The 288,358-nt window shown below is 35.0% G+C and overlaps 5 protein-coding genes and 6 pseudogenes across 6 annotated transcripts; 1 reads left to right on the forward strand and 10 right to left on the reverse strand.

The window, feature by feature from the left end:
- Nucleotides 1–28,057: 28,057 nt before the first annotated feature.
- Nucleotides 28,058–29,519, forward strand: LOC149570194 (glucan endo-1,3-beta-glucosidase-like). Its single transcript, XM_089822838.1, has 2 exons — nucleotides 28,058–28,180; nucleotides 28,345–29,519. The coding sequence occupies exons 1-2, from the start codon at nucleotides 28,102–28,104 to the stop codon at nucleotides 29,289–29,291; spliced, it is 1,026 nt and encodes a 341-aa protein (XP_089678964.1). The 5' UTR covers nucleotides 28,058–28,101; the 3' UTR covers nucleotides 29,292–29,519.
- An 8,288-nt stretch (nucleotides 29,520–37,807) lies between these two features.
- Nucleotides 37,808–40,369, reverse strand: LOC149570195 (glucan endo-1,3-beta-glucosidase-like). The gene is made up of 2 exons (XM_089822839.1): nucleotides 40,246–40,369; nucleotides 37,808–38,929 (listed from the first exon to the last, which is right to left on the reverse strand). The coding sequence occupies exons 1-2, from the start codon at nucleotides 40,322–40,324 to the stop codon at nucleotides 37,980–37,982; spliced, it is 1,029 nt and encodes a 342-aa protein (XP_089678965.1). The 5' UTR covers nucleotides 40,325–40,369; the 3' UTR covers nucleotides 37,808–37,979.
- A 45,677-nt stretch (nucleotides 40,370–86,046) lies between these two features.
- LOC149570196 (glucan endo-1,3-beta-glucosidase-like) lies at nucleotides 86,047–87,248 on the reverse strand (annotated as a pseudogene).
- Nucleotides 87,249–87,331: 83 nt separating this feature from the next.
- Nucleotides 87,332–179,215, reverse strand: LOC149570197 (glucan endo-1,3-beta-glucosidase-like; annotated as a pseudogene).
- Nucleotides 179,216–181,628: 2,413 nt separating this feature from the next.
- On the reverse strand, nucleotides 181,629–184,062 carry LOC149570198 (glucan endo-1,3-beta-glucosidase-like; annotated as a pseudogene). The gene is made up of 2 exons (XR_016362893.1): nucleotides 183,948–184,062; nucleotides 181,629–182,642 (listed from the first exon to the last, which is right to left on the reverse strand). The product of XR_016362893.1 is annotated as a glucan endo-1,3-beta-glucosidase-like (transcript).
- Nucleotides 184,063–191,662: 7,600 nt separating this feature from the next.
- On the reverse strand, nucleotides 191,663–193,123 carry LOC149570199 (glucan endo-1,3-beta-glucosidase-like). The gene is made up of 2 exons (XM_089822840.1): nucleotides 192,968–193,123; nucleotides 191,663–192,840 (listed from the first exon to the last, which is right to left on the reverse strand). Exons 1-2 carry the CDS (start codon nucleotides 193,044–193,046, stop codon nucleotides 191,849–191,851), a joined length of 1,071 nt encoding a protein of 356 aa, XP_089678966.1. The 5' UTR covers nucleotides 193,047–193,123; the 3' UTR covers nucleotides 191,663–191,848.
- Nucleotides 193,124–199,789: 6,666 nt separating this feature from the next.
- Nucleotides 199,790–210,128, reverse strand: LOC149570200 (glucan endo-1,3-beta-glucosidase-like; annotated as a pseudogene).
- Nucleotides 210,129–214,322: 4,194 nt separating this feature from the next.
- LOC149570201 (putative inactive G-type lectin S-receptor-like serine/threonine-protein kinase SRK) lies at nucleotides 214,323–214,901 on the reverse strand. The gene has a single exon (XM_089817114.1). It carries the CDS (start codon nucleotides 214,899–214,901, stop codon nucleotides 214,323–214,325), a length of 579 nt encoding a protein of 192 aa, XP_089673240.1.
- A 27,001-nt stretch (nucleotides 214,902–241,902) lies between these two features.
- Nucleotides 241,903–242,944, reverse strand: LOC149570202 (glucan endo-1,3-beta-glucosidase pseudogene; annotated as a pseudogene).
- A 4,452-nt stretch (nucleotides 242,945–247,396) lies between these two features.
- LOC149570203 (glucan endo-1,3-beta-glucosidase-like) lies at nucleotides 247,397–248,868 on the reverse strand. Its single transcript, XM_089822841.1, has 2 exons — nucleotides 248,713–248,868; nucleotides 247,397–248,585 (listed from the first exon to the last, which is right to left on the reverse strand). Exons 1-2 carry the CDS (start codon nucleotides 248,789–248,791, stop codon nucleotides 247,594–247,596), a joined length of 1,071 nt encoding a protein of 356 aa, XP_089678967.1. The 5' UTR covers nucleotides 248,792–248,868; the 3' UTR covers nucleotides 247,397–247,593.
- Nucleotides 248,869–255,514: 6,646 nt separating this feature from the next.
- On the reverse strand, nucleotides 255,515–264,289 carry LOC149570204 (glucan endo-1,3-beta-glucosidase pseudogene; annotated as a pseudogene).
- Between the last annotated feature and the right edge of the window lie 24,069 nt (nucleotides 264,290–288,358).

Consider the following 288,358-nt stretch of genomic DNA (forward strand, 5'->3'; position numbering starts at 1 on the left):
AAACTATTTATACATATTGTAATATAATTGTTAATATATTTATTTATTGAAAATCATTTTATTAAATAAAATTATATATTTAACGTGTCATAATAAAAGTATACAATATTAACAATTACTATATACATACATACATACATATCAAAATTTAGCCAAACAAAATACAATATGGAGGAGCTTCAAAACATTTTGAGCTAATTCTATCTAAGATAAATAAATTGTATAATATAAAAAATTAATAAACAAGAATAAAATTTACAAATATTGAACTTATGAAAAAAAAAAAAGCTACTCTTGATTAGTGCAAAATAGTATAATTATTGTACTCATTTTGGAGAATTGATACATACATACATACATACTACACACATGCATATTATCCAAAATTTAGTGGATCAAAATAGAATATGGAGAAGACTCGAAACAAATTGAGCTAATCCTATCCAAGATAAATAAATTGTATCATATAAAAATTAATAAATAAAATTAAAACCATACAAATATTGAATTTATGAAAAACAAGTTACTGTTGATTGGTGCAAAATTGTATAAATATTGTTCCCATCATGGAGAAATGAATGCAATACAACAAATACAAAAAGTCACAACTTGGTTATGAGTTTTAAAAAATGAAAATAGGTGGTTCTAAAGATTAAAAGGTGATTGCAGGCAATAATAGTTCCTAGAAAAAAAAAGATTGGTGGTAAGTATTGAAAAGAGAAATAAATGCAAAGATGGATTGTCAAGCAAGTAAAACATGCATTGTGAAATCTAAAATCACAACTCCTAACTAGGTTGTGAGTTCTTAAATTCAAATGCATAATAAATGTAGTTATATAACTACTTAAGAAAGCTTTGAGATTTGAAAAAGAAATTTTAAAATTTATTCCCTCCTTTTTAGCTTTCATTTTCTCAAGCTTTGTGATTAATTAGACAATTCATTAAAAAAAATTATCAACGAGAGAGTTATGATTACAAGGTAGCTACAAGATGGATCTATTTAGAAGATCTGAAAACATATTTAAGAAAATATCAATCAATAGGCTTAAAAAGAGATCCCTAAGTTTTGTTAGCACCTGTTGTCTATACAAAGGAAAGAGGTTTTTCGCTATGCATTTTAAGAAAAAAAAGTAGAGTTGAATACGATAGATCAATTTTACTAAATGTTCTTGTTACAACCAAACTTCATAAATGGGCATCTAAAATCAGGAGCGAAGGGAATATCCCACAAACTATTTGTTAGGATGCCTTGGAGAAACGGTGTATTATTGAATTGGATAATTCGTGGTTGCAATCCATAAATTATTTTAGTTTAAAAGGTATCACAAATTCCAGGCACACATAATCAAATCAATAGAAACTTGCATGCAAAAGTGGAAATAGTTGCATGCCACAATGAATACCAAAAATGCTCCACCACCCTTGATACCCTACTACAATTGGGAGCTTGGATTGGAGACATGTGAAGTTAAATTCTTGTATGTAGTGGTGACAAGCAATGTATTTTACAACAAAAAAAAGAATAAAAATTATTTGATGAATGAATAATAGAAATATTGTCTCATGAGGTGCATGCATGCATATACATGTGGAATTCAGCCAACACTCTCCCTACTATGAAGAAAATCATTTTCTTCTAAAATATGCTCAATAGGTTGAGCATGTGGAGCTTGAATTCCATAAAGAACTATCACCATGAAGAAATGCATGCATAATTTGGAATCATAGGCAATGTCGCTGAGCTTTTTGATGGATTCCTAGACCAAGGTGAAGAAAATAAAGATATGTTCCATAAAGGGAAAGATTGTTAGTGTAGTTTTTTATTTCCTAGTGGGTTATTTATTTTTCCCTATGTTGCTAGTCTTTTCCTACACTTTTAATAATCTTGCTTAAGTTAATAAAGCATGTCTTATTTAGAAAGTGGTTGCAAGGTATCACCTTTTTACATGTGAGCGTCCATTAGATATCTTAGAAAGATACTTTGCTATCTTTAGTCTGATAGATGGTTGCTCCTCATTGGTCAGTGTTGCCACCTCCTCCCTCTTCCTAGTCTATATAAGCATGCTACCTAGCTTGTATTTGTGATCAATTTCTTTTGCATCCTCTTAATGCTATTTTTCTTCCAGCATTTGCATTACTCTGTTGGAGACTAACTCTATGTTGCTATTTTGATTTAATGTCATTTCATTCATAGTTTAGATATCTATTCTTTGCACTAGTCTTGTGGGCTATCAATCTTTTTAGATTCTAACATGGTATCAGAGCTTTTCTAAGTGCAAGAGTAGATTTTAGTTTCCTTATTTAAAAGATTCGAGGGGGGCTAATAAATCTCATTGTAGTTTTAAAAAAAATGAAGTATGCTCTTCTCTTGCATCTCTGGATGATCTTGAGAATCAGAAAAGTTTTGACAAAAATATTTTTAATCTTTGGGGTTTCAATCTCAAATCTGACAATGAACATGCATATTTGAATTTTTCAATCAATATTGCAGGTTCTAGCATGCCATTGATGGACTTAGGAAGCTGATTCAACATTTTCATGTCATCTTTTGGTTGCTAGGGTCATTTCTTGGTTTTTGGAGCTACATCTTCTGTACATCAGCAAGAAAAACACTTTCTGGGTTTTGTTCATAGTACTGAAAAACTATCTAGGTATCTTTTAGTTTTTGCATGCAAGCTGAATATTTTGCATAATCAAGCACAAAAAGCTACAACCATACCCCTCTCTATTGGCAGTCGCAGATTTGAATGCAGTATTCAAATGCCTCATTCTTGCTCATACAGACTCCAATTTTGATGATTTGTGTTATGACCTTGGCTATTTTTTTGTGCTCTATCCACTAGTGGAGTTGTTTCTTGATTTTTATGCATAAATATTTTAGAAATTGTAGATTCTCAGCCATGACTTTGCACAGTTCTCATTTTGGAAACATCGGGGGGTCATAACTTTCTCATATGACCTCATATTAGGCGATTCTTTTTTTCAAAGTGCATGATTTTTTAACTAGATTGTAGTGGTGCTATTTTTTTTGTTGATTATTGTGCCCAAGTTTCACTCTGAGCATATGCTCTTCATGAGGGTTTGTAATGGATTGAAATCAAGACCACTAAGTATTTCTTTGTAGTGGTAGTTGTAAATGCACTAAAATAAAGTGCCAAATCATATTTCTTTAGGGGGGGTTCTTTGATTGAGTAAAAAAGGGGGTGGAGGGGGAGGGGTGGAGGGGGAAGGGGGTGGGGTGGGGGGGCATTGTCATGGCTAGGTTATCTTCTTTTTAGCATTTCTTCTCTATATTTGTTCGTCATGGATCAAACAAACATGCCCATCCTAACTCCATACAATTACTTTGAGTGGAAAACACACATGAAAATTCACTTAAGGAAAGCTGGATTAAATAGGATAACTATGGGACTTGAAATTGAACCTAATAAAGATAAAGATAAGCCTAAGTGGTTTAACAAATGTGATGAGGCATATGGAACATTATTTTTTTCGATTTCTCCTGATTTGCTATTTCACATTAAATCTTTGGATACACCAAATGAAATATGGTTAAGCTAGAAACACTATTTGGCTCACAAGATTCAATAAGAGGTCATATGTTGGAAAATGAACTAATTAGTTTAAGTCTAGGCAATTTCAATACAATCTAGGATTTCTTCACTAAATTGAAGTCATTAAGGCTACAGTTAAAACAATGTGGAATTGAAAAGAAAGATGAACAACTGATTCTTAGTATTATCTCCAAGGTAAGTTTAGAATACTCTATGTTTGTCTCTACCTTCTATGCTATAAAGGCTGCACTTGGTACTCAATTCACCATGCCATCTTTAGATGATTTTGCTGTCAATCTCACTCAAGAATAGGACAAGCTAATCCAAGTGGACACTCTTAATTCCTCTAGGTCACATTTCTTGGCTACCAACCAAGGCACAAAAGAACAAAAAAGGACAAAGTAGTAACAACAATAGTAAGGATGAGAAACAAAATAATAGTGAGGAAAAGAAGGATCAGACGCTAGTTGCTTCAAAAGAAACTATTAATACCCCATCTTCCAAGGGTGATAACCCTAAGAAAGAAAAGGTCAAATGTACCTATTGTAAAAGACTTGGTCATGATGAACATAAATGTTTGAAGAAACAAATTGATCACTTAACATACATTCTTGAGAAGAATAATATCAGTGTTCTTGAGTCTATCAAAAAAATTTCTAATGAAGGGGCTAACAAGGAAAAAGGAAATAACAAGGGGAAAGGAAAGGGCAAGGTCCTTGTTGCAGTTGCTTCCTCCCCATCCACTTGAATTCTTGATTCGGGTGCTTCACACTGCATGGCTTCATTTAAGGAAGAGCTTACATCCTTGGAGCCATGTACTATGCCTTCTATTTTGATGGGTGATGAAACTCCTATTAAGGTGTGTGGGAGAGAGTCTGTTGATGTGGGGGATGGCACATTCCATGATGTTCTTTATGTAACCTCATTATCAACTAATCTCCTATCGGTATACCAAATCACTCACACGATTTCAAGAAAGCGGGTTGAGTTCACTCCTGATTCAATGGAGATACATGAGTTGCATAATGATTCTATAGTTGTAGTTGGGAGAGAAAATTATTAGTCATGACCCTATCTATTCTCACTTTGTTCCTAATCCTCCTTTGACTATTTTACTCACTTACTCTAATGATGTGAGTAAATTATGGCATGACCAGTTTGGCCATCTTAACTTCTGCTATTTGCATCAAGTCAACCAAGAGAGCATGGTCATAGGGTTTCCTTCTACTTTGAGGTTGGAATCACTTGGAATACATGACAACTCTTTTGATGAGTCAAATTCACTTGAGCAGTCTTCTACCTCCACTTTTGATGCAGAGAGTGATGTAGAGGACTCACCTCCTTCCTCTCCTAGTCATCATTTATAGGTTGATGATTCTCCTCCAAATTCTCCAACTTCTGGTCCACTTTGTGCTAGATAGACCTTGTAGTCTACAATTGATTGGGTTGGGGATCTATCAAACACCAAGGAGACTCATTCACAATTCTAGGATGCTCCACATGTCTTCATTGCTACTACCTCATATCCATAGGCCTTTCATGAGGCTTCTAGTACTCCTGAATGGGATAGAACTATGCAGGAAGAGTATAGTTCCTTGATGAGGAACCACGCTTCGGATCTTGTCCCTCTTCCTAAGGGAAGAAAACATGTTCGATGTAAGTAGATCTATCGGACAAAATTTACAAGCTTTGATGGGGGTGTACGATGCTTCATCTTTTAGGGGTGCCTCTTCCTCTCACTTGTAGTACTAATTTTTTTTGGGGACTCTCTTTTATCTCTCTTTTTTGGGGGACTTTTATGTACATGGGTATCTCATCAGGCTTGACTTGCTGGGACCCATTTCTACATCCACCTAAGTTTCACTTATGGGGGGTGTTAGTGTAGTTTTTTATTTCCTAGTGGGTTATTTATTTTTCCCTATATTGCTATTTTTTTCTACACTTTTAATAATCTTACTTAGGTTAATAAAGTATGTCTTATTTAGAAAGTGGTTGCAAAGTGTCACCTTCCTACATGTGAGTATCCATTAGCTATCTTAGGAAGATACTTTGCTATCTTTAGTCCGATAGATGGTTTCTCCCCATTGGTCAATGTTGTTACCTCCTCCCTCTTCCTAGTCTATATAAGCATGCTACCTAGCTCGTATTTGTGATCGATTTATGTTGCATTCTCTTAATGCTATTTTACTCTCATCATTTATATTACTCTCTTGGATACTAACTCTATGTTTCTATTTTGATTTAGTATCATTTGCATACATAGTTTAGATATCTATTCTTTGCACTAATTTTCTGGGTTATCAATCTTTTCAGATTCTAAAAAAGATAATGGAAACTATTATTTTTTTTGTCCACAATTAAAGGACTATAAAATAGGTGAGAAATATTTCCTAATAATGTCATTGGGAATTTCCCACACAAAAAATTTATTCAAAACATAGAGTTGGAGGAATGAACTCTACTTGACATGATTCTTGAAAGAAAAACAATAAGAATTGACTAAGAAAGAGCTTGCTAGCTGTTTAAGGAAATTCATTTCCATCATTTTCTAGAGAATAAAATGTGCCAAATGTTTTGACATAATACCCAATCCATAAATGTCATGCATTCTAATAATATACAAAAAAAAAAAATTATGAGCAAGATTTTGAGACCTTTATTTGAATGCAACTAATGGGTGTAAAGACAAGTGTGACGACCTTTGTCATCTTCCTTACTACCTAAGATAGTATGGAAGCTTTAGAATAGTTTATGTGATCCAAAGAATAATATGAAATTTTTCTTGATGTCATGTTTGCAAGTTCTCTATTGGACTTGTGTACAAAACATAGAAATGTAGAGGCTATCGTCCACTTGTTCAATAAAATGTCTAGAAAAGTATTATCTAAGAAGATGAGATAAAATAATGAATGAACATGCACTAAATAGTATATACCATTGAAGTAATTTTCATGAGAAGCTAGAGCCAAATTTTTCATCTAATGTGTATGACATAATTCCTCATTTTGGTACTGCAGTAATTTGAAATACATTCAACAATTCCTACTAATGTTTCCTAATTAAAATTTACTTATGGAGAAAAAAAGAATGATACTCAAAGGTACTTGAATAAAAAAAGGGTAGATATTTACTATTTTCACCAAGTCCACATCTATGTTTTGGTCATTAAAAATCAAGAATTTCAAGAAGTTCTAAGTATCATAGAAAAATACTTTCAGTCAAATTTACTAAGGTCCAAATTGTGCAATATCAAAAGCATCTCCTGATAGTTTTTGGTCAACATGAGGTACCAACATCAAGGATTCAAATTTATATTAGTTCCTAAAATTACTCTTCCTCAAATACAAGACATTATATTAGGGAAGATAGGACATTGAAGTCTAAGAATCTTTCAAGATAACATGGGGGAAGCAAAAAGATTTTCCCTATTAGACAAGATTCTAGAGAGTGGTTTAGCTCATGTTGGAGGATTTCCCATATTATTGCATTGTGCTAAATTTCTCATGCAATGCATAAATGCTACCACTTATAGACTTGGGAAGTAAGAACTATTGATGAAAAGTTGATTGCCAAGCTCGATGGCATCTCCTCTAGCATCATTTTTAGATTACTAATAAATGAAAAGGTGGTACAAATAAGGAGAGAAGATGTAGAAGAAAATTTCCTTGAAAATCATGACACATTTCTAAATACCATTGCATGATATTGGCTACAAAATCCAAAGAAGGGAAAATCCCAATTACAATTTTTTTTTTCATAGAATCCTCTTTGTAGAAGAAATATCAAACATAGTTATACTACTACAGGGGGTAATGGGAAGTAATGAATAAAGTTCATTTGATGCATGTATGTACTTGTATATATCTATCATATGTAAAGGGATATAATTCATTGATTAGGGGAGCATAATCACTGACAACATTCATAATCAAATTGTGGGATTTGAGAAAAGTATATATTTTTACATGACTTCCTTCCTAATGTATGCTATTTCTACTATGAGATCACAACCTAGATTAATAATGAAGGTAATTATACTTATACTACTCCAATATACAACTTATAGATCTTTAGTTTCAGTTAAAATTGAACTACAAACATTTCCTGAGAGTAAATGTTGCATTTACTATGTTTTACTAAAAGAGAACTCTAGGGGAACATTGGAATTAGAATTCCATTTGAGGAAGCTACCTTAATTAAAATATTTGGAGGCAATTTTATTCAATTCTAAAGGTTCACATATTTATGGGAAGGGATAACTTTAAGAAAGCCCCTCCCCCAAAAATATATAAATTTGTAGTAATCCAACATTAGTTTCAAGGAAAGGAAAAACTATTAGTGGTGTGTTTTTCAATGTCGAAGAAAGTTTAATTTTAGATGCGATTTTTCTATGAGCATAGTAAAATTTCACAAAATCAAGGCAATTTTTCCATTGTGATAGAAAAATTATATAATTTAAGAGGCGATGTTTTCCATTGTGATAGAAAAATTATATATTGTAGTAGACAATTTTTTTCATTTATTAGAATAAATATATGTTGGATCAAGTCATTTTTCCTAATGAAAAGAATAAAAAAATTGGATTGGATTATTTTTCTCATTTGATGAAAAAAATATATAATACATTAAAGAATGTACTAGAAAATGACATGATTACTGAATGAATCAAGGACTAGAAATTAATTGTAAGTTTATTAAAGCAATTGTCATATTATCTATAGATTATGATCAGTATTAAATCAAAGAGCAATAAGAAGTGAGGTCTCTAAAAGGATGACATATATGTGGAATGTTGTAGTGCATTTATGACAAAATGAAATTTGGTTAGAAAAAAATTCTTTAAATTAAACACATCATGGTCAGTATTTTCCATTATAAGAAATGTAGTTAATTGCCAAAATGGGATTGCCTATGGAAGAGGGATCATTGAATTAAAATCCAACCCCAGTTTTCAATCCAAATTTGACTCTAGAGGAGGATGGGGAGCATGTTCATTGTAATACTAGGCTTATTGCATCTTTGTAGGTTCTCTCTGTTAATCCTAGGGATGTCATCAATGATCTGGAAAAGGAGCATGAAAAGACAGACCTCTGAGCAATGCTCATTGAAATGGGTCTTGACCCTACTAATTTTGAAGACCAAATTACAAATATGATTGAACAACAAAACTGGAACTTCAACATTTTTGGAATGTTTTGAAAGTTACCAGAAGTGTTATGTGAAGAATCATTAGTTTAGTTAGGATTTATTTTGTAAAACATATTATCAAAAAGTTTATGAAATGTAATAGTTAGAAGCTCGTTGCTTCCCTTTTTGAGGGAAACCACAACTATTTTTGGTATAGTGAAGATGAAATGTAAAGTAGATATATAGAATATAATGCAAAGTAAACTCCTTTTTGTTGGTATTTGGTATTTTTGATATTTAAGTGGAATGGTGTTTTCTTTTCATCTCTAGTTATTTTATAGTAATCAAATGATATATTTAATTATTATGTATTTTCAAACTTGTGTGAATCATAAATTAATTTTTGAGTAAGTATTTACTATTTAGTACATAGTACACATGTGAGCTTTAATTGATTTATGAAGTGATGGATTTTTGGGAAATGTTTAAAATAACATGCCATATCTTTAGTTAACATGCACATAACATCTATTTAAAGACCACCATCTGATGATTATACATCAATGGTTGAAGGTTCATTTCTGACCAAATGTATCACACAAAACCTTGACATTATTTAAGTCTCCAGAATGTTAACATGTCTCCTTCCACCCTATACCACTTATAGTGGACATTAAATAGATTTCTTGTTAGTTTCAATGATATTCCCTCTTCCATTGGCTCTACACACATTGCAATTTTTTTGGCACAAACTTGCATTTATGTTGAAGATTTGGAAAGATTTAATCATGTAAACTAATTGAACTAAAGCTAGAAGGATAAATGTTTAGGGACCGGGCTTAAGATTTAAGAAACTTCTAGCCACACAACTTATTTATGAACTTCTTCTTTCACCATTTCTCATCTCATTTTTGGTAGTCACTGGTTTGGTAGTTGTAATGCTTATTAAATTTTGGTCTAGTTTACTTTGTAAGTGTGGTAGACTACTAGTCATTTCTATGTATCTTATAGCCATTCTTCTATTGTTAATTATTTCATAAATTTTGAATCAAGATGGACAATCTAATTTTCTTGACATGCAAATTGGAAGTGGACCAGACAACCTTTTTAGGCGACTTCCCTGATGAGAACCTCCTGTCAATTTGTAATGAGGTTGTATCCACTATGGATTTCATTACTCATGGTGTGAAAATGGTTTTGTGGTGCAATTTTTGTGAGAATGAAAATATGTACCATGTCAACATAGACATTACATCTCATTTTCTAGCCTCTCTACTCAACCTCAGAGAAGAAACTATTGACATTTTGCTGCTCTAAAGGAAGAATTTTAAAGAAAAATACTTGGACAGTGACACTAAAATTGTTTCTCATGTAGAATCAAGAGTGGAGATCCCTTGGATAGGTGAAATCCAAAAGCTTCTAGAACTTAACTAGAATGTGGCCCTACAACCATTTTTGTGTGGCCTGATTGTTGGGCAATTGAAGTGCCATAAGAAATGGGCACAAACTGGCATGGATTTTCTTTGACAATTGTATAATCTAGATGAAGTGGTAGAGGAAAGTGAGTGGTTTTTAGTTGGGTCTCATGTTTTCTACATAGACTAGTACAACAGTACTAGGGTTTTTACCCTATTAATGTTTATGTCTAGTTTCTACCTTGTTTTATCAAATTACAAGTATTGTACATGTGTCTCCATGTAGATTGTAATTTTCAAAGAATATTAATAAAAAAAATTGAGTTCCATATAAAATTGTGTTTTAATGTTATGCTTACTTCTGCCATGTTTTGGCATATTTGAATGTTTCCATTATATTGTTAAGAAATAAAATGCAACATTTAACATATTGAGTTTTAATAGTTAGCAATTGATTTAATTAATAAACTAGTAACTTTAGTGTTCACTAATGCAGAATATGTGGAACATAAATGATATTCACTTTTACAGTTAAATTTATTTCTCCATTAGATGAGTTTATTTTACAATCAAATTTAAAACATCATTGAAAAACTATTTTATTTTAAAAATTAGAAATATTTTAATATATTTTAGAACTATAATATTAATATTATAAACTAGATGGCATAATTACTATTGGATGAACAAAGATCAATAGCTGCAGATGTATTTTGGGTTGAATTTTTTAATTGTTGACTAGTTTTTCCAAATACCCCTGGAAAGGAGATACGTGGTAAACACATATATAAAGTGTGAAATCACTATGCTCATAGTAGCACCATTTTATCAACTTAGATCAATGACACAAGATGATTTTTAGACAAAATATGGGAAATTCTCAACCACTTTTATAAATGTTTGTTGGTGTAAATACGTATTTACTATTTACAGTTACTTAAGTTTACTTAGGTTAGTGGATTATTTTATTATTTTATTTTGTAAGAAACTTAGGAGTTTGTGTACCTTTTTGAGTTGTCATGTTGACAACATAGAAGTATACAACTCTATTTTAACACATGGTGTCTACAACGCTAGAGTTTGCATCATTCACTAAGTTTTCATGTGGACAACATAGTTATTTGCACTCCCTTTTTAGCACATGTTGTCTAAAACACTGATTTGCATGTTACACCCTTATAGGTTTATCATCTCATCATTGCACTTACTTCAGTGCTTAATGGAGGATAACCCATATCTACTGGACATTTTCCTGGTTGTATGACTTATCATGTAGCTAATTCTGAGGCATTCTAGATGCATCTCAGAGGCCTTTATATAAAGGCACTCCTAGTGTACTCTTAAGCACATATTGAATTGAATACATTGTTATTCTAATCATACTCCTTTCTGATCTATACTTGTGCTTGTGTTTGAGTTCTTTGTTTTTGGGTGAATTTTTTTGTAAGCCAAATTCTTATATGGTATCAAAGTTTGGAGATTTTATCTTCACATAGGCATTCAAGACCATTGTTGCTTCATCACCTCAGCCCAAATTTGGAGTACTATAGAAATTGGGAGTGTCTAGAGCTAGATTTGACCTTGCCATTGCATTCAGAATGTTGATTTAGTGCAAATTGATTATAAATTTGGCTACTACTAATTTTTTCTCGATTTGCACTAATTTCTTGGTAAGGCTTGGTAGATACTTTTCTTACTTGACCTTCTTCGAGTCTTAACTTGAGTAATCTTTCATTTCAAACTTTAAGTAGATAAAAAAATACACTATAGTATCAATTTCTTACTTGGTCTTAGTGATCCTTTTATATACCAAATAACTCAACCTTTCTCTCGGTGTTCTTGTTATCTCCTCTTTTCAAATCCTCTTCATCAATCAACCACATGATAGCATTCAAACCAAAAAAGAAATTGTCTCATCAGCAAATAGTAGGTTTGACATAATTGACAAAATAATGATTGTTCCATTATAGGTTCTTCAGTTCAAAACAATCTCTTTTCAACAAGTTGTTTCATACATCCCTCAAGAAAATTAGATAGTGGAAAGACTCAATAAGATTATACTTGATAAAGGTTGGTGTAATATTTCAAATGTAGGTTTGGAAAAGAGTTTGGGGCTGAACCTTGTAATACAATTGTGTATCAAATTAACTAAAGTCCTTCATCACATTTGAACTTCAAAATTTTGGAAGAAGATTGGTAGGGATGAAGATTTTCTTATTCACATCTTTGGGTCTTTGGTTTCTAGGCTTTTGTACATGTTCCTAAGAATCTAAGAGAAGCAAGTTGGATCCTAAATCTTAGCCTTGCATATTTCTTGGTTATTGAGAAGAATAGTTTGGCTTCAGATTGTGTAGTTTAATAAATAAGAAGGTTATTCGAAGTAGGGATATTATTTTTAATGAGAAAAAATTTCCATCTTGACAAACAAAAGAAATATTAGAACAAGAATATGTGCCCATCTCTGCACAAAAGAATATTGGATTAAATCCATGAAAAGTTCCTAACACTATTTCATATAGTCCCACCTCTATCTTAGTTCCTTTTGTCTCCTTATCACAATCAGTTGAATCAAGAAATGTTGACAGTGAAAGTGATGCAAATCATTCATACAAGTCATCAAACTTCCTCTCATAATAAGGATTTTCCACAACATAGTCATTCATATGATTGTCGCAATACATTGTTGATAGGGTATATACATACCACATCTATGGGCTATGATGTTTCAATGCAAGGTTGTCATCTCTTGGATGACTATGATATCACATTTCCACACAGGTCTAAAGAAATGTGTGGGCCTCCAAACAACACCTTGTCTCTAGGTAGTCAAAGCCTTCATGATGACATGGAAAATAAGTGCCAACATTATAGTAAGTAGGGAAATCATCATTTCATAGAGTTTACACCCATAAATAGTATTTTTCAGAACACTACTTCTCCTATTCATGTGAATCTATATGCCACCACTCCAAACTCAGAAGAATTGATAAGGGAATGATTTGATACTTCAACTACTCACACAAAAGACATGAAATCACAAGGAGGGAAAAAGAACAATCATTGTTTAACCATACCAAACTACATAATTGCAACCTTGGAGAAACTATCTTCTAGCCATGGATCATTGATGGACTAAACAATAACACACTCCTTGAACAACAAGGGATTCCTAAAGACATGATGAGTCTTTGAACTAGCAGATACCCTTAATCCCTATGAAATCAAATACAAATATATCTAGCCCCAGGATATTGCCAACGTGAGATTTTCCTTGATAGATTATCTTCCATCCATGCATGGTGAACACAATTAACATCATGATCAACAACAAGGCCACACCATTAGGAAGGTAGGAGATTTTACCTTTGATCAATGACAATACACATCAAAACATGACTTGGATGTCGACACTCTTGGGAAGTGGTCTACAACAAACATAGACCTCTCTACTTGGTCAAATAACAAGCAATGTCCACATACAATTGACACCATAAATAATTTGGGCAAAACATTTCCAAATCAAGGATGTATTGAAATAGAGAAACAGGGATCTCTGTCATTTCAAACTAATGATAAAGGGATAAATACAAGAATTAAATTTGTCGCTTCCTCATTTGAAGAAATTTATTCCTTTAATGATTATGAGAAATCAACATCTTAATTAAGAAAATCTACTAGAGAAAGGAAAATACCAACTAGATACTCTGATTATGAGTTATTTTTCATTAAGAGGCAAAGCCATCAATTCTAATTTTAGAATTTTTAGAACCAACAGCTTTAATGCTGCTCTCAAGGATTCAAATAGAGATAAATGACTAGCTACAATGCATGAGGAATTGGATTCATTAATCAAGAATCGAACTTGGAATTTGGTTACTCTTCCACCAAATTGAAGGTCACTCAAGAACTAGCAGGTATACTAGCTAAAAGAAGAAGAGGGAGGCAAAAAATGCTTCAAGGCCATATTAGTGGTTAAGGGGTTTGATGAAGGAAAGGGGATAGAATTTAATGAGATCTTCTAACAAGTTGTTAAAATGGCAACCATCCGAACAATTTTTGGATTAGCAGCAGGATGGGATCTTCAATTAGAGAAGCTTGATGTCAAGACTACATTCCTACATGGTAATGTAGAAGAGGAATTGTATATGGATCAGCCTAAAGGATTTGTCAAGAAGGGACAAGAGAATCTTTATTGCAACTTAAATCAGAGCTTGTATGGCCTCAAACAAGCCTCAAGACAATGGTACTTGAAATCCGGTCACTTTGTGGCTAAACAAAAGTTCATAAGATGTGAGTCAGATCCATGTGTCTACTTCAAGAAACTTATTAATGACGAGTTCATCATTCTCCTTCTTTATGTTGATGACATGTTAGATGTCGACATAAGTAAGAAAATAGTTCATTAATTAAAAGAGAAATTGGCAAGAAAGTTTTCCATGAAAGATTTAGGGGCATCCAAGAAGATTATTTTTGGGTTGACTAGTGTTGACCAATCCTAGGTTGTTACCAGAGGCTCGGGGGTTATGAGATGTGTTGGCATCTTGATCTTATTTGGTCTCGATCTTTATAAGCCCAACCATGGTTATGTGATCGTATGCTCTAGAAATGTTTGTATTTATTCATCAGTCTTCATGTGTGAAGCTGAGATGTATGTGTATGAGATACCTGAGCTAATCATTTTTGAGTCATCGATCAGTTATCCTTGGATTGTTTTCTAGTCGCCATGATGGGACTATGATGTGGATTTATTTCTTGATGATGTCATGTTGTGACATGTTTGACTCAACCATTTTGGAGTCTTCGATCAGTATGATTTTGAGATATTCTTGGTTTCTTGTTGAGAACCAATGGATGTGATGATTTATTTTGGTTATTGAGAACCAATGGATACTTATGATTATCAGTGATGCCTTCAATTGCCAATAGAGAACTGTTGTGGTCATGATTTTCTATGGATATTGCTCATGGAGATTTGATGCTTTTATGCATATTTGATGATTTTATCATAGAGATTTTGATGATTCTTATCTTGGTGATTTGATGATTCTTATTATGGATATTTGATGCTTTTATCATGGATATTTGATGATTCTTTTTATGGATTTTCTTTACAGTCGCTTGTACAGGACTGTGGTGATTTATGATTCCATGAGCATTAGGGTAGGTAATCTACTTGTAGTGTCGGGAAGTGGCTTGCAATGGGGGTCGGGGCCCTAAGTGGCTGCCAGGATAACTCATTGTAAGTTTGGTTAATAAGTGATAACATTTACACACTAAATGGGGATTAAATGAACCTAAAAAGATAATCGATGTAGTGCCTACCCCTAGTTCGCATTTTTGCTAACATTGCTGAACTCTTTTGGAGCTAGTTTCATGTTGATGATTAGCAGCATTGTTATGAGATTAACTGATATTGTGCTATGGATTCAGTTTATTATGTGATGAGATTACTTAGACTCTACATTTCATGTATGTATGATGATTATTTTTAGTATTCACAATTATTGATGATGATCATTACATTGCTTTCAGTTATTAATGATGATTAGTAAGATGATTTATTATCATATGTGTTTTTATTATGGATACTTACCCCATACTTGCATGTGTATGGTGTGCGTGTTTGCTTTGCGTGTTTGCTTTTGTATGGCGTGTCTGATGTGGTTAAGGAAGGGAGTCGTAGTCACCTGCTTAGTCAAGATCTACACAATGCACCACTTCCTGCCATTGCTTGTTTAGTTTAGTATATATTGTGCTTGTACATGCGTAGTTTTTATGCAAGTTGCAGGTACCGGGTATCGACTTCCCTGAATTGCCAGGATGAGCGTACCCTATCACACTATCTCAATGATAAGAGAGGGGAGATAAATTCTCAAGTCCAAATCCCAACCCTTTTAAGCCATTTGTTCTAATTGAAAAATTAGGACAAGTATCCGAGTTGAGTACCCTCCAAATATGTCGGATGACATAATTCGTGATATAAACCCTTGGTTTGATTTTGTATGTATTTTGGCTATGATGGGTTTTCATATTTTTACCTTGAGAGTCTTTGATGTATTTTCTATTAATTAAGCCTAATTAAAAGATTTAATTAATGGTTTAATTTAATGAAAAATTAATATGGTATTTTAATATTTATTTTATTTAATTAATTGGAAAATTAATTAAATAAAATAATTAAATTGGAAGATAAAAGTTAAAAGTTTAAATTTGGAATGTGACAACATTTATTTTAATAATAATATATTTGGAGCTCATTTTTAAATAAATGTCTAAATAATATTATTATTAAAGCTAATAAATATTTTAGCAATTAAGTTTTGGAAATAAAATTTAAAAGTGGAAAATATATTTAAAATTAATAAAAGATTCCAAATCTCATGTGATTAAAATATAAATATATTAAGATTGAAAAGTGGAATCATTAAAGTTTGTGCATGAGATTTAATTAAATAAATAAATAAAATTAAAAAGAGTAAATTAAATATTATATTAATTAATGTGCATTATTTTATTATTTGCTCTCATAGGAGTTGGCAAATTCTCGAGAGTTGTCATGTAGACAACACTAGAGTTTGCACTCTAAGTTTGCACAAGTTGTCTACACTTAGAAGTTAGCATTTTATTTGAGCACATGGTGTCTACAACCTTAAGACTTATTTAGAAGGTTGGAGAAGGCTCATGCTTGGTTGTCATGCTTATCTTCTAGCTGTTTCTAGAGACACTCTAGATGCATCTTAGAGGCCTTTAAATTGAGGCTCTCCTAGTGTGTTTGTACAAGCGGAAGTAGAAGCTTAATAGAAGCTACAAGCTACAAGCTCATATTCTTCTTCATAATCATATATTTTCTATATGCTTATATGCTTCTTCTAGCTCTTCTAATCACTTGGAGGATTCGATTAGCTTGAATCTTGGAGGAATCGCGGATGAGGGAGAAGGAAGGGATTTTCTATGGACTTCTGAGGCATGGCAAAATTAGCATCAGTGTCTAGGTGCACTCGTGATAGTCGCATATTCTCTTTGCACTATTTCTCTTCCCGTCTTCATCATGTCTATTTTATGTGTCTGAATACTCTTTGGGATTGAATCTACAATTAAATTGGAGTCTAGATATTTTATTTGGTTGAGAAGAAAACATTAACCCTAGATCCAATTCAGGAAAGAAATTAGATTTAAACAGGTTTGGGTTCGAATTAGAATCAAATTGAGAAAAGATGATTTCAAATTTATAGTCAAATCTATCAGAAGGATTATGGAATAAAATCTAGAGAACAATTATTTTAGAAAGAGAAATTCTTGATTTAAAGAATTAGAAAACCCTCCTTGTTTAAAAGTTGTATGTTCTCTTTTTAATATGTAAAATACACACACACACATATATATATACATATATATGTGTGTGTGTGTGTGTGTGTGTGTGTGTGTTTATTTAAAAAATTGCAAAATATTTGATAGTGAACTGCATGTATATATATACATATATATACATATATATATCTATATACATATATACATATGTGTACATATTTATTTAAAATCACAATGAAAAAATAATTATCAAATCTGATTCTGAATCGCATGAAAACGTTATCACTTTTGAGAAGCGTTCAGTAAAAAAAAAAACCGTTATAAAAATTTGCATTGTATAAAATATGGGAGGGCGGAGGGTTTTACCCCACCCCACCCCGCATTAACTGACACCGTCCCTGCTGTCATCCGCAGCAGACACTGCTGCTACGGCAGCAGGTACTGCTACTGATGTGACAGTACTCTGATGTTGCGGCAGCAGTGCTGCCGCGATACCGCGTAAGCGGACAGGCCGACGGGCCTTTATAAACGCTTTTATAAGCATTTGGTATTATTTATAAAATTGTTTTATTAAATTTTTTTGTGATATATATATATAATATAGAAAATTCAATTTTAGGTATGATGAAATTATTAAATATTTATATATTATATATATATGTATATATATAAATATGTGTATATATATATATATATATATATTAATGAAATTTATAATATTATATTAAAGTAATTTCAATGTTCAGGTTAATTAACTATATTGTTTGATATTCAGATTTGACAAATTTATGTAATTGGAATAAGTTCAAATAAAGATTATTTGAATTGTTGTTGAGTTTTTGAAATTGAAAATGATCCTATTGGAAAATTTGTTAATAGAGGTTATCAAGTTATAATTAAATCATTAATTCAAATGAATTGGAATATAGTGATTTAATGAAGTTGACATTAAATTAAGAGACGTTAATTTAGGCTCAATAATAGATGAAGATTAAGGGTTGATGTATCAAATTATTTAATGTAATAATTTTAATTGGATCAATCAACCTTGGATATTAGATAATAATTTTGAGTGAACATTTGGATTAATAATACCTCATAAAGAGTGTTCTCGCTTGAAATAACTCATTTAGCTAATGATATAGTTGACTCTTAATATCCAATTTAGAAACGGTGATTTATACTATGAGACTTTAATGAAAGTGGATAGCATCGTTATAATTTGAGTTATTAAACAGGTTATTGATACACCTTAATGGTGTTAAGAGTTAGTTAGATAGTAACTAACGAAGTTTATGTAAAGATTCTCTAACTTGATTAATAGTAGTTTTGATAAGTTATTATTTATTAATGTTTGTTGGGTCTAACAAACTATTAATAAATAATAGTATAAATGGTTAATCCGATAGAGTTAACCTAAAAGAGGTTATTTAAAGATTAAAGTTTTGCAAAAGATATTAATTCTTGGATTTGGGTTATAATTGATTTTTAATCAATTAATGTTCATTGAGTTGTCAATATAATTATACGCGATAGAGTTTTAACTTGAAATAATTATCAAGATTAATGTAGTTATTTTGGATAAGATTTCCAAAATAATTTGTATTTGTGTATTGGATTGAAGTTGACTTTGACGTACAAACTATTGTTAGTCAACTAATACTCATTGGGTTGATGGTTTGATTGTGAAATTATTAATTAAATCAATTAACTAAAGCTAATTGGATTTAATTGATAATTATGTAATAGGGATTTAATTGATATAATTCTTTTAATGAGATTGTAGAAATATTGATATCAAGATTGATAAGTTTTATGACTTGAATTGTGACTTTAGATATTATATGGTTGTCAACGATGATAACGATTAAATTAAAAGACTCAAACTTTAGTAACACTTAATTAAGTTTCTAATTGAAGACTATTAGAATGATAATAGGACATGGATTGTGTACCTATGTTAATTGATTGATTTAATTGATCTTTTTAATAAAGTCATAATCTTCTTATTCAAAGACTAGTAATTGACTTTCTTACATTTTGATGAATAATGATCCTTTGATTTATGTTGGAAGTTTAAGTAACCTTAAAAGAAGAGTTAATCAATTAGAATATGGATCAAGGTTAAATATAGAGAACAATTTAAATAAGGTCAATGATGATCAGTTTAGCGAATATTTATCCTTAAGTTATTTTTAGAATTTAATTCTTAATAATGGAAGGATAATGCTATCGAGGAACAATTGGGTTGACTTGTAGGTCAAACTATGAAACTTAGACATTTGAAGTATACTTGAAAATGGAAACCCCTACAATTGAAAATGGAAAAAGACACTCTACACATTATTCAACTATGAGATTATAGCAAAACCAAAACATGTGTTTGCATCGTGTATTCTATATGCTTCTTGTTTTGGGTTTTGGGTTGACTAGTGTTGACTAGTCCTAGGTTGTTACCAGAGGCTCAGGGGTTATGAGATGTGATGGCATGTTGATCTTTTTGTTCTCAATCTTTATAAGCCCAAATATGGTTATGTGATCGTATGCTCTATGAAATGTTTGTTATTGTTCATCAGTCTTCATGTGTGAAGCTGAGATGTATGTGTATGAGATACCTGAGCTAATCATTTTTGAGTCATTGATCAGTTATCCTTGGTTTGTTTTCTAGTCGCCATGATGGGACTATGATGTGGATTTATTTCTTGATAATGTCATGTTGTGACATGTTTGACTCAACCATTTTGGAGTCTTCGATCAGTATGATTTTGAGATAACTTTTGTAAACATTAAGTTTTAAAAGGACAACAAGAATTATCTTATTGGTGAATAATAATTTGATTAAAGATAAATTATATGTACATAAAAACTTTTCCTAAAATACATCTTTTGTTTAATGGGAATTTGAAAATTTCTTAGAAAAAACTTGATTATTAATAACAAGGCCACACGAAGCACTAAATCAAATCAAGAATATATTCCTTTTTTCTATAAATAAAAATTTTAATTTAGAGTAATATGTATATAGTAAAAAATGCTCATTTCAAGGTTCAATGTTATTTATTTATGTGAACTAGTAAGATAACTGAACTAAGAATACATAATTAATTTGTAAGCATATGCTGAGTGCTATATAAAGATTATCTATGAAAGAATCATATAAAAAAATCTTACAAATATCTGATGATAATGCAATAAATGTATTGTTCATTTAAGAGTACTAAATTCCAAATAAAAGAGTCATGGCTTAATCTTATTGAAAACAAATTCAAACATCTAATAATATTGTAAGGCATGTAATGTTCCTTATAAGAAATTGTAATAGAAATAGTTGTAAATATTTAGTTATTATTTTTTGATGAAATGTCACAATTTTATTCGATAAATATATGTCCTATATATTATTCTTTTATTTCATTTTAATTTTTGGTTAATATTATGCAACTAAATTGTGTTCTCTCATGTAAAATTCTTTGTAAGTTATGTGATTAGAAATGAGCATATAAAGAGCCATGTTTATTTCATTTGCATGAACATATAAACTTTACATTACCAAAGCTATTGTTTACAAATGTTGATTTCAAATTACTAAAAGAAATAATTAATATTCATAAAGTTAATCAAATTATAATATCTCATGGTTTTTAGAATCAATTAGCTTCCAATTTTTTGAAGCACTGATAAAATGTAAAGTGCAAAAAATCTAATATGAAGTAGATTTTAAAGTGATTCAAATGTGAGGCATTACAACTATGATATTTTGACACTATTAGTTAGGATAGGTTAGACAAGTGTTCATCTATATCCATGATTAGATAATAATTATTTCATTTTTGGGAATGGGGACTATTATTCTTAATTAAATAACTTTTATAAACAACAACAAAATAATTGGTTAGAGTTTTCAAGTTGTTATTTATCTCATCAATTGATTGAGAATAAATCTTGACTATTAGTTTTTCAATGAGAGTAGTATAGAAGTGGTCTATGTACATTTGGAGAACACAAGTTTGAGAATCATTTTCAGTGATAGAAAATGTGTTTGTAGTGTTAGAAAGGGTGTAATAATAGCTATGGGCATAACAGTATTGGAAAGTCAATAGGAGAAATCAGGAGATTGTTGAAGCTCTGATGATAAGATGCAAGTAGTTTATGTATCTCTTAATTTTATAAACTTTAATATAATTCCTCATATGTAGTATTCATTTTCCCTTCAAGGTTTTTGCAAGAAATTTTGACAAAAAATATAGTATTCCTTGGGTTGCACAATTATGTTATTATTCAATATTTTATTTTGACAACCAAATAGTCTATATCAGATAAGAGATTAATAATTAATAACTACAATATAATTTTCTAATGGTTTTAGAGCTAAGTTGAGGGAAGAAAATATTTAGCATAGCAAAAGGAAATAAGATCAAGAATTTACAAAACCTAGGTTGATCTCTTTAACATTTTTATTTCTTTGTCAAATTGGATTGAGCTTCTGCTTTTTGTGTCTGGAAAGCTAAAGTTTCTTTATCATTAGAGGAGAATGGTATCAAATTATATGTGACTTGTGTTATACATGTACCTATAGATCCAACATAGCTTGCATCATATTATAAGGATGATGCTAAGGTGAGGAGGCTAATCCTTCATGTTATGAAGGACCATATAGTTCCACATATATCTATGTTAGATATAATGAAGAAGATGCATGACACTATTTTGAGTCTTTACCAGAATTCTATCATTCAATTAAAGCCCTCAATGAAGCATGGATTACCCTACCATCTTGATAATGTAAAAATTTTCCTTAGGGAAAAATCCACCCAAGACTAAGAAGCACAATAACTAGTACAAAATATACCAACAAAGTATGATCAAAGTAACAATATGATGTTCAATTCATTGTATAGTACACTAGAGGTGCCTGTATATAAAGACCTTTATGACACATTTAGAATGTCTAGAAGTTAGCAATATCATAAGCTCCCCAACAAAGAAAATGTCCACCGGGAATGGGTTATCCACCATTAAGAATAGGAGTTAGTGCGATGATGAGAGGATAAGCCTACAAAGGTGCGCCACATAAATTTATGTTGTAAACACCATGTGCTAAGTTGAGAGTGTGAACAACTATGTTGTCTACATGACAACTAAGTTGATTATGAAAACTCTAGTGTTGTAGACACCATGTGCTAAATTAGAGTTGCTTACTCCTATTTTGTCAACAAGACAACTCATATGAATATGCAAACTCCTAGGTGTCTAACCTAATAAATAATAAAATAATGAATTTATCCTAAGTAAACTTAAGCAAAGTGTAAATAATAATTATTTACTCTAACACCCCTCCTTAAGTGCAACTTAGGGGAATGCACTTAATCTTACAAAAGCTATGATGAAATGCATAATGGGTCCCAACTACTAGTCCATGTTAGGTACCCAAGTACAATGCAATACTAAAATACAATAAAATCTCTTTGCAAATGGAGAAAGAGGGAAAACCTCATGGGAAAAACCCTCCCCCAAAAAGAGAGATATGTACAATATAGAAGAGAAGGATCATGTGACCACCTCTAGTGAAATATCCCTCACCCCTAAGAGATCTAGCAAATGAATATACTTGACCTCTGTGAAGGGCTTGGTAAAGATTTTGGCTACTTGCTGCTTAGTAGGACAATACTACAATGCGATGATCTAATTATGAATAAGCTCTTTGATGTAGTGCATATGAACCTCAATATGTTTGGTGCACTGATGTTGCATTGGATGTTTTGAGATTTCAATAGCACTTTGATTATCACAATGGATGACTGTGGGTCTGGGTAAATCAAAACCAAACTCTTTTAGAATCTGCTATAGCCAAATAGCCTCTATTCTTTCATTCACAACTCCGTGATTCTCAACCTTATTCAATGAAATAGAAAAGTTGTCTTTCTTTTTACTCTAGCAACAAATGGAGTGGAACCAAGATGATACATATATTCTAAAGTAGACTTGTGAGAATCAAGGTCCCCTGCATAGTCAGAGTCTATATATCCCACTAAGTGAAGTCCTATACTAGCTGCATAATGTATCCCATGTGTATGTGTACCTTGGATGTAATATAGGATGTGTTTGGTTGCCTTCCAATGAAGTTCATGTGGCTCTTGCATGAAGTGAGAAACCATTCCAACTACAAATGATATGTCAGGGCATGTATGTGTCAAGTAGATAAGGCTTCCAACCAACTATCTATACAAAGTCGCATCAACAAGTGAAGTGGAACACTTTGTTTCTAACTTAACACTTGAAAGGAATGGGGTAGCTGTAGCCTTTTAGTCACTCATGTGAAACTAAGCAAGAAGATCACGAGCATACTTGGGTTGTGATAGTGTTATCCCTAACGAGGACCTATGTATCTTGATACCAAGGAAATAGTGTAGTAGACCCATGTATGTCATCAAAAACCTATCTTGCAAAGTAGCATTTACATTGTTGATGATGGATGCAGTACTTCCTCTAATGATCAGTATGATTTTGAGATATTCTTGGTTGCTTGTTGAAGAACCAATGGATATGGTGATTATTTTGAGATATATTTTGGTTATTGAGAACCAATGGATACTTATGATTATCAGTGATGCCTTCAGTTGCCAATAGAGAACTGATGTGGTCATGATTTTCTATGGATGTTGCTCATGGAGATTTGATGCTTTTATGCATATTTGATGATTTTATCATGAAGATTTTGATGATTCTTATCTTGAAGATTTGATGATTCTTATTGTGGATATTTGATGCTTATATTGTGGATATTTGATGATTCTTTTTATGGATTTTCTTTACAGTCGCTTGTACAGGACTGTGGTGATTTATGATTCCATGAGCATTAGGGTAGGTAATCTACTTGTAGTGTCGGGAAGTGGCTTGCAATGGGGGCCGAGGCCCTAAGTGGCTGCCAGGATAACTCATTGTAAGTTTGGTTAATAAGTGATAACATTTACACACTAAATGGGGATTAAATGAACCTAAAAAGATAATTGTTTTGGTTCTCGCCTATGCCTTGAGCACTTGTACAGGCTAGGATGGGAGTAGTGAGACGCATGGTTGCGACCTTGCATTCCATAGTATGCCTCGTCAGTATGAGAGGATAATAGTGGCCGCATGAGATCTGTATGGACCCGTGGAGTTTAGCTAACTGCCAGGGTAACTTGTACGAGATAAATGTGATGAAATTTTCTCGCTTGCAGAGTAGGTTTCCTACATGTCATTGTTGTGCCTCTGGGAATTAGATGTCAATTTTGTGTGTGTTGGAACCTTTGAGTTAGTATACTTCTAGAATTCTTGGACTTAAAGAGATTTATGCTTTGTGGTTTTGATATCCTATTTGGGACTTGAGATTATCTCCTTAGTACGGTGGGAGTGGACCACTTAGGTTCCACGTGGTCGGGTGGTAGTGTTTTATCACTCTTATCATTTGAGATTCGTCTAAGACACCGTGGCTAGAGTATTCTTGGTTGGTATTTATCTTCATTCTATTCTTGGAGCATTATACCTTATGATGGATGTATTTATTGGTAGGTTTCTTATATTAATGGTTTGCGCATGTTAGATGATGTTATCTTATGCTTTACTTTGCATGTTAGTAGGATGTTTTAGGAGTGGCATTCCTACTATGTTTATAGCCGATGATCTCTTTGGTGCTTTGGAATGTTACGCACGGAGGGATGGCTAGGATCCACGATGGTCTAATGATGCTATTAACGGTTGGGAGGAACCGTGCACTTATTTATGTTTATGATGTATGGTTATCTTACATGATGGATGTTTATATCTTTTGTGATGTTGTATCATGTATAAAATGTGGTTTCATTTATGTTATTGCATCATGAAATAATATTGGATGATGATGTACTTTATTTACATGGATGTTATTCTTTTAAGCTTTTCATACCTTGTAACATGTATGGTGGATGATTGAGCAATCTAAAATGTACACTTGTATATTGTTTAAGTACATTGGATGCATCATTGTTATTTCATTGTTAAGGATGTGATGTTAGATGAATAAGTTATGATTAGAAGTAATTCAATGTTAAGGGATCTTTAAAGAATGTAATCTATTATGTTATGTTATTTTCAGTTGGATGTTACTATTGCTTCCGCAAGTGTTGTGTATGGTTTTACTTTCATGTTTTTAAAAAAAAAAAAATTTCTGGCAAACTTAGTGAAATTCTTTGGATCCCTTGGCAGGGCATTACAAAGAAACTTATTAATGATGAGTTCATCATTCTCCTTCTTTATGTTAATGACATGTTAGATGTCGACATAAGTAAGAAAATAGTTCATTAATTAAAAGAGAAATTGGCAAGAAAGTTTGCCATGAAAGATTTAGGGGCATCCAAGAAGATTATTGGCATGACGATCACAAGGGATAGGAAAAATAGGAAAATCATTTTTTCAGAAAAAAAATATTGGCAAAGTTCTTGAGAGGTTTGGCATAGTTGATGCAAAAGTTACTCCTATTCCACTTGCTAGTCATTTCTATTTAAGTTTTGAATTGTGTCCAAAATTAGAAGAAGAAAAGGAATTAATAGAGAAAAATTCTTATAAATCTGGTGTTGGTAGCATTATGCATGCCACTCACCTTGACATTGCTCATGCGGTGGGAGTTGTGAGAAAGTATGTGAGCGATCCCAAAAAATCTAATTAGGAAGCTATCAAATGGATACTAAGATATCTAAAGGGAACTTCAGATTATGTGTTATGTTTTGGAGGAAATAAAGTTCAACTGCAAGGTTTCACTGATTTAGAACTTGTTGGAGACTTAAATGATGGTCTACCACTAGTTATACCTTCTTGTTTGTTGGAGTTTCTATTAGTTGGGCTTCAAGGTTGCAACATTGCTTTGTTCTTTCTTCAATTGAGGCCAGGTATTTGGCTCTTTCTAAAGGTGCAAGGGAAATGATTTGGCTTCAGCCATTGCTTGGTGACTTGAAAGTTCAGCAAAGATTTTTTTTTTTTTTTTTTTTTTTGTGATAGCCACACTGCTATCTTCATGTCTCACAATCATTCATCATAATTTCACTCAAAGCACATTGACGCACATGCTCTTTTTGTTCGTTAGATAGTTGAAGAAGGCAAGCTGAAAGTTGTGAAGATTGACACTAAGATCAATCCAGTAGATATATTCACAAAGATTGTCAACAAAGAGAAGTTTGAATGTGCACGGACTTCTCTTGGGCTTGTGAAGAAAAGGTAAAGTCGCGATTAAGCAAGGTATTGGTGATCAGTTGCCACATTGGTTGTTCTTCAGGTGGGAGTTTGTTAAGTATATGAAGGCCAACAAACATAATAAAGTCTTTCCCTCCAATTGTAACTTTAATTTGAAGATTCTTCATTTGTAATGTAATTGGAGTATTTTTATATGTTGCTCCTACATCATTTGTAATGTGAACTTTTACACATTAATACAATACTCTGCTCAATTTGGATGTAGCGAAAATTGTGGTGAAGCAGGATAAATTTGGTGTTATTTTTCTCTCTCTTGTTTAATTAGTTTATTGATCTGTTGTTTTTCTTTTTCATCATCAATCCTTTCATGAATATGTATGCTGAAATGGGCATAGATCATTTGCACTTTCCCTCAAGTTTCAATTTCTTCAAATGAGCTATCTGAAATATGTATACAATTTTACTCATAATTTTTATTCATTGATTCTATATTTTGCTCTTCTGTTTACTTAAGGCTGCATTTATCACTGTATAGTGAAGAGGTTTAAAGTATTTTTAACTTGGTTAGGGAAAGAACCGAGAGTGGCGTCTCTAGGAACAATAAAAGTGAGTTGATGAATTTTCTTTGATTCTTTTATGTATAATTGTATTTAAATCCTAAGCTGAAAATAATGGGAATGTAAAGCCTGCTCACCTTGTTTTTATATACAGATTTTGTCGCAACGAAAGACACTTGCAGCAGAATGCCCCTTGCACCAAAAAAGACAAATAACATACAATACTTTTATAAATACATCGTACATTACCATCTATGTTTCCAACAATGCCAGCTAAGAAACAACAGGGACATTTTCACGGCCAAATAAAATTACAAATGACTATCATTTTTACTTTGTAAAACACTTGTACACTTCAGCGTACCCATTGCACCCACCCAAAGGTGCGATCGCTGGTTTCAATTTACCTTTAATGAATTCAGTATTTGACAATTGATTATTCAATAAATTAAATAAACTGACAGGCCAATAAAAATGAAATCGGAGTCTACAACACGAGGAGGATACGCATGAAAGCAAGGATAAGGTCGTCCAGGTTTCGAAGACTAGAGGTGAGATATTATTGACATGTGGACAAGGAGGAACGAGGTGAGGTCATCTTGATGATGAGCGGCGCCCCAGTCGTCCAATCTTTGCTGACCTTGTTTGCGTATTATAGAATTCTGAATCCACGCGTTTAACATGACTATAGTTTTGCCCATTTTGAAATTTGATAAAAGAATTCGTCAATCCTTTCGACTAGTCAATGCTTACCATAATTTCACACAATTGGCGGTCATCTCACCGCGAAGACTATTGACTTGAAAGACTCTCTCCGCGAAGGCTATTGACTTCACATATTGGGTGGAAATTAAATTTTGCTCTCTATAAATCCAGATCGTCGTCTATAAACATTACATATAACAGAGCGTGGAGAATTCGCAAGTATTGCAAATAAGAATGACATCCCTCCGAGGGAATAGCAAGTGCTATGCTTTGGCTCTTTTATTTATCATTTCATTTAGCATTACCCACGCAGGTCAGAATCTTTTAATTGCCATTTTACTTTTCAGATGATCTTATAATATCCTGCAAAACTATTTTTATGTACTGGAGACGATTGGATTCACCTTATATTTCTTCTCTATAACTAAAAAATATTCCTACTTGTACTAAATCCTTTCCTTTTTTTGTACTGAGCAGATGGCGAGAAGATAGGAGTGTGCTACGGAATGCGGTCAAACAGTCTGCCTTCGAAAAGCGACACGGTGAATCTGGTGAAGGCGAACAACATAGGAAAGGTGAGAATATACGAAGCGAATCGGGATGCATTGCAGGCACTGAAAGGTTCGGGACTGGAAGTGATTGTGGGTGTTGGCAACGACGAGCTTCAGAAGATTGCAGGCGATCAGGCTGCAGCAAACGGATGGATCAACGACAACATTCGCCCATTTTATCCTTCCGTCAACATCAAATACATTGCCGTCGGAAACGAGGTCTACGCAAATTCGAACCTTGTACAATATCTCCTACCCGCGATGAACAACATCCAGACCGCAGTGCGTAGTGCTAATCTGCAGAACAACATCAAGGTCTCCACACCACACGCAATGGGCGTTATTGCTGACTCATCTCCTCCCTCTAAGGCAAGATTTATTCCCGATATGAGCGGGATACTGAAGTTTCTGTCAGATAACGGCTCCCCTTTCATGGCGCAAGTGTATCCATACATCAGCTACAGAGACAACAGACCATCGATTTCTGCAGACTTCGCGTTGTTCAGGTCGACAACCACTGTGGTGCCTGACGGCAATCTAATGTACAACAACCTCTTCGACGCTATGGTGGACTCTTTCATAGCTGCCATGGAAAAGGTGGGGCACTCAGATATTCCAATTGTGATAACTGAAAGCGGGTGGGCTTCTGCAGGAAGTGATGTGGCTATTGTGGACAATGCGCGGACGTACAACAACAATCTGATAAAGCATGTTTTGTCCACTGCTGGAACGCCAAAGAGGCCTGGGAGGACTATTGAGACATATGTTTTTGCACTCTTCAATGAAAATCTGAAGGGGTCTGATGAGGAGAACCATTATGGTTTGTTTGAAACCAATAGAACTCCTGTATACCAGGTGAACTTCTCACCTTGATGAGGAGTCTTCATATCTTTAAGGTATATAACTAATTGGCTAACAATAAAGCGATAGGCCTAAGACCAGCAAAGAGGTTGTCTTTGCATGAGTTCTATTCGGTCTCGTATGTGAGCGACTCTAGATTCCTAGAATAGGAATTGCACTGTCAGCACTCCTCATGATCCCCTACCGAGTTCTCTATGTTTATGCATAAAATAAAATGCTGCATTGTTAGCAGATTCCATATTTGTTAGAACTAAACGCACAATCATTTCTCAGTTAAATCAAATTAAATCTTAATGAATATTCAACAACAAATCAATTACTTTCTAATTAAATAATTAAATAATCAAAACATAGAAATCAGTAGCAATCAGGATAAAATGATTCTACATCTAGTTAATATAGAGGAGAAAAGATATTCATGTTGTTGTTTCGATATGATATTTTAAGACTTAACTAATGTGTTGTACTTGTTGTAGACTAATGTTTTTCATGTTTGGTAATCTTGACACAAAATGTATTAAACACAAAAAAAGTCAATTTTTTTTTTTTTTCAGATTTGTGAAAATATAGTGAATTTTTTTCATTTTTTTTGTCTTTGATCACAAAATATGCAGTTCATGAAGATCAAGTGCTGAAAATTTCGAAAACAATCATTGTGTTTTCAATTTTTTGGAATTTGGCCAACTGTGCATTTTGTTGGGAGAATAGCCACACCCAATTTTTTTGTCTAAAATTAAAGAGATTATTTGTGATTATAGTAGAAAAAATTGTAATAATACTTTTTATAGGCACAATTTTCTTAAGCTTTTTATTTGATTGGATATGATTGCATTATTTTACCATTATCATATCCTTTGTTTTGATTAAAATATCAAAATCTTTCTAAAATTTACTATTTATCTAAATATACAATGTATTGTTGAAGAAAATAATTTATAATTAATGACAAAAAAAAATGGATTCAATGATGAGTAGATAATTAAATAATAGAAAATGATAGTTTCCAAAAGTTGCTAAAAGTTTCTAGTAAGGTAGTTATGATCAAGTTGATTGTAGTAAGAATTATTTCTATTGTTCTCTCCCTTAGTGACTAGCAATAATGATGACTAATAAGTCACATAACTTATTCAAAATTTCTTTTCATATTACTTTTATAGAAATATCTACATGATAATTGTTAGTTTTACAAAACTACTCTTCAATCTGTCTATTTGATACAAAGCTTTCCAATCAAATGGTGTCTAATAATATATATCAACGTAGTTCAATTATTTAAAAAATGCATTATTTGTTATAACAATAGTGGAATAATTATTACTATTTATAAAAATGGGTTTATTTATTCTTGCCTAAAATATGTGAGTATTATCCTCAACCAAAGTTGTTAAAATGTTTATGATGTTTCTACAAAGTATGCAGCCTCTATTGAAGATGCTCATACTATTGATCTTTTATTTAATAAATAAGAAATTTTGGTTGATCCAAACTGAATACATATCTTAACATCATAGTTTCGTGCACTTTATTTTCATGTTTTGCAACTCCTCATGTGCTAGTAAGCATACTTCATTGTCATGAAATTAGCTAAGTAAAAGTTGTGGATGAAGCATCCTTAAGTCATAATAGACCATACACACTTTGCACTATTATGTTACAATCTCAATAGATTACTAAGGGCAGTAACATTTAAACATATTTCATGGTTAGTAATTGAAATATCAATAGGACTTAATCAAAAATCATGTGCCCTTATTCATTAATGGCTACTTAAGAATTATTAAATTGAAAATAAAAAAATCAATTGTTACCCTCTGCCTTTTCTTTCAAGAATAAATATTAATACTTAACTCTCATTGCTTGTTATTTTTAGTTGATAATTGAACACATGTGGCTATTCTCATCATTCAACATGGAAGTATTAATATGAATTCAAGATCATTTATGATAGTGGAGTTTATATTTTTGTTCAAACTTTAAAAAAAATCTTTCTTGGGGTAATTAGTTGAATGGTCATTATGATAGCATCAAACTTAGAATGATCAATTCTCAATTGATATATTAAGTAATTATATTTATTAAGGGTTAAAATATTTCAAAATTGGTATATCTCACATAATAACATAAACAAAAATAAAGTAACAAACATTTTCTTGTTATGTTAATCTAAATTTTAGTGGATACAATTATTGGTGCCTAACAATAAGTTGAAAGGTTGGTTGACATTGACTATAAGACAAGAATGGAAATAATCAAAGGTATGTAGAAAAAAATATTCAAGGTATGGAGATTTGATATTCTAAAGATTAAATGGAACTTTTAAAAACATCATATTATTCTCTTTTCATGGAGGATTAAAATTGGGAAAAGTATGTAGGTGAGCGATTGGATAATCTAGGAGGACAAGGGGATCAACAAAACTACTATCACCACAATTCATGAGCATTGAGTACTACAATTTTTGATCAAACATTTGTGGGATTACAATTTTCCCATCTAAGTCTAAAGTGGTGGGTCATAGAAGTTGATTGTCACGATTGTATATTAAATATTTTTGACTCATATGTTACTTTTAGAGACATTCTTTAGTGATGATTATAAATTTTCAAAATCATAATACAAATACTTAGGGTTAGGGAGCATTCTTGAACATGTTTAGTGTGAAGGAAACATACTTGTTTGGGTGGGGGTCTTAGCTGGTTGTTTTGGAGAAGATGAGAGGGGTTGATGAAGTATGGTTACAATTAATTTTATTTCTTATGGGAATCAAAGTTTGATAAGTAAGATCTTTATTTCATTTTACTTCCCCATAAAATTTTATATCAGTATGGAGTTTTTGTTTGCTAAGATTTTGATCTTTTATCGAGTCTTACTTTTTCTTGGTATTGTGTCTAAGGTGTATGTGTGAGTGTACCATTGGTAGAATATAGATATTAAGTTGGGTTATTCTTCTTTCAAAAGGTGTAATCATGGTGAACTATAAGATAGCTAAGGATATGTGTATGTACAAGGGATGGTAAACCTATCATGATTGTCTAGTAATCCTCTTGGTCTTAGATGTTTTCTAGGATACTAAATGATCTCATGTTTCCATGTGGTAGGATAGTGGTCACATCTCTCACCATTGGCCTTCTATATTAGCTGCAAGTACAATAAAAAATTGCAATGTGCATTTTTAAATAAAAAAGTTACTAGTGGAGGTGGGAAAGTACCTAAAGATTTTTACGAGTGAAGTGGAATATGCATACTAAGGAATTACTAGTTTTTCCCTCTAAATAGAAGTTGTGTATTATTGAAATTATATGTAAATATGGTAGAGACCCTTTCTTAGAAATTTTGATGAGACCTACTATATTTTATATAAATGTATTCATTTAAATTTCAGTGATGTTTTTTATATGAAAAAGAAACAAAAAAAGGGGCTAACTCAAAGAAACAAAATAATGTAAAACAACTAAAAGTTAGAAATAGAACATTCATAACCTACCCCATTCTTAATATAAAAAAACCCCAAACTGGAGTGTCTCATTGACTATGCCTAATACTAATAGTAATCATGATAATACACATGTAGAGTACTAGTACAGATGAAAGATCCAAATAAGCACCATAAATGTGCATAAGCTAAAATTATATAAACTAAAACTTAAAAATAGAGAGCTAGCTCTCTTTCTCCTTCCCCTTCTCCTCCAATTTGTCTATCAACATCTAGAGCTAGTCATCCACTAGAAATATATGTACACTGAGATAGTAGTATCTACCCCTACCATAGCAGTAAGTCCATCCTCCTTTGCGTGAACTAGGTGCAGGGCCAAAGAAGACGAGTGCATAAATTTAACTGCAAATAAAAACCTCATTAAACCTTTGATCTATAATATCCTACCTCTCCTAAATTATTTTGATACTCTTCTCTAGGGAAGAAAAATCCTCCTTTTGGCTCTAAGCAGTACCACTAGGGGCCAAGTGGGGTCAATACCTATCTTCTAACTACCCTTATCATTTTGGTGGAAAGGGATGGTGATAACACCCTTTTCCTCCTCAACATTAGTCTTCGTAGGGGCATCAAGCTCATTCTTGAGGGTATCTGAGATATGGGATGACATAGGGCTTAATTGAATTTCCATAGGGCTCTCCCCATCTTCTGTTATTCCTCATTGATCATGTCCTCCTCCTCATATTCTACATTTTTTTACTTTCATCCTTCATTTTATGTCTTTTCTAGGGAGCCTTAGTCTTGTCACTACTAGATGAACCCAAGCTTGTAGGGTGGTCTTGTTTAGCCTTGGAATTTTTGTGTGGAATATTCTTCTTAGTTCTAAGAGACTTCCTTCCAACCTCTATTTCAACATATGAGTCCACAGTCTGGATATCCTTATCCATTTTCATTTGCTTGATTAAGTGAGATGTGATAGACGTAGGGCATTTAGTTTCAGTAGTGGAGGTAATCTCGGTAGAAAATTAGAGAGTCAAAGTGAAAGTAATAGGATTAGGCAAAATGACCTAGACATTAATAGACTTAGGTGGGAAAAGGGATTTATGGAAATTATATAGTCTAAACATGAAATCCTTATAGAGACTGGTATAGGACTTTCCTTCCTTCATCTTTTTCCTAACTTTGAGGATATTGTCTTCCATGGAGTACAAAATAAGGTAAGGAAATGAAATGAAATGAGATCCTAGCTTTTGAAATTTTTTAAAATAGGGTAGTAGTAGTAGTATTAGTAGTAGTAGAAAATATGAAATCTACCTTCTAGATTGATATAGCACATTATGACATAACATACCTCTTTCCAAGGATCCGACAAGGTCATTCTTGCAAAACCTCCATGATCACAGCTCAAATTTTTGTTCGCATGAAAGAACTAGATAATATTGGCTTCCTCAAAAACTCTTGTCTTCTTAATCCACTTTTTGTCATGCAAGGAGAGTTTGCCAGCTTTAGCAATGACCTCTTCATTGATCTTGAAAGAGATCCCATTGAAAACCATATTTTTATTGTTTATGGAATTCATGAACTACATGGATAAAAACTCATCACATCCTTCCATACACTGGATATAGGAAACTAGGCTACCCTCTCTTATATAAACCCAAGATGCTTCATTAGAATCTTTAATTTTATCCAGCTCAATATGGATAAGATTACCACCCATATTTTCATTCTCACCTAAATCAATGCTCAACCCTTTGGTTGAATCTAATATAACCCCACCTTTACCAGCAATAGGATTAAAAATGTTTATAGAAGGCTAATTTTTTGGTGTTGAAGTAGTTTAAACAACCAAAAATATCATGATTAATGCCCAGATTATCTACTCTTATTACACAAGCCAAAGACATACTCCACAGAGTATAATAAATATCACATCCACCCCAATTTGAATGCTAGTTGTAAGACCTACTGTCACCTAGACAAGTACCATCATTATTTACAATTCCAATCCTTTCAACATAATCTCTCCATAAGTTAGCATAAATGTCATCCCAACATTTAGAATTTGAAAATAGGTGGCAGTTTTGAAGCCTGATCGTGGTAACTTCACCCTTTCCCAAAGTATTTAAAATACAATACCCACCCACCCAAAAGGTGGTCATGATAATAATGACCTAGAAGGGTCCCATTTATAACACTGATACAATGACATCATTAGATGATAAATAAATATTTTTCCATGAGGGATTATGTATGAGTTGATAGCCTATCAACATTAAACTAGTGCCACAAACCAACCATCTCTAGCCCTAAAGAAGAAACACCATCCTCCACTTGGTTACCTCAATGATAGATGTGTTGAATGGTCACTTCTCAAACTCTAGAAACAAGAACTTGGTTATCACTGATAATCAGAGTGACTTTCCAATTTATTTTGCTATGCATTTTAACCACCTCAATGATGAGTTGTGACTAGTCCTTAACTATCAAATGGGGAATCCTCATTAAGTTGTAAGCGTTAACTCCCCATAATAACCCCATGGACTTTGTAACATTTCTCATATTTTTTCCATAATTGCAAGCATAAGCCACTCCAAGTCTACCATTGTTGTCTTGAATTATACCTCTAGTAGGAGCAGAGCCTCTACTTGCCAAATAGTAAAAAATGAGTTTAAGCTAGGAGGTTGGGGGATTATTCCATTTGACCTTCATTCTAGCAATAATTTTAGAATTATTTTATTTAGAAATCAAGTCAAGAAGGCCCCATTTTCAAGCTAGAATTCAATCACTATGGGAAGAGGCATAGGTGTGGTTCTCCATCTCTAGATAGGAACACATTCCTTGAGGATTTTTTTCATGATTTAAAAAGTGATCCTTAGGTTGTGTGGGGTGGGGGGGATTTGGTCTCTAAAGATACAATTTTTTTGCTCCTTCCATAAATGCAAAAAAACATATGAGGCAATAACCTTGCATAAAATCTTAATGAGGAGGTGAGCAGACAGAGTCTCCAAATTGAAAATAAATTATTAAAGGTCACCATTGAAGACCCATCAAAGCCCAAACCTATTAAAAATTCTTGTCCATGCCATATTTGCATAGGGTTAGTGTATTAGGAGGTGGGGAATAGATTCCTCCTTATTATTTCACAAATTACATCAGTTCATAAATTGGAATCCCCTTTTCTTTAGATTATCAATGGTGAGAATGGTCCCATGTAGAATAGCTAGCTAGAAGAAATTAATCTTGGGAAGGATACCAAGGTTCCACACATTTTTCTATCATTTTGCATTATCCTCATGGCTAATAATGGTCTTATACGCCGACTTGACACTAAATAGCCTGAAGAATTTAAATCCCAAACTACAACATCTTTAGCCAAAAAAGAAGGAATTTGAATAGTTTCCATAATTCCTTGTAGCCTTGTAGTTTCCATAATTCCTTGAACTGTCTTCTCTCAGAAATGCTTGACTTCTATATCACTTACCTTATATGATGTCTTGTCGTTTAGATGTCTTGGCAACAACTAACTACTTGACGAATGTGTTGAAAATAGGAAATACTAAGAGGGGGGCTAAATCAATAATCTACAAACTTTATTAATTACCTTATAACTTGCACAAAATTGGATATTATTAATTCCCTTATAACTTTCATATGAAAGTAAACTAATCATACTAAACAATAAACATAACCATGCAATAACAAAACTCATAACACCATATTTTGTTAACTAGGAAAACCTTGGCCAAGGGAAAACCTTGGTGGGGATGGTACCCGCAAAATGATCCACTAATCAAGAGTATCTTATTAATTTATATTGAACATGTTAGGAGTTTATTACATCCTTATAGTGTCTCAATCCTTGTTAGATGACTTCAGCCTTGTTAGAAGCCTCAACCTTGTTATGAGTTGTCCTATACAAATACAAAATGTATGCAAGAAGAGCCCATTGCCTAAACATGCAATATACAATGTAGTTTCTTAATGCAATATAGAAGGGTTCTGGTTTAATGACATGGAGTTCAATGAAGAAAAATATGCTTCCCCTCTCTTGTACATAAGGACAATATGTTGTACTCACTTCAACAAGCACACAAACTTTATGGCTCAGAAAGCTTCTTGAAGAAATTGGAGAGATACAAGTTTAGCCTACTTTGATTTTTTGTGACAATATTAGTGTCATAAAATTGACCAAAAATCTAGTACATTACAATAAGACCAAAAACTTTGATTTGAAGCAACGTTTAATTAGACTTTTGGTACACATCAAAGCAATTGAATTGATGTATATCAATACAAAAGAGAAAATAGTGAATATCTTCATGAAAGTAGTTGCAAAGGATCAATTTTTAGCACTCAGAGATCAAATTATTAGCCCTCTCAACATCAAAGGGATTGTCAAGTTTGATGTTGGTGTTATGTGCTATCAGTCAGATTTCTAAGTTAATTTAGAATCAATAAATTGCATAATCCATGCAATAGTTAATTGAATTAATAAATTGCATAACCGTAGCTTCTCCTCAATCTAATCAGCAGTGCCAAACTACTGAGTCATGCTATTATGAGTGATCGTCTAGTTATAAATAGTTTTTCCTTAGTTCATTCCTTTAGTTACGTAGTTTTTACTTTAGTTCACCACATTGGAGTGCATGCTTTGTAGTTCTCAACAATGGAAGTTTTTAGTTGTGTTTTTTCTTATATTTCGTGCTTCTATCTGTTAGGTTCAAAAATTTGATATAATGAAAATAATCAAAACATAATCAAAACTTTACTGTATCTATTCATCAAGATTCATTACATAAATAAGGTAGTCATCTACCAGTTTAATAACTGCTATAAAATGACTACTACAACTAAAATATTTAAAAGTTACTATGCCATTTTTTTTAAGGATGTAATAAGAAGTTCAGAAACAATCAAATATACTGGGATAAAAGGATATAAGATTTCATTTCTTTAAAACAGAGCTTCCCTTCGTTTCATTTTTCTATTTTATTCGTATGGTTTGTTCCTAATTAAAATTCTTCTGTGAATGCTATTGATTAGTTCCTACAAACTAGTCCAAAAGCAAATCTTGCCATGAAACATGCCACCTCAATAAAACAAAAAATTCAGTATTCATATAGCATTTATTGAAAGATTTACTTGCCATCAGTGATGAGATGGTAACAGGGAAATCCCATTTTATTGGAGCTCATACGCTATGGCGTGGAATGTAATTACCACTTTATTTATGGCCTATACTCCCTTAAAGATATACTGGTCTCCCATCATGGAGAGAAATTCACAGGGTATACTGGACTTTTGTTGGTTTCAAACAGACCAAAATGGCGCTCCTCCTCAGCCCCACCCTTTTGATTCTCATTAAACAGTGCAAAAATATATGTCTCTTTTGTATTTCCAGGCCTCTTTGGTGTTCCCTCAGTTGACAAAACATGTTTGATGAGATTGTTGTTGTATGTGCGCGCATTGTCCACGGTAGCTGCACTAGTGCCCGCTGAAGGCCACCCACTTTCTGTTACCACAATTGGAATATTTGGGTATCCCTGCCTTGCCATGGCAGCAACAAAAGAGTCAAATATGGCGTCGAACAAGTTCTTATACTGCAGACTCCCATCAGTTACCACTGTAGTTGCCGATGTGAATAGTGCATACTCTGGAGAAATTGCGCCTCCGGCATCTTTGAAGCTGAAGTATGGGTATACGTGGGCCATGAAAGGGGAGCCGTTATCTGATAGAAACTTGAGTATGCCACTCAAATCCGAGCCAAAAGTTCCGTCAGAGGGAGGAGATGATTTTGATAGCACCGACGCTGCATGTGGTGTGGAGACTTTGATCTTGCTCTGCAGATTGGCGTTATTCACTGCCGTCTGAATGTTGTTCATTGCAGGGAGGAGATATGTAAGGTATTGCTGATTATTTACGTATACCTCATTTCCTACCGCAATGTATTTGATGTTGACAGAAGAGAATGGAACGATGTTGTCAGTAACCCATCCGGTTGCTGCCGCCTGATCGCCTGCAATCTTCTCAAGTTCTGTGTTGGCCACTCCCACTATCACTTCGATTCCTGAGTTCTGCAGCGCCTGTAGGGCGTCCCGATTCGCTTCGTATAATCGCACCTTTCCTATGTTGTTTGATTTTATCAGACTCACCACATCGGCCTGAGAAGGCAAACTGTCTGAGAGCATTCCGTAGCATACTCCTATTGTCTCTGCAGCTGCAGAGCATCAAGAGGAAAGGATTTAGTGCAATGTGAATATATATTATAGTCTGATAGATAAAATATATTATCAACATTAGGTCTATCCACTAGTCGTTTATTGCACAGTAAAACTACCCACATTAATATTACCGTCTTCGAAAGCAAAAGGAAGAAGATTATATCTAAAAGTGAATTATGTAAGGTGGGAAATAAAGAGATATTATCAGTAGCAAGTCAATCCAGCTATCTACTGCAGAATCAACACGCCCCCGGCTTAATATCATCGCCTTAATCCAGTTACATTTTTTAATATGGTATACCATGACAATTGCCTTTCCTTTTTAAATATTTTTCATCTAATTAAAAGCAACAAATTCTGAAAGACATCAAGAGAGAATTATTCAACTCCACTTTTTTAAATAGTTAATATATCAATATTTTCCATGCAAATAACCTAATTTTAATATGAAAAGAACTTTAAGTCTGACAGTCGCTTTTACTAAATCTAAATTTTAATCTTATGTTTAAGATTAAATTGTAAAACTAATATAAGTATAACTAAAATTTATCTCTTAATAAAATTATAGTTAAATTGAGACAATCTTAGTTATACATTAATTCTAAAGTTTTTAGAATTTTAAATATAATAGATAAATATTTATCTATTTATTTTCATCATAATCAGGATAAGTCACAAGTCACTAATTAAAAGTGTAAAATTAAGATAAGTTTCAAAATATAAAACAACATTAATATATCAATCCTATTATAAAAATTAGAAGTAATGCCCTGTTCTATAAGCAAATATTTATAATATAATCACATATTATTTGCACATTAATTTACACAATATTTTAAAATAAAAATAACAAACCTATATGATAACTTTCCTTTATTATTAATATTTATGCTCAATAATAGAAACTTTATATTTATTAAAGCTTAAATTAAGCTTAAAACAATACATTAACATTTTATTGTAACAATAAAATATAGTTAATTATTCCACCTAATTCAATGTCAACCACAACAATTTCCTTCCCAAAAAGAACTGAGCTGAAATTAACATGGCCTAGGAAATATACACATTTATCACTCTAACTAAAACACAATACCCATGCTTTCACTTAATATTCATTTTATTTATAGTACACCTGCATTGACATAAATCCATATCCAAACCATCGATTTATGATATGTCCTGAAAAACGCGCCCAATTTTGTATACTTTTAATTTGGAATTTGAAAAAACAATCTCGAGAAATAATTTCCTAAAACAGACCATAATAATATTCAGCGTTCTGCAGTAGAGATTATAAAATGATACTTACATGAGAGGCTAATGCAGAATGCAGCGAAAATTGAAAGAGCCAATGCATAGCATTTGATATTTCCTTGTGGGAATGCCATTCTTACTCGCAATACTTTGCCAATTCCAAACTTTCTACGATATGTAATGTTTACAAACGAGCATCTCTATTTATACAAGGCAAAAATTAATGGCGAAGGCTGTGAAGTCACAGTCTTCGCCGTGGGAAAACCGTAACTGAGCGAAATCACGGGAAGCGTTGAAAATTGGCCAGAACAGACAAATTCATTTTTATCAGTTTTCTATACAAACAAAACTATAGTCATATTTCTGCTAAGACTTGACTAGATATGCATACAGAATCCTTCAAGCGAAAAAAATGTCATCGAAGACGTATTCAATTGTAATTGGGAAGCCGCCTTAGATGTGACTCGACCTTTTTGTTGTAATGAAGATGAGTATTGACGCTGTCAAATACCGCGTCCCTCCTAATTGTCCTCGTGTTGTGATATCTCTGTTTTGGTCTTCAAATTGTACAAGACTCCGATTTCATTTTGCATAGTGAATGAAAACAATTCATAAATAAATCTCATCTATTGCGCCCCGTGGTGACTAAACATATGGATTGTAGCGTTCACCCGTTCTATCACGGCAGTGTCCATACGTTTCCTAAAATAAATCAAACAGCCAAATTCATTGTGGGAAAACACCACCATTTGTGGATTAGATATGTATGTGAATTTAATTAGCTTGTTCATCAAGTCTCATGCTGTTTGGGTCCACAAGTTCCCTTACCGTTAATCTTTTAATTGATTTTCTTGACTTCAAGAATCGATTGTTATTACTTTGGAGCATATTTGTAGGGAGAGGCTTCACCCGGTTCTCTCTGTCGGCACATTTGACTTCGCCATCTATATTGTTGACTTGACTTGCTCACATTCATTTTTAAACTTTGATAGCCAACGGGCCATTCCCACATTGATTGTTCGGTTTAGTGATGGTATTTAATGGCATTAATTCATTCATTTGAAGATCATAGAAGTATGTTAGTACGTTCTTAGTGCAAAGTAATAGTCTTTTTAAATTTCAAATATTTAAATTAGAAAAAATTATAACTCTAGTTTCATATTTTTGAATCATAGATGTAAACTTGGTCTATTAGTTAAATCATTCCTCATTTTCTTATTTAAAACATTTTAAAATTATGCATTCATACAAATAATATTAATTGAACTAATTCGAAAGGATATATGTTTTCTTTTCCCTAGTTTACAATTGAAACAATGCAAAGTTGTAGAGTTCAAAACCTTCATCTCAATTAACATAAAATTTCTAAAAGATTGGTGGATAATTATCTAGCCCATGTCATAATAGTTCTCCATGAGTATATTCAAGCTTACTACTGCATTAAATTTATTTGATTTTGACATTTAGTTTTTGCAATATCAATTATTTATCCTTTTAATATATCTATTAATAGTTGCATTGAATCAAATCATTAACTATTTGCCTATACATTTATTGCTGAAATGCTTTTTCATTTATATAGAAGGTCAAAGTGAGGGAGTGATTGCCTAAGATAATGTGATATCTAGAGACTCAACTATTAAAAAAGTATTACGATCTCACACTAAATTGACATCTTATAGGATATTTAAAAAAAAAAAAATCCTAAGTGAAATAAGTACAAAAGGTCGTAAAGTAAAAACTTAAATAAATCCAAAAACAAGAGGAATCATTGCATATAAAAGAGAAATGCAAAATGGAACACAAACTTACTCATCTAGAAGCTAAGTGCCCTCTTTGTTCTTTTCTCGTAGATCTATTTTGGACGCCTATGTCAAAGATTATCTCCATCAAGACCCCCCATCTCCTAAGTACATTTTGATTACTTAGCTCTTAAAATCACATCTTGTATACCCACTAACAAATTTTAGTTTTATATGTTCAAATTTTAAATTCTAATTTCACCCATCAAGATCGCCAAATAAAATATCCACTTCTAATCTAGATATCCAAAAACTCATGACAATGTGAACCAATGATAATATGTAAATGAAATTCTCTAATATTGTTTATAGCTCGCCATTTCATTCATGACCTTACAACAATCTATTAACTATTTTACATACATAAAGTATCCCACCTCATGTAACCATAGGTTTGCATAACATTCTTCCACTGACCATCTATTTACAATATTTTACTTTGACAAAATTTACCATATTCAATGTGTTAAAATATGATTTTGTTCAAGAAGGAATTCTATCTATGTAAATGACTAATTGATTCCTTCTTATTTGACAATACTTGGAGAGTAAAAGTGGGGTTAGATTAGTGTAACACACTCTTAATTTTAATTTGTTTAGTTCGAAACATGTGACTTTAATCAATAATAATAAAACATAAAACACTCAAGACTAGTACACAATATATCACCAAACTTACATGGATATCAAACAAGTAAAATACCACATGAACACACTCAAAATATAAGAAAAGTATTAGAGAATACTTGGTTTTATGCTTACTACCAAGTCACACTATCCTAGGAAAAGATATACATGTTCCAAATAGTAGAATCAATCTCTTTACATAGGATACATGAAATAAACTAGGCCTCTAGAAACTTGCTTCCAACACTATGTTTGACTAATTGACAAAGTCTCCCATCATGTTTTGTGACATGGTTCAACAACCTCAAGTGTTTTCTATAGGTATAGTGGTTGTATCAAGGATTAACAAGTTGATATAAATAAATATTTATTTTATGATTTAATTTTTTCTTTTTTTATAAAATAAATTTTAATAGAAAAGAGTGTTACCTATTATAAAATATGGTCCACCAATATAACTGGGGGGGGAGTGGTGGGGGGGTGGGGAGGGTCAATCAGTTATATAACTAATATCATAATTATCAACATTATTAGACTTTAACCATATGAGAAATATAATCAGAAACCACAACAAGATACTCATGCACAATAACACTAGATATGTTAAGTAGGAAAACCCTGGTGGGGATGGTACCCACAAGATGATGTACTAATATAAATATTCCTTATTAGAGGATGAACCCTATTAGGAGTCGATAACAACATTTAGTACATATTAGTCCTTGTTAGGAGACTTTGAATCCCTACTAGGTGATTCCTGTTACGAGTTGTGCCAACCCTATTAAGAGTTCTGCAAGACAGTTGAACCCACTACCCAAAAAAATTCAATGGCAAGATCAACAAACCCACTGTCCAAATGATCTCCATATTATTCCTTGCAAAATAATAGAAATGAATTGCACTTCCTTCCTCTATCTTGTCAATCAAACTTTTGCTCCTTGAGATCTTGTAACTAGATCACAAAAATCACATCCAATAATCCTTTGTTCGCTTGCTTATATTCACTAAACACTCTTCTCCTTTTTGCACTTTGCACTCAATACAATACTTAATACCCTGTACAAACAAGGAAAGCATCTTTCCTTCATAGGTTATATCTTCAAAACAATTCCTTGAGTTAGCCTTGAGACTTTACTAATTAATTATAATAGGATAACTAATTAATTGTAATTATTGTTAGTGAATAGTTTTTCCCTCCTAGTTATTTCAGTTTATATTAACAAAGAAAACAACTTTCACGACAAATGAGTCTTGAAAACTTGGAAAGACTTTCTATGTTTTAAAGGCACAGCTCCCTTCTACAATGATTTATCAATACAACTCTTATTGTGAATGAACGATGGCATTCATTCTTTTAACCTGAAAGAACTTAATGAAAGCAAAAACATCCTCTCATAAACACAAAAAATTACTGCAAATTTAGCAATTAACATTTAATATGTGCCATATGGAACATAATTTAAAGATTCTAGATCAATTATTAGGCTCATCAAACTAAAATAAAGGAAAGTATAACTTTAGTATAGTCAATGAAACATCATCTATGCATAAATGAATTTCATACATATCTACCATCAACCAAGATAACCATAGGATTATATAATCAATTCTATTATCATTAACTTTACCATCCATTCAACAAAAAGTAAAAAAATACTAAACTAATCAAAAAAATAAAGATTCTTGTTGGTGTAAATAAGTATTTGTTTATTACACTTTACTTAAGTTTACTTAAGTTAATGCATTATTTTATTATTATGCATTATTTTATTATTTCTTAGGTGAGACACTTAGGAGTTTTTGTACTCTTATGAGTTGTCATGTTGACAACACTAGAGTAAGAAACTTTAATTCAACACATGGTGTCTACAACATTGGAGTTTGCATAATTAACTAAGTTGTCATGTAGACACCACAGCCATTTGCACTCCTAATTTAGCACATGGTGTCTACAATATTATTTTGCGTGCTACACCTTTGTAGGCTTATCCTCTCATCATTGCACTTACTTCTGTCCTTAATGGAGGATAACCCATATTTGGTGGACATGTGTCTGGTTGTATGGCTTATCATGTTGTTGATTCCTATGCATTATAGAAGCATTCTAGAGGCCTTTATATATAGGCACTCCTATTGTACTTACATATTGAATGAATATCATATCATCATTTTGATCATACTCTTTTTGGTCTACTGTTGTGCTTGTGCTTGAGTTACTTGGTCTTGGCTAAATTTTTCGCTAAGGAAAATTCTTACATGGTATCAGAGCTCGGGGAGATTATTTTCACATAGTCATTCAAGACTATTCTTGCTTCAACACCTCAAACTAGATCTAGAGAATCTGTAGAAATTGGTAGCATCTAGAGCCAAAATGGACCTTGCCATTGCATTTGAAATGTCAATTCAGTGAAAATCAACTATAAATTTGCCTATGCTACGTCAAAGTCAATTTTGAGGAAAATTATTTTTGCAAACCAGCAGTTGAAGGCCCAATTTGCAAACTGGGTATGGTGATTTATTTGATCTGGGAATTTTATTTTCAAATAAAAATGTTAATTGTCTCTATAATTATTTTTAGAATTTTATATTTTTTTCAAAAAGAAATCGGGTAGTTGGCCTTGCAGAGAATTTTTTTTTGTAAAGGCATTGGGTAGTGACGCCCCGACCTTGGAAGAAATATTCATTTTATTTTAGCAGTATATTCCATTTTAATTTCGATCAAGCAATCATCAGAATTTAGTGACAAAATCACCATATTCTATAGTCAAACTGATGGCCAAACTAGCGATCACACTGGATGATAACAGTCACCATAACTCTACTAGCCAAATTTTAATCTCACAATGGGCTTGACTTTATTATTTTCCAACCGCGGGCTTTGTCTTAAAAACACATTACAGTTTGTGTTTCCCACCAATGTCAGACTAAACCCAAAAATTTTGACCACCCCCTTTCTATCTCCAGTGCCGCAGACTGATCCTAGCCTTGCAAAAGAAGATTTATCGACCTCCAGCCTGATGTACTATATCATTTTCCCAACAGCCATAAAGTTGAATTCTTAGCACGAGTACGTTAGAGAAAATAGTTGTGTTTACCACATTGACTATGCACGCCACCCTTCATGTGACATGTGGACCGCTTTAGAAACATCACCAAACCCTAACACATAGGCAAATAGTAAAATCCAGTGAGAAAACCTAAAACAAGGCCAAGATAGCTAATCCACCATGCAACCTTGTCATATGCCGAATCATCATACACGTGGATCCCAGTCACCTGCATAGTCAACATGAAACATCAATTTTTCTATATAATCTATACAAGGTGATGTCATCATCCATACAGTACACATCATCACTGACATCATCCAGGGGTCTGAGTATGCTGATATCGACATTCTACTACATTAAATTTGACAATCACATGACCATCATCAAGAGGCAAAATATAACTATTGTGATGGTTATTTAACTGTCAAATTTAACCCTGTCTTTTTCTGATTCAACCCCTCTCCAAATTCATTTTTGATTTGATAGTCTGACTTTGGGAGGCCATATCTCAGTCATATGGACTCCAAATTAGGTGCAATTTTTTTTTGTTTTGGCTATAATTTCCTAAAAAAATTAGTGATGTAGTTTTTTTGGTTTTGGTCCATGAATTTGTCAAAAATAACGTCTTTTGACAACTGTACCTATGTATTCCTACATTTTGCAACTTTAAATACTTCGTATAGGCTCATTTGGATTGGTAAATAGGTTTTATTTTTTTTTGGAAGTGTGTTATTTTTCATCTACTTTCTAGATCTTCAATCATATTATAACATTGTGTGGACAAATGTATCACTTTCAAAATTAGGTCCTTTGTTGCATTGTAATGCTTTGATGTATCTTCCGAATTGTTGTATATCTGAGATAAATTGTAATGTTCTAGTTTTGAACTCCATAAACAGGTTGTAAACAACAAAATTAGAAGTCCATTGAGGCCAAAATTGGCAAGTGGCTATTGTAAATGAACTACATATAAAGTGCCAAAAGCATCTTTTTTGGGGGGTTTCTTGATTGATTGAAAAGGGGGGGTGTTTCTTGGTCTTGTGTTCCTCTTTTCCTATTTTTTTTTTCATTGCTTGCATCATGGGAAATTTTAAGTCTCCAAAATTAACACCACATAACTATGCTACATGGTCAATTAAAATGTGGTGTCACTTAATGCATAATGGAGTTTCTCAATATGTAGATCGTACCCTTCCTAAACCAATCAGTGATCAAATATCTACAAGTGAAATCATTGCTTGGGAAATAGCCGATAGGAAAGCCCTAGGTAATATTTGTTTGGGGGTTGAAGACAAGATCATATATCATTTCCAGAAGTCTCATACATCCAAGGAAGCTTGGGATGCCCTCCAAAACCTATATGGTAAAGTGTTTGAGGAGGATGTTTAAAAAATTCAAGATGAACTTGTCTCCTTAGATCCAAAGACATCTGACTCTATACAAGACTTTATGGTAAAGGTGAATGAATTAAGAACGAAGCTTGATGATTGTGGGAGCCCTATTAAAGATTATAGATTAATCTATCTCATTCATAATAAGCTACCCTTTGAGTACTCCACATTTGTTTCTTCTTATTACACATCAAAGACTACATTAGGGTCAACCTATCAGAAAGTCTCTTTTGATCACTATGCTATATACTATTGGATGAAGAAGAGAGGAAGTTGCGATCAATGAGGATTCTCAAGTCATCCAAGTCAAAAGCATTGATGGCGAATAATGAGGGTTCTCAAACTTCAAACACAGGAAAGGGCAAGAAGAAGTGGAAAAATAACTCACAAGAGGATTTAGAAAAGATAACACCACAATCAAATCAACAAGGAAAGTCTTCCTCAAATTCAAACAAGAAGGGGGACACTAATAAGGAGAAGAAAAGTGTGCTTATTGCAAGAAGTTGGGTCATGATGAACATGAGTGTTATCAAAAGAAGATTTATGAGTTAATGAAAATCATAAAGAAACATAATGTTCCATTGCCTAATTCTTATAAGGAGAAATGATCGTCACCTTCAGATTAAAAGGGCAAGGGGCAAGCACTTATGGAAAACTCAAGTTCTTCAGTGGAATGGATTCTTGACTCAGGTGCTTCATATCATATGGGTTCCTCAAAAGGAAAATTTTCTTCATTGAAGTAGTCCAAGGTACTGCACATCATTGTGGGAGATAATACAAAAATGGAAGTTGAAGGGAAAGGACAAGTGGAGATGGAAAATGGGGAATCCAAAGACATTTTCTATGTTCCTAACCTAAGCTCTAATCTCCTCTCAATTTACCAAATCACTCACCTCGGAGATTGAAATAAAGTTGACTTCCTTCTAGATTTAGTAATGGTGTGCACTCTAAAAGATGATTCATTGGTTGTGGTGGGGAAAGTTAATCATGACTGTCTAATCAATATAACACCTTTTTAGTTACAGGATTGGTCATCCCTTACTACCAAAGTACTATGCTGATTTTCATTAAATGTCAATCTAGGAGCGTGAACTTGAGATGATGTCTGCAAAGTATATGCTCTAGTTTTAACTAAAAATCATTACTACATTGAATGCAATAACCATTAAGGAAATCTAGTTTACCCAAAGGAAAGACAACTATCAAATACTTCGAAGGAAATTTTAATTATTTAGCCATACATCTATGCACCTACTACTGCAGGAACAGTGACTGGTTCTATTTCCAGTGGTTGTAGGAACAACAGTTCTATTTTAACTTACAAAATTGAGTCTAACTCCTAATTACTAAAGTAAACTCCACCTTTCGCATGGGACCCCATGGAAGAATGAAGGAAAGATAAGCTCAGATAAAAGTGTAGAAACTCAGTGCAGGCATGTATTCATCAAATATGTAGTATTACAATAACTTAGGAAAAACAGTAAGATGTCTATCAACTCTGTCTATCTATTTCACTACTTAACCTCCTAGATACAGACGAGGTCTTATTTAAAAGGAAGGAAGAACAAAAAACTGCTAAAACTACAACTTTCTCATGAAGGAAAGTCAATTACAACTTTAAGACTACAAACATGCAATTGGAAAGACATTAATTCTCCCTTAAATTCCTCACAAATATAGAGATCATAGAAAATGCTAGATCTGCTCGTTTATCTAGTTTCAAATAGCTTCTAGGAATCTAGGTATCATGCGTTGCATGTTTAACTGATTGCTTTGATGCTTACTCCATGGCTCGGCAACTTTATCAGGTCTCACTTTATTTTTCATTAAGATAGGTCCCTTCTGACTTTGCCACCAAGTCTTCTAGCTGCAAGGGTGTCATAATGCTCTCTTTAATAGCATCAATACCTTAGCGTTATTCCTTCGTAGTTTGTTTAACTCCTGCTTATCTTGTATCCTTGCGATCAATGTTTAACACACACAAGACTTCCCACAAACATTTATTTTCATTTATTAGTTTATAAAGAAAAGGCATTTAATTATTCAACTAATAGTTTTTGCAATCTCTTTTTCTGTAGGAAGATCTACCCATACCAAACATTCATGAAGAAATTTTTTTACCACAAAATGATCCCTTTTTAGATATATTTCTGATTGTCATTTTTATGCCCTATGTCCATAGTTTATACATCAAAAGTTCGAAAACATTTATACTAAAAGATGATAAAGTTTAGTATGTTATAGACAAATATTCACAAAAAAGGCTAATAAGACTTCTATTTCTTCATGTCATCATTTTTTCCCCCAACCATCTTGAGGCTGGTCCCTTCAGCCTCTATAGGTTTCTGATCCTCATCCACAGCCTGAGATCATTGGTGATTTTCTCCCCTGATTCATGAGCTCTGTAATTAAAATATCCATGATTTTGTTTCAACCTTTCCCATTTCTGTTCTTCGACAATCATGTTATATTTAGCAAATGAATCATACTTTCCAAGCATAGGATGTAAGAGTATGGGCGGTTAGAAATGAAGAGGTACCCAATAAATTTTTTGACTTCTCCCTAACATCATATACCTGGGCATCCTGCTGATGGCCAACTCCAAATTTTGGTGAGAGTGTAACTCCCTTTTTTTAAGATCTTCTGGCAATCGGATCTATCTCTGAAGAGAGGCTTGTATAGCATCAGGGGCATTTGCAGAGCAATGTTGTTCCCAATTGAGAAACGCTTGTTCATGGATAGGGTGAATTTTGGCAGCAGCACTATGATTATTGTTAATGGAAATCAAATCAAAGAATACTCTGTAAGTGTTTTGTACCTCTGGCCGAATGTACAATGGTTCAAACATTTCCTTTTCCCTGTAAGGAGCAACCTAGTTCTCTCAACTAATCTCATTCTGCATCCATGACATAATGGCCCTAAACTATACATCGCCTACATATAACAATGAATTCCAATCTTTTTCATCTAGAACAGCAAGCTTATGAACATATAATTCACAGAGAAGATTCTACAGAGTCATCAAAAGTAAATTGAATGTTGCATAAAATTCTTGGGGAGTGTGTAAGGAAGGATTCAATCCTCGAGTAATTCGAGAAAACTAAAAATTAATCATTTTCTCCCTTAGGAATAGTGTGTAAATTGGAGATGGGGACCTGTAATTTACAAGCTCTAGAATGAGCTCTGTAATCTTCGTGACTTGTTGTTGTAGGACCATAATTTCACTATCCTTCTCTTCAATTTTGTGTGCTTGTTCTCTGATAGTTCTAAGCAATTGCTTCCTTTCTAAATCCCAATTTTTTTCCCCATTGAAACTATTGGTACAAACTAAAACTGGCTGTTAATGGTGTAGAAATGTCTGGTGGCGTATGACGATGGACAACAGGTCTATAATCTTCAAGATGGTGCTTGGGATGATGGTGGTCATCAGTGTTGTCATCTTGAGAATGTTTTCATTCAACAAAGTTGTTATGTTGACAAGCAATAGTGTTATCAACTTTTTTTGAAGGGGCAATGGCTGCAGGATAGGATGCAATAGTCATTTTAACTTGAAATGTTTCAACAATTTCCTGAACCATTTCTTGTGCAATAGATGGATATTCCTCTGGTGGTAGATTATTAGTTTCCTCTGCTGGCTATCCAATCTTGGACACTATTTCCTCTAAGGACTCCGTGTCACTATCAACATTAATAGGGCTATTTGGTTTTCTAAGAATTTCCTCAAGATCATTTTCATGTTCAAGAGTAGGTGATGTGTGCTCTGGTGACCATGCAGGTGTAGGTACTAGAGTTTCAACATCAATAGGTGGTATAGGAGGCTCAGTAGGTGGTGCAGGAAGTTCAGTTCTCAAATTTACCCCAGACATTCTGGTGACTCATCATGGAGTAGAAATTGGTTTCTTGCCCTTATCGACAAATTTGCCCTTATTTGGATTAAGTGTAGGTTCTTTTGATACTGGAGATACTTCTTCTGAACCTTCCTCTATGGCACTTGTGCGTGATTTTCACTTCATAGAAGTTGAGGCTTCTACAGTCAGAATTTTCCTTTTACAATTTTAGGTACAAAAGCAGAAGTTGAAGCTTCTTGAGCCATTCTATATACTACTTTCCTAACTCCTCCAACAGTTTTCTCTCTTGTCCCTACTCCTTGCCCTTTAGGTCCACCCCTTTTAGGTCCCTCAGTCCTTAGTTTTACAAAATCCTTCCATGTTTCCAAGTGTTACCTAGTCAATTCCTTTTCAATTATAGCCCTAATCAAGTAATGGTGGGTTATTGATTGGGTTTTTCCTTGCTGTATATAGCTAGCTTGCCTTTTGATAATATTATAAAGGAGACTCAAAAGATTTACAAGACAATCCCCATGCCGCAAACCACTCAAAATTTTGAAATGAACAACATGCAAATAGGAATACCTTCCTTCACAGGTAAAATATCTTATGATAAATTCAACAGGGTGGATGAATTGCAGAGGGAGAGATAATCATAATATACCTTACTTTTTGTTTTTCTCTAGCCGAGGATCTCCAAGTTCTGAGAATTGCTCTTTTGCTTGTCATGCATCCATGTCCTCTGTCCAACGTTCTCCATTTGTGGGAAAACCAGAAACTTTTGCCACCACATCTTTGGTGAATTCTATCCAAATGCCCTTAATAGCTGCATATCCATCCCTCAATGTATTATGAAATTGGAGCACAATTTCCTAATCAAACTTCTTCAAACTGAGAGAATAAGCCAACCAAACTTGTTGTTGAAACAAACTACATGTTGCTGGGTCTACCAGTAACACTCTGTGGTCTACTGGTTCATGCCATTGAGGTTCTCCACCCATGTTTTTGAAAAAAAATGCTAGTACAGGCAATTTTACTACAAGTGATTATGAAAGTATGGGCAGTGATAGCTACAAGGGTTTTAACAAAGGGAAATGGAAAGTATTCAATGCTTTTCCAAACATCACATCCTTCAGTACTTCATGATGACATTTTAATCACTAGACCATAATGAGGATAAAGATCGTGTTCAAAAACATATGCCATATTAATGAGGGGTTATGCGAAATCATGATTTAATAGTTAGCCTTCTTTACATTATTTTACACATTTTGGAAGTACAAAGGGGTGCCAGCTCACTATTGAAATGACCCTTCCCCACACATCCTACATGCCAACTTAAGATTTCCTTGATTTTGCATTCATGATTTCAATTTTTTCTCCCCCCAACCTAGCAGAGACTGGGTCCCACCTGTCCGTAAAGATTGCAAATTCTAAAATTGAAATAAAATGATTTTCTAAATAAACAATAAATTAAATAAATGCAAAGGGGTTAAATGTGACTAACCTCAGGTGCGATAAGAAGGATGGTCTAAATATTGTCGTACGAGAGAAAGTGAGATGGCATGATGATGGAAAGACAAGAAGATGGGATGGACTGAGGTGGAAAAGGAATGAACTTTTATTATGAGGCCTTGAAAATAAATTCAAGGGGCTACAAACGTCTGAGTGGGAGACTTAGATGAAGTGGCTATAGGAAGAGATGTTTTTGTTGTGGTGAACTATTGAAGAAATTATTCCCTGGTTGTTGGTTTATGATATAACTTCAGGTGATGCCCATTAACCAGAAGTTTGAATTTGATTGGATCAATTATTGATAGTTGAACTGCTCCATTATGAAAAATTGTAATGATTTCATAAGGACCAAGCCATCGAGTCTAAAATTTTCCTTGGTGATGCTGATATCGTGAATCATACAGGAGCGCCCAATCACCAATTTTTTTTTTTTTGTCTTTAATGAATTTTTCATGCCATTGCTTTCTTTGACTTTGAATTAATTATGTGTTATGAAGAGCTGATTTTTTCCATTCATCCAGCTTATTGAGATGTAAAATGTGATCCTGTTGTGCTACAGGAAGGGTGATATCAAGTTCCAAAGCTGTCCGTAGAGTTTTATGTTCAAATTCAATGGGCATAACAACCGTCTTCCCATATAAGAGTTGAAAAGGCGTAAACCCAGTAGTGGATTTCCATGTTGTTCTCTACGCCCATAAGGCTTCAAGAAGTCTAGGTGCCCAATCTTTCTAATGCAAAGACACTATTTTAGTGAGAATATGTTCAAGCTCTCTATTTGTCACTTCTACCTGTCCATTGGCTTGTGGATGATATGGACATGATTTGCCATGCCGAATTTTATACTCCTCCATGAGTGTTGCTATGAGATTAGATGTGAACTGAGGCCCTTGATCTGATTGTAATTCTCTTGGAACACCAAATCTGGTAAAGATACATTCATACAGAAACATGGCAACATTATTGTCATGAGGATGCTTCATGAGTTTTTCTTCAGCCCACTTAGTAACATAATCAGTGCAAACCAATATGTAACTTTTCCCTTCTAATGGTGGTTCAATAGGGTCAAAAAAATCAATCCCACATTTATCAAATGGTTCTACCACTATCTGTGGCTGTAGGGGCATTTCACCTATTTTTGTCAGTTGACCCATTCTTTAACATTTACCACATTTTTTTGTATACTGAGCCACATCTTTGTGAAGTGTAAGCCAATAATAACCTATATTCAAAATCTTTAATGCAGTTCATTTGTTAGCAAAGTGACCACCACAAGGCTCGTCATGACAAGCACAAAGAACATCATATGTTTCATCCTCTCTAAGACATCTTCATGTTACCTGGTCTGGTCCAATATAAAACATGAATCTTGATATTCATGAGAAATTAAAACTCTATTCTGCTAGAAACCATTTTTATTTTGCAGAAAAATGTGGAGGAGTTTTGCCAGTAGTTAGATAGTTGGCAATATCAGCATACTAAGGATTTTGTGTTGACAAAAGGAAGAGATGTTCATCAGGTGTTTGGAGTTGAGACAAGAAATCAGATACAACATTTTCTTTTCGTGGCTTGTCAATAATGGTGATGTCAAATTCTTGCATTAGTAACAAGCATTGAGCCAATCATCTAGAGATTGCTGGCTTGTTCATTAGATATTTGATATTAGAGTGGTCTATATGTACAAATATTTGGTAGCCTATAATTTAATGTCTGAATTTATTCAGAGCATAAATGACAGCAAGCAGTTCTTTCTCTATTATAGTATAGTTATACTCGGCTCCTTGAAGATTTTTGCTGATATAGTAAATTGCATGTTCTACTGAATCTGTCTTTTGGCCAAGTACCACTCCAATGGCATGATCTGAAGCATCTGTGTGTATGTGAAAAGGTAACTCTCAATTTGGTCCTCAGAGCACTGGTGCTATTGAGAGGGCTTCCTTAAGCTGTATGAAAACTTTTGTACACTCTAAATCCCATACAAATTCTGCATCTTTTTGGAGCAATTTATATAAAGGTGTTGCAATTTGATTGAAATCTTTGATAAAAGGCTGATAATATCTTGCATGTCCTAAAAAGTTCCCGACTTCTTTCAATTTAGCTGGTATAGCCAATGTATGTATGACTTCTATTTTTGCTGGGTCTACTTCAATTCCTTTAGGGGAAATAAAGTGTCCCAACACCACCCCTTCTTGCATCATCATAAAGCACTTTTCACTATTTAAAGAAAAATTGTAGTCTTTGCATCTTTGTAAAACTTTGTCTAAGTTTTCCTTGGCTTCTTCAAATGTTTGTCCATATGTGGTGAACTCATCCATATATACTTCCAAACAATCTGTAGATATGTCAGAAAAAATGCTAATGACAGCTCTTTGGAAAGTTGCAAGTGCATTGCACAAACCAAATGGTAGGATAGCATAAGAAAATGTTCCCCATGGACACGTGAATGTGGTCTTGTCTTGATCCTCTGGTGCTATTTGGATTTGATTTTAGCCACTGAATCCATCCAAGAATGAAAAATATTTTTTTCTTGCAAGATTGTTAAGAACTTGATCGACAAAAGGCAATAGAAAATGATCCTTTTTGGTAGTAGAGTTAAGTTCTCTGTAATCTATGCAAACTCACCATTTCCCCCCCCATTTTTGGGAACAATAACCAATGGTGACACCCATTGGCTATTTGAAATAGGATATATGAAGCCAGCATTGAGTAGCTTTTGCAATTCATTTTTGACAATATCCCTTAATGTTGGGTTTATCCTACGTTGAGGTTGTCTCACATGTTTATAATCTAAACTGATATAAATTTTATGGTACAGAGTGTAGGATCCAAACCTTTCATATCTGTATACTCCCAAGCAAAAGCATCCTCGTGCTTTTGTAACAGTTGCAGGGTATCATGATATTGTGCCTGAGATAAGGACTTGCTTATATTTAATTGTCTTCCTGGAACAATTGCTATTTTGACTAATTTTTCCACCATTGAAATTTGCACAATTGGTTGTGAATCTATCTCATGTGGTAGGAGTGAATGCATAGGCAGTGCAGACTCAGAATAATGCAGTTTAGCAGATAAAGGCAAAATACTTTCTAAAACACACTTGTGCTTATAAGATGTTTCAGGTTGTGTTCCATACTCATTCAATATGATAGAAGAAATGACATCATCTTCTTCTTTAATTTTTACAAATGAGTCCTGTGAGATCATCATCAATTGTTGAATTGAATCTATGTCCATATCAGAGTCATCCATATTTGGCCAGACAACTTGATCATTCTGCAACAAAGGCTGAGCGGGCGAATACAAGGTTAAATTTTTAATGTTCGTTCCATTTGAAATAGTCATTTTCCCTAATCAACATGCAATATAAGCATCTTTTGTGGCTAACCATGGTCGTCCTAAAATGATAGGATATCCCCTAGTACTGGTTTTTGGAGAGAGTACAACAAAATCAACTGGGTACTCCCATGAATGTAATGTGATAGTGACATCTTCTAGCATACCATCAGGAATGATGGTAGAACTATCTGCTAGTTGCAAGATTGTTGGTGTTTTCTTGAGACCAATGATGCTTAATTTGGACACTACTTCCTTGGTCATTACATTGATGGATGCTCCTAGGTCCGTTAAGACATTCTGCACTTGCACTCCTTGAATGGTGACGGTCACTACTGGGCTTCCAGGGTCTGCATACTTAGGCATTTTGCAGTTATCAAGCATAAGATCAGAAAGCTATCCAAGGACATGGATATTCTTTGGGTCTTTCTTTTTCCTTCCTGGCTTTTTAACATAGGCTTCTCTGATAGCTTTTGAATATATAGGTACTTCCTGTATTGCATCAAGCAAGGGAATTTTTACCATCATTTGCTTGAGTTTCTCTAGTAGGTCTAGTGCAGCTTGATTTTTGCCCTGCAGGGTTTGCTTTGTTAATGGTGTCTTGGTTGTAGGAGAAATAGTGGTGGTAGGTTCTTGAACTGACTCAGCATGTGTATCATCTATTTCTGTTATAATGGGTTGCTGATGTGAGGTAAGCATTGTTCTAGATCTTAGATGGATATCATTCAAGGTAATGGAATAACTTTGTTGCTAGGCTAAAGGTTTTTCACTATTAGGATTAGGTGTAGGTTGTGCAAGTAACTATGGTTGTTTTAGAGGGGTTGTATTGGCTACAGGAGGCATTAAGGATTGATGTTGAGGAGGTTGAGTCAAAGCTAGCTGCTGCCAATTCTGAGGTTGTTGCCAACCCTGCTGAGGTTGGTGCCCACCTTGGTTAGGCTGCTGCCATCCTTGGTTATTCTGTGGCCAACCTTGGTTAGGCTACTACCAACCTTGGTAAGGTTGTTGCCAATGATTATAATTACCATGCTATTGTTGCCATTGACTATTACCACCGTAATTATGGAGCGGGTCTTGAGGAATACCTGATCTTGGAGCTCACGACCTTCATTGAGCAACATAGAGGACTTCCCCATCTTCATCAATTGCCTTGAACTCAGTAGGCACATGCTATGATAGGCTTACATCAACAGTTGCATTTATTTTCTCTGCAATGGGGAAAATATTCTGCAAACATACTATCAACATCTTCTTTTTTCCTTCGTGCTTGAATGGTATCCAATTGTGTAGCAACATTATTAATGATGTCTTGCTTGAAATTCAACAAGAAGTTTGACAGCTCTGTCTTATATACTCCTGCCCCAGGAGTGTTTTTGGGTAAGTCCCTCAAACCTCGTCCTTTTTTTGTTGTTGCTTTGGAATAGTTCAAACAAATATTCCTGATTTCAGCCCATGTCTTCTATGTAATATCACATCTAGCCATTAAGTCTAAAGCTTCCATACTCCTATCATGTACTCCTTTCAGAAAGAGATGCTTTTGAGACTCCTCATTCAACTAATGTTGTGTGTTGCGTTGTAGGTTAAACATGAACCGGGCAACATAGTCCTTCAAAGTCTCATACTCCTTTTGTGACATTTTAAAAATGTCATCTCCATTCAAATCATGGCCTCTGCAATATTCTTTATATATATTAAGGAACATGTTACTCATAGTTGGCCAATCTCTCACAGCATTGGCACCTAGACTCATGAACCATTGCAAAGAGGCTTCTTTGAGGGTTGATGGAAATAATTTCAGCTTATGGGCATCAGTTGTGTAGTCATAACTTCGACAAAGGATGTCAAAGTCAAAGAAAAACATTTTTGGATCTTCAGTAATAAGGCCATAGAATTTAGGCAAGGCAACTGAGGGTATATTTTTTAGATTTTGATTACCCTACTGAGGAGGAATTGGAAAGGGAAAGGTAGGCTGAGCTTCTTCCATTTGTAGATGTCCTAGTGGTGGCTGAAAATAAATGTTTGTGGGAAGTCTTGTGTGTGTTAAACATTGATCATAGGGATACAAGCTAAGTGGGAGTTTAAAAAACTGCGAAGGAATAACTCTAAGGCATTGATGCTATTAAAGAGAGCATTATGACACTGTTGCAGCTGGAAGACTTGGCAGCAAAGTCAAAAGGGACCTGTCTTAATGAAAAATAAAGCGGGACCTAATAAAGCAGTGGAGCAAGGAAGTAAGCATCAAAGCAATTAATTAAACATGCAACGCACAATACTTGGATTTCGAGAAGCTAATTGAAATCAGATAAACGAGCAGATCTAGCATTTGCTACGATCTTTATATTTATGAGGAATTTAAGGGAGAATTAATGTATTTCCAATTGCATGTTTGTAGTCTTAAAGTTGTAACTGACTTTCCTTCATGAGAAAGTCATAGTTTTAGGAGTTTTTTGTTCTTCCTCCCTTTTAAATAAGACCTCGTCTATATCTATGAGGTTAAGTAGTGAAATAGACAGACATAGTTGATAGACATCTTACTGTTTTTCCTATGTTATTGTAATACTACATATTTGATGAATACATGCCTGCACTGAGTTTCTACACTTTTATCTGAGCTTATATTTCCTTCATTCTTCCATGGAGGCCCACACATAAGGTGGAGTTTACTTTAGTAAGTAGGAGTTAGACTCAGTTTTCTAAGTTAAAATAGAACTGTTGTTCCTGCAGCCACTAGAAATAGAACTAGTCACTATCCTACAGCAGTACGTGCATAGATGTATGGCTAAATAATTATAATTTCCTTCCAAGTATTTGATAGTTGTCTTTCCTTTGGATAAACTAGATTTCCTTAATGGTTATTGCATTCAAGGTAGGAATGGTTTTTAGTGAAAACTAGAGCATATACTTTGCAGACATCATCTCAAGTTCATGCTGGCCAAAAATATGTCTAATCAATATAACACCTTTTTAGTTACAGGATTGGTCATCCCTTACTACCAAAGTACTATGCTGATTTTCATTAAATGTCAATCTAGGAGCATGAACTTGAGATGATGTCTGCAAAGTATATGCTCTAGTTTTCACTAAAAATCATTACTACCTTAAATGCAATAACCATTAAGGAAGACAACTATAAAATACTTGGAAGGAAATTCTAATTATTTAGCCATACATCTATGCACCTACTGCTGTAGGAACAATGACTGGTTTTGTTTCTAGTGCCTACAAAAACAACAGTTCTATTTTAACTTAGAAAACTGAGTCTAACTCCTACTTACTAAAGTAAATTCCACCTTCTGTGTAGGCCCCCACGAAAGAATGAAGGAAAGATAAGCTCAGATAAAAGTGTAGAAACTCAGTGCAGGCATGTATTCATCAAATATGCAGTATTACAATAACTTAGGAAAAATAGTTAGATGTCTATCAACTCTATCTGTTTATTTCACTACTTAACCTCATAGATATAGATGAGGTCTTATTTAAAAGGAAGGAAGAACAACAAACTCCTAAAACTACGAATTTCTTGTGAAGGAAAGTCAGTTACAACTTTAAGACTTCAAACATGCAATTGGAAAGACATTAATTCTCCCTTAAATTCCCCACAAATATAGAGATGATAGAAAATTCTAGATCTACTCATTTATTTGATTTCAAACAGCTTCCAAGAATTCAGGTATCGTGCATTGCATGTTTAACTAATTGCATAGATGCTTACTTCCTTGCTCCACCGCTTTATTAGGTCCCGCTTTATTTTTCATTAAGATAGGTCCCTTCTAACTTTACCGCCAAGTCTTCTAGCTACAAAAATGTCATAACGCTCTCTTTACTAGCATCAATACCTTAGTGTTATTCCTTTGCAGTTTGTTTAACTCCTTAGCTTGTATCCTTGTGATCAATGTTTAACACACACAAGACTTTCCACAAACATTTATTTTCATTTATTAGTTTATAAAAAAAAGGCATTTAATTACTCAACTAACAGTTTTTGCAATCTCTTCTACTGTAGGAAGTCTACCCATAGCAAACATTCATGAAGAAAGATTTTTACCACAAAATGATCCTTTTTTAGATATAATTTTGATTGTCATTTTTATGCCCTATGTCCATACTTTATACATCAAAAGTTCAAAAACATTTATACTAAAAGATGATAAAGTTTAGTATGTTATAGACAAATGTTCACAAAAAGGGCTAATAAGACTTTTATTTCTTCATTTCATCAATGACACAAGGTTGTATTCTTTCTCCCACTTTGTGCCTAAGTCTCCTTCTCATGCCTTGTTGACCCAATCCAATCCACAAATCAAATTATGGCATGAGCGCTATGGCCATTTAGCCTTCTACTATCTTTAGCAACTTTGCTCAAACAATATGGTGAAAGGTGTACCTATAATCAACTTTTCTAAGGGTGAATGTTCAACATGTTCAGTGGATATCCATCTAGAGGAGAAGTTTGATAAAGTAAAGTCTTCAAGAGAATTAGTTGTTCTTTAGTTGATTCACATGGTACTAGCAGGTCCTTTTGTAGTGACATCAGTCAGCTAGGGTTGCTACATTCTCACTTTCATTGATGACTTCTCATGCTACACATGGATCTACTTTTTTTATCACAAGAATGAAGTGTTGGACAAGTTTCTATCCTTCAAGAGTCATGTTGAACAACAATCAAGGAAATCCATCAAAGTTCTAAGTATGGACAATGAGAGTAGATATGTGAATAGAAGACTTAAAGACTTTTGCAAACTTGAGGGTATTGAACTTTAAAATCCACCAACATTCAGTCCTTACAAGATAGGTGTTGTAGCATTGAGGTTACAAACTCTTAATTCTATGGCAAGTTTCATGATGCAAGTCAAGTCTCTAGATCTTACACTTCAACTCAAAGCCATAAGTAGTGCAAATCACATACTAAATAGGTCTCCTCATGATGCCTTAGATGGAAAGACTCATTTTGAGGCATGGTGTGGCAGAAAACTAGTTTTGAAACACTTAAAGAGTTTTTGGTTGTCTTTCATGGGAAAACATATCTTCTAGGGGATGCAAGGTACCACCACTAAGGCCTTGTACTTTGATAGGATATGAAGATGATGTTAAGGCATATATACTTCTGGATCCTAAGACACATGAGATTTTCATAGAGAGGAATGTGTTGGTCTCAGATTGGTTTTGACAAATCAGTGTCAACACACTTAACCCAATTCTTAGTTGATGCCATGTATAATATAGATTTTGAGCTACAGTGAGTGTTAAGCCAAAGATTCAATAGGTACCGACTGAACTTCAAGTGCTGAGCAAAGTTCAAAATCCAAGTGATAACTGATGCCAAGTCACTAAGGTGCCGAGAAAAGTCTAAGATGCCAAGTGAAATAGAATTGCTATAGGAGCCAAGTGAGATATAATTCCTATATGTGTCGAGCATCAACAACTAGTAAGTGTCGAGTAACATATAATCAACATATAAGTTTGTATCTTCTCAAACTCAGATGTAAACCATTTTTGGAGCCAACATAGGAGGAATCTCGAAGGATCTTGAAGATAAGATCAAAACTTTTGCATTACCTATGTAATCAGCATGTAGCCAATAAGAAAAATGGAAAAGGCATGCAACCAATAGGAAAAGTGCAAGAATTGAGTGGAAAATGAAGAATGAATATTGATCATATTTTCATACCTAACTCTAAGTCTTCAAAGCCTTTAAAAGAAGGATGAAACCCCATTATGTGAGTGAATGTGAGAAGTGTATGGCTGAACTATAGTGAAGTTTAGAGGGGTGTTTAAAGACTTAGAAAGAGTAGAACAACATTACAGAATTTAGTTGATCAAGAAAAGAGCAATCAGAGTTTCAAGAAGAGACATTAGATCCAGGAAGGATCAGAGCAGATAGAGTAGAATGAGGATTTGGAATTAGCAATTGAAGGTTGCAAGTCATCAAGTCAAGACATTCTACTATACTTGCTAAACATTGTATTGTGAGAATGAAAATCCTATGTTGATAGGTTGGCTTAGTAGCTATGTTGGTTTAGCAACCACATTGTAGATCCTTAACAGGATTGTAAATCCTTTAACAGGGTAACATTCCAAGTGAGTGTTTTGCAAATTCTTTGACTAGGTCACTTTTAATAGGGTGCAAAGTCTTTAACAAGACATGCCTTGTACAGGGCAGATCATTGGAAGTGGTCAAACTTTGTAACCTTAAATAGTAACATATTGTTGCACTGATACTTTGTGGGTGTCATCCCCACCCCAATTTTACCTTCTCATTTTGGAGGGTTTCTAGGTTACCAAGCTCTTGTGTTATATGTTTTCATGCATGTCTTTACTTTCATGTTTATTAGATGAATTAGATGCATGTGAATGCTTATAGCCAAAAGTTTTAGAGGTTAAATTTAGATACTTCTGATTTAGCCGCACACCCCCCCCCCCTCAGAAGTGTATCTTCCCACTTGTAAACTCCAACAATTGGTATCAGAGCCAAGTTCTCAGAAGAAGGAGCCTTACAAATTGGAGAAAAGATCTGGAAATGGAAGTCTACAAGTTTGGAAAGATCATAGAGAATCAAGCAATTGGTATACAACTTGCTCTACACACTTTTGAAGAAGCTAGGGAAGAACTAAGAAAATCTTTAAAGAGAAGAAGAGACATTGTCATAGCTAAGAATGATACACAATACAAGGAGATTGACACCTCAAAATTGTTTGTAAATGGAGATTCTAAAGAGTTTGATGCAACAATAATAGACCTAATGGAAAAGAATAGAGCCTAGCAGAAGAAATCAAAACACTCAAGATTGAACAAGAGTCACAAGCCATGATGCTTTGTGAGGTGACTAAACAAAAGAAAAGAGCCATTGAAGATAAGGCTATGCTAGAAGAAGACAAGAGAAACATTGCCAATAGACTAGAAGAAAAATCAATTGTGCTTGCAAGAATATCAAACATGTAGCTAGACACTATAAGCTAGATGATAAATGCACATCATGAACTGAATGTTAAAGATATTGAGATCACTACACTAAAGACGCAAAATGAAAAACTACAAAATGACCAGAAAAGAGAGAAGTAAATTGTAGAGAGCTTCAACAAACTCAATGAGGCCATCAAGTACTTTGAGTAGCTACTGAAATCACCAAGGGCTAGTAATGACACTTCAAGACTAGGATACACTAGCACTGAACAAGGAGAGTCATCCAAGACTACAAATGAAAGGAGTAACAAAGGTAAGAACACTAAACCTACTTATCATTTTTTTGGTAAAAAGGGACATACCTCTAATGTATGTAGTAGTAAGAATGCCCATCAGCATGAAAAACCTAAGAATTTGGGTTAGTATCATGAGTGCAAAAAGTAAGGACATCAAGCACATAAATATAGGATTAAGACTATCAGAACACCAAGATTTGAAGGTCACTACTACAATTGCAAGAAGTATGGACATAGAGCTTTTGAGTGCAGATCAAAGCCTATGTGGACACCTAATCAGCCAACAAGGAGAAATAACCATAGACATCATTACAATTGGGATTATAACACCAGCTATAGTTGTCATTACTATTAGGAATATGGAAACATTCCCGAAAATTACATAAGAGCACATTTCAAGGGAAGCTACACAAGATGTTTGAGTCAAACCACATGTTTCATTTGCTTGAAGACTAGTCATATTAGCAGGAATTATCCAACAAGGTCAAAGGCACCCAAGTCAAAGAACAACAAAGGAAAAGAGAAGGTGGATGTTGAACACATCAAAGGAGAAATGAATAAGACATGGAAGAAGAAAGATGGAAGTAGGACATCAAATGAAGGGATTACTTCACCTAAAAGTTCAAGTGGTCACACCTCATCCAACTAAGCAAAGAGAAGGCATAAGGGACTGATAAATAAAGCTTTATCATACATTAGTCACTAAACAAGCAAGTACTAAGAAGACGAGATCAACATGAATAAAAATACAAAATTTCATCAGTGTTGTCGAGCTGCCCTTAGATGCCAAGTAAAATCTCAATACATGTTGAGTTGATTGCCAAAGATAGTGGAAGCCAAATGACTAGATGGAGCCAAGTTGGTAGTGAAATCCGAGTAAAGAGAAAATTTAGTTGAAGTCGAGTAAGTGATAATCTTGTGGATGCCAAGTAATGCAAAAATCCTTAAGAAGCCAAGTGGATAGCTGAAAATGCACAATGCATTAAATGTTATGAAAATAGGGTATATTATTGCATTTTCAATCATTTTTTTTCATCAGGATCAAAGAGAAAAGACAAAAAAGAGTGAAGAATGACTACAAAGTAGAGAAACTAGTATTTAATCAGATTTCAACAACAATTCAGCATGATTTCATCAAATTTGAGGTATTTACATTTTTTTTGAGTTACACAGTTTCACATTTTCTTTGCATTCAAACCCTAGATCACACAAATGGCTTCTAGCTCTAGGAAAATACAAGGGAAAGAACTGTTTGAATTTTAGCTAGTGTCAAATGAAGTAAAGCAACCTAATTTCTAGTCAATCCCTAAAGTTTCATATTGGAGTTCTATTTGTCATATCCCCTAAGGTAGTTATGGTTTAGAATGTTAGATGATGTTACAATTGTAAAATCAGAGCCATAGGTGACATGGAAATGAGGAAAGCCTATGAGAAGTTGTGTAAAAATGGAGTGTTGAAAGAAAAGTATCAAATTATTGAAAAGAAGGGTTTGACACCTGCCCTAGAATTATCCACAATTTTCAAAACTGAATGGATCAGGCTAGTGCTTAGTAGAATACATGATGGAAGCTTATGGTTGGAGGATGGTCCAATGAAAATTACAAAAAGGGTTGTACATAGAGTGACAGGGTATCCAAACCTAGATCGGCCAAAGACCCTTAGGAGTGATGCCAAGGAAGTAATTGAGAAGAACACTAGTGCCAAATGGAACAAGAGAGGAATGAAATTTGATACCATTGAAGACCCTCTTATGGACTTTGTTGTTAGAGTCATTGCACATAAGTTCTACCAATCCATACGACTTAGCAGTGTACCTTGCATTGTAGTGGATGTCAATTAAAAATTAGTGAAAAAGGATCATACTTATGATCTTGCAAAATTATAACTACAACAAATTAATGAAAATTTAGCAGCTATAAGGAGAACCAAGGGAGCTTAATGCAAGTTTAGAGCTATTTTGATTTGCATATTTTTTATGTATAGAATGAGTTTCCTTCTTTTTGAAAAGTTGAATAGAAAACAAATAGGTCTATCATAGCTCAAGTTAATGAATACATTGAACAAATGGGAGCTAATTGTGAGACCTTAATGACTAGCTATTTTGAAGACTTCAAGAAGACCATGAAGTAGAGGCTAAGAATACTAGTTTCATTGGTAGAAAAGCATGTAAATGATGTTTTCTTTCTTGTAGATATTGACTACACCTACATACAAGCTACCATACCAAGAGTTATATGGTTAAGATGTCTTAGATATGAAATAAATATAGATGAGGCATTAGTAGCTATAACTATAGTACTAGCTGAGGAAGTGGACAAAAGTGCACCATATTTTGGAACTTATGATGTGGTCAGGTCAAAGGTGGATATGGAGTTGAAGATTGCCTCCACACTAAAGAAGAAAGACAAACTTGTGAAGAAACTTAAGGCCAAATTTGGTGAGGGCATTGTAGAAGGAGAAGAAGGAGATGAAGAAGCAAAAGATGATGAAGAAGAACAAGGATATGAAACACTTGCTTTGACCCAAGGAATGGGGGAGGATGTAAAAGAAGAGGAAGGTTCCAAGAAAGAAGCACCAAAGCCAGTGCCAAAGAAGAGAAAAGCACAAAAATAGCTAGTTGCATAGCCTAAGGGGAAGAAGAAAGCAACAAAGCCAAGCTTAGCCAAGCCAACTACAAGGGCAGATACCAAGGAAACAACTCAAGTGGCAAAGGAATAGGAGAAGAAAAAAGCCACAAAGAAAGGAGGTCCAACAGAACAAAAGAAAAGAAGAAAAAATGTTGCACCCCCAGAGTTAAATGAAGAAAAGATAGAGTCTGATGATGATCAATACAGATTGGTAAGACACTCTACCAAGTCTAAATTGGAAAATATTTGCAATAACATTAGAGATAATCTAGATCTAACTGGTTTGAAGACCATTTATTTTAATAAATTTTCAAGAGAAGAAAAAAACATAGTGGAAGAGTTCATCTACACTATGATGGCTAAGTTCAAGACTACCCCACTTGAACTAGACAATTCAATGCCTAAGGAGCTAAGCTCCATTGTAGAAAATAAATAGCATTATTGCCTTAAAATGGAGAAGGAAATAAGGGAGTCAACATTGGCTCATGTAATGCATGACCTAACTAGAGGTCAAATAAGCAAGGCTAACAAGAAACATGGGAGCAAATTTGCACCCAAATATAGAGCCTTCAAAATTTTACAAAATTAAATTAAAGATGTGCAAAAGTCCACACAAATGTGGAAGTTAATTTATGGATTAACTACTATTAAGGAAGGGTAGGAAGATACCTTTGAGGGGATAAATGATGAAGAAGAAGAGGAAAATGAAAAAGAAGAGGAAGGAGAGAAAGAGAAAGAAGAGGAAGTAGTGGAGAAGACACAGAAAGGTGAAGAGGCAACAACTGAAGAGCAGCAAGAAGAACAGAGTGTCCCAGACACCCAATTACCACCACCAAGTCCTCCACATACAAAACTCATAGAAACTGTCATTATCAAGGATGTTCCTAACACCTTAGGTTAGAACATCAATCCACTAACTATAGAGGGTCTCAAAAAGATCCTTCACCAAACCATGTTGCAAACACAACTGTGCACAAATCCTATTTTGGTGAGTGTGGAAGAGTTGCAAAAGGCTATAGTAGAGATCACTAGGTAGAAGGTGAATGCACAAGCACCACCTTCACAACCTCCAATAGTTATAGTAGATCAACCAAAAGAGCAAGAAGCACAGAATACAACTACTAAGGTTGACCATACAGTCATAGCAACAACAACTATTAAGGAACCAACAAAGGAACAAATAGGACAAGATGTTCCTATAGCACAAAACTAAGGTGCACTACCTCAAATCATTATCATTGATCAAGGAAGTATATAAGAAGAGAAGGAAGAGGAGAAAACCCCCAAAGAAAAAGAGCAAGAGGCAATACAAACACTAGTAAACTTGCCTACTATGGGGACTCCTACTAAGCAACCAAGCACTAATGTAGTACCACTATAGATTTTAGCACCAGGCTCAAACTCCACCAAGGTAGCAAGTGTACTTCACTATGGAGACCCTACACTTGATGAGGAAATAGTCATACCAAGTTTTGACTCCAAGACAATGAACCTAGCATAGATAAATGAAGTGTAAGAGGCACTGGAGAGAAGGAAGAAGTAGGATATACTCAAAAATGAGTATAAACAAAAGAAAGCTTTAATAGAAATCAAAGATATATTTATTGATGCATTTAGCTTTCCAATACCTGATGAAACAAAGCCCATCATGAAGCAACTATCCAACATAGTGGACCAGGTGCAAAACTAAGACATTGATACAAATGTTAAGTTATTAGAGTAGTCTAAAAAGAAATTTCAAATGAAAGTTAATAAGAAGATATCTAGTGAGATAACACTTTCACAAGTAGAATTGGCTAATAAAATTGAAAAAGTGAAAATAGTACTTGAGAGCATATTCTCATTGTACTCCAAACTGTGTGATTCATCATATTCACACAAGAAGCTAGCCAAAGAATATTGAGCTTGGAACAAAATCTTATAATATCTAACACACAGCTACATAAAGATCCAGCTCAAAGTGAGAAGCATTTTGCAAAAACACTTCACACCTAGAAGGAGTTAGTTGTACTAACATCAGAAGAGGCCAATATTAAGGCCAAATTAATACAAATTAAATCTTCTAGTACTCCACATCTAGAAGTCCTACATAAGGAATAGGCCTATGCAGAAAATGTTATGAAGAAAGACCCAAATATTTCTACTTTAGAAGGTCTAGTACATCTTGCACTAGAGATAGCCATCCATCTCAGATCACTACAAATACTATTAGACAACTAGGATTCTTCTCTAAAGATGATCTTGGAGGTAAATAAAACATTTTTGTCTAAATATTCCATTCATTCTTAGAACCCTTTGACATAAGTGTCAAAAAGGGGGAGATATAATATTTTGGGAGAGATATTAGGAGATAATAAGAATGGGGGAGTAATACATTATGTAAATATGGAGGAGGTATGCCCATAGAGGGAGATATACAATTTTGAATTTTTGAGGAGAAACAAGGTGATACACCCAAAAGGATAAACTATAAGAAGATGTATGTTAAGGGGAGTAGATATAGAGTACAAAAAAAGTAGAAATAGGGTACACAGAAATAGAGGCAAATGAATGAGAAGGAAAAGAGTATTAGACACATCAGCATGAGACAAATTCAACACAAGAGTCTTTGGTTGCAGGAATGGAACTTTGGTTACAAAATTGGCACATCAACTTAGGGGGAGCTACAAATTTTTGAGGTATACAAAATTTGGAACAAGTTTTTGAAGATTTGTACGTATGCAAAAAATAATGTGTATTATACTCATAGAGATAAGATTCATAATGTTTAGTTAAGTGTTTTTGCCACTCATGTCAAAGGGGGAGATTGTTGGTCTCAGATTGTTTTTGAAAAATGAGTGTTAACACAATTAACTGAATTCTTAGTTGATGTCGAGTATAATATAGATGCCAAGCTATAGTAAGTGTCGAGCCAAAGATTCAATAGGTGCCGAGTGAACTTCAAATGTTGAGCAAAGTTCAAGTGCCAAGTGATAAGTGATGTTGAGTCACTATAGGTGCTGAGAAAAGTATAAGATGCCAAGTGAAATAGAATTTCTATAGGAGTTGAGTGAGACAAAATTCCTATATGTGTTGAGCATCAGCAACTAGTAAGTTTCAAGTAACACACAATCAACATATGAGTTTGTATCTTCTCAAACCCAGATGTAAACTAGTTTTGGAGCCGACATAGTATGAATCTCGAAGGATCTTGAAGATAAGAGAAAATCTTTTGCATTACCTATGTAATCAGCATGCAACCAATAAGAAAAATGGAAAAGGCATGCAACCAATTGGAAAAGTGAAAGATTTGAGTAGGAAATGAAGAATAAATATTGATTGTAGATTCATAACTAACCCTAAGTCTTTGAAGCCTTTAAAAGAAGGACAAAACCCCATTATGTGAATGCATGTGAGAAGTGTATGGGTAAAATATAGAAAAGTTTAGAGGGGTGTTTAAAGATTTAGAAAGAGTAGAACAACATTGTAGAAGTCAATTGATCAGAACAGAGCAATTAGAGTTTTGAGAAGAGACATCAGATCAAGGAAGGATTAGAGCAGACCGAGTAGAATGAGGATTTGGAATTAGCAATTGAAGATTGCAAGTCATCAGGTCAAAACATTCTACTATACTTTCTAACCATTGTATTGTGAGAATGAAAATCCTATGTTGATAGGTTGGCTTAGAAGCTATGTTGGTTTAGCTACCATATTTTAGATCCTTAATAAGGTAAAATTCCAAGTGAGTGTTTTGTAAATCCTTTAACCATGTCACTTTTAACAATATGTAAAGTCTTTAACAGGACAGGCCTTTCATAGGGAAAACCATTGGAAGTGGTCAAACTTGGCAACCTTAAACAATTACATATTACTACAATGATACTTTGTGGGTGTCATCCCCACCCCAGTTTTACCTTCTCATTTTGGAGGGTTTCTAGGTTACCAAATTCTTGTGTTATCTATTTTCATGCATGTCTTTACTTTCATGTTTATTAAATGAATTAGATGCATATAAATGTTTTTAGCCAAAAGTTTTAGAAGTTAAACTTAGATACTTCTGATTCACCCCCGCCTTTAGAAGTGTATCTTCCAACTTGTAAATTCAAACATAATGTACACTTTGAGGATTTAAGTTTGCCTAGCTTATCCTCTCATCCTCTCACACTTCATACATTATGGAAACTGATAGTGACACCAACAATAGTGGTTCAACAGATTGATATATGTGGGATCCTATTGACAAATACAGGGAGAGATCACATCATTAGTACATTTCACATGCATATATTTCCACTATGATAGGTCTAGCATAATAGGGTACACCTAGTCTTCTAGCTCCAACATCAAAGGATGACTACATAACAGATATTTCAGGTTTGTTTGTGGAGTCATACATAGAAGATTTGGGGGACATCATTGATGATATACATCTTCTCTTTGATGGAAAAGATACTTCTTCAGTTGTTGTGAGGGCTCACTCTGACCCTCATGTCCATTCTCTACATGATCGATCTTCACAGGTTGATATGATTGTGGATCCTTATAAGTACAACAATTGTAAGAGGTCTCTTTATCAATTGAGGAGACAATAGATTCTTTGGGATAGGTTCTACATACATCCTTTCTAGATTTGACATTGTTCTTTTCAGAAGCATTTGAAGGGGTGACAGTTAGTATCGACAAAGGGATAGTTGAGCAAGTTTCAGAGGCATCATTGATTATAGGGATTCTTTCTACACATAGGGGATGCATCTCTTATGTACCTATGATATTATTTCTTCCAATGGGGAGGAACATTATTCAGCATTCTTGGATCAGCTTCTACATCGAAGAAACTATCACTAATTGGCACACTACATTTGGAGGGGGGGGACTACCTTGTCTCTCTTCTTCTTCTCTCTTGTGGGGAGGACCTTTTCCTCTTTTGGGATTGTGTTCTTCTCATATTTCTCTATTGTATATACTTGATGTATGTCATAATGTGATGGGGTCTTGATTACTCCATCCATCCATGCATCTTGTTTTTTCATCTCTCTTTTTGGGGGAGAGTTTTTCCCATGAGGTTTTCCCTCTTTCTTTGCTTTATGAGAGATTGCATTGCATTATGTACATGGGTACCTAACATGGCCTAGTAGCTAGGACTGATCATGCATTTCATCCTATGTTTCGTAAGCTTAAGTGCATTCCCCTAAGCTGCACTTAAGGGGGTGTTGGTGTAAATAAGTATTTACTTATTACACTTTACTTAAGTTTCCTTAGGTTAATGCATTATTTTATTATTTCTTAGGTGAGACACTTAGGAGTTTGTGTACTATAATGAGTTGTCATGTTGACAACATTGGAGTAAGCAACTCTAATTTAGCAAATGGTGTCTACAACACTAGAGTTTGCATAATTCACTAAATTGTCATGTAGACAACATAGTCATTCACACTCCTCATTTAGTACATAGTGTATACAACATTATTTTGCATGCTACACCTTTATAGTCTTATCCTCTTATCATCGCACTTACTCCTATGCTTAATGGAGGATAACCCACATTTGGTAGACATGTGCCTAGTTGTATGACTTATCATGTTGTTGATTCCTATGCATTCTAGAAGCATTCTAGAGGCCTTTATATATAGAAACTCTTAGTGTACTTACATATTGAATGAATATCATATTGTCATTCTGATCATACTCTTTTTGGTCTACTATTGTGCTTGTGCTTGAGTCCCTTGGTCTTGGGTGAATTTTTCCCTAAGGAAAATTCTTACAATTCTATATCCAAAGAGCTGACCCTTCAGGTCAATCAAAAAATAATAAATATAGCCACGTAGGGCTAACCAAATTAGTTCTAAAAACAAAGTCCTTAAGGGGTTTCCAACTATTTAAATGTAAAGAGTTGTAAAGAAAAGCTAACTAAAAATAGGAAAACATGACAAGTAGCCTCTTGATCATTTCCTAAGCTCCAGCTATATTGGCATCATTGGCATGAGGGTCTTGGGAGTTAGAAAAAAAGCCACTACTTTCCTTCCAAGCCTTGTGCCTTTTGAGAAACCAATCAATTATTCTTGTTGCAAGATGCCAAGCTACTCCAGGTGAAGCTTCCACATTTTCATAATCCTACAAATACAATCAATCTTTTTATCCTATACATCCAAATGATCAGTGGAAATGATCATCGCAGAATCTTCTCTAGCGACAATGCTTAAGTCCTTGACTGGGACTTCACTTGTTTTCTTCAATAGCTTGACCTTGGAGAAAAAGGCTTGGGAAATGGAATGATCCCTTGACCACTTACCATAGGCTTGGGAAATGGAATGATCCCTTTTGACCTATTCAATAAAAATCTTATTTAGTGGAGATTCAATAGCAATGACAAAAATGGTAGTAGGCAGAGCTTCTGTATTTGGATTTTGGATTTCATGAATATATTTAGCCATTTTTATCTACAACTGCTTTAGCTCTTGTTTACCCCTTTGATCCTTCCATATGCGATGGGAAATCTTGGAGTTCCTTGTAGTCCATATCTTCATTTATGCCTCCCTAGAAGAAGGCCCAAGGATATTTTTCTCAACTGTATAACCTTGGGGAAGTATTTCATCTATGCCCTTATCAACCATTGGTTTCATCACTTCGGATGCCCACAACGTTTTATTCTCATCAATACTCAATATAGTCTCAATTTTTGCCATTTTTTCTTTAGGATTATTCCCAAGACATTTTCTTACCATATCGCCCACTAAGAGAGTTGTTGGCACTATGCTCCTTTTCTTACTCACAGAAAACTTGAACCAATTAGGAGTAGAAGGATTCTCTTTAGGAGGAAGGGTTTCTAGCATGGGTGATGAACTAAGCACCATTCAAGTTAAAGTGTTAGCTCCCTCTATTACTTGTTGATCCCCTTGTTCCATCTCATGAATTGGAGCCCCAATATAGGTTTATTCTCTTAAGTCAAGACTAATTGTTATTGACTTATCACAAGTCTCCTTCAAGCTACTCATATATTCTTGTTTCTTTCTACTACAAGGGAAAGTCCACTTGATAGAAGGGTGAAGATGAACTGAACCTTGAAAAGAGAGTTCAACTTCAACTCTTGAATTTAGTTTTCATATAGTGGGAGAAGGAACAACTTCATTTGTACCAAAAACAACTATGGGTAAATAGAGCAAGCATGAAACTTTTGAACACTACAAGCCACTAATTTTGACTATCTCTTGCCTATGAGCTATTGTTCTATTCTAGTTAGGACAAGAAAAGTTCTTCTACATAGGTCATCCTCCTTTGATATTATCAAGTCAATTTTCAAAAATAGGTAAGCTTCCAATTGCTCAATGTAACTTGGGTCAACAATTTTCTCATTTTCTCCTTCAATTACTCCAGAGGTATTTAGCAAGAGATAAAAATCCTTGATCTATGTTAGTGACAAGCTAGACCTTAACCTCTTCCTAACCTCAAAATAATCTTGAAAATTAGCCCATAAATCTTCTAAATGAGGAACATGGAGAGTAGAACAACCTAACTGGGAGTACCTTAGGGAAAATTCTTGACTACTAAAGTTAATCCTAGAAGAATAGGTTAACAGGTTCATGGATTTATTTTTAGTTCTAAGATTAAGGTCATCTTGGATTGTCTTTCATTTGTAATGCCTAAGTATATTAGGGAAGGTGTGGCCAAAGCCTTTCCAAGCTTTACAATTCTTTTCAACCTCTACCGATTATCTACATATTTTGATCAACACAAAATGATCGAGGTAGTTTAGAGGTAATCTCAGAGGCTTTCCTTCATATCCTTCGACCATGAGGTAGGTGAACTTTGTAAATTGGATAAAGAAACTAATGTAGCTATTGATCAATTGAGTAGCTTTCTCTATTATCCTTGATTTTATTACCTTTTGTAATTCAAACACTAATTTAGTTAGAAAAGCATCTTGAACTACTTTGAAACCTTTTGGGTTTTTACTCTTCTGCAAGAGAGGATAGTACTCATAAGTTGACATGCTTTGATTCTAGTCTAAGTGTGGTAAACTGATGCAGGAGCATCCAGAGGTATAAGGGCAATCCTGTGTCACCCAAAAAAAATGTACTTAGACTTAGTTTCTATTTTATGTCTTTGCATTTTTGGATACCCATTTGGCTCAAATAAAGGTTCCAACTCTCATAGTTCAACTATCAGTGCATTTAAAAATCCCGAAAAAATAGGAGCATGCAATTTGACCATCATTTTGGTGACCTAGAAGGTGTGACTTGGCCAGATGAATGTAATCGAGATTTAGAGCATTCCAGAAAAAGAATCAGGTCAAAAGGCCACACGGTTTGAAAGTTATTGCAATTTTTCGCTTTTTGGAGACCCCCTAAGAATGCTTCAGAGTCAGATTTGGGGCATTAAATGACCTCGAAAAGGGTCAAAAAAATGGGGGACGAGCAAAGCTTGTCCATAGGGCTATAGAGCGCTTTGAGAGCTTTTCGAAAATGTAAACGGTTCGTCAATCGGAGTTACGGTTCAAAAGTTATGCCTCCCGGAAGTTCGGCTACCGTTTCTGGACTCTTCTAGAATTGCACCGACTTCTAACGCAGCTTCCGGAACCTTCTATTTTGTTGGTGGATGCCTACTAGCACTTTCTAGAATGTACTCCTAGTCCTTAACCCTCCGGGGTCTATTTAAGGAGATTTCTGGCATTGTAAAAGGCAGTTGGGATTGGAGCTTGAGAGGAGGTGCTAAAAGGAGAAATATTCTCCAGATTTATGCTATTGTAAGCCCGCAGGGCATGTTTTGAGTTTATTTTCTCTGCACTGTTTGTACCAGCTTATTTTGTCAGATAATATAATTTCCCCTTTCTATTGTGTCTATTCTGGTTGTTGGGTTGTGTCTCCATCATAAACCCTTCCATTATTTTATACAACCCAAGATATAAAACAAATATGAAGACATAAAAATAGGAAATTCCAAAAACTTGAGAAAGTTTGTCTTGCAGCCTAGTAGCTATGATATCTACCTAGTCAATAAATATATCGTCTCCTAAGATTTTTTATATAAAGAAGTACATCCAATTCTCCCAATGAAAGGCACGTGGATTCCATTTCACTCTATTCAGTAGTGTAATGACATCTTTAATCTCAGGGATCATATGATCTCTAGGTAGTGGATGTAGAAGGCTAGAACCCCCTCTTTTGGATTCAAAATGCCAGCTTTTTGCAATGGTATTATTACATTCAAAGACACCCATAGAGAATTGAGTGTAGGAAGAGCTAATAGTCTAGTCCTCATAGATTTCATGTGGAGGAATCCTTAGTGCACCCATTACAATAACTCAACTAACATACTCCAAAACTTCACCATTAAAAGCACAAATATACTTTTTAGCTACATCATACCTATCTCTACATGCTAGAACCAATTCAGGATAGAAGAAGGCTTCAGGAAAAGTAGATTCTTGCAACAACCCATTATGTAAAGCCTTTTGGGATATAGACATGGGTTTTGGGTTTGCAAATCTAGCTAATAATTTACCCATGTCTTCTTTCACAAGGAATGTGTCTTCAATATTAGATAGGACACAAGTTATAATAGACTCCTTAAATTTATTTGGTAACTTAGGGTGAAATATGATAGGCATGGTAAGGATGTTAACAAGAATAGAATAGAACAAAAAGAATTGAAAACCCTTAAGATATTACAAGAAAAGAAATATAACTAATAATAAAGGGAAAGATACTCATCATGTCAGATGCATGCAAACTTTTCTAAAAGGAAATTCTTAAGCTACCTTTGCATATCTCTAGACAAGGCTAAAAAAGTCTTTTACTAAAAACAAAAATTGTAAAAAAGAATGGAAATGTGGTAGCTTCTTTTAAAACATAAAAGTTAGATTTAAAACATGCAAATGGATGACAAAACCAATGATAGGACAAGTAATTTCTATCATTAAAATCTCCTTTGGGCTCTGCATGTACCATGACATGTCTTGCCATAATTACTATTAACTTCTAATTAATACATATCTTTCCATAGATCTCAGTAAAAAGTTACACTTTCGTTGAGCTTCCTGCCTAGACACATGGTACCGATGGTATCAACCTTTCTGACCAAGAAAACATGAACCATTAAACTACAAAATGGTTCAATATTCAAGTTTAGAAGTCCAAATATATTGGAAAGTATGCTCTTTGACAACAAGGACTAGACATGAAGGTGGACTTATAAAATTTCAACCTTGAACAAAGTGTTCAATGTTCATGTTCAACTTCAATGATGAGAAAAAGCATAGTTTGGGACAAATAACTTTTCTAGCTTTGAACTATCTCGACCAAGAGAAACTTATGAACTTATGAACCTTGAAATTTGAATAAAATGTTCAATGTTCAAGTTTAGAGATTTGTTTGACCAAAACATTGAAGAAAAATAATGTTAAACTAGTCAATATTCACACTGGGGACATAGATACGAGACCTTCTCTTTATAGCAACTTCAAAATGTCATGATGACATAAAAATAAATGTAGACCATTCATGGGTAACAATTACAATAACAAAACTAGCTCATAGTATATACAAGACTTCACACATGCAACTTTAGGACCTATGTACTTGCTGACATCACCATCAAACTGTCCTCTATTACTGGTTGATGAAACATCATTAGATTATTCACTATCAAAGGATATAATACAAACATCATAAATGGATTCTCATGTACATTATCTCTATAATGCTCTCTATAAATCATGTACAACTTTTGTACATATTCGACTTACAAGCTACGTATTGAACCTTGCCATTAGGATACTATATTGAACATGTCCATGAACACACATCACTGGACACTCAAAACCTTGTTTGTACAACTAAGATCTTGGTTTGGTACTCTGCTAGTCTTCATAAACTTAATGCTATGTTGACATCAATGACAAACATAGTCATGGATGCAACATGTAGATACTATCCAATGGTTAGGATACTCCTCCAATGTAGTATTGTCAACATTCATGCTAACATTAGCATGAATGTTGATGGTATTCCCTTAGAGGAGTATCTTAAGAAATGCTATCATTCATGTCAACAAAGTGTCTTCTACTCTAAACAATCTTCTTAACTAGCTAGACCACTCTCATTCTTATCAATAAACTCCAACTTCAATAGCATACAAACTTCTTCTCTTTATCTTCAACTAATTTAGATAAATCAACATCCACCCAAGAAAACAACTCATTTATCTTCTTCTCTACTACATCACATAGATCTACAATTATCCTAGGGTCCAATCTTCTCGGAGACATCTTCCAACATTTTTGTAAACTATTTGCAGCTAATCTCTAACCAGATCCAACCTTTTATCTTAGCAGCCATCTCTTCATATTAAGATCCAGTTTCAAGTCCTCTATAATTGTAAGTTAGAACCATGATCTACCACCTCACAACCAAGATATATAGGACTCTAGAAAGAGAAATCCACCCCAAGATTGAACTTTATCCAAGCTTCTTTTAATAACTAGATCAACAACTTGCTCTAATAATATCCAACCCAATCAAATCTTGGTTCTGATACCACTTGATGTAGTGCAAGGCAATACAATCCCTAAAGGAAATGTCATAACCACCAACAAATAAGCACAAAATCTAATATAAACAATACAAATTCTTATAATAGAATCATAATATTTACATGTAACTTGCCTAATTGTAAGGCCTTTTGGGTTATGGTGGAAGACATCTCAACACCAATAGTTCTACAAGACATTACAAGATCCAACCACTAGCTTGCCTAGACTAACAACCTGGTAGAAACTTCAAGAAGAATCTAAACTTATGCTTGCAAGACACTAAGAATCCTTCTTGTTTCCAAGCCCACACTTAGCTACTAGCTCTACTAAACTTGGCTCCTCTTAGGTACTCCATGTTGAACTAAATAATCATTGATGTCTCAAGGAAAGGCCCCCTACTTATACTAATCCAAGACACAAGTTATCCTATCATAATAGACATTAAATTAGCACTCACATTAAGTACACCCTCAAGCCATAAGTTGGCTTGCAAGAGACATTAGATAGACAAAATAATTAAATACTTAAGACAAGCCCCAAGTTTACAATGCATAACTAATTGATATGAAAACATAAGAGTATGTACCCTTAGGCATAGGTCTAAGTGTCATCCAACATTCCAAATCAAAGAGTGCACATACCACCTCCCTTAGATCAAAGATCCTAGAAATACTTTTTGAACTCTAGCAATAAATCAAGAATACGAGACCACCATCTCTAAGTTGTCTCTAACTTAAAGATAATTACTCCAATCATCATGTGCACTTAGGATAAGGTTCCCTATTATGTCTCAAACATATTCCCATTCACACAAACTATAGGTCCATCAAATTCAAGCTTGATGATCCTGCATCAAAAGCTCAATAGCCATATCTACTAATTACCATAGCAAGCATCAACGCAAGAAATGATATTAACCAAATCATTTGAATTGCTCATTGTGCTTTAAAAAATAGAGAGAAAAAGAAAAATAGGAAGATGAACCTTCTATACTCTACATGACAACTGATTAAGGCATATAACTTTGAGATATTTTATAGAATTAGAACATGGAAGAATTCAAATATTTCTTCCTGTTCTATTATATCTCATCGAGAAATAAACTTTTTCAATGTTGTGGTTATGAATGAAAAGGGGATCTAAGGCAAAGAAGTTTCATGGCTTTCATTCTATTCTATATAGGCAGAGTTGGGCACTCTGAACCAAAGTAATAAAGATGGCCTATAAAACTATAATAATACATTAATAGTAATTATTAATATCTTTTTTCATTTGGATGCTTGCAAGATATGTGTCAAAAATTTAAAGCACAAATAGGGCACATGTATGTTATAGCAAAATACCTCAAAGATAGCGCACAAAGACATTCTATTTCCCAATTTGACTCTCTAAATTTGAGTTGGGATTGGAAACAGATCTCCATTTTTAGAAGATAACCCAAAATCTTCAACTTTCTAATTATCTCAACTTTTATCTTCATTTTCCCCAATTGTTCTCCATCATCCATTCAAACTTTAATTATCCTTATAAAACCTCTTTAAACCCATATGAAAAAATCCAAAATCCTATTTACTTCTCATTTATGCAAGTTTTTTATTCAAGCAATCACTATCCTTTAAGTTATTTGTCAAATTTCTAAGTCCAAGTGTCAAATCCAACATGGAGTGCCACTTCATCAAAGTGTAAAGAGTTGATAGAGGAGTAATTTATAAGGGGTGTTTGAATTTAGATTAATATATTTATGCTTAGTAATTTTTTCTATTTGCAAGGCTTTCATGCTTAGTAGTGTGGTGTTTTTAAATAATTTCTTACGTACTAACTTTTATATTTCTCCTATGAATTTTTGGCGAACCTAACATGGACCTATAACTTGAGAAGTGCTTGAAGAAAACTTAAAAATCCATTTCAATTTCAATCATATGGTCGATATTTTATTTTATTTTTCATATCTACAAATATTTTGCAAGTAATAAAACTTCACCCCCTTATTCTTATTCTATTGCAACTAACTCTTCAGCTTTCCACATCTAACAACATTTTTCTACATGTGCTCCTTCAACTAGTTGCATATGCATTAATCTTTGTGCAGTTGATACTACATATTGGCACGATTAATAGTTTATAGTGCTTTAATCAAGAATGCATTATGTTGTGAAAATTGACATTCTACCACAATTGCCTGTTAATTTTTTAAATTTTTTTCTAGCCTAGAATTGACATGGAGGTACTTTTTAGGTATTTTTGTTTGTTGTTTCAATGCGGGAAAGAGATCCAATGTCAAATGGAAAGAAAATTCTTTATACATACATCAGAATTTAGATTGAGGAAACAATTTGCTGTAGGAGCAAGTGCTGGGCATAGGAATTTTTGGTTCGCAATTGTGATGGTATTAAAATATTTTTTGTTATTATTAAATTTTAGGGTTTGCATTGCATTTGGGGTGGTATTTAATTTTAGGGCTTAATTTAATATTTTTTTATAACTTTAGTAAAGGTTTAAACAAAACCTTTACAGGTCTGGTGGTTGCCAAAACTATTTCTTAACTATTTGGCTTTGTTTATAAATTCTCTCTAAAATCTTTTGGGAGAGTATGATTTGAGATTTTCTTTTCTCTGTGAAGAAGGACTGATATGTCGAGAAGATTATTATCTGGCCTGAATAGATGAAATAAATAATATTTGTAGTGCTTTATCGCTACTTGGTTTTGGTTTTATTTTATTCACTACGTAAATTGGTTAGGGATGCATATCATATCTATTGGTTTCTGAATAAAGTAGAAGTAGCATTTTTTTTTGGTTTAAAAGTTGTTGTTGTAGGAAGCTAGACTCACACAAGAACCTCTGGAAGTTTATTTCAGAAAAAATGCCTCTTGCTCATATAATCACCATGTGAAGTGGCCTGAGTGTGGTGGAGAGTGGGTAGGAGGAATGTATATTACTCTCTTCATGGCCATTTGCAAGAATGGGCTACAGTTTGAAGAAACATGTGTTTGGTAAGGCATCATCCCTATGTGCTTTCCATGAATGAACACATGTAACTTGTAAGGTGTTGTTCATATATGGTATTTTCCTTGTAGTTCTTTTAAGTTTCTTCTTCCCATCCAATATTGAGCCTATTATAGGCTTTTTCTTTGTTATCTCCTCATCATATTGGTATCAGAGCAAGACAAGCTCTTGCTAGGAAGTGTATGTCTGCAGAAGAATCACAGATTGAAGCTAAGGCTCACACCATGCCTTCAAAAAGTATGACTCCGGATGCCATCAAAAAGATGATGGAGGAACTTCTGGAAGAGAACTTGAAGGAGTCCAGTAACAAGGATAAGTAGAATGAGGTGGAAGAAGGTACCAGTGGAGATGAAGAAGGAGAACAACACCAAGATCTACCAAAGGAATTGCCTATAGATCAAAAGGCATTTGTTGATGCTTTAAAGTCAATAAGAGGAGATATTGCTGACAAGCTACCTACATATGGAGGTAGTCTCAATAATGAGGAAGTGATTGAATGGATTGAAGAAATCACCAATCACTTTGAGTTGAATGAAGTTCCAAAGATTGATAGAGTAAGGATTGCAAAAGGAAAACTGAGAGGATCTGCTTTGTCATGGTGGAATTATATTCAAGGAGAAAGGATACAAAATAATAAAAGTATGATTTCTTCATGGGAAGTAATGAAGGCAATTTTTGCCTGTAGATCATGAAGTGCAGTTGTTCAAAAAGCTACAAAGCATGAGGCAGTGAAAGATGGACATGAATACGTATACAAAAGAGTTCCATAGGTTAACTCTTAGGGCAAACAAACAAGAGGAGGAACCAGAAAGAGTGGCCACCTATTTAAATGATCTGAGAATGAACATACAAGAGGAGATCAGCCTCTTGGCCCCAGATATATTGGGGAAGTGTTTTCAACATTCTCTTAAGGTTGAAGAGAAGTTGAAGAGGAAGAGTGATCAACAACAAGGAGGGAGAAGTGGAAGGAATGGCCGAGGCAGAGGAAACTTCAACAATAGATGACAAGGCCAGAGGTCCCAAGGTGAGTCTAACCCTAAGGAGCAAGCAGGTGACTCAAGTAGCAGAGGAGGCTACGGTGGAAGGGGATCTAATGGAGGAAGGTCAGATGGATCAGGTAGAGGATCCAGTTTGTCAGGAATGAAGTGCTATAGTTGTGGTCAGATAGGGCACCCAAAATATAAGTGTCCACAAAGGGCATCTACTTCTCAAAATGGTGAAAGGAGAGTCACTTATGTTGAGAAAGATAATATGAGTATGAACTCACCAAAAGTTCAGTTGATGATAGAGGCTCAGGGAGAAAGTCTCATGTTAAGGAGGACACTTCTTAAGGAACTGCTAAAAAAGGATACTACTCAAAGGAGGGCTCTTTTTCGAGTTCAATGCAAGGTGAAAGGTAAGTTGTGAAAAGTAATAATTGATTCAGGTTCCATAGATAACATCATCTCACTTGAAGCTATAAACAAATTGAAGTTAGAGAGACTTCCACATTCTTTTCCATACAAGGTTAGTTGGTTGAACAAAGGGCAACAGGAAGTTGTGAATGCGTAAGCTTGGGTAGAGTTCAGAATAGGGGAATATAAAGATAAAATATTGTGTGATGTCTCACCCATAGATGCTTGCCACCTCTTGCTGGGAAGACTTTGGCAATTTGACAGGAATGCACTTCATGATGGTGAGAAGAATTCTTATAGCTTCCAAAAGGATGGAGTAACATACAGATTGAATTCTGAAGGAGAAGAGAAAGGGGTTGGTCAAGTTGGACCAAGTGTGTTGATGGTTTGTGAGAAAGAGTTCATTAATACTCTTGAAGAAGATGGAATAGGCTTTGCATTGGTGCTGAAGCCTAAGGAAGACAGGAAGAAGGAGTGTAGGACAACAGGCCCGAAAGAAGTTGAAGAGTTGTTGAACCAGTACAAAGAAATCATTGCTGAGGTAATGCCTGAGTCTCTGCCACCAATAAGAGACATAAGTCACCAGATTGATCTTATTCTTGGAGTAGTGCTACCCAACAAGGCAGCATATAAGATGACACCAGAACAAAATGAAGAGATTGTCAAGCAAGTACAGGAGTTGATTGACAAGGGGCTAATAAGGAAAAGTCTTAGCCCATGTGCTGTACCCTTAGTACTTGCTCCAAAGAAGGATGGTAAATGGTGGTTGTGTATTGATTCTAGGGCTATTAATAGGATAATTATAAGATATAGATTTCCTATTCCCAGAATAGAATATTTGTTGGATTGTTTGGGGGGAGCTTCATATTTTTCTAAAATAGATCTCAAAAGTGGGTATCATCAAATAAGGATATGAGAAGGGGACGAATGGAAGACAACCTTTAAAACTAATGAAGAGTTGTATGAATGGCTGGTTATGCTATTTGGTTTATCTAATGCTCCTAGTACATTTATGCGACCAATGAATGAAGTTTTGCACGACTTCATTGGGAAGTTTATTTTTGTCTACCTTGATGACATTTTGGTGTATAGCAGGAATAAGGAAGGGCATTTGCTGCATTTGAAGATGGTTTTTCAAAGGCTACAGGAGAAAAAGCTGAAGATAAACTTGGAGAAGTGTGACTTTTTGAAACAAGAGTTGGTGTATATTGGATTTGTGATATCCAAGGGAGAATTGAAAATAGATCTATCTAAAGTGGAGGCCATCATTAATTGGCCAACAACAAGGGCTATTGGAGAGGTTTGAAGTTTTCATGGTTTGGCCACATTCTACAAAAAGTTCATAAGGAAATTTAGCAACATTTGTGCACCAATTTTAGACACCATCAAAGGAGGAGGTAACACAAAATTTGAATGGAATAATGCAGAAAATAAGAGTTTTTAGGAACTCAAACAAAAGGTAGCCAAATATTTTTTTATTGTTTTACCAGATTTTAATAAAGTTTTTACAGTAGAATGTGATGCTAGTGGCTTTGCAATAGGGGCTATTCTTAGTCAAGAAGGTGGACCTTTTGCATTTTTCAGTGAGAAGCTAAATGAGGCAAATAAGAAATATTCTTCTTAGGATTTGGAATTGTATGCCATGGTCTAGGCATTGAAAACATGGAGGCACTATTTGCTGCCTAAAGATTTTATTGTGTATACTGACAACCATGCTCTTAGTTTCTTGAATGGGCAGGAAAAACTCAACCATAGGCACATGAAATGGGTTGAGAGTTTGCAGGCTTATACTTTCACAATCAAACATAAGAAAGGACAAGCCAATAAGGTGGCTGATGCACTTAGTAGAAGAATGTTAATAGTGCAGGAAGTACAAATCCAAAGCATGGGTGTAGATGCATTGAAGGGAATGTATGCAAAAGATAGATATTTCAGCGAAGCATATGAGGTTTGCACTGAATTGGAAGACAATTTTCATTCTATTTTTTTTGAATTTATTGTGCAAGATGGACTGCTGTTTAAGGGCAGTCAACTATGTATTCCCAAATGCTCTATGCGGGAAAATTTTATTAAAGAAAAACATTATGGAGGTCTTAGTGGTCATTTTGGACTCAACAAGACATTAGAATTGGTACAAAGATTTTATTATTGGCCTAAGATGCAAACAGACATTAGGAAGTTTGTGGAAGGTTGTCTAGTATGTTAAAGGGCAAACAGAGTATCAACAAATGCTATATTTTATCAGCCTTTACCCATACCGAATAGACCTTGGGAGTGTTTGAGTATGGATTTTGTAATGGGATTACCAAGGACAAAGACAGGTTATAACAACATATTTTTGGTTGTTGATAGATTCAGTAAAATGGCTCACTTTATTCCATGTAGAACCACTAATGATGCTAGTTATATTGCAGGACTATTCTTTAAGGAAATAGTTTGTATTCATGGTTTGCCATTGAGCATTGTATCTGACAAGGATATCAAGTTTGTGGGTCACTTTTGGAGAACCCTATGGAAGAAGTTGGGCACAAATTTATCTTTTAGTTCAGCCTATCATCCTCAAATGGATGGAAAAACTGAGGTGGTTAATAGATCCTTGGGAAACCTTTTGAGGTTCTTGACACGAGAACATGGACATAGTTGGGATGCTATCATACCTCAAGCAGAGTTTGCATATATTGACTAGTGAATCGTAGCATAAGCATGAGTCCTTTTGAAATTGTTTATGGGAGACATCCAAGCAGAGTTTTGGAACTCAAAAATATGAATGGTTTCGAGAAAAGGATTGGACATGTAGAAGACTTTGCTGAACCAATGGTGGAAGTACATGAGCACGTGAGGAAAAATCTACAACAGAATAACCTAAAGGTGAAGGCTAAAGCAGATTTGAAAAGAAGAAATGTATAGTTCCAAGTTGGAAACATGGTTATGGTTCACTTGAACAAAGATCAGTTACCTCAGGGTAGCCATACAAAGTTGATGATGAAAAAGATTGGACCGTGTGAAATTTTAGAAAAGTATGGAGAAAATGCTTACAAAATGGCATTGCCTCTAGATGTAGCTATTTGACCTATATTTAACGTCTTGAATCTCACATTGTATAAAGGTTTAAACAAAGAAGTTGGTACAGAAGCAATAGCACATGAATCAAATGACTGGATTCAAGAATTGCCTTCTAAAGAGACACCCCAGATGGAAAGTATAATCAACAGCAGGGAAGCAATGAGGATAAGACACAAAGTACACATGGAGTATTTGGTTAAGTGGAAGGGCCTTCCAGATTTTGAAGCCACTTGGTTGCCGGAAATAGAAATTTTAAGGCAAGGTGGGGATATACAACAGTTGGTCTCCAACAAGACTTGAGACAAAATTCACCCTTGGGAGTATGCTGCAGGAGCAAGTGCTGGGCATAGGAATGTTTGGTTTGCAATTGTGATGGTAAATAAATATTTTTTGTTATTATTAAATTTTAGGGTTTGCATTGCATTTGGGGTGGTGTTCAATTTTAGGGCTTAATTTAATATTTTGTTATAACTTTAGTAAAGATTTAAACAAAACCTTTACGGGCCTGGTGGTTGCCAAAACTAGTTCTTAACTGTTTGGCTTTGTTTATAAATTCTCTCTGAAATCTTTTGGGAGAGTATGATTTGAGATTTTCTTTTCTATGTGAAGAAGGACCTCAAATGTTGAGAAGATTATTATCCAACCTGAACAGATGAAATAAATAATATTTGTAGTGCTTCCTTGCTACTTGGTTTTGGTTTTATTTTGTTCACTCTGCAAATTGATTAGGGATGCATATCATATCTATTGGTTTCTGAATAAAGTAGAAGTAGCATTGTTTTTTAAGTTTAAAAGTTATTGCTGTAGGAAGCCAGACTCACACAAGAACCTCTGAAAGTTTATTTGGGCAAAATGCCTCTTGCTCACATAATCACCATGTGAAGTGGCCTGAGTGTGGTGGAGAGTGGGTAGGAGGAATGTACATTACTCTCTTCATGGCCATTTGCAAGAATGGGCTACAGTTTGAAGAAACATGTGTTTGGTAAGGCAACATCCCTATGTGCTTGCCATGAATGAACACATGTAACTTGTAAGGTGCTGTTCATATTTGGTATTTTCCTTGTAGTTTTTTTCAGTTTCTTCTTTCCATCCAATATTGAGCCTATTATAAGCTTTGTCCTTGTTATGTCGTCATCACAATTGAAGAAAATTTAGAGGCAAAACAATGTTGTTGTAAGTTGTTTTTCTGTTTATCAGTATTTATAAAGAAAATTAGTCATTAAATCTAGATCTCTCAGTTCTGGTATTGCTTCAACCATTACTGATATTAATATTGTTTTTCATCATAATTTTTTATTATAGCAGATATTATATTAGGCGAACTGCTATTGTAAACAAATTTTGCTTCAAAGTCTTTTTTGCTTCTACTTAACACTTCACACTTCGTTACATATAAACAACGTTTTCTTTCCACATACCACAAAATTACAACTACCCAACAACTATGACATACTACCTCTCTTATTGTAATCGAAAACTCTTGTTTCAATATTGTGGCGACAACACTAATAGACGCACAGGGACTAATTAAGGGAGAACTTCACAGGGTAGACGGGCTTCTCATCAGTGTAAAAAAGCCCAAAATGTTTCTCCGTCTCTTCAGGATTTTCCTTTTCTTAGTCTCCCTTCTTGTTCTCATTGAAAAGAGCGAAGATATAAGTGTCGATGCTGCTCCCAGGTCTCTTTGGAGTCCCTCGTTGGACAATACATGCTGAATGAGATTATTGATGTAAGTCTGCGCATTCTCAATAGTTGCCGCATCACTCCCTGCAGAAGGCCACCCGCTTTCAGTTATCACAATTGGCAGATCTGGATGTCACAGGGAGGCCATTGCAGAGACAAGAGTATCGAACATGGCGTCAAAAAGGTTGGTGTAGGACAAATCTCCATCTGCAACAGGATTCGTGGGGTTGAAGAACGAGTAATCTAAACCGATGGATTTATTGCCGACGTAGGAGAAATAGGGGTAGACGTCCACCATGAAAGGAGAGCCATGGTCTTGCAGGAACTGGAGAATGGAAGTCATGCTGTCTTTCACCGAGTCAACGAACGTCCCCTCTGACGGATGGTTGTATGAGCCGGTGTGAGTGACGATCATGGAGTGGGTTGTGGAGACCTTTATGTTATTCTGCAGATTGGCATTCTCAATGGCCTTTTGAATGTTTTGAATTGCAGGATCAAGATATGCGACGTACTCAGCATTGTTTACCATTGCCAAAACCTCGTTTCCTAAAGCAATGTATTTGATAATTTGGAAGGGTAGAAAGCTTTGATGTTGTCATTCACCCACCCGTTTGCAGCATCTTGACTGGAAGCAACGGCTTGCAATCCAGGGTTGTCCACTCCTACAATTACGTCGATTCCAGAGCCTGCAAGGAACCGCAGTACATCTGCGTTTGGTCCGTAAATTCTCATTTTCCCGATGCCGTTGTTCTTCAGCAAAGAGACAACGTCGCTTGGGCTTGGTAGATAGTCTGCATCCATTCCATAGTTGACGCCTATCCGCTCACAATCTATAATATTAATATAAACCACACATCGTTACAAGTATACAATAAAAAATTAAACAGTCGCTAATTCCCTACTTAGTTGTTTAGATATAGACTTGTAAATTGTTATTGCTCAATGATCTGATCTTTAATTTACCTCCATGCATCGAGCTTAGCAGAATGGTGGTGCAAGAAATGAGAAGAAAAATAAACTTCGGGTGTTTGAGATACTCCATGATGATTGATAAAATGCTTTGAAGATAGCGGTCCGCGCCGTGCTAATTTATAAGCGGCTGTGTTGCGATATAGAGTTGACTGATTAAAAGCAATGAAATTTTTGCCGTGTAAACTCTGCTGAATGTGGCTGTGTAACGACATCCATTAAAGTCGTGCCGTTTGCCAATTGGAGTTTTGATTGACTGTTACTGCCCTGCATATTGTCCACACAACAATCTAGATACACATTTGGCCGAATTGTGTATATCTTGAATTTCAAGAAATTAATGAGATCGTTGCCGGGATTTTCGGGAGCTTTGACAGTAGCGGAGTGGCTACAGAAGCATGCAAAATTAAGGAAGATCATAACAACTCTGGAAACTCAACCGTCAAAGCTACACAAATACATAGTCGAATTGTTTGAATGTTATTTCATTATTTTATTTTTCTACTAAAATATGGGTCATTGGTATATCACTTCTAATAAGCGGTAAAGCTATAAGCGGGAGGAGTTAATTTCAGACTTCAAAATGCTATTTTGAGAATGTTAAATTATTTCTAAATAAGTATTTTATTTGGAAACAAAATTTCATGTCTATATTTATAAATATGATGGCACATTAACATGTTTTTTGTTAAAGTGACAAAAATGATCCCCAAAAGAGTAAACCCATAGATATGCACAAAATCATGTTTAATGGTGCATTGGTGTAGTACCACATAAGTGGTTGTTTTCTTTTAAAAAAAGTCTCACTTTTTGGGAATGTGCATTGATGAGACATTTTTAGTGCACCACTAAGGTCTATTTGTTCATATACTAGCCTAAAGTGTTTGCCTAACATAGCACCTTTTGGACACATTCACCTATTTGCTCTTCTCCACTACATTGTACCTCAAATACATGCCATGACACGGAGAAATAAATAAACACTAAGCTAATACAGAGAAAATTCTTAAAAATGTTTTAAAGAAAAATCAACATTTACTTATTATTTAATTATTAAGTTGAAATGAATATATATATATATATATATATATATATATGTATGTATATATATATATATATATATATATATATATGTATATATGTATGTATATATATATATATATATATGTATATATATATATATATATGTATGTATATATATATATATATATATATACATATATATATATATATATATATATATACATACATATATACATATATATATATATATATATATATATATATATATGTATATACATATATATATATATATATATACATACATATATATACATATATATATATATATATACATATATATATATGTATATATGTATGTATATATATATATATATATATATATATATATATATATATATATATATATATATATGTTAAATAAAATGATGGACTCTACTTTCATACATTTAATTGTAATTAATATTTTGTAAACTTTATTTGAGGTTATCCATAGTCATTATGTTTCAAAATGTAATTTACTATTTAAATCCCGCTTTCACTTTAGTCAATGTATTGCAGTATTTGAAGGTGGTTGGTATTAATAAAAGACTTATGAAATACACAATCTTTCATGTATACTAATTAGTTACATATAGGTGATCCAAAATATGTGTCACAATCCTTTAAAATGAGCCTAAGTTTTAGAAAATGTTACAATACTCAAAGTTAATAAAAGCAATCAAATTAACAATAAGCCATGTAGTCCATTAAGGACTAGCTACAAAGTGTTCAACTCTTTTGCACTTAAGTTTGAATAGGGAAACAAGAATGTCATATAGGTCAATAGTGATGCGATTAAAAAGAAATGAGATGATTATAGGAACTTCACCTAAACTACACCTTTTGTTGAATGCCACCTTGAGGATTTCTTGCAGTAATCTTCATTATTAATAATAGGAACAAAGAAATTTAGATAGTATATCAAGAGTATAATTTTTTTTCTCCTTTAAACTAATATTTTCATTTAGAATTATATTTGTATAGATGTTCAATATAAAGTAAACAATAGGCATAATTACATGCAATAACTTGTAGTAAATCATAATATTTTTTATTTTTTATTGCAAAATATAAAGTCAGAAAAATTAAAGTAGCATACAAATAAATTATTTATGCACATATATTTTATGCTATACAAAGATTTCCTATAAAATAATGGACCACACCTTGATCTTTTGAGAAATAGATTCAAACAACTAAAATGTTTAAAATATATAAAGTTCCTCCTAGGGTAATAGAGTTGTGTGATAATTTTACTATAATAGAACATTAAAAGTAGGTATCTTGTATATTACTTTATTACTTTGTTTAACTTTTAGTAACAAAGCTGCGTTACAATTTTTAATTCACTTATATTTTTTCTTATACAACACTATGTAGGTTGTGTAAAGGAATTGGCATATAAAGAGGTAAGTGGAGAAATTTTTATTTCATTTCAAAGCATAGATAACTTTCCACATCCTAAGCTAATGTTTACAAATGGAGATGTAAACTTGTTGACAATAAACTAATAATGTTGAAGTCACTCAGCACCTAATCTTTCATGGTTGAAGAAATTGTTTCTCTTCCAATTAGTTGAAGCACCCATCAAATGTAAATCTAAAAACCTCTATTTCAAATAAGATTTAAGTGCAATTTGAACATGAGAAAATATTGTTGTGATTTTTTGGTGTACCAATACATAGTTATATTTTTTGTTGATTAGATATGGATTTGAGCATTCATGATTATAGATACAACATCCATGCTTCTCCCTATTGTATAATATTTATCTTTCAGTGTCCGATAGCTGTAATGACTAGAAATCTCATATTTATTCTACTATATCTCAAAAGTAGTCGATAAAATGATTTGACAATAGTAGTTTTTTTGTATTGCTTGGAAAATAAATAGCAATCCAAAGAATCACTTGAAAAAAGATTAAGATTAAAATGTCTTTAAATGTAGGTTGAGCTTTGAATTCAGAATATAAACCATGTAATTGTATTATCTCACATAGAAATACAAATGGAAGACATTTTCCACATAATGTATAGACAAGTAACAATAATTATGAAAGAAACATTTAAAGGAATATATAGAAAGTGAGTAATATAAAAGGTTCTCTTGAACTCTCATCAACCATAAAAATTAAGGAACTTGTGCATTTGGCTGGTACAATTTATCTCACCTCCTTAGAGATGCAAATGTAGACATTTGATTCTTTCCAACTTTTTGCTATAATTGTTGCCATTTCTTCGACCAAATTTCAGTTGCATACACTAGAAAATGCATTGGAACATGATTTTGAAGTAACATATTAAAATATCTAAATTGTGATGTAAAATATGATTAGAAAATATTTATTGACATTTAATTTTCCATATGTATAGAGAAAGCAACAATCTCATATGTAATATATTGGCACATTCTTACAAAAACTAGAACCAAAGATAGCTTCCTTCAATCTCAAAGTATGACAAGACACATATAGGAAATGATTAAAAATTAATTTTTTTTCTTATGAAAAATAGATTCAAATAAATAAAATATTTAAAATATATAAAGTTCCTCCTAGGGTAATAGATTTGTATGAAAATATTACTTTAATCAAACATTAAAAATAGGTCTCCTATATATTACTTTGTTACTCTATTTTACTTTCTATAACTAAGTTGTGTTACAATTTTTAATATTTGACTTATATTTTTCTTATAAAACACTATGTAAGTTGTAGAAAGGAATCAACATATAAATAGGTAACTAGAGAAATTTTTATTTCATTTCAAAGAATAGATAACTTTCCACATTCTAAGCTAATGTTTACAAATGGATATGTAAACTTGTTGACAATAAACTAATAATCATGATGTTACTCAACTCCTGATATTTTATGTTTGAAGAAATAATTTTTCTTCCAATTAGTTGAAGCATCCATAAAGTGTAAATCTAAAAATATCTATTTCAAATAAGATTTAAGTGCAATTTGAACATGAGACATTATTGTTGTGATTTTTTGGTGCACTAATTCATAGTTATAATTTTTGTTGATTAGATATGGATTTGATCATTCATGATTATAGATAGAACATCCATGCTTCTCCCTATGTTATGATATATATCTTCCAGTGTTCAATAGCTATAATGACTAGAAAACTCATAATTATTCCTCTATATCTCAAAAGTAGTGTATAAAATGATGTGACAATAGTAGCTTTTTGTATTACTTGAAAAATAAATAGCAATCTAAAGAATAACTTGACAAAATATTAAGACTAAAGTGTCTTTAAAGGTAGATTGAGCTTTGAATTTAGAATATAAACAATGCAATTGTATTATCTCACATAGAAATACAAATGGAAGACATTTTCCACATCATGTATAGACATGTAACAATAATTATAAAAGAAACATTTAAAGGAGTATATAGAAAGGAAGTGATATAAAAGGTTCTCTTGAACTCCCATCAAAAATAAAAATTAAGGAACTTATGCATTTGGTATATATAAGAAGATAAGTTGGAACATGATTTCCAGGTAACATTTTAAAGTATCTAAAACATGATGTAAAATATGATAAGAAAATATTTCTTGACATCTACTTTTCCATATGTATAGAGAAAGGAACTAGCTCATACAATATGTTGGCACATTCTTAGAAAACTTAGCACCAAAGATAGCTTCCTTCCATCTCAAAGTATGACAAGAAAAAGATAGGAAATGATTAAAAATTAATTAATTTTCTTCTACACTATAAAGAAACCCCAAAAAGTATGTTTTATATGTTCACTTTGTTAACCAACAGGAATTTTAGTTGAGAGCATTCTCAAATACCTAAATTTATTATGTATATGAAGTTTGTGGTGTAAAATTTTCCATGATAGAACTTGAGCATTTTCCTCAGTCTTCATTTACAAAATTTGAACACTCAAACTCATCCATTTCTTTTGTCCATATTTACAAAATTTTCAAGTAAATATTTTTTAATAGAAACTATGAAAAATTAAAAAAAATTAGCCATACCTAGTCCTTGAAAGCTTTACATTATAGATGTGTACATAGTTTTGTAAGCATCTCCATAGGAACTAAATACAAGTCAAATAGTTAAAAGTACAAAGTTACGTCACCTTTCAGGCAGACTTATTAGAATGAATGAATTTGAGTATTTCTATCTAAAAATCAATTTTTAAAAAACATATGTTGTAGTTAAATTTATTCTAGCTAAGTTATATATGATCTCACACTTTTCCAATTATTAAAGAAATAAAATTATTTTAGAAAAGTGACATTTAAATAACTCTTACTATTTTTTATGATTTTTTTAATATCATATAAACACCACTTTATAGAACTTAGATTCAAGAATATTCTCATATAGAGTTTATAGTTTTTTAATTAGATATAGTACATTGTAACTAAAAAATTTTACAAGGACATATTTTAACACTTGAAAAGATGTCAATTTTGAGGAAGAAAAAATATTAAATCACATCAAAATAATCTAAAAAGTATATGATTTTCTAGAGGAGAGAGTCCTCTTCTAGAATGTATATTTTTTCTCTTGTTTAGAATAGATTTGTTTTGAAAAATGTGCCGGGAGATGAAAACTATCGATTTCAAGTGAGTTGACATTTGAATAATTATAAAAGAGAAAATATAGGTCTAAAGCTTATTTTTATTTTTTATTGTTCTAGCTATATATGTTATCTATAACATAGTCTGAGATCAAAAGGAAATAAATTTATTTCCCTATAGTTTTGTGGTGGGAACTAGACCCCCAATTTTCAGCATTTTTCAACAACTAAAAAATTGTCTTAAAAATTAGGAAAATATATCAATTCTTATTCCAAATAATTATTAAAAATTATAATCCTAAACTTAATCCATTTCTACACATCTCATTAGTTTGCTTCATTTTCAATTTTAAAATAATAATAACAATTTAATGTCATTGAATGTGAAGAGTTATACTTTTTTTAGCCTTTTCCTTTATAAAATGGTGAAACATGTTTGTGCTTCCACCCAAATATTATAAAACCCTTAGATATTTGATTTAGATTGAAAAATCTTTGAGAGATTGTAAGTTAATTTGGTCAAGTGTTCAAGTTAATCTTTAAGCAAAGCAAAAACCATCATGTAAAAAATGTTTTCTCTAGTTCAAATAGTTAGAAAAAAAACTCTAAGCCTTCTAAATGAATTGTAATGGAGTTGGAGCTTTAATACAAAAAAAAAAATTGAGGATTTAAAATATTATCTAGGAAATCCACTATTTTCCTTTTGTTAATCATATAGGAGAGAGCTATATACTATATCACCCCCAAATTTTTCATTTTCCCTAATCTTAAACAAGTCTTGTTATCCACTTAGAAAGAAAACACATTCCTTGTAAATCCAAAAGGAGGCTCTAGCCTAGATTTCCATCTCAATTTTCTATAAAAGCTATAATTGTTTTTGTTGTGGTCTTTATAAATACTTTTGTCAAGCATATAATAAGAAAATTAATAAACATTGGATGCCAAAAGATAAAATTTGTAACCTAAAATTTTCAAACTACTAAGAATTGTACATTTCCATTGCTATTTTATTGTGGATTGGGAGCCCACTTGAGTCCGTACAAGGCTTTTTTCAATATGCACATGTGAGTTTCTTTGTTGTGTGCTATAAAGCCTTCTAGTTTTTCAATGTATACCTCCTCCTTTAGTCCACCATTAAAGGAATGTTGTCTTGACATCCATTTGATGGATTTCTCATTCCATCTATGCTACAAATGAGATCATAGCTTGTATAGAAGTATAGCTAGCCACTGGAGCAAATATCTCCTCATAGTATATTCCCTTCTTCTGAGAGAATCCATTTTCCACACACCTTGCCTTATATTTCTTGATTCTACCATCTGCACTATGCTTTATCTTATAGATCCAAAATGATCCAACTACTTCTATATTTTTTGGTCTAGTCACTACCTCCCAAACATCATTTTTCATTATTAAGGAATATCTTCATCATTTGGTACTCTTCCTAGGAGCTGCGACAAACTCAAGTATCTCTTTGTGACTCTTGAACCTCACAATTCCTACTGCCAATTGTAGAGAATGAAATATCAACATCTATATCTTCTCAATACATTTCCTATTGCACCATCTAGTCCACATTTTGTGAATCTTTGCTACCTGAGCCTATTCTTGTACTAGAAACTATAAGGAAACTCAGGTGCAAAAAAAAATTCCTACACTAATCTCTTAATAGAAGTATGGTGCAAATCCTATTAAAATCTTTTACACTTACAAATTTGATATCATATAAAGAATAATATTGTAGCCAACCATGCATATAGAAAATAGATAGAGAAAGAAACACATAACACAAAGATTTTTTGGTGGAGAAAAACCTTTCGGTAAAACAACCCCACCCCTTCAAAACCTGCACAATGTATTATCTTCAACACACGATTACAATACACTTGCAATGCAAGTTTAACAGCAACAATAGAAGACTCCAACAACACCTTAGTACCTACACACTCTCCTCTTCCTCTCTCTTGCATTTACAACATGCAATACTACTTTTATGAACATCTTAAGACCCAACAAAATGCCCACAACATATGTCAGCGTAATTATGAGGATGTGCCGACACATTTACATATTATTTGCAAAAAATACATTTTACAAAACAAATAATAAGAATAGGAATTACCCAAGGTTGAGACACCTTATTCCTAACAGAAACTATACTTGAGATTTATTACCATTGACTTGGCCTTGGAGCTTATATTGGTTTCTCAAAATTGATCATCTATTAGTAAATATTTGGACCTTCTAAATGCCATGTCCTTTGTGAAGTTAATTTCACATCTTGTATTAAAAATCCTTTATGCCTTTGAGGTTTTACTATACCCAAAAAAGTACCCCTTGTAGTCTCATCTAACATGGTATGTGTATCAGCTAGAATATGACAATATGCAAAACTCCCAAATATTTTGAAGTGACCAACATCTAGCTTCTTTCCTCTGAAAGCTTCCTATGGTTTCATCTTCCATAGTACCTTGTGTATAATCATGTTCTATATGTATACTATTGTACTACATGCCTCTACCCATAAGTAGTAGTGCATGTCTTGTTTATGTAGATAGTCCTTACTGCCTTAGATATAGAATGGTTCTTTCTCTCAAAAACTCCATTTTGCTATAGATTATAAGGAATGATCCACTCTCTCTTAATTCTTTCTCTGGTAAGAACTCTTGGAAGTCATTTCCTTTGTACTCGCCTCTATTGTTTTACTAAAGAACCTTTATCTTCTTTCTTGTCAAGTTCTCCACAAGATTCTTGAACTCTTGGAACTAACTGAAAAAATCATTGTTGGTCTTCAAGAAGCATATCTAGGGCATCCCAAAGAAATCATCAATAAAATTAATATAGTACTCATATCCTCTAAGATACTTCATCGATATTAGTCCACACATTTGAATGTAATAAACCACGAACACCTTCAAATCTAGTGTCGCACATTGGGAAAAATGTTTTTACAAACTTCCCTAATACACATCCCTTACATACTTCATCATGTCCTATGATCACCTTTGGAATACATGTCACTTTCTCATGAAGCAATTTAAGTTCTTCATGATGAATATGGTCTATCCTCCTATGCCATATCTCTCAAAGATCTCTACAATCACTTCTACTCATGTGTGCCTTAGGTGTATCAAATTGTAACCTATAAAGGCAACCACTTCTAACTCTAATAGTTATGGGTGATTTCTAATTATTATTCTTGATAAAGGCATATACCCCTATAAAGAGTACATTATACTCCTTATCCCAAAGGATAGATATAGAAATCAAATTAATGCCTAATCCTAGAACATGCAATACATCATGAACTGAAATTATCTTTCCATTCTTCCTCTGAAATAAAACAGACCCTTGCCCAACTAAGTTGAGTTTGGATAAGTTTCCCATATATATATATGGATTTTTTTTTCTCCTTATAACTAGATAAGTACTCTGTAACTCCTATCATATAAAATGATATCCCACTATTTGTATACCAGAAACACTATGAGGTTGAATGTACCAAAAAAGATATTAGTGCAAAATCATCTTCTATTCTACTAGATAGCTCTTATGCACTTGCTTCTTTCCCTTCTTCCTTTGTAGGAAATCACTAACATAGTGGTCATACTCCTAACAACCAAAGAACTTAATCTTAGCTAGGTCTTTCTTCTTGTTACTCTGTCAATTTTCTCCTTGCTACACCCCTTCTTTTCTTTCCCTTTTCCTGCTAGGGATATGTTTTTCTATTCTACCTCACTTTTTAAACTCTTGTTATTCCCATTGACATGACTTAGTCTAAACTCCTCTTGAGTAAAATTGCTCCAAAGTCAATCCCAACTTGGTAAGGTGTCCCTTCCACTAAAAAATTGAATAAAGATATCCCACTACTTAGAAAACCCATTTAGGGCTATTTGTACTAGCTCGTGATCATTGGGGCTATCTCCAACAATTTCCAACTCATCCTTGATGAGTGTGAACTTTTGAGGTAACTTGTGATGTATTTTCCTTAGTTCATTCAGGCATTCTTCAACTATTCTATGAGAATAATCTTCCTATTGGTGATAACATCCTGGTACAAATTCATAATGGCATCCAACATTTTCTTTATTATATTTAACTCCAAGATTTGTGGAACAATATGATCCTTCACACCATCAAGGATTATCCTCCTCACCTATGCATCATTCTTCTTGTATGTTACAAGTTGTGTTGCATCTATAGGTACACCTATGATAGTAGTAACATAATCCTTAGTACCATTCTCTTCCAACAATAAGAAAAGTCAGGCCTTCTAGACACCAAAATTCAAGGCACCATCAAATCTATCTCAATCTCTCAAACTAGCTAAAGCCATCTCAAAGGATTAAAGAAATAATAAATCTAAAGAGATCAATCTAGGTTATAAACCTTCAATTTATTTCTTAGGAAAAAAATGTTTTCTACCCTCAACGCTCCCCTGATATTATGTGAAAATTACTATTCAAATCACTGATTATTAATCTCCTATTGTTAAAAGATTTCTTCATTTCCAAAACTTAATTCATAGCTAATATTGAAAAATAACATAATTGGAACTTCACCAATGAAAAAGAAATATGGAAAGAAATATGAAACACAATGAGCACAATATTTTTGGACAAACTGTCCCTGGAAACAACCCTAAGTGAAAACCAGTTCTACTGATGGAAAATATGCTAACTTTAACAAATCAAGAGATACATAAACTACTTGCCTATTACTGGAAGAGCTCCAAAAATCTCTCAATTTCCCTCGCTAATATTCCTCTACTGCTATCCCCAATGCTATCACTACACCCTTGCTCGCAATGCAAGATTATTTTCTATCACTGCAGATACTTCTCAAATTTATTTTTCTCGAAATGCCCCTTGCCCCCCTTTTATACTACTCCTTGTGGGAAACCAATAGTCTAGATTGATTCTCAATCAATGGTTGAGATTAAAAACAACCTCATAATTTAGTTATTTCTAGAGGGAGTTAAGCATTCAAACATTCATTTTATTTCTTTACCTTTTTTCTGATCTTTCCCATTGAAATAAATAAATTTCATACACAAAAAGATTACTCGACTAGTAGGCGCTCTTCTCAGATTACATGAAAAAGATCTAAATTAATTGGTATTAATGTTCAATCTTTGAAAAATAAAAGATACTAATCTTCAATCTTCCTATTTTCCAATGCTACCCATGTTCTTCTGAAATTTTTTTTAAATCAAAAGTTTGTCTTTTCATCCTTTGATCTTCTTCAAACAAATTAGCCAAAAAAATAACACAAAAATTCTTTACAAAAATTGTGAAAGTTTATCTTTATTGTATCTCTTAACAAAATAATTACAAATAGCTTAATTTAAAGAAATAAAAACCTCTAAAAAATAAGGAAGAAAACTAGATACACATTAATGTAAATATGTTTTATTAGCTAATGAATAAAGCTAAAATAAAATTACAGAAATCCTAAATATATGTACATATTTCAGCACACTATCTATTTGCATAAAAAAGAAAAGTTGACTAAAATCATTTTTATTTTTCACCAATTTATATTCATTTTTTTATGATGAGGGTATGTGCAAGATCATGGTCAACTAAACTATGCTTTTAAATGGCAACAAAACATCATCGAATTAGGGTTATATCAACTTGACGTGCAATTTTTTACTTGCTACAAAATTTATTAAAAAAAAAAAATTAGAGACAAGAATCTCTATGAAATTAAATTTAGTTTCTAAACTACTAGACCTTATTCGAATTTTTTTTTAAAAAATTGATTGGGAAAATATTTGAATTTTAATGCAATAGTACAAAAATTTTAGGACAAAAATAAGAAGTACACGTATGTCTAACCACCTTAATCAAAATCAAATGATAATATTTTTAATAATATTCTAAATAGAAGAAGTAGACTCATGACTTGATGTGACACATATTTTTGGGTGTTTTTATTTTAAATAAATAAATAATTATTAATTTTCTACTTTAGTATTTTTTGAAAAAACTAACAACCTTAAATAATTCAAAACTCTACAAAAAAATTTTTTTTAAAAAATTTCCCCCTTATAATAGAAGAAGCATAGAATGTGATGCATCTTTTGGATTTCAAAAATGTTGTACCATTTGAAAGTTATAGTTATTTTTCAAGCAGTGTGTCAATCAACACTTTATATATAACTCTATTAGAAACTAAGTAATAATTAATTATTGAACTCATAATTTGACAAACCTTACATTTATCAAAAGCTAAGAACATTCTTAAGAAACCCTTTTCATTTCATTAAATTTTGGTCAAATAAAATTTGTTAGCAACATGTTTGAAATGAAAAATACACAATAATAGGCCAAAAACACATTTTTGGGATGTTTTTGAAGTTGACCATATAGGGTTGGTATCAAAAGATATAGTAGGCCTTATAAAGGTATTAAATGTTTTAATTTAGTATCTAGATGGGTGGGAAAAAAGTTGGAATAGATTTTGAAATGCTTTGAGGCATTTCAGAACTACATATTTTTCAGATCGCCACTTTTTGGCACACCATGATCCTGCACATGCCCATGAGTTATTTTGAAGTTGATTATGAAAATAGGAAAATGCAAGAAAGATCATAGTAGATATCTCCCATGTGAACAATATACTTAATTTTTTGAGTGTAATTTCATTATTTTATTTGTTTATTAATATTTGTACCATTGGTATATTGGTTTCTTTTATTATAGATGATTATGAAGCTATACATTATGGTACAACTACATCTTGTGACACTAGGTATTTAAATCAATTGTAACAAAATTTAGAGAATGTTATTAAATATAACAATCAACACTAAGTTATATCTAAACTATTGCATTGAAGTTAGTGAAACTGGTCTACTTTAGAGATTCGATTAGAGTTTGATAATATGTATTTCATATTTATAAATGATCTAATATTGCTATTAATTAGAGATCTATTTAATAGTAAAATTTAGTCCTTATAGCTTACTTTTGTAATTATTTCTTTCCAAATTTATGCATGTATTGTAGTATTTGAAGACAATTTGTTTTAGAGAAAGACTTGTGAAATATGTAAATTTTGTAATCATTAGTCAATATTCATGTAGGTGATTCAAAATCTATCCCACAATCCTATAAGATTAACACAATTCCAAGAATTAAGCATTTATACTAGTCTATGTTAATGCAAACATAATAAGTCATGTCCATTAAGGACCAATTTCAAAATGTATAACTTTTGTAAACATTAAGTTTTAAAAGGACAACAAGAATTATCTTATTGGTGAATAATAATGTGATTAAAGATAAATTATATGTACATAAAAACTTTTCCTAAAATACATCTTTTGTTTAATGGGAATTTGAAAATTTCTTAGAGAAAACTTGATTATTAATAACAAGGCCACAAGAAGCACTAAATCAAATCAAGAATATATTCCTTTTTTCTATAAATAAAATTTTTAATTTAGAGTAATATGTATATAGTAAAAAATGCTCATTTCAAGGTTCAATGTTATTTATTTATGTGAACTAGTAAGATAACTAAACTAAGAATACCTAATTAATTTGTAAGCATATGCTGAGTGCTATATAAAGATTATCTATGAAAGAATCATATAAAAAAATCTTACAAATACCTGATGATAATGCAATAAATGTATTGTTCATTTAAGAGTACTAAATTCCAAATAAAAGAGTCATGGCTTAATCTTATTGAAAACAAATTCAAACATCTAATAATATTGTAAGGCATGTAATGTTCCTTATAAGAAATTGTAATAGAAATAGTTGTAAATATTTAGTTATTATTTTTTGATGAAATGTCATAATTTTATTCGATAAATATATGTCCTATATATTATTATTTTATTTCATTTTAATTTTTGGTTAATATTATGCAACTAAATTGTGTTCTCTCATGTAAAATTCTTTGTAAGTTATGTGATTAGAAATGAGCATATAAAGAGCCATGTTTATTTCATTTGCATGAACATATAAACTTTACATTACCAAAGCTATTGTTTACAAATGTTGATTTCAAATTACTAAAAGAAATAATTAATATTCATAAAGTTAATCAAATTATAATATCTCATGGTTTTTAGAATCAATTAGCTTCCAATTTTTTGAAGCACTGATAAAATGTAAAGTGCAAAAAATCTAATATGAAGTAGATTTTAAAGTGATTCAAATGTGAGGCATTAAAACTATGATATTTTGACACTATTAGTTAGGATAGGTTAGACAAGTGTTCATCTATATCCATGATTAGATAATAATTATTTCATTTTCGGGAATGGGGACTATTATTCTTAATTAAATAACTTTTATAAACAACAACAAAATAATTGGTTAGAGTTTTCAAGTTGTTATTTATCTCATCAATTGATTGAGAATAAATCTTGACTATTAGTTTTTCAATGAGAGTAGTATAGAAGTGGTCTATGTACATTTGGAGAACACAGGTTTGAGAATCATTTTCAGTGATAGAAAATGTGTTTGTAGTGTTAGAAAGGGTGTAATAATAGCTATGGGCATAACAGTATTGGAAAGTCAATAGGAGAAATCAAGAGATTGTTGAAGCTCTGATGATAAGATGCAAGTAGTTTATGTATCTCTTAATTTTATAAACTTTAATATAATTCCTCATATGTAGTATTCATTTTCCCTTCAAGGTTTTTGCAAGAAATTTTGACAAAAAATATAGTATTCCTTGGGTTGCACAATTATGTTATTATTCAATATTTTATTTTGACAACCAAATAGTCTATATAAGATAAGAGATTAATAATTAATAACTACAATATAATTTTCTAATAGTTTTAGAGCTAAGTTGAGGGAAGAAAATATTTAGCATAGCAAAAGGAAATAAGATCAAGAATTTACAAAACCTAGGTTGATCTCTTTAACATTTTTATTTCTTTGTCAAATTGGATTGAGCTTCTGCTTTTTGTGCCTGGAAAGCTAAAGTTTCTTTATCATTAGAGGAGAATGGTATCAAATTATATGTGACTTGTGTTATACATGTACCTATAGATCCAACATAGCTTGCATCATATTATAAGGATGATGCTAAGGTGAGGAGGCTAATCCTTCATGTTATGAAGGACCATATAGTTCCACATATATCTATGTTAGATATAATGAAGAAGATGCATGACACTATTTTGAGTCTTTACCAGAATTCTATCATTCAATTAAAGCCCTCAATGAAGCATGGATTACCCTACCATCTTGATAATGTAAGAATTTGCCTTAGGGAAAAATCCACCCAAGACTAAGAAGCACAATAACTAGTACAAAATATACCAACAAAGTATGATCAAAGTAACAATATGATGTTCAATTCATTGTATAGTACACTAGAGGTGCCTGTATATAAAGACCTTTATGACACATTTAGAATGTCTAGGAGTTAGCAATATGATAAGCTCCCCAACAAAGAAAATGTCCACCAGGAATGGGTTATCCATCATTAAGAATAGGAGTTAGTGCGATGATGAGAGGATAAGCCTACAAAGGTGCGCCACATAAATTTATGTTGTAAACACCATGTGCTAAGTTGAGAGTGCCAACAACTGTGTTGTCTACATGACAACTAAGTTGATTATGAAAACTCTAGTGTTGTAGACACCATGTGCTAAATTAGAGTTGCTTACTCCTATTTTGTCAACATGACAACTCATATGAATATGCAAACTCCTAGGTGTCTAACCTAATAAATAATAAAATAATGCATTTATCCTAAGTAAACTTAAGCAAAGTGTAAATAATAATTATTTACTCTAACACCCCTCCTTAAGTGCAACTTAGGGGAATGCACTTAATCTTACAAAAGCTATGATGAAATGCATAATGGGTCCCAACTACTAGTCCATGTTAGGTACCCAAGTACAATGCAATACTAAAATACAATAAAATCTCTTTACAAATGGAGAAAGAGGGAAAACCTCATGGGAAAAACCCTCCCCCAAAAAGAGAGATATGTACAATATAGAAGAGAAGGATCATGTGACCACCTCTAGTGAAATATCCCTCACCCCTAAGAGATCTAGCAAATGAATATACTTGACCTCTGTGAAGGGCTTGGTAAAGATTTTGGCTACTTGCTGCTTAGTAGGACAATACTACAATGCGATGATCTAATTATGAATAAGCTCTTTGATGTAGTGCATATGAACCTCAATATGTTTGGTGCACTGATGTTGCATTGTATGTTTTGAGATTTCAATAGCACTTTGATTATCACAATGGATGACTGTGGGTCTGGGTAAATCAAAACCAAACTCTTTTAGAATCTGCTATAGCCAAATAGCCTCTATTCTTTCATTCACAACTTCGTGATTCTCAACCTTATTCAATGAAATAGCAAAGTTATCTTTCTTTTTACTCTACCAACAAATGGAGTGGAACCAAGATGATACATATATTCTAAAGTAGACTTGTGAGAACCAAGGTCCCCTGCATAGTCAGAGTCTATATATCCCACTAAGTGAAGTCCTATACTAGCTGCATAATGTATCCCATGTGTATGTGTACCTTGGATGTAATGTAGGATGTGTTTGGTTGCCTTCCAATGAAGTTCATGTGGCTCTTGCATGAAGTGAGAAACCATACCAACTACAAATGATATGTCAGGGCATGTATGTGTCAAGTAGATAAGGCTTCCAACCAACTATCTATACAAAGTCGCATCAACAAGTGAAGTGGAACACTTTGTTTCTAACTTAACACTTGAAAGGAATGGGGTAGTTGTAGCCTTTTAGTCACTCATGTGAAACTAAGCAAGAAGATCACGAGCATACTTGGGTTGTGATAGTGTTATCCCTAACGAGGACCTATGTATCTTGATACCAAGGAAATAGTGTAGTAGACCCATGTCTGTCATCAAAAACCTATCTTGCAAAGTAGCATTTACATTGTTGATGATGGATGCAGTACTTCCTCTAATGATCAAGTCATCCACATAAAATACAAGGAGCAAATGTGAATCATCCCTTTGAAGAATGTAGACATTTGGATCAAAATAACATCTGGTGAACCTTGCTGAGAGAAGAAAAGAGACCATCTTGGCATACCAAGCTCTAGGAGCTTGTTTTAGTCCATAGATAGACTTCAATTTGCAAACTAGGGTAGTATCCTATATGAATCCCTATGGATGCTCCATATATATCTCTTCATGAAGATCCCCATTCAAAAATGTGCTCTTCACATCCATCTGATGAACAACCCATCTCTGAGTTGTTGCTATAGATATTGTCAAACAAATGGAATTCATCTTTGCCATTGGTGCAAAGGTCTCAGTGTAATCAATTTTGAGTACTTGAGAAAAACCTTTTGCAACAAAACAAGCCTTATGTTTATCAACACTTCCATCTACTACAAATTTGGTCAAATAGATCCACTTACATAAAACCAATTTTCTTCCCTTAGGAAGAGAGACTAAATCCCATGTATTGTTTCTCATAAGAGAGTTATATTCTTCCTCCATTGCCTTATCCCATTCTAGAATACCTGATGCTTCTTTGAATGATTGTGGATCTAAAGCAATGACAATATAAGCATGTGGGAGTGAGTTGTGTTTTGATCTTGTCCTCCTTGAATTTGAAGGATTCCCTGCCAATGGTCTTGCACCATCCAATGTCTTCTTAGCCCATCTAGGTCTGGTGGAAGAAGATGTAGTAGGATTATACTCAATCTCAACTAGCTGATGCCTCTATATTGGTCAGCGATGAACACCTTCCAAGTCACTATTATCACTATCACTCTCTTCAATGAAGGAGGAAGAAGGAGGAGTTGAAGAAGAAACGCTTGGAGAACTTTCTTCAAAATGTACACTACTCTCATAGAATATATCACGTGTCTTTGTATCCATATAAATTCTAGGCTTTATGTGAGTCTACATATCCAACAGAGATGCAACATTTACTTTGAGCTTCTAATGACTTGCATTTCTATGGAGGAATTCTAGTCCATGTTGGACAACTAAATACTTTGAAGTTCTTAATCATAGGTTTCCTACTAGTCCATGCTTCAAAAGGAGTTACACCATCCAAATGTTTGTGAGGATTCCTATTCTATATATAGTTAGCAAAATTCATATCTTCAGCCCAAAAGATTTGATCAAGAGACTTGTTTAGTAGCATGCAAGTGGTCATCTCTTTGAAAGTTCTATTTTTCTTTTCAGCAACACCAATTTTCTATGCGATAAATGGTAGTGAATGATGAAGGTCAATACCCTCTTGAATGAAAATTTTTATTAGTCTTGTGTTCACATACTCCCCCCAACTATCTGTTCATAGAACATTGATGGCTTTTCTTGATTGCTTTTCCACTTGATCCTTGAAGCCAAGAAATTTTTCAAACACTTCACTCTTATGAACCATGAAGAAAACCCAAGTAAAGCAAGAGTAATCATCTATAAAGGTGAGTGCATAGCAAGACTTGCCAAATGATGGCATTGGAAATGGTCCCATTACATCATTATGAACCAATTCAAGAACACATTGTGCTCTCCAAGACTTCCCCTTTTCACACAATTTTTTTGGATGTTTTTTAAGTGAGCAACCTAAAGAAACACCTTCTAAAAACTAAACTTGAGGTAGACCATTAACCATTTTCTTACTGCTAAGCTACTAAATATATTTGTTGTTGAGATGTCCAAATCTCTCATGCCATAGTTTTCTTTCTGCATCTGAATGTAATAACAAGGCTTGTGCATTTAATTTTGGCACAAAGGAGGAGAAAGTGTAAAGCCTTGAATTATGATTGGCTTCACCAATTACAATCATGGAGTCATCATTAATGCTTTTCACTACCACTAAATCTAGAAGAATTTTATTTCCAACTCCATAGTGAGTCATTTGGTATACTAAAAGAAGGTTGGAGGTAAGATTTAGAACATATAGAACATCCTTGAACACTCCATTGTTCATCTCAACTTCACCTTTACCTTCAACTTCCACCTTAGTATCATCACCTACAAAGATGTGGTACCTCTAAATGTTTCACGGAAGAAATATCTCACTTTGATGGACCTATATGATGTGTGGCACCTGAATCAATGATCCTTTCTCCCTGAATAACAAAGTTTGTGAGTAAATCATGCCCTTTGCCCTTAGAATCTGAGGGTACAGATCCTTTCTCCTTATAAGCATTAGGTAGTGGAACATTGTGTTTCTCCATGATTCTCTTCAACTCATCAATCTGCTTGTGATAACACTCATGTTCATGATGACCCATCTTCTTACAACAGGTAAACTTTTTCTTCTCCTAATTAGTGTTCCCCTTTTTTTTTGAATTTGAGGAAGACTTGCCTTGTTGATTTGATATCGGTGTTGTCTTTTCTATGTCCTCTTGTTTTTTATTCTTCCACTTCTTCTTCTTGCTCTTTCCTTTTTTTTAACTTTGACTAGCTAAATTTTGAGAACCCTCATTATTAGCCACCAATGCCTTAGTCTTTGAAGACTTGAGAATCCCCAATTGCAACTTAGCTTGTTCATCTTCTAACAATTGAGCATAATCATCAAAATTGTTTTTCTTATAGGCATCCCCTAATGTAGTCTTTTTTGTGTTGTAAGAAGAGAAAAAGGTGGAGTACTCAGATGACAACTTATTATAAATGAGATAGATCAACCTGTCATCTTTAATGGGACTACCACAATCATCAAGCATTGTTCTTAATTCATTCACCTTAATGATAAAATCCTATGTAGAATCAAATGTCTTAGGATCTAGGGAGACAAGCTCATCTTCAATTTTGTAAACATCCTCCTCAGTCACTTTACAATATAGGTTTTTGAGGGCATCCCAAGTTTCCTTGGATGTATTATACTTCATGATTTGATAGAAGATCTTGTCCTCAACCCCCATCCTAATATCACCTAGGGCTTTCCTATCTACTTGTTCCCAAGTAGTAATATCACTTTTAGATACTTGATCACCTATTGGTTTAGGAAGGGTACCATTTACATATTGAGAATCTTCATTATGCATTAATTGACACCACATTTTAATAGACCATGTGGCATAGTTATGTGGTGTTAATTTTGGAAACTTAAAATTTCCCATAATGCAAGAAATGAAAGATAACAATAGAAAAAAACACAACACCAAGAGACACCCCCTGTTTCACTCAATCAAGAAACCTCCTAAAATGAAAGATTTTGGCACTTTATACTTAGTGCATTTACAATAGCCACTTGCCAATTTTGGCTTTAGTGGACTTTTTCTTTTTCTTTTTACAACCTCCTTTTGGAGTACAAATCTGGAACTTTACAATTTACAACAAATTTGAAGCAATACAATGCATATAAATGACCTAATTTTGAAAGTGGTATTTTTTTCCACACAAGCCTATAATTTGATTGACATAGGCAAAAGTATGGATAACTAGGGCCAAAGGCTCACCCAACTATCCAAACCAGCCTGCAAGAGTTAACACAATGGAAGCAAGCACAAGGAACAACAACCAAAGGAGGAAGAAGCATGAAATACTTTTATTGATCCTCCAAATATTCAACATACATTCCCAGCTATAAGGCCTTCTAGGTTATGACCAATTACAAATGTATTCTTATTCCATGATCCAATTACAAATTCACACATTCATTTTTTCTCTCTAATCCTCTTCCCAAAAACTTTTCTAACTCTAAGCCTAAACACTCTATATATACTTGTAGAAATGGCTTATAGATTATTCTAGAACATTACATAAGAGGAAGGCCAACCCAAAAATGGTCTGGACACATCCCAAGAAAATATCTTAACATAAATGTCACAATCGAAAATAAATCCCACAAGTTAGCATGTAGAAATCATGTCCAAATACTATCACTCGACATACACTAGGTAACTTGTCACATGAAGAAACACTCGGCATACACTAGGTAACTTGGCACATGAAGAGTCACTTGACATACACTGGGTAACTCGACACATGAAGGAATTGCTACAATAACTTGGCACATGAAGGAATTGCTATAGTAAATTGGCTCCCATTGAGTGCTATAGTAACTCGACTCCCATTGAGTGCTATAGTAACTTAGCTTCCACTGAGTGCTATAGTAACTCGACTCCCATTGATTGCTACAGTAACTTAGCTCCCATTGAGTGCTATAGTAACTCAACTCCCATTGAGTGCTATAGTAACTTGGCTCCCATTGAGTGCTACTGTAACTCGGCTCCCATTAAGTGCTATAGTAACTCGGCTCCAATTGAGTGAACAAAATTGAGTAGAATAACAAGGCAACCTAGGATGCTCCTTCATCAGACAACCAAGGTTGAAAGGAATGACTCTCTTGAATTATTGAGATGTCACAATCTGAGTGGAATCTAACTCAATTTGAGAAATCTATGAAGCATCTTCAATAGGCCTATTCTTCCACTTCACCAAATATTCATAGTAATATTTTCCTCTTGTGCTCCTGCCAATTCTTTGGTCTAATATCTATTCAACTTCTTTAATCTGCTTCTTAGGATAATCTTCTAATACAACATTTTCATCATCTAACTAATGATATTTATACAAATCAGCAATATTGAATATAGGAGATATATCCATGTCATCAGGTAACTCAACTTCATAAGAATTACCACTATTAAACTTCTTCAAGATCTTACAAGGTCCAAATTTCTTCATCTTCAGCTTACTGTATGTGCCAATTGAGAATCTTCTTTTCTTTAGATGAACCATCACCTTATCACCAACTTGAAAATCATGGTGTCTTCTAGACTGATAAGCATTCTCCTTATACTTCTGATTATTTTGTTCCAACCTTAACTTCACTTCCTTATGCAAAGACTCCATAAAATTAGCAAATTCTTCTCTTACAACGCTTTTTTTTTTTTTCACTAGAAACATCTCTCAAATCTAATATACCTCTAGGATGCATTCAAGTAACAATCTGAAAAGGTGTCTTCCCTATACTCCTAATCATAGAATTATTACATGCAAATTCAGCTTGTGCCTATACCATCTCCCAATTACTTGGCTTATTCCCAACTAAACATCTTAGCAAATTGCCCAAGCTTCTATTCACAACCTCTATCTGTCCATCTATTTGTGGATGGAATGTTTTCTTCCACAAAATCTTCCAAAAATAGCCCAAAAACTTACTATCTCTATCTGAAATAATACTTCTTGGTAATCCATGAAATCTCACAATCTCTTTAAAGAAAAGTTCTACAACATATTCAGCATCTAATGTCTTCTTACATGGTATGAAATGAGCCATCTTAGAAAATTTGTCTACTACAACAAATATAGAATCATACCCCTTCACCATCTTAGGCAATCCAAGAATAAAATCCATACTGATGTAATTCCAAGGTTCCTCAAGAATAGTAATAGATGTACACAAACTAGTATTTTGACTCACTCCCTTTGTAACTTGACAAACTCCGCAACTCTTTAAAAATTTCTGAACATCATTATACATTTGTTTCCAATAATACTTCTCTCTTAGCAAACACAATGTCTTATCAATTCCAAAATGTCCAGCTAATTCACCACTATGCTTTTCCTTAATCAGATTCAACCTCATAGGACTTCTAAGAATACACAACTGAGTACCTCTGAACAACATACCTTCTTCAATAAAATATTCATCATACTTACTTATGTGTTCTGTCAGATTTGGTGCTCTACACTCTCTCCATGCCTTAGAAAAATCAAGATTAGCATCACCTAATTCTTTCATTCCATCGAAACCAAGAACTTCAACCTTCATTTCAGTCAACAAAGAACGTCTTCTACTCAATGCATCAACAATTTTGTTAGTAACTCCACTCTTGTGCTTGATCACAAATGTAAAAGTCTACAAGCACTCAACCCACTTCATATATCTTTGATTCAATTTATGTTGACTTCCCAAGTATTGTAAAGGCTTATGATCAGTATACAACACAAACTCCATAGGAATCAAATAATGTCTCCACTTCTTCAATGCTTGAACAATGGCATAAATTTCTTGATCGTACACAGAATGCTTCCTTTTAGCATCATTCAACTTTTCACTAATGAAAGCAAAAGGTATAGCTTCTTGACTTAATACAGCTCCTATTGCATTACCACATGCATCACATTCAACTTGAAATACTTTGTTGAAATTAGACAAAGCCAATATAGGTAATTCAGCAACCTTTTGTTTCAAAGTATCTAAACTCAAGATTATTAGCTCCATGTGTCCACTTGAATTCCTTTTTATTTCCCCTCATTGTTTCAGTCATAGCATTACAAACAACACTAAAATTCTTTATAAACTTTCTATAAAAACTAGCCAAACCATGAAATGATCTTACCTCACCCACATTCTTAGGTGTAGGCCATTCCAAAATTGCTTTAACCTTCTCAAGATTCATCTTCAATCTATTAGCTGAAATCACAAATCCCAAATATACAATCTCCTCTTGCATAAAAGAACATGTTTTTAGATTAATCAACAACTTTTCCTCTTTCAACCTTTGTAATACTTTTCTAATATGCTCAACATGTTCTTCCTTAGTCTTGTTGAATATTAGAATATCATCCAAATAAACAATCACAAAGTTACCCAAAAATCTTTTCAGAACTTCATTCATCAACCTCATGAAAGTACTAGGTACATTAGTCAAACCAAAAGGCATAACCAACCATTCATACAAACCATCTTTTGTCTTTAAATTAGTCTTCCATTCATCACCTTCTTTGATTTTGATCTAATTATAGCCACTCTTCAAAATCAATCTTGGTAAAATACTTTGCTGCACTCAAACAATCCATTATGTCATCCATCCTCAGCATAGGAAACCTATATTTCACTTTGATTATGTTAATAGCTCTAGAATTAATACACATTCTCCATTCTCCATTCTTTTTAGGTGATAATACAGTAGGTACAACACATGGACTCAAGCTTTCCCTGATCAAACATTTTTGCAACAACTCATGCACTTGTCTGTTAAGTTCTTCATTCTTTGCAGGTGTCAATCCATATGGTGCTTTGTTTGGAAAACTAGCTCCAAGGATCATATCCATACAATGACTTATACTTCTTACTAGAGGTAAACCATCAAGAATATCATCAACAATAATGTCTTTATACTCATTTAGCAATTCTATAATTTCTACTGCTACTCGGCTATCATTATCTATTGTCACTTGGTCATTACTAGCTTTTGTTTCTCGACCATTACTACCAACACACAGTCCTCTAGGAACTATGGAAAAATAGACTTGATTCCTTTTCATTTCCTTTTCAATTTTTTTCCCATTAAGCATGCAAATTTTTATAGTAGTACAATTAACCTCATCTGGACTTTCAATCAAAGGCAACCATATTTGTTTCTTCTCATTTACCCAAAGAGTATATTGATTCAATCTTCCATCATGTACAACATATCTGCCATATTGCCAAGGTCTACCTAAAAAAATATGACAACAAACCATGGGCATAATATCACACAAAACTTCATCAAAGTAATGTCCAATTTTAAACTTCACAAGACATTGCTTACTTACCAATATCTTATGCTCATCTTTGATCCATGAAACATGATAGGGTTTGTGATGTTTCAGTCTTTGCAACTATAACTTGGTAACTAGCTCTTCTGATGCTAGATTTGTAGCACTTCCACTATCAATGATTACTTTGCAACATTTTCCAGCCATCTTACATCTTATCTCGAAAAGACTTCTCCAAACAGGTTCCTCATCACTTCCATTATTACATAAGGTTCTTCTCACCATCAGATTTTCTCCAGCCTTAGGTCCACTTGGTGAACCTTCATCATCTTCTTGAATCACAACATTTTTATTACCTTGCCTACTTTTAGAGGATCTACATTCAAAGGATCTATGTCCCTCTTTACCACATTTGAAACAATTACCATGAAATCCACCTCTAAAATAACAATTACCTCTTCCTCGATAAGAATTGGTGCTTCTTCAATAAGAATTACTAATTTTCTATTTGTTCTTACTTTTTTCATCATTCTTCCATTTAGATTTTCCCTTATCCTACACATAACTTTTAGATCTTCCACCTTCACCATAAGATCTACCTGTACCTCTTTGGAATTTGCCACCTCTACCTCTTTGTCTTTGTTCATGCTTCTTTGTCAAGATCTCTTTAGCCTTCAAGGCATACTGGTATGCTTCTTCCACACTTTCCAACTTCACAAAACTTATTTCATCTTGAATTCCAGATCTCAATCCATTAATGTACCTTGCAATTTTCTCAACATCATCATGTACATGTCCAGATCTGATGTCCAATCTATAGAATTCTTCGGTATATTCTTTCACAGTCATGTCCTTTTGTTTCAAATTTTGCATCTTTCTCAACAAGCTAACTTGGTAATCAATAGGTAGGAATTTTTTCTTTACCTTGTTCACCATCTTTGGCCAAGTTTTGATCTTCTTCTTTCTCTTCTTTGTCTATCAATTTGCAAGTGCTCCCACCATAGTGATGCATGACCTTTCAACCTAATGATTGCAATCTTTACCTTTCTATTATCAAGAGTGTTTTCATACTCAAAGAAATTCTCCATATTAGAGATCCAATCCAACATAGCATTGGTATCCAATTTTCCATCATAAGGAACAACTTCTATAATAGGATTTGAATTTTCCCTAGACAAAACTTGCAACAATCTTTCCTCATCTTGATCCTCTTCAAGTTCTGAATTACGGTTTGTTGTTGTCGCTTCATCATCACTTAAATCATCAAGATGTGCTCCTCTCCTCTAGGCTATCTCCATAGTATCTAATCTAGCTACAATTTGTCTCAACTGATCCAATATAGCATCATCAACATTTCTTCTACTATGAACCATCTTTACAAATAAGGTGCCTCCAAGATTGTAACCCATTGCAGGTTATAGGTCAAATCCGCAGATCTGCCACCCTACAACCAAATCCAAATCAGGGTTCTACACAATCCAATCTCCACAAGGATAAACCTCAAGCTTTGATACCAAATGATGTAGCCAAAAGGATAAATAACTATGGCCAAAGGCTCACCTAGCTATCCAAACCACCCTGCAAGAGTTAACACAATAGAAGCAAGCACAAGGAACAACAACCAAAGGAGGAAGAAGAATGAAATACTTTTATTGATTCTTCAAATATTCAACATACATGCCCAGCTGTAAGGCCTTCTAGGTTATGGCCAAGTACAAATGCAATCGTATTCCATGATCCAACTATAAATTTGCACATTCGGTTATGCTCTCTAATCTTCTTCCCAAAAAAATTTCTAACTCTAAGCCTAAACACTCTATATATACTTGCAAAAATGGCTTACAAATTATTCTAAAACATTACATAAGAGGAGGGCTGACCCAAAAATGGTCTAGACACATCCCAAGAAAAGATCTTAACATAAATGTTGCGATGAAAAAAAATCTCGCAAGTCGACAAATAGAAATCATGTCCAAATACTATCACTTGGCATACACTAGGTAACTTGGCACATGAAGAAACACTCGACATACATTAGGTAACTTGGCACATGAAGAGTCTTTCAGCATACACTGGGTAACTTGGTACATAAAGGAATTGCTACAGTAACTCAGCACATGTGAAGGAATTACTATAGTAACTCGGCTCCCATTGAGTGCTACAGTAACTCAACTCCTATTGAGTGCTACAGTAACTCAGCTCCCACTGAGTGCTATAGTAACGCAACTCCCATTGAATGCTATAGTAACTCGGCTCCCATTGAGTGCTACAGTAACTTGGCTCCAACTGAATGCTACAGTAATCATCTCCAATAGAGTGCTATAGTAACTTGGCTCCTATTGAGTGCTACAATAACTTTGCTCCCATTGAGTGCTATAGTAACTCAGCTCTCATTGAATGCTATAGTAACTTGGCTCCAACTAAGTGAACAAAAATGAGCAGTATAATAAGGCAACCCAGGATGCTCCTGCATCATTAATTGTAGATCTAGAAAGTAGATAAAAAATTATTTACTTTCAAGAAAAATGAAACTTGATTTGGAGTCTAGATGAGCCCATATAGAGAAATTGAAGTTGCAAAATGTAGGATTGGATAGGTATAGTCACCAAAAACTACAATTTATGACAAATCTATGCACCAAAACCAAAAAAAAATAACCACTTGAAATTTTAGGAATTTCTAGCCAAACTGAAAAAAATAGCACCTGATTTGAAGCTCGGATGACTGAGATATGGCCTCCCAAACTTGAAATGTCAAATCAAAATTGAATCTAAGGAGGGGTATGATCAGCAAAATACTGGGTTAAATTTGATGTCCAAACAACCATTGTAGTAGTTCAAATTTGCTAGTGGATGATGGTCATATGATCATCAATTTTAATATAGGGATTTGATGATGTCGGAAAAAATTTACCCCCTAATGATGTGGTAGTACAAAAGCTGATGTCACTACTATACAAAATTGTATAGATTAGTCTGATGTGGGAGAGTACAAATCTGACATGGTGGGTTGATGATGTGGCTGATCCACATGTCATTGCTTACATGGTAGAGGTGACATTAAACTTGCATTGTAGGATTGCCACATGGAGGGGTGGCGAAGCTGGCGAGAGTACTGACTGGGCCCTCTACATGTCTTACACATGGACTAGGGTAGAGTGTGAAGCTGGAGTCTAATGTGGTAGGGTCAATCTGCAATGATGGTAGTCGCTAAAGATAAAAAAATGGTGGATCTCACTAAAAGTTTTGTAGCAGTGGCTGAAAAATACTACCGACATGAGGGTCTATTCTGCAACATGCGAGAAATGAAGTTTTGCTAGTAGGAAGCTATAATCGAGCAGCAATTTTCAGAGATGCTGATCAGAGATGATGTGGTCGATGTGAAAGTTGGATATTGTTGGGCACTAGAGTTTTTGTAGGTGACCAAAGGACTTAAAATGGTTGGCAAGGAAGGCTATGAATAATCCCACATGCCTTGCACTAGATATGTGAAGACTTTTAAAAGAAAAATGGTCGGTAGTCTAATACAAAGATGAGAGGTGCTAGATATTATAAACTATTTCTTATTGCTAACTATTGTTATAAATGGTTGCTAGAAATTTAAGGAAATGCTGCTAGATTTGATAGTGGGTTAGCTAGATTTTTATGTGTGGTCGATAATTGTGGAAGGCCAAAATTCTTAGAGTATTCCACCTGCGAGGACTGGGATTCCACCACCTAGTTCCTACAAAAAAAAAATTCTCTATAGATCCAGTAGGCATAAAAAAAATTCAAAGAATTGCTCCAAAAATGGTAGAGAAAATAAAATTAACATATCCTAAAATAAATTAAGCAGATTTGAAAAATGATCATACCATAATTGCAAATCGGGCCTTCAGGTGCCAGTTTGCAAAAACAATTTGCCTCAAATTTTATTATTGCCCAAAATAGGAAAATTTATAGCCAATTTTCACTGAATTGATGCTTCGGACACAATGGTGAGGTCTACTTTGGATCTAAATGCTCCTAATATCTGCAGATACTCTGGATCTGGGTCGAGGTGTCCTCAGAGAGGTGAAGCGAGATTAGTCTCCAATGGCTATGAAATGACATTTCTATGGCTTTGATATCATATAAGAATTTTCCTTAGGGAAAAATTCACCCAAGACCAAGAAGCACAATAACTAGTACAAAATAGACCAACAAAGTATGATCAAAATAACAATCTGATATTCAATTTGTTGTATAGCACACTAGAGGTGCCTATATATAAAGGCCTCTATGATGCATCTAGAATGTCTAGGAGTTAGCAATATAATAACCTCCACAGCTAAGAACATGGCCCCCAAGAATGGGTTATCCTCCATTAAGCACAAGAGTTAGTGCGATGATGAGAGGATAAGTCTAGAAAGGTGTGTCATGTAAAATTATGTTGTAGGCACCATGTGCTAAATTGAGAGTGTGAAAAAATGTGTTGTCTACATGACAACTCAGTTGATTATGCAAACTCCAGTGTTGTAGACACCATGTGCTAAATTAGAGTTGTTTATTCCTATGTTGTCAACAAGACAACTCATATGAGTATGCAAATACGTAGGTGTCTAACTTAATAAATAATAAAATAATGCATTTATCCTAAGTAAACTTAAGTAAAGTTTAAATAATAATTACTTACACTAATAGATAAGACCTTTGTCAAGATATGCATTAGTATCTCTTCTCTTAATTTAACCCCTTGATGTTGTGTGGATGACCCTACCTAGTTATCCTTTGTATAAATGAATGTTTTCAAAAGCCCCCTAAGACAGCTTAGAACTAAACTCCTTGATGATACTTCATCTATGACCTCCATCTCTATACAACTTTATAAGAGGACATCACATATATCATACATCATGTAAAACATAGCATAGTAAACATCTACTATTTTTCTAGAGTGACTTATGCCTTGTATACATCTTATCTTAGTGTCTCTACCTTTAGTCTAGATACATTTAATCTCCCACCTTTAGATCTAACTTCTAACTATTTTTTTGTACCTCCTTCTTGCCATCAGAAAAAAATGCATGATCTCCACCCTATATGAATCCCTCTCTCAAAGTGTAATTTTTGATGATTTTACTAGGCTTGATTCTTGAGCCCTCTTTATGTCCTACTCTACCTACATTTCAGCTAGCTCTATTTTTTAATAATCTCAATTTGCAATAGGTATGTCCCTCTTTATCAAAAGATCTATTGATCATACCCTCACCTTATCTCAAAGCCATTGTCCATGAGATCCTTATCTACTTAAACCCTAGTAAACTCTACTTGGGTGAGCACCTCTATATTTGTGATTCAATACCAAGGCCCTGTCCAATGACCAAATTTTCTTATTAATGTATGTACTTTTAGTCACATGGAACATGTATCTATACTATCATTGAACCTTTATAGATCTCTCTCCTTATCCTACCTAGCCCAATACTATCCTTTACATCCTAGAGTGTTGTATTGAAATATTTTGTTTCCTCTTCCCTCATGCCATTCCTACATTGGGTTTATTTCTGGCATCATCCCAATCAAGTAGATCTTTTTTCTTTCCATTTATATTTTGGTATTCTACTTCTTCCTCCTCATCCTCCTCTGCATTCATCTAACTAGGATGGTCAATCTAATAGGACCATGTTCTACTAACCATGTTATATAATCTGGTTACATCCTAACATGTTTCATGCCTAGTTTTCTAACCATACCACTTATGAAGAACTCAATAAGCTCAGTCACAATATCTTGATATTCAAATAAACACCCCTGTGTACCTATCTCTCATCAAGCATGTGGATGATTTAGTTTCCCTATAACCACAATATATACAACACCAAACTATCTCATTACTTCACTTGAATTTTGCCTCTCTACTATATATATCATGTCCTAAGAAAAAATTTATCTTAATTTAAGATAAATATTGTATGTCCTTCAACCTCATTATTTCCATATGGACTACATGTAAGAACTAGAAAATATTCTATCTCCATGACCTCGTTATACTCACCTGTATATAATACAATGAGCCCCTATAATTGCATACATATGGATCATCGAATTACTTATCATTCTCTCTAATTAGCCAAAAAATGTTATATTCCCCCAACCCTAAACAAGCAGAAAATTAAACCACTTCCCTAGGTTCTTGTTTCTTTGATATTAAATATGTGCATATGATGATATTCTCAATCTACTAGTGTCATATAGCCATATAATCTTATTTAGAAAAGTAAGAATATTTTAGTCTAGTGCTAGTAAATAAAAGTCTAGAGTTTTTATTATTATGATGTATTAAATTGAAGGTTTCTTAAAAATAATTCTCCCCCTACACTTACATATTAACAATCCTCATTTTGGAAATAATAGTTCAGAATTGAGGAGAATAAATGTACATTGAATATTAAGATAATTTTATATAAAAAATTATCATATTATTAATTAGAAAAAAAGGTATAAACAAAAAAATTATCTTATCTTCTAAAGTTATATTCTTATAATAGCAATATATTATAATATTGTATTATTTTATTAGAATAATTTATCTTTTTCATATCTATTTCTTAAGAAAAAAATATTCATATATTTTGCCTTCCCCTTGATGGATTTTTTAAAACTCAATATTCATGTTAATTATTTATATATTTTCCTTAAATCATAAATAATAATAAAAATAAATAAAAAGGTGGGGGTTTGATCCTCTTCCGTATTCCACTTAAACAAGTCAATTTCAAGGCTTTCCCAAATTGATTTCCAACCAGATTCTCATCATTCTGAAATAAAAATGTTTCTTTTACAACTTTATAGAAATATCTTTTAAATTATTACATTCTTTTATTAAAATATTTTATCTTATTTCATAACACCTAAAGTAAGTGATTTAATAAAAGGTAAGAGAAATAAAATTATCATTATTTCTTTCATTTCAATAATTTAAAAATTAAATGTGTTCTTATAGATTAATTCTCTCTCTCTCTCTCTCTCTCTCTCTCTCTCTCTCTCTCTCTCTCTCTCTCTCTCTCTCTCTCTCTCCCCCTTTGAGATCTTCTCTTATTTTTCTATCTTTCTCTACCTTTTCCTATATATTCCATTACATATCTACATCTTTCCATCTCTTTATCTTCTCATTGATCTATTGGTGAAGTTCAATGGCTCGCAAAGAGCCCACCAAGGATCAAGTCTTGCTGAGTGCAAAGACCTGACATTATAAAGGATGAGGCTGTGATCGTGCCCTAGGTGATTTTGAAGATGTGTTCCGAGAACTTAAAAAATTGAGACATTCATTAATTCCATGAATGTTTGAAGATAACCAGTATACAAGTTCCTAAAAAAAATCATTATCAAAAGGGGCATCATTACAAATGATTCAATATGATTGCAGCGACAAAAATATACATAATACTAGTGAAGATAGAAGTTTACAGGGTAGATAGGCTACCGATTAGGGTAGAAGAGGCCATAGTGTTTCTTAGTCTCATCTCCAGTCTTCAAATTCTCATTGAGAAGAGTGAATATATAAGTCTCAATGCTACTTCTAGGCCTCTTCAGAGTCCTTGCACTTGACAACACATGCTGGATTAGATTATTCATGTATGTCTATGCATTCTCAATGGTTGCCACATCATTCCCCACAAAAGGAGATCCGATCTTAGTTATCACAATTGGCAGATCTGGATGTCCCAAGAATCCCATTTGATGGGTGGGCAGAGGCACACAAGAAAATATGAACACAATGAATGTGTTGCGGGATAATATTTTGATTACCTTTTTATTTATTGACCAAAAATGGATACACAACACTCTCTTTTAAAGGAAAATTTACAATGTCTAGGAATCTCTAACATTTTCTGACAAGACAAATATCTATAGGATTCTGGAAACTGCTATAGTCAACACAACCTAAACCTAACCTAAACCTAAACTTCTAGAATCATTTAATGATAGATTGGAGTAGAAATTAATATTTCTAACACTCTCCCCTAATGTCTACTATCAACTATTACAAAACTTCTTTAATATTTACAACTCTCAGAGCCTCCTCCAAAATTTCAAATTGTACTTGTGGTAAAGCCTTGTTGAAGATGTCTGCAAGTTGTTCCTCTAATCTACAATGTTGTAGATTAATTTCTCTACTATTAACCAACTCTCTAATATGCGCTTTGTTCTCTTGTGAAACACATGGTTCTTTTAAAGTACAATAGCAGACTTGTTATCACAGTAGATTGTAGTAGGTCCATCTTGAGCTTGCATTAAGTCTTTCAAAATCCTTCGCATCCATACTGCTTGACATGCTACTATTGTTCCTACTACATACTCTACTTCAGCTGATGAGAGAGTCACTACAGGTTGCTTCTTTGATGCCCAAGCTACAACACCTATCCCAAGATGAAATGCAAATTTAGATTTACTCCTTCTATCCTTAGTATTCCCTACAAAATCACTATCTGTATATCCAACTAACTAAAAATTATCTAAAGTAGAATACAAAATTCCATGATTCATAGTTCCTACAATATATCTCAAAATTCTTTTTCCTACCTGCCAATGTGACTTCTTTGGTGAATCCATGAATCTAGAGATTAAGCTCACTTCATACATAATATATGGTCTAGTAGTAGTGAGGTACATCAAACTACCAACCAATCTTCTGAATATAGTTGAATCAAAACCCTTCTCAGTATCTTCTCTATTTAATTTGGTGCCTACTACCATAGGTGTAGAAACTGGATAGCATTTTATCAATCTAAATCTTTTCAAAATATCTTTTGCATATTTACTTTGGAAAATAAAAATTCCTTTATCATTTTGAGTAACTTCAATGCCAAGAAAATATTTCATCAATCCTAGATCTGTCATTTCAAATTCCCTTTTCAGTGCTGATTTAAACATGTCAATAGATAAATCACCTGTGAAGATCAAATCATCAACATATAGACAAAAAAAATCAAAATCTGACCTTGTTCATTGATCTTGGTATATAATGTAGGTTCATTGGTGCTTCTCTTCAATCCATTCTTCATCATGTATGAATCTATTCTACTGTACCAGGCTCTTGGAGCTTGCTTCAATCCATAGAGTGCCTCCTTCAACTTATAAACATTGTCTTCATGTCCTCTTATTTCATATCCTGGTGGTTGTTGCACATAGACTTCTTCATCCGAATATCCATTCAAAAATGTTGATTTAATGTCCATTTGGTGAACCATCCATTTGTTAATACTATTCTAATAGTATCAAGTCTTGCTACATGTGCAAATGTCTCATTATAGTCAACTCTGTATTCTTGTGAAAATCCCTTAGAAACTAACGTTGCCTTATATTTGTCTACATCTCCATTAGCCTTAAACTTAGTCTCATAAACCCATTTTACACCAATGCAATCTTTGTTCTTAGGAAAATCAACTAATTCCCATTTATCATTTCTCTCAATTGATTCTATTTCATCATTCATTGCATTAATCCAATGTTCTTCCTTAATTGCATCTTCAAAATATATAGGATCTTGAGTAAATAAATAAAAATTTGATTGCAAATCTAATTTACTTCCTTGATCATAAATCTCACTCAACCTTCGAGTTTTCTTGCTTGATCTTAGTTGTGCAAGTATAGGGTTTTAATTATTACTTACTTGTGAATTCGAAGATTCTCCATGCTCAACTTCATTTTCTAATTGATCTTCTTGTGGACTTCATGGTGGAGTTTCTTCTTGGTCACTTCGTTGATCCTCTTGATCTTCATGATCCTTTTTATCCTTCTCATCATATGATATTGTTCCAGCACCTGTAACATTTGTATCTATATTTCTATCCCAAGATTCATCCTCTTTAAATACAACATCCCTACTCACAATGACTTTTCTGGTGATAGGATTAAACAACCTATATGCCTTAGATTGCTCAACATAGCAAAAAAAAATGCATTTCTCACTCTTATCATCTAACTTACTTCTAGTTTCTTTAGGAACATGTGCATATGCAATATAGCCAAATACTTTGAGATGAGAAACACTATGAATCTTACCACTCCATGCTTGTTGTGGAACCATGTCCCTCACAATCTTTGTTGGACTCCTATTCAAAATATAAATAGCACAAGAAATTGCCTCAACCCAATACTCATTAGGAAGATTTTTACCTTTCAACATGCTCCTTGCCATCTCCATTATTGTCCTATTTTTTCTCTCTGCAACACCATTTTGTTGGGATGTGTAACTGGTAGTAAATTGCTTTTTGATTCCATGATCTCTGAAATAATCTAAAAACTCATTTGACTTATACTCTCCTCCTCTATCATATCTCAATACCTTGATAGATAAACCACTTTTTTTCTCAACAAAACCATTAAGTTCTTTAAATTTTTCAAAAGTTTCAGATTTATATTTAAGAAAGTAAACCCATGTCTTTCTAGTAAAGTCATCAATAAATGTTAAGAAATAAATGCTCCCCCCTAATGATGGAATTTTCATTGGACCACATATATCCGAATGCACAATTTCTAAAGGTACCCTTGCTCTATATGACATCCCTTTTGAAAAACTCTCTCTATGATGTTTGGCCAAAATACAACTTTCACATGGACTTAATGATGCTTCAATTGGGGGTAAGCCTCTTACCATTTCCTTTCTTTGCAATAAAGATAACCCTTTGAGATTTAGATGACCATACCTCAAGTGCCATATCCATGTTTGATCTTGACTTATTGCGTTGAAACTTGCTGCAACTTCATCAGTCATATTACTCTTCATCCAAAGTGGAAATATTCTATTATTTGTCATTTCTACCCTTGCAATCACCATGTTACTAGGAGGTATATCAAATATAGTTCACAAATTTTTTTCAAAAATAACTCTATAACCTTTTTGACTAAGTTACCCCACACTTATAAGATTATGTTTCAAACTAGGTACAAAGTATACATCAAAAATATATTTCTTACCATGCTTTGTTATAACAGTGATTGTGCCTTTTCCACTCACTTCCACTATCTCATTATTTCCAAACTTCACTTTAGATTTAATTGATCTATCCAAACTTTCAAAAACCTCTTCATTGACTATCATATGATTGCTGCAACCACTATCTAAAAACCAAAAATCATTTGTGCTCTCTTGAGCTACATTGCAAGTAATGAACAATGACTTAGAACTACTCTTAGAAAAAATTGCATTTTGTTTAATTATTATTTTTTTGCTAAAACTCCCACTGCACTATGATAGTGAACTTTCCATGGTATCAAATTTTTTTTTTAAAAATGATACCAAATAGCATGCTAAAGCTACAATTTCTCCATAACACCCTGAATCATCAATCATAGCAACGACACTTATTAGGATTGACTTGCAAGTAGTTTTAAAACTAACACATGAGCTACTTTGATGGCAGTCAAATGGCACTCGAAACCAAAACATATCTATATCTGATAAATCCACCTCTATTTCAATTCCATAGACACCTTGGATTGTTCACGTCCCAGTGCTTCCAATCACCTAGTCAGTGCCCTCTGTTTGAGATTTCCTTATAGCTTTCTGTGCCTACTCCAACACTATAGCCTCCCTCTATTGCGCATTAAACTAAGGATATGGGCGCTTCTCACCCATCTCTTTTGAAGGAATCCCAATAGTCACAAGTTTGACCCCAAAAATATCCTTTCCTCCAATTACTTTGTGTTCACTTTGTTTCTCATTCTCCTTGCTAGGGAAGAGAGAAAATTGTGTATCTCAGAACACCTTGCTCTTCCTCATAACTATTCCTAAATCATCGGTTGGAAATTTCTCATTTTTATCTGCAAACGATCACTACCTGATCTCACTCTTTGCTCCACCTCTCATCTCAAAGATGTCATTTTGAAGCATCTAGTGTTACCTCATTAAGCATGTGCCATGTTTCTCCCTACTCCATCTCTATCGGTACTCTAACTTAATTGACAAGGGAACTGGTTTGGCTTAATCTCAATCTTAAGAAAACATAGGAGGCCATCAAACTTGTAGTCAAAAGCTTTGTGAATTCCTTTCCTTAAAGATTTCCTTCCTTTAATTTTATTGCAACATGATGAGGACCTTTCATGTTTGTCATTCTTGCGAAATCTTAGAAAATTATCAACATCTTTTCTCGACAATTCAAAATCAATTACTCATCTAAATCATCTCCAATTTTGTAATACTACACACACAAAGTGAATCGGTTTTCCCCTATTCGAATATGATAACCACATCCTTTGATTGAACTGCTCTCTCTGTTGTCTTGGACCTCTTTTTCTGAGAGCACCTACAATGGATCTTGAATAGGGCTTTTCTAATCTTACGGTAAATCCCATTCTTCCTTTGCAGTCTTCCATTTTAACAACCTCTACTTGCCTTGGACTCTTGTAGTCTACTCTCAAAGATCTTACACACTCTGATACCAATTGTTAATTTAAGATATAAAGTAAGAATACACAAAATAGAACGAGAGACATGATATATCATGGTTCACCACAACTGTGGCTATGTCCACACCCAGAGTAGAGCAAATATATTATTCAGTCATTGTAGCTTGCATACACAGGGCTTTGTGCTTATATTTATAAATTAGTTCTTCAAGAGAAGATGAAGAGACAAATAAGAAGAATGTGAAATGAACAGACATGACAGTTGGACTTCACATCCAATAGTTGACTCCTAATTGCTAACAATCTACAAAAGAAACATGTCGTCTTAGATTGATAAGATCATAAAACACCAGAAGTTGCTTCCATATTTACTTGCATGTATATATATGAAATATGAAATTGGAGGTTTCTATTGTCCAATGAAGTGACATTTATTTTACCTGCATGCATCATCATGAGAAGAATGTCAATACAAGAGATTAGTAGAAACATTAGTTTATGCTTGTTGAGGAGCACCATGCTGATTATGTTTCTACACCTTTCTTTCTTGTAAATAATCGCCAATACTTATGCCACCTCTTCCATTAAAGCCATTACAAATGAAAATATACGTCACGGCCTATGGAACAACCTATAAAAGCATTGGATAGTTTTATTCACTCTTTAATTAAATTTTATTAAAATTCATTGCTGAGGTTTTCTGTAGTTTCTATGCATTGGTTGGGAAAAGCATAAAAACTGTGCAAAATCATTGCACTTCCCAAACTCCACATAATGGATGTTATTTTATTCTTCCAATTATTGTTTTGTTAATTAGAATACTCTCTATAGAAACTTTAAAAATAAAAATGAAAAATTATCGAGAAAATATATGTTGCCGATATTCTATTGAAATAATCCAGCCATATCATAATGTACAATAAATTATCCATAATTTCTAAACAAATTAATATTTCATGATCAAATTCCAGCATTAGACATTTTTGTCAATGTGAGAAACTTAGTAAACATTAGTTTGCCTTAGTTATCATAATGGTGGAAAGAAAGTATAAAGAAGGGGAAAAAACTTAAAGAAATAAAACAACATCATCTCCACTAAATTTTTGAATACGCTGGCAAACTAAAATATAGAGCATAAATTTTTTTGATGATTAATATGGTATGCATGCAACTGCAAAAACTTATGATGATTATGCAAAAATGTGCATGAGAAATAGTGGTATGAAGGTTTCAAAGGTAGGGGAGAGGAAGAAGATGTTGATGAGAATTTTTTTGTTCCATTGATATTCCTCACATATTACTTCTACTAACAAGATTCTCTTCTTTTTAGTGGCCTCTTGGGGATGATTTATGGGGATTTCGCTATTTATTTTTTATTTTTCTCCGTTGCTCTATCTCTAGGATTTGGTGATAGGAAGGCATTGACAAAAATTAAATATAGCACAAGAGCTTATTAAGTTTGTTAAATCACTATTATTGTATTACAACACTCTCATGAAAAAAAAGAAAAATAAATTGTACAATAAAATTAATTTCATAATACTCATTTATTCAATCAAATTGTACAAAATTCTAAAAAGTAATTATTTTCTTTATCCCTTGTATCAAATAGTAATAGTTGATCAATGTTCTTATACTATTCACCTACCTCAATCAGTTCAAAAAAAATTCTTCCCATATTACATTTACTGAAATTGGCTAATTCAAACATATTGTTTTGTTGTGATGGCTTTATCAGGATTTAACCATGTCATTTTTTAGCAAACTCATAGACCCACGATTCATGGGGAGTGATTCACACGAATTCTTCTCTTATTAGAATAAATGGAACATTTGACACTCATTGGATCTAGGTAATGCTCACAGAGATGAAGCACTGGAACGTCTGGGAGTTTACCCATACCAGTAATACTCCAGCTTGAGCACACTTAGTTATAGAGTTTCCTCCATGAGTAAATTCACTTTGCTTGCAAGTCCATATGCAAAACCTTCACCAAGTATTGTCTAATGAACCATTAATTAGAAAGCCCCTTATCTAATGAACCATTAATTAGAAAGCCCCTTAAACTTATTAATTGGTAAATAAGACATGTTTTCCACAACAACAATATATCATTTCGTTTCAACTTATACAATAACTAAATGTAGTGGAAGATCTGCAAATATTTACGTTAGTTTTTTGAGCGTGAAACTGGTACAACGACGGATAACAAACTGCAACCAATAAATACGATGTTAGTATAACATTCATTGAAAGATTTATTTGATCTCACTAATGAGAATGGCGACTTACTCTAACTTAAACAGTAGAGCATGGGGTGTAATTCCCACTTTATTTACGGGCACAAGACCTTAAACGTAAAACATTTATTGGTTCCCGATCAAGGTGAGAAGTGATTTGGTATACAGGACTAGTATTAGTTTCAAACAGACCGAAATGGCGTTCCTCCTCCGAAACCTGCTTTTGATTCTCATTGAAGAGCGCAAAAACATATGTCTCAATCGTCGTTCCAGGCCTTTTTGGTGTCCCAGCGGTGGACAGAGCATGCCTTATCAGATTGTTGTTGTATGTCCGCGCATTCTCAACTGTTGCCACATCACTTCCTGCAGATGGCCACCCACTTTCGAAGAGGTTGCCATATATTCGGCCACCGTCGTTCACGATGGGATTTATCAATCTGAACAGCGGATAGTCTAGAGATATTGAATTTCTTTTGCCAATGTAGCTGAAGTAAGGATAAACTGGGGCCATGAAAGGGGAGCCGTTATCTGACAAAAACTTCAGTATGCCACTCATATCAGGGACAAAATTTCCCTAAGAAGGAGGATATGAGTTTGACAGCACGGACGTCGTGTGTGGAGTTGAAAAACCTTCGTATTGTTCTGCAGATTTGAAGGAGGTGGATAGAGTGGATCAAAGACAAACATCAACTAAAAGATAACCTTTCAGTTCAATATGTAAAATACAAAGACTATCACAATGTGCTACAGCACTTCATGCATAAAGAAAATCTATTACAAGTACTTATAATGCTACAGCATTCTATCCACTCATGATCCACAATGAGAAACCCAAAATGGGCTTTGCTGATCCAAGGCCCAACTTATTCTATTTATAAGAAAATGCATATTAAATGCTATAGAAAAGATTTGGCAATATAATTAATGTTGGACGGTGAGGCTGGTGTGTTGGCCGATGCTTGGATCGCTGCACATGGAAAATGTGTGGTCTATTTCTCTACAACTGTTGACGGCGGATAGGTGGAGAAATTACTCCACCAACACTCCCCCTTAATTTCTTCCACTAATGCTACTGCATTTATATTGTTTTCCCTCTTCATAATTAGCTGGGGTTTTACTGCTTACCCCTAACCAATGTAATACAAATGGTTTCTAGCTGACCAAAAACTTTTCATTGGAATGGTTTTGGGTAACCACAAACCTCACATAATAGTAGTTACAATAGACCACCAAACATTACAAATGGTTTCAAATTACCACTAACTCACATGATGTGGAAATATCACAATTGTTTCAAATTACCGAAAACTCAAATGATGAGAAAACTATCACTTCTTTGGCTTTTCTCCTTCTTGACTTGCATCAAACTGATTATTGAGTCCATATAAAAAGAAATCCATTTACCAAGATACATGGGTGTTGAGCCGCTGTACTTGCCAATTCTATAGGAATCCTTTTCACATACATGGTTCATCAATATGTCAAACCAAAAACCTTTGGGGTGTCGGGCACAACAAATAATGCACCCCATACATTCACATAACCTATTAACAATCATCACTAATTCAAATTTCATCATTTGGTTGGGGAATATCAATGCAACTGACTTCTATTACATGTTTACTATAAAGAACATCATATCCTTCACAATTAGACAAACAAATTCTCACTTTCAATCCCAACACTTTTATCCAATCAACACACACATAGACCTTTGAATCATGACATCAAAATCTAACATGCCATCTCATTTCCTAATGAATGCTAACCCCTACAACTGACTTATAATAGTCGACACATATTTCAATTTAAAATACATAATAAAACACTATTAATAGTAACAAAATATGCTTTAACCTTCAACTTTAACTTCCTTCTTTTCATGACTTCTCTATTTCTCATAACAATTTCTTGATTTGTTCTTCTCTTTATTCTTGTAGAAGATAACTTAAATGCCATTGCTTACTAGGCTACGATGCCACAACAATCTTCACTAATTCTAAACTCATCGACCTCTCCATGATCTCTAGGATCATCTCCCATTAGCTCTGATACCAATTGAAAGAGGTGGATAAAGTGGATCAAAGACAAACACCAACTAAAAGATAAGCATTCAGTTCAATATGTAAAATACAAAGACTCTCACAATGTGCTACAACACTTCATGCATAAATAAAATCTATTACAAGTCCTTAGAATGCTATAGCATTCTATCCACTCATGATCCACAATGAGAAACCCAAAAATGGGCTCTGCTGATCATAGGCTCAACTTATTCTATTTATAAGAAAATGCATATTAAATGCTATATAGAAGATTTGGAAATATAATTAATTTTGGATGGTGAGGCTAGTGTGTTGGCCAGTGCTTGGATGGCTACACATGGAAAATGTGTGGTATGTTTCTCTGCAGTTGTTGATGGTAGGTAGATGGAGAAATTACTCCACCAACAAGATTGTCATTACGAATTTTCGTCTAGATGTTGTTCATCACATGCAAGATATATTGCACAAGGTCCAAATTTGCATAAACCTCATTTCTAATAGCAATTTATTTGATGTTGACGAAAGGATAAAATGGGTGAATGTTGTCATTGACCCATCCATTTGCTGCAGCTTGATTGCCTACAATCTTCTGAAGCTTGTTGTTTCCCACTCCCACAATCACTTCTAGTCCTAAACCTTTATTTGCCTATAATGCCTCCCAATTTGCTTCATATATTCTCACCTTTCCTATATTGTTCTATTGGAATATTCGAATATGGAAAGAATACTTATGAGACGGGGTGGGGGGGGGGGGGGGGGGGGGGGGGGGGGGGTGAATCAGAAGTATCACACTTTAACCAATAAAAATTTTAACTAAAAGTAAATTACATGCATGTAAACACATCAAATAAACATGAAACTAATACATGCATCAACACCACATAAAAGTTGAATTTGGTAACCCAGAAACCCTCCAAAAATAAGAAGGTAAAACTGGGGTGGGGATGATACCCACCAAATTACTGCAGCAATATTGTTCAACCACTTCCGATGGTCTGCCCTGTTAAAGGTCTGCCCTGTTAAAGGCTTTACACTGTGTCAATAGTGACATGGTTAAAGGATTTACAAACACTTTACATGAAGTGTCACCCTGTTAAAGGATTTAATCACCTTTTGATAAGGATCTACAAATAGTTGTTAAGCCAACCTATCTACATAGGGTTTCCTTTCTAATACAATGATAAGAGAGTATTAGGTATTATAAACTTGATAGTTTGCAATCCTTGATTGCTGAATGTAGGCATTTGTTCTGGCTGTCTCTCTGATTTTGATCCTCTAAGATCTGATTTCTGTTCATCTCCTTTGCTTTGTTCTGATCAACTGAATATCGAATTCCTGCTCTTACCCTCTATGTCTCCTTTCACTAAATTCAACTATGTTTTTCTCTTAACACTATTCTCTCCCTCTTTCATCCATCCTTTTACAGTGAGACTTTTGTCTTCCTTAAAAAGAATTCGAAGACTTAGGGTTTGATATGGATCTACGATCCACATTGAATCTCAATTTCCTGCTCAATACTTGCCTTTTGCTGATTGGTTGCATGCCTTTCCAATTTTCCAATTGGTTGCATGCAGATTGCATAGGAAATGTGAAAGATTCATTCTTATCTCTAGATCTTTTGAGATTTTCCTTGTGTCGGCTACAAAAATGATTTACATCATAGTTTGTGCAATTACAAACTCTTATGCTGATATTCTGAGTTACTTAGCTTATGAAGCATTACTGATGCTTGGCACATGCTATTTCCTAGATAGCTCGGCATCTAAACAAAACTGTATCACTCGGTACCTACTATCACTCGGCACTTGATCTTACTCAGTACTTGATATTACTTGGCACTTGATATTACTCGACACTTGATATCACTCGGCACTTGATATCACTCGCCACTTGATAAAACTGGATTCCTCGGCACATGACTGTGACTCAACTTCTACTCTTTTCTCGGCATGTATAGTGAAAAATGGTTAAGTGTATTTGACACTCAGATGTCAAAATTATTCCTTAAACCAACAATCTCCACCTTTGACATGAGTGGCAAAAACACTTAACTAAGATCCTGTGGTCTTGACATTATTTCATGCATCCTCTTATTTTCTTTTAAAAAAATTTAAGAACAAATAACAATATACCTTATGACTCCCTATGAGTTGATTATGCTTTGTGTACTCAGTGACTTCTATCCTGGTTCTACATTCTGACCAATATGTTATATCAAAATGTTTCAAAATTCTCCCCCTTTCATCATACTTATCATTTCATTCTGTATCTCCTACTTCACGTTGTATCTCCTACTTCATTATGTATCTCCTCCATACTTAATATTTACTTAACTCCCCCATACTTAATCTCCCCCTTTTTGACACTTATGTCAAGGGTTTGATAGGGAAATGCCTTACTTGGCCAAAAATGTATTGTTTACTTCAAGGAGTATGTTCAGAGCTGCATCCCAATTTGCTAGTGCAATATCCAATGACTTATACTGGATGGCAATCTCTGCTGCTAGGTGTACAAGTCCATCAGATGTAGAAAGATTGGGGTCTTTCTTGAGGACTGTTTCTACATTCATCTGCTCCTTATGAAGTACTTCCAAATGAGGAGTTATTGAGGATTGAATTTGCATCAATTCGGCTTTGGTGGTTGCCTCCTCTGCTGTTAAGACAACTAACTCTCTTTGTGTGTGAAGCAATTGGGAAAAATGCTTCTCACTCTGAGTTGGATGTTTGGGGAGTTGCATGCTAGAAATCTTCAAATTTCTCTCCAAGCTCAGTATTTTTTGGCTAGTGTCCTGTGTGAATGTGGAAAAATCACACAACTTGTTGTCTAGGGAAAATACACTTCCAAGTATAGTTTTGACTATTTCAATTTTCTTAGCCAATTCCACTTGTGATCGTGCTATATCACCGGATATTTTCTTATTTACCTTGCCTTGGAACTTTCTCTCTGACCATTCCAGTAATTTAGCATCTTTATCCTAGTCTTCACTAGTCACCTGGTCAATTATATCAAATAGTTGCTTTATGGTTGGCCTTGACTCATCTAGAGACTTTAAGCTAAAAGCTCCTATGAATAGGTCTTTGATTTCATTCATGGTATGTTTGTGCTTGTGTTCTCTTCTTAGTGTTTCTTGTCTCCTTCTTTTATCTAATGCACTCTGAATTTCATTGATCTCCTCTTCAATGAGAGTTTTGGATTCATAATGTGGAATCTTTATTTCTTCATCAAGCTTAGGAACTCCATAGTGAAGTTTCCTGACTACCCTTGATGAGCTCGAGCCTGGTGTCCTGATTTGTAATGGTAACCTATCAGTGCTTGGCTGCTGAAGAGTCTGTGTTGGAGTACTAGATTTGGGTAATTCAACCAATGTTTGTACTATAGACTCCTCCTTCTTACTTGTCTCATCTTTTTCTTCAGCTTGTTTATCCTTTTGGTGATCAATAGGTGGTGTTGAACTTACTAGCTGTTCATTTGTTTCTTTGACTTCCCCTACTACTGTACTTGGCATCTGAAGTGTATCAGTGACTACACTTGGTAGAGGTGGTGGAGGAAGGAATAGAATACCAGTAGGTTGTATGGTCAAAGGTGGTTCTTGTGTTTTCACCTTGAATGCCTTTGTTTTAGCTACTGGATTCTCCAATTCATTAACACTGACCAATATAGGACTTGAACACAGTTTCGATACTAGTAATGATTGGTCAAGGATTTTTGCTAAATCCTCTATAGTTAATGGATTGATGTTTGGACTAGAAGTTTCTGTAACATCCTTGATTTTGACAATCTCTGCAGGTGTGATGATGGCATGAGGAGGACTAGGAGGTGATAGCTGTGTGTCTTGCACACTTTGATCTTGTTGCTCAGTTGTATATTTCTCTTCCTCTATCTCCTCTGTATGTGCCTCTTCATCTTCCTTTTGTTCTTCAACCTTCTTCTCCACTTTTTATTTTTCTTTTTCTTCTTCAACCTTCTTCTTTTTCCTGGCACTTGCTTTTGCCTTATATTCTTCATTGTAAACATCTTCTATTTTCTTATAAATTATCCTCCACAATTTTGTGGACTTTGTAACTACATCCTCAATTTTTTTCTGCAAAATGCTAAAAGCTCTATGTTTGGGAGTGAATCTATTGTTATGCCTCTTAACTGCATTTGTTATTTGATCCTTAGTCAAATCAGGCAATAACTTGGCTAATGTTGATTCCCTTATCTCCCTTTCCATTTGCAAACAAAATTGCCATTTATCCTCTACAATTTTGTACAATTCCTTAGGCATTGATTCATCTAACTCTAGAGGTGTATGCTTATAATCAGCCATCATAGCATACATTGATTCCTCTAATTTATTTTGTTCCTCCTTAGTGAGCTTAAAAAAATTGAGGTTCTTTAAACCTTTCAAATCATCATTCTTAATTTTTGAGAATAATTTATCAATGGCAATCTGAGGTTTGTGACTTACCACTTGAAATTGGTTGTTGTCCTCTGATTTAGTCTTCTCTTCATCTATTTGAGGTTGGGAAACAAATTTTCTTTTCTTCTTTGGCTCGGCAGCAATCTTCTTTGAAGCTTTCTTCTTATCTTTTGCCTCCTCTTGGGCTTTTTGTGCTATAGCCCTTGTAGTAGGTCTCTCTGGTGCAGGAGCAACTACTTTCTTTGTCTTGGGTTGAGGAGTAGGAGGAGTTGTGGCATTTCCTTTTGTGACCTTGGTTCTAACTTGTGCTTCCTCAGCTTCTTCTTCCTTAGCACTTTCCTCTTTATCTTCTCCTAACTCTTGAGTCAGACCTTGAGGTTCATCTCCCTCATCTTCAATGTCTTCTTCTTCCTCTTCTGTTGTTCCTTTCCCTTCAACACCAAATTTTCTCTTGATTTTCCTTACCAATTTTTCTTTCTTCTTTACTACTGAGGTAGTTTTCAAATCTATTACCACCCTTGATTTTACAACATCGTAAGTTCCAAAGGCTTTTGCATTCTTGCCAACTTCTTTTGCAAGGAGAGTTGTTATTGCTATAGAGGCTTGATCAATATCGAGTTCATAACCTAGTGGCTTAAGCCATCTCACTCTAGGTATGACTGCCTGTATATAAGTATAATCAATATTTACAAGAAAACAAATGTCTTTTTCATATTTCTCAGTCAATGATACTAGAATCCTCATTCTCTATTTCATGGACTTTTTGAAGTCCTCAAAGTAGCTAGTCATTTGGGCATCAAAATTATCACCCATATGTTCAATATATCCATTGATCTATTCAACAATCATTTTATTTAGATTCCATTTTACCTTACCTACAGAAGGGAATTCTTTCATCAGATAGAAAAACATGCACATCAAAACTGATCCAAATTTGCAGTGAGCTCCCTTGCTCTTCCTTATAGCTCCCAGATTCTCATTAATCTGTTGAAACATGAGCTCTGCTAGATCATAGGTATGATCCTTTTTAACCAATTTGTATGCAACATCAACTACTATACAAGGCACACTATTTAACCTACTTGACAGATAGAATTTGTGTGAAATGATTCTCACAGAAAAATCTAGTAGGGGTTTTGTGATTGTATCAATAGTCATTCTCCTATTGTTCCATTTAGCACTAGTATTTCTCTCTATTACTTCCTTTTTGTCACTACGTAGGGTCTTTGGCCGATCAAGGGTTGGAATACTAGTAACCCTATGAACAGTTTTCTTGATAAATTTCACTGGTCCTGTTTCTAACCAAAAGGCTCCATCATGTATTTTTCTCAAAACTATGCATACCCATTCAACTTTGAAAACAATTGGAAACTCTAGGGTTTTGGTCAATCCCTTTCTCTCGATTATTGAGAACTCATCTTTTAGTATTTTGTTCTCACATAGCTTGTCATATGCATTATAAGTTTCTAGATCTCCTATGGCTCCAATTTTTTAGTTGTAACATCTATGAACATCTTGGACCATGACAACTTTATCAAAAATAACGGATAATGTACCTGCAGGATCATTCTTGTATGTAACTTCTAGAATGGGCTTGAATTCTAGTTGCTTAACTTCATTACTAGCTAACTGTATTTCATGACTCTCTTTTCCCTTAGTGGTTCCAGATCTAGATGCCATTGTTTGCCAAACTAGGGTTTAAAGTTTAAACAATTTTATAAACACTGTGTAGCTCGGCACATAAGTAAAATACCTCAAATCGATGAAACTCATGCTAGATCACTGTGGAAATCCTTGCAAATGGCTTTTAAGTTGCCCTTGATCTTCTGCACTTTTTTCATCTTTTCTTTGCATTTGAATGATGAGAAATGATCAAAAATTGACCTATGTACCCTTCAAAAAAGAGCAATTAATGCTTAGTGTACTGACAACGGTCTACTCAAAACTTGAAGGATTTCAACATGACTCAGTACCCATTTTGTTTCACTTCACTTAGCTCCCATTGAGATTTTGCAAGATTCTCAATTTTGACTTAGCATCTTTGCTTATGTTGATTTCTTCTTTGTAGTTCTTCTATGTCTTGGGACTGATGTATGATATAACTTAGTATATTAGTCCCCCACACCTATTCTTGCTTAATTAGATGAAGTGTGATCACTTGACCCATTAGGTGAAGTGATCTTTGCACTTGATGTGTTGCAGTCATCTTTCTTCTTCCATGTCTTATTCATCTCACTCCTGATGTGTTCAACATCTATCTTTTTCTTTCCATTGTTGAACTCAAAACTTGGTGCCTTTGACCTTATTGAGCAATTCCTACTGATATGACCAGGTTTTCAAGCAACTAAAACAATTGGTTTGATTCAACCATCTTTTATAGTTCCCCCTGAAATGTGTTCTTATGCAATTCTGGGGTATATGTCCATATTTCTGACAATAGTGACAACTGTACCTGGTGTTTTAATCCCAATGATAATGACTATCATTTCCTTTTGTTTTTGTTGGCTGATTTGATGTCCACATAGGCTTTGATCTGCATTCAAATGCTCTATGTCCATACTTCTTGCAATTATGAAAATGTCCATCAAATCTTTGTGTCCTTGTGACAGTAACTGTTGCATTTATGTGTGTTTGGCTGATCGATTCTCCTACTCCTGCAAACATTAGCAGTATACCCCTTCTTATTACACTAATGACAAGTGGGTTTTGAATCCTTACCTTTGTCGCTTCTTTGTTCTGCACTTTTTGATGATTCTCCAACTTCAGTGTTGTTGTATCCAAGTCCTAATGTATCATGGGTTGATCTTAGGGATTTCAACAACTGCTCAAAATACTTGATGGCTTCATTGGGTTTGTTGAAGCTCTCTGAGATTTCCTTTTCTTGTCTCAAGTCATTCTGCAATTGTTCATTCTGCATCTTCAGTGTAGAGATCTCAATGTCTTTCACATTTAATTCATGATGAAGGTTCATCATTTGGGCAAGTGTATCCATCTGCATGTTTGAGATCCTTGTTAATTCAGTACTCTTTTCTTCCAGTCTATTTGCAAGATTTCTTTTGTCATCTTCCATCATGACTTTTTCCTCAACTACTCATTTCTTTTGTTCAGTGATTTCACATAACATTATGGCCTGTGATTCATGTTCCATCTTGAGAGATCTTATCTCATTTGCTTGATCTTTATTTTTCTCCATCAGTTCTTCTATTGCTACATCAAATTCTGTAGTGTCTCCATTGGTAAATATATTTGTGGTATCAATCTCCTTGTAGTTTATCTCATTTTTAGCTATGGCTAAATTCTTTCTTTTTTTTAAAGGATTTTCTCAGTTCCTCCCTTGCTTCCTCTACTTTGTGTAGAGCCAGTTGCACATCAATCACTTAATTGTCAATAATCTTCTCAAGTTTGAAGACTTCCATCTTTAGATCTTTTTCTTCAAGTTGTTAGACTTCTTCTTGTGAGAACCAATCGCTCTGATACCAATTGTTGGAATATTCAAATATGGAAAGAATAATTATGAGAGGGGGGTGTGAATCAAAAGTATCAAACTTTAACCAATAAAAATTTTAACTGAAAGTAAATTACATGCATGTAAACACATCAAATAAACATGAAACTAATACATGCATCAACACCACATAACATTGGAATTTGGTAACTCAAAAACCCTCCAAAAATAAGAAGGTAAAATTGGGGTGGGGATGATACCCACAAAATTACTGCAGCAATATTGTTCAACCACTTCTAATGGTCTACCCTGTTAAAGGCTTTACACTATGTCAATACTGACCTGGTTAAAAGATTTACAAACACTTTACATGAAGTGTCACCCTGTTAAAGGATTTAATCACCTTTTGATAAGGATCTACAAATAGCTGTTAAGCCAACCTATCTACATACTGTTTCCTTTCTAATACAATGATAAGAGAGTATTAGGTATTATAAACCTGATAGTTTGCAATCCTTGATTGCTGAATGCAGGCACTTGTTCTGGCTCTCTCTTTGATTTTGATCCTCTAAGATCTAATTTATGTTCGTCTCCTTTGCTTTGTTCTGATCAACTGAATATCAAATTCCTACTCTTACCCTCTATGTCTCCTTTCACTGAATTCAACTATGTTTTTCTCTTAACACTATTCTCTCCCTCTTTCATCCATCCTTTTACAGTGAGACTTTTGTCTTCCTTAAAAAAATTTCGAAGACTTAGGGTTTGATATGGATCTACGATCCACATTGCATCTCAATTTCCTACTTAATACTTGCCTTTTGCTGATTGGTTGCATGCCTTTCCAATTTTCCAATTGGCTGCATGTAGATTGCATAGGAAATGTGAAAGATTCATTCCTATCTCTAGATCTTTCGAGATTTTCCTTGTGTCGGCTACAAAAATGGTTTACATCATAGTTTGTGCAATTACAAACTCTTATGCTAATATTCTGAGTTACTCGGCTCATGAAGCATTACTAATGCTCGACACATGCTGTTTCCTAGATAGCTCGGCATCTAAACAAAACTATATCACTCGGCACCTGATATCACTTAGCACTTGATCTTACTCGGCACTTGATATTAGTCGGCACTTGATATTACTTGGCACTTGATATTACTCGGCACTTGATATCACTCAGCACTTGATAAAATTGGATTTCTTGACACATGACTGTGACTTGGATCCTACTCTTTGCTCAGCATGTATAGTGAAAAATGGTTAAGTGTATTTGACATTCAGTTGTCAAAATTATTCTTTAAACCAACATGTTTGGCTTCACTAGATTCGCCGTGTCACTTTATGAAGGAAGACTATTTCACAACATTTTGTAGCATAATCCTATCTTCTCACAATCTGGTTGAAATTACAAAGGAAATGATTCAAGAACTCACAAAACATTTAATTCATATTCAACATGACCATCGTTTAAATACAAGAAGCTACTTTTCTACCATGTTGTTAATGATTTTGTAACATTTCTGTAAGAAAAATAGTTTTTAATATTATTTCCCAGATCATGTTATGAGAGAATTAACTAAGTTAATTAATGAAAAGACAGAGAGATAAATTCTTTTTCACTATTTCAAGATTTTTTCTCTCCCATACTTTAACTTCTAGAGAGAAGTTCAGGTTTGAGTTTGGGTTTCTTTCTCTCCTTCAATATTTTCTCTCTCCTTATACTACCTCTCTCTACATACTCAAAGTTTTAGAGAGAAATACAAGTTTGGGTTGCCTTCTCTCACTCAAGATCTTCTCTCTCCATGTACTAAAATCCTCTCTCACTACGTACTCCAACTTTTTAACCTAATCCTAACTCAGTTTCCAACCCAAACTCCAGCTTTAAAAAAACCACTAGATGGAAATCAAATTCATAGATATAATCTAGAAGCCTAGTTTTATCTATAGGGAAGTGCCAAATGATTCTTTGAGCAACAATGAACAGGAGATTTTAAAGCTGACCTCCTTCAATCTAAGTGACATATCCTACATGCTCGTGCAATGGATTCAAATATCTATTCTATTATTTTCTTATTCTGGTGGGAAAATGAATAATAGAGGGATCTAGGGAAACATTAAGGACTTCTTTGCTACACTATGGCTCAGCTTCATCTCATGGCTGCCTTCCTAGACATTTTAAATCACATGTTTTACCAGCAGCCCCTCACATTGATTTTCCAACTTCTTTCAGTTTCAATTACAACATCTTCATTAATATATGCATACAGTTTGAAGAGAATTGTTGACAAAATATTCAGATGTGAAAATAAAGTGTAGAGCATAGACATGGCATATAATTTGTTTGGGAACTATAACTTACCTCTCCTATTGTGACATGCTAATAGAAGCACGAAGTAGCATGAACTTTTCTTAGCACGTTGGCATTAATATGGTGTTGCTTGCACAAAGCAAGGCAAGTGAAATATTTTATTAAAAACCCTCCTCATATATCTGCAAGTTTGACATTCCATAAGAAAGCCATGGTAGTTGTTTGGCATTGCACCTAGTGTGCAGATTCAAAGGAGTAATTGCAACCCACAACATTTCATGATATGATGGACAAGGCATGTGAGCTATTAAATAAATTTTTTTCAAGTCAATAAAGTTGCAGGCAAGGAAAGTTAGGAGCATAGGAAGTTTTCAAATGTTTGAGAAAATGTCTTCATTCATCCTGCACGTGGTAAGAAAGGAACTCTGATGCTTAGTGTGGATGTGAACTATTTTGGAAGAAACACAAGAGGATGTTATCCAAAATTGCATTTTTAGAAATTATGAATTCCTTTCAAAGAATTATATATTATATTTACCCAATTATTTTTAATGTTTTCATCTAACATATTTATGCTCCTAATATATCTTTGAATAATTCTTCTAGATATTTCTAGTAAATCAAAAATGCATGTACTTGTTTTCCTATGTCAACTTACTACTAGATATTATAGTAATCAATGCTCTACATAGAGTGCTTAAATTGCATCCTCAAGTTGTGTTGTCAATTTTGTTATATGTAGTTTATAAATTCTTAACTATTGTTTTATTAACATTATGGGCATAGTTTTTCCTACTATCATCACCCCGCAACTCAAAAAAATGACTCATTTGATTTCTCCTAAGTAACTTGATGAATAGTTATGCCTATCTAAATATATTTAAATTTTAGAAGATACATCTGATATTATTTTGCAATAATTTTTAATAGTATTCTCAAATACCATATACGAAGATGGAATTTGACTAAAATTTAGATCCTTATCCATATCCATAAAATTTCCAATTCCAAATAATATGTTTCTATGTTAAGAACTACTATTTTGTTCCTTTTCTTGAATGCCATCCTCTTCATTCACTTCAATAGGTTGGTTTTGATTATGTTTTGTATGACCTTTTATTTTTTCATCCCTTATTCTATCATATTTCCTTGATCTAGCAATTTGTAATGGACACCCTAGAAATGCCCAAGAATTGAACCAACCACTGATAAATATTTTAATGTTTTTGCATAGATTTTGAAACCAAATAACATGAACAAGAAGGGATTTATGCAAACTAAAGATTGAACTACTACTGAAATAATAATAGTTTTCAAACTAATTAAATTAAACATATAGCAAACTCACTAATTACTCTAGCATTATAACATGAAATTCTAATAATGACTTCCCATCTTGCTACTATAGTAATATGAATAGTGCCACACTATAGTAGTAAAATAATTCCTTTAATCAATCCAAGACCCTCATAAAATCATCCCTCCACAATGGCATAATTATTAGACAAGGAGTGAGAATGATATGTACAAACACCCAATCTGCTTGTAGCTAGAAATGCGCCTAGGCTACCTGTTAATGAAACTAATAGAATGAATTCCAAAGACCAAACCCTAAGGGAATGATGTCTAGAATTTCACAAGAGAGGATAGACATCCTCTAATGCCCAAAATAGATCTATAACTCACACATATTTTTTTTCTCATATCTAACCTGCCTAACAATAGCCACAAGCTCTACTTTTATTCCTACTTCATAGGTTCGATCACATTTCACAAGAAATGTGGGACAAATAAAATGAAATAAAATAAAATAAAAGGCTAATGGTCACATAACTAGACAACTACTAAAGTGGGGAGATTATAGTCTGCCCTCCTTGCAATTGCTTGTCCTTAAGCAATCTTAGTCCTATTTGTTGTAACACTTTCTCACTCTCCCAAGTAGCATTTTCCTCTAGTAACTCTCTCCATCTAACTAAATATTCTTTAATCACCGTATTCCATAGAGTCCACTCCCTTGTATCTAGAATAGACTCATGAATCAATATGAGCTTCCCCTCCTTGTCTAATGGTGGTAAATCTGTAGAAGGCACAACTCTCTATCCAATGGCTTTCTTAATCCTAGACACATGAAACACATTATGCACTCAACTACCCTCTAGAAACTCAATCTTGCAGGCAACCTCACCCAACTTGTGAATCACTCTATAGGGACCATAAAACCTAGGCTTCACTTTCTGTACTTTTTTCTTCTTGAGTGATGACTATCTATATGGTTGTAACCTCAACTAAACCATATCCCCAACCTCAAAGTTGTGCTCTACCTAGTACTCATCAACATACAATTTTTGCTAATTTTGGGCTTATTGTATATTCTCCTTGAGTACTCTCAAAACATCCTGACTATCCCACAAGAATTGTTTTCACTTTGGGCACTCTATTATCCCCCAAAACTAGATCCATGAAACTAGGTGCTTCATAACCATACAGTGCCACAAATGGAGTCATCTTGATGGACATATGATAAGTGGTGTTATAAAAATACTCTCCCATATGTAGCCATTTGACCCAAGCCCTCTATTATGTAGTCACATAGTTCCTTAGATATCCTTCCACCCATTTATTCACAATCTCTATCCACCCATCTATCTGTAGAAGATAACTAGTGCTAGGTGTAAGATCCATACCACACAACCCAAATAATTCTTGCCAAAAAGAACTCATAAATTTACTATCCCAAATACTAACAATGAAACTAGGGAGCCTGTATAACTTGAATATCTCTGTGAAGAAAAGATTGACCACTTGTGCTACTGTGTAGGTGGATGGAATAACAAAGAAGTGTGAAAACTTCATTAGCCAATACTCGTGGTAACCTAGTTATGAAGTCCATAGAAATACTTTCCAATTTCCTATCTAGAATGGCTAAAGGTTGTAACAACCATGCATGATATGTGTGCTCTCCCTTATTTTACTAACAAACTACACACTCCCTAGTGTGCTTCTAAAAATCATCCTTGAGCCCTTTCCATGTGAACTTCTTATGGATCTTCTTGCAGGTCTTAAAGGCCCCTAGATGTCTAGTTGTAGGTACATTATGAAATTCTTTTAGTATTACCTCCCTAAACTATGATGAAGGAATCAAATAAATCCTACCCTAGAACTTAATCAATTTTTCCACCACCCCATAATGATCATCTTGTATGGTTCTTGCAATCACTTTAGAAGCCCAAGTGTCCCTTGCATACTCTATAGTAATCCTATTTCTCTAATCTTTGGTAATCTTAGCTAGAGCACAAATATGAGGTCTCCAAGATAAAGCATCTTCTACCACATTATTCTTACTTTTGAAAAACTCAATGTCAAAGTCATAGGGCTACAACTTATTAATCCACCTTTGTTTTCTATCATTACAATCACACTGGCTTATGAAGTCTTTGATGCTATTATGATCAGTTTTGATAACAAACTTCCCCCAACTAGGTAGAATTGAAACTTGGCCAATGCATGCATAATAGCCAAGATCTCTCGATCGTAGATGGAATAGGTCATCTCCATTCCACAAATCTTCCTACTCCCAAAAGTAATGCGATGCTTCTCTTGCATCAAGACTACTGCAATCTCATCACCTTATCCATCACAATGAAGCTCAAATGGCTTCGTGAAGTCTAGTAGAGTTAATATTGGACATGATGACATTACCTTCTTGAAATGATCAAGGCATCTCTGAGTTTCCCCTATCCATGCGAAGGTCCCTTTCCCGGTAAGGTTTGTCAATGGTGCGGTGGTCTATGAAAATCCCTTAACAAATCTAATATAAAACCCACAGAGACCAAAGAACCCCTTAAATTGTGTAAGATTCATAGGAGTAGGCCAATCAACAATAGCCCTAATCTTTTCAGGATCTACCCAAAATCCATTTGCACTGATGATGTGCCCAAGCTATAGTAACTCAATCAACCCAAACTCAAAGTGACCATAGTGACATTGAAAAGTTGTCTTCTCAATGTCCTCCTCCCTCATCCTGATCTAATGATACCCTAACTATAAATCAATCTTTGTAAAAAAGCATGCACCATGAAACTCATTAATCAGCTCATCTATCCATGGGATGGGATATCTATTCTTAATGGTCTTCTTATTTAATGCCCTATAATTGATGCACATGCGTACCATCCCATCCTTCTTCTTTACCAACACTACTGCTGAAGCAAAGGGGCTCTTACTAGGCCTAATATGCCCCATCTCCAACAAATTCTTAATCTCCTTTTCTATTTCATCCTTGTGTTTCTTAGGGTGACAAAAGGGAGTAATCATAATTGGTTTGGCTCCCTCCTCAAGTTCAATAACATGCTACATCCCTTTGCAAGGAGGAACCCCATGCAAAATCTCACCAAAAAATTTAGCATGCATATCAATTATCTCCTAGATATCTATTGGATGACTCTTCACTGGTAGTTCTTGTGAGGCTGGCATAGTAAAACATTTTGTCACCCATTCTATATCATCATACTAAAATAGTTTATTCATTTTCCTCAAGGAGATTACTCTACAACTTCCATTTGAAAGTCCTTTAAGTACAATAGTCTTGCTCTCATGCTAAAACCTCATCTTCAATTTTTCTAGGTTGAGTCTGAACTCGACTAGTGAGGCCATCCATGTCATGCTAAGGATGACATCATAGTCTCCCATGACTATTACATAGAACTCATCCTCCAACTCATAGCTATCTCCAAACTTGATGTGAAGATTAGATATCTTCAAAGTGCATAATAATTTGTCACCATTAGATCAAGGAATTCAAGTACAAGCACAACAATAGACTAAAAGAGTATGATCAGAATAACAATAAATATTTAATTCAATGTATAAGTACACTAGGAGTGGCTGTATATAAAAGCCTTTAGAATGCCTCTAGAATGCCTAGGAATTAGCATACTGATAATTTCTACAACCAGGCATATGTCCACCAGAAGTGGATTATCCTTCATTAAGCACAGGAGTAAGTGTGATGATGAGAAGATAAGCCTACAAAGGTGTAGTACACAAATTTATGTTGTAGACACCATGTGCCGAATTAGAGTTTCTTACTTTAGTGTTGTCAACATGACAACTCATAAGAGTATGCAAACTCCTAAGTGTCTCACCTAAAAAATAATAAAATAATGTATTAACCTAGGTAAACTTAAGTAAAGTGTAATAAGTAAGCACTATTTACACCAACACCCCCCATTAAGTGCAACTTAGGGAAATGCACTTAAGCTTACAAAAATTAGGATGAAATGCAAAATGGGTCCCAGCTGTAGACACCTAAAAACCTTTAGAAAATAAAGTATTTTTATTTTTTGAGAAATTCTTGATGACATCATCATTTATTAATTAATTATTTACTTAATTAATTAATTTATTTTTATGCCATTAAATCCCTTTATCTTAATTAAAAATATTTAATTAAGGAATCCCTTCCAAAAATGTTTAAATCTTATTTAAACATTATTCCTTATTTATTAATTATTTAATTAATAAATTGACCAAAAAATTCAAAATAAATTAAAAAATTATTTTTTGCCCAAAACTTGGCCAATTTTCTTAAGACCACTAATCTCTTCCAAAATCTTCTAATCCTTCTTTAATTTTCATTAAAGGCTAATCTCATCATTTCCTACCCCTAATCCCAACTCAAAATATTTAATTAAGATTAAATAATAATCCTCATGTTTATTAAAAAAGTTTTAATAAATATCTCCTCAACCCAAACCCTTGAAATAAATAAAACTTTATTTATTTTCTAAAAATCTAATTTATCCTCATCCTAAGAAGTTCTAGACTCTTCTAGAAAGTCTTCATCCTCATCCTAAGAAATTCTAGACTATTCTAGAAAGTCTTTATCCTCATCCAAAGTCTAGACTCTTCTAGAAGATTTCTTTAAACCTAATCCTAATCCCTTCCTAACCTTGTCACATTCCCTAAACATGGGTTAAAACTTACTAACCCAAGCCAAAGTTAACAAATATCTCCTCCTTCACCCACCGTCATTAAATGCCATCCACTTGCCTATCCCTAAGCTAATCCTAAACCATCCTAATCCATCCTCTAATCATTTTCACAATCCTAAGCAAGCTTAAAACCTTCCTAATCAAGCCCAATTTGAAATTCCACTCATCTCCCTCAAAATATCCCAGCCATAAAACTTTATGAAGTCCACTAGGCCATAAATGACTCTTCCAAGCCCTTTTATTGCTCTTACAAGCCATTATGAGGGTCTTTATGAAGATTTTATCCCTTGAGCCTCCTTTGTTGACTCATCCTTCCCCTTTCCTCCATCCTCTCACCCTGTGACATGTGTCACCCCCTGATTGATTGTAAGGAAGCACAATCCATGTGCTCTCCTCTCATGCAATCTGAGCCCTCCATGAGCTTTTTCCCATCCTTTCATCTTAGCCCTCAATCCCTTAAGCCTCTTGCCTATAAATTGGATCCTTCCCCTTTGCAAAACAACACAATCCATGAAGTAAAGTCATAATGCCATTTTAAGAAGCCATTTTACATCAAAACCATACACTCACACCCAAATTCCAACTCCATTTGAAGCTCTTTTTGAAGCATAAAGCTTGAGAATACATCCTATCTATTTAGACAAAGCTACTCAACAAGAGAGCTTCTCATTGAGAGAGCCCATTAATGGCTCATTATTCTCAATTGAGAGCTCATCTTAGTCTATCTTGAAGTTTATGAATTTTGTTTTAGTTTGTAGAAGCTTTATTTAAATTTTGTTTATATTAGCATACTAACATTGCTCATATACATTTTGGCACGCCCGGTGGGACCTTGCATGGGTCATCTTGATTAGCTTTTTTAGTCAAGTTTTGTATGTCATTTGCTAATTTTTGCTAATTTTGCTTGTTTTTTTTATTAGTAGGATTGTATAAATTGGTTTTGTAGTTCCACATGAGCATGAAGAAGACAAAGGAACTCATAGTCTATCTCATAGTATTTGCAGATTTTTCAATCTTATAGGTGGACAAAGCACTTGGAATTCTTCTTCCTCTTCTTGTCTATATTCTTCTTATTCCATCTACTTCTTCTTCTTCTTCTTGTGGGAGATCTTGGCCATTTTTTTAAAGGAAGAAAAATCATACACACTTCTTTTTAGTGCTTAAAATGAACCCCCAAATCATACTTAAATCCATTAAAAAATTAAAAATTTGCAAAAAAGGAAAAAATCTTTTAACAAGTGAAACTAAACCAATCCAATCATTTTCATCCTTGCAACATCAAGGTTTTAGATGCATTCATGCAAAGTTAGGAACACTTCATTTTTGGAAATTTAAAAAGAAGTTCAAGTTTCCATTTCAAAAGGTTCAAAATCAACACTAAGTGCACACTAAAATCTAAATCAAACTCAAAGCATCAATCAAGGATAAAATGAACCTAATTTGCAAATATTTTGAAGTTCTTTTAAAAATCTCATGAAAACAAAGAGTCCTAAATGGTTGCCAAAAATTTTCCTAAAAGTTTTGTTATTTGTTCCAAACAAATGTCTTGTTGCAAAATCTTGAATGTTTCTTAGGTTTTTCATGCATCAAAACAATCTAGGAATATCATTTTTGTGCTTAAAATATGCAAACTAGAACACAAAATCTTGAATGAAAATGAAAGTCCAAAGAGTCATTTTCACTTTTGAGTCCAAAACAATCTTGAATGACCTAAGGTTAAAACAAAGCACTTCAAAGTTTTTAAAGCAACACACAAAATCTCAATCTTGAATGCTCAAAGGAAAAAACTTGAATTTTTAATCACTTTTCTTTGAATGCATGTTGCTAAAATCACTCTTGAGTGCCATGGATTAAAATCAAGTTTGTTTATTTTATGAATGCATGATTAAAACAACAAATCCAATCTTGAATGCCATAGATCAAATAATCATCTTTTGGGGCATAAAAAAAATCCACATTTTTGAAATCTTCTAAGTTATAAAAACTAATAAAGACGCTTTTAGTAAGTTTGTAGTTGGACTCACCCTCTTTAATCACCCATCAATTAAACCATTGGTTGCAATCTCAGCGCCATCTATGGGGATGGGTCCACCTAAGAGGGTGTTAAGTGCTCCACTTAAATCAAACTCCACTCACTTGGGTTTTTAGTGGTTTTTCTAAGTTAGAAAATTCCTTGAATGCGCATTAATCTTGCTCACACTTCATTTGGGCATAAAAATTGGACAAATCTTGACATGGAGTGCCTCTGGGCGTGCGTTTGGCAATCGAGTTTCACACATCTTTATTTTGGGCTTAAAAAAAATTTACACTCAATCTTGAATGCCTAACAATCAATGAACATTGCATGGTTTGGACGCATTTTCAATGACGCTTGCATTTCTTATGTTGACGATCTCTCAACTTTCATTATGCTAATGATGCTATCAAATTGGAATGAACATTGTATGCCATAATCACAAGTGTCTTCAATCATATCTTACAAAATCTAAATCATCAATTGGAATAAGTGTGTGTCTTTTAAAGCCCAAGATCATGTATGTGGTCTTGTTTTACACTTTTTAGGAGGCCTACTTGGGGATTTCATCACCCCTTGGGACAACCTCAACTCCAGCATTCCGGTGGACTATAAAAATCGGGAGGTGAATCCAAAGACATCTCTCTTGGAATCAAGATTTTGTCACTTAGGCTAAGCCTCAAGGAACATTATACCCTTGAGAAGTGAAAGAGGAGAAGTGGGTTACCACTGCTCTCGGCTGTGTGACATATTTTTGGTTTCATCTATGGATTTGGGCCTCATGTACCTTGCGTATATCGAGGACTCCCTAGCTATAACAAATTTCATCCTTGTAGAAAGCTTCCTAGGATGTTGGTGTGTTTGACGTGCTTGCTCCAAAATTTTGTCTTCTTGTTTGTTCATAGCTTTTGAATGAATGTTTGCCAACTTTGGTCAAAATTCCAAAAAAGCAGAAATCTCCTAGCTCAAGGCATACTTAGCGTAGTCACTACCTCATCAGAAAATCATCCAAGCTCCCCTACTGCAACCGAATCTATCTAGTTCCTTGCTTCAGAACAATCCCAAATCCAAAGTCTCTCCAAATCATTCCCCCCAGCCAGCTAGCAACCCAATCCAAAATCACACCCAAGCCTTTAGAGAGTTGTTGTCATTTTGCTAGAATTTGCTATCCAATCAATCCGACCAATCAACCAATCTCACCAAGGTTATCCCTCTGACAGAGCATTGTCTAGGGCAATCCAGCTTTGTCACTTATATCCCTCATCACCTTGAGCTAAAGGTTGGGATCCACAAGTGGTCAATCTCATGTCATGCCCATAGGATCATTAGTCTATCCTCAAGTTGACACAGCCACCAGCAAATCCAGCACACAGGAAAGAAAAACTCTCACTTTTTGACAACATGCCCTTGAAGTCTTCCATCCACAGGAAAGCCAAAAATCTCCAGCCAATCCTCCTTAGGTCTGTCATATAGCTTTGAATCTCCTTAGGAAATCCTTCATCAGCCAATCCAAAATCTGCATTTAATCCAAATCCAACCATGAGCTTCCATGTTCATCCATATGCAAGACCCCATCCCCATCCGACTCATCATCAAAACATGAAATCCCAAACCTATCATGATGTGTTCGGTCGTATTGTCCTTGCTCCTGCAACCTCCTATTCCAATGATGATGAAAATCTTGTTGACTATGATGAGTATATTGAAAGCCTTAGAAACATTCCCCCAAGCATCCCCCAAAATCTACATATTCTTCCAAACTATCTAGTCATGCCATCTGATATCCTAGCTTCTCCTCCATCACCCAATCAAACAAGCTTCCAATCTTCCACCCCCATCACACTATCTATTCCTGTCAATCCATCTCCACCTCTAATACACGAGTCTCCAAGGAATCTCCTAGAGGAAATACAAGAGAAGCCGCCTCCAATAGTCGATAAGCCATGTCATCTAATCCAACCATGTGAAGTAGTCAGTGATGAAGCTTCCCCATCTATAATATCACCTCCATCTCCCATAGCTAACATCCCCATACCATCCATCAAATTTCTTAAAGTCCTTCCACTTCCCACAAGCATCAAAATCCCACCACCCATTGAATCACTCCAAATCCCATCCACATATCCTCCTCTAAGCATTATCCAAATCCCATATAATGAACCTCATGCATCCACTCCCATCCATTCCTGTCAAGATCTTGTCCAAAAGCATGTTGAAATATCCTCTGACAGAATAGTAGATCTCGCCATCCCACTTATTCCCCTACATGATCCACTTTTACCATCCCCTCCATATCTAAATCCTACCATCTTACTTACTCCATCTCAAGATCCCTTTCCCTCAGCCCACCTAACTCAAGATCCTATCCTCCCATCTCCTCTGCTTCATGATCATACATCTCCCATAATCTGTGATGATAGATCCATCAAAAAAGAACTAATTATCATATCTGAAGCTCCAACTCCTTTAGCTAGTAATGGACTCACATCTTTTGTTCCAAATAATGAACATCCTATTGAAAAAAGAAATGAAAATGTATTTCTAGATGTTGGTATCCCCGCTATTCCTACATGGTCCCAAGTCCTTCCATCTCCACCCCAAAGTTCCCATCCATCTTATTCTACATCTATTTTGGGCCCTCATCCTACTCCTTATCTCCAACCCTCCATTTTGGGTCCATATATCCCTTATCTAAATCCCACACCCTTTCCATCCATTTTGGGTCCTTACATACCTAATATGAATCCTTTATCCCCTCCATCTATTTTGGGACCCACACGTTCCCCGTTTCCATCTATTTTGGGCCCATATCCTTCCTTCCCTCCATCCATTTTGGGCAATTATATCCATCTATATCCGATGTTCAAATCTATCCTTCCATCCCCTCAAATCCACCAGCTAGATCATCAAAGGCACTCACCCTTGAATCCCTTCCAACCTTTAAACCCTATCACTCCATCAATTATCCCTCCATCTCCTGCATGCTCTTGTTCCCATCCCATGGCTAATAGAAGCATATTGGATGCCAAAATACAAAAGCATAAATCCAAAAATCCACAAAAATCCAAGTCTCAACATGTCCCTTCTAAAATACGTGTTCAAAACAAGAACCATTTAATCCCAATCAAAGAAAAATTCAAGAGGCCACAAAAGCCCAAGCTAAAAAAGTCAAAAATCATGTGGATACCCAAGATGCTCATAAAAGAAATGGATCTCAAAGAAAAATCTCAATTGGCATCCATTCATGCTACTCAAAAAGCCTCATCCATCCATCCTTCATCCAAATCACCATATAAGCATCCTTCATCACCCCAATCCACTTTTAGTCCATATACTTTTTATCCTAAATTTCCCATCCTCCATCTTCCAACTCTACTTTTAGTCCTTATCTTTCTCTTCCTCCATGTTCTCCTCAACCTCGCTCAAAACTATCTTTCCCACTACTTTATCACCTCTCAAGGTGTGTGCCAATGATGATCTTTCCATTTTCTTCATCCATTTACCCAAAAGCCTTATGTCTTTGCAGCCATTATCTGTCAAACTCCCACCCACCATTCCACTTGTTTAATCCAATCCTTTTTCATCCATCCTACCAACATCTATGAGTCAAAAATAGCTGAAGAAAGCCAAAATCATTCCAGCTAAGTCGAAAGTCAAAAAGTCAAAAAATAATAAAGAAAAATAAAGCGTCCACTGGTGAAAACTTGGCAATTCAAGCACCTTGGACAAGTACCATGATGAAAACTTGGCAAACAAGCGTCATGCGTAATCTCGCCATCCCCAACTTAGCCTATCACCCTCATGCTTTTGGTCATCTCTTGACATCCAACTCCATCTTCCAATCTATCCACCTATCCTCCACCCTCCATCTTCCATCTCACACCATCCACTTATCTCCTGTAGCTTCAGCCAGCCATCCTAGTTATCATCCATTTCCCTAGCCCCTTCAGCTTTTTCCATCCTAGCTTCAATCCTATCACATCCATCATAAGACCTCCTTCCACATGTTATCTTCTGATTGGGGGCACTATATTCCTTGGAGATCTTGTCTTGTCCATCCTCCCTTGTCATTGGTATCTAGCTCTAGGCTATCCTCATGCAAACCCAATGTCATCTCTTTATATCCATCATAATCCTAGCTATCTACCATCCTATCTAGCCATCTCATCCTGCTCCTCTAGCTATCCTTGGTCACAAAATCTCTCATCATCATTGGATGCATCCTACCAAATCCATATCTTTCGCTATCACCCCACCCTTAGCTTTCGCATCTTGCACAACATCGAACCATCCTGCTATCCTATCATCCTGAGCTTTTGCCTGCTTGTAACTATCTTGGTCAGCTTTAGCTTGTAAATATCTTGGTCTGTCAGCTTGTACATCCTCTTTAGCTTAGTACCATTGTATCTATCTAGCTTTTGTGTTAGTTCTTCCTTGATCAACATCTTGCACCCATCGCACAACCCTTGGTTAGCTATCCCAATGCATCCTTTAGCTAGATCTCCTGTCACCAAAGTGTTATCCTTCTTAGTTCAGCTTGCCAGACGCATCACTCATCCAGATCCACCAGCTTAGGTGCTCTTCGATAGATCCTTGTAGGATATAGCTTTCCTCATTTCTGATCTTGGTCCATTAGTACCTCGTCCTACCCATCTCATTGGCAAACGGTTCTCTTTTGGATTTTCGCTTTCTTTTGATTAGGACTCTTCCCTGTTGGGTCTTGAAATATCTTTTCCAAGCAATCTCCTTGTTCCCTCCTCAAGGTTGCCACGATCTTCCATATCATGGTATACTATGAATGGGGCAATCTGAGCATAAGGTCTTGATCAAGTCTTTCATTTGTTTTTGTTTTCTGCTTGTGGGTTACCCAGTGTCAGTTCCACGCTGCTTCGTTTAGGAATCATGTGTGATGCTGGGGCAATCCTTGCGTGTTTGTTTTGAGTCAGTTTTTCAGTCCTCTGAACAGTTGGTGAAAAGGCCTTGATGTTCTTGGTAACCTTGTCAATTAACCAACAGTCCTATAAAAAATCTAGTGCTCAACTACCTGGTGGTATTTCTCTTTGAAGTATCCCCTTGCTCAAAAAAAAGCTTCAATGGTTTCCCTTCATCTCCATTATCCCCCATCAATATCTAGCATCTGTCTCTCCTACCCCAACTTATGCATTAGTATCTCTTTGAATCACTCCTCACCTTTAGCTTTAGGGATCCACAATCCTAGTCTTAGGGATCCACCAATCCAAATCAATCCACCAAGCCTCATCTTTCGAGATCCACAATCCTAGTCCTAGGGATCTCCGAAACCCATCTTCTGTCAATCTGACTCTTTGAAATCCTGTTGCATCAGCTTTTTAATCCCCTCATCCATCTCCCCATCTTGGATTCCTTTTATAGTGCTCTGCTCCTTCATCCTCTGTAATCCCTGAGAACTTAAGCTTGCTTCCTCTTGTGCCTCTAATTCTCCCTTTATCATTCTCCCGTAGTGAGAGTTTGAGCTAGCTAAACCTCTTCTCTTAAGCCAATCTGAGTCTTCTTGCTCATCTCAAATTCTTGTACTTTTCAAGAAGTCGTCGAGCCTCACTTTCTCTCTCCACCACCTTCTTGATGGGGCATCTTGTAGTCCATTCTCTCCTCTTCTGCTCTAGCCTTGGGCATCTTATTTTCTTATCTTTTATGCCATGCCACTGGCAGCATCACATCAAAGAGGGGCAAAATGTAGACACCTAAAAACTTTTAGAAAATAAAGTATTTTTATTTTCTGAAAAATTCCTGATGACATCATCATTTATTAATTAGTTATTTACTTAATTAAGTAATTTATTTTTATGCCATTAAATCCCCTTATCTTAATTAAAAATATTTAATTAAAGAATCCCTCCCAAAAATGTTTAAATCTTATTTAAACATTATTTCCTTATTTATTACTTATTTAATTAATAAATTGACCAAAAAACTCAAAATAAATAAAAAAATTATTTTTTGCCCAAAACTTGGCCAATTTTCTTAAGACCACTAACCTCTTCCAAAATCTTCTAATCCTTCTTTAATTTTGATTAAAGGTAATCCCATCATTTCCTACCCCTAATCCCAACTCAAAATATTTAATTAAGATTAAATATTAATCCTCATGTTTATTAAAAAAGTTTTGATAAATATCTGCTCAACCCAAACCCTTGAAATAAATAAAACTTTATTTATTTCCTAAAAATCTGATTTATTCTCATCCTAAGAAGTTCTAGACTCTTCTAGAAATTCTTCATCCTCATCCTAGGAAATTCTAGACTATTCTAGAAAGTCTTTATCCTCATCCAAAGTCTAGACTCTTCTAGAAGATGTCTTTAAACCTAATCCTAATCCCTTCCTAACCTTGTCACATTCCCTAAACATGGGTTAAAACTTACTAACCCAAGCCAAAGTTAACAAATATCTCCTCCTTCACCCACCCTCATTAAATGCCATCCACTTGCCTATCCCTAAGCTAATCCTAAACCATCCTAATCCATCCTCTAATCATTTGCACAATCCTAAGCAAGCTTAAAACCTTCCTAATCAAGCCCAATTCGAAATTCCTCTCATCTCCCTCAAAATATCCCAACCATAAAACTTTATGAAGCCCACTAGGCCATAAATGACTTTTCCAAGCCCTTTTATTTCTCTTACAAGCCATTATGAGGGTCTTTATGAAGATTTTATCCCTTGAGCCTCCTTTGTTGTCTCATCCTTCCCCTTTCCTCCATCCTCTCACCCTGTGACATGTGTCACTCCCTAATTGGTTGTAAGGAAGCACAATCCATGTGCTCTCCTCTCATGCAATCTGAGCCCTCCATGAGCTTTTTTCCATCCTTGCATCTTAGCCCTCAATACCTCAAGCCTCTTGCCTATAAATTGGATCCTTCCCCTTTGCAAAACAACACAATCCATGAAGTAAATTCATAATGCCATTTTAAGAAGCCATTTTACATCAAAACCATACACTCACACCCAAATTCCAACTCCATTTGAAGCCCTTTTTGAAGCATAAAGCTTGAGCATAAATCCTATCTATTTACACAAAGCTACTCAACAAGAGAGCTTCTCATTGAGAGATCCCATTAATGGCTCATTATTCTCAATTGAGAGCTCATCTTAGTCTATCTTGAAGTTTATGAATTTTTTTTAGTTTGGAGAAGCTTTATTTAAATTTGGTTTCTATTAGCATACTAACATTGCTCATATACACCAACTACTAGGCCATGTTAGGTACCCATGTACATAATGAAATATAATCTCTCATAAAATGAAGAAAGAGGAAAAACCTCATGGGAAAAGCCCTCTCCCAAAAAGAGAGATGAAGAAACAAGATGCATGGATGGATGGAGTAATCAAGACCCTCTCATTACAACATACATCAAGTATATACAAAAATGAAGTATGAGAAGGAGAAAACCCAATAAGAGGAAAAAGTACCCCCCTTCCCCCACCCACCCACCCACCCAAAAGAGAGAAGAAGAAGAGAGATAAGATAGTCCCCCACCCCCCCAATGTAAAGTGTTGATGAGTGATAGCTACTCCAAGGTAGAAGATGGTCCATGAGTGTTGTATAATGTTCCTCCTCTTTGGAATAAACAATGGCAAAGGTATAAGTGAGATGCTTCCCTTGTGTGTAGAAAGAATACCAATGATGAATGATGTCTTTGAAACCTACTTAATTGTCCCTATGACGATGCTGATAGTCGCCCCTTCCAATAGTACTGAAAAGAGGAAGTGCAGATCTAGCAAGGATGAATGTAGAACCTATCCCAAAGAACCAACTATCTCCTCAAATGATAAAGAGACCTCCTACAATTTCTATACATAAGGATCCATAATCATATCAACCTATGAAGATTGATCATGTAGAGATTGGACAGGAGGGTCAAAGTGAGCCCTCATGACAATTGAAGAAGATTTTGCTTCATCAAAGAGAAGATGTAAATCATTAAAGATGTCTCCCAAATTTGCTATGTGTGACTTCACAAACAAATCCGAAATATTTATCAAGAAGTCATCCATTGATGCTAGAAGTGGAAGGCAAGGTGGACCTTGTTGTGCTGAAGTACATGAACCTATCACTATGGCAATGGATGAAGTATTTTCCTCAACAAAGAGAAGAAAAATATCATTGATAATGTCTCTCACAGCTTCAATGTGAGACTCCATGAATAGACTTGCAATATTTGGAAGGAATTTGTCCCATGAAGTTGAAGTAGGAAGACATAGGGTTTCTTGCTGCATTGAATCAGAAGCATCTATGTCTAGAACTAGATTATTAGTAGTAACAGGAGCATTAGAAGGTGAGATCTCAATTGGAGTTGTAGGGACCATGACTAGAGTGACTGGTGATAGAAATTCCTCTAGAAATGGAGGAACTGTTGGATCTCCAAATGCTTCCCAAAGGGCCATCTAAATATCATGAGAAAAACTTGCCATTCTAAGAGGAGAAAGACATTCCTTACTCGTACTATTATACAAAAAGAAAAGAAGTTTAGTAATATATGTCCAATTAGGATTTGGTGACAACATTTTTGAATAGAGATAAGAAAGGACTTCTTGATGTTCTCTTAGATGATCAAGTATTAATGCCCTCCATCTGTGATAGTTTTGTATTGTCAACTTTAGTCTAACACCAAACTGACATATGTGACAAGACTCCATGAGATCAATCAATTAACCCCCCCAAGATGCAAAAAATCAATCAACCCCCCTAATGTATGATTTGGGCACTTTATAGGCAGTGCATGTACAATAGGCCACTTGTCAAAATGTACAAGGTGGACTTCTAATTTTGCTAGTTACAACTACCTTTTAAGGCCTAAATATGGCACTAAGCATTGTAGCTTAGATGTACAACAATTGTGAAAAGTAATCAAAGTAATACAATCTAGAGAAGGCCCTAAGTCTGAAAGTGATATCTTTGTCCACATAACCCTATAATTTGATTGCAGATCTGGAAAGTAGATGAGAAATTAAGCACTTTCAAAAAAATGGAACCTATTTTTGAGTCCAGATGAGCCTGTACTAAGCATTTGAAGTTACAAAAATTGAGATTTGTGATTTGCAAAAATATTCCTAAACAACAAGCTCAAACATCCTACACCAATGTGTAGATCATGAAATTCTACCCTAAAACAAAACAAAAATTGCTTGCAAAAAGGAGTCTGTATGAGGGAGATATCATAGTTTGAAAATCACCTCTGTAATTATTTTTCTTGAATCACCGTCATCGCACCTTCAAAAATTAGATGACTCTAGATTTTTCCTTAGATGTCCAATTTGGATGAAACAAAATCCAATTTGGGGGGTTTTTTGACCTTCTAAATGTGATTCAAATATCTGGTTTGCACTAACAAGCTCCAAGCTTCACCTACAAAAAAAATCTCCTACTAGCCTGATGGCCAAAAATTTTATGGACAAAATATGTAGATCCAAAAAATAATGCAAAGAAATTGCAGAGACTAAAATAATAAAATATGCAGATCTAAAAATTAAATTTAGAGATTTGAAATGATCATACCAAATCGGCAAATCAGCCCCTCAGGTGCCTATTTGTAAAAAAAAATTTGCCTTAAATTTGAGTATGGCCCAACATAGGTAAATTTACAATCCACTTTCACTAAATCAACATTTCAGACACAATGGCGAGGTCTACTTTGGCTCTAGATGCTCCCAATGATAGTGATATTGTGGATTTGGGTCAAGCTATTAAAGCAATAAGATAGTCTCAAATGGCTATGTGAAGAGAAATTCTCCAAGCTCTAATACTATGTAAGAATTTGGTATAGCTACAATAGAAAATAAGAATTTGCCTTAGGGCAAAATCATCCAACATTAAGGAACTCAAGCACAAGCACAATAGTAGACCAACAAAGTATGATCAGAATAAAAATGTGTATTCAATTCAATGTATAAGTACACTAAGAGTGCCTATATATGAAGGCCTCTAGAATGCTTCTAGAATGCCTTGGAATCAACATACTGATAAGTCCTACAACTAGGCACATGTCCACAAAGGATAAGCCTCCAAAGGTGTAGCATGCAAATTTATGTTGTAAGTGTGATGATGAGAGGATAAGCCTACAAAGGTGTAGCATGCAAATTTATGTTGTAGAAACTATGTGCTAAAATAGGAGTGCAAATAACTATGTTGTTTATATGACAACTCAATTAATTATGTAAACTCTAGTGTTGTAGACACCATGTGCTGAATTAGAGTATGCAAACTCCTAAGTGTCTCACCTAAAAAATAATAAAATAATGCATTGACCTAAGTAAACTTAAGTAAAGTGTAATAAGTAAATACTATTTACATCAGCAATTATTTACATCTCCAATCCCAACTCTGACATAACATCTACATAACTTAGCATAAATGTCATCCCAAAATTTAGAATTTGAAAATAGGTGGCAATTCTGAAGCCTAATCGTGGTAACTTCACCCTTTCTCAAATTATTTAAAAAATAATACCCACCCACCCAAAAGGTGGTCATGACAATAATGACCCAAAAGGGTCCCATTTATAACATTGATACAATGACATCATGAGATGTTAAATAATTTTTTTTCCCCAAGGGATTATATATGAGCTAATGTCATGAGCCCAAATTTGAGGATATATGAATATTTGAATAACATATTAGACAATGATAATAATTAAGAATAATAATAAATATATAATAATAAATATTATAATTACATTATGAAACTAAAAAAGATTATAAGGTATTCAGATTTGAATATATATGATATTAATAACTAATGATAATAAGAAATCAATTAATAGACTAATCAATATAATATATAATAATAATACAATAATTAATTTAAGTGATAACACAATATGATATTATATTTACATAACATATATTTAATATGTTATAATAGAATATAATAATTAAAAAGATATTAATTATAAATAATATCCAATAACAATAATAATTTTATAATGGGATAACACATATCCAAGTATAATATTATAATATATCATTATGATATATTACTTCAAATATGAGAAGTAAATATTATCGTTAATATATAAAGAGCAAAACATATTATAATACTAAGAATAATGATATTACTAGTATTATAATTAATATAATATATGCTCAATGCTCAAGTCTAAACCCAAGCCAACACTTTATGCATTAAGCGCACGCAGGGGTGGCATCACCAAGGGTCACATCGCCCCATGCACTTATTTAAGGATGTGGGTATTAACAAAGAGGAGGAGGAAAAAGAAGAAGACATCAAATGATATTCAAAAGGCTTTCACCGAATACGTATTTTGGGTCAATGCAAGAAGTTGGGTCTCACTTTTGGCCAAAAAGGTGAAGTGTTTTTCCTGTTTTTGAAATTTTTTGTCAATTGATGTCAAAATTTGAGGTATTTAGAGATTGAATATTGAAAAACTCCAAAAATAAAATTTTTAGTGTCCGGAATCTAGTTTTTGAATATGTAATTTATTTGTGCACCCATATGATATATTATTTTTTTAGTATGGATCTTTAAAAACCACTTTTTCAAAATGTCTGTTTCAGGACCATACCATGCTCGTGTATGGACACCATAATTTGACACAAATAAATGAATTTTTGCAAATCCTTTTAAAGGGAGTTACCTAATACACCTAATATTGATGAAAATATTTTTTCTTAATTTTTAATTGAATAATTTTATTTTTATTAATTATTAATTGGCTATAAATGTAAATTTTAAAACCTCTCGTGTACGGACGACATAATTTGATCAAAATCTCACTTTTTTCAATTTTTTTTTTTAAACATCAAAAGAAATGTATGTAGATTGATGCCATATAAATTAATTTAACAAAAATTATAAAATAAAAAAGTTATTAAAGTTTTAGTGAATGTCACTTTTTAACGTTTAGAAGATAGTTTTGATTAATAAATAATGGAAAAATAGAAAATAAAGTAATAACACTATAAAATTTTACATTTTTGAAATCAGAACAGCAAGACCTATAATGAGTTTTTGTCTCGTCAAAAAATTCAATAGGAATGACTATAAAAAAATTATGACAATATCAAAAATTGTCGATTAAATGCCTTAGAAAAAAAAAGGAGTACAAAGGCATGGCTTGGTGGGACCAACCCTATGCCATGCCTTTCCCCAAGGCAAAACCCCATGCAAAAGTCAGGAGTCATGACAAATTCCCACTCATGTCTCATGAATCGGGCACCCGATTTGTAATTCATAAATCGGGTGCCCGATTTCTTTAAACTGTTATACTAACTTTTTAAAAATCGGGTACTCGATTTGTAAACGGGTACCCGAGTTTTAAAAAATCGGGTGCCCGATTTCTTTAAACTGTTATACTAACTTTTTTAAAATCGGGCACTCGATTTTTTAAAAATCGGGTACTCGATTTGTAAACGGGTACCCGAGTTTTAAAAAATCGGGTATCTGTTTCTGATGTACCCATTGGGTCCCAAAAGCTACCCACCGACCTAATTTCAATGATTGAAATGATTGAACAATAGTTTTGACCTGCAACACCGAATTTTGTCACACTTATTCTATTTTCTTGTCCTCTTATACAATTTGCAAGCTACTGATTCAAATTCAAAACTGGTGCAAACATGGGATCAAAACAACGAAAAAAGAAGAAAGAAAGAGTTTTGACAGATGAGGAGATTGCAGCAAATAAAAAGAATGAAGCACAACGTCAACGAGAGAGAAGATAGAGAATTAGAGACTTGAACAATGTTTCAAAGGAGAAAGACATTGAAGTTACCACAATGGATGAAGAAGTCAAAGAAGAGAACCCAATACAAAAAAATTCAGGTGCACATTCTAATTATGCATTTAATACAGGTGTGTCTCCAAACCCTTGAATTTTCTCTCATGATGAAATTGGTAATTTTTTAGAAGTAGGTTACGATTTAAATTATTTAGATTTTCTTCATGAGAAGCAATTGTAAAGTAGTAAATTCAAATGATATTCATGATTTAGAAAATTTGAAAATGATATTCAAATCCCAAATAATAGTGAAAATAGTAAAGTGTCTGAAAATAAAAATTGCATGAATGTAGACATAGAAACACCAACTACTGAACAAACATGTCAGGATGATAGTAAAGTGTTTGAACATAATTTTCATATTCCTAATGATGTTTTAGATAATCTTGAGGGATTGGTTTCATGGCTCGACAAATTAGGACACATGCTAATAGATTGTATAGGCATTTTTTTTATAATAAGAAATTTGGGTTTCAATGTTAGCTAATGTTGCAACTAATTAAAATGTCTAAAATGCGAACAGTAATGAGAAGGTTCGGAATGTATGCAAAACTCAAGAATAAAAATGATTCTTTAAAACAAGTTGTATCCACTATTGCTAGTACCTTTGATGTTATCGAAAAGAGAAGTCGATCTAAAGATAAGAATGCAGCACGACGAGCAGTAACAATAGCTTTAGTTAACAAATCAACATCTGACAAAAGATTGATTACCAACATAAGTGGATATCTTAATGTGAATCGTAAGACTTTAGAAAGAGTTGTAAAGAGAAGGGTTAACTTTGAATGTGATCCAGCAAATATTTTATGGACTTCTAGTGGTAGACTCCTGAGATGTGATATGAAACTTACTAGTGAAATCAAAAGTTTGATTGAAAATTTTTGGCATAATAATACAAGAATATCACCTAATTCAAGAGATGTTCTTAAATTGAGAATTGGGTCAAAAATACGTGATCCACATCCTAAACACCTTTTGGACATGACTCAAACTGAATTGTTTAAAAAATTTGTAGATGGTAAGGTATTAAATATTACCATTAGTCAAAGATCTTTTGAAAAGTGTAAACCATGGTATGTAAGGATTAACAAGAAAAGAATCACATGTTGTTGTAAAACTCATATTCAATTTCGTTACCATTATGATGTATTTCAATATATACGTGGTACCATGCATAGTAAAGAAATGTTGCAAGAATGTGGTATAAAAATACCACCTCAAACTATAAAATATTTCATATCAAGTTTGTTTTGTAAGCCACCTAATGATCAATACTTTCATTTCAGTGCATGTCTTTCTAGTACATGTGATATGTGCGGCAATCTTTCTTTGTTAGATGAATGTTTGCATGAAAATGCTTTGACTACTTTTGGACAACAATTAGTTGAGGTAAAAAGATTCAAAACTATTGAATATCCATTGAAGGATTGGAAGTTTGGAAGAAGGTGTGATCTAGTTACAGATAAAGTTAGTTGCCATGCATTTATGGATGAGTTTAAGAGTGTGATCATACCAAAATATGTTAAAAACTCTCAATATTCTAGATGGCTTGATGGAAAATTTTGCATATGTAAGAATACATTTCCAATTGGTACTATACTTTCAGTTGTTGACTTTGTAGAGAACTACATGCTTGCACCGCAAGAAGAGGTACAACCACAATATTACAATTCAGTGCAAGTAACAATTTATGTTCATATAGTTTATAGGCATGCACTTGATAGTACAGAGGAGAATCAAAAAATATTGAGAGAGTACCATTTTTATTTAAGTGATAGTAAAATCCATTCATCTGAGTTTGTCCAATATTGTTTCAAAGTCTTTTATAATAATTTAAAAGAGAGACAAATTCAAATGACACAACATTGGATATGGTTAGATAATTGTACAGGACAATTCAAGAATGCTAGAATGTTCTATTGGTTGAGTAGGACACATAAGAAAACTAGCATCCAACATGTGTGGAGTTTTTTTCAGGCTGGACATGGTAAAGGAGAACATGATGCTGCTAGTGCATGTGTGAAGAGAGCCCTTAGTAAAGAGCAATTAAAATTTGAGGAAAGAGCTATATTCAAAAATGCACATGAGATTGTCGAATGGTGTAACAAATATTTATACACGGGATCAAGTCAAAACTCTACAACCAAACGTTTCTTCTACCTAGTTGAAGAAAATAATATCCCTTCAAGATATGATTGTGATACAATTAGTGGTTCAGCTAAATGGCATTCATTTAGGAGTTCAGATTCTAACACTTGGACTATATGGATTAGGGAGCTTGCTTGTTTTTGTCAATTTTGTCTTCCAGGTGAATGGGAAGAATGTGAGAATACAGAATGGGTTGAAGATTGGCAACAAAGATCATTAGCACCTATTGACACGCATTTTGAAGATGATATAGTAAATGAAGGCTTGAATGTTATTTTTGCATCAGAAGACTATGATCGTATTTCAGACCTCATAGAACCTAGTATGCACAATTTAATTAGAATTTTTTTCGATCTCATGCTTCAACTTATATAATTTGCATATGTACACGAGTGATTAAAGTGTTTCTATACTTTATCTTATCTTGTAGGACATGTTTATGCTGTTATTGCACCTAGTGATAATGATGAACAGACTAAGTATTGGCTAGCTAGATGTGTGGAACCTAAGAAAAAAATGACATGTCATCAAGTAGACGATGATGGTTTTGAGTATCCAATCGGGTCTGTTGTTGTAGCTGGCACCTGGCTACGTAGATACCTAGCAAGAAGAAATGGTTTGCCAGCATTTGAAGACTACCAAACCGAAAAGAAGATTTTACACTATTCTCATTTGGTTGTGGAAAAAAATATCAAATAAGAAAGGTACAAAGGGAGACCCTCCAATAAGATATTATGGACAATTTCAATGGACGAGCACGAGACAATCATAGATGCATTGGAAAAGAGAGAGGATACAGATGGTACAGTGGGATGACTACATTTAAATCAAACACATGTAAGTTTTTTAATTATTGTATTATTTTTATATATATGTACTTATATAATTTAATTACATGTATGTTTTTGTTTTCAATACCAATTTAGAGAACTTATATACCTCTTATTCAGGTCTCAATTACAATTTATGCAAATTTAAGTGTTAAAGTGGATCGAACATCAACATCTTGTGCAATTTTACATAGTAAGTACATACAAATTACACATATATATTTATGTAGTTCAGATACCTTGAATATTAATTTATGTGTTTATTAACATGTGTGTTTTTGTTTTACATTTCTATTTTATAGGACCTCATTTGAAGAGATGCATTCAACCAATTTTATGTTTCAAATGAGTTCAGTGTACTATAAATATATCATTGACATTGTCTTACATATATTGTGAAATATGTTGTACAAACTAATTCAAAAATGAGAGTTTACTTCTATTTGAAAGTTAAAGGTATGTGCACTTGATAAATTATTATAAATTAATTGTCAATTTAAGTAATGACCTCCTATTTTGTTCTATTACTTTTACATTCAAGCATGTTTAAATTAATGTTTGTTTGAAGTTTCAAATTACTATTGATTGTAATATTAAAAACAAGTGACTTGCACATGATAATTTAAAGATCATTACTCACTGTATTCATTGTATTGATTATATCTTTCATTACCAAACAACACATTATGATCACTTACATGATGTACATTGTTAGGTACGTTATCCATACATGTGTGTCTTAAGGGGACATGGGAGTCCTAATAAGTCATTATGTTTGTTATACATTATGATAGGTATTCATATGTTTACTACCACATAATAGGTCTTATTAGGTGATAATGAGTCTTACATTACCAAACAATACATTAAGATCACTTATGATACATTGTTAGGTACGTTATCAATACATTTTTTAATCGAGTAGGTCAATTTTATTTGTATGAATTATCTCAAGGCATAAATTTGATGTGATATTTATCCAATAATGCTCTATAGATAGTTAAAATTATTGTTCATCTTGCATATATACTTACAAAATGTGTCATATGTTCATGAATAAAATATGTCAAAATAAAGAAAATGGTTTGAATATACTTAAAACATGGTGAAACATAGTAATATATGTACTACATACACAAGCATGATAAGAAATCGTAAAAATATAGTACATGGTCTAACATACATCATAAATAATATATATATATATATATATATATATATATATATATATATATATATATACATCACAAAAACACAATCTATAGGTGCCAAGAAGACCTAATCTATCTGATCAAATGTCCTCTTTGCTCCACGCGAAGAGGACTCAAATGGATCATCATGTGTAATATGAGTCATCTCGTCATGTCGGACACCTTGTGAGGTAGATGTATCACCCTATGTAATAGGAGGCACGTCTCATCATGTACTTGCTTAATTGAAATGGGTCTCAAAATCTAGCTTGCAAATAAATTAAATATTCACTACATAATAAAATAAATTATACCACATGAGATGGATGTCCCTCAGTAATGGGAGGAGGCGCACTGTCAAAACTACCAAATGCAGCAGTCGTGAGGTCCTGTAATTTACAATACATACATTTTTTAAATTTGATTTTAGAGCATAATGAACTATACATTATGTACATAAATCATAATACTGACCTCAAATGATGATGTAGGTACCTCCATCTGGCTAAGTCCTGTGCTCTCAGCAACACTCGTGGTGACGTACTCCTAAAATTATGGATACATAAACGTTTAGTCAAAATTAAATATACATGAATATAATTACAAAGTACATAATTTGTACACTAAATTTTTTATACACTATAAATTAAACATGTATATATAATGTATATATCATACCTGAGTGGTAGCCAATGTCATAGATGTGTCTACAGGTATGCTAGCACAATAATCATAAGATGGAGTCGAAAATAGACTATACCGAGGCCTGTATGGATGAGTATGATATTCATGCTCCTATTCGTAAAATCAAAACACATAAAATATATATACATGTGAGTCAAAATTGTTCAGATTATAAGTTAATAATAATGTACATGCATAAAAATAATATAAATTATTTTTCTTCAGTCAAAAGTTCATACCGCATGTATTTGAGGCTGTGCCTCAGTGGTAACTGGAGTAGGACTTGTACTAACATCAGTATGTGTAGATGCAGACAATCCCTAAAAAATCAAATAAAAAGAACATATGAGCACATATTATTAGATTCAAATTTGAATGTACATTTTTACAGTGTAATTCAAAGTGCATATCGTATAAGGGACACCAACATTTGTAGGTCTCGAAAAAAGACTATACTGCCTCCTAGGAGGAACAGTGTCATCCATCCTCTGTTATTTGAAATGTACAAATTAATATAGTTAATAAAATTACCCATATATGTAGAAAGTAAATAATTATGTGCACTTTATATTTATATTGAAATTAAAATTTTACCTGCTGCTTTTGACTCTCTTCAAGCTCTCCCTGCTGCATGAGGTCAACAAACGATGACACGTCTATCTCATCACTACCATCACCATGGGCAGCGTATACATCATCATCAAAATTTTCACCCTCAGCATAATGGCCATCATGTGCTGCACCAGGATCGTTCTGGGGGCCTATGCATATGCCTCCACAGCTAGTACAAACATGTCCAAGTGGAGGACCATGTACTGCCTGCGTCCACTGTTGTACTAAATTGCCCAAAAGGGCACTCAAATGGGTTAAAGCAGATGAAATCGCATGATGATGGTGAGGAGCAGGCACAACAGGCGTAGGAAGAGGTACAAGGGGCTCAGCTCACCTGCGGTTTCTCGTTCTGTCACTCAACTTTGCCCCAGGCCTATCCTGAGGCATCCCTCTACCAATCCCCTGAAATGATTTCATATCAAAATAGTTGGGTTTCAAACCCAACTCAAACTCAGCCCATAAATTCCTAAGGAAGTACATGGGCACCTCATGATTAGCGTATGGTGGATGGTCAAACACCATCCACCACTGTTCCCAAAAATGTGCTGCTATGCGCGGATGTGTACACCACCTAATAGAACTGTGAGGCTTCTTCTCACTAATTGGTTCACCCATCTTAGGGTTTACAAAATAATGTTGAAAATTTCCTTTACCTATATGTAGGTTATAAACCTCTCTATATGATAAGCCATCAGAGTAGAATGCACGCATGCTTTCCCTCCATGATCTAAATGAATCGATGTCTAAATCAAAATGATGAATGGAGTCAACCACACCTTGCATGCTATCTGCAAGACGTAGTAGGTGAGGGGGGGGGGTGCCTCTCACGTCGAATAGCCTCTATATCACTCATGAGGTCGTTGAGGTTACACCTCATGTTCTTGCGGAGCTCATCCGCGGTGGGTGGTGGAGGTGTGGGTGGGGGTGGAGGTGGAGGTGGAGGTGGACATGGAGATGGAGGTGGCAGAGGTGGGGGTATGGGAGGGGGAGGGGGTGGTAGTGGGTCCATCAAATATAATCTGCATATATATTTAAAAAACATAAAACATAAAACACATCAAAAATACATCACCACATAATACATGTATGACAAAATTACTATTTAATAAAATTTAAATCTAAAATTTATCAACTACATCTATATAAATACGCATATCTTTATTAAAATTATATAAATTAAATTATAAATAAAGTTAAACACTTAAGTCAAATTAAACATTAAATACTAAATTTTTAAGTATTAACTCATTATGGATTATACATGTTCATGTCTCAGGATGAAACAAAGTTAAGATTATGATAAGGTTATGGTTTACAATTTTGTTATGTTAATAGTTTTCATGATGGCTAAGCTTAAGATTATTATAATGATTGTGATCCTTTAATGTTAGGGAACTTACGTAGGATTATGGTTTTAGTTACAATTATATTTACCTGTATCGGATATTTATTATGGTCCTAACATGAGAGTTAAGGTTACAATTATCTAATGAAAGCTTAGAGATAGAATTATGAATTGATTAAAAAATATTTATGATTATAGTTTGAATCCTAACTATTATCCGCTTTTTAACATAAGTAGTTTTCTATCAACAATGACACATCCAACATGAAAAAACATTACATACCAAGGACAAAGGAAAAGACAATTATGCTATATATAGAAAGGATAGAACAAACTTCAAAATTCTTAAAAAGAATCTAAAATCTATCACATGACATTATTGTTGTAAAGTAGGTCATATGAAATTCTACAAAAAGCTGTTGGCTGATCAAAAATTGTTCTTAGAAAGGTGTCAAAAATGCTCAAGTACAAATCTCAACACTTAAAATAGGCATCCCCATTAACTAAGTCACCTAGGGATGAGGGGAATTTTGGGGCTTTTGGGAATGAGGGGACAATTTTACTATATAGAAAGGATACAGAAAAATTCATGATTCTTCAAAGAATCAAAATCTAAAACTTAACTCATGCATTATTGTTGTAAACCTGGTCATATGAAGTTCTACAAAAAGTAGTTGGCTAATAAAAAATATTCTCTAGAAAGGTGTCGAAAACACGCATGTCATAGAGCACATGCTAACAATTTCTCCATTGTTGATCAAATGATAGAATTATCAGCAGAAGTTTAGATTACATTGCACACAAACAAGATGTTACAAGAAAACTGGGACAAGATAATGGCACTAATTCTAAAGGTATGTTCTGACTTCTTGTCACATTTTGGAATAACCATGTAAAATTCACCTTTGGCATTTACATTAGAAAGGGGGAAAAGATGTAAAGGTGAAAATATAAGAAGTTGCATATAATGTGTAAATTATATTGAGTATATATGTATGGGGAAGCACCATCATATTATGTACATATACAGGTATTAAGATAAACATCTCTTACAAAAGCAATTTAAGAAGATCTCAAAAATAGAGTATGGCACCAAGTTGAAAACCTTCTTGCAAACTATAAGTGTAGATCATGTTAGGTAATGAACTAATTTACATGTGAACCCTATCCCTAACCATGTATAATAATCCTAATTCTAATCATAATCCATAATTCATTACCTTATGAAGCTTTGGCTATCCATTTTATTGCCAAAGTAATCCCTTGGCTATCCACGAAATGGTCCTAATAGATTTATATGGAAGACCAAATTGATTTAAATAAAATGAGCAGGAAGAAGACAAACTTACACCCAATATTCAAGGAGAGAATATTTTAACATGTACTTGAATTCTACCAACCAAAGTGAGATAATTAGAGTTCTAGTTGTTGAGTTTTCCAAAGATTTTCTTGTTGATATAAAGACACATTTCATTTATATGTTAGGGTTTACTACAGATGGAATCCCTAGGTACCTAACCACTTAATTATGAAATCTCCATCCAATACCATATTTACTACACAAGGTAGGGGACTCAATATTTAAACCCAATAAGATAGATGTAGAGACATAAATCTTACTACCTGATACAAAGAAAAGAGGTCCAATTTGATCATTAAATGACTCGTGTTGCACTCTTCTAGCTTAAAAAGAATACAAATATATTATCAACAAACTATGTACATTAGATACTTATTAATTATTTGGAGAGTAGATCCTCTAACTTTTAGAGACAACTGGTTATCTCTAAGGAGATAATGTAATGAGTCAATGTTCAACAATAAAAAATAAAGAGGATACAAGAGGACACCCTTTCATAATTGATCTAGAGAGTCCTAAACATTATGATCTAACCCCATTAATTTCTTTACTAAAACCTTGACACCAATCATAAGACAGGACACCATTTGACATTTAATATTGGATGGAGGGCTTGCAACATCATCATAGTGAAACTCCATTCCACCCTTTTGTAGACATTTTCATAATCAATTACTTGAGCATGCCTAAACTCTATCCTAGAAATGTTTCTCAATCCAAATTCCTCCAATAGGTTATCAAGTTCTCCAATAAGCATAAATATCCTTAACAAAAAACTTTTGTGTAGGGTTAATGATCTTGGGTAGGATATCTTCTAGTCTAGAGGCTAAGACCTTGGCAATAATTATTTTGTATGATACGCATTTAGGAGTGTCCTATCTCTAATTTTTAATGAGATTCTTATCTCCCCTTGGAGATCAATTGATTACTTGACCTAGGGATTTTATGAGCCCTCTGTTGATCACTTGATCAATTTTATGAGCCCTCCATTGATTACTTGACGTAGGGATTTCTCATTACTAATTTTTTGGATGGAGGAGTTGATTTATGATAGAAATGGTTTTATCACTTGGAATAATGCATCTTCATTCTAGGAATGATGGTTCTCATTTTATCCCTATCTTCTAAATCATTTTGAACTATCATCGTTTTCTAACCAAAAAAATTGATAGTAAAATTAGGAAAAAGATCTTACTATATATATCACTAGGGGGTGGGTATTTCTTTTTATAGAATAAGGCAATATTTTGTTATGTGGCCTTCCATTATACAAAGGTAATAAAAATTTAGACTACCCATCCAAGGGTCTAGTCTGGGCTTGTACTCGCACTAATGTGGACACCTCCACCTCTTGATGGTCAGGGAGGGTTACTTAATTAGATGCCTGATTCATTCAAGTCTCTTCTAATTTTTTTATGATGTATTATTTTGAGACCTTGATATCAATGTTTAATTAGTTTTAGGATTAGGGTTCAATTTGGTTTGTACTATTTGATTAGGTTTACATGCTTAGGTTTCAATTAGGACAAGAGTTAATAAATTGAATTAAGTTTTAAAGTGCTAAATTTGGTTTTAGATATAGAATTATAGTTAGAGCTTTTAGATTAAAAACCAACATTAATTCAAAAAAGTTAGGTTTGAATTTTGTTTTAAAGTGTTCAATATATAATTGAGTTCTAGTTTAGGGGGATTTGGTTTAGTCTTAAGGTCAACGTTTAACTTGGTTCAATCTTCTAGGGTAATGGTTCAATTTGGTTAATGGTTGGGGAAAGGATTTTTAAGGTTAAATTCAAGGTTTCTACTCTTAAGTTGGGATATATAATTAGGTTTATGATCATGGTTTAATTCAATTTGGTTTATAAGTATAATATTAATTAGTTAAGGGCCAGGGTTACCTTTCAATCTTAGGGTTTGACATTTATAAAATTAGTACTCAAGGTAAGATAGGAAAGTTATTTAATTATTTATATATTACCTGGTCTAGGTTTTAGCAAATTAAGATTACTTAGGTTAAGATGATAGTAAGGGTTATTATTAGAGTTAACTTCAATACAAATTGACATCATAGAACTAATCCTAAATGATGCCCAGCCAAGGGATCCAAAGAACTAATTAAAAGTTTTACCAAGCAAGCAATAACATACACACAATAATTTACATTTATAAAAAACATAAGAGATTGCATTCCTTAATGAGCACATTTACATTTCATTTTTAAATAATTATAAACTACTAAAAGTAAAATAAATAAAGTGTCCACATGAAAGTTCATATAAACTACTTCAGTTCAATCCATTTAAATAATTTATATACATTTGTTCCGAATGCCACTTGTCAAATTAATTCGGAATGCACAATCATCCACTGTACATGTCACAGGGTATGAAAGGCTAAAAGAATATACATTTATAAAATAGTTTACATCATCCATTTTCGATCCATGAAACAAAGTACAATACAATTTAAGTAAAATTATTTTAAATACTATAAGTTTTTTTTTTGGATCCCTTGGCCGGCTGTTATGTGATTAAGTATTTTATAATATGTTTAGGATTTTATTTATATGGTTAGCTTGAGATTATAGTTTAAAAAATAAATTTAGGTCAAGGTTATAGTTAAAACAAGGTCGAGGTTATATGGTTTTAGGTCGAGGTTAAATAGTTAAAACAAGGTCGAGGTTATATGGTTTTAGGTCGAGGTTATAGTTAAAACAAGGTCGAGGTTATATGGTTTTAGGTTGAGGTTATATTTATTTGTAAAATTACATGTTTAAACAATAAATTTACATCTAATCTAATCATTCAACATTGTAATAAATACATAAATTAAATACATTTCAAAACATCTAAAATAATAATTTTTTAAATAAACATTTACGAAACTATATTTTAATTAACAAATACAAAAATTTAAACATTTAAGTTCATTAACAATGTAAATTTACAATTTTATGTACATATGAAAATTGAAAAAATAATAAATTAACATACATATTAAATTGAAAATTGAAAAAAATAAAGTAAAATAGTATAAAACATATTAAAATGCATGTGTATCAAAAACTAGTAGCAAGGGGGTAGTCGGCAGGGCTGAGAAACGGGCTCCCATATGCATCTCTAATCGGGCTCCCATTTTTGAGGTCATGAAAATGACCTCTAAAACACCAAAAAATCGCTATATAAAAGTTTTACAAATCGGGTACCCGATTTTTAAGAAATTGGGTACTCAATTTTTAAGAAATCAAGTACCCAATTCTTAAAAAGGTAGGCACACGATAGTTAAGTGGCTCGGGAACCTGATCCATTTTAAATATCGGGTACCCAATTTTTAAACTTTGGCTCGGGTGCCTGAAGCATAATTTTAGAAATGGGTACCCCATTTTTAAAAAATCGGGTACCTATTTCTGAGAAGTACAATTTCGCGGATTTGACTTCCGTGAAATTGCTACCCAAATTCTTGCAGTCACCCTTTTATTAGAACTCATATCACATTCAACCACCAGTTCATATTGACGTGGAACGAAGCTTTGAACGGAGGGAAGAAATTTGAAATTAAAGCGCAGAATACAAAAATCTTAAAAGTGTGGGATGTTATACATTGCTGAGGGTGAAGGATATACAACAAGGTTTCATATTAGTGAAGATTGCAGTATCACATAAAAGTCTGTATTGGAGGTATAAAAATGCAATTAACAATCAACAATCCACTCAAGGGATCTACCACGTGGATAGTATGAAGGTACAGAGCATCAGACCATGTAAGCACGTGAAGCTCAATCATTCTTTGTTGTTTGTATTTACACTCAAGGCAATAACTAAAATCCATTTTTATTGTTTCAACTTTATCGATAAGAGAAAATATTACAGTTGATTGAATTATCAATAAGAGAAGAATATCAAATTGATATACAATAAAGAGAGCCTCCCAATTATAATTTATACCACATAAGAGTTATATATATACTTAAAAGATTAGAATCTTATTACAAAATCCATATAACCTCAAGTATAAAATGAATATTTGAAGTCTCTAAATTGAAACTAAGAGCAACTTGAGATCTAGTCTAAAAGGGGACATTACAAGTGGTATCAGAGCCTAATCCTACCATCCTGAAAATATACTAAATGACAAGAGGAGCAAAGATGAGTGAGCAATTATCTAATGAAATTAGAAATGTTATGGAACAAACAAACCAAACCTTAGCAGAACAAATAGAAAGATCAAACCAAGCATTGCAAAACATGAAAAATTCCATAAACAATCTAAGAAACAACAATGCTAGTGGAAGAGACGTAAGTTCGAACCACTCAAAAAATAATAGAACTTCATCATGTCGAGTGCCCAAACCCCCTTTCTTACCTCAGAAGGACCCCTCGATGGAAGGAGAGGGATGAACAACCAATAATGCCATTGAGAATGCAAGAGCTTATGCCAGTCTTGAACCAAAAATCAGAGAGCTAGTAACATTTAGAGAATTCTATGAAGCCAACAGGCAAGAAACTCCCAAGAGAGGAAGAAGACCGCAAAATCAAGATCTTAAAAGCAAAGAAAATAAAGTAACACTTCGAAATTTTGATGGGTTGGCAAAGGCCACTGCACGCGCTTGGCTACAAAAATTGAACACTTATCTTACCCTTAGCTCGATGACAGAAGAGGATGCACTTCAATTTGCGATCCTTCACTTAGAAGGCATAGCACATGATTGGTGGCATCATGGCCTTGTTACTCAAGGACAACAAATTATTACTTCTTATGAAGAATTCTCTCAAAAACTCATTAAAAGGTTTGATAGAAAGCACCCTCAAGAAGACTTTAGAAAGATGACTCAAATCAAGCAACTAGGATCAATTGAAGGTTATATAACCGAATTCCAAAAACTCTCAGTCAAAGTTACAGGAGTAGATTATGACAGACTCACTTACTTGTTCATGGAAGGATTAAGAGATTCACTAAGAGGGTTGGTTAGTGCTCTTAAACCAACATCTTTGGATGATGTCATTGAAACAGATTTGAGATTAGAAATTTCATCATCAAGTTGTAGACCTTCAAAAAACCATAGCAAACCATTCCACGATATGAGTGAAAATCACAACAAGAATTCCCAAAAAGAAAATTTTTTCACTGTGGCAAGGACTTTGAAAAGGGTCACCTATGCCAAGATGAGAAAGCTCAAAAACAATGAGAAGACTTAAGAAGGACAAAATTATGCTTCAAATGTGAGGAATCATGGGAACCAGGACATAAATGCGGAGAGAAAAGTCAAGTTCATTGAATAGAGGAAATATTTGACCCAGAATTAGAAGGGACAACACCGAAGAAGATGAGATATGATCAAGGGAACAGATGGAGCTTTGAGGAAGTTCAGCCATAGTTAAAATATGAAATTATAAATTTTCTTAATTATAGTAATCATTAAAATGTAAAGTTGATTATTTGAAAAATAATTTAGGGATTTCAAGTAGCTTTCCTATGGAGTCTACAATCAAGGAAGGTCTATAAGACACCTTATTGTAGTACTAGTTAAGGGAAAGACTATATAGAAACCCTACTGTATATAACTTTCCTATGGGGTTTGCAATTAAGGGAGGTATGTCAAGACACCTCATTGTAGTATAAGTTAAGGGAAAGGCCATATTTAACTTTCATATGGGGTCTGCAATTAAGGGAGGTCTGTTAAGACACCTTATTGTAGTATTGGTTAAGGGAAAGGCCATATTTAACTTTCCTATGGAGTCTGCAATTAAGGAAGGTCTGTTAAGACACCTTATTGCAGTACTAGTTAAGGGAAAGACTATAAGGGCATCTATCCTTCCTATGGAGTCTGCAATCAAGGGAGAGCGGTTAGAACACCCTATTGTAGTCCTAGTTAAGGGAAAGATAATAATGGTTCCTTTTTACAAGAACCTTTCTAGCCAAACAAGCAATCCACTAAGTAGACCACCTCATGTGGATGCCTAACACCTACCACCAGGGCCAAGAGGGCCAAAGTTTCGCTCTTGGGCTTAGCATGGAATTGGCTTGGATTAACTTAATATCATTCAAATTTCTTTGAAGTTTATATAGATGCATGTACTGATGCTTATTTTGTGGTTGCAGGGTTTATAAGCCTAACGAAGAAGTATAGTCATTATGCATTTTAGGATCTAATCAAGGTTATGTATGATGTGTCTACACCGTGTCTACTTCGTTTCTTCATGCATCAATGTGTATGCTTCGTGTTTTCTTTGTGTCTTCATACATTCATATGTATACTTTGCATTCAAATGCATACTACATGTGTGGCTCTTTATAGATAGAATGAAGTAATCTTATAAGTAAAAATTTGAATAGGATGTAGTAGTCAATTTTTCTATATAAGGTGAACCAATATGAAAATGATTATTGCTTGAGGACAAGAAAATTAAAGAGGGGTGGACTTGTCATGAGCCCAAATTTAAGGATATATGAATATTTGAATAACATATTAGACAATGATAATAATTAAGAATAATAATAAATATTATAATTACATTATGAAACTAAAGAAGATTATAATGTATTCACATTTGAATATATATGATATTTTTTTTTGATGAATAGTCCCTTTCAATTAATAAAATTTACTAAGATTACAATTCACAAAAAAGGGCTGGGGGATACAGGATCACCTCGCGAATGAGTTCAATCGGCCAAAGCCGGAGCAAACAACATGGCTGCAGCTAGCAACTATAAACTATTCATCAAAAAAAAAAAACAATCCTCATGGTGCCAAGGCAGTACCAGCAGAGGGAGGAGGATCATCTTTATTTGGAAATCCCCACGCATCAGTGGGATTGTAAGGCGAACTAGGAATAGTCCAGCCGTCAGCAGCATCTGCAGGATCTGGGGTAGTTGTAGTCTCCGCATCCTTCTTGTCTGGCCGTGGAGGAGAAATTGCCAAGGCCAGTTGGGGAAACTTGCCAAGGTGCACTCATCTAGGGGGAGGAGCTGGAGACCAGCTAGAAGCCCGCCCAGGGGGGGAGCCGAGGACTAGCCAGCACCACCACGTGGTGGGGAAGCAGAGCGGTGCCTCCAACTGCCATGACCATCGCTGGGAGAGTGATGGTGGGGAACCTGGGATCGCGGCATGTGAGAATGGCGGCCAGAGGATTGGCATCTAGAACGGCGACCGCGGGACGAGGAAGCATCAGCTGAGGCCTCTAGAGGCACTCTGGCAATGGTACAAGGAGCATTGCCCCAGTGATTTAACAATTCTTGCAAGTGGGCAACCTCCAGTGCAACTTTATTAGCTTGCACCTGTATCTGCATAATGACATTGTTACAAATGCATGCCTTAGTGTACATTGCAATGTTAACATCCAAAAAACTGTGAGTGAATAAAACTGCATTCCTATCTATCCATAGAGAAAACAAAATTTCCATCCTGAAGGTATGCCAAATCTGGGAAAACTTTTGAGGAAATTTGGGGGAATCACCCAGAAGGATCATGTGCCATGAAAAAGGTTCGGGCCTGAAGGCTTGAAAAAATCATGGATCCAGTGCCAATAATTCTAAGCACGTTTGCAAAACCAAAAAATATGCAAAAAGGACTCAGGTTGGCCATAGAAGGGGCATCTGGGGTCAGGAACCCCAATGTGCTTGAGCCGAGGCCCTAGGCGAAGACCTTGGAAAGCAAGGCACCAAGCAAAGTGAGCAATCTTAGGTTCTATAATGGCACTCCAAATGGTGTCGAACCGTTTTCTCTATTGAGAAAGTGAAGAATGCAAATGCCACCATTGATTAAGCATGTCTACCATCGAAAAGTGGAGCAAAAGCCATCTATATCCCATATTGGGCTTGTAATTGGTAAATGGAGTGGTAGGTAACCACTTCCAATCATACCACCAAGGTCGAACAAACTGAATCCCCACTTTATGAAGTAAGTGCATAGGGATGGAAGACAACAAAAGCTCATAAGTCTGACGATCAGCACGAACAAGCGGTATTGAACTTGCATGTCCTCCCAAGACCTAAAATTCATGGTGACTCTTGAAAAGATATCCTTAGTAGTGTGAATGCCTCATTTATAGAAACGCAGAGCACTAGCACCTTGAGTCTTGGCAAGAGGAATACCTTGGAAGGCAAATAGGGGAGACCACCAAATGTTTTGCTGATTTAAGGACAGCCCATTGCGGAACTCATTACCAACCCAACGAAGTCGAAGTTTAACAGCTTCCTAGGCTTTCCAGATGCTCTTTATAACGAAGGAGCCCTGTATGACCACTGGTTCTCGCATAGTGAGAAGAGTCTGGAAACCAATTCCCTTCCAGGCTGGTCTATTATTAGGGAAGCCTGAAGAGATGCAATGTCTGACAAGAATTTTCCAGGCTTCATCTCCAGAAATAGCTCTGATAATCCATTTAGCACAAAGGGCAAGGCCCTACTTCTAAGTGGAAAGCAGATCGAGACCCCCAGATTCCCTCGGGAGACAACAGAAATCCCAAGCAACTCTATGAAAACCATGATGGTCAGAACCAGAGGCCCAAAGAAAATCTCTGAGCAAATGTTCTAATTTGAGGTAGGAAGCTTTGGAGGGAGCCCAACAAGAAGAATAAAACACATGGGTGGTAGCCAAAATCTTAGAACAAATCTAGAATTTACCAGCAAGAGAAAGCAGCTTAGTGATCCAATAATCAAGCTTTTTGGTAATCTTTGTAAGCACAGCATTCCAAAGTTCCACAGGGGAAGCTTGGAAAGCAAAGGGAATGCCAAGAAAGCAGAAAATTTCTCCATGAGTAACCTGTTTCCATTGGAATTGGCTGAGCCAAGGCGGAGCTGGCAAAAAAGACTGTCGGTAACAAAGCGTTTTATGCCATTGAATGGTAGATCCAGAGGCTTGACAAAAAGTGTCAAGACAATCTAACACATTTTTGATGTTTTCTTCATCCTCAAGAAGAGTGAGAAAAGAATCATCAGCAAAATTACCATTGACTAACTGGGAGGAAGAATCAGGCAAGGAAATGCCATAGACCAGCCCAGAAGACACAGAATGAGCAAGTAAATAACCAAAGCCTTCGGCAGCAAGGACATAAAGCGCGGGAGCTAATGGACAACCTTTTCTGATGGAACGAAAAAGTCCAAAAGCTTCAGATTGCGAATTATTGATGGTGATGCAAGCATTAGCGTCACCAAAGAGCATCTCCACGGGCTGAAGGAAATTGGGTCCAAAACCCAGAGCCTGAAGCATAGCCAAAATGAAAGGCCATTCAATACGATCATAGGCTTTAGCAAAATCTATCTTTAAAAAGATAGCCTGCTGCTTGGACTTACAGGCCCATTCCATACCTTCCTAGATAGAAATGATGTTGTCAAGAATATACCTAGATTTGATGAAGCCAGTTTCTTCAGGCCGCACAATTAGAGGAAGCATATGGCAGATTTTGAGAGAGAGCACCTGAGCAATGATCTTATAAGACACATTGAGGAGGGTGATGGGCCTCCAGTTGCAGATGTCCTCACGATTGCCAGCTTTAGGTATGAACTTAATATTACCTTTATTTATGATCATTCCTAAGCTTTTAGAATGGTATGCTTCAAGATGGACTTTGTGCAGATCAGGACCAATTTGCTCCCAAAGATGTTTGTAAAATTCACAAGGAAATCCATCACACCCAGGGGATTTGTCATTCGCCATGGAGTAAGTTGCCTCTTTAAGGTCTCGGAGGGAAAGAAGTTGCTCACAGAAAGCGCGTTGCTCAACCACGAGGAAGTTTGGAGTAACAGAAATACACTTTTTGAGAGCCTCCTCCTGAGCAACCGAATGGCCCTGCGAAGCAAAAATGTTCTCATAGTGAAGAACAAAAGCTTGCAGGATGTCTGGCAGATTGGAAAGAACCTCAGTTCCCTGTTTTATCTTTTTAATCCCAATATTGGTATGACAGGCTCGTAGAGCCTGAAAGAACTCCTTCGAGGCTTTGTTGCCAACCTCCAACCAATGGAGACGGGCTTTGATTTGAGCTCCTCGGGCAGAATAGTTATCAGCAATTTGCTTTTCATGGTGAAGCTTGGCAAGCTGAAGTTGCAGATCCACATCAAAAGGGTTGAAGGTGAGCGCTTCAGAGGCTTTTTTGAGGGCAAGGGTGTTGGCTTCATAAGAACATTTTTTGAAAATTGCCAGCTGACGCCCGTAGATGCGCAAAAAATGAGTCGTTCTGGTAATGGCATCATTCCACCATTGAATCCAACCTCGATGGGAATGTGGATGTGGTTCCAAATTCCAGACATGTTGTATGTGGGAGATAGTGGAGGCATGCAATAGCACAGATGTGTTGAGGAAGAATTGAGACTTAACCACTTTGGGGACAACTGTTTGCCAAGAAATGCCAAAAAAAATGGGATAGTGGTCTGACAATGTCACATCTGTCAGGGAATGATAGGTAGATCACGATCTTCAGAGAAATAAAAAAAAGATTGCACTGAGATCATAGCACGATCAAGACGTTTCAATATGCGATCAGGACTGAATCGAAAATTAGACCAAGTGTGCCAAGCCCCATTATCATGATGGTGGCTAGTATTGGGATCAAAGAGGCCCAATTTATGATGCATGTGAAACCAGGCTTGTCTTTCCCCAGCTGTCCAACAGAAAGGTAGAATGCCATCTTTGTCAGAGGCCACTTCAACCATATTGAATTCCCCCACACAGGACCCAAGTAGTAGGCGACAGGTTGTCAGCAAGCCAAACCCACATTTGTGCCCTTTCCACAGCATCATTGGAGGCATAAACATTAATGACTCCAAAAGAATGATTGTTGATGGAAAGCAAAAGCCAAATAATATGATGAGTGGGGTTAGAACCGTGCGAAATAATAGCATAATGAAGGCGAGATGACAGGAGAGTAACTACACCACCTCGGCCAGCTTCATGCTGAGAAGAAAACATGACGCTATCCTACCAAATGACTCGACATGTAGCAGAAAGCATGAAACCAGAAATCTTAACTTCTTGCAGGCAAAGAAAATCTAAATTCCCAAGTCTATGACGGGTATCCCAGACATAGAATTTTCTGGGGAGGTGTGTAAGACCTCAAACATTCCAGGAGAGGAAGTTCATGAAAACTCTTCCATATCATCCTCGTCCTCGAGAGAGGAGTAACTATTCTGCAAAAAGGTAGAAACTGGGTGGAAGTCAGGCGGGAAATCCTCTGGACTTATAGCCTGCCGTTTGACCCCTGATATCTCCGCACGTCCAGGAGGACTGTGAGAACACCTTGTTGCTGGTGGTACTATGGAAGAGAATGCAAGAGGAGAATGAGCCCCAGCCAAGGATGAGGTCCTGGTGGCTGCCTTAATCCCCTGCGAGCCAGCAGGGTTTGAAACCTATAGAACCGAAACCGGCACAAGAGAAGTCGCTGGCGTCTCCACGCTAGTAGGCGCTGATACTTCGATGGAAGCAGGAGGAATTGTGGTTACGACCGCATAGGATGGCTTGGGGGCCAAAGGATTCAAGGCAGGCTTGCCTTTGCGCCCAACAGTAACCCATTCTTCTTTTTTTCCTTTGACCTGCTTGACAGGCATTGCTTTAGGCTAGGGTTTGACCCTAGGAGTGGCCAAAGGGTAGTCCCTAATCTTGTGTTCCACAGACTGACACCTATAACAGGTGTTAAGTAGGTTCAAGTAAAGCACCTTCTGTGCGAAGGTTTGAGCGCCAATCTAGATTTCCACTGAATCCTTGAGATCTTTAGAAAGATCAACTTCAATGCAAACACGCCGCTGAGGGCGAGCATTAAAAAAAATTTCTAGCTCCTTGGTAACAACTTTGCCAAGGGCTTGGGCAATAGACTCAATAAAAGGCCAACAGGGCAAGGGTAGACCCGGGAATTCAACCCAAACAGGAACCCTAAGCTTTTTATCATTTGAGATAGAGAAGTCTCGGGACCATTTCTGAAATACAAGCAGAGAGGAATGCACAGACCAAGGGTCGTTGGTAAAAACCGCATCAGCTTGCGACAGGTTAGCGAAGTGAAATAAAAAAAACCCTTTAGTAAGGTTTTCCATAGTGTCAAGGCGGATGCCATGCGGGGTCCAGCTTTTGTTAATCCATTCTCTGAGCATAGCTTCAGGTGGGGTCCTACCAACAAAATACCCAATCAAGGTATGTTGTTCTAACCAGTCACATGCGGCATCAAATTCTTGCAAAGGAAGGACAATATCAGGCTTACTTCGTGTAAAACCTTCGGGACAAACTTGTGTGGGTGTTTGTTCGGTGGCGGCGCCATGGTAGTCCGAAGCAGCAGCGTGAACACCAGAAACAACTGGTTCACCGCTGGCCGGAGCCATTATATCCTAACCTAAAGCTCCCGCAGTAAATGCGGTATGACAAGTGCCGACAGAAGGGGAGTGCAAGCGGAAGGTCATACGCCAAAAAAACTGCAAGTTCGCATGAAGCAGGAAAACCCTAGCAGAGCGGAGAAAAAGAGTTCACTCTGGTTCGTCAATATATATGATATTAATAACTAATGATAATAAGAAATTGATTAATAGACTAATTTATATAATATATAATAATAATACAAGAATTAATTTAAGTGATAAGACAATATGATATTATATTTACATAACATCTATTTAATATGTTATAATAGAATATAATAATTACAAAGATATTAATTATAAATAATATCCAATAACAATAATAATTTTATAATGGGATAACACATATCCAAGTATAATATTATAATATATCATTATGATATATTACTTCAAATATGAGAAGTAAATATTATCGTTAATATATAGAGAGCAAAATATATTATAATACTAAGAATAATGATATTACTAGTATTATAATTAATATAATATATGCTCAACGCTCAAGTCTAAACCCAAGCCAACACTTTATGCATTAAGCGCATGGGGCGGCATCAACAAGGGTCACATCGCCCCATGCACTTATTTAAGGACGTGGGCATTAACAGGAGAGGGGGAGGTAAAAACAAAAAGACATCGAATGATATTCAAACGGCTTTCACCGAATACGTATTTTATCAGAACTCGTATCACATTCAACCACCGGTTCATATCGACGTGGAACAAAGCTTTGAACGGAGGGAAGAAATTTGAAATTAAAGCGTAGAATACAAAAAAGGTGAAAAGCGTGGGATGTTATACGTTGCCGAGGGTGAAGGATATACAACAAGGTTTCATATTAGTGAAGATTGGAGTGAAGAAGATCGGAGTATCACATAAAAGTCTGTATCGGAGGTATAAAAACGCAATTAACAATCAAAAATCCACTGAAGGGATCTGCCACGCGGATAGTACGAAGATACAGAGCGTCAGACCATGTAAGCACGTGAAGCTCAACCATTCTTTGGTGTTTGTATTTACACTCAAGGCAATAACTAAAATCCATTTTTATTGTTTCAACTTTATCGATAAGAGAAAATATTACAGTTGATTGAATTATCAATAAGAGAAGAATATCAAATTGATATACAATAAAGAGAGCCTCCTAATTATAATTTATATCACATAAGAATTATATATATATATATACTTAAAAAGATTAGAATCTTATTACAAAATCCATATAATTCCAAGTATGAAATGAATATTTGAAGTCTCTAAATTGAAACTAAGAGCAACTTGAGATCTAGTCTAAAAGGAGACATTACAGCTAACAGCCTATCAACATTAAACTAGTGTCGCAAACCAACCATCTCCTTCCCTAAAGAAGAAAGAGCATCCTCCACTTGGTTGCTTTCATGATAGATGTGTTAAATGGTTACTTCCCAAACTCTAGAAATAAGAACTTTGGTATCACTAATAATCAGAGTGACTTTCCAATTTATTTTACTATGCATTTTAACCATCTCAATGATGAGTTGCAACTTGTCCTTAACTATCAAATGGGGAATCCTCATTAAGTCGGTATCCTTAACTCCCCATAATAATCCCATGGCCTTTGTAAAATTGCTCGTATTTTTCCATAATATCAAGCATAAGCCACCACAATTCTACCATTGTTGTCTTGAATTATACCTCTAGCAGGAGCAAAGCCTCTACTTGCCAAACAATAAAAAATGAGTTTAAGTTAGGAGGTTGGGGGATTATTCCGTTTGACCTTCTTTCTAGCAATAATTTTAGAATTATTGTATTTAGAAATCAAGTCAAGAAGGTCCCATTTTCAAGCCAGAATCCAATCACTATGGGAAGAGGCATAGGTGTGGTTCTCCATCTCCAGATAGGAACACATTCCTTGAGGAGGTTTTTCATGATTTGCAGAGTGATCGTTAGGGTGTGTGGGGTGGGGGGGCTTTTGTCTCCAAAGATGCAGTTGTTCTGCTCCTTCCATAAATGCCAAAAAATATACGAGGGTATAACCTTGCATAAAATCTTAATGAACGGGTGAGTAGATAGAGTCTTCGAATTGAAGATAAATTATTAGAGGTCACCATTGAAGTCCCATTGAAGCCCAAACCTATTCAAAATTATTGTTCATACAATATTTGCATAGGGATAGTGTATTGGGAGGTGGGGAATAGATTCCTCATTGCGAATTGAAGTTAGATTGTATGATGAGCTGTAAATATAAATTTAAAATTTATTAGGTAAATTAATTTAGTAAATTGTGCTCTGACATTGCCTTGTTTTCCTCTATTTTTGGAGGTTCTTGTGACAATTTAAGTTAAGAAAAGCAATTTTCTACACTACTGTTAGATATATATACACAATTTTTAAACCCCCGCTACTTTCATGTGAGCTGAACAGAGGATAGATGGGGAGTTTTATTAGTTTCAAACAGACCAAAATGGTGCTCCTCCTCATTCCCAACCTTTTGATTCTCATTAAATAGTGCAAAAATATATGTCTCTTTCGTATTTCCAGGCCTCTTTGGCGTTCCCTCAGTTGACAAAACATGTTTGATTAGATTGTTTTTGTATGTGCGCGCATTGTCCACAGTAGCCGCACTAGTGCTCCCTGAAGGCCACCCACTTTTTGTTACCACAATTGGAATATTTGGGTATCCTTGCCTTGCCATGGCAGCTACAAAAGAGTCGAATATGGCATCGAACAAGTTCTTATACTGCAGACTCCCGTCAGTCACCACTGTAGTTGCCGATGTGAACAGTGCATACTCTAGAGAAATTGCGCCTCCAGCATCTTTGAAGCTGAAGTATGGGTATATGTGGGCCATGAAAGGGGAGCCGTTATCTGACAAAAACTTGAGTATGCCACTCAAATCCGCGCCAAAAGTTCCGTCAGAGGGAGGAGATGATTTTGACAGCACCGACGCTGCGTGTGGTGTGGAGACTTTGATCTTGCTCTGCAGATTGGCGTTATTCACTGCCGTCTAAATGTTGTTCATTGTAGGGAGGAGATATGCAAGGTATTGCTGATTATTTATGTATACCTCATTTCCTACCACAATGTATTTGATGTTGACAGAAGAGAATGGAACGATGTTGTCAGTAACCCATCCGGTTGCTGCGGCCTGATCGCCTGCAATCTTCTCAAGTTCCGTGTTGGCCACTCCCACTATCACTTCGGTTCCTGAGTTCTGCAGTGCCTTCAGGGCGTCCCAATTCGCTTCATATAATCTCACCTTTCCTATGTTGTTCGATTTTATTAGACTCACCACATCGACCTGAGAAGGCAAACTGTCTGAGAGCATTCCGTAGCATACTCCTATTGTCTCTCCACCTACAGAGCATCAAGAGGAAATGATTTAGTGCAAATGTGAATATACATTATAGTCTGATAGATAAAATATATTATCAACATTAGGTCGATCTGCTGGTCGTTTATTGCACAGTAAAACTACCCACCTTAATATTATCGTATTCGAAAGCATAAGGAAGAGGATTATATCTAAAAGCAAATAATGTAAGGTGGGAAATAAAGAGATATTATCACTAGCAGGTCAATCTAGCTATCTACTGCAGAATCAACATGCCCCTGCTTAATATCATCACCCTAATCTAGTTACATTTTTAAATATGGTATACCATGACAATTGCCTTTCCTTTTTATATATTTTTCATCTAATTAAGAGCAATAAATTCTGAAAGACATTAGGAGAGAATTTTTGAACTCTATTTTGAAAAATAATTAATATATCAATATTTTCCATGCAAATAACCTAATTTTAATATGAAGAGAACTTTAAGTTTAACAGTAGCTCTTACTAAATCTAAATTTTAATCTTATGTGTAATGAACTAATATAACTATAACTAAAATTTATCTCTTAATAAAATTATAGTTAAATTGAGACAATCTTAGTTATAGATTAATTCTGAAGTTTTTAGAGTTCTAAATATTGTAGATAAATATTTATCTATTTATTTTCATCATAATCAGTATAAGTCACAAGTCACTAAGAAAAAGTGTAAAATTAAGATAAGTTTCAAAATATCAACCAACATTAACATATCAATCCTCTTATAAAAATTACAAGCAATGTCCTATTCTCATAAGAAAATATTCATAATATAATCACATATTATTTGTACATTAATTTACACAATATTTAAAAATAAAAATAACAAATCTATATGATAATTTCCTTTGTTATTAATATTTATGATCAATAATAGAAACTTTATATTTATCAAAACTTAAATTAACTTTAAAAAAATGCATTAACTTTTTATTGTAACAATAAAACATAGTTAACTATTCCACCTAATTCAATGTCAACCACAACAATTTCCTTCCCAAAAAGAGCTGAGCTGAAATTAACATGGCCTAGAGAATATACACATTTATTACTCTAACTAAAATACAATACCCATGCTTTCACTTAATATTATTTTTATTTATAGTGCACCTGCATTGACATAAATCCATATCCAAACCATCGATTTATGATATATCCTGAAAAATGCGCCCATTTTTGTATACTTTTAATTTGGAATTTGAAAAAACAATTTCGAGAAATAATTTCCTAAAACAGACCATAATAATATTCAGATTTCTACAGTAAAGATAATAAAATGATACTTACATGAGAGGCTAATGCAGAATGCAGCGAAAACTGAAAGAGCCAATGCATAGCATTTCATATTTCCTTGTGGGAATGCCATTCTTACTTGCAATACTTTGCGATATGTAATGTTTACAAACGAGCATCTCAAGTCACAGTCTTCGCCGTGGTAAAAACGTAACTGAGCGAAATCACGGGAAGCGTTGAAAATTGGCCAAAACCGACAAATTCATTTTTATCAGATTTCTATACAAACAAAACTATAGTCATATTTCTGCCAAGACTTGACTAGATATGCATACAGAATTCTTCAAGCGAAAAAAATGTCATCGAAGATGTATTCAATTGTAATTGGGAAGCCGCCTTAGATGAAGATGAGTATTCACGCTGTCAAATACCGCCTCCCTCCTAATTGTCCTCGTGTTGTGATATCTCTGTTTTGGTCTTCAAATTGTACAAGACTCCGATTTCATTTTGCCTATACATTTATCGCTGTAATGTCTTTTCATTTATATAGAAGATCAAAGTGAGGGAATGATTTCCTAAGATAATGTGATATCTAGAGACTCGGCCATAAAAAAGTATTACCATCTAACACTATATTGACATCTTATAGGAATCCTTTTTCTTTAATCCTAAGTGAAGTAAGTACAAAAGGTCATAAAGTAAAAACTTAAATAAAAGTAATATGGATCCAAAAACAAGAGGAATCATTGCATATAAAAGAGAGATGTAAAATGGAACACAAACTTACTCATCTAGAAGCTAAGTGCCCTCTTTGTTCTTTTCTCCTAGATCTATTTTAGATCCCTATGTCAAAGATTATCTCCATCAAGACCCCCATCTCCTAAGTACATTTTGATTACTTAGCTCTTAAAATAACATCTTTTATACCGTCTAACAAATTTTAGGTTTATATGTTCAAATTTTTAATTCTAATTTCATGCATCAAAATTGTCAAATACAATATCCACTTCTAATCTAGATATCCAACAACTCACCATGGTGTGAACCAATGGTAATATGTAAATGAAATTCTTTAATAATGTTTATAGCTCTTCATTTCATTCATGACCTTACAACAACCTATCAACTATTTTACATACATAAAGTATCCCACCTCATGTAACTATAAGTGTGCATAAAATTCTTCCACCGATCATCTATTTACAATATTTTACTTTGACAAAATTTACCATATTCAATGTGTAAAAATATGATTTTGTTCAAGAAGGAATTCTATCTATGTAAATGAATAATTGATTCCTTCTTATTGACAATACTTGGAGATTAAAAGTGGGGTTAGATTAGTCTAACAAACTCTTAATTTTAATTTGTTTAGTTCCAAACATGTGACTTTAATCAATAATAATAAAACATAAAACACTCAACAATAATACAGAATATATCACCAAACTTACATGGATACCAAACAAGTAAAAAACCTCATGAACACACACAAAATATAAGAAAAGTATTAGAAAAGACTTGGTTTTGTGCTTACTACCAAGTCACACTATCCTAGGAAAAGATTTACATGTCCCAAATAGTAGAGTCAATCTCTTTACATAGGATACATGAAATAAAGTAGGCCTTTTGAAACTTGCTTCCAACATTATGTTTGACTAATTAACAATGTCTCCCTTCAGGTTTTGTGACATGGTTTAACAACCTCATGTATCTTCTATAAGTATAGTGGTTGTATTAGGGATTAATAGGTCGATATAGTAAATGTTTATTTTATGATTTAATAAATACATTTTCATCAAATATTTTTTAATAGACAAGAGTGTTAGCTATTATAAAATATAGTCCACAAATATAACTATGGGGGGGAGGTTGAATCAGTTATACAACTAATATCACAATTATCAACCCTATTAAACTTTAACCATATGAGCAATATAATCAAAAACCACAATAGTATACTCATGCACAAAAATACTAGATATGTTAACTAGGGAAACCCTTGATAAGAGGGAAAACCCTGGTGGGGATGGTACCCACAAGATGATTTACTAATATAAATATTCCTTATAAGATGATGGACCCTGTTAAGATTCTATAGCAACATTCAATACATATCAGTCCTTGTTAGGAGACTTTCAATCCCTATTAGGAGATTCCTATTAGGACTTGTGGAAGACAACTAAACCCACCACCCAAACAACTTCAAGGGCAAGATCAACAAACCCACTATCTTATTCCTTGCAGAATAATAGAAATGTATTGCACTTCCTTACTTTATCATGTCAATTAGAGTTCTACTCCTTATGATCTTGTAACTAGATAAAAGAACTCACATCCAATAATCCCTTAGGTTGCTTACTCGTATTCAGTAAACACTATTCTCATTTTTTCACTTTGCACTCAATACAATACTTGATACCCTTTACAAACAAGGAAAAAATCTTTCCTTCATAGGTCATATCTTTAAACCAATTCCTTGAGTCAACCTTGAGACTTTCCCAAATAATTATAATAAGATAACTAATCAATTATAATTAAATTGTTATTGAATATTTTTTCTCTCTTAGTTATTTCAATTTATATTAACAAGGAAAACAACTTTCAGCACAAATGAGTCTTGTAAACTTGCATAGACTCTTTATGTTTTAAAGGCATAGCTCCCTTCTACAATGATATATCAATATAACTCTTATTGTGAATGAATTATAGCGTTCATTCTTTTAACCCGAAAGAACTTAAAGAAAGAAAAACCATCCTCTCATAAACACAAAAGAATGTTGTATATTTACCAATAAACATTTAATACATGCCATACGAAACATAATTTAAAGATTCCAGATCTATTATCAGGCTCGCCAAGCTAAAACAAAGCAAAGTATAACTTCAGTGTAGTCAATGAAACATCGTCTATGCATAAATGAATTTCATACATATCTACCATCAAGCAAGACAACCATAGGATTATCAAAGAGATGCACTAGAAGTAACCATACGCTCAATTCTATTATCATTAACTTTATCGTCCATTCAACAAAAAGGAAACAAATACTAAATTAATCAAAAAAATAAAGATTCTAAGTCCAAAGAGCCGACCCTTTAGGTCAATCAAAACATAATAAATATAGCCACATAGGGCTAACTAAGTTAGTTCCAAAAACTAACTCCTTAAGGAGTTGCCAACTATTTAAATAGAAAGAGTTTCAAATAAAAGCTAACAAAAAATAGGAAAATAAGACAAGTAGCCTATTGATCATTTCCTAAGCTCTAGCTGTATCGTTGTTATTGGCATGAGGGTCTTGGGAGTTAGAAAAATCACCACTACTTTCCTTCCAAGCCTTGTGCACTATGAGAAAACCAAGCAATTCATGTTGTTGTGGGATGCCAAGCAACTCTAGGCGAAACTTCCACATTTTCATAATCCTATAGATATGATCAATCTATTTTTCCTGGACATCGAAATGATCAGTGTAAATGATCATCATAGAATCTTCTCTAGTGATAATGGTTAAGTCCTTAACCAAGACTTCACTTGTTTCCTCTAATAGGTTGACCTTGGAGAAAAAGGCCTAAGAGATGGAATGATCCCTTGACCATTCACCATAGGCTTGCAAAATGGAATTATCCCTTTTGACCTATTCAATAAAACTCTTATTTATGGAAGATTCAACATCAATGACAAAAGTGGTAGTAGGTTGAGCTTTTGTATTTGGATTTTGGATTTCATGAATATATTCGACCATTTTTATTAGTGACTACTTTAGCTCTTGTTTATTGCTCTGATCCTTCCATATGCGATGGGATATCTTAGAGTTCCCTGCGATCCATATCTTAATATATGTCTCCCTAGAAGAAGAACCAAGGAAAATTTTCTCAGCTATATAATCTTGGGTAAGTATTTCATTTATACCCTTATCAGTCATTGGTTTCATCACTTTGGCTACCCACTACCTTGTATTCTCATCAATATTTAGCATAGTCTCAATTTTTGCTTTTCTAGCTTTAGGATTCTTCCCAAGAAATTTTCTTACCATATCACCCACTAGGAGAGTTGTTGGCACTATGCTCCTTTTCTTACTCATAGAAAACTTGAACCAATTAGGAGCAGAAGGTTTCTCTTTATGAGGAGGGGTTTGTAGCACAGGTGATGAACTTAGCACCATTGAACTTAAAGTGTTAGCTCCCTCTATTCCTTGTTGATCCCCTTGTTCCATCTCATGGCTTTCAGCTCCAATACAAGTTTCTTCTCTTAAGTCAAGATTAATTGTTACTGACTTATCACAGGTCTCCTTCAAGCTACTCATCTATTCTTGTTTCGTTTTGCTACAAGGGTGATTCCACTTGAAAGAAGGATGAAGATGAATTGAACCTTGAAAAGAGATTTCAGGTGCAAATCTTAACTTTAGTTTTCCTATAGTAGGAGGAGGAACAACTTCATTGGTATCAAGAACAACTACAGGTGAATAGAGCTAGCACGAAACTTTTGAATACTACAAGCCACTAATTTTGACTGTCTCTTGCCTATGAGTTATTGTTCTATTTTGGTTAGGATAGGCAATGTTCTTGTACATAGGTCATCTCTTTTGGTATTATCCAATCAATTTTTGGAAATGGGTAGGCTTCCACTTGCTCAATGTAAGTTGGGTCAATAGTTTTCTCATTTTCTCCTTCAATTAATCCAAAGGTTGATAGAATAGTTGTGTAGATTGATAGTGTGATTGACATGTTACACTCATGTCAACAAAGTTTCTTCTACTCTAAATAATCTTTGTAACTAGCTAGACCAGTCTCATTCTAATCGATAAACTTCAACTTCAATAGCATACAAATTTCTTCTCCTTATCTTCAACTCATTTAGATAAATCAACATTCACTTGAGAAAACACCTCATTTATCTTCTTCTCTACTACATCAAATAGATCTACAATAACCCTAGGGCCCAATCTTCTCGGAGGCATCTTCCAACAATTTCCTAAACTATCTACAAAAAATCTCCAACCAAATCCAACCTTTCATCTTAGCAGCCATCTCTTCATATTAAGATCCATATGCAAGTCCTCTACAATTGTAAGTTAGAACCATGATCTACCACCTCACAACCAAGATATCTAGAACTCTAGAAAGAGCAATCCACCACAAGATTGAGCTTTTCTCCAAGCTCCTCTCAACAACCAAATCAACAACTTTCTCTAATAATATCCAACCTAATCAAATCTTATTTTTGATACCACTTGACGTAGCGCAAGTCAAGAGAATACCCAAAGGAGATGTCATAACCATCAAAAAATAACTACACGGGCTAATATAAAAAATAAAAAACAAATTTTGATCCAAAATAATACAAATTCTTATAATACAATCATAATATTTACATGCAACTTGCCTAATTATAAGGCCTTTTGGGTTATGGTGGAAGACATCTCAACACCAACATTTCTACAAGATTTCGCAAGATCCACCCACTAGCTAGCCTAGACTCACAATCTAGTAGAAAACCCCAAGAAGAATCTAAACTCGTGCTCATAAGCCACCAAGAAACCTTCTTATTTCCCAAGCCCACATTTAGCTACTAGCTCTACTAAACTTCACTTCTCTTAGCTACTCCACATTGAACTAAATAAGCAATGATGTCTCAAGGAAAGACAAGACACCCTACCTATACTAATCCAAGCCACAATTCATCCTATCATAATAGACATTAAATCAGCACTCACATTAAATTCATCCTCAAGCCATAATTTGGCTTGCAAGAGACATTAGATACATTAAATAATTAAATACTTATGACAAGCCCCAAGTTTACAATGCATAACTAATTAATATGACAACATAAGAGTATACACCCTTAGGCATAGGTCCACGTGGCATCCAACATTCCAAATCCAAGAATGCAAATACTAGCTCCCTCAAATTGAAGCTCATGGAAGTAATCTTTAAACTTTGGGAATAAATGAAGAATACGAGACCACCATCACTGAGTTGTCTCTAACTTAAAGATGATTACTCCAATCATCATGGCCACTTGGGATAAGGTTCCCTATTATGTCTCAAACATATCCCCAATCACACAAACTATAGGTCCACCAAATTCAAGCTCAATGCTCATGCATCAAAAGCTCAATAGCCATATCCACTCATTACCATAGCAAGCATCAATGCAAGAAAAGATATTAACCAAATCATTTGAATTTCTCTTTGTGCTTTAAAAATTAGAGAGAAAAAGAAAAATAGGAAGGTGAACCTTCTATAATCTACATGACAATTGATTAAGGCATATAACTTTGAGATATTTTATAGAATTAGAATGTGGAAGAATACAAATTTTTCTTCCTCTTCTACTATATCTCATCAAGAAATAAACCATTTTAATGTCGTGGTTTGTAATGAAAAGGGGATCTAAGGCAAAGAAGTTTCATGGCTTTCACTCTATTCTATATAGGTAGAGGTGGTCACTCTCAACCAAAGTAATAAAGATGGCCTATAAAACTAAAATAATACATTAATAGTAAAAATTAATATATTTTTTCATTTGGATGCTTGCAAGATATGTGTCAAAAATTTTAAGCATAGACAAGGCACATGGATGTTATAGCAAAATACCTCAAAGGCAAGGTGAGAAGACATTCTATTTCCCAATTTGAGTTGGGATTGGAAATAGATCTCAATTTTTAGAAGATAACCCAAAATCTTATGCTTTCTAATTATCTCAACATTTGTCTTCATTTTCCCCAATTGTTCTCCACTGTCCATTCAAAATTTAATTATCCTTATAAAACCTCTTTAGACCCATATGAAAAATCCAAAATCCTATTTACTTCTCATTTATGCAAGTTTTTTATTCAAGAAATCACTAGCCTTTAAGTTATTTGTCAAATTTCTAAGTCTAAGTGTCAAATCCAACATGGAGTGCCACTTCATCGGAGTGTAAAGAGTTAATAGAGGAGTAATTTATAAGGGGTTTTTGAATTTAAATTAATATGTTTATGCTTAGTAATTTTTTCTGTTTGCAAGGCTTTCATGCTTAGTAGTGTCGTGTTTTTAAATAATTTCTTGCGTAATAACTTTTATATTTCCCCTATGAATATTTGGTGAACTTAACATGGATCTACAACTTGAGAAGTGCTTGAAGACAACTTAAAAATCCATTTCAATTTCAATCATATGGTCGATATTTTATTTTATTTTTCATCTCTACAAATATTTTGCAAGTAATAGCACTTCACCCCCTTATTCTTATTCTACTACTATTGACTCTTCAGTTTTCTGAATCTAACAATTTTCTACATGTGCTCCTTCAGCTAGTTGCATATGCATTAATCTTTGTGCAGTTGATATTGCATATTGGCACAATTAATAGTTTATCGTGTTTTAATCAAGAATGCATTATGTTGTGAAAATTGACATTCTACCACAATTGCTTGTTAATTTTTTGTGATTGTTTTCTAGCCCAAAATTGACATGGAGGTATTTTTTAGGTCTTTGTTTGTTGTTTCGATGTGAGAAGGACATCCAATGTCAAATGCAAAGAAAATTCTTTATGCATACATCAGACTTTAGATTGAGGAAACAATTGAAGAAAATTTAAGGGCAAAACAATGTTGTTGTGAGTTGCTTTTCTGTTTATCAATATTTATAAAGAAAATTAGTCATTAAATCTAGATCTCTCGTTTCTGATATTGCTTCAACCACTACTGATATTAATATTGTTTGTCATCATAATTTTCAATTATAGCAGAAATTATATTAGACAACCTGCTATAGTAAACAAATTTTGCTTCAAAGTCTTTTTTCACTTCTACTTAACACTTCAACACTTCGTTACATATAAACAACCTTTTCTTTCCACATACCACAAAATTACAACTACCCAACAACTATGACATATTGCCTCTCTTTTTGTAATCGAAAACTCTCGTTTCAATATTGTGGCGAAAGCACTAATAGACGCATAGGGACTAATTAAGGGAGAACTTCACAGGGTAGACAGGCTTCTCATCAGTGTAGAAAAGCCCAAAATGTTTCTCCGTCTCTTCAGGATTTTCCTTTTCGTTGTCTCCCTTGTTGTTCTCATTGAAAAGAGCGAAGATATAAGTGTCGATGCTGCTCCCAGGTCTCTTTGGAGTCCCTGCGTTGGACAACACATGCTGAATGAGATTATTGATGTATGTCTGCGCATTCTCAATAGTTGCCGCATCATTCCCTGCAGAAGGCCACCCGCTTTCAGTTATCACAATTGGCAGATCTGGATGTCCCAAGGAGGCCATTGCAGAGACAAGAGTATCGACCATGGCGTCAAACAAGTTGGTGTAGGACAAATCTCCATCTGCAACAGGATTCGTGGGGTTGAAGAGCGCGTAATCTAAACCGATGGATTTATTGCCGACGTAGGAGAAATAGGGGTAGACGTCCGCCATGAAAGGAGAGCCATGGTCTTGCAGGAACTGGAGAATGGAAGTCATGCTGTCTTTCACCAAGTCAATGAAACTCCCCTGTGACGGATGGTCGTATGAGCCGGTGTGAGTGACGGTCATGGAGTGGGTTGTGGAGACCTTTATGTTGTTCTGCAGATTCGCATTCTCAACGGCCTTTTGAATGTTTTGAATTGCAGGAACAAGATATGAGACGTACTCAGCATTGTTTTCCATTGCCAAAACCTCGTTTCCTACAGCAATGTATTTGACATTAGTGGAAGGGTAGAAAGCTTTGATGTTGTCATTCACCCACCCGTTTGCAGCATCTTGACTGGAAGCAACGGCTTGCAATCCAGGGTTGTCCACTCCTACAATTACGTCGATTCCAGAGCCTGCAAGGGCCCGCAGTACATCTGCGTTTGGTCCGTAAATTCTCATTTTCCCGATGCCGTTGTTCTTCAGCAAAGAGACAACGTCGCCTGGGCTTGGTAGATAGGTTGCATCCATTCCATAGTTGACCCCTATCCGCTCACAATCTATAATATAAGCCACACATCGTTACAAGTATACAATAAAAAATTAAACAGTCGCTAATTCCCTACTTAGTTGTTTGGATATAGACTTGTAAATAGTTATTGCTGAATGATCTGATCTTTAATTTACCTCCATGCATCGAGCTTAGCAGAATGGTGGTGCAAGAAATGAAAAGAAACATAATCTTTTGGTGTTTGAGATACTCCATGATGATTGATAAAATGCAGTGAAGATAGCGGTCCCCGGCGTGCTAATTTATAAGCAGCTGTGTTGCCATGTAAAGTTGACTGATTAAAAGCAATGAAATTTTTGCCGTGTAAACTCTGCTGAAGACGGCTGTGTAACGACATCCATTAAAGCCGTGCCGTTTGCCAATTGAAAGTTTTGTTTGACTCTTACTGCCCTGTATATTTTGTCCACACAACAATCTAGATACACATTTGACCGTATTGTGTGGATCAACATTGTCGGACTTGGCATTCATTGCCGAGATTTTCGGCAGATTAGACATTGGCTACAAAATCGACAAGCAATTGTACCTTAGGCGGCAATAGGTAGGCGGATAAAATTTTCATTTATGTACAAAATTTATATCTGAATACAAAATATTTTAATCGTAACTAAAATTATTAACCAAAATCTAATTTAAATTATAGCGGATCCTCAATTCTTATTCCAACGATCTTAACAATTAATTCTATACAACAAATATGATATATATCTTAATTCTAACCATGATCTGAATTGATTAAATATTATTATATTATATTGTTGAAATTTATTGTAAATATTTTTTTTTTACCTTAATGATAACAAAAGTTATCATGTATATCTTAATTCTAACATACTAATTGATTTTTTTTTATAATATATTGTTCCAACTTCGGTCGAATAATAATTTTCTTTTATTGGTAAATGACCGAACCCTTTGGATTATATATATAAATTAAAATTATAGATGTCTCAAGTTTTTCCATTCAAATGGTCCATTCAAATGGACACTGGTAGGAAAGAATGCAAAAGAAAACCTCTATTCTTGCACGAGACTTTATCCTATACACTTTCACATTTTAAAAGGGGCATACCCCAGTATAATCAAATATAAAAGTTTATATTGCAAACTATGATGTACAAAGGTCATAGCAATCTTCCTCTTCTAGTCATATCAAAGAAAATTTGGATATGTCTTCATTTTATTGAATCTGTTGTGAGGTAGCTCATTAGTCTTGATGTTTCCATATCTGATTGAGCAGTTGTCAATACACCTTCCCTTTCTGCTGGCATAAATTGCAACTCATTTGAAATGTTAGTAAAGTTAGGAAGAACAAAGTTTACATCGAGTTGAAAACTCTGAATGTGCTTGAATCACATATACTTGTTTTCTTATTCAAGTTTATATGATTTTTTAATTATGTATCCATTTCATATGTTTGATGCTTGTCATAGTCTTCCTTTTAAACAATATCAAGAACTCTTAAACAAATAATCAAGGATTCTATATGAAACTGGAATGTAGTAGTTCCTATAGCCCTACCTACTATCATAGTCTTAAATATCCTGAGAAGCCTAAATTAATTCATTAATATATGATCTGACATCAAAGTTAGCCTATTGAATGGGCAACCCTTATACTAGGAAGGGTATCATAGAGACATATGTATTGAATTGGAAAGTTTAAATTTTCATGTAGGGAGATTCTTCTTACCAATGTCCAAGACATGTCCTAAAATAGAACTCTTAAGGAATAGATAAAAGAACTACAAAAGGATAAGAAAAATTATGGCTTACCAACTAAGAGGAAAGGAATCAATAGGAGCAAACCATTCCAAGGAGGATGAATCCTAAACTGATTTCTACTAGGTTAGAATAATTGGGAAATGGTCAAGTGTGTTATGCTAAAAAATTTACTTCAGTCCCTTAATTCCTAAATTCCATGTCTAATGATCAAACCTAATCCCACCATCAATAAAAATTACTCTATTGCATAACATTTCAAATTTAGGATTTAAATGATCAATTGAAACTACAATTTAGTAAGCAATTTATAACCAAAGTACTAGTTTAGTCTTATAATTGAGTTTTGATAGGTCACCGCTAGTTCTTTTGAAATATGTTGTGATACAAATGCCCATATATTCAATATGAAATTCCCCTATTTATGAGAGTTGTATTCTCTAAGAATGTTAAAATTAAAAATCTTTAACTCGTTGATTTGAAAATTACTAGAAAAGACACTTATATCAAAATAGAATTTATACATCATTTTCCTTGGCACATTAGATTGATTACAAGCTCCCTTTAAGAGAAAAATAAGGGATTTGGGGGAAAATTCCTAAGCATAGTTAGAAAAAAACAACACCTAAAACAAATATTGGCATGAAGAGCTGAAGTAGTTGTAATTTATGTCTAGGAGGTCCAATAATAACATTAACGTATACATATATTGTTCATTAACTATATTATATATACTAAAAAATTGACCTTATCTATGTTGTTAAAAAAGATTGGTTGTTTGTTATCATTTAATACTTGTATCTATAGTTTCAAAGTGTATGCAAGTCAAAACTCAAACACCTTTTTACTGATAACTTTTACTACATAATATATATTTATCTCACTAAATATATAAATTTAAAACATTTTTAAAAATAATTTAGTATATGCTCTTACTAAGAATAATACAATAAAATAAAATATTTGGTATATATAAACTAAAATATCTCAATATAAATATATTATTTTTTTAATAATTTTTTTAATAAAAAATAGATAATAAATTTATCCAACACAAATTCTATATGAAACATATCACATTTAATTTTAATCACTTATTATATAATAATTATTAAAATGATTATAATTTTAAAAAGAAAAAAAGGAGGAGATTCCAGCTAACCAAATTTAGAGTTAGTAGAGAAAGCATTAGTAAAGTTAAGGTAGTGGTTAAAAGAATTATTATGGTTAAAAGAATTTTTAATTTATATTATTCAATCAAATATAATTAATTATATTTTTTATTATAATTTTTTAATATAAGTATTGTCAAATTATATATAATTAATTGAATTTTGTAAAAACAAAAATGAAATGAAATCATAAAATGGAAATGAGATTAACTTATCCTATGTTTACTATTTTTGTAATAAAAATAAATAAATTATTTGCAAGAACTAGTTAATCGTATGATAGTTTTGCTATCTTAGTTCGTATAATAATATTTTATTGGATTTTCTATTTTTTCCTACGTTTTATCAAAATAAAAAAGAAGATTAACTAACAATTTTAAGAAAATTATGGCAACATGCCTTTCATTTTTGTGAATGGTTGAGATCATTTTAATCATCTTGTATTGCCTATTAATCAATTTCAATCTTTGAATAAATATTGAGGTTGTAACACTTTAGAATAGGGATTCCTTGGGCATAACACATTCATAACCACCATTCAGTAAAGTCAACTATCAAAATTATACAATTATCATTAAGCAAGACGTGATCTCTAGTTGGCTCTTTGTAAACCTTTGAACTTCACCAATAGACCATGAGCCATTTGAATTTCAATGTTATTTCATTATTATTTTTGACAAAAAATGGGTCATTGGTATTTTTTTCATTAATTCTAGATACTTTTAAAGCTATAAATCAGAAGAGTTAAAGTTTACATTTTTCAAAATGTTATGTAGGAATTTCAAATTGTTCTGAGTTTTTTACAGCATTTTATTTGTCATTATCGTATTTAAAAACATAATTTCATGTCTATATGGTCAGTCCTGATGCCACATCATCATGTTTTTTGTAAAAGTGACAAAATGATCTCCAAAAGAGTAAGACACATAGATATGCATTAAATGATGTTTAATGGTGTGCTACTGTGGCACCACATGAATGGTGAGTTTCTCAAAAAATTCCTTCTTTTCAAAAATATGGATTGATGAGATAATTTTAGTGCACCATTATAGATCTATTTTGTTCATATACTAACATTAATTGTTGACCAAACATCACACCTTTTATACCCTCTCACTTATTCACTCTTGTCCCCTACACTATACCTCAAATACATACCATGACACAAGAGTAACCTAATACAAAAAAAAATCTTCGATTTAAAAAGAAAATATCAACATTTATTTATAATTGAATTATAATGCTAAAATTAATAAATAGAAATATTCAATAAAATGTAGAACTCTACTTTTATATATTAAATTAATATTAATATTTAACATATTATAATTGTAAGAGAAATAATTATAGATCTATTTAAATTGGCATGGATTTTATTTGAGGTTATCCATAATCATGATATTTTAAAATACAATTTAGTATTTAAAATTTAAAAATATAATTTAGTATTTATTGTAGTATTGCAGTATTTGTAGATGGCTGGTAATAGTAAAATAGTTGTGAAATATATAATCTTTGATTTGGGTATTCAATTACATATAGGTGATTCAAAATATATGTTGCAATCCTTTAAGATGTTTCTGTCTTAGAAAATATTATACAATTAATCAAATTCATAATAAGTCATGTAGTCTATTAACAATTACTTTTAAAGTGTTCAACTCGTCCACTTAAGTTTGAGTTAGGCAACAAGAATGATCCTATAGGTGAATAGTAATGCAATTAAAAAGAAATAAGATGCTTATAAGAACTCAACCTTAACTACTATATCTTTTATGCTACCTTGAGGATTTCTCAATTTATATATCATATCAAGAGTATAAATAATTTATTTTCTTGAATTTAAATTCAAAATTAAAGACATTCAATATATAATGAACAATAAGCATGCTTACATAGAATAAATTATAAAAATTATAAAAATTATAAAAATTAGTATTTTTTATTGCATACTATTAAGAATAAAGAAACTTAAATGTAACATAAAATAAATTGTTGGTGTGTATATTTAATGGTGTGCAAAGATTGTCTATAAAATAATGGAATGTAAAATTACTTATCATGCCCTCTAATTAGCCAAAAAATTGTTTAAAACTCTAACACTAAACAAGTAGCAAAATAATCCATATCCCTAGGTTTCTTTTCTCTAATATAAAATATGTGCGCATCATGATATTCTCAAGCTACTAGCATTATATAGCCTTATATTCTTATTTAACAAAGTAAGAATATTTTGGCCTAGTGCTAATAAATAAAGAGCTTTTGATGATTATGATGTATTAAAATAAAGATTTCTTAAAAATAATTACCTACATATTAACAATTCACATTTTCAAAATGATAGTTTAGAATTGAGAAAAATAAATGTACATTGAATATTACGATAATTTATGATGAAAAATTATTACATTATTAATTGGAATTATTTTTATAAAAATAAATCTTTTTTTGCAAAAAGAGGGGTAAAAATTTATTAAGACAGAAAGGAATACAACAAGGAGAGCTCAACAAGGAGCTCGATCCTGAGCAACAAGATCATCAAATTCTTGCACCATCTCAAAGGACAGTTGCCCCCTATCCCTAATATTCCAACCCGGATCATGACTAGAAGCCCATTTGGCTAAACAATCAGCAGGTCTATTCCATTCTCGCGGAATATTCTTGAACCTAATGAACTGAAAAGAGGAAGAGAAGAAAAGAATCTACTTAACAACAGTGGCCAGCTGCCAACTAACATCCTCAAGCTCTTGCGAAGAAAGCATGTTCACCACCACCTGGGAATCAGACTCACAAACAATCTTACTCCATCCCCACAAGCAACACTGTTCCATAGCATATAAAATAGCCTGAGCTTCCATGAGATTGTTAGTATAATCACCCTTATGAATTGAGAAGAAAAATTTAACATTCCCAAAACTACAACGAGCCACTCCGCCAATACCAGCCGGACCAGGATTCTCACGAGAAGAACCATCAGTGTTAATTTTCAGAACTCCACAGGGAGGAGGAGTCCAGTGCCCATCCCGGTTAACCCGACCCTTCCTTTGATGGTGAAGCTGCCTGGACATAGAAGGAAACCTATGAGCCGCAACCCCATCCTGCAGATGAAAATTGAGGCGATTACAGATAGCAAGATCAACCGGATCCATACCCTCATCAAGCTCACACTTCACAAGAATAGTTTTATATTCTATTAATGACAATATCTTTTAATATTGTATTATTTTATTAGGATATTTTATCTTTTTTCATGTATGTTTCAATATTTATATATTATTCTTGAGTCACAAATACTAATTAAAAATGAATAAAAAAATACTAATTTTTATATATTTATTTGCTCGTTAAAATTTATAGAATAATTAGAAAAGAAAAACTATCTTTTACAACTTTATAGATATATCTTTTAAATTATTATCTTATTTTATTGTAATTTATAACACCTAAAGTAAATGATTGAATGAGAGGGTGAGAGAGAAACTAACTTTTCATTCCTTATTTAATTTTAATAATTTAAAAATAACATATATTCTTATAGATTAATGTGCCCTCTCTGTCCCTCTCTACCTTCCTTTACATATTCCTTCACATATCTATATCTTTCTATCTCTTTATCTCTTCCTCTAACATTCAGTCCCTCTTTCCATTTCCATTTATTCCTTTTATTGTCTATATCATTGCATCTCTCCCCATAGAAACCCTCTATATTTCCTTAATTATGTCAAGTTTTCCTATCCATTCTATCTCTATCTTTATTTCCTTTAATGTCCCCCTGTCGAATCTTCCCCATTACTCTCTCCATTTATGTCTCTAATCATCCCTCTCTTTAATTCTAGTAGTATATGTTCAGCAAAATATTTTAAGGACTCAAAAGGAAATATGTGCGAAGCATTGCGATGAGACCTCAAAAAATGAGAGATTCATTAATTCCATGAATGTTTGTCGGAGATAACGAATATATTATTTCATTCAATTTTTCATCATCAAAAGGTGCTTATCATTGGAAACGATTCAATATGATTGTGACAAAAGAATATACATAAGACTAGTTAAGCGAGAAGTTTACAGGGTAGACAGGCTGCTGATTAGGGTAGAAGAGTGTGAGAAATATTAATATAAATTTAAACTCACAACCCAACCCCAAAAAAAAAAAAACTTTTCTTGGCACTTAAAATTTTCTCGGCACATGAAGGTGCCAAGTGCCAATTTAACTTGGCACTTGAAGAAAAAAAGTGCTTGGCACAGGAAGGTGCCGAGTGCCAGATATTACTCGGCACTTGCACGGCACTTGATGGTGCCGAGTGACAGGCAACAGGTCCTAAGTGAACTCGGTACAAAGAGGAGCTCGGTAGCAATAGATGCCGAGTATGCTCGGCTCCAAAAGAAATGCTCAGCAACAATAGATGCTGAGTGAGCTCGGCTTCAACAAAGAAATTATAACTTAGCACATTTCAATGTGAATGCATTCACCATTAAAACTAGAGAGCCAAAGCTTTAAGCTTTCAAACAAATTTCTCAAATACAATATATAAGGGAAGATCAATAGATTCAAGTATGCTTTCTTGCTTTCTATTTAATCTTTCATTAAACTATTACAAAATTTGGGAGCATTCGGCTTCAACTAGAAAACCCTAAAATAACCCTAAACTGATAATACTTCAAACTTCAATAAACTTTCAAACCTAAAACTCTAATGGCTGCATACAGTGGTGCCTGGAGCAATCACTACTTCAACAGGATGAATCCAAATAACAACAAACTCATAGAATGAACAGAGGAGACACGTGCAACTGCAGGCACAAACTTCCTTCCTCTTCATTCTCTGCTCAGCTCTGCAACTTTTTCTCTGATTTGCTTGATCTGCATTTGATAAAAATGAATGTATAAACATTCCTTTTGTCACATTCCATTCTTTTCCCTCTCAACATTCAAATTCAAAATCTCACCTACTAAAATGAATTCCTGTCGTTCATGGATGCCTACGGTGACCTGACAGGGTAGATGGGCGTGGGGCTCGACGACAACCTGTAGCGTTCACATTTAATTTCCAACACTCCCCCTTTGTCTCGAGCCAAACAAACAAGGATCACAACTGATCCAAATCAACTACACCAAGACACTCTCTTAGGTGTACAAAAATCCAATGCCTAATGGCTTTGTGAAAATGTTTGCTAGCTCCTACTCTGACTTGCAAAAATTCATTTTGATGTCCCCATTCTCCACTAACTCTCTAATGAAGTGATATCTGATTTCTATGTGTTTGCTTCTCCCATGGAAGACTAGATTCTTGGACAATGCAATTGATGAGATGTTGTCACAATAAATTGTGGTTCCATCCTCTTGCCTTTCATTCAAATCTGTCAAGATCCTCCTTAGCCAAATTGCTTGACATGCTGTTGCATTTGCTGCAATGTATTCAGCCTCTGCTATAGATTGAGCAACAATAGGTTGCTTTTGGATGCCCATGAAATTGCATCCGTTCCCATGTGAAACATGTATCCGGAAGTGCTCTTCCTATCATCTAAACTTCCAACCCAATCACTATCAGTGTAACCAACCAACTTGAAATCATCATTTGCAGTATACAAAATTTCAAATCCCTTGGTACCTTGCACATGCCTTAGGATCCTCCTTCTCGCTTGCTAATGGGAATCCTTTGGTGTTTCCATAAATCTAGAAATCAGACTTACTGCATGCATTTGGTCTGGCCGAGTTGCAGTCAAATACATTAGACTTCCAACCATACTCTTGTATAATGTTGGATCCACTCTCTTGCTAGAGTCTTCCTTGCTCAACTTCAGACCTACTGCTATTGGTGTGGGGGCTACCTTGCTATTCTGCATTTTAAATCTCTACAAGATCTGCCCTGCATATTTTTTTTGAGAGATGAAGATGCTATCATGCATTTGTTTTATTTCTATGCCTAGAAAGTATTTCAAGAGACCTAGGTCTTTCATTTCAAATTCACTTTTCATGGCCTCTTTGAACTCACCAATTAGAGCCTTGTCATTACTAGTAAAAATCAAGTCATCTACATACAATAAAACAATCAATACATTACCATCTTCTGCCTTGATGTAAAGAGTAGGCTCACCATTGCTTTTTCTAAAGTCATTGCTCATCAAATATGAGTCAATTCTACTGTACCATGCCCGTAGAGCTTGCTTGAGCCCATAAAGATCTCTCTTCAATCTATATACTTTGTTCTCTTCACCTGCAACTTCATAACTAGGTGGCTACTCCACATACATTTCTTCTTTCAATACACCATTTAGAAAGGCAAACTTCACATCCATTTGATATGCCTTCCATTTGTGCTGAGTTGCAATTGCTATGACAGCATGCACGGTTTCCATTCTTGCAACTGTGGCATAAGTCTCATCATAGTCTCTTCCATACTGCTATTTGTAGCCCTTAACTACCAGCCTTGCCTTATGCCTATCAATCTTGCCTTCAGCATTGCATTTGGTCTTATAGACCCATTTCACTCCAATCACTTGATTCTTGGGAGGCAATTCAGTTAACTCCCATGTCTCATTCCTTTCTATAGCATCTATTTCCTCATCCATGGCATTACACCATTTCTTCTCCTTAATAGCTTCCTTAAAATATACTAGATCACTATGAGAAAATAATGCAAAATTAACACTCTCATCATAATCTTCATACGTTTCATCTTGGTATATCTCCCTAAGACTCTTGGTCTTTCTTGGTAACAGGGAGGAGAGTCTAGGATTAGAATCTTCATTGCTGCTGCATTGCCGACTAGCTCGGTCTTCACTGGTACTCGACATTGACACTCTGTCATGCCTAGAGGAGATCGGCAATGTCTGAATCTGCTTGCCTTTTCTTCTATTTTCTCCTTCTTGTTGTTCATCATTATCTTCTTCACTCATAATTGGCACTTTACTAGAAGTGCTCGCTGACTCATTAATTGAACCATACCAAGACTGATTTTCGAGAAATTCCACATCTCTTGAAAGCATCATCTTGTTGTTCAATGGGTCATACAATCTGTATGCCTTTGATTCTGGACTGTACCCTGTGAAAATGCATTTCACACCTTTTTCATCAAATTTTTGTCTTTTCTCTTTAGGCACATGTGCAAACACCCTTAAGTGTTCAACTGTCCATCTTCTTCGTAACCATGCTTCCATTGGAATTCTGTCACAAAAAACCTTTGTAGGACACCTATTAATTAGGTAAACTGCTTTTTCCATAGCCTCTCCCCAAAATTCAGTTGCGAGACCTTTCTCTTTCATCATGCTTCTTGGCATTTCAACAATGGTCCTATTGTTTCTTTTAGCCACTCCATTCTGCTGTGGTGTATAGCTGGCTATGAGCTCTTTCTTAATTCCATGTTTCCTGCAAAAATTTACAAAAGAATTGGAGGTATACTCCCCTCCTCTATCTAATCTTAGGACCTTGATATAGTGTCCACATTCTCTTTCAGCTTGGGCTTTAAATTCTACAAGTTTTTCAAATGCTTCAGATTTATTCTTTAAGAAATACACCCATGTCTTACAACTGAAATCATCAATGAATGTCATGAAATAAGTACTCCCCCCAATGGAAGTAACTTGCATAGGACCGACTAGGTCAGTATGCACTAACTCTAATGAATATATAGCCCTCCTAGAATTTCTAGAATTAAAGGGAAGCCTATGTTGCTTACCCAAAATACAAGCTTCACACTTGTCACAAGAATTTCCTATTCGTGGCAAACCTTCTACCATTCTTTTATTTGATAAAAAATTTAAACTAGCACAGCCAAGATGACCATACCTGAGATGCCATAGCTGTGAGGGGTCTTCAATCACACTCCTTAGAGCTGATTGTGTGGGAGGTGCAACACAAACTTGAGATGAGAAACATGTCTCTATCCTCAAGGGAAACATTTTGTTCTTTGTCATTTGAACTACTGCAAGTAAGTTCTTGCTCCCATCTTTTTCATGAATGACACACATGTCATTCTCCATTAGCACTTTGTATCCATTTTGAATGAGCCGACCAATGCTCATCAAATTGTGCTTCATACCAAGGGCAAAATACACATTTTGTATCTCCCTTTTCTCACATTTGTTGGTGTGGACCATAATAGATCCTTTGCCCACAATTGATAGGGTTCCATTGTTACCCATTTTAATTTCAGATTTGAAACTCTTGTCAATGAATGAAAACAAGGTTTCATTGCCACTCATGTGGTTGCTACATCCACTGTCAAGGTACCAAACCTCAAGGCTTCCTTCTTCACCAACATTACACATGATGAAGGCAGCAACATTGGGTCCACTTCTCATATTCATGTCAGCCACAATTTCTTGTCCTAACTGATCATTCTGCTTCTTCCAGCATTCATTTGCATAATGCCCATATTTATGACAATAGTAGCATTCTACATTACTCTTATTTGACTTGTAGTTTTTCTTACCTCCTCTTGAAGCATTTTGTGAGCCACTTGCTCCATCTGCTCTTCTTGAGCTTTCTGCTGTAGCATTTCTCTGTCCTCCATTACCTCGGCCTCTACCTCTGGAGTTCCTGCCTGAGCCATATCTTCCTCTCCCCCTTCCTCTTGGATTTCACTGAGCCTTGAATTCTTGCTCTTGGGTAGAAGAAGATGTGGATCTATTGATCCTATACTCATGGGTTTGAAAAGAACCCATCAACTCATCCATTGTCAAAGTAGTGAGGTCTTTTGCATCTTCTATTGTCATGACCAAATGGTCATATTTATGAGGTAAACTCCTCAATATCTTTTCCACTATCCTCTGCTCTTGATAGTCTTCTCCATTTGACTTCAGTTGGTTAATCACATTGGAGGTCCTTTAACTGAAGTTTGCAACTGATTCATTTTCCTTCATTTGAAGGTTCTCAAACTCCCTCCTTATGTTCTGTAGCTTAACCGTGCGGACTTTATCAGTCCCCTTGAAGTTCAAATCAAGGATATCCCATGATTCCTTTGCATAATTTGCTGCTGCAATCTTTGGAAAAATTGTCTCTGTCATTGCTACTTCAATCAAGCTTAATGCTTTTTCATCCTTCCTCCTTGACTCTTTCAAATGAGTCTTCTGTACATTTGTGAGGGTAGCATACTGAGTTGGATTAGCCACATCATTGAATCCATCGACCACAAACTCCCACAAATCATTTGCAACCATAATGATTTTCATCTTCTTTGCAAATGTATCATAATTCTGTCCATTAAATGATGGTGGCTGCTACCATATCTTTCCTGCATCTCCTGCCATGATAAATATCCCAAGAAAAACAAATGCCTTAACTCACTGTGGATGTGGGGCCTCAAAGCTATGATACCATGTTAGAAATATTAATATAAATTTAAACTCACAACTCAACCCCCCCAAAAAAAAAACTTTACTCAGCACTTAAAAGTTGCTCGGCACATGAAGGTGTTGAGTGCCAGTTTTACTCGGCACTTGAAGAAAAAAAGTGCCCGGCACAGGAAGGTGTCGAGTGCCAGATATTACTCAGCACTTGCTCGGTACTTGATGGTGTCAAGTGATAGGAAATAGGTGCCGAGTGAACTCGGCACAAAGAGGAGCTCGGTAGCAATAGATGCTGAGTATGCTCGGCTCTAAAAGAAATGCTTGACAACAATAGATGCCGAGTGAGCTCGGCTTCAACAACGAAATTATAACTTAGCAAATTTCAACGTGAATGCTTTCACCATTAAAACCAAAGAGCCAAAGCTTTAAGCTTTCAAAAAAATTTCTCAAATACAACATATAAGGGAAGATCAATAGATTCAAGTATGCTTTCTTGCTTTCTATTCAATCTTTCATTAAACTATTACAAAATCTGGGAGCATTTGGGTTCAACTAGAAAACCCTAATATAACCCTAAACTGATAATACTTCAAACTTCAATAAACTTTTAAACCTACAACTCTAATGGCTGCATACAATGGTGCCTGCAGCAATCACTGCTTCAACAGGACGAATCCAAATAATAAAAAACTCATAGAATGAACAGAGGAGACACGTGTAACTGCAGGCACAAACTTCCTTCCTCTTCATTCTCTACTTAGGTCTGCAACTTTTTCTTTGATCTGCTTGATCTGCACTTAATAAAAATGAATGTAGAAACATTCCTTTTCTCACATTCCATTCTTTTTCCTCTCAGCATTCAAATTCAAAATCTCACCTACCAAAATGAATGCCTGCCATTCATGGATGCCTGCAGTGACCTGACAAGGTAGATGGGCATGGGGCTCGAGGACAACCTACAGCGTTGATGTTTAATTTCCAACAAAGAGGCCATAGTGTTTCTCAATTTCATCCCCCCTCTTCAAATTCTCATTGAGAAGAGCGAAGATATAAGTCTCAATGCTGCTTCTAGGCCTCGTCGGAGTCCCTGCACTTGACAACACATGCTGTATTAGATTATTCATATATGTCTACACATTCTCAATGGTTGCCACATGGTTCCCCATAGAAGGCCATCCACTCTTAGCCATCACAATTAGCAGATCTGGATGTCCCGGTGTAGGAAAAATTGCCATCTACTATAGGATTCGTGGGCTTAAAGGGCACGTATTCTAAAGTCATTCGGTTCTTGTTGCGGTTGTAGCTATGGTAGGGATGGACGTTTGCCATGAAAGCAGAGTCGTGCTCTTGCAGGAACTGTAAAATAGAACTCATGTTGTCTTTTACATTGTCGTCGAATGTTCCCTGTGACGGAGGGAAACCGTTGCCAATGACTGTCATGGTGTGGGATGTGGAGACCTTTATGTTGTTCTACAGATTCACATTCTCAAGTGTTGTTTGAATGTTTTTAATTGCGGGGACAAGATATGGCATGTACTGATCATTTCCTCCCATTGCCAAAACCTCGTTTCCTACAGAAATGCATGTGATATTAGTGGAAGGGTAAAATGCTTCGATGTTGTCTTTTACCCACCCGTTTGTAGAATCTTGATTTGTAGCAATCGCCTGCAACTCGTTGTTTTCCACTCCTACAATTACGTTGATTCTAGAATTTACAAAGGCTTTAAGTACATCGTGGTTCGCTATGAAAATTCTCATTTTCCTGAGATTGTTTTTCTTAATTAAAGCAACCGCATCACCAACACTTGGTAAATTGTTTCCCTACAATCCGTAGTTGACTCCTATTTGCTGACAATCTACAAAAGAAACATGTCATCCTAGATTGATAAGATCATAAAACAGCAGAAGTTGCTTCCGTATTTACTTGCATGTATATATATGAAATATGAAATTGAAGGCTTGTTGGTAAATAGATTTGTCACAGTAGAATTTGCCGAACATAGTGTATGGCAAACCGTTCACAACAGTTGGAAAGGCCCTTGGTATGTGGCCTTCCTCTACGTTTAGAGGGGAAGCTCCCTCATATGATATAATTTTTAAAGGATTTTCAAATAAAGAATTTAAAACTTCAAAGATTAGGAGAAAGTCGTTCAGGACTAATGCACCACACATCCTTACAACCTTCTTCGGTAAACAAGATTGATAACAAAGGTGATCAAGGACTACGCTTGAAAACCACCAGTATTACCAAGCACATTCATTAACATTTATAAACACTCACATAGTACCATGAGAATGTTTACTACAATAGATAACAATTTTGATTTTAGAATAAGAAACCCAAAGCATATCTCATTCCATTTCCTTGCACCAAGAAGACAAAAGAGATTTTCAATTTCAGAGATAAAAAGTGTACATACTTTTCAAAATTTATCTCTCAATCAAAATTTCATCATAGTGTTCCCTTATTTTTCAAACCAAAAAGTCCCTTTACAAAGACCAAAAGATCCCTTATATAGACACAAAGGTTAATAACTACCCTTCTGTGGTTAATAACTATCTCTCAAATACGTGATTTGGGTGAGGTTAATTAACCTCAACAAAATTAACCAAGAATGACTTGAAACTTAGTCCTCACACCTTCTGAGAGGAAGATTGAATAATTAATCTTTTTTGATCTCCTTTTGATATTTGAATGATTCATTCAAGTTACATTACTTTATTGATGAACACATATCCTCCTTCTCATGAAGAGATCAAGAGCATGTGGTGTGTATGACTGCACTGAATATGGACTTTATGTTTATGATCTCTCCAACTATGCTTATCTCTAGAAAATGTGCCTTTCTTCCATGATGACGTCTATTGAAAGGCTAGCCCTTATACAGACACAAGTACCAAAATTCTCATCTCTCTTGCAATTATCAAATATTGTGTGAGAGTATCACATAACATTCCATTGAAACAATTAGGTGCCCAGTCTATAATTTGTTTCATGCATCTACAAATATTTGATAAAAGTTGACAAACTTTATGATTCATGCAATTATTGCAATTCCTGCTCATCCTCATCAAACTTAATTTCTTGAACCTTTACCATATCTGTGACTATGCTTGCATCATGCGTAGAAAATGACTATGGATAAAATTTAAGCAATGTGGTCCCATCTATGGCTGAAATGGAGAAATTAAAAAGCTATCTTGCTCGGACATCTATGCCAATTCTTACTCATTCCACTCTGCTCTTCTACAATCCAGAGACCAAATCTATTGAATGATTAATCAACTGTAATGTCCATTAAACAAATTCATTTGTGCTAAGGAATGTTGGATCTAGGCCATTCCATCAAAGAGTTGGCAGGCTTTGTCAAGAAATTTGAATTGGTTTGTATGAGAAAGCCTGTCGGTAATCAAATTTGCTTCCTTGCCAGCCAGCTTGGAAAGATCTTTGGGATCCTCTGGCATTTTAAGATTTTTGCTCTTGAATGCAACTATGAATACCTATAGAATTTGAGTAAGGGGACTTGTCTATGGAATTTTGATACAGTAAGTATTATATCCTAGCAAAATGCAAATCATTTAAAAGAAAATAGCCCCAACTGAAATTCCAAAGCCATCATCTCATCGCTCATTGTTCTGAACCCAAGCTAACACTGCCACTCTAGTTGTTGAGTCCACAGTAACACTTATGCATTGCTAACACACACATCTGCACAATAACCATTTTTAATAATTTTCCCATGGACTCCCTTCCCTCTTCCAAACTCCCACTTTCACACAGGCAGGGGGGAAACAGACAAAGGTTGTGGAACCTGGCTTTACACCTGCCAATTGCATTTGCTTGGAAGTTTCTATAGCCTTGTGAAAAAATCCATTTTGTCTATATCCTACAACCATTGCAGTCCAAGGTACCACATTTCTTTGAGGCATTCTTTCAAACAATTTAAATGTCAATAAACTTTTGATGAGCTCTCCAAGGTGTAATATAATAACCACTAATAATTGGGTTGCAATTATAACCTCTGCAACTTTCTTTGAAATTTTGACAACCTGTAGGACCATAATTGTCGCCACCATAATCTGAACCATAGCTCCCAATCCAAACTCCTTACAGATGCTATGCATGGATTTGCGCTTAGGCTGCTTAAACAAACTGTCTATCAAGGGGCTACATTATTGTTTCTAACAACCTCCATTTGAATGTATCTCTTCTTTTAATCTCCAACACATTTTCCATAAGATTCTTTAAGAAAAGTCTTCCTACTCGTCCACTTCTCATCTTCCCTAAAGCTTAGAGGAACCAAACAGTCAACCATCCCAAGCACTCATTTGCTGTAGATAACATAGCAAAAGGCACTTGAGCAATAGAAGAATAGACCGAGAACACATTATAGGATCTCTTTTTCTTCATTAATGTCAGCTTTGCAAGCGCTTCTCCTTCAAGATTGGCCTCCCTGGATACTAAGGTCACATCTTAATGATGGGGTATTTCTAAGCACTAAAGAGAGGGCCAATTCCACTACCACGAATGTAATTTTTTTTAAAAGAAAATTATTTGCCATTGATCTTACTACAAAGCAATCTATGTGGAATGGCAAGGGGTAGCTGTTATCATTTGTCTGCCCTGCTAAGATTCAATTTTCAAATGTCTAGCCCGTCCAACGGTTAATTCCCAAAGTTAATATTATTTTAATTCCTAAGCCTTATAACATGGTTTCTACGGCCTGCAGGTTCTCCATCGTCAGATCTAAGCAGATCGATGGTAGGCGCTATGTCACTTTTCAAAAGTTGCACGGCGGATAGCATAGCGACATCGTGCCCTAGTGACACATTACCATGGTGGGTCCGCGAGGTAGGTCATCCAAGGTTCTTTGGTGGGTCGAAAAATTTCCACAGCACCATGGGCGCTATGTCACTATCATATGTTGACCGAAAAATCTTCATAGCGACATAGCGCCCAGCCAGCCGAAGGGTGCTTCGATAGTGAGTCCCAGTGTTCGGTGGGCAAGGTTCGCAGTACTGAAAAATGTTTATGGCGAGCTGGGTGAATATGTGGTTCATGGGCTGGAAAGTTTCAAAAAAGCGGCAAGGTGCCATGGCGCCAACGGAAAACTCACGAGTTTTTCATTAGCAACATAGAGCCTGGTTAACACGTGGTGTGGTCAGGATTAAGCAATACCAGAATCTGCCAAGGTGGTGCTTCATTAGGCCAATGGGGGACTGCCACGTATGTTAGGTCAACATATAGATAGATTGTAGGACCAGATCTTCAACGCGACCAGTGCAGTAAGGGGTTAAGCTCTCCACTGTCGGATCTACAGAGATCAATGACAGGTGCCATCGCGCTATGGATAAGCCGCACGAGATTTACGTTAGCGACATGGTGCCTGGAGGACATGTGTCCTCGTGGGTCCAGGTTTGGAGGTGCAAGAAATATAGATGGTTGGCACGTGGCCGGTTCCCATTGATTGATACACTGAGGGCCAGGGGGCAGTCTCTATCTTGCTTTCTGTCAAATCAAGGAAAATTGACAGAAGGTGCCATGTCGCCATGGTGAAGTTGCGCGATCTTTACCATAGCGACATGGCGCCCTTTCGACACATGTCAGTGGGGCCAGGTCTCGCTAGGTTGCGGTCACTAAGGTGATGGCAGGTGTGCTGACAGCATTTCGCGAGCCCAGAAGTTGAAAAGCAAGCACGAAACATGATGAGTCTTCACAATCATCAGATCAGCATAGATCTACAGGAGGCACCATCTCGCTATGGTAAAGTTGTGCGATCTTTACCATAGTGATATAGCATCTTGCTGACGCGTGGCTCACTGGCAAACCAGGGTTGACGGTTAACGGCTGACAATCAGTGCAATCGTCGTGGTCAACATGGCAGTTAGTTTTGATGTTGCGGCTAGATGGTGGAAAGGTGGTGTAGTGAGATTGGCAACCATCGCGGTTAGAGATAACAGTGGGGCACTATTTCGCTATAATGAATCTCAAGGCATGGTGCCCATAGCGACATAACGCCCAGTCCGACGTAAGGAATGGTCAGTGCATGGGACCTTGAGGAGGTGGCAAAATAAAGAGAGACGATTGGATTGCGTGGTCTAATTGGCACATAAGGAACTGTTTGAATTGCTTTGACCTCGCAGATTCATGAGCTAGAAATAATGAATCAGGTTTTTTGCCGCGAGATTTCGATCCTGTGATCAATGCCACCAACTCAAAAGTGAATGCAAAGTGCAAGGACATTCTACCACCATTACAGATCTATCTACTATGTCAGGGGATGTTTTCTAGCATCGTTCTGTCTTCTCCAGGCTCTTTCTTAGAGGAATATCAAATTTTTGGTACTCAAAACCACCAGATCTTTGATTGGATTTTCAAGGTGAGAAGTTAATGCTATTAGGTGAGAAGTAAATGTAATGCAAAAGATCTCAGTTATGCCTGAACTATAAAGGAAAATTTTGTAGCTTTTGTAGGGGGACTCCTTTTCTGATTTCTCTACTACTGCTCCCAGGTCTATAGTGCAAAATTCCCTTTTTCTCTGAGCTGTATAACATTCTGTATCATCTCCTTCAGCCATCAATCTGTATGTGTATCCATCTTGCCTCTCATTGGTGTATTGTTGAGATCTATGGCCTGCATACTGTATCTATTTTTGACCTATTGGATAATATATAAGTGAAATCCTTTTCCTTGCATTATTTAGTTTGGTTTCCTAATCTATATGTGGTTGTTGATTGACATAAGTTTGGGTGTGTATGTCTTTTGAATGTTATCTTGGTTCTGTAGTACATATATGGGATGAGATGAGTCTGAACACTCTATTTCGGTGCATCACCTCCTTAGATTAGAACTAGGTAGATTTTCTTTTGTGCTCTCCTACTCCCTTTTCCTCTCCAAGAGTAGTTAGGTGCACCCTGATAGTAAGAGGAAGCCGGCCTTCTCCGGAGACTCAACCTCACAGTTCAAGTCCCATAGCTTGGAGGTTGTTTCCATGTTTCACTAGGTTGTCTTTGCACATAGGTCTTGGAGAAGGGTGCAAACCTAAGTGACAACAGTTTTTGGCATGCCCGGTGAGACACTTTTTCAAACAAAATTTAAAGTCTACTGGTGTCAAGAAGAAAGCGTTTTAGAGATTAATACTAAAGAGGTAGTGCTGGCTTTAGTATTCAGGCCTTCAAGAGGTTGATTCTTCAAAGTACTTGGCAACTCTGAACATCAACAAATCTGGTTCTAGGCCATAGTTGCAGAAATTCATGCCTAGAGCTGAAACAAGGGCGTCTTCTAGAGGTAAATTTCAATATCAAGAGCTTTCTCTTTCAAATCCTAGAAGAAGGAGGACGAGAACTTCATTATCACCAGTTAGGCGTGTAATAATAGTTAATATACCTGTAAGATCTATCTCTACTCCTCCTACTATTCAAACTCAGCCTAGATTGCCATCAACACTCATCAATAGAACACTTGTTTACATGGCACATCCAAGAGTTCACGCTTTTTCCACCTTTAATGGTGGAAGTCCTCTATTGTTAGCCCAAAGACATGATATACTAGTATCTACACTAAAAAGTATACCTGATTTTACTGGCAAAACTTCCATCTCCCCTTTAGAGCATATCCAAGAAGTAGCAAATGTCTGTAATATTCATGGTATCACAGAGGATGATGTTTTTGTCAGAGTTCTAGCCTCATCTTTAAAAGGAAAAGCATTATAGTGGTATAGAGGCTTAGCTCATGGTTCTATAACTGATTGGGATGGACTAGGAGCAGGGTTACGCAAACATTTTGAGGATAGAAGTGACCATCTGTCGCTTTTAGAGCAGCTGACTACTATGAAAAGGGCCCCCCATGAATGTATGACTAATTTTAACTATAGATTTCAAAAGAAATGGGATAGAATACCTACTACAGTGAAACCTACCCCCGGTAATGCCTTCTTACATTACCTTAGAGCTTTGAACAGTGATATTGCCACTACAATCCAAACTATGGGAGGAGATACCTTGCCTAATGCTTATGAGATAGCCATAAAAGCTGAGAACATCCTGATACAAGGAGGAAAGTTGGCTCCAAGGCCCCCTATGCCTTTCTTTCCTGATGTTCCCAACCACCAACCAGCAATGGCCCCTCTTCCTACAACTTCTGCATCACAAGCCCTTCCTCCAGTCCCTCAAGCTTCCACATCCTCAAATAGGATAGATGAACTCAAAGAAATGCCCCAAGGTCTAGTGCTGAATACGGATAAAAGAGAGAAGACCCTGGATAAAAAATTGCAAGAGCAGGGGAGGGAGTTGAAGGACCAAGGGAAGAGATTAGAGGATAGTTTTTCTATAATACAAAAAATGAGTAACAAAGTGGTGGCCTTAGAAAGGTAGCAAGCTCAAAGTGGCAAGCCTCCCCAATTGCAATATCAGGCTCCAAATGGTGGTAGGCCTCCTAATCAGTGGAATAACTCTTTTGATCAGGGTCGAAAAAATAGTCATGCTTCTGCTTCAAGCTCAAATCAGAACAGAGCTATAGTCCCTCAAAATAACTTGGCCCAGGATCAAGATTTATGTCCTTCCTGCAACTATTCTTATACCTATTGCATGTGCCAGAAGGTAGAATCTTATTTGCCCTGACCAATATAATACTTCTGCTTTTGCTTTTCTTGGAAAATTGAGAGGGACATACTCTTATGAAGACATTTGTATTCCTTCTCGACGAAGTAGAGTTGCGCAGGTTGAGCAAATCTCTGGACCAGATTTGGCAAGGGCCTGAAGGTGGATTGGAAGAAAATGCGGTGCATGAGCAATTGCGTAGGCAGGCCTTCTCGCAATCTTTTTTTGTTGATATTGCAGGATGGCGTAATCATCGGGTAATGTTATGCCAAGTTGGATGAATCGATCAGTGCTGCAGTTTAATGGGCTCAACCGAACACAGCCAGTGGACGCCCAATCTTGGGAAACCCAGGCTTGATTGTTTGTGGGTTCGAAGCCTTCCGCATAGCTGCAATACTGGAGATTTTTGGAGTTGCAAGTCGCGTAGGCACCGCAGGCACCATAAACATCACATCCATCTCTGGGGACAGACCAAAACATGCTCCAACCATCCCTTACAAATGCATACTGTCACCCTTGTCTGAACTTGGTCATGACGAAACGTGCCAAGAATTTGAAATTAGGGACCAGCATGTAAGTGAAATACAAAACAGAGCCATTGCTCTCAACGCTGATATTGAACATGATATGTTTGTCTGTAATTTCTGGCATTTCGCTGAAAATTGTGCCATCCCAAATTTCGGTTGACCAATACTATTTGGAATTGTTCCAGTTGAACACAAATTGTTTGGCCCCTGACAGATCCCTCTGTAGGGAAAATAGTCCGGGAGCAGGATCCGTTGAGCTCTTCCAGGAGATTAGCTTTTGATGTCCACCGAACCTCATTCCGGGCAACAAGGTATCTGCGAGATTGTCGAAACTCTGCCAAACAATATTAGATTCATTTTCATAACTCGGCATTAAGAAATTACCAGAATCCAATAACACAACTCGGGATGCCTTGTTTGTTGTGTTGGCTGACCAAATAGATGCATCCTCTGCATCGAACAGCACCAGATTACCATCTTTTGACAGCTTCAAAATGCCTGGCTGTTTCCTGGTGGGAGTCTCCCTATTGGTGACCCAAACATACGTCTTCTCTGGAATTTGGGCATACCAGATGCCAATATACCAGTTGGCTCCATTGGGGCTGAAAAATCCCAACTCAAATATACCATTCTTTGTCATAGGAAACTTTAGCAAAATCTCACCAAAAACTTTAGCATGCCTATCAAGTATCTCATGGATATCTATTGGATGACTCTTCACCGGTAGTTCTTGTGAGGCTGGCATAGTAAAATATTTTGTCACCCATTCTATATCATCATACTAAAATAGTTTATTCATTTTCCTCAAGGAGATTACTCTATAGCTTCCATTTGAAAGTCCTTTAAGTACAATAGTCTTGCTCTCATGCTGAAACCTCATCTTCAATTTTTCTAGGTTGAGTGTGAACTCGACTAGTGAGGCCATCCATGTCATGCTAAGGATGACATCATAGTCTCCCATGACTATTACATAGAACTCATCCTCCAACTCATAGCTATCTCCAAACCTGATGTGAAGATTAGATATCTTCAAAGTGCATAATAATTTGTCACCATTAGATCAAGGAATTCAAGTACAAGCACAACAATAAACCAAAAGAGTATGATCAGAATAACAATATATATTTAATTCAATGTATAATTACACTAGGAGTGGCTGTATATAAAGGCCTTTAGAATGCTTCTAGAATGCCTAGGAATTAGCATATTGATAATTCCTACAACCAGGCACATGTCCACCAGAAGTGGATTATCCTTCATTAAGCATAGGAGTAAGTGTGATGATGAGAAGATAAGCCTACAAAGGTGTAGTACACAAATTTATGTTGTAGACACCATGTGCCGAATTAGAGTTGCTTACTTTAGTGTTGTCAACATGACAACTCATAAGAGTATGCAAACTCCTAAGTGTCTCACCTAAAAAATAATAAAATAATGTATTAGCCTAGGTAAACTTAAGTAAAGTGTAATAAGTAAGCACTATTTACACCAACAGCCCCCCTTAAGTGCAACTTAGGGAAATGTACTTAAGCTTACAAAAATTAGGATGAAATGCAAAATGGGTCCCGGCTACTAGGCCATGTTAGGTACCCATGTACATAATGAAATGTAATCTCTCATAAAGTGAAGAAAGAGGGAAAACCTCATGGGAAAAGCCCTCTCCCAAAAAGAGAGATGAAGAAACAAGATGCATGGATGGATGGAGTAATCAAGACCCTCTCATTACAACACACATCAAGTATATACAAAAGTGAAGTATGAGAAGGAGAAAACCCAATAAGAGGAAAAAGTACCCCCCCCCCCCAAAGAGAGAAGAAGAAGAGAAATAAGATAGTCCCCCACCCCCCCAATGTAAAGTGTTGATGAGTGATAGCTACTCCAAGGTAGAAGCTGACCCATGAGTGTTGTTTAATGTTCCTCCTCTTTGGAATAAACAATGGCAAAGGTATAAGTGAGATGCTTCCCTTGTGTGCAGAAATAATACCAATGATGAATGATGTCTTTGAAACCTACTTAATTGACCCTATAATGATGCTAATAGTCACCCCTTCCAATAGTACTGAAAAGAGGAAGTGCAGATCTAGCAAGGATGAATGTAGAACCTGTCCCAAAGAACCAACTATCTTCTCAAATGATAAAGAGACCTCCTACAATTTCTATACATAAGGATCCATAATCATATCAACCTATGAAGATTGATCATGTAGATATTGGACAGGAGGGTCAGAGTGAGCCCTCATGACAACTGAAGAAGATTTTGCTTCATCAAAGAGAAGATGTAAATCATCAAAGATGTCTCCCAAATTTGCTATGTGTGACTTCGTGAACAAATCTGAAATATTTATCAAGAAGTCATCCACTGATGCTGGAAGTGGAAGGCAAGGTGTACCTTGTTGTGCTGAAGTACATGAACCTATCACTATGGCAATGGATGAAGTATTTTCCTCAATAAAGAGAAGAAAAATATCATTGATAATTGCTGTCACTTAGGTTTGCACCCTTGTCCAAGGCCTATGCGCAAGGACAACCTAGTGAAACATGGAAACAACCTCCAAGCTATGGGACTTGAACTATGAGGTTGAGTCTCCAGAGAAGGCCGGCTTCCTCTTACTATCAGGGTGCACCTATCTACTCTTGGAGAGGAAACGGGAGAAGGAGAGCACGAAAGCAAATCTACCTAGTCTAATCTAAGGAGGTGATGCACCAAAATAGAGTGTTCAGACTTCATTTCTGCCCATATATGCACTACAAAACAAAGATAACATTCAAAAGACACACACACCCAGACTTATGTCAATCAATAACCACATACAGATTAGGAAACCAAACTGAATAACACAAGGAAAAGGATTTCACTTATATATTATCCAATAGGCCGAAAATAGACACAGTATGCAAGCCACAGATCTCAACAATACACCAATGAGAGGCAAGATGGATGCACATACACATCGATGGCTGAAGGAGATGATACATAATGTTATACAGCTTAGAGACAAAGGGAATTTTACACTACAAACCTGTGAGGAGTAGCAGAGAAATCAGAAAAGGAGTCCTCCTAAGAAAAGATCACAAAATTGCCTTTATAGTTCAGGCATAACTGAGGATTTTTTGCATTACATTTACTTCTCACCTACTAGCGATAACTTCTCACCCTGAAAATCCAATCAAAGATCTGGTGGTTTTGCGTACCAAAATCTGATATTCCTCTGAGAAAGAGCCTGGAGAAGACAGAACAGTGCCAAAAAACATCCCCTAACACAGTAGATAGATCTGTAATGGTGGTAGAATGTCCTTGTACTTTGCATTCACTTCTGAGTCGGTGGCATTAATCATAGGATCAAAATCTTGCGGCAAAAAACCTGATTCATTGTTTCTAACTCATGAATCCGTGAGGTCAAAGCAAGTCAAACAGTTCCTTATGTGCCAACTAGGCCACGCGGGCCAATCGTCTTTCTTTATTTTGCCACCTCCTCAAGGTCCCACGTGCTGACCATTCCTTACGTTGGACTGGGTGCTATGTTGCTATGAAAAAGTCTTCAAAAATCTCGATAGCACCATAGGGCCTAGTGGTTTCAACCTAATTGCGCCACCTTTCCACCATCTAGCCGTAACATCAAAACTAACTGCCATGTTGACTGCAACAATTGTACCGACTGCCAGCCATTAATCGTCAACCCTGGCCAAGCCAGCGAGACACATGTCAGCAAGACGCTATGTCGCTATAGTAAAGATCGCACAACTTCGCCATAGTGAGACAGTGCCTTCTGTTGATCCGCCCTGATCTGACGATCGTGAAGACTCGTCATGTTCCATGCTTGCTTTTCAACTTCTGGGCTCGTAAAATGCTGTCAACACACCTGGCATCACCTCCACGACCGCACCTTGGTGAGACCTAGCCCCACTGACACATGGCGAAAGGGCACCATGTCACTATGGTAAAGATCTCGCAACTTCACCATGGCGACATGGCGCCTTCCGTCAATTTTCTTTTATCTGATGGTAAGCAAGATAGGTACTGCCCCCTGCCCGTCAGTGTATCAATCAATGGGAACCAACCATGTGCCAACTATCTGTATTTCTTGTGCCTCCAAACTTGGACCCACGAGGACACGTGTCCTCCAAGTGCCAACTTGCTATCGTAAATCTCATGCGGCTTATCCATAGTACGATGGCGCCTGTCGTTGATCTCTGCAAATTCGACGGTGGAGAACTTAACCCCTTACTGTACTGGCCACGTTAAAGATCTGGTCCCACGATCTATCTATATTCTAACTTGGCATACGTGGTTATTCCCCATTGGCCTAATGAAGCACCTCCTTGGTCTGACAAGGCACCAACCTGGAGGGTTCGTACTACTTTGACCCTACTGAGGGGACATGTGGCACCCAGGTGCTATGTCGCTATTTGAAAATCGAGGCCAACTTCCCATAGCGCCATGGCGCCCAACAATGACATGTCTTCTGATTTGCATGTGTCTTCCAATGATTTGCCACCATGGCACCAGACTCCACCAACTGGGCAGATGGGGTACAAAATTGGAACCAACCACTTTCCTGAAGCTCTCACTGTGGTGACTTTTCCGTTGCTGCAAACCTTGCCTGCCAAACACTGGGAGTCATCGTAGAACACCCTCCAGTTGGCCAGGTGCTATGTCGCTATCGAAAAACTCGTGAGTTTTTTGATGGCAATATGGCACCTTGCCACCTTTTGAACTTTCCAGCCTGTGAACTGACCGTTCACCATAAGACATTTCTGTCAGGCGCTATGTCGCTATGAAGAGTTTTCGGCCAACACATGATAGCTACATAGTGCCCACGGTGCAGTGGAACTTTTTCGACTTGCCGAAACATGTCACCCGGCTCGTTGGACCCATTGGACACGTGTCATCAGGGTGCGATGTCATGAACATAAATCTTGTGCAGCTTCTGATGACGAGATAGTGCCAATCGTAGATCTTCTTAGATCTGACGAAGGAGAACTTGTGGGCTGCAAAAAATATGTTATAAGGTTTGAAGCTTGGTATTTTTTAATATTCCCATGGGTATTTGACTATGGACATTTCAAAGGTAGGAAGGGCATATGAATTATGAACTTTGGCGGGAAGATTAAAATACAACACTTCTGGCGACTCATAGGGGGCATGAGCCTGCTCGATGCATGACCAATGCTTGTAAACAATCCATTGGGCCACAGGGTCTGAAAAGTATGAATCTAAGAACTGCAAAACCCTAACCCTTCTGTGAGGAGATCAAAAGATTGAAACCCCTAACTCTTCAACTATAACTAGAGACAAAAAAAAAAAAACTTCCCCTGCAACCTGAGACACCTCAAAATCTGCTACCTCACAGGGAGACGGCTGTGCCCGCGCACTTCTTGAAAAGTAGGAAATGACAGAAAAAAACTAAACTACTTATGTACATGGATCCACAAATTTTTAGAAATAGGGCTTCAGATAGATCCCATTGACTGGAATGGGCAAAATCTCACCATTTGGCTTGCTTAGCTGGAATGCATTAGCCTATTTGCAACTGGCAATCAGATAGGAGCCACTCCATAGTGCATCAAATTTGGAATGTCTTCCTGGTTTTTCCCTATTTGCATCCCACTTTAGAACTAAATCTCCTTCTCTGAAGGTCCTAACCCTAGCCTTCTTATCAAAATTCCTCTTCATCTGCTGCTAATGTATCTTTAGGGTTTGCATAGCTTTATTTCTCTTTTCTTCTAGTTCAATCAGCTCTGCCATTCTTATTGACATGGCATTATCTTCAATCAATTCCAACTGATGAGCTAATTCCAAGGATGGGAATTCTAATGAAATTGGGAGTCTAGCCTCCCTACCATATACCAGTACAAAAGGTGAATTCCCAACAGATCTCGTGGGTGTTATCTTATCAGCCCACATAGCAGTTCTTAATTTCTTATGCTAGACCCTCTAATTGTCTTCTATTGTCCTCTTCATGATTCTGATCAGATTCTTGTTGGAAGACTCAGCCAAACCATTACCTTGGGGATAGTAATTTGATGATGTGCTCAGGTAGATATTGTGATTCATTGCCCATGCACAAATCTAGGTTCCAACAAAAGACTTAGCATTGTCCGAGATGATAGTAGAAGGAGCACCAAACCTAGATACAATTCCATCAAGGAATTCAACAACTGATGGTTCTGTGGCATCCTTCAAGGCAACTGCCTCTATCCATCTAGTGAAATAATCAGTAGGAGCCAAAATCCATTTATGACCTGCACTAGATGGAGGATTAATGGGGCCTATAAAATCCAACCCCCACTGAGTAAAGGGCTGATCCACCTGAATAGGACGAAGGGGGAGAGCTGCAAGCCTCTGTTTGCTTGAGAAGAAAGCACATTTCTCACATTTTCTCATGTATCCATAACAATCATGAAACAAGGATGGCCAGTAATAACCAGCCCTCATGATCTTCATGGCAGTAGTTCTTGCAGAGAAATGGCCACCATCAGGGCCATCATGAAGTTCCTTAATCATCCTCTTAGCCTGATCCTCTTCAATACATCTCAACAGGGTCCCATTAAAATCCCTCCTGAATAGGATACCATCAATTACAACATAGGGAATGGACTACAATCTATATTGTCTTCTTTTAGCTCTGTCCAATCCCTGAGGGTATCCATCCCCTGATAAGAAGCTCTTCATATCATTTATCCATCTCCTTGGACCATTAACATTTCCTTCCTCCTGCTGCTCTGTTATTACAATAGCAGCCTCTTTATCTGAATCCTGGCCTGATAACATTTCTTTGCACAATCCTCTCCCTCTTACCATCTTGGTAATGTGAATATCAACATCATACTCCATTACCTTAGTGATCCATCCAGCTCTCTTTTCACTGATATCCTTTCTTAATAGGAAGTCCTTTACACTAGCATGGGGCACCAACAAATGGATCCTATTGTGGGAGAAGAGGTGCTTCAATTTCTTCAAGGCTCTGATGACCGCAAGGGCTTGCTTCTCAACAAAGTTGTACTTATCTTCATATTCCTTAAGCCCTTCACTAAAGAAGGCTATGGGATGCTCCTCATCCTTGTCATTTGTTTGAGTCAAGACAACAGAGATACTTGACTCACCACCTAGAGTGTAGAGGATGAAATCTTTTTTAAAATTTTGGTTCATGAGAGTGGGGACTGAGGCTATGGCTGTCTTGATCTCTTCAAAACTCTCCTTCCCTTCTTGGTCCATGAGAAGACCATACCTTTCTTAAGCATAGCTATAAGAGGTTTCACCATGGTAGCAAGATTAAGAATAAACCTTCTTACAAAATTTATTCTACCAAGGAAACTTTGCAGCCCCTTCTTGTGTTTAGGAAGAGGAAGGGAAAGTATCGCCTTTGTTCTTTCTAGATAAATGGTCAACCCATCCTTATATACAATGTGTCCCAATAGTTTTCCTTGGCTTGTAGAAAAGACACACTTGGCTGGGTTGAGGGAGACCCCAAACTCTCTACATCTTAGAAATACCTGCCTTAGATGATCAAAATGATCTTCTTTATTTTTTGAATACACAGTTATATCATCAAGGTATACTAAGACAAACTTGTCAATTAATTTTTTGAAGGCCATCTCCATTTCCTTTTGAAATGTGGCACCTGCATTTGTTAGTCCAAATGGCATCTTGCAATAAGCATAGGTGCCCCATTTAGTAGTAAATGTCATCTTATGTCTGTCAGATTCTTTAACCAGCACTTGATTATAACCAGAGAACCCATCAAGAAAAGAGAATCTCCTTGAACCATTGACCTTGGACAGAATCTGCTCCATGGAAGGGAGAGGATGGTGATCTTTAAGGGAAGCCTGATTAAGATCCCTAAAGTCCACACACAGTCTGATTTCTCCATTCTTCTTCCTAACAGGGACAAGGTTGGCTACCCATGATGAGTGCTTGATGGGAAAAATTATATGAGCTTCAATCAACTTGGATAGCTCCTTTCTCATTAGAGGCTCAATCTTAGGATTCAGTGGCCTCTGTTTTTGCCTTACTGGCTTGGCCTTATCAACTAAATCTATGGTATGCTGAAACAAACTAGGATCAAATCCTTTTAACTCATCGTATGTCCAAGAAAATACATCATTAAATTATTGACATTGATGAATGAAGTTTTCTTGCTCAGTTTCGGAACATACCTTCCCCATATTTAGAGATTTTCCATCAGCAATTGTAACTGGGGCATGATCATCCTTTTCTGCAGCTAGATTCATCCCTTTGCCTCTTGTTTGATCATCAGGATTAAAGACACTCTCCAAGGTAATGAGACACTTGGGCAACTTATTAGAACTAAGATGAATGATCTGATCACCATACTGATCTTGTAGTCTTGACTGGTTTCTATCTGAGAATTCTGCCTCATTCTGCAAGAAACTCACAATTTGCTCATCAGAATCAAACACCTACCAATGAGTGTTGTTGTGAGGGATGGCAGGCCTCACTACCACCCTTATTTGTTGCTTCTTCTTCTCCTCAAGATTCCCTAGTACATCATAAGATGCACCCACTGCTACAAGTCTATTAGCGTGTCTATTTTCTTTCCTAGGAATGCTTTGAATATTAAATGCATTGAAGCCCTTATGCAAATCCCAGACTCTGTGTTTGTAAGACTTGAGCAGGCCATTTTTGGTGATATTCCGATTTATCACTTGGTTAACTACCAACTTACTATCCCCATATACTCTCAAGGCTTGAATTCCTCTCTATTGGGCAAGTAAGAGACCTTAAATCAAAGATTCATACTTGGCCACATTATTGGTGCAACTGAATTGGAGCCTAAAGGAGAAGTAGTACCTTATTTGTGCAGAAGAGATCAGCATAACACCAGCCCCTGATCCATTTCTATTCCTTGAGCATCAAAGTACATACTCCATGTTCCATTCATATCATCATTAGTCCTAACAAGTTCAAGAACTTGAGCATCTTTCTCTATTATGCAATATGTACTAAGGCCTATCTCAAGAGTCTCTAACATAGGCTCAAACTGATATGCATTTTCCCACTCATCCAAGAAGAAATTAGGAATCTTTGCTATGGAAGTGGTAGGCTCATTTACTATGTCATTTTCATCCATCTCTAGAATAGGGCAATTCATGTTGATGAGATTGGGGGTGTAAGATTCAGTGTGATGAAGGGCTTGAGGTTCTGCTGTAATTGAGGCATTGGCTCCATATCTAGTCTTAAATGACATATATAACCAATCAGTAGATATGAATCCACCAATTTGAGTAGTGAAGTCTCTTGAAAGACAGATAGCAAAATAGGGCTTGACTTCAGCAATAGATATGTCTTGAATCACAGTGCAACCAGGGCATGCATGTAGGGCCATTTCCACATTCCTCAGGATACCTACAGTTTTGACAGTACTACCATCTAATTGTAACACATCTCTAACAATGGGCTCATATTTCATTCCTAAAGCATCAGCAACATGCCTAGGCATTACTGAGCTACTAGCCCCTGAATCTATCATGCAATTGTGGACTAATTTGCCCCCTATAATCAGAGAAACATAGAATGGAGGAGGTCACACCTTTTTATTTGTCTCCGCATCCCTTGCTGGTTGTACTAGACTTGTGGCACTCTCCATGGTAGATGGCTGATCCTTGGGTTCAATCTTCTCTAATTCTTGCTGTGGCATCCTCTTCTGCATTGGTATGGTAGCAACAACATCCCACATAGAAATATTCACATTGGTCTTCTTCATTTTCTCTACCACACTGAATGGTGTATTAGGGACTTTGGTAGAAACTTTGGGAGTTGCATTTATAAGAGGTTGAGATGGGGCAACATAAGGATCACTTGCATCTTTCTTTCTAGAATCTTGCTTTTGCTACTGTGAAGTACTTGTTGGTTCATTTGCTGCATGTATATGAGGTGTAGCACTTGAAGTTGAGGCCTTCTTAGGAGAAGGAGGGGCAACATGTTCCATAGCTCTCTTCTTACTTCTAGTGTTATGAGCAACGGAATCCTGGTTTACATTACAATGCTCCCCAATCTGATGATTCATGAAAGAGCAATCATCACATCCTTGAATATATGAGGCCTCCTTGGGATGATCATCCTTGTATGATTGCTTTGCTACAGGTTCTTGGTCAGTTAGGGCCAAATAAGATTCTGCCTTCTGGCACATGCAATAGGCATAAGAATAGTTGCAAGAAGGACAAAAATCTTGATCTTGGGCCAAGTTATTTTGAGGGACTATAGCTCAGTTCTTATTTGAGCTTAAAGTAGAAGCATGACTATTTTGCCTACCTTGATCAAAAGGGCTATTTTACTAATTAGGAGGCCTACCACCATTTGGAGCTTGATATTGCAATTGGGGAGGCTTGCCAGCTTGAGCTTGCTGCCTTTCCAAGGCCACCACTTTGTTACTCATTTTTTGTATTATAGAAAAACTATCCTCTAATCTCTTCCCTTGGTCCTTCAACTCCCTCCCCCGCTCTTGCAATTTTTTATCTAGGGTCTTCTCTCTTTATCTATATTCAGCACTAGACCTTGGAGCATTTCTTTGAGTTCATCTATCCCATTTGAGGATGTGGAAGCTTGGGGAACTGGAGTAAGGGCTTGTGATGTAGAAGTTGTAGGAAGAGGGGCCATTGCTGGTTGGTGGTTGGGAACATCAGGAAAGAAAGGCATAGGGGGCCTTATAGCTAACTTTCCTCCTTGTATTAGGATGTTCTCAGCTTTTATGGCTATCTCATAAGCATTAGGCAAGGTATCTCCTCCCATAGTTTGGATTGTAGTGGCAATATCACTGTTAAAAGCTCTAAGGTAATGCAAGAAGGCATTACCAGGGGTAGGTTTCACTGTAGTAGGTATTCTATCCCATGTCTTTTGAAATCTATAATTAAAATCAGTCATACATTCATGGGGGGCTCTTTTTATAGTAGTCAACTGCTCTAAAAGTGACAGATGGTCACTTCTATCCTCAAAATGTTTGCATAACCCTGCTCCTAGTCCATCCCAATTAGTTATAGAACCATGAGCTAAGCCTCTATACCACTGTAATGCTTTTCCTTTTAAAGATGAGGCTAGAAGTCTGACAGCAACATCATCCTCTATAATACCATGAATATTACAGACATTTGCTACTTCTTGGATATGCCCTAAAGGGGAGATGGAAGTTTCATGAGTAAAATCAAGTATACTTTTGAGTGCAGATACTGGTATATCATGTCTTTGGGCTAAGAATAGAGGACTTCCACCATTAAAGGTGGCAAAATCACGAACTCTTGGTTGTGCCATGTAAACAAGTGTTCTATTGATGAGTGTTGATGGCAATCTAGGCTGAGTTCGAATAGTAGGAGGAGTAGAGACAGACCTTACAGGTATATTAACTATTATTACACCACTAACCAGTGATAATGAAGTTCTAGTCCTCCTTCTTCTAGGATTTAAAAGAGAAAGCTCTTGATATTGAAATTTACCTCTAGAAGATGCCCTTGTTTCAGCTCTGGGCATGAATCACTGCAGCTTTGGCCTGGAACCAGATTTGTTGATGTTCAAAGTCGCCAAGTACTTTGAAGGTTCAGCCTCTTAAAGGCTTGAATACTAAAGCCAACACTACCTCTTCAGCATTAATCTCTGAAACTCTTTCTTCTTGACACCAGTAGACTTTAAATTTTGTTTGAAAAGTGTCCCACCAGGCGTGCCAAAAACTGTTGTCACTTAGATTTGCACCCTTGTCCAAGGCCCATGCGCGAGGACAACCTAGTGAAAAATGGAAACAACCTCCAAGTTGTGGGACTTGAACTATGAGGTTGAGTCTCCGAAGAAGGCCGGCTTCCTCTTACTATCAGGCTGCACCTATCTACTCTTGGAGAGGAAAAGGGAGAAGGAGAGTATGAAAGCAAATCTACCTAGTCTAATCTAAGGAGGTGATGCACCAAAATAGAGTGTTCAGACTTCATTTCTGCCCATATATGCACTAAAAAACCAAGATAACATTCAAAAGACACACACCCAGACTTATGTCAATCAATAACCACATACAGATTAGGAAACCAAACTGAATAACACAAGGAAAAGGATTTCACTTATATATTATCCAATAGGTCGAAAATAGACACAGTATGCAAGCCACAGATCTCAACAATACACCAATGAGAGGCAAGACGGATGTACATACACATCGATGGCTAAAGGAGATGATACAGATTGTTATACAGCTTAGAGACAAAGGGAATTTTACACTGCAGACCTGCGAGCAGTAGCAGAGAAATCAGAAAAGGATTCCTCCTAAGAAAATATCACAGAATTGCCTTTATAGTTCAAGCATAACTGAGGATTTTTTGCATTACATTTACTTCTCACCTACTGGCAATAACTTCTCACCCTAAAAATCCAATCAAAGATCTGGTGGTTTTGGGTACCAAAATCTGATATTCCTCTGAGAAAGAGCTTGGAGAAGACAGAACAGCACCAGAAAACATCCCCTGACACATTTGATAGATCTGTAATGGTGGTAGAATGTCCTTGTACTTTGCATTCACTTATGAGTCAGTGGCATTGATCATAGGATCAAAATCTTGCGGCAAAAAACTCGATTCATTGTTTCTGACTCATGAATTTGCGAGGTCAAAGCAAGTCAAACAGTTCCTTATGTGCCAACTAGGCCATGCGGGCCAATCGTCTTTCTTTATTTTGCCACCTCCTCAAGGTCCCACGCGCTGACCATTCCTTACGTTGGACTGGGCGCTATGTCGCTATGAAAAAGTCTTCAAAAATCTCGATAGCGCCATAGCGCCTAGTGGTTTCAACCTAACTACGCCTTTCCACCATCTAGCCGTAACATCAAAACTAACTGCCACATTGACTGTGATGATTGTACCAACTACCAGCCGTTAACCGTCAACCCTGGCCAAGCCAGTGAGACACGTGTCAGCAAGACGCTATGTCGCTATGGTAAAGATCGTACAACTTTTCCATAGCGAGACAGTGCCTTCCGTTGATCTACCCTGATCTGACAATCGTGAAGACTCGTCATGTTCTGTGCTTGCTTTTCAACTTTTGGGCCCGCGAAATGCTGTCAGCACACATGATATTACCTCCGCAACCGCACCTTAGTGAGACCTGGCCCAACTAACATGTGGCAAAATGGCGCCATGTCGCTATGGTAAAGATCACGCAAGTTCACCATGGCGACATGGCGCCTTCTGTCAATTTTCTTTGATCTGACGGTAAGCAAGATAGGTACTGCCCCTTGCTCCTTAGTGTATCAATCAATGGGAACCGGCCACCTGCCAACTATTAGTATTTCCTGCGACTCCAAACCTGGACCCACGAGGACACGTTTCCTCCAGGCGCCAAGTCTCTATCGTAAATCTCATGCGGGTTATCCATAGTGTGATGGCACCTGCCATTGATCTTTGCAGATCTGACGGTGATGAACTTAACCCCTTACTGTACTGACCGCGTCAAAGATCCAGTCCCACGATCTATCTATATTCTGACCTGGCATACGTGGCTATTCCCCATTGGCCTAATGAAGCACCACCTTGGTCTAACAAGGCACCAACTTGGAGGGTCCGTACTGCTTTGACCCTACTGAGGGGACACGTGGCGCCCAGGCGCTATGTTCCTATGGAAAAATCGAGGCCAACTTCCCATAGCACCATGGCACCCAACGATGACATGTCTTCTGATTTGCACGTGTCTTCCAATGATTTGCCACCATGGCACTGGACTCCACCAACTGGGTAGATGGGGTACAAAATGGGACCCAACCACTTGCCTGAAGCTCTCACTGTGGTGACCTTTCCGTTGCCATGAAGCTTGCCTACCAAACACTGGGACTCACCATAGAACACCCTCCAGCCGGCCGGGCACTATGTGGCTATCAAAAAACTCATGAGTTCTCCGATGGCGACATGGCACCTTGCCGCCTTTTGAACTTTTCGGCCCATGAACTGACCGTTCGCTGTAAGACATTTATGTTGGGCGCTATGTTGCTATGAAGATTTTCTGGCCAACACATGATAGCGACATAGCACCCACGATGCCGTGGAACTTTTTTGACCTACCAAAACATGTCGCTTGGCTCATTGGACCCATCGAACACGTGTCATCAGGGCGCCATGTCGCGAACATAAATCTCGTACAGCTTTCGATGGCGAGATAGCGCCAACCGTAGATCTTCTCAGATCTGATGAAGGAGAACTTGCAGGCCACAAAAAATATGTTATAAGGTTCGAAGCTTGGTATTTTTTAATATTCTCATGGGTATTTGATTATGGAAATTTCAAAGGCGGGAAGGGCAATATGAATTATGAATTTTGGGGGGAAGATTAAAATACAACAATAATGTCTCCCACATCTTCAATGTGAGACTCCATGAATAGACCTATAATATCTGGAAGGAAGTTGTCCCATGAAGTTGAAGTAGGAAGACAGTGTGTTTCTTGCTGCATTGAATTAGAAGCATCTATGTCTAGAACTAGATTAGTAGTAGTAACAGGAGCATTAGGAGGTGAGATCTCAACTAGAGTTGTAAGGACCATGACTAGAGTGACTGGTGATAGAATTTCCTCTAGAAATAGAGGAACTGTTGGATCTCCAAATTCTTCCCAAAGGGCCATCCAAATATCATGAGAAAAACTTGTCATTCTAAGAGGAGAAAGACATTCCTTACTCATACCATTATTCAAAAAGCAAAGAAGTTTAGTAATATATGTCCAATTGGGATTTGGTGACAACATTTTTGAATAGAGATAAGAAAGGACTTCTTGATGTTCTCTTAAAGGATCAAGTATCAATGCCCTCCATCTATGATAGTTTTGTATTGTCAAATTTAGTCTAACACCAAACTGACATATGTGAGAAGACTCCATGAGATCAATCAATGAGCCCCCCCATGATGCAAAAAATCAATCAACCCCCCTAATGTATGATTTGGGCACTTTATAGGAAGTGCATGTACAATAGGCCACTTCTCAAAATGTACAAGGTGGACTTCTAATTTTGCTAGTTACAACTACCTTTTAAGGCCTAAATATGGCACTAAGCATTGTAGCTCAGATGTACAACAATTGTGAAAAGTAATCAAAGTAATACAATCTAGAAAAGGCCCTAAGTCTAAAAGTGATATCTTTGTCCACATAACCCTATAATTTGATTGCAGATCTGGAAAGTAGATGAGAAATTAAGCACTTTCAAAAAAATGGAACCTATTTTTGAGTCCAGATGAGCCTGTACTAAGCATTTGAAGTTAAAAAAATTGAGATTTTTGATTTGCAAAAATATTCAAGAAACAACAAGCTCAAACATCCTACACCAATGTGTAGATCATGAAATTCTACCCCAAAACAAAACAAAAATTGCTTACAAAGAGGAGTTTGTATGAGGGGGATATCATACTTTGAAAGTCACCTCTGTAATTATTTTTCTTGAATCACCGTCGTCGCACCTCCAAAAATTAGATGACTCTAGATTTTTCCTTAGATGTCCAATTTGGATGAAACAAAATCCAATTTGGGGGTTTTTTGACCTTCTAAATGTGATTCAAATATTTGATTTGCACTAACAAGCTCCAAGCTTCACCTACAAAAAAAATCTCCTACTGGCCTGATGGCCAGAAATTTTATAGACAAAATATGTAGATCCAAAAAATAATGCAAAGAAATTGTAGAGACTAAAATAATAAAATCTGCACATCTAAAAATTAAATCTAGAGATTTGAAATGATCATACCAAATCGGAAAATCATCCCCTCAGGTGCCTATTTGTAATAAAACATTTTCCTTAAATTTGAGTATGGCCCAACATAGGTAAATTTATAGTCCATTTTCACTAAATCAACATTTCAGACACAATGGTGAGGTCTAATTTGGCTCTAGATGCTCCCAATGATAGTGATATTGTGTATTTGGGTCAAGGTATTGAAGCAATAAGATAGTCTCGAATGGCTATGTGAAGAGAAATTCTCCAAGCTCTAATACCATGTAAGAATTTGGTATAGCTACAATAGAAAATAAGAATTTGCCTTAGGGCAAAATCACCCAACATTAAGGAACTCAAGCACAAGCACAATAGTAGACCAACAGAGTATGATCAGAATAACAATGTGTATTCAATTCAATGTATAAGTACACTAAGAGTGCTTATATATGAAGGCCTCTAGAATGCTTCTAGAATGCCTTGGAATCAACATACTGATAAGTCCTACAACCAGGCACATGTCCACCAGAAGTGGATTATCCTCCATTAAGCACAGGAGTAAGTGTGATGATGAGAAGATAAGCCTACAAAGGTGTAGCATGCAAATTTATGTTGTAGACACTATGTGCTAAAATAGGAGTGCAAATAACTATGTTGTTTATATGACAACTTAGTTAATTATGCAAACTCTAGTGTTGCAGACACCATGTGCTGAATTAGAGTATGCAAACTCCTAAGTGTCTCACCTAAAAAATAATAAAATAACGCATTGACCTAAGTAAACTTAAGTAAAGTGTAATAAATAAATGCTATTTACATCAACAATTATTTACATCTCCAATCCCAACTCTAACATAACATCTCCATAACTTAGCATAAATGTCATCCCAAGATTTAGAATTTGAAAATAGGTGGCAATTCTGAAGCCTAATCGTGGTAACTTCACCGTTTCCTAAAGTATTTAAAAAAAATACCCACCCACCCAAAAGGTGGTCATGACAATAATGACCCAAAAGGGTCCCATTTATAACATTGATACAATGACATCATGAGATGTTAAATATTTTTTTTCCACAAGGGATTATATATGAGCTAATGTCATGAGCCCAAATTTGAGGATATATGAATATTTGAATAACATATTAGACAATGATAATAATTGAGAATAATAATAAATATTATAATTACATTATGAAACTAAAGAAGATTATAAGGTATTCACATTTGAATATATATGATATTAATAACTAATGATAATAAGAAATTGATTAATAGACTAATCAATATAATATATAATAATAATACAAGAATTAATTTAAGTGATAACACAATATGATATTATATTTACATAACATATATTTAATATGTTATAATAGAATATAATAATTACAAAGATATTAATTATAAATAATATCCAATAACAATAATAATTTTATAATGGGATAACACATATCCAAGTATAATATTATAATATATCATTATGATATATTATTTCAAATATGAGAAGTAAATATTAGTGTTAATATATAAAGATCAAAATATATTATAATACTAGGAATAATGATATTCCTAGTATTATAATTAATATAATATATGCTCAACGCTCAAGTCTAAACCCAAGCCAACACTTTATGCATTAAGCGCACGCATGGGTGGCATCACCAAGGGTCACATCGCCCCATGCACTTATTTAAGGACGTGGGTATTAACAGGAGAGGGGGAGGAAAAAAAAAGAAGACATCAAATGATATTCAAAAGGCTTTCACCGAATACATATTTTATCAGAACTCGTATCACATTCAACCACGGATTCATATCGACGTGGAACAAAGCTTTAAATGGAGGGAAGAAATTTGAAATTAAAGCGCATAATAAAAAAGGTGAAAAGTGTGGGATGTTATACATTGCCGAGGGTGAAGGATATATAACAAGGTTTCATATTAGTAAAGATTGAAGTGAAGAAGATTGGAGTATCACATAAAAGTCTGTATCAGAGGTATAAAAATGCAATTAACAATCAACAATCCACTCAAGGGATCTACCACGCAGATAGTACGAAGGTATAGAGCATTAGATCATGTAAGCACGTGAATCTCAATCATTCTTTGGTGTTTGTATTTACACTCAAGGCAATAACTAAAATCCATTTTTATTGTTTCAACTTTATCGATAAGAGAAAATATTACAGTTGATTGAATTACCAATAAGAGAAGAATATCAAATTGATATACAATAAAGAGAGCCTCCTAATTATAATTTATATCACATAAGAGTTTTATATATATATATACTTAAAAGATTAGAATCTTATTACAAAATCCATATAACCCCAAGTATAAAATGAATATTTGAAGTCTCTAAATTGAAACTAAGAGCAACTTGAGATCTAGTCTAAAAGGGGACATTACAAGTGGTATCAGAGCCTGATCCTACCATCCTGAAAATATACTAAATGACAAGAGGAGCAAAGATGAGTGAGCAATTATCTGATGAAATTAGAAATGTTATGGAACAAACAAACCAAACCTTAGCAGAACAAATAGAAAGATCAAACCAAGCACTCCTTCAAGCATTGCAAAACATGAAAAATTCCATAAATAATCTAAGAAACAACAATGCTAGTGGAAGAGATGTAAGTTCAAACCACTCAGAAAATAATGGGGCTTCATCATCTCAGGTGCCCAAACCCCCTTTCTTACCTCAGGAGGACCCCTCGATGGAAGGAGAGGGATGAACAACCAATAATGCCATTGAGAATGCAAGAGCTTATGCTAGTCTTGAACCAGAAATCAAAGAGCTAGTAACATTTAAAGAATTCTATGAAGCCAACAGGAAAGAAACTCCCAAGAGAGGAAGAAGACCGCAAAATCAAGATCTTAAAAGCAAAGTAAATAAAGTAACACTTCCAAATTTTGATGGATCAAAAAAGACCACTGCACGCACTTGGCTACAAAAATTGAACACTTATCTTACCCTTAGCCCGATGACAGAAGAGGATGCACTTCAATTTGTGATGCTTCACTTAGAAGGCACAACACATGATTGGTGGCATCATGGCCTTGTTAGTCAAGGACACCAAAATATTACTTCTTATGAAGAATTCTCTCAAAAACTCATTAAAAGGTTTGATAGAAAGCACCCTCAAGAAGACTTTAGAAAGCTGACTCAAATCAAGCAACAAGGATCAATCAAAGGTTATATAACTGAATTCCAAAAACTCTCAGTCAAAGTTACAGGAGTAGATAATGACAGACTCACTTATTTGTTCATGGAAGGATTAAAAGATTCACTAAGAGGGTTGGTTAGTGCTCTTAAACCAACATCTTTGGATGATGCCATTGAAACAGCTTTGAGATTAGAAATTTCATCATCAAGTTGTAGACCTTCAAACAACCATAGCAATCCATTCCACGATACGAGTGAAAAGCACAACAAGAATTCCCAAAAAGAAAATGTTTTCACTGTGGTGAGGACTTTGAAAAGGGCCACCTATGCCAAGATGAGAAAGCTCAAAAACAACGAGGAGACTTAAGAAGGAAGAAATTATGCTTCAAATGCAAGGAATCATGGGAACCAGGACATAAATGCAGAAACAAAAGTCAAGTTCATAGAATAGAGGAAATATTCGACCCAGAATTAGAAGGGACAACACCAAAGAAGATGAGATATGATCAAGGGAACAGATGGAGCTTCGAGGAAGTTCAACCATAGTTAAAATATGAAATTGTAAATTTTCTTAATTATAGTAATCATTAAAATGTAAAGTTTATTATTTGAAAAATAATTTAGGGATTTCAAGTAGCTTTCCTATGGAGTCTACAATCAAGGAAGGTCTATAAGACACCTTATTGTAGTACTAGTTAAGGGAAAGACTATATAGAAACCCTACTGTATATAACTTTCCTATGGGGTTTGCAATTAAGGGAGGTCTGTCAAGAAACCTTATTGTAGTATCAGTTAAGGGAAAGGCCATATTTAACTCTCCTATGGGGTCTGTAATTAAGGGAGGTCTATTAAGACACCTTATTGTAGTATCGGTTAAGGGAAAGGCCATATTTAACTTTCCTATGGAGTCTACAATTAACGAAGGTCTGTTAAGACACCTTATTGCAGTACTAGTTAAGGGAAAGACTATAAGGGCATCTATCCTTCCTATGGAGTCTGCAATCAAGGGAGAGCGGTTAGGACACCCTATTGTAGTCCTAGTTAAGGGAAAGATAATAATGGTTCCTTTTTACAAGAACCTTTCTAGCCAAACAAGCAATCCACTAAGTAGACCACCTCGTGTGGATGCCTAACACCTACCACCGAGGCCAAGAGGGCCAAAGTTCCGCTCTTGGGCTTAGCACAGAATTGGCTTGGATTAACTTAATATCATTCAAATTTCTTTGAAGTTTATATAGATGCATGTATTGATGCTTATTTTGTGGTTGCAGGGTTTATAAGCCTAACGAAGAAGTATAGTCATTATGCATTTTAGGATCTAATCAAGGTTATGTATGATGTGTCTACACCATGTCTACTTCGTGTCTTCATGCATCAATGTGTATGCTTCATGTTTTCTTTGTGTCTTCATACATTCATATGCATACTTTGCACTCAAATGCATACTACATGTGTGGCTCTTTATAGATAGAATGAAGTAATCTTATAAGTAAAAATTTGAATAGGATCTAGTAGTCAATTTTGCTATATAAGGTGAACCAATATGAAAAAAATTATTGCTTGAGGACAAGCAAATTCAAGAGGGGCGGACTTGTCATCAGCCCAAATTTAAGGATATATGAATATTTGAATAACATATTAGACAATGATAATAATTAAGAATAATAATAAATATTATAATTACATTATGAAACTAAAAAAGATTATAATGTATTCACATTTGAATATATATGATATTAATAACTAATGATAATAAGATATTGATTAATAGACTAATTAATATAATATATAATAATAATACAAGAATTAATTTAAGTGATAACACAATATGATATTATATTTACATAGCATATATTTAATATGTTATAATAGAATATAATAATTACAAAGATATTAATTATAAATAATATCCAATAACAATAATAATTTTATAATGGAATAACACATATCCAAGTAAAATATTATAATATATCATTATGATATATTACTTCAAATATGAGAAGTAAATATTATCGTTAATATATAGAGAGAAAAATATATTATAATACTAGGAATAATGATATTACTAGTATTATAATTAATATAATATATGCTCAACGCTCAAGTCTAAACCCAAGCCAACACTTTATGCATTAAGCGCATGCAGGGGCGGCATCACCAAGGGTCACATCACCCCATGCACTTATTTAAGGACGTGGCCATTAACAGGAGAGGGGGAGGTAAAAAAAAAAGACATCGAATGATATTCAAACGGCTTTCACCAAATACGTATTTTATCAGAACTCGTATCACATTCAACCATCGGTTCATATCGACGTGGAACAAAGCTTTGAACGGAGGGAAGAAATTTGAAATTAAAGCGTAGAATACAAAAAAGGTGAAAAGCGTGGGATGTTATACGTTGCTGAGGGTGAAGGATATACAACAAGGTTTCATATTAATGAAGATTGGAGTGATGAAGATCGGAGTATCACATAAAAGTCTTGTTAATTATTGTTAGTTGGACAGCTGTTATTTCTGACCCGAAAATAGCAGCACTATTTATGGGTAGCTTGGACAGCTGTTCGTCCTTATCTATGAATAGCGGTTGTATTTATCGGTGGTTTGGACAGCTGTTTGTCCACTTGCCAAAAATTAGTAAATGGTTATTATTTACTAATTTTAGTGATTCCTTTTGGACACTTTGCAACCAATTCTATTATTGGCTGTCGAGTTGTCTTAATCTTAGCCGTTGGTTAGATTTAATCTCGGTCGTTGGTTTACCAATAGGAGTAGTATAGAAAGGGTTGATTGGGTCATTTGGAGTGTGAAGAAGCTTTGGTGAAGCAGTTTGCAGTGTTAGCAAATAGTCTTGCAGTGTTAGCAAGGGCACAGGAAGAAGCTTTGGTGAAGCAGTTTGCAGTGTTAGCAAATAGTCTTGCAGTGTTAGCAAGGGCATAAGAAGAAGCTTTGGTGAAGCAGTTTGCAGTGTTAACAAACAGTCTTGTAGTGTTAGCAAGGGCACAGGAAGAAGCTTTTGTGAAGCAGTTTGCAGTGTTAGCAAACAGTCTTGCAGTGTTAGCAAGGGCGCAGTGTTAGCGTGGGGATAGCAGTGGGGAATATCAGCGAGAGAAATTAGGAGGTTGTTGGAGTTCTGCCAGTGAGAGGCAAAGAATTTTGTATCTCTTGATTTGCTGAAGTTTAATATAATTCCTCATCTGTAGAACTGTTTTTCCCTTAGGGATTTTTCCAGGGATAATTTGTCCGAAAATATTGTGTTCATTGTGTTGCGCATTTCTTTCTGTATTTTATAAGTGAAGTTGCAGTTGTGTTATTCTTCGATATTAGCTGGGAATTTATTTTCAGCAGTTTAGTAATCATTTGTGATAGGAGATTAATAATCAGTGACTGCAATAGTTTGATTTTTCACATGGTATCAGAGCTTTGTTAAGGGTAGAAGAGTTTTGCCCTAGGAAAGAAATTTTGATCTCTTTAGATTTATTATTGCTTTAAAACCTTGAGATGGCTTCAGTTGGTTTGAGAGATCAAGATAGATTGGATGGTGCCTCAAATTTTGGTGTCTGGAAGGCCATAATTTCTTTATTGTTGGAAGAGAATGGTATAAAGGATTATGCTACCAGTGGTGTACCTATACCAATGGATGCAACACAGCTTGCAGCATATAGGAAGGACGATGCCAAAGTGAGGAGGATTATCCTTGATGGTGTCAAGGATCATAATGTTCCACATATCTCGGAGCTAGATACAACAAAGAAGATGTGGGACGCAATTCTAAATCTGTACCAAAATGCTACCACTAACAGGAAGTTGATTCTCAGAGAGAAGCTAAAGAATACCCGGATGAATCAAGGAGAAGACATCACAAGTTACCTCACCAGGCTCAGACTTGTCAAGGATGAGTTAGTAGCTATTGGAGATAGCCCTAGTGATGATGAGCTAGTAAGAATAGCCCTAAATGGGTTTACTAAACAATGGAGTGTCTTTGTTCAAGTTGTCAATGGACGAGATACTTTACCGAGTTGGGATTGACTATGGACTGATTTCACTCAGGAGGAGTTTAGACTAAGTCTTGTCAATGGGGCCAACAAGAGTCAGAAAAATGAGGTAGAACAAGAGAACGTTGCCCTAGCGGGTAAAGGGAAAGCAAAGAAGGGATCTAGCAAAGGATGAAATTCACAAAGTGAAAAGAAGAAGAAGGAGCTTTCTAAGGTCAAGTGTTTTGGATGTCACGAGTTTGGCCACTATGTCAGTGATTTCCCAGAGAGGAAAAAGGGTAAGAAGCAGGTGGCAGCTTCAGCAAGTGCAGAAGAACTCTCCAGCAGAATGGAAGATGAGTCTGCACTCATAGCTTGTATGGTTAGCTCAACCTCACAGTGTGTTTGGTATATAGATAGTGGGGCGTCATTTCATATGACAGGAGTTAGAGAGTACTTCTTCAGTTACAAGGAGGAGGACACCAACATCCAAATTTCTATGGGAAACTTGTCCAAACTCAACCCTGTTGGGAAAGGGACTGTTCAGTTTCAGAGGGAGAATGGAAGGATAATTCCTCTTCATGATGTGTTATATGTGTCGGGCTTAGGTATGAATTTGATTTCTGTATCTGTTCTTCAGGATAGGGGGTATAATGTACTCTTTAAAGGGACACATGTGTTGATTAAGCACAAGGATTGGAAATCACCCATAACTATTGGAGTTAGGAGTGGTCGCCTTTATAGATTGCAGTTTGATACTCCTAAGGCACTTATGAGAAACAATAATACTAGAGATCTTGGAGAGCTATGGCATAGGAGGTTGGGCCATATTCATCATGGAGCACTTAGATTGCTTCGTGAGACCGTGACAGGTGTTCCAGAGGTGAGCACAAAGAATGACGATGTATGTAAGGGATGTGTATTGGGGAAGTTTGCGAAAGCATCTTTTCCAAGGAGTGAGACCAGATCTAAGGGTGTTCTTGATCTAGTACATTCAGATGTTTGTGGACCAATGTCAATGAAATCTCTTAGAGGATATGAGTACTATGTTACTTTTATTGATGACTTCTCTAGAAAGACCTGGATATACTTCTTGAAGACTAAAGATGAGGTTTTTAGTCGATTCCAAGAGTTCAAGGCTCTTATGGAGAACTCGACAGGAAAGAAGATAAAGGTTCTTCGGTCAGACAATGGAGGCGAGTACAAAGGAAATGTCTTCCAGGAGTTCTGCACCAGAGAAGGAATCAAGAGAGAATGGACTGTTCCTTACAATCCACAACAGAATGGAGTTGCTGAGAGGAAGAACCGTTCTATATCGGAGGCAACAAGAGCTATGCTACATGACCAGGACATGCCCCGTTACTTATGGGCAGAGGCATGTAATACAACAGTCTACATTCAGAATAGAGTTCCACACAAGGTGCTCAGGAAGATGACACCAGAGGAGGCTTTCACAGTGAAGAAGCCAGATGTTAGTCACTTCAGGATATTCGGGAGTTTGGCATATTGTCATATTCCTGGAGATACACATACAAAGTTAGATCAGACTGCAGAGAGGGGGTACTTTGTTAGGTACAGTGAGACCTCAAAGGCATACAGGATTTTCATTCTGAGGACTAAAAGAGTTATTGTCAGACGGGATGTCAAGTTCATGGAGGACAAGGAATTCAAGAGATCCAGAGATTTGCCAGCAGATGATCAGAGTGAGCAGCCAACAGAAGCTCCAAGACCAAGTCAAGGGCATCAAAGCTCAAGTACAGTTACCAGTACGAGTGTAGACTCAGTTAGTGAATATTCACATAGTATGGAGCAACAGGTGCAACAGGAAATGCATCTGGAAGACTTAGAGGTTGACATTTCATCCTCTACAGTTGGCAGCAGGAACCATGTGGTTCCAGATACACAAAGGGATAATCAGGAGTTTGTGGGAGCTCCTAGGAAGAGTACTAGACAGCGAAGACAACCAGCCAAGTTCAATGACTATGTGGCATTAGTTAGTCAGTTGGTAGATAGTGAGCCTTCTAGCTATCAGGAAGCTGCAGAACATCAGGTATGGCAAGATGCTATGGTTGAGGAATATTCTTCAATAATGCAGAATGATGTGTGGGAGGTAGTACCTAGACCAACAGATAGGGTTGTAGTTGGATCATGCTGGATCTATAAGACAAAGCACGGTGCAGATGGTAGCATTGAGAAATACAAGGCTAGGTTTGTGGCAAAGGGGTTCTCTCAGAAGGAGGGAATAGACTATGAGGAGACATTTGCTCCAGTTGCCAGGTATACTTCTATACGAGCTGTAATCTCACTTGCAGCACAGATGGGATGGCAGATCCATCAAATGGATGTCAAGACAACATTCCTCAATGGTGAGTTGAAGGAGGAGGTATACATAGAAAAACCAGAAGGCTTTGTAGCACACAACAAAGAGACCCACGTGTGCAGATTGAAGAAAGTTGTTCGACTATAATACATACCTACAGATGAGCAGGTAGCAGACATTCTGACGAAGGCTTTGGGAAAGGCCAAATTTATCTTCTTCAGACATAAGATGGGTGTCATGCAGAACAGCTTCCTCGCTAAGAGGAAGTGTTAATTATTGTTAGTTGGACAGCTGTTATTTCTGACCCAGAAATAGCAGCACTATTTATGGGTAGCTTGGACAGCTGTTTGGGTAGCTTGGACAGCTGTTCATCCTTATCTATGAATAGCGGTTGTATTTATGGGTGGTTTGGACAGCTGTTTGTCCACTTGCCAAAAATTAGTAAATGGTTATTATTTACTAATTTTAGTGATTCCTTTTGGACACTTTGCAACCAATTCTATTATTGGCTGTCGAGTTGTCTTAATCTCAGCCGTTGGTTTACCAACAAGAGTAGTATAGAAAGGGTTCATTGGGTCATTTGGAGTGTGAAGAAGCTTTGGTGAAGCAGTTTGCAGTGTTAGCAAATAGTCTTGCAGTGTTAGCAAGGGCACAGGAAGAAGCTTTGGTGAAGCAGTTTGCAGTGTTAGCAAGGGCACAGGAAGAAGCTTTGGTGAAGCAGTTTACAGTGTTAACAAACAGTCTTGCAGTGTTAGCAAGGGCACAGGAAGAAGCTTTTGTGAAGTAGTTTGCAGTGTTAGCAAACAGTCTTGCAGTGTTAGCAAGGGTGCAGTGTTAGCGTGGGGATAGCAGTGGGGAATATCAACGGGAGAAATTAGGAGGTTGTTGGAGTTCTGCTAGTGAGAGGCAAAGAATTTTGTATCTCTTGATTTGCTGAAGTTTAATATAATTCCTCATCTGTAGAATTGGTTTTCCCTTAGGGGTTTTTCTAGGGACAATTTGTCCGAAAATATTGTGTTCATTGTGTTGCGCATTTTTTTTTGTATTTTATAAGTGAAGTTGCAGTTGTGTTATTCTTTGATATTAGCTGGGAATTTATTTTCAGCAGTTTAATAATCATTTGTGATAGGAGATTAATAATCAGTGACTGCAATAGTTTGATTTTTCACAAGTCTGTATCGGAGGTATAAAAGTGCAATTAACAATCAACAATCCACTCAAGGGATCTGCCACGCAGATAGTACGAAGGTACAGAGTGTCAGACCATGTAAGCACGTGAAGCTCAACCATTCTTTGGTGTTTGTATTTACACTCAAGGCAATAACTAAAATCCATTTTTATTGTTTCAACTTTATCGATAAGAGAAAATATTACAGTTGATTGAATTATCAATAAGAGAAGAATATCAAATTGATATACAATAAAGAGAGCCTCCTAATTATAATTTATATCGTATAAGAATTATATATATATATATATACTTAAAAGATTAGAAACTTATTACAAAATCCATATAATCCCAAGTATGAAATGAATATTTGAAGTCTCTAAATTGAAACTAAGAGCAACTTGAGATCTAGTCTAAAAGGAGACATTACAGCTAACAACCTATCAACATTAAACTAGTGTTGCAAACCAACCATCTCCTTCCCTAAAGAAGAAAGAGCATCCTCCACTTGGTTGCTTTCATGATAGATGTGTTAAATGGTTACTTCCCAAACTCTAGAAATAAGAACTTTGGTATCACTAATAATCAGAGTGACTTTCCAATTTATTTTACTATGCATTTTAACCGTCTCAATGATGAGTTGCAACTTGTCCTTAACTATAAAATGGGGAATCCTCATTAAGTCGGCATCCTTAACTCCCCATAATAATCCCATGGCCTTTGTAAAATTGCTCGTATTTTTCCATAATATCAAGCATAAGCCACCACAATTCTACCATTGTTGTCTTGAATTATACCTCTAGCAGGAGCAAAGCCTCTACTTGCCAAACAATAAAAAATGAGTTTAAGTTAGGAGGTTGGGGGATTATTCCGTTTGACCTTCTTTCTAGCAATAATTTTAGAATTATTGTATTTAGAAATCAAGTCAAGAAGGTCCCATTTTCAAGCCAGAATCCAATCACTATGGGAAGAGGCATAGGTGTGGTTCTCCATCTCCAGATAGGAACACATTCCTTGAGGAGGTTTTTCATGATTTGTAGAGTGACCTTTAGGGTGTGTCAGGTGGGGGGGCTTTTGTCTCTAAAGATGCAGTTGTTCTGCTCCTTCCATAAATGCCAAAAAATATACGAGGGTATAACCTTGCATAAAATCTTAATGAACGGGTGAGTAGACAGAGTCTTCGAATTGAAGATAAATTATTAGAGGTCACCATTGAAGTCCCACTGAAGCCCAAACCTATTCAAAATTATTTTTCATACAATATTTGCATAGGGATAGTGTATTGGGAGGTGGGGAATAGATTCCTTGTTGCGAATTGAAGTTAGATTGTATGATGAGTTGTAAATATAAATTTAAAATTTATTAGGTAAATTAATTTAGTAAATTGTGCTCTGACATTGCCTTGTTTTCCTCTATTTTTGGAGATTCTTGTGACAATTTAAGTTAAGAAAAGCAATTTTCTACACTACTGTTAGATATACATACACAATTTTTAAACCCCTGCTACTTTCATGTGAACTGAATAGAGGATAGACAGGAGTTTTATTAGTTTCAAACAGACCAAAATGGCGCTCCTTCTCATTCCCAACCTTATTATTCTCATTAAACAGTGCAAAAATATACGTCTCTTTCATATTTCCAGGCCTCTTTGGCATTCCCTCGGTTGACAAAACATGTTTGATTAGATTGTTGTTGTATGTGCGCGCATTGTCCACAGTAGCCGCACTAGTGCCCGCTGAAGGCCACCCACTTTCTGTTACCACAATTGGAATATTTGGGTATCCCTGCCTTGCCATGGCAACTACAAAAGAGTCGAATATGGCATCGAAAAAATTCTTATACTGTAGACTCCCATCAGTCACCACTGTAGTTGTCGATGTGAATAGTGCATACTCTGGAGAAATTGTGCCTCCGGCATCTTTGAAGCTGAAGTATGGGTATATGTGGGCCATGAAAGGGGAGCCGTTATCTGACAAATACTTGAGTATGCCACTCAAATCCACGCCAAAAGTTTCGTCAGAGGGAGGAGATGATTTTGACAGCACCGACGCTGCGTGTGGTGTGGAGACTTTGATCTTGCTCTGCAGATTGGCGTTATTCACTACCGTCTGAATGTTGTTCATTGCAGGGAGGAGATATGCAAGGTATTGCTGATTATTTACGTATACCTCATTTCCTACTGCAATGTATTTGATGTTGACAGAAGAGAATAGAATGATGTTGTCAGTAACCCATCTGGTTGCTGTGGCCTGATCGCCTGCAATCTTCTCAAGTTCCGTGTTGGCCACTCCCACTATCACTTCGATTCTTGAGTTCTGCAGCGCCTTTAGGGCATCCCAATTCGCTTCATATAATCGCACCTTTCCTATGTTGTTTGATTTTATCAGACTCACCACATCGGCCTGAGAAGGCAAACTGTTTGAGAGCATTCCGTAGCATACTCCTATTGTCTCTCCACCTGCAGAGCATCAAGAGGAAAGGATTTAGTGCAAATGTGAATATATATTATAGTCTAATAGATAAAATATATTATCAATATTAGGTCGATTTGTTGGTCGTTTATTGCATAGTAAAACTACCCACCTTAATATTATCATATTCAAAAGCATAAGGAAGAGGATTATATCTAAAAGCGAATAATGTAAGGTGGGAAATAAATTGATATTATCAGTAGCAGGTCAATCCAGCTATCTACTGCGGAATCAACATGCCCCCGCTTAATATCATCGCCTTAATCTAGTTACATTTTTAAATATGGTATACCATGACAATTGCCTTTCCTTTTTATATATTTTTCATCTAATTAAGAGCAATAAATTCTGAAAGACATTAGGAGAGAATTTTTGAACTCTATTTTGAAAAATAATTAATATATCAATATTTTCCATGCAAATAACCTAATTTTAATATGAAGAGAACTTGAAGTTTAACAATAGCTCTTACTAAATCTAAATTTTAATCTTATGTGTAATGAACTAATATAACTATAACTAAAATTTATCTCTTAATAAAATTATAGTTAAATTGAGACAATCTTAGTTATAGATTAATTCTGAAGTTTTTAGAGTTTTAAATATTGTAGATAAATATTTATCTATTTATTTTCATCATAATCAGTATAAGTCACAAGTCACTAAGAGAAAGTGTAAAATTAAGATAAGTTTCAAAATATCAAACAACATTAACATATCAATCCTCTTATAAAAATTACAAGCAATGTCCTATTCTCATAAGAAAATATTCATAATATAATCACATATTATTTGTACATTAATTTACACAATATTTAAAAATAAAAATAACAAATCTATATGATAATTTCCTTTGTTATTAATATTTATGATCAATAATAGAAACTTTATATTTATCAAAACTTAAATTAACTTTAAAAAAATACATTAACTTTTTATTGTAACAATAAAACATAGTTAACTATTCCACCTAATTCAATGTCAACCACAACAATTTCCTTCCCAAAAAGAGCTGAGCTGAAATTAACATGGCCTAGAAAATATACACATTTATTACTCTAACTAAAATACAATACCCATGCTTTCACTTAATATTATTTTTTATTTATAGTGCACCTGCATTGACATAAATCCATATCCAAACCATCGATTTATGATATATCCTGAAAAATGCGCCCATTTCTGTATACTTTTAATTTGGAATTTGAAAAAACAATTTCGAGAAATAATTTCCTAAAACAGACCATAATAATATTCAGCTTTCTACAGTAAAGATAATAAAATGATACTACTGAAAGAGCCAATGCATAGCATTTCATATTTCCTACGATATGTAATGTTTACAAACGAGCATGAATGTTGATGGTATTCCCTTAGAGGAGTATCTTAAGAAATGATAGAATAGTTGTGTAGATTGATAGTGTGATTGACATGTTACACTCATGTCAACAAAGTTTCTTCTACTCTAAATAATCTTTGTAACTAGCTAGACCACTCTCATTCTAATCGATAAACTTCAACTTCAATAGCATACAAATTTCTTCTCCTTATCTTCAACTCATTTAGATAAATCAACTTTCACTTGAGAAAACACCTCATTTATCTTCTTCTCTACTACATCAAATAGATCTACAATAACCCTAGGGCCCAATCTTCTCGGAGGCATCTTCCAACAATTTCCTAAACTATCTACAACAAATCTCCAACCAAATCCAACCTTTCATCTTAGCAGCCATCTCTTCATATTAAGATCCATCTGCAAGTCCTCTACAATTGTAAGTTAGAACCATGATCTACCACCTCACAACCAAGATATCTAGAACTCTAGAAAGAGCAATCCACCACAAGATTGAGCTTTTCTCCAAGCTCCTCTCAACAACCAAATCAACAACTTTCTCTAATAATATCCAACCTAATAAAATCTTTGTTTTGATACCACTTGACGTAGTGCAAGCCAAGAGAATACCCAAAGGAGATGTCATAACCATCTAAAAATAACTACACGGGCTAATATAAAAAATAAAAAACAAATTTTGATCCAAAATAATACAAATTCTTATAATAGAATCATAATATTTACATGCACCTTGTCTAATTAGAAGGCCTTTTGGGTTATGGTGGAAGACATCTCAACACCAACATTTCTACAAGATTTCGCAAGATCCACCCACTAGCTAGCCTAGACTCACAATCTAGTAGAAAACCCCAAGAAGAATCTAAACTCGTGCTCATAAGCCACCAAGAAACCTTCTTATTTCCCAAGCCCACATTTAGCTACTAGCTCTACTAAACTTCACTTCTCTTAGCTACTCCACGTTGAACTAAATAAGCAATGATATCTCAAGGAAAGACAAGACACCCTACCTATACTAATCCAAGCCACAATTCATCCTATCATAATAGACATTAAATCAGCACTCACATTAAATGCACCCTCAAGCCATAATTTGGCTTGCAAGAGACATTAGATACATTAAATAATTAAATACTTATGACAAGCCCCAAGTTTACAATGCATAACTAGTTAATATGACAACATAAGAGTATACACCCTTAGGCATAGGTCCACGTGTCATCCAACATTCCAAATCCAAGAATGCAAATACTAGCTCCCTCAAATTGAAGCTCATGGAAGTAATCTTTAAACTTTGGGAATAAATCAAGAATACGAGACCACCATCATTGAGTTGTCTCTAACTTAAAGATGATTACTCCAATCATCATGGCCACTTGGGATAAGGTTCCCTATTATGTCTCAAACATATCCCCAATCACACAAACTATAGGTCCACCAAATTCAAGCTCAATGCTCATGCATCAAAAGCTCAATAGCCATATCCACTCATTACCATAGCAAGCATCAATGCGAGAAAATATATTAACCAAATCATTTGAATTTCTCTTTGTGCTTTAAAAATTAGAGAGAAAAAGAAAAATAGGAAGGTGAACCTTCTATAATCTACATGACAATTGATTAAGGCATATAACTTTGAGATATTTTATAGAATTAGAATGTGGAAGAATACAAATTTTTCTTCCTCTTCTACGATATCTCATCAAGAAATAAACCATTTTAATGTCGTGGTTTGTAATGAAAAGGGGATCTAAGGAAAAGAAGTTTCATGGCTTTCACTCTATTCTATATAGGTAGAGGTGGTCACTCTTAACCAAAGTAATAAAGATGGCCTATAAAACTAAAATAATACATTAATAGTAAAAATTAATATATTTTTTCATTTGGATGCTTGCAAGATATGTGTAAAAAATTTTAAGCATAGACAAGGCACATGGATGTTATAGCAAAATACCTCAAAGGCAAGGCGAGAAGACATTCTATTTCCCAATTTGAGTTGGGATTGGAAATAGATCTCGATTTTTAGAAGATAACCCAAAATCTTATGCTTTCTAATTATCTCAACATTTGTCTTCATTTTCCCCAATTGTTCTCCATTGTCCATTCAAAATTTAATTATCCTTATAAAACCTCTTTAGACCCATATGAAAAATCCAAAATCCTATTTACTTCTCATTTATGCAAGTTTTTTATTCAAGAAATCACTAGCCTTTAAGTTATTTGTCAAATTTCTAAGTCCAAGTGTCAAATCCAACATGGAGTGCCACTTCATCGGAGTGTAAAGAGTTAATAGAGGAGTAATTTATAAGGGGTTTTTGAATTTAAATTAATATGTTTATGCTTAGTAATTTTTTCTGTTTGCAAGGCTTTCATGCTCAGTAGTGTCGTGTTTTTAAATAATTTCTTGCGTAATAACTTTTATATTTCCACTATGAATATTTGGTGAACTTAACATGGATCTACAACTTGAGAAGTGCTTGAAGACAACTTAAAAATCCATTTCAATTTCAATCATATGGTCGATATTTTATTTTATTTTTCATCTCTACAAATATTTTGCAAGTAATAGCACTTCACCCCCTTATTCTTATTCTACTACTATTGACTCTTCAATTTTCCGAATCTAACAATTTTCTACATGTGCTCCTTCAGCTAGTTGCATATGCATTAATCTTTGTGCAGTTGATATTGCATATTGGCACAATTAATAGTTTATAGTGTTTTAATCAAGAATGCATTATGTTGTGAAAATTGACATTCTACCACAATTGCCTGTTAATTTTTTGTGATTGTATTCTAGCCCAAAATTGACATGGAGGTATTTTTTAGGTCTTTATTTGTTGTTTCGATGTGAGAAAGACATCCAATGTCAAATGGAAAGAAAATTCTTTATGCATACATCAGACTTTAGATTTAGGAAACAATTGAAGAAAATTTAAGGGCAAAACAATGTTGTTGTGAGTTGCTTTTCTGTTTATCAATATTTATAAAGAAAATTAGTCATTAAATCTAGATCTCTCGTTTCTGGTATTGCTTCAACCACTACTGATATTAATATTGTTTGTCATCATAATTTTTAGCTATAGCAGAAATTATATTAGACAACCTGCTATAGTAAACAAATTTTGCTTCAAAGTCTTTATTCACTTCTACTTAACACTTCAACACTTCGTTACATATAAACAACCTTTTCTTTCCACATACCACAAAATTACAACTACCCAACAACTATGACATATTGCCTCTCTTTTTGTAATCGAAAACTCTCGTTTCAATATTGTGGCGAAAGCACTAATAGACGCATAGGGACTAATTAAGGGAGAACTTCACAGGGTAGACAGGCTTCTCATCAGTGTAGAAAAGCCCAAAATGTTTCTCCGTCTCTTCAGGATTTTCCTTTTCGTTGTCTCCCTTGTTGTTCTCATTGAAAAGAGCGAAGATATAAGTGTCGATGCTGCTCCCAGGTCTCTTTGGAGTCCCTGCGTTGGACAACACATGCTGAATGAGATTATTGATGTATGTCTGCGCATTCTCAATAGTTGCCGCATCATTCCCTGCAGAAGGCCACCCGCTTTCAGTTATCACAATTGGCAGATCTGGATGTCCCAAGGAGGCCATTGCAGAGACAAGAGTATCGACCATGGCGTCAAACAAGTTGGTGTAGGACAAATCTCCATCTGCAACAGGATTCGTGGGGTTGAAGAGCGCGTAATCTAAACCGATGGATTTATTGCCGACGTAGGAGAAATAGGGGTAGACGTCCGCCATGAAAGGAGAGCCATGGTCTTGCAGGAACTGGAGAATGGAAGTCATGCTGTCTTTCACCAAGTCAATGAAACTCCCCTGTGACGGATGGTCGTATGAGCCGGTGTGAGTGACGGTCATGGAGTGGGTTGTGGAGACCTTTATGTTGTTCTGCAGATTCGCATTCTCAACGGCCTTTTGAATGTTTTGAATTGCAGGAACAAGATATGAGACGTACTCAGCATTGTTTTCCATTGCCAAAACCTCGTTTCCTACAGCAATGTATTTGACATTAGTGGAAGGGTAGAAAGCTTTGATGTTGTCATTCACCCACCCGTTTGCAGCATCTTGACTGGAAGCAACGGCTTGCAATCCAGGGTTGTCCACTCCTACAATTACGTCGATTCCAGAGCCTGCAAGGGCCCGCAGTACATCTGCGTTTGGTCCGTAAATTCTCATTTTCCCGATGCCGTTGTTCTTCAGCAAAGAGACAACGTCGCCTGGGCTTGGTAGATAGGTTGCATCCATTCCATAGTTGACCCCTATCCGCTCACAATCTATAATATAAGCCACACATCGTTACAAGTATACAATAAAAAATTAAACAGTCGCTAATTCCCTACTTAGTTGTTTGGATATAGACTTGTAAATAGTTATTGCTGAATGATCTGATCTTTAATTTACCTCCATGCATCGAGCTTAGCAGAATGGTGGTGCAAGAAATGAAAAGAAACATAATCTTTTGGTGTTTGAGATACTCCATGATGATTGATAAAATGCAGTGAAGATAGCGGTCCCCGGCGTGCTAATTTATAAGCAGCTGTGTTGCCATGTAAAGTTGACTGATTAAAAGCAATGAAATTTTTGCCGTGTAAACTCTGCTGAAGACGGCTGTGTAACGACATCCATTAAAGCCGTGCCGTTTGCCAATTGAAAGTTTTGTTTGACTCTTACTGCCCTGTATATTTTGTCCACACAACAATCTAGATACACATTTGACCGTATTGTGTGGATCAACATTGTCGTACTTGGCATTCATTGCCGAGATTTTCGGCAGATTAGACATTGGCTACAAAATCGACAAGCAATTGTACCTTAGGCGGCAATAGGTAGGCGGATAAAATTTTCATTTATGTACAAAATTTATATCTGAATACAAAATATTTTAATCGTAACTAAAATTATTAACCAAAATCTAATTTAAATTATAGTGGATCCTCAATTCTTATTCCAACGATCTTAACAATTAATTCTATACAACAATTATGATATATATCTTAATTCTAACCATGATCTGAATTGATTAAATAATATTATATTATATTGTTGAAATTTATTGTAAATATATATTTTTTTACCTTAATGATAACAAAAGTTATCATGTATATCTTAATTCTAACATACTAATTGATTTTTTTTTATAATATATTGTTCCAACTTCGGTCGAATAATAATTTTCTTTTATTGGTAAATGACCGAACCCTTTGGATTATATATATAAATTAAAATTATAGATGTCTCAAGTTTTTCCATTCAAATGGACACTGGTAGGAAAGAATGCAAAAGAAAACCTCTATTCTTGCACGAGACTTTATCCTATACACTTTCACATTTTAAAAGGGGCATACCCCAGTATAATCAAATATAAAAGTTTATATTGCAAACTATGATGTACAAAGGTCATAGCAATCTTCCTCTTCTAGTCATATCAAAGAAAATTTGGATATGTCTTCATTTTATTGAATCTGTTGTGAGGTAGCTCATTAGTCTTGATGTTTCCATATCTGATTGAGTAGTTGTCAATACACCTTCCCTTTCTGCTGGCATAAATTGCAACTCATTTGAAATGTTAGTAAAGTTAGGAAGAACAAAGTTTACATCGAGTTGAAAACTCTGAAGAATGTGCCTGAATCGCATATACTTGTTTTCTTATTCAAGTTTATATGAGTTTTTAATTATGTATCCATTTCATATGTTTGATGCTTGCCATAGTCTTCCTTTTAAACAATATCAAGAACTCTTAAACAAATAATCAAGGATTCTATATGAAACTGGAATGTAGTAGTTCCTATAGCCCTACCTACTATCATAGTCTTAAATATCCTGAGAAGCCTAAATTAATTCATTAATATATGATCTGACATCAAAGTTAGCCTATTGAATGGGCAACCCTTATACTAGGAAGGGTATCATAGAGACATATGTATTGAATTGGAAAGTTTAAATTTTCATGTAGGGAGATTCTTCTTACCAATGTCCAAGACATGTCCTAAAATAGAACTCTTAAGGAATAGATAAAAGAACTACAAAAGGATAAGAAAAATTATGGCTTACCAACTAAGAGGAAAGGAATCAATAGGAGCAAACCATTCCAAGGAGGATGAATCCTAAACTGATTTCTACTAGGTTAGAATAATTGGGAAATGGTCAAGTGTGTTATGCTAACAAATTTACTTCAGTCCCTTAATTCTTAAATTCTATGTCTAATGATCAAACCTAATCCCACCATCAATAAAAATTACTATATTGCATAACATTTCAAATTTAGGATTTAAATGATCAATTGAAACTACAATTTAGTAAGCAATTTATAACCAAAGTACTAGTTTAGTCTTATAATTGAGTTTTGATAGGTCACCACTAGTTCTTTTGAAATATGTTGTGATACAAATGCCCATATATTCAATATGAAATTCCCCTAGTTATGAGAGTTGTATTCTCTAAGAATGTTAAAATTAAAAATCTTTGACTCGTTGATTTGAAAATTACTAGAAAAGACACTTATATCAAAATAGAATTTATACATCATTTTCCTTGGCACATTAGATTGATTACAAGCTCCCTTTAAGAGAAAAATAAGGGATTTGGGGGAAAATTCCTAAGCATAGTTAGAAAAAAACAACACCTAAAACAAATATTGGCATGAAGAGCTGAAGTAGTTGTAATTTATGTCTAGGAGGTCCAATAATAACATTAAGGTATACATATATTGTTCATTAACTATATTATATATACTAAAAAATTGACCTTATCTATGTTGTTAAAAAAGATTGGTTGTTTGTTATCATTTAATACTTGTATCTATAGTTTCAAAGTGTATGCAAGTCAAAACTCAAACACCTTTTTACTGATAACTTTTACTACATAATATATATTTATCTCACTAAATATATAAATTTAAAACATTTTTAAAAATAATTTAGTATATGCTCTTACTAAGAATAATACAATAAAATAAAATATTTGGTATATATAAACTAAAATATCTCAATATAAATATATTATTTTTTTAATAATTTTTTTAATAAAAAATAGATAATAAATTTATCCAACACAAATTCTATATGAAACATATCACATTTAATTTTAATCACTTATTATATAATAATTATTAAAATGATTATAATTTTAAAAAGAAAAAAAGGAGGAGATTCCAGCTAACCAAATTTAGAGTTAGTAGAGAAAGCATTAGTAAAGTTAAGGTAGTGGTTAAAAGAATTATTATGGTTAAAAGAATTTTTAATTTATATTATTCAATCAAATATAATTAATTATATTTTTTATTATAATTTTTTAATATAAGTATTGTCAAATTATATATAATTAATTGAATTTTGTAAAAACAAAAATGAAATGAAATCATAAAATGGAAATGAGATTAACTTATCCTATGTTTACTATTTTTGTAATAAAAATAAATAAATTATTTGCAAGAACTAGTTAATCGTATGATAGTTTTGCTATCTTAGTTCGTATAATAATATTTTATTGGACTTTCTATTTTTTCCTACGTTTTATCAAAATAAAAAAGAAGATTAACTAACAATTTTAAGAAAATTATGGCAACATGCCTTTCATTTTTGTGAATGGTTGAGATCATTTTAATCATCTTGTATTGCCTATTAATCAATTTCAATCTTTGAATAAATATTGAGGTTGTAACACTTTAGAATAGGGATTCCTTGGGCATAACACATTCATAACCACCATTCAGTAAAGTCAACTATCAAAATTATACAATTATCATTAAGCAAGACGTGATCTCTAGTTGGCTCTTTGTAAACCTTTGAACTTCACCAATAGACCATGAGCCATTTGAATTTCAATGTTATTTCATTATTATTTTTGACAAAAAATGGGTCATTGGTAATTTTTTTCATTAATTCTAGATACTTTTAAAGCTATAAATCAGAAGAGTTAAAGTTTACATTTTTCAAAATGTTATGTAGGAATTTCAAATTGTTCTGAGTTTTTTACAGCATTTTATTTGTCATTATCGTATTTAAAAACATAATTTCATGTCTATATGGTCAGTCATGATGCCAAATCATCATGTTTTTTGTCAAAGTGACAAAATGATCTCCAAAAGAGTAAGACACATAGATATGCATTAAATGATGTTTAATGGTGTGCTACTGTGGCACCACATGAATGGTGAGTTTCTCAAAAAATTCTTTCTTTTCAAAAATGTGGATTGATGAGATAATTTTAGTGCACCATTATAGATCTATTTTGTTCATATAATAACATTAATTGTTGACCAAACAACACACCTTTTATACCCTCTCACTTATTCACTCTTGTCCCCTACACTATACCTCAAATACATACCATGACACAAGAGTAACCTAATACAAAAAAAAATCTTCGATTTAAAAAGAAAATATCAACATTTATTTATAATTGAATTATAATGCTAAAATTAATAAATAGAAATATTCAATAAAATGTAGAACTCTACTTCTATAAATTAAATTAATATTAATATTTAACATATTATAATTGTAAGAGAAATAATTATAGATCTATTTAAATTGGCATGGATTTTATTTGAGGTTATCCATAATCATTATATTTCAAAATACAATTTAGTATTTAAAATTTAAAAATATAATTTAGTATTTATTGTAGTATTGCAGTATTTGTAGATGGCTGGTAATAGTAAAATAGTTGTGAAATATATAATCTTTGATTTGGATATTCAATTACATATAGGTGATTAAAAATATATGTTGCAATCCTTTAAGATGTTTCTGTCTTAGAAAATATTATAAAATTAATCAAATTCATAATAAGTCATGTAGTCTATTAACAATTACTTTTAAAGTGTTGAACTCGTGCACTTAAGTTTGAATTAGGCAACAAGAATGATCCTATAGGTGAATAGTAATGCAATTAAAAAGAAATAAGATGCTTATAAGAACTCAACCTTAACTACTATATCTTTTGTGCTACCTTGAGGATTTCTCAATTTATATATCATATCAAGAGTATAAATAATTTATTTTCTTGAATTTAAATTCAAAATTAAAGATATTCAATATATAATGAACAATAAGCATGCTTACATAGAATAAATTATAAAAATTATAAAAATTAGTATTTTTTATTGCATACTTTTAAGAATAAAGAAACTTAAATGTAACATAAAATAAATTGTTGGTGTGTATATTTAATGGTGTGCAAAGATTGTCTATAAAATAATGGAATGTAAAATTACTTATCATGCCCTCTAATTGGCCAAAAAATTGTTTAAAACTCTAACACTAAAAAAGTAGCAAAATAATCCATATCCCTAGGTTTCTTTTCTCTAATATAAAATATGTGCGCATCATGATATTCTCAAGCTACTAGCATTATATAGCCTTATATTCTTATTTAACAAAGTAAGAATTTTGGCCTAGTGCTAATAAATAAAGAGCTTTTGATGATTATGATGTATTAAAATAAAGATTTCTTAAAAATAATTACCTACATATTAACAGTTCACATTTTCAAAATGATAGTTTAGAATTGAGAAAAATAAATGTACATTGAATATTACGATAATTTATGATGAAAATTTATTATATTATTAATTGGAATTATTTTTATAAAAATAAATCTCTTTTTGCAAAAAGAGGGGTAAAAATTTATTAAGACAGAAAGGAATACAACAAGGAGAGCTCAACAAGGAGCTCGATCCTGAGTAATAAGATCATCAAATTCTTGCACCATCTCAAAGGACAGTTGCCCCCTATCCCTAATATTCCAACCCGGATCATGACTAGAAGCCCATTTGGCTAAACAATCAGCATGTATATTCCATTCTCGCGGAATATACTTGAACCTAATGAACTGAAAAGAGGAAGAGAAGAAAAGAATCTGCTTAACAACAGTGGCCTGCTGCCAACTAACATCCTCAAGCTCTTGCGAAGAAAGCATGTTCACCACCACCTGGGAATCAGACTCACAAATAATCTTACTCCATCCCCACAAGCAACACTGTTCCACAACATATAAAATAGCCTGAGATTCCATGAGATTGTTAGTATAATCACCCTTATGAATTGAGAAGAAAAATTTAACATTCCCAGAACTACAACGAGCCACTCCGCCAAAACCAGTCGGACCAGGATTCCCACGAGAAGAACCATCAGTGTTAATTTTCAGAACTCCATAGGGAGGAGGAGTCCAGTGCCCATCCCGGTTAACCCGACCCTTCCTCTGATGGTGAAGCTGCTTGGACATAGAAGGAAACCTATGAGCCGCAACCCCATCCTGCAGATGAAAATTGAGGCGATTACAGATAGTAAGATCAACCAGATCCATACCCTCATCAAGCTCACACTTCACAAGAATAGTTTTATATTCTATTAATGACAATATCTTTTAATATTGTATTATTTTATGAGGATATTTTATCTTTTTTCATGTATCTTTCAATATTTATATCTTATTCTTGAGTCACAAATACTAATTAAAAATGAATAAAAAATACTAATTTTTATATATTTATTTGCTCATTAAAATTTATAGAATAATTAGAAAAGAAAAACTATCTTTTACAACTTTATAGATATATCTTTTAAATTATTATCTTATTTTATTGTAATTTATAACACCTAAAGTAAATGATTGAATGAGAGGGTGAGAGAGAAACTAAATTTTCATTCCTTATTTAATTTCAATAATTTAAAAATAACATATATTCTTATAGATTAATGTGCCCTCTCTGTCCCTCTCTACCTTCCTTTACATATTCCTTCACATATCTATATCTTTCTATCTCTTTATCTCTTCCTCTAACATTCAGTCCCTCTTTCCATTTCCATTTATTCCTTTTATTGTCTATATCATTGCATCTCTCCCCATAGAAACCCTCTATATTTCCTTAATTATGTCAAGTTTTCCTATCCATTCTATCTCTATCTTTATTTCCTTTAATGTCCCCCTGTCGAATCTTCCCCATTACTCTCTCCATTTATGTCTCTAATCATCCCTCTCTTTAATTCTAGTAGTATATGTTCAGCAAAATATTTTAAGGACTCAAAAGGAAATATGTGCGAAGCATTGCGGTGAGACCTCAAAAAATGAGAGATTCATTAATTCCATGAATGTTTGTCGGAGATAAAGAATATATTAGTTCATTCAATTTTTCATCATCAAAAGGTGCTTATCATTGGAAACGATTCAATATGATTGCGACAAAAGAATATACATAAGACTAGTTAAGCGAGAAGTTTACAGGGTAGACAGGCTGCTGATTAGGGTAGAAGAGTGTGAGAAATATTAATATAAATTTAAACTCACAACTCAACCCCAAAAAAAAAACTTTTCTTGGCACTTAAAATTTGCTCGGCACATGAAGGTGCCAAGTGCCAATTTAACTTGGCACTTGAAGAAAAAAAGTGCTTGGCACAGGAAGGTGCCGAGTGCCAGATATTACTCGGCACTTGCTCGGCACTTGATGGTGCCAAGTGACAGGCAACAGGTCCTAAGTGAACTCGGTACAAAGAGGAGCTCGGTAGCAATAGATGCCGAGTATGCTCGGCTCCAAAACAAATGCTCAGCAACAATAGATGCTAAGTGAGCTCGGCTTCAACAAAGAAATTATAACTTAGCAAATTTCAATGTGAATGCATTCACCATTAAAACTAGAGAGCCAAAGCTTTAAGCTTTCAAAAAAATTTCTCAAATACAATATATAAGGGAAGATCAATAGATTCAAGTATGCTTTCTTGCTTTCTATTCAATATTTCATTAAACTATTACAAAATTTGGGAGCATTTGGCTTCAACCAGAAAACCCTAAAATAACCCTAAACTGATAATACTTCAAACTTCAATAAACTTTTAAACCTACAACTCTAATGGCTGCATACAGTGGTGCCTGGAGCAATCACTACTTCAACAGGATGAATCCAAATAACAACAAACTCATAGAATGAACAGAGGAGACACGTGCAACTGCAAGCACAAACTTCCTTCCTCTTCGTTCTCTGCTCAGCTCTGCAACTTTTTCTCTAATTTTCTTGATCTGCATTTAATAAAAATGAATGTATAAACATTCCTTTTGTCACATTCCATTCTTTTCCCTCTCAACATTCAAATTCAAAATCTCACCTACCAAAATGAATGCCTGCCGTTCATGGATGCCTACGGTGACCTGACAAGGTAGATGGGTGTGGGGCTCGAGGACAACCTGCAGCGTTGACATTTAATTTCCAACACTCCCCCTTTGTCTCAAGCCAAACAAACAAGGATCACAACTGATCCAAATCAACTACACCAAGACACTCTCTCTGGTGTACAAAACATCCAATGCCTAATGGCTTTGTGAAAATGTCTGCTAGCTCCTGCTCTGACTTGCAAAAATTCATTTTGATATCCCCATTCTCCACTAACTCTCTAATGAAGTGATATCTGATTTCTATGTGTTTGCTTCTCCCATGGAAGACTAGATTCTTGGACAATGCAATTGATGAGATGTTGTCACCATAAATTGTGGTTCCATCCCCTTGCCTTTCATTCAAATCTATCAAGATCCTCCTTAGCCAAATTGCTTGACATGCTGTTGCATTTGCTGCAATGTATTCAGCCTCTGCTATAGATTGAGCAACAATAGGTTGCTTTTGGATGCCCATGAAATTGCGTCCGTTCCCATGTGAAACATGTATCCGGAAGTGCTCTTCCTATCATCTAAACTTCCAACCCAATCACTATCAGTGTAACCAACCAACTTGAAATCATCATTTGCAGTATACAAAATTTCAAATCCCTTGGTACCTTGCACATGCCTTAGGATCCTCTTTCCCGCTTGCTAATGGGAATCCTTTGGTGTTTCCATAAATCTAGAAATCAGACTTACTGCATGCATTTGGTCTGGCCGAGTTGCAGTCAAATACATTAGATTTCCAACCATACTCTTGTATAATGTTGGATCCACTCTCTTGCTAGAGTCTTCCGTAGAGCTTGCTTGAGCCCATAAAGATCTCTCTTCAATCTATATACTTTGTTCTCTTCACCTGCAACTTCATAACTAGGTGGCTACTCCACATACATTTCTTCTTTCAATACACCATTTAGAAAGGCAAACTTCACATCCATTTGATATGCCTTCCATTTGTGCTGAGTTGCAATTGCTATGACAGCATGCACGGTTTCCATTCTTGCAACTGTGGCATAAGTCTCATCATAGTCTCTTCCATACTGCTATTTGTAGCCCTTAACTACCAGCCTTGCCTTATGCCTATCAATCTTGCCTTCAGCATTGCATTTGGTCTTATAGACCCATTTCACTCCAATCACTTGATTCTTGGGAGGCAATTCAGTTAACTCCCATGTCTCATTCCTTTCTATAGCATCTATTTCCTCATCCATGGCATTACACCATTTCTTCTCCTTAATAGCTTCCTTAAAATATACTGGATCACTATGAGAAAATAATGCAAAATTAACACTCTCATCATAATCTTCATACGTTTCATCTTGGTATATCTCCCTAAGACTCTTGGTCTTTCTTGGTAATAGGGAGGAGAGTCTAGGATTAGAATCTTCATTGCTGCTGCATTGCCGACTAGCTCGGTCTTCACTGGTACTCGACATTGACACTCTGTCATGCCTACTGGAGATCGGCAATGTCTGAATCTGCTTGCCTTTTCTTCTATTTTCTCCTTCTTGTTGTTCATCATTATCTTCTTCACTCATAATTGGCACTTTACTAGAAGTGCTCGCTGACTCATTAATTGAACCATACCAAGACTGATTTTCGAGAAATTCCACATCTCTTGAAAGCATCATCTTGTTGTTCAATGGGTCATACAATCTGTATGCCTTTGATTCTGGACTGTACCCTGTGAAAATGCATTTCACACCTTTTTCATCAATTTTTTGTCTTTGCTCTTTAGGCACATGTGCAAACACCCTTAAGTGTTCAACTGTCCATCTTCTTCGTAACCATGCTTCCATTGGAATTCTGTCACAAAAAACCTTTGTAGGACACCTATTAATTAGGTAAACTGCTTTTTCCATAGCCTCTCCCCAAAATTCAGTTGCGAGACCTTTCTCTTTCATCATGCTTCTTGGCATTTCAACAATGGTCCTATTGTTTCTTTTAGCCACTCCATTCTGCTGTGGTGTATAGTTGACTATGAGCTCTTTCTTAATTCCATGTTTCCTGCAAAAATTTACAAAAGAATTGGAGGTATACTCCCCTCCTCTATCTAATCTTAGGACCTTGATATAGTGTCCACATTCTCTTTCAGCTTGGGCTTTAAATTCTACAAGTTTTTCAAATGCTTCAGATTTATTCTTTAAGAAATACACCCATGTCTTACAACTGAAATCATCAATGAATGTCATGAAATAAGTACTCTCCCCAATGGAAGTAACTTGCATAGGACCGACTAGGTCAGTATGCACTAACTCTAATGAATATCTAGCCCTCCTAGAATTTCCAGAATTAAAGGGAAGCCTATGTTGCTTACCCAAAATACAAGCTTCACACTTGTCACAAGAATTTCCTATTCGTGGCAAACCTTCTACCATTCTTTTATTTGATAACAAATTTAAACTAGCATAGCCAAGATGACCATACCTGAGATCCCATAGCTGTGAGGGGTCTTCAATCACACTCCTTAGAGCTGATTGTGTGGGAGGTGCAACACAAACTTGAGATGAGAAACATGTCTCTATCCTCAAGGGAAACATTTTGTTCTTTGTCATTTGAACTGCTGCAAGTAAGTTCTTGCTCCCATCTTTTTCATGAATGACACACATGTCATTCTCCATTAGCACTTTGTATCCATTTTGAATGAGCTGACCAATGCTCATCAAATTGTGCTTCATACCAAGGGCAAAATACACATTTTGTATCTCCCTTTTCTCACCTTTCTTGGTGTGGACCATAATAGATCCTTTGCCCACAACTGATAGGGTTCCGTTGTTACCCATTTTAATTTCAGATTTGAAACTCTTGTCAATGAATGAAAACAAGGTTTCATTGCCACTCATGTGGTTGCTACATCCACTGTCAAGGTACCAAACCTCAAGGCTTCCTTCTTCACCAACATTACATATGATGAAGGCAGCAGCATTGGGTCCACTTCTCATGTTCATGTCAGCCACATTTGCTTGTCCTAGCTGATCATTCTTCTTCTTCCAGCATTCATTTGCATAATGCCCATATTTATGACAATAGTAGCATTCTACATTACTCTTATTTGAGTTGTAGTTTTTCTTACCTCCTCTTGAAGTATTTTGTGAGCTACTTGCTCCATCTGCTCTTCTTGAGCTTTCTGTTGTAGCATTTCTCTGTCCTCCATTACCTCGGCCTCTACCTCTGGAGTTCCTGCCTGAGCCATATCTTCCTCTCCCCCTTCCTCTTGGATTTCACTGAGCCTTGAATGCTTGCTCTTGGGTAGAAGAAGATGTGGATCTATTGATCCTATACTCATGGGTTTGAAAAGAACCCATCAACTCATCCATTGTCAAAGTAGTGAGGTCTTTTGCATCTTCTATTGTCATGACCAAATGGTCATATTTATGAGGTAAACTCCTCAATATCTTTTCCACTATCCTCTGCTCTTGATAGTCTTCTCCATTTGACTTCAGTTGGTTAATCACATTAGAGGTCCTTTAAGTGAAGTTTGCAACTGATTCATTTTCCTTCATCTGAAGGTTCTCAAACTCCCTCCTTATGTTTTGTAGCTTAACCGTGTGGACTTTATCAGTCCCCTTGAAGTTCAAATCAAGGATATCCCATGCTTCCTTTGCATAATTTGCTGCTGCAATCTTTGGAAAAATTGTCTCTGTCATTGCTACTTCAATCAAGCTTAATGCTTTTTCATCCTTCCTCCTTGACTCTTTCAAATGAGTCTTCTGTGCATTTGTGAGGGTAGGGTAGCATACTTAGTTGGATTAGCCACATCATTGAATCCATCGACCACAAACTCCCACAAATCATTTGCAACCATAATGATTTTCATCTTTTTTGCAAATGTATCATAATTCTGTCCATTAAATGATGGTGGCTACTACCATATCTTTCCTGCATCTCCTACCATGATAAATATCCCAAGAAAAACAAATGCCCTAACTCATTGTGGATGTGGGGCCTCAAAGCTCTGATACCATGTTAGAAATATTAATATAAATTTAAACACACAACTCAACCCCCCCAAAAAAAAAACTTTGCTCGGCACTTAAAAGTTGCTCGGCACATGAAGGTGTTGAGTGCCAATTTTACTCGGCACTTGAAGAAAAAATGTGCCCGGCACAGGAAGGTGTCGAGTGCCAGATATTACTCAGCACTTTCTCGGCACTTGATGGTGTCGAGTGACAGGAAATAGGTGCCGAGTGAACTCGGCACAAAGAGGAGCTCGGTAGCAATAGATGCTGAGTATGCTCGGCTCTAAAAGAAATGCTTGACAACAATAGATGTCGAGTGAGCTCGGCTTCACCAAAGAAATTATAACTTAGCAAATTTCAATGTGAATGCTTTCACCATTAAAACCAAAGAGCCAAAGCTTTAAGCTTTCAAAAAAATTTCTCAAATACAACATATAAGGGAAGATCAATAGATTCAAGTATGCTTGCTTGCTTTCTATTCAATCTTTCATTAAACTATTACAAAATCTGGGAGCATTTGGGTTCAACTAGAAAACCCTAAAATAACCCTAAACTGATAATACTTCAAACTTCAATAAACTTTTAAACCTACAACTCTAATGGCTGCATACAATGGTGCCTGCAGCAATCACTGCTTCAACAGGACGAATACAAATAATAAAAAACTCACAAAATGAACAGAGGAGACACGTGTAACTACAGGCACAAACTTCCTTCCTCTTCGTTCTCTGCTTAGCTCTGCAACTTTTTCTTTGATCTGCTTGATCTGCACTTAATAAAAATGAATGTAGAAACATTCCTTTTGTCACATTCCATTCTTTTTCCTCTCAGCATTCAAATTCAAAATCTCACCTACCAAAATGAATGCCTGCCATTCATGGATGCCTGCAGTGACCTGACAGGGTAGATGGGCATGGGGCTCGAGGACAACCTACAACGTTGATGTTTAATTTCCAACAAAGAGGCCATAGTATTTCTCAGTTTCATCCCCCCTCTTCAAATTCTCATTGAGAAGAGTGAAGATATAAGTCTCAATGCTGCTTCTAGGCCTCATCGGAGTCCCTGCACTTGACAACACATGCTGGATTAGATTATTCATATATGTCTACGCATTCTCAATGGTTGCCACATCGTTCCCCACAGAAGGCCATCCGCTCTTAGTTATCACAATCGGCAGATCTGGATGTCCCGGTGTAGGACAAATTGCCATCTACTATAGGATTCGAGGGCTTAAAGAGCACGTATTCTAAATTCATTCGGTTCTTGTTGCGGTTGTAGCTATGGTAGGGATGGAAATTTTCCATGAAAGGAGAGCCGTGCTCTTGTAGGAACTATAAAATAGAACTCATGTTATCTGTTACGTTGTCGTCGAATGTTCCCTGTGACGGAGGGAAACCGTTGCCAATGACTATAATGGTGTGGGATGTGGAGACCTTTATGTTGTTCTACAGATTCACATTCTCAAGTGTTGTTTGAATGTTTTTAATTCCGGGGACAAGATATGGCATGTACTGATCATTTCCTCCCATTGCCAAAACCTCGTTTCCTGAAAAAATGCATGTGATATTAGTGGAAGGGTAAAATGCTTCGATGTTGTCGTTTACCCACCCGTTTGTAGAATCTTGATTTGTAGCAATCGCCTGCAACTCGCTGTTTTCCACTCCTACAATTACGTTGATTCTAGAATTTACAAAGGCTTTAAGTACATCATGGTTCGCTATGAAAATTCTCATTTTCCTGAGATTGTTTTTCTTAATTAAAGCAACCACATCACCAACACTTGGTAAATCGTTTCCCTGCAATCCGTAGTTGACTCCTATTTGCTGACAATCTACAAAAGAAACATGTCATCCTAGATTGATAAGATCATAAAACAGCAGAAGTTGCTTCCGTATTTACTTGCATGTATATATATGAAATATGAAATTGAAGGCTTGTTGGTAAATAGATTTGTCACAGTAGAATTTGCCGAACATAGTGTATGGTTAACCGTTCACAACAGTTGGAGAGGCCCTTGGTATGTGGCCTTCCTCTATGTTTAGAGGGGCAGCTTTCTCGTATGATATAATTTTTAAAGGATTTTCAAATAACGAATTTAAAACTTCAAAGATTAGGAGAAAGTCGTTTAGGACTAATGCACCACACATCCTTACAACCTTCTTCGGTAAACAAGATTGATAACAAAGGTGATCAAGGACTACGCTTGAAAACCACCAGTATTACTAAGCACATTCATTAACATTTATAAACACTCACATAGTACCATGAGAATGTTTACTACAATAGATAAAAATTTTGATTTTAGAATAAGAAACCCAAAGCATATCTCATTCCATTTCCTTGCACCAAGAAGACAAAAGAGATTTTCAATTTTAGAGATAAAAAGTGTACATACTTTTTAAAATTTATCTCTCAATCAAAATTTCATCATAGTGTTCCCTTATTTTTCAAACCAAAAAGTCCCTTTACAAAGACCAAAAGAGCCCTTATATAGACACAAAGGTTAATAACTACCCTTCTGTGGTTAATAACTATCTCTCAAATACGTGATTTGGGTGAGGTTAATTAACCTCAACAAAATTAACCAAGAATGACTTGAAACTTAGTCCTCACACCTTCTGAGAGGAAGATTGAATAATTAATCTTTTTTGATCTCCTTTTGATATTTGAATGATTCATTCAAGTTACATTACTTTATTGATGAACACATATCCTCCTTCTCATGAAGAGATCAAGAGCATGTGGTGTGTATGACTGCACTGATTATGGACTTTATGTTTATGATCTCTCCAACTGTGCTTATCTCTAGAAAATGTGCCTTTCTTCCATGATGGCGTCTATTGAAAGGCTAGCCCTTATACAGACACAAGTACCAAAATTCTCATCTCTCTTGCAATTATCAAATATTGTGTGAGAGTATCACATAAAATTCCATTGAAACAATTAGGTGCCCGGTCTATAATTTGATTCATGCATCTACAAATATTTGATAAAAGTTGACAAACTTTATGATTCATGCAATTATTGCAATTCCCGCTCATCCTTATCAAACTTAATTTCTTGAACCTTTACCATATCTATGACTATGCTTGCATCATGCGTAGAAAATGACTATGAATAAAATTTAAGCAATGTGGTCCCATCTATGGCTGAAATGGAGAAATTAAAAAGCTATCTTGCTCGGACATCTATGCCAATTCTTACTCATTCCACTCTGCTCTTCTACAATCCAGAGACCAAATCTATTGAATGATTAGTCAACTGTAATGTCCATTAAACAAATTCATTTGTGCTAAGGAATGTTGGATCTAGGCCATTCCATTAAAGAGTTGGCAGGCTTTTTCAAGAAATTTGAATTGGTTTGTATGAGAAAGCCTGTCGATAATCAAATTTGCTTCCTTGCCAGCCAGCTTGGAAAGATCTTTGGGATCCTCTGACATTTTACGATTTTTTCTCTTGAATGCAACTATGAATACCTATAGAATTCGAGTAAGGGGACTTGTCTATGGAATTTTGATATAGTAAGTATTATATCCTAGCAAAATGCAAATCATTCCAAAGAAAATAGCCCCAACTGAAATTCCAAAGCCATCATCTCATCGCTCATTGTTCTGAACCCAAGCTAACACTGCCACTCTAGTTGTTGAGTCCACAGTAACACTTATGCATTGCTAACACACACATCTGCACAATAACCATTTTTAATAATTTTCCCATGGACTCCCTTCCCTGTTCCAAACTCCCACTTTCGCACAGGCAGGGGGGAAACAGACAAAGGTTGTGGAACCTGGCTTTACACCTGCCAATTGCATTTGCTTGGAAGTTTCTATAGCCTTGTGAAAAAATCCATTTTGTCTATATCCTACAACCATTGCAGTCTAGGGTACCACATTTCTTTGAGGCATTCTTTCAAACAATTCAAATGTCAATAAACTTTTGATGAGCTCTCCAAGGTGTAATATAATAACCACTAATAATTGGGTTGCAATTATAACCTCTACAACTTTCTTTGAAATTTTGACAACCTATAGGACCATAATTGTCGCCAGCATAATCTGAACCATAGCTCCCAATCCAAACTCCTTACAGATGCTATGCATGGATTTGCGCTTAGGCTGCTTAAACAAACTGTCTATCAAGGGGCTACATTATTGTTTCTAACAACCTCCATTTGAATGTATCTCTTCTTTTAATCTCCAACACGTTTTCCATAAGATGCTTTAAGAAAAGTCTTCCTACTCATCCACTTCTCATCTTCCCTAAAGCTTAGAGGAACCAAACAGTCAACCATCCCAAGCACTCATTTGCTATAGATAACATAGCAAAAGGCACTTGAGCAATAGAAGAATGGACCGAGAACACATTATAGGATCTCTTTTTCTTCATTAATGTCAGCTTTGCAAGCGCTTCTCCTTCAAGATTGGCCTCCCTGGATGCTAAGCTCACATCTTAATGATGGGGTATTTCTAAGCACTAAAGCGAGGGCCAATTCCACTACCACGAATGTAATTTTTTTTTAAAGAAAATTATTTGCCATTGATCTTACTACAAAGCAATCTATGTGGAATGGCAAGGGGTAGCTGTTATCATTTGTCTGCCCTGCCAAGATTCAATTTTCAAATGTCCAGCCCGTCCAATGGCTAATTCCCAAAGTTAATATTATTTTAATTCCTTAGCCTTATAACATGGTTTCTACGGCCTGCAGGTTCTCCATCGTTAGATCTAAGAAGATCGATGGTAGGCACTATGTTACTTTTCAAAAGTTGCACGGCGGATAGCATAGCGACATCGTGCCCTAGTGACACATGACCATGGTGGGTCCGCGAGGCAAGTCATCCAAGGTTCTTTGGTGGGTCAAAAAATTTCCACAGCATCGTGGGCGCTATGTCACTATCATATGTTGACCAAAAAATCTTCTTAGGGACATAGCGCCCAGCCAGCCCGAGGGTGCTTCGATAGTGAGTCCCAATGTTCGGCGGGCAAGGTTCGTAGTACTGAAAAATGTTTACGGCGGGCCGGGTGAATATGTGGTTCATGGGCTGGAAAGTTTCAAAAAAGTGGCAAGGTGCCATGGCGCCAATGGAAAACTCATGAGTTTTTCGTTAGCAACATAGTGCCTGGTTAACACGTGGTGTGGTCAAGATTAAGCAATACCAGAATCTGCCAGGGTGGTGCTTCGTTAGGCCAATGGGGGACTGCCACGTATGTTAGGTCAAGATATAGATAGATTGTAGGACCAGATCTTCAATGAGACCAGTGCAGTAAGGGGTTAAGCTCTCCACTATCAGATCTACAGAGATCAACGGCAGGTGCCATCGCGCTATGGATAAGCCGCATGAGATTTACGTTAGCGACATGGTGCCTGGAGGACATGTGTCCTCGTGGGTCTAGGTTTGGAGGTGTAAGAAATATAGATGGTTGGCACGTGGCCGGTTCCCATTGATTGATACACTGAGGGCCAGGGGGCAGTATCTATCTTGCTTGCCGTCAGATCAAGGAAAATTGACAGAAGGTGCCATGTCGCCATGGTGAAGTTGCGCGATCTTTACCATAGCGACATGGCGCCCTTTCGACACGTGTCACTGGGGCCAGGTCTCGCTAGGGTGCAGTCACTAAGGTGATGCCAAGTGTGCTGACAGCATTTCGGGAGCCCAGAAGTTGAAAAGCAAGCACGGAACATGATGAGTCTTCACGATCGTCAGATCAGGGTAGATCAACAGGAGGCACCATCTCGCTATAGTAAAGTTGTGCGATCTTTACCATAGCGATATAGCATCTTACTGACGTGTGTCTCGTTGGCAGACCGACGTTGAAGGTTAACGGCTGACAGTCAGTGCAATCGTTGTGGTCAACATGGCAGTTAGTTTTGATGTTGCGGCTAGATGGTGGAAAGGTGGTGTAGTCAGATTGGTAACCATCGCGGTTAGAGATAACAGTGGGTTGCTATGTCGCTATAATGACTCTCAGGGCATGGTGCCCATAGTGACATAATGCGCAGTTCAACGTAAGGAATGGTCAGTGCGTGGGACCTTGAGGAGGTGGCAAAATAAAGAGAGACGATTGGATTGCGTGGTCTAATTGGCACATAAGGAACTATTTGAATTGCTTTGACCTCGTAGATTCATGAGCCAGAAATAATGAATCAGGTTTTTTGCCACGAGATTTTGATCCTGTGATCAATGCCACCGACTCAGAAGTGAATGCAAAGTGCAAGGACATTCTACCACCATTACAGATCTATCTACTATGTCAGGGGATGTTTTCTGGCGTCGTTCTGTCTTCTCCAGGCTCTTTCTCAGAGGAATATCAAATTTTTGGTACTCAAAACCACCAGATCTTTGATTGGATTTTCAAGGTGAGAAGTTAATGCTAGTAGGTGAGAAGTAAATGTAATGCAAAAGATCTCAGTTATGCCTGAACTATAAAGGCAAATTTTGTAGTTTTTGTAGGGGGACTCCTTTTCTAATTTCTCTGCTACTGCTCCCAGGTCTATAGTGCAAAATTCCCTTTGTCTCTGAGCTGTATAACATTCTGTATCATCTCCTTCAGCCATCAATGTGTATGTGTATCCATCTTGCCTCTCATTGGTGTATTGTTGAGATCTATGGCCTGCATACTGTATCTATTTTTGACCTATTGGATAATATATAAGTGAAATCCTTTTCCTTGCATTATTTAGTTTGGTTTCCTAATCTGTATGTGGTTGTTGATTGACATAAGTCTGGGTGTGTATGTCTTTTGAATGTTATCTTGGTTCTGTAGTACATATATGGGCAGAGATGAGTCCAAACACTCTATTTCGGTGCATCACCTCCTTAGATTAGAACTAGGTAGATTTTCTTTTGTGCTCTCCTGCTCCCTTTTCCTCTCCAAGAGTAGTTAGGTGCACCCTAATAGTAAGAGGAAGCCGGCCTTCTCCGGAGACTCAACCTTGCAGTTCAAGTCCCACAGCTTGGAGGTTGTTTCCATGTTTCACTAGGTTGTCTTTGCACATAGGCCTTGGACAAGGGTGCAAACCTAAGTGACAACAGTTTTTGGCATGCCCAGTGAGACACTTTTTCAAACAAAATTTAAAGTCTACTGGTGTCAAGAAGAAAGAGTTTTAGAGATTAATACTGAAGAGGTAGTGCTGACTTTAGTATTCAAGCCTTCAAGAGGTTGATTCTTCAAAGTACTTGGTGACTCTGAACATCAACAAATCTGGTTCTAGGCCACAGTTGCAGAAATTCATGCCTAGAGCTGAAACAAGGGCGTCTTCTAGAGGTAAATTTCAATATCAAGAGCTTTCTCTTTCAAATCCTAGAAGAAGGAGGACTAGAACTTCATTATCACCAGTTAGGTGTGTAATAATAGTTAATATACCTGTAAGATCTATCTCTACTCCTCCTACTATTCAAACTCAGCCTAGATTGCCATCAACACTCATCAATAGAACACTTGTTTACATGGCACATCCAAGAGTTCACACTTTTTCCACCTTTAATGGTGGAAGTCCTCTATTTTTAGCCCAAAGACATGATATACTAGTATCTACACTAAAAAGTATACCTGATTTTACTGGTGAAACTTCCATCTCCCCTTTAGAGCATATCCAAGAAGTAGCAAATGTCTATAATATTCATGGTATCATAGAGGATGATGTTTTTGTCAGAGTTCTAGCCTCATCTTTAAAAGGAAAAGCATTATAGTGGTATAGAGGCTTAGCTCATGGTTCTATAACTGATTGGGATGGACTAGGAGCAGGGTTACGCAAACATTTTGAGGATAGAAGTGATCACCTGTCGCTTTTAGAGTAGCTGACTACTATGAAAAGGGCCCCCCATGAATGTATGACTGATTTTAACTATAGATTTCAAAAGAAATGGGATAGAATACCTACTACAGTGAAACCTACCCCCGGTAATGCCTTCTTGCATTACCTTAGAGCTTTGAACAGTGATATTGCCACTACAATCCAAACTATGGGAGGAGATACCTTGCCTAATGCTTATGAGATAGCCATAAAAGCTGAGAACATCCTGATACAAGGAGGAAAGTTGGCTCCAAGGCCCCCTATGCCTTTCTTTCCTGATGTTCCCAACCACCAACCAGCAATGGCCCCTCTTCCTACAACTTCTGCATCACAAGCCCTTCCTCCAGTCCCTCAAGCTTCCACATCCTCAAATAGGATAGATGAACTCAAAGAAATGCCCCAAGGTCTAGTGCTGAATACGGATAAAAGAGAGAAGACCCTGGATAAAAAATTGCAAGAGCAGGGGAGGGAGTTGAAGGACCAAGGGAATAGATTAGAGGATAGTTTTTCTATAATACAAAAAATGAGTAACAAAGTGGTGGCCTTAGAAAGGCAGCAAGCTCAAAGTGGCAAGCCTCCCCAATTGCAATATCAGGCTCCAAATGGTGGTAGGCCTCCTAATCAGTGGAATAACTCTTTTGATCAGGGTCGAAAAAATAGTCATGCTTCTACTTCAAGATCAAATCAAAACAGAGCTATAGTTCCTCAAAATAACTTGGCCTAGGATCAAGATTTATGTCCTTCCTGCAACTATTCTTATACCTATTGCATGTGCCAGAAGGTAGAATCTTATTTGGCCCTGACTAACCAAGAACCTGCAGCAAAGCAATCATACAAGGAGGTCATCCCAAGGAGGCCTCATATATTCAAGGACGTGATGATTGCTCTTTCATGAATCATCAGATTGGGGAGCATTGTAATGTAAACTAGGATTCCATTGCTCATAACACAAGAAGCAAGAAGAGAGCTATGGAACATATGGCCCCTCCTTCTCCTAAGTAGGCCTCAACTTCAAGTGCTACACCTCATATACAAGCAGCAAATGAAAAAACAAGTACTTCACAACAGCAAAGGCAAGATTCTAGAAAGAAAGATGCAAGTGATCCTTATGTTGCCCCATCTCAACCTCTTATAAGTGCAGTGCCCAAAGTTTCTACCAAAGTTCCCAATACACCGTTCAGTGTGGTAGAGCAAATGAAGAAGACAAATGTGAACATTTCTATGTGGGATGCTATTGCTACCATACCAATGCAGAAGAGGATGTTGCAGCAGGAATTAGAGAAGATTGAACCCAAGGATCAGCCATCTACCATGGAGAGTACCACAAGTCTAGTACAACCAGCAGGGGATGTGGAGACAAATAAAAAGGTTAGACCTCCTCCATTCTATGTTTCTCTGATTATAGGGGGCAAATTAGTCCACAATTGCATGATAGATTCAGGGGCTAGTAGCTTAGTAATGCCTAGGTGTGTTGCTGATGCTTTAGGAATGAAATATGAGCCCATTGTTAGGGATGTGTTACAATTAGATGGTAGTACTGTCAAAACTGTGGGTATCCTTAGGAATGTGGAGATGGCCCTACATGCATGCCCTAGTTGCACTGTGATTCAAGACATATCTGTTGCTGAAGTCAAGCCCTACTTTGCTATCTGTCTTTCAAGAGACTTCACTGCTCAAATTGGTGGATTCATATATGTTGATTGGTCATATATGTCATTTAAGACCAAATATGGAGCCAATTCCTCAATCAGAGCAGAACCTCAAGCCGTTCATCACACTGAATCTTACACCCCCAATCCCATCAACATGAATTGCCCTATTCTAGAGATGGATGAAAATGACATAGAAAATGAGCCTACCACTTCCATAGTGGAGATTCCTAATTTCTTCTTGGATGAGTGGGAAAATTCATATCAGTTTGAGCCTATGTCAAAGACTCTTGAGACAGGCCTTAGTGCATATTGCATAATAGAGAAAGATGCTCAAGTTCCTAATCTAATCAGGACTAATGATGATATAAGTGGGATATGGAGTATGTACTTTGATGGCTCAAGGAATAGAAATGGATCAGGGGCTGGTGTTATGTTGATCTCTCCTGCACAAATAAGATACTACTTCTCTTTTAGGCTCTAGTTCGGTTGCACCAATAATGTGGCCGAGTATGAATCTTTGATTCAAGGTCTCATACTTGCCCAAAAGAGAGGAATTCAAGCCTTGAGAGTATATGGGGATAGTGAGTTAGTAGTTAACCAAGTGAAAAACCAACATATCACCAAAAATGGCCTGCTCAAGTCTTTCAAACACAGAGTCTGGGATTTTCTTGAGGGCTTCAATGCATTTAATATTCAGAGCATTCCTAGGAAAGAAAATAAACATGCTGATAGACTTGCAGCAGTGGGTGCAGCTTATGATGTACCAAGGAATCTTGAGGAAGAAAAGAAGAAACAAATAAGGTTGGTGGTGAGGCTTACCATCCCTGACAACAACACTCATTGGTAGGTGTTTGATTCTAATGAGCAAATTGTGAGTTTCTTGCAGAATGAAGAAGAATTCTCAGATAAAAACCAGTCAAGACTACAAGATCAGTATAGTGATCAGATCATTCATCTTAGTTCTAACAAGTTGCCCAAGGGTCTCATTACCTTGGAGAGTGTCTTTAATCCTGATGATCAAACAAGAGGCAAAGGAATGAATCTAGCTGCAGAAAAGGATGATTATGCCCCAGTTACAATTGCTGATGGAAAATTTCTAAAATGGGGAAGGTATGTTCTGAAACTGAGCAAGAAAACTTCATTCATTTATGTCAAGAATTTAATGATGTATTTTCTTGGACATATGATGACTTAAAAGGATTTGATCCTAGTTTGTTTCAGCATACCATAGATTTAATTGATAAGGCCAAACTAGTAAAGCAAAAATAGAGGCCAGTGAATCTTAAGATTGAACCTCTAATGAGAAAAGAACTATTCAAGTTGATTGAGGCTAATATAATTTTTCCCATCAAGCATTCATCATGGGTAGCCAACCTAGTCCCTGTTAGGAAGAAGAATGGAGAAATCAAACTGTGTGTGGACTTTAGAGACCTTAATCAGGCTTCTCTTAAAGATCACCATCCTCTCCTTTCGATGGAGCAAATCCTGTCCAGAGTCAGTGGGTCAAGGAGATTCTCTTTTCTTGATGGATTTTTTTGGTTATAACCAAGTGTTAGTTAAAGAATCTAACAGACATAAGACAACATTTACTACTAAATGGGGCACCTATGATTATTGCAAGATGCCATTTGGACTAACAAATGCAAGTGCCACATTTCAAAAGGCAATGGAGATGGCCTTTAAAAAATTAATTGACAAGTTTGTCTTAGTATATCTTGATGATATAACTATATATTCAAAAAATGTAGAAGATCATTTTGATCATCTAAGACAGGTATTTCTAAGATGTAGAGAGTTTGGGGTTTCCCTTAACCCAGCCAAGTGTGTCTTTCCTACAAGCCAAAGAAAATTATTGGGACATATTGTATCTAAGGATGGGTTGACCATTGATCCAGAAAGAACAAAGGCAATACTTGCCCTTCCTCTTCCTAAACATAAGAAGGGGCTACAAAGTTTCCTTGGTAGAATAAATTTTGTAAGAAGGTTAATTCCTAATCTTGCTACCATGGTGAAACCTCTTATAGCTATGCTTAAGAAAGGTATGGTCTTCTCATAGACCAAGGAAGGGAAGGAGAGTTTTGAAGAGATCAAGACAGCCATAGCCTCAGCCCCTACTCTCATGAACCCAAATTTTGAAAAAGATTTCATCCTCTACACTCTAGGTGGTGAGTCAAGTATCTCTGTTGTCTTTACTCAAACAAATGACGAGGATGAGGAGCAGCCCATAGCCTTTTTTAGTGAAGGTCTCAAGGAATATGAAGATAAGTACAACTTTGTTGAGAAGTAGGCCCTTGCAGTCATCAGAAATGTAAGAGGGCCCTTGCAGCTGGTAAGAAGTAGGCCCTTGTAGTCATGAGAAGCTGGTAAGAGGGAGAGGGTTGTGCAAAGAAATGTTATCAGACCAGGATTCTGATGAAGAGATTGTTATGGTAATAACAGAGCAGCAGGAGGTAAGAAATGTTAATGGCCCAAGGAGCTGGATAAATGACATGAAGAACTTCTTATCAGGGAATGGATACCCTCAGGGATTGGACAGAACTAAAAGGAGACAATATAGACTGCAGTCCATTCCCTATGTTGTGATTGATGGTATCCTATTCAGGAAGGATTTTAATGGGACCCTGTTGAGATGCATTGAAGATGATCAGGCTGAGAGGATGATAAAGGAACTTCATGATGGCCCTGATGGTGGCCATTTCTCTGCAAGAACAGCTGTCGTGAAGATCATGAGGGCTAGTTATTACTGGCCATCCTTGTTTCATGATTGTTATGGATATGTGAGAAAATGTGAGAAGTGTGCTTTCTTCTTAGGCAAATAGAGGCTTGTAGCTCTCCCCCTTCGTCCTATTCAGGTGGATCAACCCTTTACTCAGTGGGGATTGGATTTTATAGGCCCCATTAATCCTCCATCTAGTGCAGGTCATAAATGGATTTTGGCTTCTATGGATTATTTCACTAGATGGACAAAGGCAATTGCCTTGAAGGATGCCATAGAACCATCAGTTGTTGAATTCCTTGATAGAATTGTATCTAGGTTTGGTGCTCCTTCTACTATCATCTCGGACAATGCTAGGTCTTTTGTTGGAACCCAGATTTGTGCATGGGCAATGAATCACAATATCTACCTGAGCACATCATCAAATTACTATCCCCAGGGTAATGGTTTGGCTGAGTCTTCCAACAAGAATCTGTTTAGAATCATGAAGAGGACAATAGAAGACAATCAGAGGGTTTGGCATAAGAAATTAAAAACTGCTCTATGGGTTGATAGGATAATACCCAAGAGATCTGTTGGGAATTCACCTTTTGTACTGGTATATGGTAGGGAGGCGAGACTCCCAATTTCATTGGAATTCCCATTCTTGGAGTTGGCTCATCAACTGGAATTGATTGAAGATAATGCCATGTCAGTAAGAATGGTAAAGCTGATTGAACTAGAAGAGAAAAGAAGTAAGGCTATGCAAACCCTAGAGATGCATCAGTAGTAGATGAAAAGGAGTTTTGATAAGAAAACTAGGGTCAGAACCTTCAAAGAAGGGGATTTAGTTCTAAAGTGGGATGCAAATAGGACAAAACCAGGAAGACATTCCAAATTTGACGCACTATGGAGTGGCCCCTATTTGGTTGCCAGTTGCAAACAGGCTAATGCATTCCAGCTAAGCTGACCCAATGCAGAGATTTTGCCCATTCCAGTCAATGAAATCTATCTGAAGCCCTATTTCTGAAAATTTGGGAATCCATGTACATAAGTAGTTTAGTTTCTTTTTTGTTGTTTCTTCTTTTCAAGAAGTGCGCGGGCACAGTCATCTCCCTGTGAGGTAGCAGATTTTGAGATGTCTCAGGTTGCAAAGAAAGTTTTGTTTTTTGTTTCCAATTGCAGTTGCAATTTTTTTTTAGGATTTCATGTTTTGATCTCCTCGCAGAAGGGTTAGGGTTTCACAGTATGGACAGACCCATTTTTTGACTCCATAGCCCAATGGATACATGAGGCCACTGATCATACACATAGCAGTCTTGTGTCCCCTATGAGTCGCCAGAAATGTTATCATTTGTCTGCCCTGCCAAGATTCAATTTTCAAATGTCCAGCCCGTCCAATGGCTAATTCCCAAAGTTAATATTATTTTAATGCCTAAGCCTTATAACATGGTTTCTATGGCCCGCAGGTTCTCCATCGTCAGATCTAAGCAGATCGACGGTAGGCGCTATGTCACTTTTCAGAAGTTGCACGATGGATAGCATAGCGACATTGCGCCCTGGTGACATGTTACCATGGTGGGTCTACGAGGCAGGTCATCCAAGGTTCTTTGGTGGGTCAAAAAAGTTCCACGGCACTGTGGGCGCTATGTCACTATCATATGTTGATCGAAAAATCTTCATAGCGACATAGCGCCCAGCCGGCCGGAGGGTGCTTCGACGATGAGTCCCAGTGTTCGGCAGGCAAGGTTTGCGGTACCAAAAAATGTTTACAGTGGGCGGGGCGAATATGTGGTTCATGGGACGGAAAGTTTCAAAAAAGTAGCAAGGCACCATGGTGCCAACGAAAAACTCACGAGTTTTTTGTTAGCGACATAACGCCTGGTTAACACGTGGCATGGTCAAGATTAAGCAATAACAGAACCTGCCAGGGTGGTCCTTCGTTAGGCCAATGGGGGACTACCACGTATGTCAGGTCAGGATACAGATAGATCGTGGGACTAGATCTTCAATGCGGCCAGTGCAGTAAGGGGTTAAGTTCTCCACCGTCGGATCTGCAGAGATTAACGGCAAGCACCATCGCACTATCGATAAGCCGCACGAGATTTACATTAGCGACATGGCACTTGGAGGACACGTGTCCTCGTCGGTCTAAGTTTGGAGGCACAAAAAATATAGATGGTTGGCACGTGGTCGGTTCCCATTGATTGATACACTAAGGGGCAGGGGGCAATATCTATCTTGCTTGCTGTCGGATCAAGGAAAATCGATGGAAGGCACCATGTCGCCATGGTGAAGTTGTGCGATCTTTACCATAGCGACATGGCACCCTTTTGCCACGTGTCAGTGGGGCTAGGTCTCGCTAGAGTGCGGTTGCTAAGGTGATGCCAGGTGTGCTGACAACTTTTCGTGGACCCAGAAGTTGAAAAGAAAGCATGAAACATGACCAGTCTTCACGATCGTCAGATCAGGGCAAATCAACGGGAGGTGCCATCTCACTATGGTAAAGTTGTGCGATCTTTACCATAGCGACATAGCGTCTTGTTGACGCGTGTCTCGCTGGTAGACCAAGGTTGACGGTTAACAGCCGACAGTCGGTGCAATCATTGCGATCAACATGGTAGTTAGTTTTGATGTTGCGGCTAGATGGTGGATAGGTGGCACAGTCAGATTGGTAACCACTGCGGTTAGAGATAATAGTTGGGTGCTATGTCATTATAATGACTCTCAGGGCATGGTGCCCATAGCGACATAGTGCCCAGTCTGACGTAAGGAATGGTCAACGCGTGGGACCTTGAGGAGGTGGCAAAATAAAGAGAGACAATTGGCCCGCATGGCCTAATTGGCACATAAGGAACTATTTGACTTGCTTTGACCTCGCAGATTCATGAGCCAAAAATAATGAATCAGGTTTTTTGCCGCGAGATTTCGATCTTGTGATCAATGCCACCAACTCAGAAGTGAATGCAAAGTGCAAGGACATTCTACCACCATTACAGATCTATCTACTATGTTAGGGGATGTTTTCTGGCACCGTTCTATCTTCTCTAGGCTCTTTCTCAGAGGAATATCAGATTTTTGGTACTCAAGACCACTAGATCTTTGATTGGATTTTCAGGGTGAGAAGTTAATGCTAGTAGGTGAGAAGTAAATGTAATGCAAAAGATCTCATTTATGCCTGAACTATAAAGGCAGATTTTGTAGTTTTTGTAGGGGGACTCCTTTTCTGATTTCTCTGCTACTGCTCGTAGGTCTACAGTGTAAAATTCCCTTTGTCTCTGAGCTGTATAACATTTTGTATCCTCTCCTTCAGCCATCAATGTGTATGTGTATCCGTCTTGCCTCTCATTGGTGTATTGTTGAGATCTATGGCTTGCATACTGTATCTATTTTTGACCTATTGGATAATATATAAGTGAAATCCTTTTCCTTGCATTATTCAGTTTGGTTTCTTGATCTGTATGTGGCTATTGATTGACATAAGTCTGGGTGTGTATGTCTTTTGAATGTTATCTTGGTTCTATAGTACATATATGGGCAGAGATGAGTTTGAACATTCTATTTCGATGCATCACCTCCTTAGATTAGAACTAGGTAGATTTGCTTTCGTGCTCTCCTTCTCTCTTTTCCTCTCCAAGAGTAGTTAGGTGCACCCTGATAGTAAGAGGAATCCATCCTTCTCCGGAGACTCAACCTCGCAGTTCAAGTCCCACAGCTTGGAGGTTGTTTCCATGTTTCACTAGGTTGTCTTCGCACATAGGCCTTGGACAAGGGTGCAAACCTAAGTGACAACAGTAGCCAACCATGTCCCACCACAAAGACTTTCTCCATATTCCTGTGTGATCTCTACTTATACTAGGGTTGTTCAATTCCAAATTGAACTGCAAAATTTGGTTTCCTCTTTGTTGGTATACAGATTTCTCAAAAATTCATCAGTATGTTTCTTCTTAACCTTCAATATGCCTTCTATCCTAGCACTTTCTTTTTAGACGATGTTACTTCCAGTGCTTAACCTTAATCAGCTAAATAAAGAGGTTAATAACTGCCTTCTAGAGGTTAAGAAAAACATGTTTTTGGACATTATCATTAACCCTTTTAAGAGGTTAAGAAAAATGCATTTTTGTAAGTTATCATTAACCTTTTTAAGAGGTTAAGAAAAATGCATTTTTAGAGAGGTTAGTTAAACTACTTTAAAATGCGCGATTTGAAAGTTACCATTAACCTTTTGAGAGGTTAATGGTTAATGATAGACTTGAAAACACATATTTTGGGTCTCAACATTAACTTGGGATAAGTTGGAGCTTAGAAGCTAGATTTTAAAAATTTAAAGTGTTGTGCAGAGCTAGGAATGATCCAGAGACATGAAGATTTAGAAACTCACAAAAATTCAAAGACAAAATGACCATTCCAAATATTAAAATGGAAAATATTTCACACATAACCAGGGGATTAACAGGTTCAACATTTGGAACACTTTATGACCAGATAACAAGGTTTCTATTGTCAAATGAAGTGGCATATATTTTACCTACATGCATTGCCCTAAGAAGAATGTCAATACAAGAGATTAGCTGATACATTAGTTTATGCTGGTTGAGGAGCACCACGCTGATTATGTTTCTACACCTTTCTCTCTTGTAAATAATCGCCAATATTTACATTTTAGGAAAATTAAAATATAGAGGCATAAAAACTTTTGATGATTAATATGGTCTGCATGCAACTGCAAAAACATCTGATGATTAAATGAAGATCGAATAAATGATGATAGACTTTTTTTTAACTAACATTAAATTTGTAGAAATTTGCATTTTAAACTATAACAAATACATTTGCGTTAGACTATCTTTCTCTAATGATTGATAAGACAAATAGATTACAAAGGAAGCTTGATCTGAAGATACATACCACATCTTCACATAACTTCAATAAAATCAAAGTAATTTTCTTACGAAAACTGTTAATCGAGGCATGAGAAAACATGTTTTAGCTGAGCTATAACTAAACAATTTATAGCGATACTCGTGGATCCTATTCAGATGGAGTGAAACGAAAAATCTATAGAAAATCCTGTTAAAGATTAGAATAATGCGTTAAACTATCTTTGTAGAAGATATATTTCCACCCCTACAATGTTATCTTTAGTCTTGCCACAAAGGTAAGTTTTGAACCTCTTTATTGCTATTACATAATACTTTGTGCAATAAAATTTAAAAACAATAAACACAACATTTCAAAGAACAAAAAAAAACAAAATAAAATTCTTGTTGGCCATTAATAGCCATTAATAATAAAAAATTAATATTTTTATCTTTTTATTAATGTGGATGCACTTCTATTCAATTTATATAATAATTTGATAGAACTAAATGTATAAATTTGATAGATTATCAAGTTTTAGGGAAAAATAAATAGAAGACTAGAATAAGAATGGACATTTTGAGCTATCTAAATATTTTGTTGAATCAACTTAACAAATAAATAGAAAATTATAAATTTTTATATAAATAAACTAATAGAAATTCTCAACTCAATTATTGAATAAATGAGAAAAACAAGGTTTTATATCAAGGTGTTAACAATTTAAAAAGATATGAAATGTTTCTCAAAAAAAACATAAAGCTAACATATGAGTGAAGATGAAGTTAACTAATGAGATGAAAATAAAGTATTTAAAAATAGATAGTTAGCTCTAAATAATTTGAATACTAGTATATCATTTAATTTAATTTAATGAATAGAAAAATGGATATATAATTAATAGCTCATAATGATTCTATTAATAATTATATCAATGACATGGACAATTACAATGATAATGATAAAATAAATGACACAAACAGTAACAATGATAAATGATTAAAAAAATAATTTGTTGATCATAGTGGAGAGCTCTCTCACACATTCCATTCTAAAAATGGTTCCAAATATTGACTTATACTTGAAATAAATAAATAAATAATAATTTCTCACTAAGATTTTTGCATGTGAAACTTACGAAATGAAACAAACTTACCAACAATATGACTAAGTTCAAATGTTAAGCCATAAGGAACACTACCCCAAACAAATAATGCCAAAATAAAAAATGTAAAGATATCAACACCTTGTAAATGTTAACTTCTATAAGAAATTGGGGTAAAAGAAGGAAATTCCACTTATAAATGTAAAACTTCCTTTCAATTAGGGAAACATAAGTTTTAAGGAACACTATAATAATTTGCCATCTAAATCTTGTTAGATAATGCTCTAATATTACATAAGTTAAAATAAGCTACTATCCATTAAGCTACCATTCATCAAAAAATATTAAGCTCTTCTTAGCTATGCAATAATAGACAATGTTTCAACTTATATAAATTTGTCTTGATCATCACCGAAAAAACCAATTTAGAATTATTATTAAACTTCATTTGGTATGAGATAATGCTCAAGTTTTTTGCCTATGAATGATAGTCTGACATAGATTAATCTAGTTTGAGGCCATTAAAATGTGTTGAACATGGTGTTAAGTAGTGTAGTCAAGGTGTCAAAGATGTACTATTGGATTTATTAGTGTACATTATTATAATTTGTTGATGATGTGGAATCGAGACAAGTTTTGTGTATTGATACTTTAAGGACTATATAATTATATTGTATTTTGAAGTGTTCTAATCTGGTCTAATTTATTGATTTAAAGTTCATAAATATTCAACTCAAGCTTGTTCAAAAAAATTGTTTCATGATAGTATGATGAAGAGATATTTCAACAAGTGGGTATCATAGAAAGCTACTAAAAATAATATAGTAGTAAACACCTAATAAACACAAAATCATATTTGTAAAATGAATATAGAACAATATATAAATTGACTTCAATTAAATGATTTATTATTAAAACACAATAGGCTTTTAAACCCTTTCATATCCTATATAGATTTTTTATAACTTACCTATGATAATACTCATGCAAAAATAATTGAAATATATTTGTAGTTGTAATATGGTGGTGCTAGAAGTATTGTGGGTCAGAGGTAATGTCCAAAGATAATTTTTGGTAAATACATGTATCATAAGAAAGAGGCATTGAATTAGTGTTGTATCCTTATCTCTAGATAAATGTATGGTTTGTACATCTATATTTTAGTGGCAATGTTACATTTGGAAATAATAGTTTTGTTGCTATTAAAAATAGAAGTTTTAAAATTCTTTTGAAAAATGTTTCCACGCTCTAAATCAAGTTGGAAGGTTTTTTGATGATTACAAGGATATATTTATTCTATCATCTCAGTTGCGGTATTATTTTTTGATCTAAATTTTGTATTATTAAGTGTTGCAGTTATAATCAATTCTTTGATTGGTCCACAAACAAGTTGTAATGGCTCATGACATAAACTATTGGAAATATACATGGCTTATGATATGGTGTATCAATGTCACCATAGTATATGGTGGTTTATGTTTATTTGGAAGGTAAATTTGTTCTATGGAAAGTGCGACTACATATTTACGATGGTTTAATTTTTTTCCCAATAATTTTACAAATGTCATTGAGCTATCAGTAATGTGGTCATAGTTCCCCTACCTTTTTTGGAGTTAATCACTGTTCTTGATTTATTTTTTGTTCATATATTTAATATTTATCTCTTAGCTACATGTGTTTGTGCTATATGTTATGGGTAAGTGCATGAAGTTGGGTTTCATTTTTGGGCAAAAAGTGGAAGTGTTTTTCCTATTTTTGATATTTCTTGTCAATTGATGTCAAAATTTGAGGCATTTAGAGATTGAATATAAAAAAATTTCAAAACTAAAAATTTTAGTGTTCAGAATCTACTTTTTGAATATATAATTTATTTCTGTGCCCATATGATAGATTTTGTTCTTGGTATGAATCTTTAATAACCACTTTTTCAAATGCCTATTTTAGGACCATGCCACACTTGTTTACGGGCACCATAATTTGACACAAATAAATTTTTTTTTGTAAATCCTTTTAAAGGGAGTTACCTAATACACCCAAGATTGATGACAATATTTTTCCTTAATTCTTTCTCGAATAATTTTTTTATAATTAATTATTAATTGGCTATAAAGGTAAATTTTAAAACCTTTCATGTACAAACACCATAATTTGAACAAAATTTCACTTTTTTCAAAAAATATTTTTCTAACCTCAAAATAATTATATATAGATTGATGACATAAATTTAGATTTCTAAAATTAGGGCAGTGAGAGCTCTAATGGGTTTTTGTTTTACATAAAATTTGATCAAGAAGACCCTCTAAAAATTATGGCAAGGCATGAATTTATCAAATCAATGCCTTAGCCAAATCTTGAGAGGTCAAAGCATACACTTGGTCTCACCAAGCCTATCCCAAACCAAAATTTGAGGTAGGAGGAAAAAATCCTGCCCCATGTTGTAAGAAACAGGCATCCATTATTTGAAATTCAAAAAATGGGTACTCATTTTGGAAAGGTCAAATTGACCTATAAAATCCCCCCTCGCCCACCCCCCCAAAAAAAAAGAAAATTTTAAAAATACAGTTTTTTTATGTTTTAAAAAATGGGTACTTATTTTTTGAAAATAAAAAATAGGTACCTAATTTTTTAAAAAATGGGTTCCTATTTTTAAAATTTTGGATTGGACACCTGAGCCTAAAATGGGTACCTATTCTTAAAAGAGCATGATCTCAATCTGTGGACTTTTGTAGAATTGAGACCCAACTTCTTGCTTCTACCCTTACCCTCTTATCTAGTTGAGCCCATTATTTGTTTTGATATGGATACTTCTAGCATGGGATCTTATATCATTTATCACATTGGCCAACATATATTCTAAAATTTAATATCCTTTTTTAATGCTCAACCATTTTTCATCTCAAATGATTTATCTTTTATATAAGTACAATATATTCCTTGGTTTATTTGAGTATATATTATGGTCACTAAGCAAGTGAAAATTTACATATAGAGTGTTTTAAGACATTAAATCAAAGAAGTAAGGGAAGATTTTGATATAGAGTTACTCAAATTAAATACATTTTTAGTAGAGGTTTTTTTAGTCTATTCTAGATATTTCTTTGTACCATTTATATTAAGCCTTCTTGGCATTTATTACATTATTGATTAGATTTAACTACTTAGTTCTACATAATAATATATAACTACTCATCAGTTTTATAGTTATACAAATTCAATTTTATAGTTATGCAAATTATTTAGTATTTTGTAATGTCCTTTTAAGGAATGAGATTTGATTGAATACACAAAATGGAGGAATAAAAGCATATTGGGGAACTACATGGATACATTAATATTTATTGTGTGTTTATGATTAATTCAGCATTAGAGTTAGAAAGGGGTGCAGTAAATTAGTGTATGGAAAAAAAAAATATTTAATCTAAAAGAATGGATTCCAACCTCTTGTTTCTTTTTGAAGAAATAATTTTCCATGAATATTGTCAATCTTGAATTAGGGATGACATGGAGAATGGAAATTTTTTTTAAAAAAATGAAGGATCAAAATTGTTAACATGAAATTATACTATTCGTACTAGGAATTTTTTTGGTTTCTACCTCTGTAATAGACAATAAGATGAATTAAAAGTAATGAGAATAGATGGGTTTGGAGGACATTGTTTTGGTCACCATTGTGACTCATACATGAACAATTTTCTTCTATTGCTTAAGTTTTGCAATTATTATAGAGCATGTGTAAGGTGGAAGGATTAATGCTCTCAATTTGTTTAGGCCACATTTGAGACAATTAGGCATTAATAATTTGTGAAAATGACACAAATTGTATTGGGTATTTAATATTTTTTTATTATTATGATGTAATGTCATGTCATAGTTTAGACACTAGGTACATAAGAAATGTATAGCTATTGAAATGTGTTCAATCACTAATCTCCAAGTATCTCAAATAATAAATTAAAATTTATAGGAATAATTAAAGTAAACATCATCATCCACATTCAATTTATCTCACCACTTACAAATATTAAGCAATTTAGACATATTGTATTTTAAAACATAATTTATCTTAGATGTGAATTGTAATTGAGTGTTAGAATGAGATTTGCAGTTTTGAATTTTTAATAAGTGTTAGTTTATATCTAGTTTGATTATTTTATCATAAACTAGGATAATGTTCAAATTTGAGTTTTTGTGGAGCAGTGCTCATAATTTGACAATTTTTTATTCAATATACTTGACTTGGCAATGTATATGAAAAAATGTTTATCAATCATAGATTCCTAGTTCAACACCATACAGTAGAAAGGGGCACTAAGAAATGACCAATTTTACGCTATAAATATGATTAACACAATCCAAGTGGATATAAAGGAGTTAATTCATGATCCATTCCTAAAAGGAAGTGTTGTTTGTAGGGTCATTTCTATTTAATGCGTGAATGTCTAGAAAGAAGTGTATATATGTCGTACCCTCTTAAATTGGAAGCACTTCATTTTAATGATTGTTTTGCAGCCATTTAATGTGGATTCTTTACTTATTTGCATGTATCCCCTTTTCTTCTCATTTATATAATAAATTGGAATCTACTTTTCACACTAAAATTAATATTTTTGGAAAATTACACCTAATTTCCAATAACTGATACTTATTTTGGGAACCCAGGGGAATCCCAAATCTTTTTGGGTAGGTTTCTGGGGACCCATGGCATTACCTCTCAATTATGGATGTATTACATCCTTTCTTAGGACCTATTTTTGGTCCATTTATCACATATAAAGTTTGAGTTAATTCGTGGCACAAAATTTGGAGTATAGTTAGCCTATGCGAGAAATTTATTTTTGTCCCTTTATAAACCCATCCCCTTGCCTCATTTTGCATCATGCACTCACAAGAAAATCTAGAGCTCAAGAACTCAAGCCTTAAATACTTTGAGCATTCATTTTTTCAATGATTCAATTCATCTTCAAGTATGTTCAAGGAGAGCCTTTTGCAAGCCATTAGAGAGATCTCTTGCATTCATACTTCTTCCACATTCATGATTATTCTACATTCACATCCTCTTGATCCTTTGAAATGGTCAACTCAGAATGTTACATCCTATTTGAGAAATCCTATTATTGTAAGGTGAATTTGTGTATTTAATTTTCACTTGAGCATTTCAATTTCAAGGTTAATTCTTAAACTAGGGTGTTAGTGAGGTAAAATTTCTATTAAAAGAAAACTATTTATTATAGGCTGCAGCTTTTGGAAGATATATCAAGTTGCGCAGTTAGATGCCCTTTTCATTAAACTTTGGAGATTTGAAAGTTATTTTTTATTTCAACACTATCCAGAAGGGACACACTATGTCCCTAACACATCAATTTTGCTAAAAAATATTGACCTTACATAGGGAAATATTTACCTTGCTTAGAGAATTTAACTCTTTGAGACAACCAAATGATTTCTTAGTTTTGTAGATCTCACAATTTCCAATCTAGAACATGAGAATTATTAGTTTCAAAGGTCATTTGATATCCAATTTATAGTTTTGTATTTTCCAAGGTTAGTTTTCTTTCTTTGTCTATTACAATATGTATTTCAATATCCTTACATTTAATTCTTACATTGTACATATACTTAGTTCTACTTCATTTCTCTTGCTACACTAGGGTTTTAATGACTTTTTCATTCTTTTTCGAGCAATATAACCATTAGATTTTTGTTTTCATTAGTGCTCCTTCATCATTTGGTTGACACTAATTTTCTTAGATCTAGATACGTTATAGTTGGTATTGAAGGGATCAATCTCCTTAACATGCCATTAAAGTACAAGGTTGTCAAACCCCCAAAATGTGAAGTAGTTGAGGCCTATTAAAAATTCTTCACATTTCACCTTGTACACATGTAAAAAAAAAATTAAATCAAGAACTCATGCAATGGTAAACAATAAGATATTAAATATAGAGCAATATGAAAGAAGGAGGATTAAGATGTACTCAATTTGGGGTAAGTAGAGTAAGAAACATAAAATATATATAAATACTATCAAACTATTTAAAAGATAGAAATAAATCAAGATTTAAAAATGTTAAGTTTGTATCTTCCCGCTGTCAAAATATTAGATCCATAGGAATTGGTTAAAATTAGTTTAACCTATACTATGACTAATAATACACTACTAGATCTATAATTGCAAATCTCAAACTTGTGGATTTGCACCTACATATAAGAAAAGTGGAAATTATTATGAAAGGGGATTTTCTTTTTGCAGATCTTGTGTAAGGATAAAGATTTAACTAAAATGCATAAAACAAGATAATTTTTGGTGTTACCTTTATTATCAAACTCTTATGGAAGGATATAGATCTACTACATCCAAAGAGATCCTACTTTCTTTATTGAATGTTGTAAATTGATAAAATATAGGATCCATAATATATCTATATATATATATATATATATATATATAGACACACACACTTTCCAAATCATATATATGGATGCTTTTATACTTGATAGGATAGATGTAAACTAAGAGAAAAGAAAAATTGATGTGGATCTTCTAGATCAATTTTAAATTTCTCTACTAATCAATCATGTAGATTCATACAATTTATAGAATATTTACTTTTGAATATATCTATCTGTTGGTTAACAGTTTGTCCCTCTTGCTAACTTGGCTTTACCTCAACTCTTGATGCTCAAAATGTGAGGAAACAAAAGGATGTCACCACCAAATGGGGCAGTGTATGTGTTATATCACTGCCTTCTAAATTATAAGGTACATCTCCCTTATATGCAAGATATACCATGAATTGTGTCTTTAATAGATCATTGGGATGGGGGAATGCTCTTAACCTGAGAGTAGAAGAGGATAAACTAGATTGTTTACAAACACAAACAACCTAAGTAGGATAAGATTTGGGTAATCTATGATAGCTAATAGAATAGCTATCACAAATCACCTTGAAGCTCTCTAACATCTACTCCTACTTCTAAATGCAAATTGGACGTAATAAAATGCAATCAAGGGAAAGAGCAGAGATGCACATTAAAGATGAAATGGAATCCACCTTGACTATTAACCCTCCACTAAAATGGAATCTAGTAAGATATGACTAGCATCAAATACATATGTCCTACAATCCCATAGAGACTACTTTACTATGCATGGTTAGCTCAATAGGAGGAGACAATAAACAAAACATTAGAAATGTTGATCTCAAATAGAAATAAGACCACACAAGACCTAGTTGTAGATATCAATCAAATATTCCATTTCATACAACCTCTTGATTCTCACTCAGTATTTGGAAATGTAGGGGGAGAAGTTGCATAAAATTGTCAATCTTTGTATTAACTATGAAAGTTACATTTATATGCCTTTAGATATTTAGCCATTACAATTCATTATTACATTTTAGGACATTCAAACCATTCAGAATAGGACAAACAATTAGTCACCTATTACATAATCATAAATTAGAGAGAGAAGAAGAAACTATAAAGATAAGGCTAAAAATGAAGCATCACACAATATTTCTAGCATCTTATTGGTTGACCTTCCTCATCATCACCCAACAACACCCATGGCATTTGCAATCCTTAGATTACCTTTAGAAATGTTCAATATTCCTTTTGTACCATCAACTACATCTTGATATTCTAATAGACACCCAAGTTTAAAATACCATCCATGATATATCTTTCCTTATTACTTGCTGAATGGTCATGATTAAGTCTTCGTGTGTTGACAAAGAAAATGCCTTTACCTTCTCCTAACATGTAGTTCTTTTCAATTTGTTTTCTAGCTTAAACCCTTTAGCGTGATGCATTTCCTTTACTTTGTCTTGGGAGATCATTGATTATGGGCCCACTTGCCATTTGTCATTATCTTGTAACATCTTGTGCTCACCTTCACTTTTGACATGTGATAGCACTTGGCACTATTTTGAGAGATCTTCATAAATGGGCATGTACTTGCAAGGAAACTGTCTGAAATAAAGATGCCCCATTGATCTTAATCTTGATCAGTGATCACGATCATGTGGGCACAAATGCTAGATGGCTCATTTTGACTTTTCAACAAGCAATCATGTACTTTATTTTTTCTTCATGACTTTTCTTTGCGTGATGTGGTGATTTGGATTATTTTGCATTGTTGATTAGATTTCCATGCTTACTCTTACTACCTTTGACCAGGGTGTTCTCCATTAAACTATAGATCAATGTGAATCTTCACCTCCAACATGCTCTTGAATGTGGAACAATGCATCAATAGAGTTTCAAACCTCCTTCTCATTAGAGGAACACATAAATAGACTCTCCACAACCCTAATTACATAGCCCTTTGACTAGTGCATTGCTCACATGGTTTTTTTGATGGGTAGATGGGAAGAAGATCTTCCTATAAGTAACCTAGACTCAGACTCAAGACATGATATTGAATTTACTACAACTTAAAGAAAAAGGGAATGGAATTGAAAATTGGACAACACTATCAGAACTTAGATATATCAAATGTGTACATCAATATCCTTCAAATCATGGATCCAAATCCTTTCTTCAATTCTATAAGTTACGAAAAATATTTTAAATGCACCTTGGACTTGAATATTTATCATTTTAATGATCAATGTAAAAATGACATGAAGATGTGTCTGTTTATAGTGATTTTAGTGTCCAAATTTGCAAGGCCCAACTATACTAAGTGGGAAAATGAAAATACCTTTCATTGGGCCCAAAAGCCAAACAAATTTAATTCCTAAAGTATAGATTGAAGGTAGTTCTACATATGCTTGTCTAGTCTACATAAGGTCAACCTATACCATATAAGAAGAACATAGTTTACCTATATCTAAAATGATTAGTTTTGAGATGGAAATTGTGGGACTTGAGAAGTATTTAGGATTGTTGATGGAAAAGGACAAGGATATGAAGAAAAGCTAAGCATAAATGCATCAAAGATTAATGGTATTGATAAAATGGGGCCAAATATTTCATAGAGCTTCTATTTAACTAAAGGTTGATAACATTTTTTGGTCTATACATTTATCTCCCGCTCAGCTTGTATTCCGACGATCAACATTTAAAACACACAAGACTTCCCACAAACATTTATTTACATTTATTAGTTTATAAAGAAAAGGCATTAATTATTCAACTAATAGTTTTTGCAATCTCTTTAGCTGTAGGAAGATCTACCCATATCAATCGTTTATGAAGAAAGATTTTTACCACAAAATGAACCCCTTTTAGGTATAATTCCGATTATCATTTTTATGCGCTATGTCCATACTTTATACATCAAAAGTTCAAAACATTTATACTTAAAGATGATAAAGTTTAGTATGTTATAGACAAATGTTCACAAAAAGGGCCAATAAGACTTCTATTTCTTCATGTCATCATTTTTCCCCCCAATTTTCCTAACGCTAGTCCCTTTAGCATCTATAGGTTTCTGATCTTCATCCGAAGCTTGAGATCATTAGTGATTTTATCTCCTGATTCATGAGCTCTGTAATTAAAATATCCATGATTTTTTGTCAACCTTTTCCATTTCTGCTCTTCAACAATCATGTTATATTCAACAAATGAATCATACTTTCCAAGAATAGGATGCAAGAGTATTGGCGGTTGGAAATGAAGAGGTACCCAATAATTTTTTTGACTTCTACCTAACATCATATACTTAGGCATCCTACTGATGGCCAACTCCAGATTTTGGGGAGAGTGCAACTCCCTTGTTTTTAGATCTTCTAGCTATCTGTTCCATCTTTGAAGGGAGGCTCATATAGCATCAAGGGCCAATCAAAGAATACTCTATGAGTTTTTTTTACCTTTGGCTTAATGTATAAT

The sequence above is a fragment of the Cupressus sempervirens genome, chromosome 3, assembly GCF_028749045.1.
Source record: "Cupressus sempervirens isolate cs-2001-9-10 chromosome 3, ASM2874904v1, whole genome shotgun sequence".
Classification (NCBI taxonomy): Eukaryota; Viridiplantae; Streptophyta; class Pinopsida; order Cupressales; family Cupressaceae; genus Cupressus; species Cupressus sempervirens.

What these genes read in the sequence shown, in the direction of transcription:
- LOC149570194 (XM_089822838.1), top strand. Translation starts at nt 28,102, where the DNA reads ATGACATCCCTCCGAGGGAATAGCAAGTGCTATGCTTTGGCTCTTTTA. An exon ending in ATTTAGCATTACCCACGCAG is followed by an intron (nt 28,181 to 28,344) that starts GTCAGAATCTTT and finishes TGTACTGAGCAG; the next exon opens with ATGGCGAGAAGATAGGAGTG.
- LOC149570195 (XM_089822839.1), bottom strand. Translation starts at nt 40,324, where the DNA reads ATGGCATTCCCACAAGGAAATATCAAATGCTATGCATTGGCTCTTTCA. An exon ending in ATTCTGCATTAGCCTCTCAT is followed by an intron (nt 38,930 to 40,245) that starts GTAAGTATCATT and finishes GATGCTCTGCAG; the next exon opens with CTGCAGAGACAATAGGAGTA.
- LOC149570199 (XM_089822840.1), bottom strand. Translation starts at nt 193,046, where the DNA reads ATGGAGTATCTCAAACACCAAAAGATTATGTTTCTTTTCATTTCTTGC. An exon ending in GCTAAGCTCGATGCATGGAG is followed by an intron (nt 192,841 to 192,967) that starts GTAAATTAAAGA and finishes CTTATATTATAG; the next exon opens with ATTGTGAGCGGATAGGGGTC.
- LOC149570201 (XM_089817114.1), bottom strand. Translation starts at nt 214,901, where the DNA reads ATGCCAGCCTCACAAGAACTACCGGTGAAGAGTCATCCAATAGATATC.
- LOC149570203 (XM_089822841.1), bottom strand. Translation starts at nt 248,791, where the DNA reads ATGGAGTATCTCAAACACCAAAAGATTATGTTTCTTTTCATTTCTTGC. An exon ending in GCTAAGCTCGATGCATGGAG is followed by an intron (nt 248,586 to 248,712) that starts GTAAATTAAAGA and finishes CTTATATTATAG; the next exon opens with ATTGTGAGCGGATAGGGGTC.